A 288,358-nucleotide genomic window follows, 5' to 3' on the forward strand; every position below is an offset into this window, starting at 1 on the left:
TACAGCTGTTACGGCGCCTTCCATGACCACCAGTGGCATACGTGGGCCCCACATAATGCCACCCAAAAACAACATGGAACCTCCACCTTGCTGCACTTGCTGGACGTTGTGTCTACAGCGTTCAGCCTGACCAGGTTGCCTCGAAACACACATTCGACGATTGTCTGGTTGAAGGAATATGTGACACTCATCGGTAAAGAGAACGTGATGCCAAACCTGAGCAATCCATTCGGCATGTTAGGCCCATCTGTACCACGCTGCATGGTATTGTGGTTGCAAGGAGGGACTTTGCCATGGATGTCAGGAGTGAAGTTGCGCATCATGCAGCTTATTGCGCATAGTTTGAGTCATAACACGACATCCTGTGGCCGCACAAAAAGCATTATTCGACATGGTGGCGTTGCTGTCAGGGTTCCTTGACCGTCTAGACATGACTGAACTACAGGCAACACGAGCTGGTGGAATGACTGGAACTGATCGACTGTCGGGCACACTCCGTCATATAGACACTGCTCATGGGTAGATGTTTACGTCTTTGGGCGTGTTTAGTGACGTCTCTGAACAGTCAAAGGGACTGTGTCTGTGATACAATATCCACAGTCAACGTTCTATGTTCAGGAGTTCTGGGAACTGAGGTGATGCAAAACATTTTTTTATGTTTATATATAAACGATTTAGGAGACAATCTGAGCAGCCATCTTCGGTCGTTTGCATATGATGCTGTCATTGATCGACTAATAGTCATCAAAAGATAGACAAATTGCAAAACGATTTAGAAAAGATATCTGAATGGTGCGAAAATTGGCAGTTGACCCTAAATAACGAAAAGTGAGAGGTCATCCACATGAGTGCTAAAAGGAATTCGTTAGATGTCTGTTACACAATAAATGTCAAATCTAAAGGCCGTAAATTCAACTAAATACCTAGGAATTACAGTTACGAACAACTTAAATTGGAAATGTTGCAGGGGAAGGTTAACCAGAAACTGCATCTTATTGGCAGCACACTTACAAAATGTAACAGATCTACTAAGGAGACTGCCCACACTACGCTTGTTCGTCCTCTTTTAGAATATTTCTAGCTCATCTCCACATTCGTTAGTTTTTATAAGAGTAAGGGCGCTTATGACCTCACTGTTGGGCGCCCATCAGATCCAAACACACAGTGCATTCACATCAGAGCTGCTAGCCGTTAACAGGGTCCTCCATTTTGTTTTTCAGGGCTCCGTCCACATTGCTTTAATATGTACTGACTTGGAGTAGTTTGCGGACTGTCACCCTTTTGTCTCTGCTGTACATGACCTCTGTACTTGGCCATGCCTCCTGCTCCGTTGTCTTCCTCTGGGTCCCAGGCCACGTCTGCATCCTAGGGAATGAACTGGTTGACTATTTGCTGGAGAGGCAAATACTTACCAAATCTTCCCTTTCATGATTCCCGCTGCACATATGCGAATAAACATCAAATAGCTCTCTTCCCGGGTGTCAGATCCATTTTGAGATCCATGTATGGATTCAAGGAGAACTTAATGCTGGACGAAAATCATATTTAAGGTATTGAATTAGATTTAAACCAACAAAATTATCAATTTTTGAAGCTACCCCTAATGGAAGTAGATTTCTAACGCCGCACAGTGGGCTAGAATCTTGAAAACGTGGCCAAAAAGGAATAAAAAAGTTTAAAGATGGGGATTTTGGACTATCAGGTTGGCAGCAGCAATGCTGGGACAACTGAATGCCGGCTGTGCGGACGACCAGATGTTCATTTGTTCGGTAATATCTCAGGTCAAATACGGCAGTTCATTGTTAGCGTGCGCACAGCTGGCCAGGCTACAAAAACAGTCGTGTTGTTGAAGGAAGTTATTTATGTTTTGTGCAAGTGAAACCAATACATTCAATATGGAATGTATTCCAGGAGGTATGTACTAGTGAAAAAACACTTATATCGCTATTAAATCATCAATTATGCACGTTTACATTTCAATTAACGTACTACAAGGAAATGAATGACAAAATCGTAAAATGCGCTTAAAAAATAGAGATAAGTTACGAATTCCACGACATTCCGCTTTCTTTTGCGCTGTGTACGCAAGTACATATTATTACCTTTGTAAATTAAGCTTCAAATCCTGCGACTAGTTGCGACTCTGGCTTTGAGCCACGTTTTTAGTGACACTTGCAAAATGTCATTGTTCGGATATCTTCAAAAATGGCAGTAGAATCAATTATGAGTTTTATTTGTACAATTTTAATTACAATCGACACGTACAATCATTGTAAAGAATAAAATAATTAGAAAAATGACGAAAAGTGTAACACAGATTTTTTTAAATTTCAGTTTCATCTGATCCAGCGTATTCCAGAATCGGATTTTCGAGGAAAGATATTTTTCTAATAACAAGAGTATTTGTCAAATGATTTGGAAGGGGTCATAGAACATTTGGAAAGGTCGTTGACAGAAAAAAGTGGACATACAATTAAAATTCCCTATGATATGAGGCCTACCATTTCGATTTTGTTAACAAAGCTAAGAAGCAAGTATAAGGAAGCAACTCGGCGACAAAGATATTTTTTCAAGAAGAACGAAACCTGGTTAAATACAATAGTATATATTCCGATTGATTCGAAACCTGCAAGTATGACTAAATCAACAGGCCGACCTGCCACAAAATTTGAAACTTTATCTGATAGGTCTAAAAGAAGGAGAACTGAGGAGATTCGTACGTATCTGATAGGTCTAAAAGAAGGAGAACTGAGGAGATTCGTACGAAGTTCAGTCCTGTCGAATTATCGTTCGCCGCGCAAATGAGTCTTCGATCTTCGGGGCACCCAGATGCTGCGAAGATTGTGAAAGACGTCACACTCTAAAGTCCATCCAAGGTGAAAAAATACAAGGCAGGCTTGCGATTTTCAACATCATCGCCATCCTCATGTGATGCAAATGAAGGTCTAGCACTCCTTTTCGACTTGAAATTGTCAAAAGAATCTTACCAGCATTTGAGAAATGGGGCTAAAGGAAAAGGCTTAAACACACTATATCCACCGTATTCAGCTGTTTTGGTAGCAAAAAAAGCTTGCTGCCCTCCAGACGTAATCCTCACTTTTACCGAATCAAAAGCTGACGTACGGTTGCAAGCTTTGTTAGACCACACTGTTCAACGTGTTCTACTGCTGAAACAAGACGATATTTTACATATGAGTGATTTGGAAATGTCTAATATGGCCCTTATTTGTAAGTGGGGCTTTGACGGAACCTCCGGGCAAAGCATGTATAAAATGAAGTTTTCAGATTCGAGTATTTAGATGCAACTTTATTTTTCACTTCGCTTGTTCCACTGAAACTTGCAGGTGTAAATGAAGAAACTAAAGAAGAAAAGATCTTATGGATTAATCCGAAGCCATCTTCAGCCCTCTTTTGCAAACCACTGAAGTTAGAATTTACAAAGGAAACGGAGCAACCGTCTTTAAATGAGAAAGCGAAACAGTTATTCATGGGAAAGACATTTCCATTAAATACAATTTAAGCATGACCATGGTAGATGGTAAAGTGTGCAATGCTATCACCAACACGAAATCTGCGCAACGGTGCTATCTCTGCAAGGCTACGTCTGCCCAATTTAGTAACATTGACGATGTTTTGAAAAAACAAGTTACCACCGATTATCTGCAGTACGGATTATCAACTCTTCACGCCTGGATTCGATGTTTTGAATGTTGTATTCATTTGGCATACCAAATGAAAACAAAAAAGTGTCATGCACGTAAAGCAGAAGATAGAGGAAAAAGCAATACTAAAAGCCAACATTCAAAAAGCTTTCAAGGAGCAGCTTGGAATTGTAATTGACATGCCGAAGCAAGGGTTTGGCAGTATGAATGACGGAAACACCGCTCGACGTTTTTTTGAAAACACTCCAACATCAGCGCTGAGAACTGGAGTTTCCGAAGAACTAATCCACCGTTTCCATATAATTTTGCAGACGATTTCGAGCGGACGTCAGATCGACGTTGAAAAGTTTTGAGCATACACCTTAGCAACTGCCAGGCACTACGTGAAAGAATACCCCTGGTACAACATGCCAACAGCAGTCCATAGATCGTTGATTCACGGTCCAGACATTATTTCTTCGGCCATTTTACCCATCGGTCAACTATCGGAGGATGCTCGGGAATCAACCGATAAGTTGATAAAGCAATATCGCCCGAGTTTTTCTCGAAAATTTTCAAGAGTTAAGACTATGGAAGACGTGTTCAGGAGATTGTTGGCAACGACAGACCCCTACGTTTCTTCCTTACGCAAATCTTCGCCGAAGAAACTGAAGAGTTTGTCGCCAGAAGGCGTTGCCCTCTTAGTTCCTGTGGCGGAAGACTATGAAGATTCAGATGCAGATAATGAGGAAACAGTGTTTGAGAATGATAACGATTCAGCTGAAGCAGAAGATGAAAAAGAATAAGAAAATGAAAACTTGTAAATTAAGTTATAAAAAATTTACAAAATAAATAAGTGTAATTAAAATGAAATAATTTTTTGTAATATTTTACACCATCTTGTAACCTGTATTTGGTCTTTCTTCGAGTTTTCCACTTTTTTGGTTTATTTTTTAAGCATTAACTACAATAACCCCTAAATACTGACTTTTATCTGAATAAAAATATATAAATATAGATAAATATAAAGACATAAATTTTGACCGCCATATTGGATCCACCATTTATTAATTTTTTGAACTCTGTCATCAGTAACCTCGATAATTCCCTAAAAATTACTTTTCTACGAAAAAAGTATTAGTGTACATAGAGCCTGCCATCTTGGGTCCGCCATTTTGTTTTTTCACTTTTTGATATCATATTCTTAATCAGAAACTCCGTAAACCCTTACATACAAAGTTTGGTACAAATTGAACAACTACTTATATTCTGACCAGCTTTTTGGGATTCAGACCCACTGTGCGCCGGTGTCAGCAAACATCTGCAGGGGTGCCTAATTACCGTTACACAATTCAACACAGGGGAACCATATTCTTTTCACAACTACTCCCCCTCACATGAGTCCTAAGTGAAGAACAAAACTAAAATTCGTGTCGTTGAGGGCAGAGTGGAAGTTTTTCAGAGAAGTTTGTCTAGTGAAGTAGACTGGTGTTCACACAGCAGACGTTGATGGCCATTAACTTAATGTGTAAAGGTTTTCTTCAAATTTTGTTAAGGAATTTCTTCTAACAATATGCAACTCCGTTAAATAAAAATGGAAAATATGAACCAAGAGCGCGCTGGTGTGCAATGCAATTAGAACTAAGATTTCTTGTCGCCCTTGCATCACAAAGCAGCTGTGGAACAACTGAGGTACAGAGACGCTGATGGGAGCAGGTCTCCCTCGCCACAGTATTGGTCGCAGACCGTGATGACACAAAGTAAACAGCTAAGAACAGTTGTTACTTACGTGAAGTACGGCACTCCTGGAGTCCAAAAATTAAATTTTCTTTTCTCTCATCTTCTATCAGGATTACGTAGCTCGGAGTCATCAAAGTGGAAAGGGATTGCTAAGTGAAGCTAGCGGAACAGTTCTGGCCCACATGCAGAAGTAAATGTGCTGTCACAGGGTTGCCAAATATTTGTAACCATGTTGCAATGTCTTCTTACCTGTGTTAGATGCAGCTACTTAGCGGCGAAATGCTTGTCGCGCTCGTCTTACAAGGTGCCTGAGGGGAGGTGCCAGCATGGTCTGTTTCTTACGCGGCTCCTGATAGTTCCGACATCACCTCTTGGGCTACCTATATTTAAAGCATTCAGTTAGATTTAATCTAGAAGTCCGTATTTAAGCTTTCCGGCGTGTAAGGGTGCTGGTAACGCCAGTGATATAAAATTTCAGCGCAGGGATAGCAGAGCGTGTGATATTAGTTTTCGTTCGTGCAGCTTATGGCATGTGAAATGTTGAGGTATATAATTTTCCATCATGATTACTTTCCCCGAAGCACAAAAGTGTAAGACACTTTCTTTGATATTTTGCTACGAAAACTTATTTCGATGAAATAAAAAGTAATTAAAAAATCAACCTTCCCCTACACGTCTCGAAACACTGAGATGTCGAAGACGTAAATGTGGGCAATGTGCAATTTTGTACCTTGATGTTTTTCCACATTGAGGTCTACACTAACTAGCCTGTTCATTGCTTTCGTAACTGTCCCTTCATGTTTGGCCCCTAAATGATGAAAACTGATGAATGCTTCCTATGTTTCAAGCGACTTCTTACTGTGTTGTCGCTTGGTACTCGTAAAGCAGACGCCTATGCCTGCTCCCCCGAAGTTGCCGGAAGGTTTAAGAGTTGTATTCGTAATAGAATGTTGCAAGTGCAACACACATTTGATTACCCGGAATTCCCATGTTGGTTTACACAGCATCATCTCATTTGAACAGCAGCAGAACAAAATTACTGAACATAATCATCCATTTAGCTGTCTGTATCAGTGGCAGAATAAATTCCTGAGCACTATACTGTGAGACTGATTTATCTGTCGTGACGGTGTTAAATCAACAGGAAATGTTGCAGAGTCTTGCCTGCGTCACCGGCCTCCAGTTGTTTCGTACTGGGCAATTCCTGTTGCCCTGGCAATGAGACCCCATGTAAATACGTGTGTATTCTGCGTGGTGAAACATTCCGTTATTCTAGATTCACAGTTCATGTGCATAGATACCAAAAGGGATCGGAAAGCTCTTGCGAGTGAATGAACAACAATAAAAGTAACAATAACAAACTGTTAATGAATGAAGTTTATTGTATTACAGAAAAAGATTGGCGATTAAAAATAAAAGTATTCTGATCGTTCACATCCTGCATTGACTATTTCCTTAGCATTTTGTTACTGAATTATGTTTTGGCCATTTACAGAGAAAAAAGAAGAAAAATGAAGTGATAGACATCGGTAGTCCAACGAGGTCTGAACCAACTACTACCCTTGTCTTTAGATCATGAGACGACCATTGCCCCATGGTGCCAACGGGACACTACTTCGATTTGCTCTGCTAGATTGGATATCCGGGTCCAGTCACGCATGATTCCAGCTACGAAAACACATACTTCTTGCCACTAGCATCGTCAAGGCTTTGCAATGTCGTCGGCATAGTTTTGGAAACACTGTTGACATGACACTGATTTGCGAGTTTGGGACTGATTGATTCCGCCAAATTTACTTAACATTTTCTTTTCAGCTCCCTAAATATTCCGAATAATTGCCACTGAAGATATCAAATTGTATTAGTAAAGTGAAGTTTTCTATTCCAAAAAGGAGCTTTCAAGCATAAGCTTCCTCTACTACCACGTTTCACGTTGTGAATGACAATGAGAGTGTCTGTGTATAGTTGTAAAGTGCTCAATTCCTTTAATGGTTGCTGCTTTCGAAATTAGTTTAAATTTTGCAGCAAAAGCTGCATCTTATCACTTTCCTTCGCTGCTACTTTGAGCTGCTAATAGTTACAAGTAATTGTCAAGTCTTAATTCTCCGTGTCATATGTCTCCGGTAACCTCGCAGGAGCAGCTAGTCATTTGCTTTGCAAATACCAAATTATAACATCAACAAAACGGTCTCTCCACAGATTCTTAGCAACTCTCAGGGATAAGAATCTTTAATGTATTAATCATCTCGGGATCAAACAAGACGCCAAAAATTATGGAAGCAATGATCAAGCTTGTTAGTTTGCATTACCTATGGTAGAAAAAAAATAGGCTCTGTTCAGTTTTACACTTTCATAAGCTTTTCACCTCCAGATCTATTTTGTTTCTGCATCAGTAGTCATAAATTCAATTTTTTTTTCTTGTGAAGCCATAATTTGATTCATTGGTGCATTGGTCTATTATCCATATCATCTCTACATTTTGTTGGTATTCCTGATTAAAGCTGTGTGTATGGCCAAAAGACCAAATGCAGATAGTCTTTTTGGGTATCTGGGCCGGGACTAATCAGAATGATGTCATCATCAGGAGAAACAAAACTGGCATTCTACAGATTTGAGCGTGGAATGCCTGATTGCTTAATCTGGAAGGTAGGTTACAAATTTTAAAAGGGGAATTAGTGAAATTCGGTGGCGGGAGGAACAGGACTTCCGGTCAGGTGAGTCCAGGGTTATAAATACAAAATCAGATAGCGGTAACGCAGGAGTAGGTTTAATAATAGATAAAAAATAGGAACGTGAATAAGCTACTGTAAACAGCATAGTGAGCGCATTATTGTGGCCAAGAAAGACATGAAGCCCACACCCACCGCAGTAGTACAAGTTCATATGCCAACTAGCTCTGCAGATGAAGAGGAGATTGAAGAAATGTATTGATGCGATAAAAGAAATTATTCACATAGTTAAGGGATCCGAAAATTTAATAGTCATGGGGTACTGTAATTCAATAGTGGGGAAAAGGAAGAGAAAGAAAAGTAATTGGTGAATATGGACTGGGGGAAAGGAATGAAAGAGGTAGCTGCCTGGCAGAATTTTGCACAGAGCATAATTTAATCGTAGCCAACACTTGGTTTAAGAATCATGAGAGAAGGTTGTATATGTGGAAAACATCTGGAGACACCAGAAGGTTTCAAATTGCCTATATAATGGTTACACAGAGATTTAGGAACCAGATTTTAAATTGTAAGACATTCCCAGGGACAGATGTGGACTCTGACCACAATTTATTGGTTATGAACTGCAGATTAAAACTGAAGAAACTACAAAAATGTAGAAATTTAAGACTATGGGACCTGGATAAACTGAAAAAAAAAAACAGATATTGCAGTGTTTCAGGGGGAGCATTAGGGAACGACTGACGATATCAAGGGAAAGGAAAACAGTAGTAGAAGAATGGGTAGCTCTGAGAGATGAAATAGTGAAGGTAGGAGAGAATCGAGTACCGTAGGTAAAAAGACGAGGGCTTGTAGAAATCCTTGGGTAACACAAAAGATATTGAATTTAACCGATGAAAGGAGAAAATATAAAAATGTAATAAATGAAGCAGGCGAAAGGGAATACAAATGTCTAAACAATGAGATAGACAAGGAGTGTAAAATGGCTCAGCAGGAATGGCTAGAGGATAAATGTAAAGATTTAGAAACACATATCGCTGGAGATAAGAGAGATAATTCCTATAGAAAAATTAGAGACCTTTGGAGAAAAGAGAATCATCTGTATAAATATCAAGAGCCCAGATGGAAAACCAGTCCTAAACAAAGGAGGGAAAGAGGAAAGATGGAAGGAGTATATGGAGTGTCTATACAAGAGAGATGCACTTGAGGACATTATTATGGAAATGTAAGAGGATATAGAAGAAGAAAATGGAGATATGATACTGCGTGAACAATTTGACAAAACACTGGAAACCTTAAGTCGAAACAAGGCCCCAGGAGGAGATAACATTCCATTAGAGCTACTGACAGCCTTGGGAGAGCCAGCCATGCAAAACTCTTCCATCTGGTGAGCAAGATGTATGACACAGAGATGTGTCACACACCCTCGTTTACATATCAGGGAAAAAACTGTGAAAAATATATTTGCTAATTATTGTAAATAAATCAATGTATGCAGATCATCCAAAATATTTATTATGCATTGCATTTGTAAATAAAACCATAAAAAATGGTTAAGAAATAAAAAATTATTCTAAAAAAATTTGTATTGCAAAGGAAATTGTAAATAAACCATTAGTTAATTTGTTACAGCACTATTATTGCATAATAATAATAATAATAATAATAATAATAATAATAATAATAATAATAATAATAATAATAATAATGAGGAAGGGGATTTATCGACATAAACAACCTACATTATGGACAGGTGGACAATTTAAGAAAATTCTTTCTCGAACGCGCAGAAACTAGCAAAATACACAAAGCAATCACTCATATAAATACGTCGGCTACACCACTGCAATTTCATAACCACTTCTACAACCCTTTACATCACATAACATCAACAGATACGAAGAAAGTAAATTGGAAAAAGAAAACACTACATGGCAAGCACCCGTATCATCTAACACAGCCACACATCGATCAAGACGCATCCAACACATGGCTAAGAAAAGGCAATATATACAGTGAGACGGAAGGATTCATGATTGCAATACAGGATCAAACAATAAACACCAGATATTACAGCAAGCATATTATTAAAGATCCCAATACCACAACAGATAAATGCAGACTTCGCAAACAACAAATAGAAACAGTAGATCACATCACAAGTGGATGTACAATACTAGCAAATACAGAATACCCCAGAAGACATGACAATGTAGCAAAAATAATACATCAACAGCTTGCCTTACAACATAAACTTATAAAACATGTCCCCACATACAAGTATGCACCACAAAATGTAGTGGAGAACGATGAATACAAATTATACTGGAACAGAACCATTATAACAGATAAAACAACGCCACATAACAAACCTGACATCATACTCACCAATAAAAAGAAGAAATTAACACAACTAATCAAAATATTCATACCCAATACAACAAATATACAGAAGAAAACAGGAGAAAAATTGAAAAATACATCCAACTGGCTGAGGAAGTCAAGGACATGTGGCATCAGGATAAAGTTGACATTATACCAATTATACTATGAACTACAGGAGGCATACCACACAATATCCACCAGTACATCAATGCAATACAGCTACATCCAAACATATATATACACTCCTGGAAATTGAAATAAGAACACCGTGAATTCATTGTCCCAGGAAGGGGAAACTTTATTGATACATTCCTGGGGTCAGATACATCACATGATCACACTGACAGAACCACAGGCACATAGACACAGGCAACAGAGCATGCACAATGCCGGCACTAGTACAGTGTATATCCACCTTTCGCAGCAATGCAGGCCGCTATTCTCCCATGGAGACGATCGTAGAGATGGTGGATGTAGTCCTGTGGAACGGCTTGCCATGCCATTTCCACCTGGCGCCTCAGTTGGACCAGCGTTCGTGCTGGACGTGCAGACCGTGTGAGACGACGCTTCATCCAGTCCCAAACATGCTCAATGGGGGACAGATCCGGAGATCTTGCTGGCCAGGGTAGTTGACTTACACCTTCTAGAGCACGTTGGGTGGCACGGGATACATGCGGACGTGCATTGTCCTGTTGGAACAGCAAGTTCCCTTGCCGGTCTAGGAATGGTAGAACGATGGGTTCGATGACGGTTTGGATGTACCGTGCACTATTCAGTGTCCCCTCGACGATCACCAGTGGTGTACGGCCAGTGTAGGAGATCGCTCCCCACACCATGATGCCGGGTGTTGGCCCTGTGTGCCTTGGTCGTATACAGTCCTGATTGTGGCGCTCACCTGCACGGCGCCAAACACGCATACGACCATCATTGGCACCAAGGCAGAAGCGACTCTCATCGCTGAAGACGACACGTCTCCATTCGTCCCTCCATTCATGCCTGTCGCGACACCAGTGGAGGCGGGCTGCACGATGTTGGGGCGTGAGCGGAAGACAGCCTAACGGTGTGCGGGACCGTAGCCCAGCTTCATGGAGATGGTTACGAATGGTCCTCACCGATACCCCAGGAGCAACAGTGTCCCTAATTTGCTGGGAAGTGGCGGTGCGGTCCCCTACGGCACTGCGTAGGATCCTACGGTCTTGGCGTGCATCCGTGCGTCACTGCGGTCCGGTACCAGGTCGACGGGCATGTGCACCTTCCGCCGACCGCTGGCGACAACATCGATGTACTGTGTAGACCTCACGCCCCACGTGTTGAGCAATTCGGTGGTACGTCCACCAGGCCTCCCGCATGCCTACTATATGCCCTCGCTCAAAGTCTGTCAACTGCACATACGGTTCACGTCCACGCTGTCGCGGCATGCTACCAGTGTTAAAGACTGCGATGGAGCTCCGTATGCCACGGCAAACTGGCTGACACCGACGGCGGCGGTGCACAAATGCTGCGCAGCTAGCGCCATTCGACGGCCAACACCGCGGTTCCTGGTGTGTCCGCTGTGCCGTGCGTGTGATCATTGCTTGTACAGCCCTCTCGCAGTGTCCGGAGCAAGTATGGTGGGTCTGACACACCGGTGTCAATGTGTTCTTTTTTCCATTTCCAGGAGTGTACAACTACAGAAATCTGTAATTATTGATACATGTTCAATTACCCGAAAGTTCCTAAATGCAATGTAACATATACCGTACAGTTAAAAGGAAGTCATGCTTGATCAAGGTCTGCGTCACTTTCCATTTTAGACCATACATAACGTCTGAGAAAAGAAACAATAATAATAATAAATAATAATAATAATAATAATAATAATAGTAATAATAATAGTAATAATAGTAATTATAATAATAGTAATAATAGTAATTATAATAATAGTAATAATAGTAATTATAATAATAGTAATAATAGTAATTATAATAATAGTAATAATAGTAATTATAATAATAGTAATTATAATAATAGTAATTACAATAATAGTAATTATAATAATTGTAATTATAATAATTATAATTCATTCAACACAAACCAGAAGAAATTTTACCAGACAATAGATAACACACACATTAAAATAAACAATCCACCAAACATAACAGACATGGAACACTTCTGGAGCAACATATGGTCAAACCCGGTACAACATAACAGGCATGCACGGTGGATACAAGCAGAAACAGACACATGCGAGATGATACCACAAATGCCTGAAGTGATAATTTTGCAACATGAAGTCACCCAAGCAATTAATTCTACTCACAATTGGAAAGCCCCTGGAAATGATAAAATAGCAAATTTCTGGTTAAAGAAGTTCACCTCAACACATTCACATCTAACTAAATTATTTAACAGTTACATTGCAGACCCATACACATTCCCTGATACACTTACACATGGAATAACATATCTGAAACCTAAAGATCAAGCAGACACAGCGAACCCAGCTAAATATTGCCCCATAACATGCCTACCAACAATATACAAAATATTAACTTCAGTCATTAAACAGAAATTAATGACACATACAACACAGAACAATATTATAAATGAAGAGCAAAAAGGCTGTTTCAAAGGAGCTCAAGGATGTAAAGAGCAACTGATAATAGATGCAGAGGTGACATATCAAGCTAAAACTAAACAAAGGTCGCTACACTACGCATACATTGATTACCAAAAAGCTTTTGATAGTGTACCCCACTCATTGTTACTACAAATATTGGAAATATACAAAGTAGAGCCTAAATTGATACAGTTCCTAAACATAGTAATGAAAAACAGGAAAACCACACTTAATATCCAAACAAATTCAAATAATATCACATCACAGCCAATACAGATTAAGCGTGGAATATACCAAGGAGACTCATTAAGTCCTTCCTGGTTCTGCCTTGCTCTGAACTCACTATCCAACATGCTAAATAATACAGATTACGGATATAATATTACTGGAACATACCCACACAAAATCACACATTTGCTATACATGGATGATCTAAAACTACTGGCAGCAACAAATCAACAACTCAACCAATTACTAAAGATAACAAAAGGATTCAGCAATGATATAAGTATGGATTTTGGAACAGACAAATGTAAGAAAAATAGCATAGTCAAGGGAAAACATACTAAACAAGAAGATTACATATTGGATAACCACAGCGACTGCATAGAAGCGATGGAAAAAATGGATGCCTATAAATATCTAGGATACAGGCTAAAAATAGGAATAGATAATACAAATATCAAAGAAGAACTAAAAGAAAAATATAGACAAAGACTAACAAAAATACTGAAAACAGAATTGACAGCAAGAAACAAGACAAAAGCTATAAATACCTATGCCATACCAATATTGACCTACTCATTTGGAGTAGTGAAATGGAGTAACACAGACCTAGAAGCACTCAATACACGTACACGATCACAATGCCACAAATATAGAATACATCACATACATTCAGCAACAGAAAGATTCACATTAAGCAGAAAGGAAGGAGGAAGGGGATTTATCGACATAAAAAACCTACATTATGGTCAGGTAGACAATTTAAGAAAATTCTTTATAGAACGAGCAGAAACTAGCAAAATACACAATCACTCATATAAATACATCGGCTACACCACTGCAATTTCATAACCACTTCTACAACCCTTTAGATCACATAACATCAACAGACATGAAGAAAGTAAATTGGAAAAAGAAAACACTACATGGCAAGCACCCGTATCATCTAACACAGCCACACATCGATCAGGACGCATCCAACACATGGCTAAGAAAAGGCAATATATACAGTGAGACAGAAGGATTCATGATTGCAATACAGGATCAAACAATAAACACCAGGTATTACAGCAAGCATATTATTAAAGATCCCAATACCACAACGGATAAATGCAGACTTTGTAAACAACAAATAGAAACAGTAGATCACATCACAAGCGGATGTACAACACTAGCAAATACAGAATACCCCAGAAGACATGACAATGTCGCAAAAATAATACATCAACAGCTTGCCTTACAACATAAACTTTTAAAACAACACGTTCCTACATACAAGTATACACCACAAAATGTACTGGAGAATGATGAATACAAATTATACTGGAACAGAACCATTATAACAGATAAAACAACGCCACATAACAAACCTGACATCATACTCACCAATAAAAAGAAGAAATTAACACAACTAATCGAAATATCTATACCCAATACAACAAATATACAAAAGAAAACAGGAGAAAAAATTGAAAAATACATCCAACTGGCTGAGGAAGTCAAAGACATGTGGCATCAGGATAAAGTTGACATCATACCAATTATACTATCATCTACAGGAGTCATACCACACAATATCCACCAGTACATCAATGCTATACAGCTACATCCAAACATATATATACAGTTACAGAAATCCGTAATTATTGATACATGTTCAATTACCCGAAAGTTCCTAAATGCAATATAACACATACCGTACAGTTAAAAGGAAGTGACGCTTGATCAAGGTCCGCGTCACTTTCATTCCGAACCAGACCTAAGGTCTGAGAAAGGAAAGATAATAATAATAATAATAATAATAATAATAATAATAATAATAATAATAATAATAATAATAATAATAGTTGTTGTTGTTGTTGTTGTTGTTGTTGTTGTTACAGTTTTAGTAATAGTAATAATTTGTTTATAGCAAACCTGTGTCTCTGCCTATGGTGCACAGACCTATAATGAAGAGGCCTATGCGACTGAACTAGTGAGAAAGAGAAAGGAAGATGGAGGGGGGGGGGGGGGGTGGGAGGGAGGGGAAGGTCATGGGAATGGATTAGGTTTTCTGCCATTTCAGTGTGCTCCCATTGATTCAGGAGTTTCCTCCAGTTTTGTATCTTGTGACCTGTGTCGAGTTCCATCATGACTTTCAATATAACTAGTCCACTTGCCTAAGTGGGGAGGGGGCGGCGGCGGCGGCGGCGGCGGCGGCGGCGGGTAGTAGAGGATGACCTTGAATATACAACCAGCCCAGTTTTCTAACCTGACACTGGAAGTCCACATTAGTGACATTGACATAAAATCATTTCTCAGCCAGAACTTTCACTAGATAACTACCGCTTATCAGTTACAGCATTGTCTTGTCACCAGATGTGCTGGTTGCCTGTCCCAATAGCCCCTGGGCTTGTTTGAACCCCATATAACTACTTACATAGGAGTTGTGTGCTGGGGAGCCCCGTTTCCAACAGTGTGCTCTGAATGGTGTGCTCTGAAACACTTGCACCTGCACTGGTATTGTACTCTGTCGTCAAGAGTTGACACAGATTTCTGTCTATCTTGCATAATAGAGTGGGCAAACATCCGAACTACATGTTATGTCATGAGGTGCGGTCATCCAACACCTTGCCATCCACTCACGGTTTCGCTGTCCATCAACCAATTTCCATAAATGCTCACAACAGACTGACTCACAGCACAATGACTAGCTAGCCAGCACTGCAGAGATACTCATTCCTAGGCGTCTTCTTATTTGTCAAAGTCACTTGCGTCAGTGTCTTTCCCACCGTGGCTGTATCGTTTCTAGTATGATGATTCATTCGTCTCTACTTCGCTTATATTGTTTTCCTTTCCGTGCTATCGCCAATAGGTGGCATTCATTCTTGGTGTTGGTAGTGGTCATGATGTTTTGTATCAGTGTAACTCAGCATTAAATTTTTTAAGGTCCTCCATCTCCAGCAAGAGCATTGTACGAAGGGAAAAAATCTGCTCAATGTCAACATTGTTAGTATTCACAATAAATCACGTGGTGCTCAGATTGGCAGTTGACATTTATCCCATCACCTTAGTTTTCTTTCAGATGTTTCAAAGCTTTGTTAAATGGCTACAGCCATTACACACTACATGCAGTGCAACATCTCTAAACATAAAAGTTTTTCTCTGTTTGGGCACATTCTTCACTGTCACTTAAAATATCTCACCTGGAGCCACAAATGCGTTGTAGAAATGATAGTGTTACTGCAAATACAAATTCTTTTGATCGGTAAATTTGGTTTGTGTGCCTTTCGCAACTTCATTTCGTCCTTTATGAAATAGTACTGGTAGTGTAAAGTTTGTGGCTACAAAAATAATTTTTTTCGTTTATATGTATATTATTTCCTCTGTAAAGTGCATTTTCTTACTATATTATTACATCCTTAGTGTGCTGATGGCTTTGTCTGAAATACTGCGTAGTGATGGTGGATTCGCTTCAATATAAACATCCTAATATGGTATTGTAATGCAATAGCTTAATTTTAGAAATTATAAATTGAAGCAACGCTACAGTAGCCGTGTGTGGGGCAAGCAGGAAGGCACATAGGCGCTGATAACGTAATTTCACAAGGGATCCTGTTCGTATACAATGATGGGGCTGGGCTTTGAAACGCCAGACTGGCCTGTGCTACATTTCCACACCTTGAGGACACAGATGTTGATCTGCACATACCTGGAAGCAGTGTAACGGCACATGTGTTCTACCAACTGCTATGAATACCCTGTGATTACAGCACATTTATGCAGTGTCTAGCAGTACCCACCAGGTTAGCCGAGAGCGCTAATGCGCTGCTTCCCGGACTCGGGTAGGCACGCCGGCCCCGGATCGAATCCACCCGCCGGATTAACGATGAGGGCCAGTGTGCCGGCCAGTCTGGATGTGGTTTTTAGGCGGTTTCCCACATCCCTTTAGGTGAATACTGGGCTGGTCCACACGTTCCGCCTCAGTTACACGAATCACAGACATTTGAAACACATTCGCACTTTCCCATGATTTACACTGGGCACAGACAGATGGGGTGCTCTGATTCTGTCCCGGGGGGTACGGGTTGGCGGCAGGAAGGGCATCCGGCCACCCCTTCACATTAACATGCCAAATCCGTTTTAACCACGCCAACCCCGCGCCGAATGCGGGACAAAGGCACAAGCGATAGAATGCAGTGTCCAGCAGCACCCTTCATGACGTTGGGTCCACAGTTTCCAGCACGCTGTGCACCAGACAGCAGCCGATGCCAGTCTGGGCAGCCAGCTCCACCAGACCAGTTGACAATTTAAAGTCCAGCACCGCATATTTAGGTGACAATGGAGCCAACCCTCAGCGGCCAAAGCGTCACCGAACTTCTGCCTTGGAGGGCAGTGGTTGGCAGTCAAGGCAGTACTGCCCCCATCCACCCACAGCAGGACGGGCTGCTAGCCTTGTAGCCATGGCCGCCTGAGGGAATTCAGTGGACGCACGCATCTGTGGCACTGTTCACTCGGGGCTACATAGTGCTAACTCAGGCACAGCCTGCTGAGTGAGGTAAACAGTGTCGGCAAAGTAGGACGCGGATGGTAATCGGCCATCACACCGCTGCGGCTTTCCGACATCATCGGCATCGCTCGTCTACCACGCACCTGCCGAGGGCGTATCTAGTAGCGCCACAGCGCTCGGTCTTTGTAATCCAAAACTAATAAAAATGTATGTAGGAGAGGAGTTGCTCTAGCCAACCACAACCAGTACTTCACCTCCACAACCTGCCACTCCACCACCTTCTGCGCCGTAGCGGCCCAATTGACCCCTGGGTCTTCAACTTCGTATCTTGTCCTATAGATACTGAAAAATGTAAAAAATTTCAACTACGGGATTTTGAAGTGAACAATATAAGTGATCAGTTGCAAAAGTGAATCCCTGCTCCAGAAGACACTGGGAATTATAGAACCAAAATTACTTTTACATTTACACAAAACTTTGACGTATTTACCTTAGTCACAACGTTCCAGCACAACACATACGCACCAAGCATCATAATTCACAGATCTTATGTGGTGAAATTATATGCTGACTGAAAATTATTGCGTAAATAATGTGAATAAGTAACCTACTAGTAGGGAACACGGTGTGCAAAATTTGTATGTTATCAGCTAATGAATTATTCATTACTGTGGAAACTAGTTCATAGCGCCTAGGATTTTTAAATCAGTTTCCAAATGGTTCAAATGGCTCTGAGTACTATGGAACTTAACTTCTGAGGTCGTCAGTCTCCTAGAACTTAGAACTACTTAAACCTAACTACCCTAAGGACATCACACGCATCCATGCCCGATGCAGGATTCGAACCTGTGACCGTAGCGGTCGCGCGGTTCCAGACTGTAGCGCCTAGAACTGCTCGGCCATCCCGGCCGAATCAGTTTCCACGCTGTAACAACTGTCTGAAAGCAATGTATCCTCGTCAACAAAAAGTATTCCAGATACACTACCCGTCATTCATGTAAGTCCTGTTGCGAAATTAAAGTGACTATTTTACAGTGAGTAGAAGAATCGTGCTGCAGTTGATTCCACTGCTTGACGACAAATAATGACACTCGTCCCGTGTACAATAAGTATTAGTTCTGCACACAAGTTAGTTCAGCAGAACTCAGGGCTTTTTCCCACCTGTCGTTTCGGACGCACCCTTATCTCCAGTCTGACACACTGAGTCCTCACACATGATAGATCTTTGTTGATGAATTCAACAATCCACGCCCTTAAAACGAGTCTCCAGATTTTAAATTGGGATGTTTGCTTTTGCAAAAACTTGAACATTTCTTTGTCCAAAATAATCTGTCCTTTTATCCTTCTTCCATTAGCGTTATTTAAGCTTTCGAAGTAATAGTTAATTTTGAGTATTAGCTGAATTTCCTTGCCAGTGAACGTAAAGCTCCGGATTTAAAATGTTTCGTGACGTTCTTTTCCACACATTTCGGAAGTTTCAAAATCTGCAGAACATTGTTTCGTATGTGCTGTGTATAATCTGCGATGAACGCGCTGGAGTTTCCGTGTGCATTTGTGGCCGTGCGATTCCTGTTATTATAGTCAACAACATAAATAAGAGCCGAATTGAATTGTACCCATTTCGTTGTTCTAAGATGGCATATTCTACCGCCAAGTTCTATGTAGTATGGTGCCATACGTTGCGTGTGGTTTTGCCTTGCACCCGCCCAACAGTTGGCAAGACGTACGGCTAGAACTTAAGTGCACTGATAACGCCGTTGCGCTCATGCCAGTGATCTCTGGTTCGTGAACAAGCGCGCTGTTTAATCTGCAGACACGTAACAGAAAACTAGAGACAAGAAACTGTCCACAAAGGTAGGTTCACATGTTTGGAGTTTACCATTTACAGAGGTAAATATTTCCATAGCTATACTCTACATCTAAGTTTAGTTCTGGAATTTACGTTACGGTGTGCTTCCGTTGTCGAGTTTTTCCGGGGCCGTCTGAGGCTGCTGTTGTGTGACTGAACAGAACAGGTTGTCCTATCAAATTAGTGTAGAACCTGTGGTAAGGCTTGGCAACATGATATACGCTTTGTAACTGAAATATATTTAACATTTATGCTGTTGTAAGGAATAAGTATCACTCGCTATCGATAATGAGCTCCAGAGGATAGGCTGCCGATATATCAGCAACGTAATTTGCAGCTTGGGCTATTATTTCAAGTTGTGCTTTTCCTTGTGTGAAAGCCGATTATCACTTAATCTTAGACATTTCTAAAGTTAAAAGTACAGCACCGCGAGGGTAAAACGAGGCGCGATAACGCTGTCAGCTTGCCAAATTCTTAACAGTAATTGGCCAAGTCAGTACTGTGATTAGAGATCTTGTTCAAAATACTGCGTACGCAGAAGCTAAAATTTCTAATCATATTTTTTATTGTCAACACGAATTGAATTTTTAAAAACGCTACTCTCCTTACATTACTCCAACGAATATTGTAGCTTCCGTGATGTTAGTAGCACGTAAATTATGGGTATTAATCGTTGATAAAACACATGGCTAAATATTTTAAAAAAGCGTGCTTCAGATATTGGCAGAGGTAGTTGAGGATATGCGTGCCTGATTAAGCAAAGGTCACGGTAAATCTCAATTTACTGTTAACAGCGCTATTTCATTGCTATACTTGGACTTACTATATAAATTGTTCATACTGTTCATACTTTTCATAAATTTTTTAGACACGACTTGAGAGTAGTATAATAAGATTGAATCTGTGTATTACCATTAAAACGTTTCTTTTCAGAGTGTGAAACGGTGCCGTACTTTGGAGACAATCTGCTTTATGAAAAGCGATCACCAAATCTAGACAGATCATAACGAAGAGACAATGGGACATTCCATGGTAAGTGCACAGCAATATCAGTACAATTACTTCGTTGAAGAAGTGTTTCCAGTTAACAAGTCAAGTCTAGTTCATAGTTCCAGTGAATGTTGTTATGTCAAGGAAATTTTCGTGCAAATAACTCGGCTATCAAATGGACCTAAAACTGTCGAAACTATCTTCTATGCAACTTCCTTGGTTCACATGCATTAGCCTACTGGCGCTATTAAAAGATATCGGCATGGAAAAACTTCAACATTTAAGCTTTAAGTTGAGGTTTATCACTGGTGCCATTATTGTAACAATATTAGATGTGGTACAATGTATGCAAGCTTGATACCTTGTCTCACATAGTGAAAGAGTACAATAATAACACAGTAAAATGTAGGCAAGCACCTACTCGCCAAAAGTTTCAGTTAACTTTGCTCTTTATCTCTGCACAGTAACTGCATCTTGAAATAATTGATAATCATATTCATTAACTTACATAAATCAGATGCTGAGAGCACCATGTTGTTTGAAGTACTGTGGTAAATATCTCTCTCTCTCTCTCTCTCTCTCTCTCTCTCTCTCTCTCTCTCTCTCTCTCTCTCTCTCTCACTGTGCTACTTAGTCTTAAACTGGTAGGGAAGGACGTTTGTTAATAAGTTGCTATAATTAACGAAGCACTTCATAGTAAGCCTTTCGGTAAACATTTCATTGTCATTCCACTCTGGTGGTATTGCCAAGTGAAAAGTAATTACCTGGTTCAGCATCTTTTATCATTTCTTGATTGAAACTTAACCATTCACAAAATGTGTCTGCCCCAAGGGTCACATTTCCAAAAACTGCACAACTGTAATATATTGTAACATCAAACAAAGTTTAGACTGTAGGTTAACTATAAATATATTTGAAAGAGCTACTGCGTGGTGTCTGTGGTACCATATTTTCTCAGTGATGATGGAATGGTAGCTCATAAAAAAAAGCTAAGGTAATGTCAGATTGTCAGACACACTATGCGACATCCACACAGAAATGACAACAAATATACTGACAAACTGACAAAAAAGTGGTAAAGTGTCAGCCTACAAATTCAAAGTCACAAGTTTGATCCCAATCAATCCTAGGATTTTTGTCACATACCACTATTGTCACCTGTGGCAATGTTTGCTGATGTGAAAAATGCCAAGTTACACTGTGATTTGGAATCTGCATTAATTTGCAGGTCCCCCCACAACCAGCTGGGAAACTGGAAAGGTCAGACGAAGGCAAAGGCATACCACCTTAAACAGGACTGCGCCTAGTAAAGCACTGTAGTGTTCAAAACAATCTTTGAATTGATGACAGCTTTAATTAAATACATGAACTTCAGTATATGTAGAAATACACATGAATTTTTTCTATGTGAATATGAGATTTAAGTAAAGTTCAATGCCATCTAGTACATTGCACTAAATAGGCCTATACTCTAATAAAATTAGATAGATAGATAGATAGATAGATACAAATATCTGACCCTAACCAACTATCTCCGCACTCTCTGATGCCCACAGCTCGTGGTCTAGTGCCTAGCATTGCTGCCTTTGGATCATGGGGTCCCAGGTTGGATTTCCAGCTGGCTTGGGAATTTTCTCTGCCTGAGGACTGGGTGTTTGTGTTGTCCTCACCATTTCATCATCATCATCATCATAATTCGTAATAGTGGCTGGATTGGACTGTGAAAAATTTAGACTGTGTAAAAAGTGGGACTTTGTATGGGTGCTGATGACTGCACAGTTCAGCACCCCACAAACCAATCATCATCCTAATCATCAGCAGCATCCTCCGATATAATGTGAGGCATCCTGAATGTAATTCTGTAGTATTGATCGTAGAGAAGATGACCTACGCAGGGTGTTCTAGACTTGAAATATTGTTCAATCTTCTGATACAGTTTGTATTAACTGATGAGGTGAATAGAACACATGTTCAGTTGTCTGGGATCTGCCTGAAAATTGGGAAAAGTAGCTCCACTATCACATTCCAAATTGAAACAAGTTAAAAAATAAAATAAAAAAGCTGAAAGGGCTCTCAAAAATGAATATTTTTATATAAAAACTTTATTTTGTACCATTTTAAATGGTATCACTAAAAAACCTCATGGCAATGCATCACACCACTTAACCTGAGTGGCAACTGTTGACACTACATAGTGTAGCTTGAATTTCCTTTCTGCTGATGCCATTACATGTATCTAATAAACAATGTTTTGGCATTGCATGATCAAAGGTTTTGGTGGTGGCCCTCTATTTATTTGTTTAGTAATGGCATACTCTAATGAAAAGGCATTTGACAGGCTATGGTACATTGAGAAAGTGACTAGAATCCTGTACAAGCAGAACAGGTTTATGCAAAAGATACAGACATCAACCCCCACGAGCCACTACATGTTGGATGCATAGATTTGGAGCAGTGTCTGGATGCAACTGACCATGATGATGACAAACAAGTCAGATATGGTAAAAGTGCAGACATTCTTGCTGCAATGCATGTTGACCCACAACTTTATCTGTGAACAATAACTTGGTTTTCTGGGCTGAGAAGTAAAATTACAGAGAATTCTATAGGGTTCTAGTTCATCTCTGTATCACATCTGTGCCTGTCGGGCAGAAAGGGTTAATGACCTTCAAAACCAACTTCTACATAAAATCACATAGTTTATGGCTGTCATACTGTTGACTGATGAAGCCAGTTTCAGAACTAATGCTTCAAATGTTATGTTAGAAATAAACCTCACTGGTTATGTCAATAAGACAACCAGCGTTTTTGGAAGATAATTACTTGGTATGACCTCTTCCCCGATAGTTACTGAACCATAATTTTGTGATGAACAACTTATTGGTAACTGTTACTCTGAATTTCTCTATCATGCACTTAGAGTTGTTAAATGGTACATTAGCGATACTGTTCTTAATGTGGTTGCAGCAAGGTAGGTAACCAGTGCATTTATTCTTGGTGTCCAGGCATACCTCAAATCGATTCTTGTTGCTTGATAGATAGGTAGAGGACCAGTGGTTTGGCCACAATTGTAGCTATTTACCTTCCCTTGACTAATTATTTCTTTCTTTATAGAGCTTCCTTTACAGAAGTTTAACTGAGCGGTTGTTAAAGTCAGTCAGGAAATGACTTCAATAATCCATTCTTACTACCTTCTCAAAAAGTTTTTCAAATGCAAAAAGAGAAATACCCCTTCAAACTGACAATTTAGAAAGATAACTCGAGGAGGTAGGAGAGGAGGGGGTGCTTAAAGTCAATACGAGATTTTTGTACTTCTGATAGTGTTACCACAGAATAATTATTGCTTTCAGTGGCTTAGTAAAATGATTTCTACTGATGGAGTATGCAATACATGTGTAGTAAATTTAATGGACAGTCAGTTTTATCATCATCCCTCTTTTTTGTGTTGCTGCTCGAAAATGTTTTGTGTTTCCATATGAAAAGATTAATAGAATTTAGTAGTCAATGATTTGAATCTAGAATAACTTGTGTTGTAGGTTTGGTCACCTGGGAATTGAAAGCCAGTTTGTGAGGAATTCTATAGCTTTGCTTGTATTGCAGGTATAATTCTTGTTTAGAAGTTTCATTCTGCATTAAAAAAATCTCTCTTCTAGGAACAATAAAATTTGATCATTAGTATTCTCTGCTGTTTCTAGTGTTATTTACCCTGATTCCTTGTAAAGGAGAGCTGGATACATACACTATGTGATCAAAAGTATCCGGATACCCCTTAAAACATAGGTTTTTCATATTAGGTGCATTGTGCTGTCACCTACTGCCAGGTACTCCCAATATCAGCGACCTCAGTAGTCATCAGACATCGTGAGAGAGAAGAATGGGGTGCTCCACATAACTCATTGACTTCGAACGTGGTCGGGTGATAGGGTGCCTCTTGTTATATGTCTGTACGTGAGATTTTCACACTCCTAAACATCCCTAGAACCACAGTTTTCGTTGTGATAGTGAAGTGGAAATGTGAAGGGGCATATACAACACAAAAATGTACAGGGCGACCTCGTCTGTTGACTGACAGAGACCACCAACAGTTGAAGAGGGTTGTAATGCGTAAATTCGCAGACATCTGTCCAGACCATCTCACAGGAATTCTAAACTGCATGAGGATTCACTGCAAGTACTATGATAGTCAGGTGGGAGGTGAGAAAACATGGATTTCATGGTCGAGTGGCTGCTGATAAGCTGCACATCATGCCGATAAATGCTAAACTTCGCTTCACTTGGTGTAAGGAACATAAACATTGAGTGATTGAACAGTGGAAAAATGTTATGAGGAATGACGAATCATGGTACACAATGTGGTAATCCGATGGCAGGGTATGGGTATGGCAAATGCCTGGTGAACGTCATGTGCTAGTGTGTGTAGTGCCAACAGTAAAATTCAGAGGTGGTGGTGTTATGGTGTGGTCGTGGTTTTCACGGAGGGGGGGGCTTGCACGTCTTGTTGTTTCACATGGCACTATCACAGCATAAGCCTACATTGATGTTTCAAGGATCTTCTTGCTTACTAATGTTGAAGAGCAATTGGGGGATGGCAATTCAATCTTTCAACATGATTGAGCACGGATTGGTTACATGACGACAACATCCCTGTAATGGACTGGCCTGCACACAGTCCTGACCTGAATTCTATAGAAAACCTTTGGGATGTTTTGGGACGGTGACTTCGTGCCAGGCCTCGCTGCCTGACATTGATACCTCTCCTCAGTGCAGCACTCTGTGAAGACTGGGCCGCCATTTCCCAAGAAAACTTCCTGCACCTGATTTAAAGTATGCCTGCGTGAGTGGAAGCTATTGCCAGGGCTAAGAGTGGGCCAACACCATAATCAATTCCAGCATGACCAAGGGAGGGTGCCATGAACTTGTAAGTCATTTTCAGCCAGATGTCCAGATACTTTTGATCACATAGTGTAGTTGTGGGAACATTTTTAAACGAGTACTAAATTTCGCATCTACTGTGTGACCTTGAAAATTTACTGTTTTTGTCCAGTAAATTCACTTTGAAAAGTGTCAGCATATGTGATAATTTGTAATTGTACTTTCTATTTCGAAATTCGATTGATGTGTTCTTTTATTATTGCCTTATTGACCATCATGGTCAGACAAACCATTTGTTATGGAAGTCACGTCTATTTCATGTGTAATGGATTTAGAGACAAGTTATCATTCACTGTTGTCTTATATGAGAGTTCGTTCTTTCGTAAAAGTAATATTCACAACAGAAATACGTAACTTTATGTCCTTTATCAGGACAATTGGCGATGAAATCCCGATTGAAGTTACTGCATACAATGACTTCCTGCTTGTTTTCTGCTTCATCTGGCATCTTATATTGAGAGCCTGTAATGCATCATTAATTGAAATGGTCATTTTGGGTCATGGCCAGCTACTTCATCTTACCTTTTGTGTACACAGCCATTCCCCCATTCTCTAAAAGATGCCTGAAGTAATGTGTCACTAACTTCTACCAGCCTTAAATGCACTTACCTCATTTCTGTAACTTCCAAATGATGCTCACTTGTGCATAGTATACCTGTAGAAGTGCCCATTGATTTTTATATTGCTGTAGTGGTATGAGAAGCTGCTCTGTTTCATGTATCAGCCTGCTCAAGTTTCAGTGAAAAAGTAAAAATATATTTTGATTCTCAAACTTCCTCCTACCTAAAGTAAAGTTACTTTTATTTTCCCTCTAACAGGATTGTGACACAGTAGTTTAGTATATCAAAGATATTGCAGTCACCAAGGTTTTTTATTCGTAATTGTCAAGAGAAGTAGAAGTGGTTATTCCTAAATTGGCTCACTGTTTAAGAGCTATTGCTGTGCATTGAGTTGGTAAATTACTTCCAGCATTAATGTGCGGTACACAGACTTCATGTGATTGTTTCAAATTGGGTGTGATGGTGTGGAAATACTCACTGTCTGCACTACAATTCAGAAGTGGAAGAGTGGGCAACAGTTGTGTACATGACTCACAGAATGTGGTCCTCACTCCTACATCAAGCCATTAGTTTTTGACACATGATCAGATTTTGAGAAATGTGTTGTTCTATGTGATAACCTTTTTGGAAGAGACCTCTTATATTCACCATGAAGACACAACAGGTATGTAGAATTGTGTTAAGAAATTTTTTTGAACAGAATAAGAGTTGTAGGAGCACATATTAATCTATACTAATCATGTGATAGTTGAAGTTTTCCTGACTAATAGAATATTCCACCTGTTAGGTGTGTATCTGTGACAGAAAAATTTTGTCACCAAGCAAAGTGGCACAGTGGTTAGCACACTGAACTTGTATTCAGGACGAAAAAGGTTCAAACCTCTGTCCGGCCATCCTAATTTAGGTTTTCTGTGATTGCTCTAAATAGTATAAGGCAAATGCTGAGATCCTTCCTCTGAAGGGCACAGCTGACTTTCTTCCCCATCCTTCCCTAATCCGATGGGACTGATGACCTTGCTGTTTGGTTCCCTCCCCCAAACAAAAAAAAAAAAAAAAAAAAAAAAATCTAGTTAAGATATTTTGGCTGTTAACTATACAGTCATCTTTAACGTGAGTCAGTGTGTGAATTAAAATGGCCAGACACAATGATATGCTGTGGACTAAAATGTGGTTGCATCACAGATAAAACATCAGTACACCACAAGTAACAGATAAAACTTATGCACCTAGGAATAAAATGCAGCAAGAGCTAAGTCAGTAAATCCACAGTGCTTACAGATAGATGGTATTTGAGGAATTCAAGGCAGGAAAGACATAGAAAAATAATTCCTTTGAAAGCACAGACATTACAGTGATTCCCATGAATTGTTCAACTAGAAATCAGTCTTCATAGAACAGATTGTCTGCCAACTGTATTTACAAAACCTCTGTTACCAATGAATCCCATTAATATGAGAGTGTGGTCAGTTTCTCAACTTTCTCATAATACATGCAATGTCAAGTGGAAATAAAATGTTTAGCCACTGTAGATTTGTTGTGCTCATTTTACTCCACAGTATATGATACTGTCAAGTGGTTTTCACTCAGTCACCAACTTGCCTGGTTGGTGGCTGTAGAGTTAATAGTGGAAATATCAGAAGGTGAAACATTACTGTCCTAAATACGTACATGAAAGATGATTAAATATACCAATCTTGACAAATGGTCAAAACATTTGATGTGGAATTGATGTTAATTGGAATTGATGTTAATAAATAAGCAACGTATTTGGATTTTAGTATTCTTTCAAATCTGCATAAAAATATGGTCATCAATCATACTCTTCATGGTGTGGCTGTATTAAAACTGAAAAATAATTCAGAGCACCTTTCTTCTGAACCCATCAAACTCTTGAAAAAAGGTCAGTGCATTGAACCATAAGGCAGAACCTTCAGACTGAACTACTGTAAGGGTTAAAGTACAAATTCATCTACACCTACATACATATGCCATAAGCCACCATATGGTACATGCCATAGGGTACCCTATACCACTGCTAGTCATTTCCTTTCCTGTTTCACTTGCAGATAGTGAGGGGAAAGTAACTGTCTATATGCCTCCATACAAGCACTAATTTCTCTTACCTTCAAGATCTTCATGCAGAATGTATGTTGATGGCAGCAGAATTATTCTGCAGTCAACTTCAAATCTCAGTTCTCTAAATATTCTCAAATATTCCTCAAAAAGAACATTCCTGTCCCACCACAGATTCCCATTTGAGTACCTGAAGCATCTCCATAATACCTGTGAATTGTTGGAACATACCAGCAACAAATCTAGCAGCCCACATCTGAGTTGTTCAGATTTCTTCCTTTAATCTGATCTGGTATGGATCCCAAACACTAGAGCAGTACTAAAGAATAAGTTGCGCTAGCATCCTATATGTGATCTCTTTTACAGGTGAACTACAGTTCCCTAAAATTCTTCCAATGAGTCAGTCAACCATTCACCTTCCCTACAATCCTCACATGCACATTCCATTTTGTTGTATCAAGCTGGACACTACTACTGCTGTATCCAAACATCAAGAGTTTGTTTCCTACTTATCCTCATTAACTTAAATTTTTGTACATTTATAACTAGCTGCATTCATAACACAAAAGCTTGTCTGTCACCTTGTATCCTCCTACAGTCACTCAACTTAAACACCTTTCCGTGCACCACATCATTATCAGCAAGTAACCACATATTGTTGCCCATCCTGTTTACCAGATCATTAATGTTTACAGAAAATAGCAGCAGTACTATCACACTTCCATGGGGCACTCACGATAATACCCGTGCCTCTGATTAACAATTGTCATACGACAGCACAATGGGTTCTGTTTTGTAAGTCTGTCACTTGCATATCTGGGACTCTATTCCATATGTTTGTACCCTCATTAACAATCTACAGTGGGGCACAGTGCCAAATGCTTTTTGGAAATCTAGAAATATGTAATCGGCTTGTTTCCCTTAATCTATAGTTCGCAGCATATCATGTAAGAAAGGGGCAAGCGGAGTTTTGGATGAGTGATAACTTCTAAACTCACACTGACTCATGGCCATGAACTTCTTGGTTTCTAAGAAATTTATTATATTTGACCCGAGAACATGCTAAAATTTCTGCAGCAAACTGATGTTAAGAATAACAGGTTCTAATATTGCAAGTCCATTCTTTTATTATTTTTGTGAAACCAAATTGGAATTCAATCTGGACCTGCCAACTTATTTGTTTTCAACTGTTTCAATTGTTTCTCTACACAAGGATGCTTATTACTTTTCTATATGTACAGGACTGTATGCAATGTTCAAAAAATGGTATGTTTGTACAGTTTGGGGTGGAAACTGTAGACATGCTAAGTGATTTAATTAGATTCAGAATTTTCATGTGTTCTTGGCAAGACCTTTTGGTAAGGTATGACAGTGGTAGTGGTTATGTGCTTCACACAAATATTTTCAGGCACACAAATCTCTGCTAATGTATACCTATTGCCATTTGCACATTTGCTGGTGAACTGAGTGTGCCTTTGCTTCCTCTCCATTTATAAATTTTGTTGTTAAACCAGGGGTCTTTTCCACCATTAATCTGCTTACTAGGCACCTATTTTTCCAGAACACCATTAAGTCTCTTTAAACGTTGCTCATAATTACTCTATGTTCGTCTTACTGGAAGTAAATGTCAGTTCGTTGTCTAACCGAGATGCTAACAACTGCTTATCTGCTCTTTCGGACAGAAACACATTCCTAACCTTCTTGACTGATTTATTAACATCTTTAACCATAGTCACTATGATATCATGACCACTAATGTCTCCATTGATAAGAACCAGCCTGTTTGAAGCTACCAGGTCTAAGATATTTCCATTGCACGTGGGCTACTGGACTAGCAGCTCAAAACATTCGTTGGAAAACATGTTCAAAAGCACTTTGCAAGACTGGTCTGTACTCCCTGCAATGCATCCGTAGACATCCCAGCCTATACTCAGTAGGTTTAAGTTGGCTCCAACCCATATTGCCTGATTTGGATCCTTAAATGCTACCGACAGTAACTTTCTCCAAATGACACTAACACTGAAACAGTGGGATCACGTGGCTGGTAAAAATGTCCAACAATTAACTTGATATCACTTAGATCTAACATACACATCCAAATAACTTCTTTGTCGCACCTAAATTCCATCTAAATAGTGACAGTATTTTTGTCGTTCATGAGGGTGTATCTACCATGTGGGATACAGTAGGTGGTGCTTCAGCAGCAGAGCCTTTGAGTGAAATCAGCAACATCTGAGATGTCCCGCATGACATGAGAGATCTTTCAGCACCACTAAACCTCAAGGCAGCAACCTGAAGGCAGCTAATCGTAACCAAAAGTGCATTAAACAGTTCACAAACTGCAGTCAGCTCCTCCTGTGTGTGCACATAACATGTCCTAGCCACCCCAGCAAGACTAACTGAAGCAGTAAACTATAAAAGCAGACAGAAATCTAGATATGCAACTTACTGGACTCCTGACACATTAGCTCTGTAGATGGCTGTTCAGAAGAAATGAAAACTGTACTATAGACTTCCTGAATTTACACTTCTTTAAAAACTCAAGATGGAACCTTTAAAATATAAAAACATAAATGAAGTTTAGAACAGGTACTACTAGGAAAACAAAGGAAAAGCAAAATGCACAACTTTCACTCTGAAGATGTGTAACAGGTGACAGCAGCGGCCTGACTGAATTCATTACTAAATGACATTGATCAAATCCCAGAAATTGTTAATAATGGGATTGAACCATAATAAAATGAGGCACTTATTAATTTGCCTTTGTGACAAGTTCCTTAATTGAGAATTTTCACAGTGGCAATAGCTTTGACAATGTTCACCGAAGTCAGTTATTTACTGAATACATTTTGCATATTATATCTGTTTCTCACATGTTCCATGATCATTCCTTTTCTTGCAACATCTGAAAGTACAGTCTGATACATGTTCATTTATTCTTTAGAAGTATTTGATTTTTCTATTGTAATCTGGTGTCATGACATATTATAAAGAAGTAAAAAGAGTGCTGGTAAATGTGACATTAGTGCAGTCTTCTCTCTTATAAAGTGCTAAAGGTGACCTCCTCCCTAGATAAGTAGAACCTTGTTCCACACTGTGCCATCTCTAGCTGCCATTTTGAAATTATGAAGTGTTTGGCTCAGCATGCTGAAATGGTTGTTGAGTGACAAAACTTACCAGTTATAGCACCTCCTTTATGTAACTTCTGTTTATTTGCATTAGTGAATTGTTACTTATCCCTCAAAAACTTATCAGAGAACATTCAATTCAGTTAAATCTGTGTTTCTAAAAGAAAGTTGGTGAGACCTTTATAAGTTAGTTGATTTGTTTCATGTTCCATGGATCATTTGTACAATTACTCATAATGATGTGAAATGGGTCATTTTACATTCACATTAAATGTTCATACATAAATATGACTACATGCTGAACATTTAAAATTGTTCCCTCCCCTCCCAGCTGTGTGTTTGCCAGTTGCTGCTGCCATATAGTAGATTTGTCTACCATAGCTAACTGTTCATTTCTTTACTTACTGCATAACAATGAACTTTGTCTACTTTCGACAAATAAAGTGTATGAAAATATTGTTTTTCTGAAGTTTGCTCTACATAAATATGAAACAGGCAAGACAGAAATGTAATATAATAAAATTTAAGCAACTAAAAAAACTGATGGCTTTATTAAAGATGTAAACTAGGTGCAATTTTAACTCCTTTCACATTTCTAATGGTAAACCACACTACTTACATGTGCACAAGAAATAATTGATATTTTCATTTGAAGAATATTTAAACGTAAATGTATGGTTCATAAAACTACATATGGTACTAACATGGTTTGCTCTGTCAGATCTATGCTACTAGTATTAATGAATGACAGACATGCTGCCCCTGCTTTCCCAAATGTTCATAAGCAGAAACAGGAACTAGGTAATGCATTTGCAACTCCTATGTGCATTAACCATGTAACTCACCATAAATACTGATTAGTGATTGAAGACCTCAGCTCTACAGAATGAAGTTGCAGTGATGGTCTTAGTCTTTAATCATCAGATGCATAAAAAGTGCTTAGAGAAACTTTAACACATCTAATTGCTGTCTCCATGCCAGAAGAAGTTGTAGCGGCTTGTAGATGGCAGGTAGAACAGACACTACAGCATGAACTACCAGCATTGGCCCACTAACCATGCCAATAATGAAACGGCTGATGTTTGTCAATAAGATTTGGCCACCATGTTGCACATGCATACGGCACTTTCATCTTACTGTGCCTCATGGCAACAAAGATATTCTGGTGCACTCATAGTTCTACTGCTGGGGTAGAGTGCACTTCAAAGGAAAAGACAGTTGTTTCATGGCATAAGCTCAGTGAAATATGCAAGAACAAAAAATGCAAAATTTCTTGGCCTGGCAGGAGAATAGAAGCATTTTAGGTCAATATGGTTTTAATGTCATTTTTCCACTGATTAGATTTCCAGCTACAAATTTCTTCAGATTTGGAAATACGTAAAAGTTAAGAGACAGCTAAATCTGGAGTGTAGGAGTGATCTTACAGTAATTAGGTCTTAAATGCCCTCACTTTTCCCACTGTAAAAGTGTATGATTGTGCAACTACTTTACACATAAAGAAATACATTTTTTCTCAGTATGGTTTCCATCTTTTATGTTATCATAAAATGGGTTGAGAAACTTCCATAGGGTTTTCCAGTTATCATTACACTCCTTGCAATGGAATTGATAAGAATAATTCAGTTTGCAACAAAGGAAATACTGGACGTAGTATTTCTGGCAGATGGATTTGACTGCCTACTTAGCCTTTCACAGTGACTAGGAGAGGAATATGGGATGGAATGGAATGACTCTGAACGTGGAATTTGTGCCCATGCTTACTACATTTTATGGTATCTTACCAACCTTTCATGTCTCTGTTACCTCCACTTGTTTTGTCATTCTAAATGAATACATTAAGGACTGATTTGTCTGACTATCTTGTTACACTACTTGCCATTACAATTGCTACACCACGAAGATGACGTGCTACAGACGCGAAATTTAACCGACAGGAAGAAGATGCTGAGATATGCAAATGATTAGCTTTTCAGAGCATTCACACAAGGTTGGTGCCGGTGACGACACCTACAATGTGCTGACATGAGGAAAGTAAGGAGGAGAAATGTGTACCATCACGTTTCCGACTTTGATAAAGGTCGGATTGTAGCCTATCACAATTACGGTTCATCATATTGCGACATTGCTGCTCGTGTTGGTCGAGATCCAATGACTGTTAGCAGAATTTGTAATCGATGGGTTGAGGAGGGTAATACGGAACGCTGTGCTGGATCCCAATGGCCTCGTATCACTAGCAGTCGAGATGACAGGCATCTTATCCGCATGGCTGTAATGGATCGTGCAGCCACGTCTCAGTCCCTGAGTCAACAGATGGGACATTTGCAAGACAACCACCATCTGCACGAACAGTTCAATGATGTTTGCAGCAGCATGGACTGTGAACTCGGAGACCATGGCTGTGGTTACCCGTGACGCTGCATCACAGACCGGACCACATGCGATGGTGTATTCAACGACAAACCTGGGTGCACGAATGGCAAAACGTAATTTTTTTTTTTTGGATGAATCCAGGTTCTGTTTACAGCATCATGATGATCGCATCCGTGTTTGGTGACATCGCGGTGAACACATGTTGGAAGTGTGTATTCGTCATCGCAATACTGGCATATCACCCGGCGTGATGGTATGGGGTGCCATTGGTTACGCGCCTGTCACCTCTTGTTTGCATTGATGGCACTTTGAACAGTGGATGTTACATTTCAGATGTGTTATGACCCGTGGCTCTACCCTTCATTCGATCCCTGCGAAACCCTACATTTCAGCGAGATAATGCACGACCGCATGTTGCAGGTCCTGTACGGGCCTTTCTGGATACAGAAAATGTTCGACTGCTGCCCTGGCCAGCACATTCTCCAGATCTCTCACCAATTGAAAATATCTGGTCAATGGTGGCTGAGCAACTGGCTCGTCACAATACGCCAGACACTATTCTTGATGAACTGTGGTATCGTGTTGAAGCTGCAAGGGCAGCTGTACCCGTACATGCCATCAGAGCTCTGTTTGACTCAATGCCCAGGCATATCAAGGCCGTTATTACAGACAGATGTGATTGTTCTGGGTACTGATTTCTCAGGATCTATGCACCCAAATTGCATGAAAATGTAATCACATGTCACTTCTAGTATAATATATTTGTCCAATGAATACCCATTTATCATCTGCATTTCTTCTTGTTGTAGCAATTTTAATGCCCAGTAGTGTACTTTCAGAGAAGTGCTGTTGGCTTTACCCTCAAGATAGAGAATGTGTTGACCTTGTAGTTTGGTCCAGTTGACCTTATCAATTCAGTCAAGTCAAAACAATTTCACAGATAAAGTTGATAAAAGTTGTGTTTTATATGGTACACAATAAAAGAAACAAAATTTTCACAACATTTATTACATGTAAAATTGCCTCCTTTTCCTTGTATTAATACCACCAAGATAAGTACCAGGCAAACATCTCATTAATAAAATTCAAAAGTAGCATGCGTACAATATTTTATTGAGATTGTTTTCATTATAGGCAACTAAATGAGTCACGTAACGTTGGTAAGTGAGCAGCTAGCAGGGATGTAGCAATTTGCATTTTCAATGTCATTAACATTGCGTGAACTTCTATAATAAACACGTCCACTTTCCAAAAAGCTGGGTTAAATAACCTGAAGATGGGTAATTTGCACAGTAAACAGAAGCTAGCTCTGTCTGTCTCTCTGTTGTGTCTCTGCACATCACTGCTAACTGGATCACAGTGTTGCCCATCACTAAATATGTCATTGTAGCATGATACTATCAAAATTATTAGCTTTCACACTAATACTGAAATATTACCCATTAGTATGAAGTAAAAATTCAGCTTCACCGTACAGACAAAAAGCACTCCATAAACTTAATTCCTCTTCCCTGACCTTATTTTATATAAAACTGGCCCATAACTTTTTTACATGTCATTATGAAAGACTTCACTATGTAAGACTTCACTATGTCTAGGACTCACTCCATATTCCCAGTAGATAATGACTGATGTCACCATTTAGACTGAAATAACTCTTGTTAAAGTGCCTTTGTTGTGGTGTACCAACAATGTATTGAAATATTTGTTGCAGAGTACTGTTCATGCGGCTCACCATGATGGCACCAGGGACAATACGCGAAAGTTAAAGGTGCAGTCTGACACTGACCAGATGCCACCGCCACCGCCACCACCACCACCACCACCACCACCACCTCCTCCTCCTCCTCCAACAGAGCAGGGCCAGCATCCATTACCGTCACCATCAGAGCTGGACGCCACACAGCCTGCTCCCACTCAGGCAAGCAGTGTGCCAGGATCTTCAGAGCTGGCTAGCTTACAGCTCAAGGAAGTAAGGCTCACTCACACAAAGTAACCATTGTTTAATTAATATACTGTACAGAATGTGTAACAGTGATCTTGAGCCAGTGTCTTCATTGGGAAAACAATTAATTTTAGCTGCTTAGACCTTCATGGAAATGAGATGGATTCAAATTAGAATTAATAACATGAGGATGACTGTAAGAAGCTCCTTCAGAAAGTTGCTGGGAAAGAATAGCACATTTATGTTTTAGACCACATAAAGCTGTGTGTGTAATCTATTTTGTGGAACTGTTGGTGTCATCCTCACTTGAAATTTGAAACAAAAACAGTAAACTGTGCTGACATGGCTATGCCTTTATCCGTATATATTTTCATTTTGTTTTGAAACAATGATTTATGTGCTGACACATTTATACACAAAAAAGATTTAAATGTCCTTCCCAAATTAATGATTCCAGTAATTTGTAAATATTTCAGCAAAACACTTCTTTGTTGGGTCCCACTTGACAAAAGAAGTGAAGCATTTTCAAAGGTTTTCTGTTTAGATTTCAAGAAATCATTATGAGGATTTTACAACCCATTGTTACTAAATTGCCTGTAGAGGGTGCTTTTTGTGGGTTTGCAAATGCAAGTTCTGGAATGGAAGGTTACTCACAAAGAAACAGTCCTGGGTCTGTTGTAGCACGATCTCCATCATCCTAAGCCTAATGTGGTTACCCAAGGTGAGACACTGAAAGTGCAGAGAAAGCAGAGTTACCTCTTGGAAATGGTAGCTTGTGGCTATTTTTATCACTTTCACTAGAATTAGTACACTACTTAGATTTCTTTAATAAGATATGCCTGAATGTGGCTGTGGATGCCAGGTAAGACAACACAGTTCATGTAACAGCCATGGAGTGCATCCTGTGACAGACCCTTGTGTAATGGTTTACACAGTGGACTGGCCAAGTTGATGCAATGATTAAACTCTCTTTTCTACCACAGAAGTTGTGCAATTATGCACCAAGATTAGAGTATAGGGAGTCTAGATTACTGGGCAAATGAGAAGTATAGACTAGGTACAAGTATTTGTGTTGAATACAGTATTTTTTCTTCGTGGCTGTGTAGTGAGAATAGCCGAGCTATACAATGTTTTATTAGTAGTGCTTGAGGATACTTAACAAGATTAGGCTGAATGCAGTACCCTTTTCCTTCTAACACTATAACCATTGCTTGATACTTCATTGTAGTGTCTTCAGCAATGCTTACAATGTAACAACAGTGACAAAGAAGTCTACAGCCTTTTGAAGATAGTAGTACAGATTATAATGGGTTGAATATAAAGGGTACTGAGTTAATGAGAATAATAAAGCCAGGTAAGGAAGAAAAACAAAGAAAAAAAATTGACTACAGCGAGAACTAGCAGAACAGAGTTTTCTGTATAAGAAAGTTGACTTCACATGAAATACTACTGCATTGTAGTATGATGCATAGTTGCATTTTGTGTATATTGTACAGCAGTTGGAAGTGAAAGATGAAATTTTAAGGGAAAGTCCTTCTTTAACTTGCATATATCAAGAGAATTTAGTACCTCCATTAGCTCAAAAATATCATATTTGTGGTATGGGGTGAAAGAAGTGTAGATATACTAAGAATAATTAATATAAAACAATGAAAATAGTTGAAAAATTTATTAGTCTAGAATGCTCAAATACATAAAGCATTGCTTAACCAAGTTACACACATGGGCAAAATAAAACTAAAAATGTTACAGTCTTAAGTAAAACTACATTGACCAAAGGAAACCAATAACGAATTGTTACTTAATTGTACAGTTCAACTTACAACCATGTACTTTCTTATAAGCATTCAGACTGATTTAAATAATACTGCATTACAACTGAGGCAGCTGCTTTGTGTTGCCCTTCACAGTGCAAGATAAAAAAGGGATAATATGTGTCCCTGTTTAATGGCAGCAGGTGGTGTAATCATTAAAAGCTGGAAACACTGTGCATCTCTACAACAAAGATTTATAAATTTCATTGAAGGGATCTCTGAGGAAATAATCATCCAAGAGTGCAACCTGCCAGCTCTTTGGGAAAGTGACCCTAACCTAGGATCAGTGTATTAATGAAGCATGTTCTGAAGCCACTGAACCAAATTTAATAGTACCTTTATATGCAGACATATGAGGCTTCATATTGTTTCTTGTTGTACTTTCCCAATGGGTGCATTGATTATCAGCTGTTACCCACAAAGGTTTCTCGAGACACTCTGTTCACTGAATCTCAAGAGATATTATCTAACCCTTTGGGTGATTCTGACTGAAAACTGATGACAAATGGTACTCGTGCACTCCTTAAACATGACAGGTGACAAATTGGTGCTAATGTTAGCTTTAGAAAAACTTGTTTTAATGTTATATTCCAAATTCATGTGTGGGATGTCAACTGAAGATTGTCCCCCTGCCCCCCCCCTCACCCCCACCCCACCCCACCCCACCCCCCCCTCCCTCCAGGGGGCTCGCCACTCTTTGGAAGGTTTGTGCTTGGCTGCCATTGGGCCCTAGCCTCTGCAGCATTTTTTTTCCTTTCCATGCTGCATGTCTATCCTGTGCTATTCTTTTTTCCCACCCTTGGGGAACATGTCTGGGATGTTATTGGGAATGTTCTGCATTGTCTGTCATGACTAAGAACAGTATCATCTTTGTTTTTCACTCCCTTTTCCTTTCTTTGTTTTCCTTCTCCTCTTGTTCCTCCACTTCTGCGTTTCAGTTCCTCTTTTTCATTTTCCTCCCTGTGCACTCCTGAAGGTCAGATCACACGTCTGATGCGTAACAGGTTACTGGGTAACGCGTAATTTTCAGCCCTGGGTTGATAGGTAGGGTTCGCACGTACCCCCTGGTACAGGCCAGGCCGAGGAAGGGGTGATTGCCTGAGCTGCAACCTACCAAAATTGCCGCTTGGTCTCTCTATGTCAGGTGTTTGTGAGGTGTGACCTAAGGTGTGAATAATCACCTAAGACAGGTGCGCCCCCTTGTGAAGGGGCCCTCCAGTTGGAAGGCACGCATCATCGGAGATGCTGGCAATCATGGGGGATTTTCTCACAATGAGTCAATCGTCTTCACAATCAACATCTATGAAATGTAAACATAATGAGGCTAATAATTGAAAGACCCTTCCCACTGCACCACAGTTCCTCGTGGTCTCGCGTACTGGAGACTGTCATTCCTTCGCCACGGTAAATCCGTTTAGCATTCAGAAAAGTGTTGATGCAATTGCTGGCCCTGTGAAATCCTGCTCTCATTTAGGGAATGGCACTTTGCTTTTGGAGACTACTTCTGATTCTCAAGCACAACTTCTTGCTGCCTCACTTCTCAATGGCTAGCCTGTTCATGTCAAGGCCCGTAGAACTATGAAGTCTTTCTGTGGTGTAATTTACAGCAGGCTGCTCGACGGTCTAACCAAGGCCAAAATCCAATCTTACCTCTCTGATCAGAGTGTCATTGCTGTCGATCGTATAATGAAAATGGTAGATTTCTCTTTAGCAACTACCCACACTCTTTTTCTCACCTTTGATAGAGTGGTGCTTCCATCCAAGATCAAAGCAGGCTATGCAATTATCACAGTCTGGTCATATGTTTCGAACCCGGTGGGCTGCTACCAGTGTCATCATTTCAACCACACTAGAACATCTTGTTGACACCCAGCCAAATGTGTTACCTGTGGTAGGAATGCACACGAGGAGTGCTTGTGCGCCTCCTTCTCCCCACTGTATCAACTGCAATGGCAGCCATGCCTCTCAGGATTGTCCTATGTATCTTGATGAGCAGGCTGTCCAGGGGATCCAGGTGAAGGAAAAAGTGCCTTACTCAGTCGCTCGCAAGTTACTGGCTAGTTGCAGACCCTGCGTTCTCGCGTCTGGCACCTGTAGTTTTGTTCTCGTTACCCCTTGCTCCATGAAGGACATGGCCACGCAAACATGCAACCTGCAATTCAGCTCTTAGGTTGTGAAATCGCCCAGTGTCAAGGGAGCATCACCATCCCCCCACCCAGCTGTGCAACAAGCTGTCAAACTGTCGCCTTGAGGGCCAAAGCCACCAGCTACACAACTGGTAGGCCAGAAAGAACAGAAGGAATACTGCCTTGAAGAGTTCCTCTTTCCCTCCAGCTAAACACCCGAGTCTTCCGCGAACCAGAAAGGCTTGAAGATGTCCACCAAAGGCAAACAATCTTCTCCTTCACCAACTCGAAGGTCCCCTTCGGCGGTGTCACCCTGTGATACCTTGGCCTGGTTGGCCTCCGTGTCGTCAGTGCGCACCACCAACCGTTTTTCTGTGTTAGACTCCACAGGTGAACTGCACGTTTTTTAACTGTTTATGGTCCTGCTTGGGTGTGCCATCTGAGTTATCGACCATCTTAAAAAATGACGCCCGGGCTGTCGACCATGTTTTACTTTTTATCCGCCAAAGCAATATCGAGAAGGCCATTTAATTTTTAGCTTTGGCCCTCCTTTTCTGTCTGGTGTCTTTTTTTAGCCCTTTTCCACATTTGTGTTTTAGCTGTCTTCTATTATGTCAATTGAGACTGACATACCATCGTTTTTTAACTGCTGTCTTCATGTTCTATAGTTTTGACTTGGGCACATATGGACTCCAGTTGTTTTTTGCGCCCTAAAGCAAAACAAAACCAAACTGAAGATTGTTCAGCCTACTGTTTGATATTCAGTGTCAACAATTCAAGGTAATTAACAGTAGTTTAATACAGCCTTGATTAACTTTTTGAATGGTTCATAATTAGATTAAAAAATAAATTAAATAAACTTAAAACTGCTCAGACAAAATGTGTATCTGATGCTTAGTGCAGTACTATGATGCATCACGGAGCTACTAACTTGTCAGAGACACAATGAAAATGGATCATGAGAATGAACCACAGCATTTAATCATACATGCATCTCTGGAGAAGGAATGGGTAGGATTAGGTTTACAACCCAAAACTACTTTCCTGATGCACTATCCTCTTTCCAGGCACACACTACACATGATGAGACTGTACTGAGCTGGTGTGATGTTTGAGATTTCATTGTGACAAGGTCTGTTACGGACATTGTGTCTCTATTCTCCACAAGCCATCTTATAGACTGTGGTATAGGGTATGTCTAAATCTCTCCTCCCTCCACCCCTTCTATATTCCATTTGCATTTTGTGTGAGAGATATATGATGATGATGCCATTGAACAATTGTGGATTTCTTCACCTATTTCTTTGCAATATAAATCATTTATTTACATTCACGTTCAAATAATAATCACTGCCCCAATTGTCAGTCTTCTACAGGTCTTTCTGCACTTCATGACATTTGTCTGATGTTGCAATTTTATGATACACAGTAGTCCCACAGAGCCTCTAGATAATTCCTACATATTGTGAATGGTAAAAACACTCTTTTGGGAGTATTTTTGAAATTATTTCTATGACTGTCAGTTTAGTTGTTAAGAATTGGTGAAATCACATTTTGTTCACTCACAGTTAATTACCACTGAATATCTTTACAAGAATTTGGAATCAGATGTGACAAAACGGAGCAAGCAGTTTCATAAGATCTGTGTTTGTGGAATCTAGTCTAAAGAACAAAATCTGTTGTAGTGTGTAAACATGAAATGTTCCATAGTTCTAAAACAGATATCAGCAGTATAGGTCTAAAATTCTGTGCACCTGTAAAGAGAAACTGTCTTGAAAATGGAAATGACCTGCTCTTTCTTTCGAATAACATTGTACCTTCATTACTCCAGTAACCATAAGATAATGTACACGTGAAAGGGGAGCAAGTTATTTTACATAATATTCTAAAACATCTCACGGTATCTTTTCTCGTCCAGATGCCTTTGTAGACAGTCCTGCTCACTTATGACATAAATTAAATGTAAACTTCTTGCAACTGGCGACAGTTTTGGAGCATTAGATGTACTGGTGACATATCAGTACTTGGCATGATAAATGGATAACATCTATGTTTGTTTGATCAAACTAGTAAATATCCTTGTTCATTGCAGATGGCCTGGGCTGACAGTTCTTTCTAATCATACACTTTAGGCTTTCACAGCTGGTGTTTACTTCAGTTAAAACTTCTGGGCTGTCAGGCCATAGTTGATATATAAAATTATTTCCTAACATTTCATCTCTGACGGCTTCAAGAACTCGAGAAAACATCGAATTTATAGGAATGCATAGAGGACACTACCATTCATCACATCATGCTGATTGTGAAATTATCTGTGGCTGGTGCAATTATTCTCAATTGAGAGTGTTCTATCATAATTAATCCGTGCAAAGTGGACACCCATATTTTATCTAAGTTAACACCTTTTTCTTTCATGTTGAAATTATGAGGTTTGTAAATCTCTATGGCCTCTCTGTACATGCGTGTATGGATAGATCATACTTCATGGGATTCTGTGAACAGTCTGCCTCAAGAAATCTGTTGTTGAAACTGCTAACCAACTCATGTGTTATTAGGGCTGTTACCTTTTAAATAATCTTCTTGCAACCAAAATTTCACAATAATCTTCACCTATTTACAGATCTTTCACTTTCAACATCTGCTGCTGACACTCACACTCCCACAACTACTCACAACTCGGTAACTAACTCAGTTACACTTTGACGTAACACCATCCCTTATACAAAATCTTCATAATGCATCATATTTTCAGTGTTATTGCAGTTATTATTTTATGTTAATTACAGTGGGAAAAAGATGAATACAAATAATTTGCCATATGACCTGAAGGTCAACAGAAATAAAAAATGTTTCAAATAACAGTTATGTGAACTGCAAAGCTTTTCTACATTTCATTTTGTAAATTGAATCCCTTAAAGGGTTAATATTAAAATGTAAATTGTATTAAAAATAAATTAGTATAATACTAACTCTAATGCCAAATCTGTATCATTCTATACAAAACATTCTTCCAGATTGTATTGAAGTCTAGTGATACGAAAATTGTTTGCACTGTGAACAATTGGTTACATCATTATGTATAACTATATTGAAGTACTTTCAACTGTAGATTAATTACTGATTCTAATGTTGCTATACAATCTTTAGTGTAAATTAAGACATAAACATAAATGTAAACATAAACATCTTCACATAACAAAATTATAGGTTATTATAAGGTTTAGTAATCAGATGTACCCTATACTACAATGGATGATGCTTGGTCTGTTACATTACACATTTTACTGTTGAGAAATTCGTCAGTTTTCTATTTGATGATTACTTCACTCAGTATCTGCCATTTTGGTGTTTGTGCAGTCATTAGAATCATCCATGTTCAAAAATTCCAGTGGACTGAATTCAGTAGTTCAGCCTTCAGTCAGTTATCTTCAGATTAGGTTCCAGTATGATCACTGAGTAAGTGAACAGATAATTTCAACTCACTTTCTGACTTTGTGTAAGGCAAAAATTTCCTGGTTGGCAACATTTTACTTCCATTAAATGCTGCTCGCATTGCTCTCCTCAATCTCATTGTGGCTTCACTTACTTTCTGCCCATCAACTATTCTTTGACTTTGTTTAAATCTGTGGTAAAGCTCTGTATGATTGTGTAACCTCTAACACTATTATTTGAATCACAGTGGATCTTCCCATCCACCACAACCTCACAAGACACACAAGAGTCCAGGCATATTGTACATTGCTTCTGGATTTTATCCATTTGTGCTTCCCAACCTCATCCTTTGAGCTGAATATTTGATGCTGACTACTCAGTTACTCTGTAATTTGTTTCCCATTACTTTTGCCAAGAAAAATGATTTACCTTAACATTTCTCATAACACCTGTAATCATAGAGTTAAGATAGCCTTGTGATTACTGAACCCCTCCTCTTCATTAACTGATTTCAAAAGTTCGGACCGAGAGGGGTAGCGACTCAAATTCGGGAGGTCCATGTTTATTGGAACCTGCATCCAGCCATCCTGATTTAGGTTTTCCGTGATTTCTCTAAATTGTGTCAGTAGATGCCAGAATTGTTCCTTCAGAAGGGCACAGCTGATTTCCTTCTCTGTGCTTTCCTAATCCAAGCTTGTGCTCCATCTTTATTGACCTTGTTGACGGGACATTGTTGGACCTTCTACCTACCTCAAAAGTTAGTCTGTTAGCTATTGGGATGTCTAAGATGTTTCCCTCCCAAGTCAGTTCTCTGTCTGCTTGAAATAAGTCAGATATGACATTCAGAAAAATTTTGCACCCTAGTTTTAATTGCATGACTCTCACATTCTGTAGCTCTCAAATTCTGTAGCTCTCAAATTAACAACTCCCCCTAATGCAGTAGTGTAATCAAGAAACTTGATATAATCATGAAGCGCACTTTGAAACATTCTGTCATGACATATCCTGAAGTAAGTGCTCTATCAAAACATCTGATTACCTCATTTGACCTAAATTTAAGGTTTAGCTTCACTCAAATTATTTCACATTTGGAATATGTAGCAGGCGGGCGGGTGGGTGGGCGGCCTTAATATAACCTAAATACCCCCAAAGAGATTGTCTAACCAGAACATCCAGGAAAGGCAGACAACAATCTTTCACTATTTCCATAGTGAACCAGATGTTCTTTCGAATGGAGTTAAGGTGAAATAAAAACTCCATTCATTTATCTTCTCTATGAGACCACACCATGAAAGCATCATCCATATACCTCCAAAATACGTTGCTTTAAGGGGTGCTGATTCAAGTGACCAATTCATGGTCTTCCATATAAAAAAGAAAAAAAAAATCGGACCAGGGGAGACAGACTAACCATGGTGACACAATCTGCTCAAAATATTCTACATTGAACATATAGTAGGTTGATGAAAAGGCATGCTGAAATAAAGCTGTGATGTTTACTTGAAAATTATCACCAATTCATGCCAAAGAATCTGTGAGAGGAATCTGGTAAACTACATAAACGGTAAATAAAAGGTCAAAACTGCTTAAATGGAGAACACACAATCAGCTGTTAAAATCAGTTATATACATGACATGAGCTTTTACGCGCCAATGGCCCCAGCAAGAAATCAGTATGTTTGGTATTCCTGCATACAATTTAGCCAATGTTGCTCACTGTTGTTCATAAAGGTAGATCATCTTACTGAATGTTGGGAAGGCTGTACGGTCTTGGTGATATGAAACCATGTGTTTTAACATCTTAATGGTCTCTTGAGATAATAAGAAAGAATTTAGGACAGCAGAGGTTTTCTGTGGCACATATGCTGTTGGGCCATAATCAATCTTTCTATAGGTAGAATTACTTAGACCATATGTCTTATCAGCACACAAATTAAGAGGTAACTGTACTGCTGCATTACCTTTGTTGTCAGAATCCTCTGAGATGTCATAGAGCAAAAAATTTTCTCTGGTTAATTCATACATTGACGAGGATATTTCAAAAGTGTGTGGCAAGTTTCCCTTCTTGTTTCTTCTGTAGCATCCAAAGGAAGACACCATACAGCTTCTTCAACTCCACTCACAATACTGATTAAATATGATGCCCTATGTAGATAGAAAATGGAGTTCTTTGTCTAATACTGACAGATGTGAAATGTAAATGTGCAGTTAAAAGTGTGTGTAAGCCACATCAGTGCAGTAACATCCAGAATTCACCAATGAGTTTGAGAAAATATCTCTTTAAACGTACAATAGCAGTATATTCAGTAGGCAAATAGTAAAGAAAAACTCAGGGAAAGTCAGTTACAATAATGATTACATGATCTATTAATACAGACTTGGGGCTGATTTCTGTTGGCAATAATTCATCATCATTTTTAGCGAGCACAGAAACATTATGATAGCTCCTTAATGGAGATTATCCATATACTGTGATTAAGGTATCTACCACAAATGACAATATATTTTGTCCATTGTCCCACATCATCAGAACAGTCCTTGTGGAGTACTAATAGATGAAGGCTTAGTGCCAGTATGATGTAGATCAGTTGGTAAGAAGGCAACCAGCAAAATGGTTAGTCTGGATATGGTTACACTGTTCTGGTCTGTCACAAAGGCTCTTAACATTGTGAATATTGCACATACTGAAATCATGGAAATAATTGTTTTGGTTCATCACATTAGTAAATAGGTATTTATTGTCTGTAGTAGTGGTTGTTAGTTATTACTATTAATATGCTGTCTGACAAGGAATAGGAACTACCCTGAAGGAGAAGAGGAAATGAAATGAAACTTCGCAAGTTGAGAGGGATGATGATTTTTATTACTGTAATTTCAATATTGAGTAGAATTTACAAAGAACTTGACAGTATGAGCCCACCCCTTCTGGTGTGGATGCATGCACTGACTTTGTTGGGAAGCATGTTGTCAAACTGTTGCATCCACTCCTGAGACAAATTCTCCCACAACTGCTGTGGCTGGTCATTGATCTCATGGATACTGGCATTGGGATGGACTTCACATCAGAGCTGGTCCCACAAATATTCAGTCAGGTATAGATCTGGGGATCTTGCTTGCCACAGGAATTCAATTGAATGAGAGGTAACACATGAGGCAGGCAGGATGCCCATGCCCTGAAGTCGTGCACAGTGGCCCTCACACTACGATGTCAGAAGTACCACCACTGTCCCTCTGGGATCTCCCCCCCTCCCCACAGTCAGCACCTACTCACTGACAATCATCTGGGATAGTGCAGAATTGCTGAACACATATGCAATTTACTAGCAGTCCTGGCTTCCTGGTCATGGCACCACTCCAGACACACCTGTTGGTCTTAACAAATGCCTGTGCTTGGGGTGGGAATTCCCTAGGCCAGCTGCTGCTAGTTTCCAAGTAGTGGTGCAAGGTGACACAGAATGTTTCAGGGTGTCCATTACTCCCTCTTGGATGGAAGGTGTAGATGTAAAGGGTTTATGATGATCTTGGCGCACAAAATGGTGATCCTCTCTTATAGTACTCAGACGAGGTCAACTGGAAGTTTGACAGGAAGTGTGCCTGTGCTAACATTTCCATGCCCTCCAACATTGAGCCACTGTCATATCTGAATGCCCCATAAATATTGTTATTGTGCAGTTTACTAGCCAACCAAATGGAGAGCCAGAATTAGACACTTTTCAAACTCCATCAGGAACCAATAATGTGGTCTTGCACGAGTATGCGACATCTGTGTTCTTCTCACTGATCACTCAACATTTTGAACTCTTTCTGCCCCTTATATAACCTGCCAGGCCTGGTAACACTAAACTCAAACAACACTAATGCACACTAGTGGTCATTCTACTTGCTACAGAGAATTAACTGTCATCATTGACATACCTGCTGATAGTGTGCCCATGTACAAAGTTAGACAGACATGTGATGAAGTCTTGTGGGTACTTCACATCTTTTCAGGTAGTGTACAAATAACTTTCCAGATTGGAAAAAAATTTGAATTAAAGAATTTTAGTATTGAGGGGAGAGAGATCATATGCGAGTAGTATCAACTGTTCAAGCAATAATATATATTGTCATAACCAGCGATTATTGTAATAATACACAAATGTGATTAATGTGTGTGAGAGGAGGAGTTGCCATATATGTTAATATCAGTCATAGTGTGAAAAATTTGGAAACTAAAAAATTTTGTGTAGAGCAACACACAGAAGCATGTGCATGCGAGCTTAAATTAAATAAAGGCACTTTTATAATTGTTGCCTTGTATAGGTCCCCACTGGGAAATTTTCAACTATTTTTGAAAAATTTGGATTCTTTGTTATGCTACCTGTCAGACAAAGGAAAGGAAATTATTGTTTGTGGGGATTTCAATGCAGATTTTCTGAAAGAGTCAGATAGAAAGCTTGACCTTGAAGTATTACTTGGTTCTTTTAATTTGACATCAGTTATTGATTTTCCTACTTAGGTGGTACAGGAAAGCAGCACAGTGATAGATAATGTTTTCATAGACCAAGATAAATTTAATCAAAAAAAACTTGTCCTGTTAAGAATGGTTTGTCTTATCTTGATGCACAGTTAAAGTATATGAATAGCTCCGTACAGTAATGCAAAACAGTCCTCCAAAATAGTGTGTTCCATTATTGTTTTAACGAAGATGTACAGAAAACATGATGCTAATTTAAAATGTAACCTATTTCATGATACCTTTGTGAGCATATTTGAAAACTGTTTCCCTTAGAAAACAGTGAAATATAATTGTAAGAAACCATGTAAAAAGCCATGGCTTACTAAGGGGATAAAAATATCTAGTAAACAGAAAAGGGAAATGTATCTTATAGCTAGGAGAAGTAATGATGTCAAAACAGTGAAACATTATAAAAACTACTGCACTGTATTAAGAAAAGTTATTAAAAAGTCCAGAAGTATGTGCATTATATCTGAGATTAGCACATCTGATAATAAAATGAAAACAATTTGGAATATTGTGAAAAGGGAAACAGGGCAACCAAGAGCACAGGGGGATTGTTCTTCTATCAAACGCAATGAAAAGTTTGTTAGCAAGAAGTCAGAAGTAGAAAACATTTTTAATAAACATTTTTTAAGTTTTGCAGAGAAAATAAGTTCCAGCAATTCTTTAGAAAATGCAAGGCAGTATATGGAAGAGGCAGTACCTACACAATTTAATAAAATTGAAATTCAACCCACCTCTCCTACTGAAATTAGGAAAATAATAAATTCCCTCAAAAGTAAAAGCTCACATGGAATTGATGGCATTCCCAACAAATAAGTAGGATTCTCAGCCACATATGTAGTAGCTCACTGAAATGGGCAATTTTTCCAGATAGACTGAAATATGCTATTGTTAAACCATTGCATAAAAAGGGGATATATCTGATGCTAACAACTACTACCCAATATCACTTCTGACAGCTTTATCCAAAATTCTTGATAAAGTAATATATTCAAGAGTAGCATCACATGTTTGTAAAAATGAAGTACTAACAAAATGTCTTTTTTTTTTTTTTTGAGATAGGTATTTTCAAAAGAAGATGCTATATATACTTTCACTGATCAAATATTAAATGCAGTGAATAACTGAACATCACCCATTGGGATATTTTGTGATCTCTCAAAGGCTTCTGATTGTGTGAATCATGAAATTCTTCTAGTTAAGCTTAAGTATTGTGGTATGAGTGGGACAGTGCACAAATGGTTTAATTCATACTTAACTGGAAGAATGCAGAAGGTTGAAATTAACAGTACAGATAGTCTACAAAAACCAGCAGAGTCCTCGAACTGGGGAGGTATCAAGAATGGTGTCCCACAGGGTTCAGCCTTGTGTCCCTTATTGTTCTTAATATATTATTAACGACTTGCATCTCTGTATTTGTGAAGATGCAAAGTTAGTTCTTTTTTCTGATGATACAAGTATAGTAATCACATCCAAGAAGCAAGAATCAGCTGAGGAAATTGCAAATAATGTCTTTCAGAAAACTATTAAGTGGTTCTCTGCAAGTGGGCTCTCACTAAATTTTGAGGAAACACAGTTTATACAATTCTGTACAGTAAATGGCATAACACCATTGATAAATATAGACTATGAATGGAAGTCTGTTGCTAAGGTAGAATACTCAAAATTTCTGGGTGTACACATTGATGAGAAATTGAATTGGAAGAAACACATCGGTGATCTGCTGAAACGATTAGGTTCAGCTACTTATGCTATTAGGGTTATTGCAAATTTTGATGATAAACATATCAGTTAATTAGCCTATTATGCCTGTTTTCATTCACTGCTTTCATATGGCATCATATTTTGGGGCAATTGGTCATTAAGAGAGAAAGTATTCATTGTGCAAAAGCATGTAATCAGAATAATAGCTGGAGCCCACCCAAAATCACCTTGCAGACATTTATTTGAGGAACTCAGGACATTCACAGTACCTTCGCAATACATATATTCACTTATGAAATTTATCATTAATAACCCATCCCAATTCAAAAATAACAGTGAAGTGCGTAGCTAGAAGAAAGGATGATATCCACTATTCTGGATTAAATCTCACTTTGGCACAGAAAGGGGTGAATTATGCTGCCACAAAAATCATTGATCATTTGCCAAATAGTATTAAAAGTCTGACAGGTAGCCAACCAAAATTTAAAAGCAAATTAAAAGAATTTCTGAATGACAACTCCTTCAACTCAATAGATAAATTCTTAGATATGAAGTAGTAACTGAAAAAATTAATTAATTAATTAATTAATTAATTAATTAATTAATTTGTGTAAAGAAAACTTATTTTAAAGTGACATGTTCCACATCATTACCAAATGTCATGTTCATGATCTATGGAACAAGGATTAATGTATGTATGTATGTATGTATGGATGGATGTAGATGCCAGAACAAGATGAAAGCAAGCTCAAGAATTCAGGTGTGACTATGAGCCCTACAAATTGGGAAACTAAAAATTGGGCTGATAGTGTGAAGCATGAAAAGCAGGAAGAAATCCCAAGGATACCTGTGGGTCGTGGCGCATTGAAGAAAGTATTCAGTGTATTAAAAGGAGTAAGAGTTGCAGATCAAACGGAAGAAAGAAAACAACGAGAGAAAAGGGGCAATACAGATATGTTTCCGGTGAGTATTGTCATATTATTAAAAATATGCATAAATTAAAAGCATTTGCTGTAATTTAGTTATAATTGCTGTGGAACATAAATGTCATTGAATAATTACATACTTAAGTGTTTGGAGGTTCTGTATTCAAACAATGTGTGGGGTTAAACTTATGATACTTACCCAGAACTTTTTTGCAAATAATTGTATGAAGTTGCTTTGGTTTAAGTTTGGAATTAACCTATGGTGCACCAGGGGTCTAGATGCTAGTAAAATTATTATTTTAGAATAATATTATATAGGAAAGAACTTCATAATGTTTTGCAAAATTATATTTATTTTTTCACAAAGCTTCCTTTGGTTTGTTAGGCCATCTTCAGGTGACAATTGAATGTCACAACACAGATAAAAATCAGGTGAATGCATGGCTCTGTTATTTCAGACATGCCTGAAATGACACCCTGCAGAATCTGCAGGTGTCATACATATTATTTAAATTTAAGGTAGAAGGATAGGAAAAGGAAGGAACTAATTACATCAGCTGCATTGGGACATCATGCAGAATTAGCAGCAATGAAGTGAAAATCCGTGTCCGACTGGGATTCAAACCCAGCATCTCCTACTTACTAGGCAGTTGTGTTAACCACTCTGCCATCCAGACAAAGTGTTTATCACAACTGCATGGACCATCTTGACATGCCTCCCGGCCAACCCACATTCTCACCTACTGCCACCTACCTGCAGTCCCCTTCTATGTCCTCCATGCGTGCTACTTTCAGATTCCCACTGGAGGTCAAACGTGACTGAGCTTTTGCACTAAAGGTGGTGGAGTCACTGTCCATTGAGAAAATCAAATATATTAATGCATGATATCAGTTCTCTTTGACATGTGTAAGAGAAAATACAAAGCTACGGCAATTAGAACACTCAAATACATTCTGCAATCTTGAAAATCTGGAATTGTACCCATTGTCAACTTACAGTGAAAAAGATGTGATATTCCTGATTATTAATGTATTGCCACTAAAATAATAAGCTATTGGAACTGCAATATTGGCTTCAAAACATTAACTGCAATCTTGTTCTAGTTAATGTACACTGCTCATCCCTTAATTAAATACAATGGCCATGAACTGGCAATAGTCCACTTCAAAACAAATATAAAATATATTAATGTATGTGCCTTTGTTAACAAAATGTTGCCACTATGTTATGAAATTTGAATTCTTTTTGTATAAAACATCATTACTGCTCCAGTAAGTTAGAGTTGTTAATACACTCTGAAGAAAATGATGAAATGCTCATTAACCCAATGATTCTGTCAGTCATTGGGAATGGGCCACTCCAGAGCAATTTTGTAAGCTCTTAGTTTGCATCAGTTACTTGTGAACATTTTCTTACTGTGCCATACCTGACAGACGTGGGTGACACTGTCACCTTTACAGAGAAGTGTATGGCCAAGTAAGGTTGGTGCTAAGTGCAATTTTATGCTGTGCAGCCAGGTGGTGGTCTCTTCTGAAGCTTTCAACAAAGTGGTGTCAGCCACTAACATGCAACAGAAGAAGAAATTGCCATAAATACCACAACACAAAATCTGCCATGTGTACTTTGCAAATAACATGTTAATTAGTAAAATACTTCCATATGAAAGACCTGTCTATCACTGAAGCAAAATTGTTTTTTACAAAGCAGCCCAAACAAACAAACAAACAAGCTGATTTTTCACAGTTTTGACAGAAGATCCTCACTTTACATTTTCATTTACTTACTTTTCGCATCATATCTTTCCCTCAGTTTTTTTCGCAGATTGCTGTAGTCGTACATGAACCACACAGGAAGCAATTGTGCAGTCCTTTCTTCTCAGAACCAAGGTATTTTTAGTTTTTTATTTCACGCTGCCTTGTACACTGAGAGAGCATTGACAATGCATATTCTGAAGAGGTACTGTTCCAAACTTCCTGTAATATTTCTCACCCTTTCCCCAGACCTGTTGCGTATGACTCAAATTGATCTGAAAAGTCAATACCACTTCTACTTAATGTTGTAGTTACAAATGGCAAGTGGCTTTAATTTCTTCATTCTAGTTTTCTTTAATTCAGGTGGTTAACAGAGATCTGCATTGTTTGATATTATTGGTGCATGTTTTGATGAAAGGACTCTCACATTAAAAGTACTTCTCCATAGTATTACCATAACGTCATTTTTTATCTTTTTTTGCTATCAAATTACTATTATCTAATTTCTTTACTGTGACTCTTATGCTTTGTTCACACACTTCTGACAACATGATACTTTTGCTGTTGGTAACTTGTCTAGGTGGTGTCCACGAACAGTGTGGTCCCTCATTTAGAAATCTTTTTGATCATTTTCTGTGTCTCAGCTTTACCATGGTACATTTCACTATTCCACATCTACTCTTTTGCAGAGAGACTGTAACTCCTTTGATGACAATAGTGTCTGATAATGGCCTTGTAAGCCAGAAACTGACCAACTAAATTAAGTTGGTCTGTAGAACATACATAATTGTGTTCTTCACTTTTATCAAAAAACTGAAACTTTTTAGTTCATATTTGTAAGCTTTATTGGGAATGTATTGATTGAGTACCAGTGTACATCTCAAAGAGGCAAGTGTTTAACTGATGATAGTTTTCTCCTTAGTGTGGCTGAGCAATGACACCCATCAAATTGTGGTACTAAGTCATGGTTGCATGATACATTCTGTTACTTACATTTAGTGTCCTAAAGTAAAAAAAGTGTGAGATACATACACATGTTCTCCTTTTAACAGTACCAAAAGATTTCAAACTGAAAATCAAATAGTTCTATTTTATGTTATCTTCATAACATTGTCTAACAGGGGATACTGATGCGAGTGATAAAACTGACTTAGCTGTTAGAGCAAAAATAAAAACTGCAGTGTGATAATATTGCACTACAACAATGTAGACAAAAGTTTTAAGGAAGAACTGTGAGCTATTAGTTAAATATGCTGAGTTGATTAAATTTCTACAGTGTAAATGATAAGTGCACCAAGCCAACAGTGTACTCCTGATAACATATTGTGCAACTATAAACTAAATGGATGGCATTCAAATACTATTAAACAAGGTATCACAGATCATTGTAGCCTGTAGCTTAGGCCACTTATAATTAATAAAATAAATAGCTGTTTCACTAAACATTGAAGACTAATCATCCTATTCTCAACTATCAATGATCACCATTTCAATAAACAGAAAGCCAGATTAGATTTAATAAAGTGGTATAAACAACTCCCTCAGGTTATAGAAGTTAATGAGTCAACAACTACATTCCCACAGGTGCTAATGGAAGTCTCTGATGAAATTCGTCATACATTTTATGAGATACATGTAAAGCAGAAACATTCTACTAAATCTAAAATGCAATTAAATAAGTACCTGACACAATTCAATAATAAAAGGATCTTGTGTTGAGATAGATCACACAGCAGTAAAACTTGCAAGAAAATTTTCATAATAATAAAAAGGCTAAAAAGACAGAAATCAAGGGGAAAAGAATGAAAAGCAAATAATGAATGCAGGTCTTAATGCACCAAGCAGATGTAGACACCCCAGGAGGGCATCAAAATTAAGGTAAGATCTGTCAAAAACAAAGCGTGTGTGAGGACTGTACCATTCCAATTCTTCTGGCCACAATAAACACACATTCAGTCAACCCTTTCTCAGACATCAAATGGCAACTTACAAGAAGTTGAGAGCTCTAGGCAAGAATGCAAATGATAGAATTATCGGGACTAGTGTAGCTTGTAAACAAGTCAGTGAATCTGTACTCAAGCAGAATAACTTGGGAGCTGAAGGTTACAATGGTCTCTTGAAGTTTTTAACAAAACAAAACTTAATGTCATGAATGTAACACTTCAGGAACAAGTAAGATAAAGATGTCTACACAAAATGCTTGAGAAATCTCTAATGAAATCTGTTCACATGAAAGTGCACATATCCCAATAATATTAAAAGAAAATAGTTCATGGTTATACTTCTAGCCACTCTGTCAAAACAATGTGAAGCACTGTAGCAAAAGTTTGAAACTGCTTTGGGAAAAAGGCAGTTGAACAGTATTGAACTTGAGTAAAGCCTTCAATACAGTCTCCCATTCTGTACTAATGAACAACCTGTACTATTAAGGAATAAGAGAGAATACTCTTGGCTTACTACTAGGAAGCAGCTAGTGTGTGAGGAAAACAGGATATGTTTATTTTGCCTTCTTCCATTGTTAATATGAAACAGGTAACAGAGAATAACTCTTTGATGAGCTCAAATTCTGATCTCAAAGGAAAATTACAAATGTACAAGGAAAAACATGTTAAAACTGTTTAGTTTAATGGGCCTGAAAATTCTGTTGGGGCAAAATTTACTAAAATTCATTTGGAGGTGAATAATGATCCAAAAGAGATAAGCAGATACAAAACTACATTACCTAAGAGTTGACAAGACAAGTGTAGAATATGGTGTTCCAGTGGAAACTGTGGTTTGTCTCCCTATTTTTCAAGATAAATAGAACTCTAAAATTTTGGTTGCCTGTGGGTATGGAACTGCAGATGCCAGATTATAGAATTCACAAAGATTTTCCTTACTGCAATTAGAATTCATTTTGAGAGAATTACTAAAAATGTTCAGATTTCATGTTGTTTTTAATTTAAACAAATAGAGTTATAAATGGCAACAAAGAATGCCAAAACTGGTCAGGTATACGAAAAAAGCATTTTAGCAATTTGGCAGCTGAAAATTTATTCAGTGTTCCTGTAAAAGAAAGGTGCTTCTGACTAAAGTGCTCAGCTCTGTTGGAAAGTACAACAACTTAGTTCTTACAGCTCCTGAGGTGTACAGCAGTGACAAAAAGACCATTACAGAGATCTAGATTGTTGAGAATCCTTTATTTTAAAATCATTGAAGTTAAAGATTTTTGAGTGTACGTGCTAATAGGTCTTTAATGCCTGAAATTGAGTAACTGTTGCAATAATATTGATATAATTATATTCTTCACAAAGTACTTTCTCATTTGCTATAGTGAAGTGTCATTTAAACCAAACAGCATAACTTTAAGGCTAGGTTTCTAATGCTGATGGATGATCAGTAATATGTGATAATGTAGGTATTTCAATACGTGGCAGCATCACGTATGACACACTATATCATATCAGGATAACTTCAGCTTGCCACAGTAATAGCTGGATTCAGACTCATATTTTTACTAAGTGGCTTGACAATTTTGTAAGCTTTGTGAAGCCATCTGATGGTGATCTTGTTGTGCTAAAACTTAAGGGGTACTGTGTAACATTTGTGTTATAGACAAAGCAAGGAAAAAACTCTATGTCCTTTGTTCATCTCTGCATTCCCTGCATAAAATGTAGCCTCTACTGTGGAATAACAGGACCATTAAAAATGCATTGTCCTCAAGAAATAAAAGCATCAACCTCATTTTTTACTATGAGGTTATCTGGAGCAGCTTACTTGAAAGCAGTAACAGTGGAAAATGCTATAAACAACCTCCTGAAATTGGAACTCTTCCAATGTAACACACATGTGATTGGAGACAATACCTTTGCAATACATCAGTTTGACATCCAAGATGCAAAAAATGGATTAAATGAGAGTCCAATTGAAATCCAGCCAGCTCCTAAAATCAGCAAGCCACACAAAGAGCCACCAGCTCTAGTAAAATCAATACTTTCTGAATCTGTTAACTTGATTGACAGTAGTTTTATAATGATACAAATGTTCATATAATACATGTGTAATGCCCAGAAACAAAAAGTTTATAGGTGGGTAGCTTGTGAAAAATTCAGAATTGCACACTATTTCTAAATAAGTTCGCATTATTAAAGGAAAGAAACACATAAGCAAATAACATGGAATTGCAAATGTACCATATACATCTAGAAATCCATTACAAAAGTGAAACACTAAAACATAATAAACACACAGTTATATGAAACGTGTAAATTAAAGTGTGGTAATGTGAGAAGAGAGAAATTTTCACATAAGGGGTAACATTAATGAGAAGTCCACCCACCATTGGTGACAATTCTGTGCCTCATCTTGTGAGACATGGAGGCATTCAGCTTCTGGAAATGTTTCACTGTCTGCAAGACACTTCCATGTGTCCAGAATTAGTTCCCATGGTTGGTGATGTGTGCATGGAACCAGTGTCAGCCAGAGTAAATTCATGTGATGTTTAATTTTTGCCCACAAAGTTTTGGTGGGATTCACATTAGGTACTTGAACAGGCCAGTCAATCAGATCAACATTAGCATGTTGCAGAAACCATGGCTCAGTGATTTGACTCATGCGAACCAGTGAGTGGTTCACCTTGAACTGGATGACTACAAGAAGTTTATGTACCAAGCAGTTCACATAACAGAATTCATACAGCAGTTGGAAGCTTCATCTTATGGTGTGCAATGTCTTCAAGCAGTGTCAGCACACTACCAGTGACATGTTAGCTGTGAACTGATGCTAGTGGCTCACGAGTAGCCACAGACAGTTAATAGCCACTGACAAGTTATCAGGCACGAGGCACCCTCAGGTAAAGTTGTTGAAATGTGGCATCCTGGAGTTGACTGAAGTCAGCCAGTAGTAGACCTCCAACTGGAAGGCAGCAGTTCAGCTCCTGGGAGCATCAGGAGTACATGCAGCCCATAAGCCTATGGCTGGTGGAGGCAGTGTCTGTTAGTAGTTATGGCTAGATGACCCTCATCAGTTCAGCAATTGGCATGGAGTAATTCTCAGTATAGACTGAGGTCTAAAACAGATACTGCATGGCCAGAATGGAAGGTATTTATAGCCACTCAACCTGGCCAAGTTGTGCCGAGGCACCATTTTTGATTGGGTGGATCATAGAAGCAGTGCAGTGCAGGAATCATGTAATACAGGTCACCACTGCAGAGGCCTGGGTCTTGTACCATGTTGTGTTGACAATGTTCCAGCCCTGGCAACCGCGACAGGGCTAGACATGTGGTAACAGACATACTTCACTGCCTGGCTATAGACTTCTGTTGTCAGCTCGGCACCTTTCCAGCTTCTGGTAGTGGAATGTGGTGGTAGCCTTCTTGCTCTCCAGGCCACAAGTTACAGATGCTGGTTTGGAAAGATAGTAGTGTAACAACATACTTAAGTATGCTGAGATCATTTGGGATGAATAAGAAAAAGATCATGTACCAACCCTTATAAAACTTGTACCAGGAACAAATGCATATTTGCTGGACTAGAACAACAAAATTACAGAAACAAACAAAAAAAATACTTTCTACTTGTAGGAAAATCTTTTTGTAATTTGTTAATTAATAAAACAAGATAGTTGAAAATAAATAAGTTCAGAAAGGCAACAGAATCCTGACACAAGGAAAAAGCTTTCTATATTTTTGTATTTCTAATAAAATTTCTAATTAAAGTGGTATATTAATCTAATTATAAACAAACAACTTTTGCCCCTGTTATCCTAAGGGTGTTGCTATTGCAGTTATGAACAGTATAAATTTATTTAGCCAATGTGTCACATGTTTTTAATTTAAAAAATGCATGTATGAGTACACAATTATTCAATTAGGTATGGGCCAGTACAACATATATTTAAATGGATATGACAAATTGTATATGTGTAAATGTAGTCACCGCCTTATTTAGGTTGAAAGCTGCCTAGAACTAATAAATAAATATGAATGAATGAAATATGAATCACTTGAACATTAAGAAATCAGCAATTCAGTATAAAAGGAGAAATGCACATGCAATTGACATCCCAACACCAGACTAGCAAAGATCCACAACTACTGTAATGATCTTGACCTAGTGACTTTTTTTTTAACAAATTCCTACAGAGTGCCCGTACAGTATCTGTGCATGAATCCAAAAGTAACTACAAAAATTTATTAAAAGTAAACCACTCCATACAGTGGATGCATTCCAACCCTATATAATAGATCAAATACTTTTAAAACAGTGAGCTGTTTAAAATACTGGTGATATATTGTCCGCACATCATATGTAAGTCAGTGTAATATACGTAAGAAAGCTAGTTACTTAGTATGTACCGTTAGATTATGTAAATTATATGTTTACAGTCTCAACTATTTCATACAAGTACTTACATTAAAGTAATAATTAAAATTAAACTTTGAGAGTGCTGATTGCATGGAAAATATTCAAAGGAGAATAAATTCATCCTATTCTGAAGACATAAAGCATGAATGTAGAACAACATATGGCAAAATTTTGTGTGTGTGTGTGTGTGTGTGTGTGTGTGTGTGTGTGTGTGTGTGTGTGTGTGTGTGTGTGTGTATCATCACAGTATAAAAGCTCATAAATTATTTACATGTCATCTCATATCAGAACGGCCCCATGAGTACTGTTGAACATCAAAAGAATGAACAGTTATCTACACTCAAGAGGTGTGTGTCATTTGGAAACACTTAACATATTGACTATTGTGACTCAGACATTTCATAAAATAATTAACACCTAGTTTTTTTGCCAATAATTTCAGAAATGGGCTGTGAGACCTCATAAGTAAAACTGGAACAATTTTTTCCACAACTGACATAATCTGATTGTGGACACGGACATAAACAATAGATGAAGGGTATTGAAAGTAGAACTGCCTGAGGAAGGGTATAAGACCACGTTTGAATTACTAATAAGAAATCGTGAAGGTTGTGGTCCAGTACGATGATTTTAAATCGGTTTGAAGTTGAGTTGGTTCACTAACTCTATACGTGTAAGAGAAGAATTGCAGAGATATAGAAATATAATTTTGATTAATCTCCCATCTAAATGTTTAATTGGGTATAATCTCCAAATTCATGATTATTAATGACCATAATTGATACACGGCCTTGAGAAATCTGGTTTACCTTGCACTGTGTATGCTCCTTGCCTAATAGAAGTTACTTTGGTAAGGACTGCCCTGTAGCATAATGGAAATAGTGGAGAATGAACCACCACTTAACAGATGCATGACGAACTGACTAGATGTGGCTTTGATTGCAAAGTGTAAGAATCAGTTACATCTAATTCACTGAAATTAAATGGAGTCCACAAGGTTGAAGGCAATCGTGTAATGACGTGAAAACATACTTTTGAAATCAGAAACTGCGATGTATGGAAAAATGTCTCAACCAATGAAATTTTGATATCTGTTTTTCCATCATGGACACGGGACATCAGCTGGTTAAGTAATTGTCAACATCAATGAAATTCACCAATAACCATGTAACTTAAGAGTTATTTTATTTTATTTTGAGGGCTACCATTTTTGGCATTTCTCAATGCCATCTTCAGGCCCAATATGCATCTCTTCAAAATAAATGAAAATGTCATATAGAGCCATAAACCTCTGGATGTTTTGCATTCAATTGGTACATTAATGCTTCATTCAAAGACTTGATAGCAAGTTTTTATCAAGTCTTTGAATGAAGCGTTAATGTAACAATTGAATTCGTGATAGCCAGAGTTTTATGGCTCTATATGACATTTTAGTTTAGTTGGAGAGATGCAAATAGGGCCTGAGGATGGCATAGTGAAATGCTGAAACTGATAGCTTTCAAAATAAAATAAAATAACACCTAAAGTTTCACAGCTGTTGGTGAATTTCATTCACATCAACAGTGAAATTTTGTGTTGGACTTGAATTGATTGCTGGATGTCTTGCTTATCATAAGTGTTATATCCACAGATTAACACCCATGTGTGAACAAAAATTTTTTTATTGGGTGGAGCAAGGCTCCTGCTTAATTTTAGAAAAATATAAACTTTCTTCAAACAAAAAAAAGCTGCTTCTCCTACCAAAATTTTATAACAAGCCAAAGGATATGCCACCTTATTGAATTGAAATATTGGCAACTGAACTGAATTTACATTCCTTCATCGGGTTTCCTCTCGACGCTTTCCAGCGGATGCTGAGGAAGTAGACAGGCGCAGAGTCTGGGGTCGATGGCTTGTGTAGCGAAGATGTGGCACCTGGACATTCCAGCTGCGTCGAAGTATCTTCTGAGCAGCAGTCTGCGGTAGGTCGAAAGACGCCTGTTTCCCTTTCTTCCGGCTATTTAACACGGCGGCTCCAGTCTTCCTCCACTGATTCCGGAGTGATGATTGGCAGCCATTGGCGATCCCTGACTGGTGGATGATGATATCATAGTATGACCATCCACGACAGAAAAAGGCTCGTGTATGTGCTTAGTTCATGGCTGATTGAATGTTTGGTGGGAACGCCTCTGGCGCCGGCTAGTGGTATGCACCAGCACTAAGTTGCAGGCGCCAATTAACTCTGCCATGGTAGCCAACCATTGCATTTGTGTGGCTGTGCACGCCACAGCAATAATTAGTAACCTAAGTCAATTGAGCTGTCAGTAATCCAAGCCATCAGGGTCATTCATGTTTGCCAACCATATTTCCAAACAGTCTGCCAGAAGTGCTCCTGTCTGGGAACAGAGTGAACACGCAGTTCGATTCAATTGACGTATATCAGTATGGCGAGGTAAGCCAGGGGCCTCCTCCAAACCAATGCCCTAGTGGTGCCATCCTCGCATACACCTGCCCATCCCCCTCACACACACCCCTGCCCCCTCCGCCACCCAGAACCACCTCTGGTTGTAGTGTGGAGAAGTAATAAAAATTAAAATTTGAGCCACACCTGGAGCTGTGCTTGGGTAGTAGACACAGAGAACATGAAAATGGTGGAGCCTGTGTTTGTATTAATAACAGTAATACAAATCTTATCAAGCTTATCATACTTGTGTTTGGTTGACATAGTAGAAATTTAGCTTCATAAGAAAATTTCACTGGACCTTTAGTTTCATTAAGGGGTGCTTCATTTTTTCCCAGAAAAAGCCTACCACAGAAACAAAAAGGGATGCTGTTTTGCCATCACGTACCAAGCCATATGGAACACGAACTATTGTATTTCGAAATAAATTAGCAGAGCCACTGACCAGCACACCGACGAAGAGTACAGTAAAGGGAAAGAGCAAGCTGCCACAAGCTAGAAGTTGCAGTGATACTGCTCCACCCTTAGTGTGGCGACTTGACAACAAGGAACCTCCAAAGGGAGTATCTCAAAAGTGTCACACTGAACGTCAGGGTATGCAGTTGGTAAGTAGGATTCTAATGCCGTCTATTTCTTATCTCTGACAGAAAAATTTGAGTATGTAACAGTTACATACATTGTTAGTATTATAACTATGATGAATAATATTTTGTTTCAAAAGTCAGTAATCATATAAATTAAGGTATCCTAGGACATAGAGAATGGTAATATCTGCTGCTTTTTAAAACACTAAAAATATGATGAAACAAAAGGTGCTGGAAATATTTCTGTAAGGTAACTTCACATAATATAGTATTTTGTTACAGTACTAAGGACTTTATTTGTTGTAATGTATTTTAGCATCAAGGTCTTTTTGACATGTGCCAACACAAGGATGAATAAAATATTATCTTAAAAAATGTGTGATTTGCCGATAAGCTGTTTCGTAGCAGCTATTAAGGTTGTCTAATAAGACAATAACAACATTGTTTGCTTTTATTTGTAAATTTTACTACCCTTGAAATTAATGTATTTGTTGCTTTCTTAATGCCCTTATTTCTTGAGCAGAAGATAAATATTTCATTTGTAATGTGAAATTTTCATTTGAAACTAGATTACAAAGTTCTAGGTGAAATGTACTAAAAGACAGATGTAAATTTCGTCTCCTTAAAACTATTTATAAAACTTCCATTTATTCATTTTCTTAATGAGGTTATTATGGATATTTTTCAATAACTGAAACAGGTGGCCTGCATCTGTGGCAAGCAAACGGTATGTGAGAAACCCAGGGAAGGGATTAGTAGAAACTTAGTATTACAGGGGAATTGCGAGAGTTATTGTGGGGGGAGAGGGGGGGACTTTTGCTGGCAGAGCAGTTCCTCCTAAATAGTTCAGAGACTCTGATGCTGTGGGGAGGATCCAAAAGGCATGAGCATTAACACAGCTGTTCAGATCATTGCTGTTGTTGTGGACAGTATGTTCATCAACTGAGTGGCAAATTAACTGTTAGTCATAGATCGGTGGTGGCCTTTCATGCAGTTGAGAAGTTGGTTAGTTGTCACACTCGCATAGAACACTGCATTTACACACATCTTTATTGATGACCCATCGTCTAACAAACTTAATGGACCATTTTTTGTTACATTTCTGTGACAAGTTGTATGAAAACACATACATTTATTGCTATTTCTTAAAATACCCAGTATATGCTTAAGACTTTAACAAAAAGTGTTAGACTGTGAAAGTGAAAGACTCTACCTTCAGATTATTTGATTATAAAAGAAGCAAAAAAAGCTTAGGATAGATTGTGAAAGAGCCCACCACTAGTGCATTCCAGATGAAAGGGCCTCAGTAGTATGTATAGAGGTGCTCGTCTGCAAGGAATGAAGATACCTAATTCTACTGATTGACTGACTATAGAAACGCACCTTTTAATTAAGGTGGAGTTGCAACATCAACACTGCCTTCTTTCCTAATTTCTGGTATTTTCTATTTAACTGAAGTCTTTATATTGTTCTATGTTTCCTGTTAGTGTATTTAATTTCTATTTGTATTTAGTTGTTTTAAGTGCCTATGGTAAGTATAGTCTGGCACAGATGTGACTTGTGCATCTGTGACCTAGTTGACACAAATTTTAGATTTAATGATGCTACTTTTACACTACAGCCATCACAGATTTAAAATACCTATGTAGAGCACAGCATGTTATCATTATAGCTAGTTGTAGTCTACAGATGTTACTTCTTGGTGTCCTCTGTTTATACAGTTTTCACAATGTTCTATGTCTGATACTTTTCACAGGTCAGGTTCATGTTTGAGTGTCAGTGTTGTTTGTCTCTGCTGTCCAGTTTCTGTTAATTCATTGTGTAGTGTGCATGATGTAGCATCAGAAACTTTGTTCAGGTCATGCCATTTGTCTGGGTCTCTTATGAATCCAGGAATGTCATCATGCATGAAATTTCTTTGTGGAGTCCATATGTATAGTTTACAGTGTCGAAGTGTATGCTCAAGGGTGCCCAGTTCCCCATGAGAAAACTGTGTTCTCAGGCCAAAGTGCACATGATGAAAGTGTATTGGGTAGAGTCTGCTCAGTATATGATGGCTAGTGCTCAGTGATGACTTTTTGTCAGAAGTGCCAGATTGGTTCATTTGTGTTTTGGGAAAGAGAAGCCATCATTGTTTGCCCACTTTCAGCAAGTTGGCGATATGCTGCACTGACAAAACAGAGGTGCAGGCCCTATAATATCTATCAAATGATTTTACAGAGAGTATTTGGTAAAAAAAAAATCTTTTTGCAGTACTTACAGCTTTAGATGTTGGCTTCATGATGAAATGCCCATCTTTCATCAATGATCATAGCTATTGTGATATTTGCATTTAAAACATTGTGTGAAATTCTAAAAGTTTCAAGGGAAAATTGGCATTGTCATATTTTTGTGTCTGGTGTACATTAAATTGTATGTTGCTGTGTAAGAAATTTAACTAAATTGAATTTTTCTTTAGATTTTGGTGGAAGTTTCTCACTAATCCTAAGAACATTTATTTTGTGAAGCACACTTAATTTTGACTGTGTGCATGAGTGATAAAGCCAGAATGAAATATCCATAACTCATTATTTCTCCCAAACAGAGAAATATCTAAAAGAAATTCTGAAAAATGATAGCACACAAGGAGCAGATTATTTTGCAGTATGATTAATACATGAAATGTAATTATGTACCATATTTTTCATCTAACTACAATGAAACAATGTAATTATTTAGAGGGATTGATACCTTTTAAAATGAGAAGTGCTGAGAATTTTGGTACAACATAAGTGGACACAGTACATGTTTGGGGGTAACATCCTCAGTACAAAAACAAAGATGACCCAAACCCACAAATTTAACCTTGGAGTGACCCCTTTGTGATTCTCTTGATCATCTGCCATTAAACCATTAAACTACTATTTTTAAGGTAGCCTACTACTGTACACTTGTATTATTTGCTGTAAAATATTTTTGGCTCATTTACTACTTCATTTTGGCAACTTATTCTAAATGATTTTATTGTAGTGTAATGTTCATTTTTGACAGAAACTGGTTCTTATTTGGAATATTTTGTCCGTGCGGATTTTCATTTTTGAGAAAGACACTTCGATTTGTTGTTACATATTTCTCGATAAACATTATGCTTTTAAAGATGTAAATATATGGAAGAAAAATCCCCATGTTTTTAAATAGTGGTCTGCAGGGTCTGTTCTTTTTTTATTCCAACCATTATTCTCAGTAACCTTTCTTGCAGCCGGAAGAGTTTCAGGCAGGTTGGTGAGTTACCCCAGGAAGTGATACCATGCTTCAGAATAGTGTGTACATCAGCACAACGAACTGTTATTAGACAGTCTTTATGACAACAGGTTCCAAACACTATCATTAAATAGCACATGGTATTAAGTCTCTTAAATATGCTATCTCATCTAAGGTTGTCTTGGAACCAGATCCTCAAAAACTTTGTATTTGCTATGCTTGCAATATTTGTCTTTGATATCTGCATTTTGTGTCCTCTTCACTGTTCCTTTTGCTATTTTGAAAATTTAACACTGCTCCTTTGCTTTTATTTATTAGTAGTTTGTTTTTGCTGAACCAGTTCACAACACTAAGGTTACAGATGGTGGCTTATTTCTTACTTGCTGTTGGACTGTCTCCCTCATGGCTTTAATTTTGTTCCTGGCCATTATTATGTGGTGATCATTTGCCACTTTTTAGCTGCTTCTATGACATTGTGAAGCATCATCTTATAATGCTTGGAATACGCCAAAAATTCATCATTAACATCTTGTGTTTGTGAAATTTCATAAAGTCTGCTCTTTTCAGCACAAGAATTTATTGCCTGTTGTCAGCCAAGAAACATTTCTTTTACTAGCTTTGAAAGAAATAGTGAAATAATGTGAGAATATTTCCATAAACGCCGGCCATGGTGGCCAAGCAGTTCTAGGCACTTCAGTCCGGAACCGCGCGACTCCTACGGTCGCAGGTTCGAATCCTGCCTCTGGCATGGATGTGTGTGATGTCCTTAGGTTCGTTAGGTTTAAGTAGTTCTAATTTCTAGGGGACTGATGACCTCAGATGTTAAGTCCCAAAGTGCTCAGAGCCATTTCCATGAACATGAACATGTCAAAATTTTTATATGTGCCCTCATAGCTCTGTTAGCTCCTCTGGTACTACTGTTTGCAAATGATATGTTATGGACATATCTAATGGATTGTGGATCCAGTCATAGTGAGACAAAGGTTCTGGAGATTTACCCTGAAATTGTTGATTAAGTTTTTTCAGGTGTACTGAGCCAATTCTACTAATTTTACGTAAGTCTATCTCATTTTCCTTCATGAAATCATTGAAATGTGAAAACATCTTGCAATTACTCATCTGTGTTTTGGTTTTCCAAAGTCCAACTTTCTGTTAAACAAAGGCCCTTTACCACTTGGAATGGTCTGGGCAAATTTTACTCCCTCAAAGTTATTTTGTTATCATCTAAAAGCTTCCTGACTGATGTCAACCCAAACCAACGTGGTGTTCTGCTTTAATCCATTGTGCAAAAACAAGGCACATTTAATGCCTGTGTACTATCCCAAAAATAATAAAATTGCTTTTTTGTTTTCCAGATAGCAAATTCTACATTGGCCGGAACTTTGTCACTGTGATGCAAAGTTCCTCCCTAAAAATATTATGATCCAGTAATTTGAGTTTACAGCAAATTTACATTTTCCTTTCTACAGTGACATTCTCCTTCCCTTAAGCTTTCATATACTTAATTAATAATTCCAAATGCTCTTTCTAGTTGCTCCTAGTAACTAATATATTATTAACATAAATGGTTAATTTTGTGAATAACTTTTTCTGCAGAACGAAATCCAGTGCCTGTACAATGTCAGGAATGGAAACAGTAAATGGCACAAAACATCTACTCCCATATAAGAAGGCAGTGTATTCTCTAGAATTTTGCTCAAGAATAATTTAATGCTGTATCTCACCTACATTTTTTGGGTGATAAGTCTCCATTCCCAAAAACTCGTCTTAATAGCTAGAGTCAAGAACTAATGATCACTTCCCCCCCCCCCCCCCCCCCCCAGCCTCCTTTTTTTGCCACAACAATGAGAGGGCAATTGTATTCACTAAAATTCCTCTGTTATGCCACAACTTTCCATTTCTTGTCATTCCTTTCCTGCAGCCTCTTTCCTTAAAATAGTACACCATATGGCCCAATAAAAATGATTTTGTTGTTTGACTTTAATTTACTCTTACTTTCTTATATTTCCATGTTTTTGTTGAAAATGTTGTACTCTGACAACATTCTGTCAATTTTTCTTTCTGTTCAGTATTTAGCTTTATCGTTGCTCCTAATATTGCTTCTGCCATACTGTAATATTGTTCATCAACCAGCCCTTTTAAGTATAGTAAACTTTACCCTCAAAATATCCCTTCTCATTTACATAAGTTACCTCATGATATGGTTATTACTGCTAACACTATTCTTCATGACTAATTTTTTTATCTGAAAAAGTTTTACTTTTAGTCTTAGTAAATACCAATCAAATTCCTCTCTTGCCTTAACAATATGGTATTATAAGACTTGCTTGGACAAATGCTGTGTCACTAACTTTAAATGTCGGTAACATTCTTGTTCACAGTTTTACTAAGTCTCCCTGTAGCTCCTGCTATTGTAATTCCTACGATAGGTACATCATTGACTTCTTAGTTATGTTTAATCGTATCTATTAATTTTTTGGAAGTCACACAAACAGGTCTGCCAGTATATCCCAAATAGTTATTTTCCCAGTTACCTGTTTGAATTTAACTATAAACAATGCCCATGTATCTAACATTCATTTTATTGCCCTCCTCTCAAAATAATTCAATTCCAATTTCACTGTAATCCATGTTTTCTGTGCCATCAGTGCCTTCAACTGTTGGAAATACACCTATAGTCACACCAGACTCACTTTCTGAGCAATAGTTCGTTTTGACAGGATAATAATCAATTTCAGATATCCCATTACCTGATTAATTTTTCATTTCTTCTTGCTGATCTAGATGCATTTTCTCACAAACATCTTCTAAATGTTTTATGCTGCTCTTCTGTTCTCTCTCATCCCCATTATTGGTTACTGAGTTCCTAATGTTGACTAACAAAATCTGATTCTCATGCCCCTCCCTATCATCCTGACTTTTCCAACTTTTTTCAACATTGCCATTTAAATCACAATTTTCCTCAGATTCTTCAACTTCAACATAAATCATCCCATCAGTATCATCATCATAATAATATCCATCATCCATCCAATTATAACTGAGTAATAAAACTTCTTTTACCTGCAACTACATGGTTATCAGGTCCACCAATGCCAATATCAGGATTCACAAGATTCCTTTATTTTTTGTGCTCTTGTTTATTAATTTATGCTATCCTTGTCAGAATTACTAACACTTTTTCACTTTTAAAATTTCATTTCCTGACTGACTACAGAAATTTGTGATCACATCTGCATGCATCTGCACCACTTTGTTAAAAGTGCCATTAGTTTTTCTATCAGCACATACATAAGTGTTGATTTCCACTGCAGTTCCCTGTCAAAATACAGTTTAGTTACCATGTATGCTCCCCTGTTATTTTGCCTGTTGGATTCAGAATTTCTCCTCTTGTGAAACCATTTCCATAATTGCTAGCCTGATTTTGGTTTATATTTCTTGTGCCAAACTGACAGGCTCCCAGTGTGATGACTCTGTTTACCAGAAAATTTCTCCCATTACGTGGTATTCTATTATTTTGTGGCCTATTGTCTCCTTCCCATGACTCAGCTCTATTTTCATATTCACTTGTCCTATTTCTAGTTCTCTAATTCCATTGAAAATCATGTCTGTTTCCAATTTATGATATTCATTCTTGTAATTCCCTCCATTCCTTCTGCCATGATTCCTCCATCTGTAATTTTGGTTGCAACCTCCCCCCCTCCCCCCCCCCCCCCCCACCTTTCCATGCTTATAATTAACAAACCCACCCTGATTAAAATTTTCATATTTGCTATAGCTCTGTCTAACTTGTCAACATACTTTAGAAATTGCTCAACAGTCATCAGGTCAATAAAACAAGCCCCACAGTACTTGCCCTTGTAATCTTCTTTTAAGAGAATCAGTCTAATTGTAGGTTGTTCTCATTCTGACCAAAATTGACCAAAATTTACATTGCAAACATTTTTCAAATTCACTATGACATATCTGATGTGGTTTGCCCACACGACGTAGACACTGTCAGGTGGTATGTTGCAGTGCGAAACAAAGGATGGGGCGTTCGTGTCTCTAGAACCTGAAATGTCTTCAAAACCTGTGAATGGGGATGATGATGACATGCCTGAGGAACCCGTGAATTGCGGTGGTGACCTGTTGGATGGAGAAAACCCAACTCTAGGTTGAATGGACTTGTTAGCTGGTTTGTCAAAAGAACATGGGCTCGGGCAGTCCGACTGGGATGGCAGAGGGGTGTCGGAGTCTACGAAGGCAGGCTTGAGCCTCTGTAGAGAAATGGTTTGCAGGTGATGTTTTATCATAATGTCGAACATCATCTTGCCCCTCTAGAGTACTTCTAAGGGGCCGAGGTAAAGGGGTTGTAAGGGTTGTCTGATGTGGTCGTGCCTGAGCATGACGTGTGAACAAGTGCTGAGTGCAGTCATAATATAAGTTTCAGGTGGGGAATGGCTGACAGGTGGCTGTAGCCAGGTGTTTCTGGAGCAGGAGCGCATACAGCTGATCTGCAATGTATAGGCAAGAACCGATAGACTCGAAAGAGTGCGGCAGTAGATGTATCTGTAGATCGGTAGGTAACTTGGCAGACCATACTGCCCACAGGGTGACATCTGGCATCATGTGTTCAATCACTAGTAACTTGAGACGACGCCAAAGTTGTGACAGAGTGCGGTCCCCCAGGCTCCCCGTACAGAATCTTGATTATCAGTTCCTGTGGCGAGCAGACATGTCAGTCCAATATCGTTTTCTTGGCGAACTCGTACTTTGGTAGCGGTGGAGGCAAAAGTAGGAGATCACAAATTAAATCTGAGTGGTCGTGAACGTGTGTGACCAAATGTAGGAACTTGGAGTTGTCATCAGTCACTTGATGCAGCTCGACGAGGTGATCCACCAGTGCGAACCATGAAACTGGATTGTCCTCGTATAAAGGAGGTCGCTTGGGTAGGCGGCCTGGAGGTGGAGAAGAAGGTGGCTTCAGCATGTCGTGGAAGGCCTGTGGTCCTGCTGCACAAGAGTTCGTGCTGGGATACGACATCACCGGAAAAGAAATGTTACTAGCACACACATTCAAAACAATGGCTGGTTGTAATGTCTCTGAAGATGTCCAAAAATAGGATGCGGCAGGCATGGTCGGTACTGTGGAAACAAATGGGTGGGTGACACGTAATGAGGGCCCGTAAACTGGACTGGAAATTGCAGGAATAGCACTGACATTGTCTAACTCAGAAATGATGTGGAAGGCCGGTGCGGCAGATGCAGACGGTACTGAGGAAGGAGCGAGCAGTTGTATGGTCAGAATCGACGCCCCCCTGTGGGTGAGAGTGGGGGGTGAGGGGGGGAGGAAGGGGGGGGGGGTTTGTGTGAGTGGCCTGGAGCTTAAAGTGGCAACAACGAGAGCTTTCCGTGCAAACTGGCCATGCCCCCTTTGTGGTAGGATCATAAAACACTGGTGAAACCTGTTGGCAGTCGCACTACCGTAGTACAACATTGCTGGGTGAAGAGGCTATGTTGAGTGCACTCATACCCACGTGGTTGCGAAACTGGGCCGCTGATCCGGTGGTTTGTTCTGGTGAACTGGATGCATAAAAATGTCTGTTAATGATTTGCAACTGTTAGTCATAGATCGGTGGTGGCCTTTCATGCAGTTAAGAATGTTTCCTGATCTGCCACATTACAGTAGTTGCATGTATGTCTGGTCTTTGTCTGAATAATTATAGCAGTATGTTTTTCCAGCAGAAGAGGTTCTTCTGCATCAATTTGTGGGTGTTCTACTGTATCTGATGATGTACATGTAACAACCTCTCAAACTTCCCATAGGCTGCAGGCAACATTCACAAAGTGTATCTCATAAAGTCTCCAACTATGAGACTTACCATTGGCCAACAATATGGGCCAGTACTAGAGTGCAAGTCAAGGAACGATCTTGAGAATAGGCGAGTTCTAACATGATAGGAAGAAAAATTTAAAATTCCATGTTGCTAAGAAATTATTCTTGAACTCCTTCATATGGTGGTGTGTCTGCACAACCTGTATCCCTACCTCAGGAGTGGTGGCTCATAATATTTATAAAAGAACACCATACACTCCTTCAGAAAGATGGGGTACACTAATAGGGGACTTTCAAGCTAGGAAGGTGTTACAGATCATGAAAAGCTCTGCCCTAAAGGGGTCTGATTTCATTATCAGTCAATATATCAGTTCTACTCACAGTCATGGCAGAACACACATATAAAAGAAAGTTATTATTATGCAATCTTTCGAAACCTGTGGTGCATGCAGGCAGAATGGTTGAAGGGGGAGGAAGAGGGGTGAAGGAAAAGTGACTGGAGAAGTCTACGAAAAGGGGTAGATTTCAGTAAAGTCACCCAGAACTGCAGGTCACGGGAGACTTACTGGACGGGATGAGAAGAAACAACTGATTGTTAGGGCCTACATTGGGCAGTATTTGAAAACCTGAGAGCTTTAAAAGTGAAAGGCAGGGAAATATGCAAAAAAAAAACCACCCTAGACTTAGAACTACTTTAACCTAACTAATCTAAGGACATCACACACATCCATGCCCGAGGCAGGATTCAAACCTGCGACCGTAGCAGCAGCCCAGTTCCAGACTGAAGAACCTAAAATCACTCGGCCACAGCGGCTGGCTAATATGCAGGATAGAGGTCATTGCTTAAACATTGTGCACAAGTTAATAACAGTGAAAAGCTAAGTGTATTGTATGTAACAGAGGTTGGAGGGGAGGGTGGGGGGGGGGGGCTAGTGAAAAATAGATGGTTAAGACAATGAAAGATGTAGAAGATTAAAACGGAGTGAAAAAAAGAGTGTTTGCTGTGAAGAAATGCTGAGATGGGAGAAATTAACGTAAATTGAGGCCAGGTGAGTGGCGAGAGCCAAGGACATGTTGTAGTGTTTTGAGAAACTGGTGCCTGGGGGAAGAAACCAGATGGTGTGCATGGTGAAACAGGCACCAAGATCATAATTCTCATATTGTAGAGCATACTTTACAACAGGACATTGCGTGTAGCCAGTATACAGCCTGTGCCTATGCCCATTAATCCTAATTGATAATTTGATGGTATTCATGCCAATGTAAATGGCCAAACAGTGTTTACATAATACCTGGTATATGATGTGTCATTTCACAGGTGGCTCTCCCTTTGATAGTGTATGTATTGCGAGTTGCAGGGCTGGCATAAGTGGCAGTAGGAGGACGCATAGAGCAAGTTTTGTAGCGGGGACAGTCACAGGGGTAGGAGCTATAGGGTAGGGAAATGGGTGCAGGAGGCACGGGGTCTGACAAGAATATTGCCAAGATTATGAGGAACTATTGCTTGACAAAACAAATGGACCAACCGTTTACGTGGTAACTGGAAAGTCTTGTTTTATCTGATTGCAGAATCAGTGCAAATAAAATGAAACAGCATAGACAGATAAAATGCATATGATATTATGTACTGAATTAGGCTTGACCACTTCATTAGAAATAATACACAAGTGAAAATCAGTGGATGAAAAGAGTATTGTAAATTCTTAGCTGTTTGTATTGATAAGAATCTGTATTGTAGTCACCTGTTTCAGAACTAATTAAATGCCCTAGCTATTGCACTGCAGATAATAAAAAGGTTTTGGAGATAAAAATGTCAAAGTTGACTTACTTTTCAAATTTTCCTTCACTGTCTTCTGGAATTGCAGTCTGAGGAAATTTGTCATTGTGGGAAAAGTGTTTGTTATAGAAGCAAGTAATGTGTATGATGTGTTGTGTCTACTCTAGAACCTATTGTAGACAGCTCTTTAAATAGTTGTGCAGACATACGTCTCACAGTACATTTACTATGTTACAAAGTTTGTTGTCATATATTGGTTACAGTTCAAAAGCAACACCATAGCAAAATGCAATAATTGGGTTCTTGATCTGCTTCTTTAAACATTTCATTACTTGTCTTACTTCCTATCAAAATTCATTACAATACATAATAAATTTATTAAAAGACTGTTACAGAGATAATTTTTAAAAAGCTGTATTTGGCTCCTACCAAGATAAAGGCAGGCTATGAAGTCATCTCTGTGTGCCCATATGTTCCCAATCCCTTGCGGTGCTATAAAGGCCACCAGTTCAATGATACTAGCACATCATGTAAAAACGCAGCCAAATATGTCACTTGTAGCAGGGATGCACACGAAGGCGCCTGTCCATCTCCTTCCCCCTGCTGCGTTATTGTCATGGAGACCATGCTGCTTCTTATCATTCTTGCCCTGTCTATCAAGACGAGCAGGCTGTTTAGGAGATAAGGGTGAAAGAAAAGGTGACTTTTCCTGTTGCCCGGAAACTGTTGGCAAGCCATAAACTGACTGTCCCTTCATCTGGAAGCTACAGCACCGTGTTAGCATCCCCCTGCCCCATGAAAAACGTGGCTACACAAACTTGTGACTTACAGTTCAGTTCAATGGTGGCAAAGCTGACACTCCGTCTCCCACTTCCCGGGCTGTAGATTCTGCTACCCGTTCTTTGCCCTCACCGGTGAAGATGGTTGCAATGCAGCCAGTGAACTGTCAATTAAAAAGAAATATTCCCAGAAGATTTCTTGCGTACCTCGAGTTCGCAGCCGTCTGGCTCTTCTGCCAATCGGCAAAAGCCAAAACAATCTTCCAAAGGCAAACAGTCTTCCCCCTCTCTGACTCATCAACCCTCATCGACCCTCTTCAACTCGTCAGTCCTTTTCAACTGACCGACACTGGGGAAGCTCCATTAATCCCGCTGAGATGATGGACGAAGATCCTCCACCTGTGGATTCCAGTGGCCATCCTCCCTCGATGGCTCGCCCTAAGCAGCCGTCGAGGTGAGTGTTTCTTCTTCATTCTCCAGTGTTCCTAAATTTTATTGCCTTTTTACAATGGAATATCCATGGCCTTTGGTCTAATAGGGCAGACTTCCAGCAGCTCCTGCATTCGCAATGACCACTTGTAGTCTGTGTCCAAGAAACCAAGCTATGTCCTCAAGGCCATTTTGCTCTTTCCCATTTTACTTCACTACGGATGCACCTTCCCCTTATGAAGGGGATTCCTGCTCATGGTGGGGTCATTCTGCTTCTACGAGATGATGTTTGTCATTGTCCTATCGCCTTGCACACCCACCTGCAAGCAGTTGCTGCCTGTTTTTTCTTCCCGAATTTACCTTTTCCCTCTGCACCATTTATATCCATTCATCATCTGCTGTCACTAGGGCAGACCTGATACAGCTTGTTGCCCAGCTTCTCCCACCCTTTCTCCTCCTCGGTGACACCAATGCCCATCATCCTCTTTGGGGCTTGCCAGTCACCCGCCCGAGAGGTTCTCTTTTGGCGGATCTTCTTAATCATCTTAATCTCGTGTGCCTTATCACTGGCAAAGCCACATTTCTCTCTTATTCCACTCACACTTATTCCCACTTAGACCTCTCGATCTGCTCTGCCCAGCTTGCTCAACATCTCTAGTGGTGTGCTCTTACTGATATTTACTCGAGTGACCACCTCCCTTATGTGACTCGCCTGTACAATCATACCCCGCCACAGTGGCCCGCTCATTGGAAATTCTCTCTTGCTGACTGGAGGCTATATTCCTCCTTGACAGTGTTTGACAAACGGCTGTTTCCCAGCTGTGATGATCAGGTCGAGCACCTCGTGGATGTTATTGTCTCAGCTGCCGAATCCTCTATCCCTCGTACTACTACTTCTCCCCATCTGGTACCTGTCCCTTGGTGGACTGTGGAGTGCAGCAATGTGATCCATGCCCAACAACGTGCGCTTCGTGTCTTTCACTATCATCCTATGTTAACGAACTACATCTGCCACAAGCAACTATGTGCGCAATGCCGTTGCACTATTAAAGAAAACAAGAAAGCATGCTGGGTTTCCTTCACCAGCTCATTCAACAGATTTACTCCGTCCTCTCTCATTTGTGGTGGCCTGTGCCAGCTTTCTGGGACTACTGCCCACTCCCCATTTTCTGGTCTGACTGTGGTGGGAAATGTCATAGTCGACCCAGTCGATGTTTCCCACGCTTTGGGTTGGTACTTTGCAGAGGTTTCAAGCTCCACCCACTACCATCCTGCCTTCCTTCCACTGAAACAGGCAGAGGAGGCTCGTGCAATCTCTTTTCTCTCTTTGAATCGAGAATGCTACAATACTCTTTTTACTATGAGGGAGCTTGAGCATGCTCTCTCCTCATCCAGGTCTTCTGCTCCTGGATCTGATACAATCCACGTCCTCATGTTGCAGAATCTTCCTCCTGTCTGAAAACTTTCTCCTCGATGCTTACAACCCTATTTGGCCTGACGGTTTATTTCCCATGCTTTGGCATGAAGCTGCTATCGTTCCGCTACCTAAGAATAGTAAAGATAAATCTCTTCCTTCCAGCTATTATCCAATTTCCATTACCAGCATTGTTTGTAAGGTGATGGAATGGATGATCAATGGTCGATTAGTGTGGGTGCTCAGGTCACACCATCTTCTCACTAATGTGCAGTGTGGGTTCCGAAAGTGCCGCTCCGCAGTTGATCACCTCATCACCCCGTTGATGTTCATCATGAATAATTTTCTGCAGAAGTGACAAACAGTGGCAGTTTTCTTTAATTTGGAGAAAGCCTATTATAGCTGTTGGCGGACAGGTATTCCACATACTATGCACACATGGGGCCTCCGCGGTCGTCTTCCCACTTTTATCCAGGAATTTTTAACGGACAGAGTTTTATGGGTACTTGTGGGTTCCTCCTTACCCCACACCTTTTCACAGGAGAACGGGGTGCCTCAGGACTCCATACTGAGTGTCGTCCTCTTCGCCATAGCTATCAACCCCATTATGGACTGCCTTCCACCTGGCATTTCTGGCTCTCATTTTGTTGACGGCTTTGCTCTTTATTGCAGCTCCCAGCAGACGTGTCTCCTGCAACGCTGTCTTCAGCATTGTGTGGAGTGTCTCTATTCATGGAGTGTCACAAATGGTTTCCACTTTTCTGCTACCAAATCCATTTGCGTCAACTTCTGGCAGTACAAGGTGTTTCTTCCACTGTCCTTGCGACTGGACCAAATTGCTCTCCCATTCATGGATGCAACAAAGCTCTTAGGGCTTACATTTTATAGGAAACTTGGTTGGTCTCCCCACGTGTCCTACCTGGCTGCACACGGCACCTGTTCCCTCAATGTCCTTCATGTATTGAGTGGTATCTCTTGATGGGCTTACCGGACTGTCCTCTGCCTCTATCGATCTCCTGTCCGCTCAAAGTTGGATTATGGATGCATTGTTTACCCCTCTTCACGGCCTTCTATCTTATGCTGTGTAAATAGAATACAGCATTTGGGGATCCATCTCGACACTGGTGCCTTCCGTACTAGCCCTGTTGAGTCTCTGTGCAGAAGCTGGTGAACTGCCACTGTCATACCAGCGTGACATCCTACTCAGTAGGTATGCGTGTCGGCATTCTTCCATGCCAGGCCACCCAACCTTTGACCCTTTCTTTGATGATATTCTTGCCTGCCAGTACAAGATGGATGTTTCTTCTCTGCAGCCTCCCAGCGTCCACTTTCGTCACCTGCTTCAGCAGCTGCAGTTCACACTTCCTGCCGCTTTCTGAATGGGGGAGAGCCCTTCACCACCTTGGCTTCAGACACAGATTTGTGTTCGTTTTGACCTCAGCTCATTCCCGAAGGATTTGACTCCCGAGCTGACCTATCGCTGCAAATTTCTCGAACTTCGCTCACAACTTGCCGATAGCATATTTTTGTACACTGATGGTTCTAAGTCCGCCCACGGCGTTGGCTGTGCTTTTGTCATTGGGGCTGATAAGTTTCAATACCAGCTTCTCGACAAGTGCACAATTTTTACAGCAGAGCTCTTTGCCCTGTCTCAGGCTGTTTGTCCGTAGGCACCAGCTCACACGCTGTGTAATCTGCTCTGACTCCCTCAGTGCCCTTCAGATTCTAAATGATCCTGATCCAGTCCACCCCATCGTTCGGTGGATCCAGGACTGCCTCCATTTGTTCCCAGATGGGGGAGCCCAAGTGATGTTCATGTGGGTTCCTGGCCATGTTGGTTTGCCTGGGAATGATGCTGCTGATGCTGCAGCCAAGGCCGCCATCCATCTTGGCCAGCCCACCTCTTACTCTGTTCCCTCACAAGATGTTTGTACTTTTCTCTGTCAGCGTATCACGCCACTTTGGCATGACCATTGGTGCTCCCTTCATGGGAACCTCTCCCAACAGCCTGGTTGACTTCCTCCCGGACGTCTCACCGTGAGGAAGTAATGTTGGCTCAGTTGCAAATAGGGCACTGCAGCTTTAGTGACCGCCACTTGCTGAGTGGCGACCCTGCACCCAGCTGTCCTCTCTGTAGCCAGCCGTTAACGGTCAGACATTTCCTGATCCCCTGCCCCTATTTTAACCACTTATGTCTCAGGGTCGAGCTGCCGCCCTCTTTGCCGGACATTTTAGCAGACGACGTGCGAGCTGTGGTGCGCGTTTTAAGTTTTTAAAAAAGCAGTAATATGTGAAGAGAGATTTGATTTCTACCTGGTGACTCTGGTTTCTTGTCAACATCTTTAAGATACTCTTCCATAAGGTCTTGATGTTTTAGATTTGTTCTTTCTTCCTTTTTGTATTGGACCTGGCAACGGTTCTTTTCCCCTCGCGGTCTCAGCATTCTCCAGTTCTTTACTGGGTGCTTATGTCCTTAGATGTTTTGCACCCTAAAACCCTACACAAACAAAAGTCACAAGTCTGAAAATTAAAACATATATGTATATTTTATCATTATCATGAGATAAACACACATAACCTCACGATAAGTGTATCAAGCACACCAAGCTTTCATATGGAATGCAGCGCATATCTTACTATGTTCCAAATCTAATTTTAAACACTCTGTACTCTTTGATGCACTACTAACTTGCTGACGTAACATTGATCCATTGGCCTGGTAACCCATTCTGTCACTCGAGGGCATGAATGTGTTGTGACTTGGCAAGACAGCCAAGCCACTAGGAGGTCAAGCCGAAAGGCATGCGTTTAAGCTCATGCAGGCTGGCGTGAGGTCTGGAACAGTTAAAAGATTTGAGTCTAGCAAATAAAGTACATAGCTGTTGGAATACTTAACTTTAAACCATAATTGGTGAACATTGCTCTGACGGTACATGCATCACAAGATAAATAGCAAATGATAATTGCGCCTTGCTAGGTCGTAGCAAATGACGTAGCTGAAGGCTATGCTAACTATCGTCTTGGCAAATGAGAGTGTAATTTGTCAGTGAACCATCGCTAGCAAAGTCGGCTGTACAACTGGGCGAGTGCTAGGAAGTCTCTCTAGACCTGCCGTGTGGCGGCGCTCAGTCTGCAATCACTGGCAGTGGCGACACGCGGGTCCGACGTATACTACCGGACCGCGGCCGATTTAAAGGCTACCAACTAGCAAGTGTGGTGTCTGGCGGTGAAACCACAGAATTTAGTATAGAAAAACAAGAAACAAAACAGGACCTACATAATGTACAATAACAGGTGATAGTTTGTGCCACTGTCAGGTTTTAATTAAACTAGTCTCTAGTTGAAGTATAAACACCGGTATACATTGTTTATAGCTTTAAAATTGCATAGCAAAGCATAATTGATAAGGTATGATAAAAAAGAAATGAAGTTTCATCTCAATACAGCATTATAACAACCAAAATATTGTTGTACACACATTACAAAATGTTCGTCCCATGCTTTCCAATAAAATGTCGTTTGTTACAGTCTTTCACACAGACAATTACAAAAACAAATTAAAATCATATTTACTAAATGTGATAGCTATGTATCACACCAAAACACTATATATCACAGAGCATAAATGGCTGGATGTGCTGTGTATTTGAAAGGGGTGGAAGGGTGAGGGAGGTGGTGGGGGGAGGGGGGGGAGGGTAGGGGAGAACTGAGGAAGAATGTAAGGGAAAGGGGTGGTGAGTGATCTACACTTATTGGTATTGTATGGTAAGGGATGAGGGGGAGGGGTTCTTGGTTGTAAGAAAAACATGAGGGGGGGGGGGGCAGCAGAAGAGTTACAGAATCTGTGTTTTTTATATTAATATATATATCCATTGAAAATTAATATTAAGAAACTGAAAAATATTGTGTGTTATATATAGCCACCAATGCATGAGAAGGCAGTAACAGTGGACAACAAAAACAAAATCATCAGTTACAGCAAAACAAACTACATTCTAGATACTACATTCCAGCAATCTTAAGTAATAAGAACAACCTATGATAATAGGTACAGAGTGTGTACAAGTTATTAACTAACATAACAGATACATATAAAAGAAATTTAACACATTGCTATTTATATGTAGTAGTCAGTCACAGCATCTGACACGGTAGGCTATATAATCTGCAAGATCCTTTATTGTCTGTAACGGGATAAACACCACAAAAAAAGCAGAAGTATTGAAAGCAGTGCAAAGTCCACGCTGTTATACAATTGCCATATACATTTAGTATCTAACTGTGCCACAGTGATACAAAAACAGCCTCATCATAAATATACAAGATAAGCAACCTAAATATATTTTTTACATGAGCCCAATAACAAGGTGCACATGTACTGACCTAAACTATACAATGTTAAGGGTATACAAAGTGGTAAACTAACCACTGTTTAATTCAGACTATTTACCTTGTTTAATGTAGCCAAAATGAAGGACATTTCATTAACTATTTCCTAAGTTATAGCAAATTAGTGGTTAGTACATATTGTTATATAACTTTGTCAAAAAACGTAAAAAAATTCTTATATTTGATATCAAACTGTTCGTTCAAAAATTTTATCAGGCTCATTTATTTGTGGAAACTGTATATGTTAACATTCTCTAGTAAATCCAGTCTTCTTCCCCCCATATGCAATAAACCTATATTTTGCCTGATTCACCCACCATGTTCTTAGTAATTTTTATATGCAACCCAAAGGCAGTGTTCTTTTTCCCTTACATATTCTCTCCAAATCTAGTTTTAATCACACTACCCATCTGCCCTGTATGCACTGAATTGCACTATGAACATTCTAATGTATATACTCCTGACCTATCATACTTGTCTCCATTACTACTAATATTGTGTCTTAAGTTATGTTTTAATAAATTTTCTTCTTGAAAGCTGTTTTGATATTATGCCTTCTGAACTGCCTATCAGTTTTCTCCAAAACGTTGCCTCCATAAGTCATTGAAACATAAGAACTTCTTTCTGTATTATTCTGTTTATTTCCCTCTTTTTACTTTCAATTAAACCTTTATTTTTATTATATATTTTGTCTACAAAATCTCTTTAATTTCCATTGTCACTGACAATCTGTTCAAAATTTGTAATTCTTTTTTAATCTCTACTTTTGGAAGTGGTGTTCTTAATATCCTGTAAGTCATAGAATTAAAAAAAGCTTCTTTTGTAATTTTCAGGAAGGTAGGATGTTCCGTTTATAATCGCACCACTGTTTGTTGGTTTCCTGTAGATGCTCTATGAATGGGAATCACCTACTTGCTTAATAGTTAGATCAAGAAATTTCAGAGAATTGTCTTTTTCTAACTTTAAACTGCATATTTTTTGGTGCTTTTTATTAGTACTATCTTTAACACTTACCATGTCTTGCTCTGTACCATTTATCATAATTATAAGATCATCTACATATCTTTTTTAGTATACTAGTTTCTGTGCTTATTTTTTTTATGTTGCTCAAAGAAGGCATTACAAAAATATTGCAAGTGGTCCAGCTAAATAGTTACCCATTGCTAACCCTTCTTTTTGATGATAAATTTTATTGATAAATTGAAAATAATTGTACTGTAATGACATTTGTAGAAATTAAATTAATTCAGTAATCTCCACAAGTGCTGCTTTCTTATACTTAACCAGATTTTCCTTAATACTTTCAGCTGTCTCTGCAATTGCAATTTTAGTATATAAAGTGGTAATATCCAGATACGCAAGTCAAAGATTCTCAGCAGTCATCTCATTTTGGGTAAATAGCCTGAATTAAACAGTGGTTAGTTTACCACTATGTATATCTTGAAGATTATATAGTTGTAGGTCAGTATATGTGCACCTTCTTAATGGGCTAATACAAAAAAAAATTTAGGTTGTTTACCTTGTACATATAGGATAATGTTCATTTAGTGTCACTATGGCACTATTAGATACTAAATGTACTTTGCAGTTGGGTAATAGCATGGACTTAGAGTTGATTGATTTGATTGATTGATTTTAACAGGGAAGCTAAAACAGCTTAGGTCTGACCCACCACTACGGTTTATTGTGTGGTATCACTTCCTGTATATCTAGTAAAGCTAACCAGTGCCATTAAATAGTGCAAGGAGTCCCTTTACCAGTTTTTTGTTAGACACAATTTCTTCAGGTCTAGTTGTCTACTCTCCAATGCCATGCATTTGCAGATTACGTGTGATGCAGTTTCTTCACCCTCATCACAGATCCTACATTTAGGGTCCTCTTCCGTTATACCCGTTGTGTGTAGGTGTTTTTGAAATTCCCATGGCCGGTCATCAGTCCAGTCATGAGTTTGATCTCATTCCGGCTCAATCTGAGGATTACAGAGCTTCTTTTAAAACATGGCTTGGGCATCATTACCTTACCATGTTTTTGTTTATGGACCTTGGTCCAATATCCTACGTGCTGTTTCCTAAGCCAGTTCCGTAGTTCTAATTTGATCATAGCCTTTGTGATTGTCAGGACAGGTTCTGGTCCAATAAACAGACTTGTTGCCCCCATCCTAGCTAATCTATTGGCTTGTTCATTGCCACAGATCCCTGAGTGGCCAGGGACCGACACTAGATTTACCCTACTGCTTCCCCCAGCTCCACCAGAGCCCTGTGGCAATCTGCAACAGTCTTAGATCTTGTTGCAGGAGCTGCAATGATTTCAGGGCTGCCTGGCTGTCTGAATAAATGTAGATGCTATGGTCATTGTAGCACCTATGCATATTCTCCTCCACACGTGCCCTGATTGCAGTAATTTCTGCTAGGAATACAGAGGCCAATTTCCCCAGAGAGATGATGCTCTCCGGTCTTGGCTGAACCCTGTACACCCCTGCCCCAATGCCTTGGTCTGTTTACAACCCATTGAAGAACCGAACGACGTCCCCCATACGGTGTCGAGCTGTTTTTTCCTACTGCTCCCCACTTCCAATTATAGTGTTGTAAGGCTTGTCGAAGCAGTTGGGAGTTATTATATAGTCAGCAGGCATTTCCCCAGCCATTCCTATATTTACCTCACTCACTATGTTAGCGTGTGATTCTGGATATCCAAATGAGACCAGTTTTTGCCAGTTTTAAGTCTGTGTGCCCCAGCTGCTGCCTCCATCTTGACCCAAAGGTGGAGGGATATCCAGCATGGCTTCCATTCCAGCAGTTGGTATGCTGCTAATTCCGCCTGTTATGGCTAAGCAGGCCAGTCTCTGCACCTTAGCAAGCTCCTTAGCAGCAACCCGCTGTTCTACCTTCTTCCACCACACTACGACCCAGGTCTAACCACTGTGGTGTATATCCAGTGCATAGCCCTGGGGCTTAGGCCACAGTTTTTGCCACAAGCCCTCCTAGTACTCACTAGAGTACTTTTTGCCTTGGAGCACATGCTCTTAATGTGAGGGGTCCAAGTTAGCTTCTCATTCAAAGGTTACCCCTAGATATTTAACTATCAACCTCACAGGTAGAGTTTCATCGAAGAGCTTTAGATTCCAACTTGGGTGTTGAATATGTCTCTTCGTAAATGGCACCACACCAGTCTTCTTAGGATTAACTCTCAGATCCTGTTTAATGCACCATTTTTGCAAAATGTCCAATCCTCCTTGTGCCATATTCCTGATTGTGTCATTGAATTTGGGAAGTATTAATATGACAAGGTCATCTGTGTATCCTTGGCAGAAGCATTATCTAAAATTTAGTTCCTCAATCAGTTGGTTCAGCACTAGAGTCCACAATAGAGGAGATAAAACTCCTCCTTGTGGGCAGCCTGTAGTGGTCTTAATTACCGGCTTTTCATTCATCATGGTAGCCTCTACCTTCCTTCCACTAAGTATGGCCCTGGTCCACCTACATATAGTGGTCCCCAGGCAATGCACCTCTGCTACCCTTACCATGGAATCAAAGGTCATGTTACTGAAGGCCCCCCTTGATATGCTGGAAGATGCAGAGGGCTATTTCTTGGAAGTTAAGTGCTTTTTCCACCTTCCCAACGAGTTGGTGGAGAGCTGTCTCACATGATTTACCTGGTTGGTATGCATGTTGGTTCAGGTGTAGAGGGACCCCACTTAGCCTCATCTCCTCAAAATAAACATTAAACAGTTTTTCCAGTGTTTTGAGAATGGAGGAGGACAGACTGATTGGTCTCATATCCTTAGCCTTGGTATGATCAGTTCTCCCTGGCTTTGGAATGAAGACAACCTACACTGCCCTCCAAGCACTGGGAATGATTCCTACTGCTAGGCTAACCCTGAATAGCCTGCTTAGGGCTCTTATGAGCTTTCCTCCTGCCTGTTGCAGGAGAGCTGGAAAAATTCCATCTGGGCCAGGTGACTTGAACGGTTGGAATGTTCTCACCGCCAACTGGATTTTGTTGAAGTTCACACACTCCTTGGCCGATTCCCAGTCCTCTCTTCGAGTAACTGAGAACCGTTATCCCTCTGGGGTCACATACTGGTCTGTGTTGTCCGGCAGAGTATATTGAGGAAAGTGAGTTTTGAGGAGCAATTCCAGCATCTCGTGTGCTTTCTTTGTATATTCACCATCCTCCTTCCTCAACGTACCTCCTGGATTGGTTGGTACTCCAGTGAGAATCTTGTGAAGTCTAGCTTGTGCGGCCATGCCCTCCACTTCCTCACAGAATGCCTTTCAGGATGCCTCCTTTGCTTGTCTGATTGCAAGGTTGTAATTGACAAGGGCCTCACGATACTTATGTCTCGCAATATTAAACAGTCTCCGTACCTGTTTTCTTTGCATTTCCAGTTTATTATTCCACCAAGGAACACTTCTATTTGTACACTTCCTGGTGATTGTGCAGCTGTCCTGATATGAGGTCACTGTGGCAGAGGTGACAGCCTCTGCTACTTCCTCAAATTGTACTGGATTCCTTATTGAGGTTTTAATTTCTGATAAGCCTAAATCAAGGTCCCTCCTATATGTCTCCCAGTCTGTTTTCCTTGGATTCATACAGGTCATCGTCTGTCTGATTCCCATTTCAATCTTTAATTTGATGTACATGTGGTCCAATGAGGATGGCTCCAATACCACATGCCATTGAATCTTCATGGCAGATTAAAACTGTGTACCAGACCGAGACTCCAACTTGGGACCTTTGCCTTTCAGGGGCAAGTGCTTTACCAACTGAGTTACCCAAGCACAGTTCACACCCCCTCCTCACAGCTTCACTTCTGCCAGTACCTCGTCTCCTACCTTCTAAACTTTACAGAAGCTCTTTACTTGATCTGTTCTGATGGGGAGACTAGCATAAGGTTGTATACTTCAGCTGAAGGCAACAGGTATGCCAAGTTCAAAATATTGTTTAGTACAATCATAAATGACTGCAAAATAGTTTTTAATATTTAATTGAGGTGATTGATCAGTATTGTTGCTGGTGACCCACCTTAACTTCCTATTGTTAGTTTCTGTTAATTTGCTCAACTTTAATGGAGCAGCAAAAGCAGACGGCAACAAGTTATGCGCATGAATCAGTGTGAATGACTAAGTTACTGTGAGAATGACATACAGCAAAGTTTTTGTGAAGCTAAAATAAGTGAGGTGTTTTGACTACATTAAAATAACCATGTAAGAGTAGAGTATTTACTCTGTTGAAGGTAATGTTGGTATTACATGTTAATGACTTATAAAGTGCTTTGTGTACATGTTAACGATTTGTGATTTGTCTGAACTTAACACCTTTTTCCCTCAGTGTAGGTCCAGATCCTCGAACATGTTTGCAATCAGTGGACAAAATCATGGAGTGTTACATTTAATAAATCAGAGTTTTGTAATATTAATGACTGCAAAACAATAAACACAATTTAATTTTTTTTAAATAATTTTTTCTGCACTTTTGCTAAAATTTTGTGGGTACAATTTTCATTTCTTGTAGTTAGCACTATTTAATGGTAAAATGTGTGTGACTGAAAAAGGTACTCTTCCATTTCAGCATGTTTTCAGCATGACAGTGTTATTGGATATGACAGCCATTCTCTTGTGAAGTATTCAGGTTTAAGCTGAAATCACGAAACAAATAGGTCACAAGTTGATAAAATTACTTCATTGAAAATACATGCAGTAAAATACAAAGTAGAATGTTCAGAATGTTTGTAAGTGCATTTTTAAGGTTCTGACGTAATTAATAAAAAAAATGTTACAGGAAAGAGAAACTGACAAAAGTCAAATTTCGTTGGAAGAGAAACAGTTTCAGAGTGATTTCGAACTTGCCCGCCAGTTATCCCTTAAAGACATGTATCCATCTGGAAGTAAAGAACGTATCAGTCACTCTTCGGTGAGTTAGTAACATGTTCATTAGAAGGAAAAAGACTTTTTCTATCTCCTGTAATATAAATGTTAGTGATGTTTCATACTGAAATAGTTAAATGCTTTGGAACAAGACTGTCCTGATTGACTACTAATTCCATAATCCTTTCATGCAGTCTGGAAATATTGAACCACATTCGTATTTTTGGTGTGGCTATTCAATATTTCTAAGCATATGTTATCAACAAAATTAAGTTAACAACAATGTTAATGTGTTTATTACATAATCTGTTTGTTCAAGCAACTGTGATTTATGCAAAAGAAATGTGGAATTAAAATTACATGTGTTCCAAAGTTACACCATTGGATATTATTTGAATAGCTACAACATTAAGTGCACTACTAAACAAGATGATGTATCTTGTAACTCTTGCCTTGTTCCCCAATGAATTTGATAGTAAGAATAATGCCACAATTAGTGATACCAACATCAATTACCATTAATAGTTGTTGTTGTTGTTGTGGTCTTCAGTCCTGAGACTGGTTTGATGCAGCTCTCCATGCTACTCTATCCTGTGCAAGCTTTTTCATCTCCCAGTACCTACTGCAACCTACATCCTTCTGAATCTGCTTAGTGTATTCATCTCTTGGTCTCCCTCTACGATTTTTACCCTCCACGCTGCCCTCCAATACTAAATTGGAGATCCCTTGATGCCTCAGAACATGTCCTATCAACCGATCCCTTCTTCTGGTCAAGTTGTGCCACAAACTTCTCTTCTCCCCAATCCTATTCAATACTTCCTCATTAGTTATGTGATCTACCCATCTAATCTTCAGCATTCTTCTGTAGCACCACATTTCGAAAGCTTCTATTCTCTTCTTGTCCAAACTATTTATCGTCCATGTTTCACTTCCATACATGGCTACACTCCATACGAATACTTTCAGAAATGACTTCCTGACACTTAAATCTATACTGGATGTTAACAAATTTCTCTTCTTCAGAAACGCTTTCCTTGCCATTGCCAGCCTACATTTTATATCCTCTCTACTTCGACCATCATCAGTTATTTTGCTCCCCAAATAGCAAAACTCCTTTACTACTTTAAGTGCCTCATTTCTTAATCTAATTCCCTCAGCATCACCCGACTTAATTAGACTACATTCCATTATCCTTGTTTTGTTTTTGTTGATGTTCATCTTATATCCTCCTTTCAAGACACTGTCCATTCCATTCAACTGCTCTTCCAAGTCCTTTGCTGTCTCTGACAGAATTACAATGTCATCGGCGAACCTCAAAGTTTTTATTTCTTCTCCATGAATTTTAATACCTACTCCGAATTTTTCTTTTGTTTCCTTTACTGCTTGCTCAATATACAGATTGAACAACATCGGGGAGAGGCTACAACCCTGTCTTACTCCCTTCCCAACCACTGCTTCCCTTTCATGTCCCTCGACTCTTATAACTGCCATCTGGTTTCTGTACAAATTGTAAATAGCCTTTCGCTCCCTGTATTTTACCCCTGCCACCTTTAGAATTTGAAAGAGAGTATTCCAGTCAACATTGTCAAAAGCTTTCTCTAAGTCTACAAATGCTAGAAACGTAGGTTTGCCTTTCCTTAATCTTTCTTCTAAGATAAGTCGTAAGGTCAGTATTGCCTCACATGTTCCAGTGTTTCTACGGAATCCAAACTGATCTTCCCCGAGGTTGGCTTCTACTAGTTTTTCCATTCGTCTGTAAAGAATTCGTGTTAGTATTTTGCAGCTGTGACTTATTAAGCTGATAGTTCGGTAATTTTCACATCTGTCAACACCTGCTTTCTTTGGGATTGGAATTATTATATTCTTCTTGAAGTCTGAGGGTATTTCGCCTGTTTCATACATCTTGCTCACCAGATGGTAGAGTTTTGTCAGGACTGGCTCTCCCACGGCCGTCAGTAGTTCCAATGGAATATTGTCTACTCCGGGGGCCTTGTTTCGACTCAGGTCTTTCAGTGCTCTGTCAAACTCTTCACGCAGTATCATATCTCCCATTTCATCTTCATCTACATCCTCTTCCATTTCCATAATATTGTCCTCAAGTACATCGCCCTTGTATAGACCCTCTATATACTCCTTCCACCTTTCTGCTTTCCCTTCTTTGCTTAGAACTGGGTTTCCATCTGAGCTCTTGATATTCATACAAGTCGTTCTCTTATCTCCAAAGGTCTCTTTAATTTTCCTGTAAGCGGTATCTATCTTACCCCTAGTGAGATAGGCCTCTACATCCTTACATTTGTCCTCTAGCCATCCCTGCTTAGCCATTTTGCACTTCCTGTCGATCTCATTTTTGAGACGTTTGTATTCCTTTTTGCCTGTTTCACTTACTGCATTTTTATATTTTCTCCTTTCATCAATTAAATTCAATATTTCTTCTGTTACCCAAGGAGTTCTACTAGCCCTCGTCTTTTTACCTACTTGATCCTCTGCTGCCTTCACTACTTCATCCCTCAAAGCTACCCATTCTTCTTCTACTGTATTTATTTCCCCCATTCCTGTCAATTGCTCCCTTATGCTCTCCCTGAATCTCTGTACAACCTCTGGTTCTTTTAGTTTATCCAGGTCCCATTTCCTTAAATTCCCACCTTTTTGCAGTTTCTTCAGTTTTAATCTACAGGTCATAACCAATAGATTGTGGTCAGAGTCCACATCTGCCCCTGGAAATGTCTTACAATTTAAAACCTGGTTCCTAAATCTCTGTCTTACCATTATATAATCTATCTGATACCTTTTAGTATCTCCAGGGTTCTTCCATGTATACAACCTTCTTTCATGATTCTTAAACCAAGTGTTAGTTATGATTATGTTGTGCTCTGTGCAAAATTCGATCAGGCGGCTTCCTCTTTCATTTCTGTCCCCCAATCCATATTCACCTACTATGTTTCCTTCTCTCCCTTTTCCTACACTCGAATTCCAGTCACCCATGACTATTAAATTTTCGTCTCCCTTCACAATCTGAATAATTTCTTTTATTTCATCATACATTTCTTCAATTTCTTCGTCATCTGCAGAGCTAGTTGGCATATAAACTAGTACTACTGTAGTAGGCGTGGGCTTCGTATCTATCTTGGCCACAATAATGCGTTCACTATGCTGTTTGTAGTAGCTTACCCGCATTCCTATTTTCCTATTCATTATTAAACCTACTCCTGCATTACCCCTGTTTGATTTTGTGTTTATAACCCTGTAGTCACCTGACCAGAAGTCTTGTTCCTCCTGCCACCGAACTTCACTAATTCCCACTATATCTAACTTCAACCTATCCATTTCCCTTTTTAAATTTTCTATCCCACCTGCCCGATTAAGGGATCTGACATTCCACGCTCCGATCCGTAGAACGCCAGTTTTCTTTCTCCTGATAACGACATCCTCTTGAGTAGTCCCCGCCCGGAGATCCGAATGGGGGACTATTTTACCTCCGGAATATTTTACCCAAGAGGACGCCATCATCATGTAATCATACCGTAAAGCTGCATGCCCTCGGGAAAAATTACGGCTGTAGTTTCCCCTTGCTTTCAGCCGTTCGCAGTACCAGCACAGCAAGGCCGTTTTGGTTATTGTTATAAGGCCAGATCAGTCAATCATCCAGACTGTTGCCCTTGCAACTACTGAAAAGGCTGCTGCCCCTCTTCAGGAACCACACGTTTGTCTGGCCTCTCAACAGATACCCCTCCGTTGTGGTTGCACCTACGGTACGGCTATCTGTATCACTGAGGCACGCAAGCCTCCCCACCAACGGCAAGGTCCATGGTTCATGGGGGGTTCCATTAATAGTAGCTGTATTATATGTAGATATAAGTGGAGGATGGAATAATGTTCAAATAAAATTGACAACCTACACTACAAATTAAATGTAAAGTGGTTTTAGTTGACACTTGCAAATCAATGCTTAGGAGCACAATGCCCATCAGTAAATGGTTGTGTATATGAATGACACCACAGATCAGAAAAGACCTTAGTTTACTTTCCTCTGATTTCTAAATTTTGTATTAGAATACGAGCCGCATTCCTTCTCATTTTGCCCTAATAAAAAAATAAAAAAGCAGCAAGCATAATTTCCATTTTGTGCAAATATGACTACTACTGATCTGGAGACAAGAGATAGGGTTTGAAAGGGTACATGTAGATATTTGCTCAAAAATGGTTAGATGACTCTGAATGTTCGCAGTAAAGTAATGAAAACTATTGCTTGACAAAACAAACAGACCAACCATTTACGTGGTAACTGGAAAGTCTTATTTTATCTGATTGCAGAAACAATGCAAATAAAATGAAACAACATAGACAGATAAAATGCACATGATATTATGTACTGAACGAGGCTTGACCACTTCATTAGAAATAATACACAAGTGAAAATCAGTGGATGAAAAGAGTATTGTAAATTCTTAGCTGTTTGTATTGATAAGAATCTGAATTGTAGTCACCTGTTTCAGAACTAATTAAATACCCTAGCTATTGCACCGCAGATAATAAAAAGGTTTTGGAGATAAAAATGTCAAAAAGTTGACTTACTTTTCAAATTTTCCTTCACTGTCTTCTGGAATTGCAGTCTGAGGAAATTTGTCATTGTGGGAAAAGTGTTTGTTATACAAGCAAGTAATGTGTATGATGTGTTGTTTCTACTCTAGAACCTGTTGTAGACAGCTCTTTAAATAGTTGTGCAGACATACGTCTCACAGTACATTTACTATGTTACAAAGTTTGTTGTCATATATTGGTTACAGTTCAAAAGCAACACCGTAGCAAAATGCAATAATTGGGATCTTGATCTGCTTCTTTAAACATTTCATTACTTGTCTTACTTCCTATCAAATGCATTACAATACATAATAAATTTATTAAAAGACTGTTACAGATATAATTTTTAAAAAGCTGTATTTGGCTCAATGTCTTCTTGTACAATGAGCCACAGCTTAAAATAAGTGGACAGTTCATGTTTTATGAGAAGAACTTATTGAACATAAACACTGGGGTATTAAATTGAACATCCAAATAAACATACACAAAAGTAGTCATATTAATGCTGTATGTAAAAAAAGTCAGCAATAGGCTGTTCTTCTTAGCCAACTGTCCAAAATAGTGCTCACCCAAACGCTTAAAACTGTGTGTTACGGGACACACTATCCCCATCTTAGCTACTGTATAGAAATATGGGGTTGTGCTGCAGACATTCACCTTAACAGAGTACTATTGCTACAAAAAAGAGGGTTAAGGATTGTACATGGACTAGGCTATAAAGATGCTTGCCGTGATGTTTTTAGACAACACAAGTACTTCACCATATACTCTTTGTATCTTTATAAATTAATTACTTTTTTCTCTCACAGAAAAGTGAAGTAACTAAATGTAGTGATACACATGACCACAACACCAGGTCCAAAGACAATTATTATCGACAAAGAACAAGATTAAAGATGACGGACCAGAGCCCAAATACTAATGGACTGATATGGTATAATAAACTGCCAGAGTCCATGAAAAGCAATAATAAAAAGAGATTCAAATTAAAACTGCAAGAATACTTCATTGAAAAATCTCTCAACTCACTCATCGAATTTTAAATGGTTAAGTTTAAGAGCTGTTAAATAATGTACAAAAAATAATTTCTTGTATTAATATGTGTGAGACGGAATGTATTTTGACAAGCATCAATTTACTGATTACCTGTGAGGCTAAGGTCTATATGAATTTTATGTTCGTAACTGTGCCTGTGCCTGTGCCTGTGCCTGTGCAAAAGCCATCGTATTAATGACTCCATGCAAAAAAATCTAAACAAACTAAATAAATAAATAAATATAAATAAATTTTCTGTTTAAAAAATTAGGCCTGACAATTCATGTTAATAAACATTCAAAAGCAATAAATTACTCATTGTTTTAAGTGCAGGTAGCATTTCTATATAGTTAATATCTATTGCCATACTGTTCAGGTCTGTTACATAATTTTGTCCATTTCTGATTAATTAATTGATGTTATAGCCATGGAAATAGAGTGGAATTTTTTTACCACACCTTCCTAATAATGGTTTTGGGAGTAAAATAAGAAAATATTCCTGCAAAATGTAACCTGCATTACCTTCTAAAGGTCATACAAGTATTCCACATACTTTTCTTTTTCTTAGAAATTTCGCAGATGGGTCTCCATATTTTACAGAAACAATCTTCCCATAAAATGCGTTTTTTTTCCCCCCTCCTATCAAAAGACATTGTCCGGAATGTAGGGCTTCCTGTAAGTGCATGCAAACATCAAATGAAATAGGATCTACTTTATTTTCTACTGCTTGGCTTTGAAACAGGAAATCATTCAAACTAGTGTCACTTTCACTATCACCATGCAAATAAATTGAACTGGAATCGCTATTTGAAGTAGTCATCTAAAATTTTCTTCTTAAGTTTTCCTTCCTTCAGGTGTTACTTTGTCCAATATTGATTTTAAACTGTTAAAGTACATAGCAACATTGTCCCTGTTAAAACTTGCTCATTCAAGCAAATGAGCTATAGTGACAGCTCATAGTGTTATTGCCAGCTTTCGACTGTAGAGCACTAATGACTGCGGCTGAGAACAGTAACTGTCTAAAGAGCTATGACAACACTCATGTGTTGCCATAGTGATGTTTACAAATCATATTCTGCTATTAAGGTAAGCATGTGAAGCTGCCATGTCCAGCCCACAGCAACTGCCAAGGAAGACCTTAGACGAGTCAGGCTTTTGTAAGTTTAGTGATTTGTGGCATTTCATGGAGTCTATTTACCATTGTTTACCAACTTCTCCATGTTTTCCATCCCCCCCCCCCCCCCCCATTCCGCCACCCTCTCCTGCCACATGGTGGAGGGATGCTTTTATTCTGCAGTGTACTACACACATCAAAAAATATTTTGCATCACCCTGGTTCCTAGAACTCCTGCAGATAGATGTTGAATGTGTGTATTGTATCACATACACAGTCCCTTTCTTTGACTGTTCAGAGATGTCATTAAACCTGCCCAAAGATGTAAACAACCATGCATGAGCATCGCCTATTAGATGGAGGGGGTTTGACAGCCGATCATTTCCAGATTTTCAGTCATTCCACCAGGAAGGAGGTATATGGCTCATATTATCTGTAGGTCAACCACGCCTAGACGGTCAATACTGTGGTTAGATTGTGTCCACATTGTTACTTTCTGCCAGGAAGGGTTCTCAACAAGGGAACTGTCTCTGCATCTCTGAGTGAACCAAAGTGATGTCTGGACATGGAGTAGATAGAGAGGCAGGAACTGTCAATGACATGACTCACTGAGGTTGCCCAGGGGCTACTACTGCAGTGGATATTGACAGCAACACCACCATGTTGAATAATGCTTTTTGTGCAGCCACAGGATACCATGTTGTGACTCAAACTGTGTGCAATAGGCCACACAATGCACAACTTCACTCCCAATGTCAATGGCAAGGTCCAGCTTTGTGACCCACACCATCATGCAGCGCAGTAAAGATAGGTTCAACAATATGCCGAATGGACTGCTCAGGATTGGCATCACGTGCTCTTCACCGATAAGTGTCACATATGTCTTCAACTGAACAATTGTCAGAGACATGTTTGGAGGCAACCCGGTCAGGCTGAACGCTTTAGACACACTGTCCAGCGATTGCAGCAAGGTGGAGGTTCCCTGGTTCGGGGTGGCATTACGTGGGGCTGACATACGGTGCTGGTGGTCGTGGAAGGTGCCATAATGGCTGTATGATACGTGAATGCCATCCTCGGACCAATAGTGCAACCATATCGGCAGCCTATTGCCGAGGCATTCATCTTAATTGATAACAATTTGCGCTCCCATTGTGCACATCTTCTGAATGACTTCCTTCAGGATTACGACGTCGCTCGACCAGAGTGGCCAGCATGTTCTCCAGACATGAGCCCTATCGAACATGCCTGGGATAGATGGAAAAGGTCTGTTTATGGACAACGTGACCCACCAACCACTCTGAGGTATCTTCGCTGAACGCCAAACTGCTATTTATGCGTGGAATGTTGATCTCTATTCCAATTTTCTGTACAGGTTGTGGAACTCTCGAAGCTAAGATGATGCGAAACTTTTTGTGATGTGTGTGTGTAATGAAATTCCAATTTCCTTAACTTGATATGAGACAGTGTATAGTGTATTTTAGAGGCAGTTATGAGGTGATCAACCAACTCATTTTCTTCCTCAGTACTAAATATCCGTTTGACTGCACAGTTTTATTAAGAATTATATTTAGAATTTCTGAAATATCTCTATAGAGAACATTTCTAAAAATTAAAATCTTTCGCTGTTTTCTCATAGATAGTCCAGCCTCAACAACAGCTTCAGCTTCTGTCAGAGTTTCCTAAGAATTTGGTCTTGTTTTACCCCCCTTGCTTGTTCGAATCTCCCAAAATTAACACTGCAGTTATTGTAACAAGCTTTACGTACCTAATAATGAATTTTACCTTGGGCCATGATTATGGTATAATACCTCCAACTGCCTCAAGTACAATTTTCCTCCTACTTTATAAAAGGTTCATGTAACCTGAAATAATAAAATAGCAGAAAATTCACAGTATGGTTGATAAATGTCTATCACGATTATTTACCATTTAAGTTCAATTTTATTTGTACATATTTAGATGGAGTAGCATTGTATCCAGAACAAAACACTTACTTTTAGGTGACAAAAACAATAATATGTGTAGGAAATTGAAACAATTTCTCCTTGCTCGTCTGTACCAACAGCTGGTCTTCCTGAGCCTTGGTCTGCCCCTAAAATTTTTACCTCCCCGCACTTCCTTTCATTACCAAATTGAGAATTCCTTGAGGCCTCAATATGTGTACTGTCAAACAGTCCCTTCTTTTAGCCAAATTGTGCCATAAATTTTTTGTCAATTCAGTTCAGTACCTCCTCACTCATTAGTTACTTATCTACTTTCCAAAATTGTTCTACAGCACTACATTTCAAAAGCTTATATTTTTTACTGTTTATCTTACATGTTCCGCTACTATACAAGGCTACTGCAAGACAAATACCTTCAGAAAAGTCTTCCAAAAACTGAACTTAGAAATTAACAAATTCCTCTTTTTTCATAAATACTTTCTTGATATTGCCGCACTGCATTTTATATGCTGGCTAAATAGCAAAACCCTTCTACTTTCCTTCATTTCCAAATACAATTCGATCAGTATCACCTTATTTGACTACATTCCATTACATTTGTTCTACTTTCATTGATATTCATCCTACTATCTCTTTTTCAAGACACTACCCATTCTGCTCAACTGCTCGTACAACATCTCTTAAAGACTAAAGTCATTAGCAAGCTGCAAAGTTTTTGTTTTCTCTCTCAGAACTTCAGTTACTTTTCCAAATTCTTCATTGGCTTCCTTTACTGCTTGGACACTGCAGAGATTAAATAACATCAAGGACAAACTACAACCCTGTTTCACTCCCTTTTCATCCACTGCTTCCCTTTCATGTTCTTCCACTCGTAACTGCAGCCTAGTGTCAGTGAAAGCTATATATAACGTTTTGATCCTGTATTTTGTCCTTGTTGGCTACAGAGTTTTAATGAGTGTATCTTAATCAACATTGTCAAAATTTTTCTACAAGTCTGCAAATGATATGAATGTAGGTTTGTCTTTCTTCTACCTATCTACTATGATAAGTTATAGGGTCAGTATTACATTGTGTGTTTCTACATCTCTCCAGAACCCAAAGTGATCTCCCCGAGGTTAGCTTCTACAACTTTTTCCATTCTTCTGTAATTAATTCACATCACTATATTGCAATGAGGACTTATTAAACTGATGGTTTGATAGTATCCACACCTTCCAGCACCTGCCTTCTTTGGAACTGGACTTCGCATTCTTCTTGAAGTCTGAGGGTATCTCCCCTGCTCCATACGTCTTGCACATCATGTGGAATAGTTTTTTCATGGCTACCTCACCAAATTTGGGGGAAATTTAATCTATTCTAGGGTCTCTGTCACATTACTCTCTCGCTATCACATCTGTCATCACAGCTTCACCTGCTTGCTCTTATCTTCCCCCTAATTCATTCCTCAATATAGACATTTATAATACTGGCTTCTACTTTGTTTCCCTTATATGGACCCTCTAAATATGCCTTCCACATTTCCGCCTTCCATTCTTTAATTATTATTGACTTGCCATCTAAGCTCTTGGTAGTCATACAGATGTTTCTCTTTCTTCTAAAGGATTCTTCAAGTTTCCTATAGGACATCTTTCTCATTGTTGTGCATATTTCTACAGCTTTGAATTTCTGCTCTAGCCATTCCAGCTTTCCCATTTTTCACTTAATCTCTCATTTTTATATGTTTATATTCCCTTTTGCTTGTTTCGTTTACTGCATTTTTATATTTATGCTTTCATCATTTACATATGTTACCTTGTTTTGTTGCTGGGTCTTGTCTGTTTTGGTTATTTGGTCATCTGCAGCCTTCATTATTTCATCTGTTAAAGCTATCCATTCATCTTCTATTGTATTCCTTTCCCACATTTGTCAATCTTTGCCTAATGCTCCATCTGTAACTAAGCAACCACTGATTCTTTCAGTTTATCCACATCTCATGTCCTTATTTTACTGCCTTTCTGGAGTTTAATAGTTTAGATCTGCAGTTCATAGCCAATAAATTATGGTCAGAGTTAACATCTACCCCATGATAATGTTACACAGTTTAAAATCTGATTTTGAAATCTAAAATACATAATAAAGCAGTCTGAAACATAACACATTAAACCATTTTATGAAAAATCACACCAATGTATGAAAATGCACATTAATTTGAGATTGGGAAGCACACTAGCATAAAGAAATAAAATATTGTTTCTCATCAGAGAAGTACAGAAATGCACAGATGCAGTCTAATTTCTGTTTAGGCATGGTATTGAACTAACACACAAGTCTAATACTTTTTTTTTTATTTCAGAACAACACATGGCTAATATAGCTACCAGACATACATCCCAAAAACCATGAATTCATATAAATACTACCCCTCTTTAAAGTTGAGGAAAACAAAAACTTATTTAAATACATGAACTTGAAAATTTCAAGACCCGGATGTCAACTACTGACATTTTTATGTGATTAATAAGCAAAATTGTTTGGATACTTTCTGACCTTGGTGGCCACCTAAATTGTGGTGTAAAGTATGTGTTTCATACTTCTAGGGGCCACCCTAGCTTATGAGCATGGCAGTTCCTGCAGCATTTATTTTGATGCATTGCTGCATTGGCGCTATTCAGATCAATTTTGGTGTTATGCACTGTGGTTTAAAAAGAAATTGTTAGAACAATTTCTGCTTACACTGTACAACTTTAACATTTTGACAGTGTATGCATTGGTCACAGCTACAGAATTGTGCAATGATTTGATACCTTCCATGGTTATTGACTGCTTACATAGTTGTCACTTTCTTGACAATGATTATTGCTCCTTGTTCATACGTAAACAAATATAATGGACATTATCTACAGTAATGGAAAGCTTAACCTGTAGGACACAATCTGACTAATTACAGAAGCTTGCACTCAGTATCTCAGAATGTTGATGAATTTTCTTAAATATTACTCCATATAATCATCAAAATGAACATTAAGAAAACTCCCAGGGGGGCACTGCCTTATTGGAAGCACCTTCAGTGTTACGCGAGATGGTTTGCGTGCCTCAGTGATGCTGAGAGCGATGCCGGTGATAGCATAGCTACTGTCAGGGCTACACAATATGGACAGGCCTCAATGGAGGTGCCTGACAGAGAATTCACTACAGCTAAGTGAAGGGAGGGGTGTACTTCTCCACAGGGAGCTCTGCCAGCCATGGTGGGACACAGGCAAAACAAACCGCAATTTCCTGAGCTGCAGACTGAGCAGCGCAAGCAGACCTCTTCTGCCATAAACTCAGGGCATACTTCAAGGACCATCATTCAGCATAGCAACCTAATGTTGTGCATTTCAGAGAATGGGGGCCTTGGCGTGACCACCTTCACTGTGAGGAAAGAACAAACCTGTATAAGAAAACCCTTAACCACATGCTGATGAGGTGAATGCCTATTGAGGTAAAACAGTCTCTAGTGGGCAACTTCAGGGGTGTCTGCTGCTGCCCACTTGTGTAAGGCATACTCAGACATGCAACCTCCCAGGGGGCTCACCAATCTTTGGCAGGTTCATGCTTGTCCACCATGGGGCCCCAGCCTTTGCACCATCTTTTTCCTTTCATGCTACATGTCTGTCCTTTTGCTATTCACCTTCATCTTCTTAATAGACCACTGTTTATGGATGTGGTGGGGGGCGGGGGGGGGGGGGGGGGTTGTTGGAAAATAGAATGTCTCTCCAGCTACAACTGCTACTGTCCTCAGTAAATGCTAGCTGGTAGAGTCAATAATCTACATAAATTCTCCCTTGTATTTGGACACATGCTTTCAAGCCTGGCCTAAAGTCAGAGTTAAACTGCATACACTGGGCAAGGAATTTTAGTAGTGCATTTCCCATGCACTGCACTCAAACAGATATTACTAATATGCCTTTGGCACTTCTTTGTCCTGAGCAAGTGGCACATGCCAATAGGCATTTCATTCTTACCATTGTATCCAGTCACATAGTGTGACTAGGAAGGACATACAGTGTCTTAGCCTCTGACACTGACAGACACCCTTCCTCTACAATAATAATGGCAATGGCAAACACATATAGATTTCTGATAAGACAAGGCTCATTATGAAACAGCTGAACTCTAAACTAACTTGTGAAGGTCCTAATGACCTTGAGTCATGTGATGGTTCCATTGCACAGTTTACACCTGTTTGCTACTTTATTTTATTGTTTCATTTTAACATAACTCCTAATAAGAAGCCTTCAGTGCATGACATGAAGTGGCATTAAAAAAATGTGGGCAAGGCAGTGCTTTAGAGGACTTTGGTTATTTGTGACCACCTGAGTCGTGCACATATGATTTTTCAGCGACAGGTGACTAGCTTTAAGGCGACAGCTGAGTAAAGTAGCTACTGCAACACAAACACATGTTGAGTATTTCCACTGTTTAGTGGAAAACAGTTACTGAAACTGGCACTAAACTGGAGTATTTATTGATAAATATTTAAGTCGAGTCTGTGATGATAAATTACAGATCTCAAGTAAAATATTTTGTTATTAACTACGCAAATGTGGTAGAGCATGCTTACAAATGCCCTGCACTCAATTATATGCCACCAATCTAGCACTGCCTGAATATTTTCGATGGAAGCTCATTGTCACTATATCTAATGAAAGTGTTCAAATTCAAATCCCAAATATTCAGTGATATCTTTACCATTAATAGTATCTGGCATGTATGATTTGCAATGTTTAATCCCTCTTTCAATGGTCCAGCAGAATACCACCTCCTGACAGGCAGCAACACACAGATCTTCAGAGGCAATATAGGAACTAGTGGGCTGAGGTATGAGGACTGCCGTCTTAGCAGCAGCATCAGCAGCCTTGTTTCCTGGCAGACCAACATGACCAGGAACCCACAAACATCACACTGGCTCCACCAAGAGTGAGCAAGTGACAGTTTTCCTGGACCTGGTGGTCTAAGGGATGGGCAGTGTACAGCACACATACACTTTGAAGGGCATTGAGTGAGTCTTAGCAGATGACACAACTGAAAATCCTGTGCGCCAGATGTGCTCTGTGGCCTGATACAAGGTGAAGAGCTCATCTGGGGAACATGCATGCCTTGGGGAACATGGGTGAGGTGTTATTGGGAATGTTCTGCATTGTCTGTCGCTGACTGAAGAACAGTATCACCTTTATCTTTTGTTCCCTTTTTCTTTCTTTGTTTCCCTTCTCCTCTAGTTCCTCCACTTCAGTGTTTGACGTTCCTATTTTTCATCTTCCTCCCTGTGTTCTCTTGAAGGTCAGCCCATGCATCTGACATGTAACAGGTGACTGGGTAACGCATAATTCCCAGCCCCCGGTTGACAGGTAGTTTTCACATACCCCCTGGTACAGGCCGGGCCCAGGGAAGGGTGATTTCCTGAGCTGTAGGGAGCTGTAGGTGTTACCTGATGTGTAAACAATCACCTAAGGCAGGTGCACCTCCCCCCCCCCCCCCCCTTGTGAAGGGGGCCACCAGTTGCAAGGAGCACACCATCAGAGACGCTGGCAATCACAGGGGATTTTCTCGTGATGAGCCAATCATCTTCCCAATCAATGTCTATGAAACATAAATGTAATGACGCTAATGATTCAGAGATCCTTGCCACTGCACCATGGTTCCTCATGGTCTCTCTCACTGAAGATGGTCAGTCCTTCACTACAGTAAATATGTTCATTATTCAGAAAGGTGTTGATGCAATTGCCGGCCCTGTGAAATCGTGCACTCATTTATGGAATGGCACTTTGCTGTAAGAGACTAATTATGATTCTCAAGAAAAACAAATGCTTGCTGCCTTGCTTCTCCACAGCTACAGTGTTTGTATCCAGGCCCATAAAACTCTGAATTTTTGCTGTGGTGTATTTACACTAGGCTGCTCGACGGTCTGAGGCCAAAATCCAATCTTACCTCTCTGATCAGAGTGTCCTTGCCATCCATCGTATAATGAAAAAGGTAGATTCCTCCTTAGTGCCCACTCGCACTCTTTTTCTCACCTTTGATGAAGTGGTGCTTCCGTCAAAGATCAAAGCAGGCTATGAAATTATCACAGTCTGACCATACACTACAAACCCAATGTGCTGCTACCAGTGTCATCATTTCAACCGCACTAGAATGTCTTGTCGACACCCAATGAAATGTGTAACCTGTGGTAGGAATGCGCACGAGGGCGATTGTCCACTACTCTTCCATGCTGTATCAACTGCAAAGGCAGGCATGCTGTCTCCTCTCGGGATTGTCCCATTTATCTTGATCAGTGGGCTGTCAAAGAGATCTGGGTAAAGGAAAAAGTGCCTTACCTAGTTGCTCGCAAGTTATTGCTAGTTACCATCCCTGCATTCTCCCGCCTGACACCTATAGTTCTGTTCTTGTTACCCCTCGCCCCATGAAGGACATGGCAACACAGACATGTGACCTCAAATTCAGCTCTGAGGTTGTAAAATTGTGCAGGGTCAATGTAGCATCACCATCCCCCCATCCAGCTGTGCAACAAGCCATCAAACTCTCGCCTCAAGGGGTGAAGCCACCAGCTACACAACTGGTAGGCCAGAAAGAACAGGAGTAGTACTCCCATGAAGACTTCCTCTGTCCCTCCACCAAACAACACCCAGGTGTTCCTCTGACCGGAAAAGCTCGAAGTAGTCCATCAAAGGCAAATGGTCTTATCCTTTGTCAACTTGAAGATCATCCTCTTTCACAGTGTTGCCATGTGATACCTTAGCCTGGCTGGCCTCTGTGTCGCTGGTGCACACCACCAACTGTTTTTCAGCGTTAGACTCCACAGACCAACAGCACATGCAAGACGATGCTTCTGTGGATCCCATGGAGTAGGGTTCTCCTGCTTCTGTGCCAGCGAATCTTCACAGTCTGTCACTTAGCAGCCACCAAGGTGACACCCCTATGTCTCTTCCTCATCATGACTCTCCTCCAATGGAACTTTCGTGGCCTTCAGTCCAACAAAGAGGATTTACGGCTGCTTTTAGCATCGCAGCGTCCCGTTGTACTCTACCTTCAGAAAACGAAATTGCATCCTCATGACCACTTTGAGCTTTCACATTGCTTTATGGTTTGGTCTGACCCCCTCCCTCAGGTCAGCATTCAATCTCGTGGGGGCGTCATGCTGCTCATATGGGATGACGTTCATAGTCAACTCATCTCCCTGACTACCCACCTTCAAGCTGTTGCTGTTTGTCTTTTCCTTCCCCACCTGACATTTTCCCTCTGTACCATTTACGTCCCTCCATCATTCGACGTCACCAGGGCAGACTTCCTTCAGCTTATTGGGCAGCCATCTTCCCCATATTTGCTACATGGTGGCTTTAATGCACATTGTCCCCTTTGGGCTTCTCCCAGGACCTGTCAGAGAGGGGCCCTCTTGTCTGATCTTAACCAGCTGCCTCAACACAGGAGCACCCACTTTCCTTTCTGACTCCTCACACACCTATTCCCATTTGGGCCTATCCTTGTGCACTGCCCAGTGCCCATCGCCTTGAGTGGTCTGTTCTTTCAGACACCTACTGGAGTGACCATTTCCCACGTGCTATCCATTTTCTGACTCCTACCCCACCTGCGTGATCACCTATTGGCAGCATACTAAGGCTGACTGGCAGCTTTAATCCTCCCTGGCGACCTTCAAAGAACAAGATTTACCCAGTTGTGATTACCAGGTGGAATATCTCACAAACGTTACCCTTACTGCTGCAGAATGTTCCATTCCTCACAATTCCTCTTTACCATGTCATGTCCCAGTCACTTGGTGGACTGAGGCATGCCGCGATGAAATTCGCACATGGAGACGTGCTCTCCACATTTGTCATTATAAATGAATCAGTGCACCATGTAATTGCATTCTTCGGGATAGCAAATGAGCTAGCTAGACTTCATTCACTAGCTCTTTTAACAGTTCCACCACTTCCCCCGTCATGTGGGCCAACCTCTGACAGCTCTCTGGGGATCAAGATCCATTCCCCAATTTCCACCCTGACAGTAGCAAATGATGTCATCTATCTCCCAACACCATGGGCCGCCATTTTGTGGACCTTTCAAGCTCTTCCCACAATCACCCTGCCTTCCTCCATCAGAAACAAGCAGAGAGGGCTCAGGTGATACCCTTTTCTTCTCTGAATTGTGAGTGCTACAGTGCCATCTTTACTATGAAGGAGCTAATGATGCTCTCAGTTTATCCCGATCCTCCACTCCAGGGCCAGATGCCGCCAAAATTCAGATGTTGCAGCACATTTCTCTTGTGGGCAAGCACTTTCTGCTTAACACATCACGTGGGCAGTGGGGACATTTCCTGGATGTTGGCGTGAAGCAACCATAATACCCATATCTAAGACCTGCAAGGACCAAAACCTCCCTTCTAGCTACCACCCCATCTCTCTCACCAGCTGTGTTTGCTAGATAATGGAACGTATAATTCATGCCCGGATGGTATGGTGGCAAAAGTTCCGTAATTTACTGATGAATGCACAATGTGGATTTTGGGCTTGGCATTCTGCAGTTGAACATCTTATTACTTTGTCCAGCCGTGTCATAAATGGTTTTCTGTGGAAATCCCAGACTGTGGCCATGTTCGTTTTTAGATTTGGAGAAGGCCTACAACACTGCTGGAGAACTGGTATCTTCCATACTTTTCACACATGGGGCATCCATGGCCGCCAGCCCTGTTTCCTTCAGGAATTTTTAAAAGACCGAGCTTTCAAGGTGTGTGTGGGTTCTGCTTTGTCGGACACCTTTACCCTCTTTGTTGGACTGAAGGCCACGAAAGTTCCATTGGAGGAGAGTCATGATGAGGAAGAGACATAGGGGTGTCACCTTGGTGGCTGCTAAGTGACAGACTGTGAAGATTCGCTGGCACAGAAGCAGGAGAACCCTACTCCATGGGATCCACAGAAGCATCGTCTTGCATGTGCTGTTGGTCTGTGGAGTCTAACGCTGAAAAACAGTTGGTGGTGTGCACCAGCGACACAGAGGCCAGCCAGGCTAAGGTATCACATGGCAACACTGTGAAAGAGGATGATCTTGACTATGGATGCTTTGTTTATGTGTGTCCACATCCATCCATCTTATGCTGTCTCAACACTGTTCACCATTGTGTCATCTGTTTGGCCACTGGCACCTTTTACACAAGCCTGGTTGAGAGTTTGTATGCTGAAGCTGCTGAACTACCACTGTCCTACTGCCATGACTTTCTCCTCAGCAGGTTTGCATACTGTTTGTCTGTCATGCGTGGCCACCCATCTTTAGCAGCACCACCGTTTAAGATAGGAAAGTTAGATTCAGTGCAATATTTCTGAGCACACAAGTTACAGCCAGGCACGGGCCTGTTGACAGTTACGCTTACTAGCGGTTTCGAAGTAGAATGGAAGCCACAAGGCTGTAGAACTGCTGAAAAGAGTAAATGCAGCGGTTTGCCTTGTTCAAGTTATAGGCAAAAGTGGCCCACTGGTGCAACCCAGGTGTTCAGAGTACTTGACTTAGAGCAGCACGTTAGCAAAACGGAGGCGCACAGCCGTGTATAAATAGGTGCCAGCTCACTAACAAGGCACTCAAGTGTGACAGCTCTCCTGAAAGGCGGGGCATGTCAACCACCGGATACACCTAGCAACAGATGGGGCGCCAGCATTCCAGTCCATGGCAGGCCACCGGTTCGACCCTCTGAGGCCATCGCAGGGTCCACAGCCAGGCAGTGGCGGTCCACGCCACGGCTCCCTACTGTGTGCAGTCTTGTTGGCTCCCAACACACAACTGGGGCATCCCAAGGCGAGGGCCACAGATTTGGATGTCGGATTGCAGGTGCTTGTTGTCGCAGTGATCTTAGCCACACTGGTGTTGAAGCATGCAGCGGGCTGCCCTGCGAATGGTGATGAGGCAGCAGGGGCGCGTTGCATGGGTCACTGAGGCAGCCATTCCATGCCAAGCAGTTTCACAGGCAATGAAGTGGTGTCCTCAGCATTGCAGGACCTGGTGACACCAACCGAGAGGAACGGGGCACTGTAGCTGGAAACAATAAAGCACTTGGGAAACTTGGACGAGTTTTAATATGGCACACCCTGATAGTTTCCATCCTCATCCAACATTACCTCTACATATTCTAGACCTCATTCTTCGATGATTCCTTTGATCATCAGTATGGGCCACATCCTTGTTCTGTTACCTCCTGGAGTCCAATGTAAGCACTTGCTATGGCAGCTTAACTTCGCACAACCTGCAATTTTCCTGATGGGTGTGAAACCTTCATCACCTTGGCTTCATGAAGTAGTCCATGTTAACCTTGGCCTTCATTCGCTTTTTAAGGACGCTACTCCAGCCTCACTCTATTGCCTTCAGTTTCATGACCTTTGCACGCAACTTTCTGATAGTTTTTTGTCTACACTGATGGCTCTTACTGACTGTGGGGTTGGGTGTGCCTTCGTCATTGGCATCTGTGTCTTTAGATATTGGCTTCTGGCACACTGCTCTGTATTTACAGCTGAGCTCTTCACCTTGTATCAGGCCACAGAGTACAACTGGCGCACAGGATTTCCAATTGTGTCATCTGCTAAGACTCACTCAATGCCCTTCAAAGTGTATGTGTGCTGTACACCGCCCATCCCTTAGTCCACCAGGTCCAGGAAAACTGCCACTTGCTCACTCTTGGTGGAAGCCAGTGTGATGTTTGTGGATTCTTGGTCATGTTGGTCTGCCAGGAAACAAGGCTGCTGATGCTGCTGCTAAGACAGCAGTCCTCATACCTCAGCCCACTAGTTCCTATATTGCCTCTGAAGATCTGTGTGTTGCTGCCTGTCAGGAGGTGGTATTCTGCTGGACCATTGAAAGAGGGATTAAACATTGCAAATCATACATGCCAGATACTATTAATGGTAAAGATATCACTGAATATTTGGGATTTGAATTTGAACACTTTCATTAGATATAGTGACAATGAGCTTCCATCGAAAATATTCAGGCAGTGCTAGATTGGTGGCATATAATTGAGTGCAGGGCATTTGTAAGCATGCTCTACCACATTTGCGTAGTTAATAACAAAATATTTTACTTGAGATCTGTATTTTATCATCACAGACTCGACTTAAATATTTATCAATAAATACTCCAGTTTAGTGCCAGTTTCAGTAACTGTTTTCCACTAAACAGTGGAAATACTCAACATGTGTTTGTGTTGCAGTAGCTACTTTACTCAGCTGTCGCCTTAAAGCTAGTCACCTGTCGCTGAAAAATCATATGTGCACGACTCAGGTGGTCACAAATAACCAAAGTCCTCTAAAGCACTGCCTTGCCCACATTTTTTTAATGCCACTTCATGTCATGCACTGAAGGCTTCTTATTAGGAGTTATGTTAAAATGAAACAATAAAATAAAGTAGCAAACAGGTGTAAACTGTGCAATGGAACCATCACATGACTCAAGGTCATTAGGACCTTCACAAGTTAGTTTAGAGTTCAGCTGTTTCATAATGAGCCTTGTCTTATCAGAAATCTATATGTGTTTGCCATTGCCATTATTATTGTAGAGGAAGGGTGTCTGTCAGTGTCAGAGGCTAAGACACTGTATGCCCTTCCTAGTCACACTATGTGACTGGATACAATGATAAGAATGAAATGCCTATTGGCATGTGCCACTTGCTCAGGACAAAGAAGTGCCAAAGGCATATTAGTAATATCTGTTTGAGTGCAGTGCATGGGAAATGCACTACTAAAATTCCTTGCCCAGTGTATGCAGTTTAACTCTGACTTTAGGCCAGGCTTGAAAGCATGTGTCCAAATACAAGGGAGAATTTATGTAGATTATTGACTCTACCAGCTAGCATTTACTGAGGACAGTAGCAGTTGTAGCGGGAGAGACATTCTATTTTCCAACAACCCCCCCCCCCCCCCCCCCACCGCCACCACCACATCCATAAACAGTGGTCTAATAAGAAGATACAAGCAGCAATATTACATTTTGGTTTCACATGTGTGTCAGAGTCAACTGAGTATAGCAGTGAGAGGCTTCAGTGGGACTGGAATGCTTCACAGGACATACGGTCAGTTGATGATGCCAAGTATATTGAGATTGCGAGTAAAGTCATGATGCCAACACTGAAAAAACAATATTCTGCAACAGTAATGTTTCAGCACAACCAGCCTTCAGTGCACACACCATGAGTGGAATGAAGAAAATAGTGAAATTGTTATTAATTGACATTCCCTTGAACCTGACCTCACTCATCAAAAATGAATGTACAGAGAACGAACAGATAGTGCAAGATAACTAATCAGACCTCATACTAAGAATTGGAGATAATCTTTAGATCATTGTCCAAGCCATCTGTCAGGAGATGTGAAAATTAAAATTTATTTTGCCCATCTCATCAACTTCTTTCCTCAGAATGCAGATTTTTTAAAAAGAGGTATAACAAGGTATAACTGCTGGAGTCATATATAGTTAAGTGTTCTCACATCCATTAACAGTACTGTACATACAGTAATGTCATCGCCTTTAGCATAATGTGGCAGAGAGCTCAAGTTTCAGCACTTGCCAATTTTTTTGCTGTCTGCTGCTCAAAAATTACTAACACTGTATGAGTCATCTGTGAATGTTTTGTGTTTCAAGCTATATGATTTACACATAATCTGTTAACCATAAATAATGTTTCTCAGAAATTATTCCCCCATTGGTGCTTCTTTCCAAGATTAGACGTAACTACTTACATTGATCAGCCAGAACATTATAACCACCACATGCATGGTGCATGTAATACCAGTGAACTTCCTGTCCATGTGTAGAATGAGGAAGGCACACGGTCTATCTTAATTTGATAGAGGGCAGATTTTTATGGCCCGGAGGCTTGGCGCGAGCATTTCAGAAACTGTACAACTAGTTGGGTGTTTGAGGAGTGCTGTGGTGAGTGCCTTCAACATGTGGTGAAATCATGTCTAGATGATGTGGGGTTGGGCAGCCACCCCTCGTTATATGTGTTGGATGTTGTAGGTTCTACAGGATGATAAAACAGGACAGGTGGCGAACTGCGGTAGAACTAATATCAGACTTTCATGCGGTGCAGAGTAAAAGTGTGTGTGAACACACAGTGCACCAAATGCTCCTAACAATGGGTCTCTGCAGCCAACAACCCATCCATGTGCCAATGTTAACACCACGACATCAGCAATTACAACTGTAATGGACATGTGACCTCGGCACTGGACTTGGCACAGTGGCAGTTTGTTGCATGGTCTGATGAATCCCAAAACCTTGTTCTTGATGCCAATGGGAGGTCATGAATCTGTCATCTTCCAGGGGCACAGCTGCTTGACACCTGTACTGGAGACTGGAAACAAGCTGGTGGCAGACTCATTATGCTCTGGGGAACATTCACATGGGCATCCACGGGTCCAGTGGAGCTCGCACAAGGCACCATCATGGCCAAGGAGTGTCGTACACTGGTTGCAGACCAGTGTTTCCCAGTGGCAGTGGCATTTTTCAACAAGATAATGCACAATGTCACAAGGCCAGGAGTGCGATGGAGTCGTTTGAGGAACACAGTGGTGCATTCCAATTGATGTGCTGGTCCACCAACTCACCAGATCTGAACCCAATCAAAAACATCTGGGATAAGATTGAACATGGCATCGGAGCTCATTGCCCCCCTCCCCATAATTTACAGGAATTTGTGACTTGTGCTTGCAGATGTGGTGCCAGCTCCCGCTAGCAACCAACCAAGGCCACACTCCTTCCATGCCTTGACACATCACCACTGTTAGCTGTGCCAAAGGTGGACTTTACCAGGTATTAAGTAGATGGCCATAATGTTCTGGCTGATCAGTGTACAGCAACTGTTGAAAAGACTGATACTTCCTATTGACTTGCATAAAATGTTAATATACACTAAGGTGACAAAAGTCGTGGGATACCTCCTAATATTGTGTCAGACCTCATTTCTCTCGGCATAGTGTAGCAACTCAATATGGCATGCACTTAAGTTGTTGGAAGTCCCCTGCAGAAATATTGAGCGATACTGCTTTTGTAGCCATCCATAATTGTGAAAGTGTTGCCGGTGCAGGATTTTGTGCTTGAACTGTCTTCTAGATTATCCCATAAATGTTTGATGGAATTCATGTTGGGCAATCTGGTTGCCAAACAATTAACTTTGTCTTCAATGTTCTTCAAATCAATCGTGAACACATGTGGCTCTGTGACATGACATCATTATTTGGGAACATTAAGTCCAGGAATGGCTGCAAATGGTCTCGAAGTAACTGAACATAATCATTTACAGTCAATGATCGGTTCAGTGGGACCATGACCAGTCCAGTCCATTCCATTCTTCATAAATACAGCCCACACCATTGAGCCACGACCAACTTGCACTGTCTTGTTGACAAGTTTGGATCTGTGTCACACCTACCATCAGCTCTTACCAACTGAAATCAGGAGACTCACTTAATGAGGCCATGGTTTTCCAGTTGTCAAAGGTCCTATCGATATGGTCATGAACCCAGGAGAGGTGCTGCAGGTGATGTCATGCTGTTAGCAAAGCGTCAGTCATGTGCCACCATAGCTCATTAACACAAAGTTTCACTGCATCGTTCTAACGGACACATTCATTGTATGTCCCACGTTGATTTCTGTGGCTTTCTCATACAGTGCTGCTTGTCTGTAAGCACTGATCATCCTATGCAAATACCACTGCACCATCATTAGGTGAAGGCCATTGGGCACTGTGTTTTTTCTGCAGTGAGAGGAAATGACTGAAATTTAATACTCGGCACACTCTTGCCACTGTGGATCTTGGAGTATTGAAGTCCCTAACGATTTCTGAAATTGAATGTCCCATGCGTCTAGCTCCAACTACCATTCCGCATTCACAGTCTGTCAATTCCTGTTGTGTGGCCATAATCACGTCTGAAACTTTTTGACGTGAATCACCTAAGTACAGATGATAGCTCTGCCAATGCACTGGCCTTTTATACCTTGTGTATGCAATACTACCTTTACCTGTATATGTGTATGTTGCTATCCCATGACTTTGGTTACATCAGTATATAACACAGTAAGATGTACAATGGACTAGTGATCAAACACTGTAGAATGCAAATAATCTTGTTAACATTATTCCTCAGTGTGAAGACTAGTATAACTGTTTACATCTTTTCCTTGAATAACTATACTAGGCCTTGTGTAAAAAATGTTTCTACTAGAACATTATGACAAACATAATGAAATCCTTTGAGTGAATAGCAGATAAAAATTGGCACTATCATTTGAAACTTTTCTGTTCTTAATGAAATATAAAGTAGCTGTCTCAGCCAATTGCAGAATGGCTATTCTGCCGTGTATAATATTTTTTGTGCACATGGGTGATATCTGTAGCAAACATTATAGACCAAAATTTAACAATGTGATATAACAAGAGATACAGACATTCATTGATACCTATAGGTAGTCTTTTACATAAAGTAATCTAACGAGGATATATTTCAATATTTGCCAGCTGGCTTGAACTGATCATGTGTACCAATTGTGAGCACCACAACTTGTGTTTTATTGAGAATATTATGACAGCACACAAGCATATTTCCTATGAAAATAAGGACGTGAGAGATTTTATTTTCCCGTTACTTTCTCATGTCATTTGTTTGGTGTACTGTTTCCATCCCTTCTTTGCAACTTCCCCAATTTTTGTAACATGATCTTAAATGTTGGTATTAAAATCATCTGTTAAATATGAAGTATCTTCTTGTTCCCATTCTTGTTAGTAGAAACAATGTTAGCTAAGTTAGTGGGTAATACACTGGACTCAGTCAGTGGTGGAGTCCATACCACCAGCCAGCCAAATTAAAGTTTTGTGTAAGTTCCTTAAATTACATTGGAAAGTGCTGTGGGAATTCACTTAGGTTCATAAAAAAATATACCCTCTGCCATTATTTGTAGCCCAAAGTAGTGTGCCTCTAAAATGTCTCTCTCATTGATAATACCTTAACTGTAAACACCCTTACTACTTAAGTTGTTTAGTCATCTAATTGCCACTGTTGACACCATGCTGTGTTTATTTTCATTTATTGTTTGAACTTTCAATCTCAAGTAATATATGCAGACTACTCTACTACTAAGGTTTTCAACTTTCTTCTACATTATACATTTATACTCCACAAGCCACCCAACGGTGTGTGGCGAAAGGCACTTTACGTGCCACTGTCATTACCTCCCTTTCCTGTTCCAGTCGCGTATGGTTTGTGGGAAGAACGACTGCCGGAAAGCCTCCGTGTTCGCTCCAATCTCTCTAATGTTACATTCATGATCTCCTCAGGAGGTATAAGTAGGGGGAAAGCAATACCTCATCCAGAAACGCACCCTCCCGAAACCTGGACAGAAAGGTACCGTGATGCAGAGCGCCTCTCTTACAGTGTCTGCCACTTGAGTTTGCTAAACACCTCCGTAACTCTATCACACTTACCAAATAACCCTGTGATGAAATGCGCTGCTCTTCTTTGGATCTTTTCTATCTCCTCTGTCAACCCGACCTGGTACGGATCCCACACTGATGAGCAATACTCAAGTATAAATCGAATGAGTGTTTTGTACCCCACCTCCTTTGTTGATGGACTACAGTTTCTGAGGACTCTCCCAGTGAACCTCAACCTGGCACCCACTTTACTAACAATTAATTTTATACGATCATCCCACTTCAAATCGTTCCATACACATACTCCCAGATATTTTACAGAAGTAACTGCTACCAGTGTTTGTTCTGCTATCATATAATCATACAATAAAGGATCCTTCTTTCTATGTATTCGCAATACATCATATTTGTCTATGTTAAGGGTCAGTTGCCACTCCCTGCACCAAGTGCCTATCCGCTGCAGATCTTCCTGCATTTTGCTGCAATTTTCTAATGCTGCAACTTCTCTGTATACTACAGCATCATCCGCGAAAAGCCGTCTGTAGACGTCTCTGCATTGAGAACAACATGCTGTGTTCTGTTTGCTAAAACTCTTCAATCCAGTCACACAGCTGGTCTGATATTCCGTAGGCTCTTACTTTATCAGCCGGCAGTGCGGAACTGTATCGAATGGCTTCCGGAAGCCAAGGAAAATGGCATCTACCTGGGAGCCTGTATCTAATATTTTCTGGGTCTCATGAACAAATAAAACGAGTTGGGTCTCACACGATCGCTGGTTCCGGAATCCATGTTGATTCCTACAGAGTAGATTCTGGGTTTCCAGAAATGACATGATACACGAGCAAAAAAATCTTCTAAAATTCTACAACAGATGATGCCAGAGATACAGGCCTATAGTTTAGCGCATCTGCTCGATGACCCTTCTTGAAAACCAGAACTACCTGTGCTCTTTTCCAATCATTTGGAACCTTCCGTTCCTCTAGAGACTTATGGTACACGTCTGTTAGAAAGGGGGGCAAGTTCTTTCGTGTACTCTGTGTAGAATCGAATTGGTATCCTGTCAGGTCAAGTGGACTTTCCTCTGTTGAGTGATTTCAGTTGTTTTTCTATTCCTCGGACAGTTATTTTGATGTCAGCCATTTTTTCTTTTGTGTGAGGATTTAGAGAAGGAACTGCGGTGCGGTCTTCCTCTGTGAAACAGCTTTGGAAAAAGGTGTTTAGTATTTCAACTTCACATGTTTCATCCTCTATTTCAATGCCATTATCATCCCAGAGTGTCTGGATATGCTGTTTTGATGCACTTACTGCTTTAATGTAAGACCTGAACTTCCTAGGATTTTCTGTCAAGTCGGTACATAGAATTTTACTTTCGAATTCCCTGAACACTTCACGCATAGCCCTCCTTACACTAACTTTGACATCGTTTAGCTTCTGTTTGTCTGAGAGGTTTTGGCTGCATTTAAATTTGCAGTGAAGCTCTCTTTGCTTTCGCAGTAGTTTCCTAACTTTATTGTTGACCCACCGTGGATTTTTTGCAGTACCATCCATAATATGAAAGTCTTCTTGATCACTGCTCTTTCTGGCTAATTCATGAACGACCTTTGTTTCTGTGATTAGAAACAACCTGAGGTTTTATTGATGACTTCAGACTAGTGAGATAAATAAAATATTAACAGTACTTGCACTGTTCATACAGCAGCATACAGCATTTTTCACACAGCAGCATACAGCTCTTGATATCACAGAAAAATTCTTTCAAGTGATTGAAGAAACAGACATAGAATATAAATTAAACTTTAAACATTAAAGGCATTACTGATCATGATCCATAGTAAAAAATTTTCTCCGCATTTAAGTTATAAAAAAACCATCAACTGTAACTTTCTTGGTAAACTAAAATCTGGTGCAAGGCCTTCCCCTACCCCTGCCAGAAATTCCTAGTGGTTAATTGAGCAAATATTACAGATCACACACTCATAATGGCTAAACTTCGTTATACTTCATGGTAACAAGGCACCGCAATACCTTGCTGACACATCTTTTCTAGTTTTAATGTTTCTGAAATTTGGAGATGTTGAACTTCTCTTGTTTTTTGTATGCTGTCAGCAAGTTGAGGGATTTTAGACATAAATGTGTAATCACAGTGATATTATGCAGACTTTGGCGTGATGATATTACACAGAAACAAGTAAAGTTTAGCTTCAAGTAAATACAGTTTGTGGAAAATCTGAATTTTGTATTTGTGATTGATTACTTCTACTCCATTAATGAGTTCTATTTAGAATCAGCTGATACATGTGTTAGTAATAAGGACATTTTGTGTCGCCTAATGTTCATCATCATTGTCATCCATATCTTAAAATACAGCATCAATATAACCCCTTTTGCTGCTGCTGCTGCTGCTGCTGCTGCTGCTGTTGTCTTTGGTCTTTAGATTAGTTTGATGCAGATCTCCATGACATTATAATGTATGCCTTTTTATATCTACATACCTGCTGCAATCTAAAAAAGTCATTTTAGAAATGATGCCTCACAATATGCCAGTGTTATGTAAGAAAATTTATTCTCTGTTGGTAAAAGCTCTTGTCCTGTGCTTGTAACCATGTTTTCACAGCATGAATTCTATCAATTTCAAAGACTCTGACACTGAGAGAATCCTTAAGTAGCCCAAACCATTGGCAATCTGAGGGCACCAGGTCTGGCTATATGGTGGTGGAGGCAGATGTCCAACTAAATTTGGGCTTGTGTTCCCAGCTTTTGAGACTTGCACTTGGGCATCCATTGTCATATTGGAGCATTTTTTAAATTTTTTTTATTTTTTATTTTATTTTTTTTTTTTTCAGATTCTTGTCAGACTGATCACATTGGCAACAATTCTTCAGTTTGTTTAGAATTTTCACATGTGTCTCTGAATTAATGTTTGTTACTTTCGGCAACAAGTTCACTATTGCAAAAGATTGTCATTGTGACATTTCCAGCAAGGAATTGAATTGAATTTCATTTGATCCTGTAAGATTACATTGTGTACAGTAAATGTACATGTAATATAGGACATGTCAAAGTATTAACATTCATTATCACTTATTTTTCTTCACCTTTAGCTTACATTTTTACATCATTGATAATGAATAACAATATATACAAATTTAATGGCATAAGTATTCTGCAACACTGTAAAACTCTTTTTAATGAGATAGTCTTTAAGTTTCTATGGAAAGTCATTGTGAAGTACACTATCTTGCAGGTTTTTAGGCAGACTTCTTAGTAGTCTGATACCAGAGTACTGGGGGTCCCCTTTCTAGCATTGCCAGTCAGTGGCGTATGCTCCATACTTCATTCTTCCTTCTTGTATTGTGGGTGTGTACACTAGCATTTGTAATCCAGTCCTCACTACCTTTTGTGATGTACATTATTGTTTTGTATATATACAACGATGAAAAAGTTAAGATACCTAAATTCTTGAAACAGTTTCTGCACGTTTCAGAGGTCTTTCTTTTTAAAATGGTCCTAATTGCTTTTTTTTTGTAATTTGAGCACTAGTTTAGTCTCTTGTTTGTTTGAGTTTCCCCCCACAGTCACTCCATACTGTAAGCTGCCTTCACTTCTCTTTTTGTGATCATGGGTAGCATCATTCCAGTGGCATCATTTTTGTTTCCAGCTCAAACTGATCCACATAGTTATTGTCATCTGTAATGATCCAGACAGAAAGCACCTCTGTTGACTTCAAACTGCTCCAACATTTCAGGTGAAATGACTTTTCTTTCAATCTTCTGGTTTATTGTGAGCATTTGTGGAACATACCTTGAACACAAATTTGAATATCCAAGAATCTTAACCCTTTTGCTGCTGTAGACATGTTTGCACAACCCACTACACTGTTCTTGAGGAGCCGTTGACGTGTATATGCTTGCTGCTTAGGTTTTATTACAGTGTTATGGATGTCTGTCTGCGTCCTGAGTTGCTGACCTTGCACTGCTGCAGATGGCTTACTTCCATATCGTGGTGAATAAACAATTTCAGAGTATCTATAATACAATATATGTGCTCAGTATGTGCTAACATTTACAAAGGATTTACGTTTTCATATCTTGAATCGTTTGAGATATTATGTTTGTTATGGCCACATGGTTTATGTTACTGTTTGGCAGGTATAAAACCCAATAACTTCACAATGAAATGGGATATTAGTCTGTTGCCATTTTTAAATAAAATTTTGATATCTTATCTACATGTCATTTACTGCACTTTGTAAGCTAAAACTACCAACACAAAGTTTATGCAATGTGTTTTTATCTTTGCAAACCCTAAAATTTCTTGCCATGTTTTATTTAATTTGATGCAGCAAAGTACAAATGATGGATAATGAAAATAAATTCAGTTCTTTATTGAATGACTAATTATATGACTGTAAGATGGGCAAAAATAAACTCTCTCTCTCTCTTTCTCTCTCTCTCTCTCTCTCTCTCTCTCTCTCTCTCTCTCTCTCTCTCTCTCTCTCTCTCTCTCTCTCTCTCTCTCAAGCACTTCCTGAACTTCCTTTCTGTTGCTAGCTATTCTTCATTGCTGTAGTGATCTGTGATAAACTGCTACTAGAAGAACAGCGAGTTCTTTTGCATAATCTTAAAGATTTCTCATCTGGTCCTGATGCCTTGCCAGTGCAAAGCAATTGTAGTTGTTTTTTGTTAGGTGATCAGTTATCTCAATATCTCCAATTTCAAAGATTGTATGGTGACTGAAATAAAGGACTGTGTTATGATCTTCTGTGGTGAAACTATTTCAGAACACTGAATTCAATATTTCAGCATTTTCACTGTTAATTTACATTTTAGTGCAGTTATGGTCACTGAATAATGAAACAGATGATTTTGAACTGCTTGCTGATTTTAAATAAAAGCAAAACCTCTTATGGTATTTATTCAGATCTGTTGACAAAATTTTACTTCAAAGATATTGAATACTTCCATAATTGCTCTTAGTCTTGTTTTCACTTCATTCAGCTTTTATTAGTTATCTATGATTTGACTTTTGTTGAAACTGTGATGAAGCTCTTTCTGTTTATGTGGAAAATTTCTAACATTGCAATTAAGCAAGTGTGTTTCCCACCCCTTAAGACCTTACTTGGAACATGTTTGACATAGGTATATTGTACCAAGCTTCTGAATTTTTCCATTTGTGCTCCACATCCACCTATTCTACTCAACTCTTGGAGACACAACCAGTTGAACTTCGGAGACCTCTGCATCTTCAACAGAATACCGTATTTACTCGAATTTAAGCCGCACTCGAATCTAAGCCACACCTGAAAAATGAGACTCGAAATCGAAGAAAAAAAAATTTCCCGAATCTAAGCCGCACCTGACATCTGAGACTCGAAATTCAAGGGGAGACAAAAATTTTAGGCCGCACTTCCAAATCGAAACAAACTTGGTCCATTGTAATATGAGACACAATTTAGGTTGAATGAATGATGATGCAGCTGTAGTAGTTTGGTTCGAGTCGTAAGCTTAGCAGTTAAGCTTTACCAGGTAGCCGTTGTTATGCGTCAGGCGCTCCGTCCGTATTTATACGGGTACCCTTCCTTTTTCACGTGCTTCGTCTGGTTTGAATTGATTGCTTATTTTTCTTTGATCTGACAAGTGCAGTTCTCTTTGTTATAGGTGTTTCCGTCACTCAAAGCTGAAAATGCATTACTGTACTGTGTCATGCATTGTTTGTCGCATTCCGAATATGAGGGTTTACGGCCTGTCGCCGCTCGCGGCATGGCTTGCTTTTGTGCACGCTACCGCCGCTTACAATTAAAAAGAGGAATCGTCTCATTAGCGAAACAATGGCATGAGACTGCTATTCGTTGCTGCTTTCTTTGATATTGATCAACAAGAATCAAATAATAGACTGCGTATGATAGATGATGTTCTGAACTAAAATTTAGCGAAAATTTTTTCCGTTTGAAAATCTTTGCAGATGCCTCTTTAGTACATTACATTGTGCACAGAAATTAGAGTCATCTTAGATTTAAAAATCTAGTCAATTGCCGTGCTTCATTTTTGACTGTATCACTATTAGGCATAAGAATAATACGAATATAAACATGACATGGTATGTATATTCTTCCGCGTCTGCTGTTGTCTCACTCTAGTTTCGTAGTTTATTAGGCGGACAGGATTTAAATGATATAGCAGCAAACACGAAAGAATACATGGCAAAATGTTTATATTCGTATTATTCTTATGGTGAAGAGAATACTGCATGTGATTCACAATTCATAAAAGTTCCTATTAGCAACCATTTCTTCTCACAGTTAGGAAAAAATTCAGAAAGCAGAGTTGTCCATATTGACAAATATCCCAAACAGTCTTGCCAGTCGGATTTTCGTACTACATTGAAATGCTGCTACGTTCGAAGAGGAACAATACGGAATTTGTATTTACTTCGTTGGATAATGTATGAAAATGCAGTAGTCGAAACTCGGGGCAGAGAAAAAAAAGCTCGTCTTCCACCTGTTTTTTATTTATTTACTGATGCAGAAGTTTTGGTGCCAGTATTTGTCTTTGTGCCTGCGAAGCATGCCTCATGCCTGCGTAGCGCTACATATATTTGACAACAGAAGTTAGTTGTGGCGGCACCTACCAACATTTTTCAGAACTTCCGCTTACTTTGCACTCGATTCTAAGCCGCAGGCTGTTTTTTGGACTACAAAAACCGGAAAAAAAGTGCGGCTGAGATTCGAGTAAATACGGTAGCAGTGTCATTGATAAATCATAGTTTTTATTTGTTGTCCCTGAAATGTAATTCCGTATTCAAATTTACCCTTGGGTTTCCTTACTGCTTGTGTTTCATAGATTTCTGACAATGGCTGCCTTCAGTAGGAATATCATTTTGTATTGTTGTTCATTCCATTTTTCATTATACGTACAGACCAGAATGCCACATCATAGATGATAATCCTGGACTACATAGTACTGGCACGGGATACTCTAGTGGAGGACTACTCTGTCACAGCGTTCGCTGTGAAGTAAGGCTCACCATTCCAGAAACTTTGTCCCATAACATGTCATATACAATCCAATGATAGGGACATAGGTGACTCATGAGATTAAAGCTACTTCCTAATTGTAAGTATACATAATAATTATTAGGTATTACTGGCCAAAACTATATCGGATCATTCTTTGCAAACTTTTATACATAAATACGTTACATTGAGTGATTAATTGAATAAAAAGTTGTTTTGAAAATTTCAGTTTATTAGAACAAAAACTACAGACCGTCCCATTTTTGGGACATTGGCCAAATGCACTATCCAAATTCACAATCTTATTCTCCATGCATAATATTGTAAGAAACAACACAAACAATAAATAAAGAATGTTTTAATATTATTGAATGTCTATTCAGTATGAAATGAAGCAAAACACTTGTCGTGTACACCAACATTGCACCTATCACAATTTTTTTTTTCCTCCTCTAGCAGTAAGCACCTCTCTTCTGTGTTTTACTTGGCACAATGAAATGATTTCCTGGATCTAGTCGTACATCTGTGCTCACCCGTCCTTCCATCAATTTGCTTTCTTGTGGTCCTCTGCATTTTGGTACTGATCCTGTTTTCTTTGATTGGTAAAACATCACTATTCTCCATTGGACATCCAAAACTGAGAGCTTCTCATTAGAGTTACCAATTTGGTATGTACGCCATGTGTTTACTACACAGATATCTATCACAAGTGTGAATAATGGCCACCACCATTTCTTTGACCTTATCCTCGTCCTATAAAGTGATATCTGCTTGTCCAGTAGATCTATGCCACCCATATGGGCATTGTATTCTTCAATGAGATGTGGCATTGTAACAGATATTTCCTTTTTCTTTACCCGTGAGTATCTTTTAGTAGAACTCAGAGGAGTAATTGTACCGTAATTTGTCACTACACATACTGGTTTGTTGTCATTCCATTTCACAACCAGAACTTCATTCTCTTTGTCAAATATGTAGTCATAGAATTATCGTTCCTTTTCTTTTGCCATTGTTTTTGAGTCAATCAAAGGACATGCATTAGTTCGGATCTCTCTAATGGCCATGAGATGAGGCTGATTTTATTGACAAACATTTCTATATTTTCTAGTGTAAAATTTCTGATTTTCTTATTTGTGTGCTTTGGGCTGTCACAGGGTAATGGCACTAATAGAACACTTTGGTCTGAGATCCCTAAGCTTACCATACATTTTTCTGTTACTCTGTAGCTTAAGGTATTAGCAATGTTACCTATGCAGGATGCCGACGAAGCAGTTACCCTTGTCATCTCTACAAAATTTAGACTAAAACCATGTGTGGACATCAGCTCCTTCATGATAAAGGCGAATTTGTTGTTTTTTTTCTCACATCTATATTAAAATCAGCACAAAAAACAATTTTTTTTACATAACTTTTCAGCTTTGAGTTGGTAGGGTAAATTTTCAAGTTTGACCAGAAAACTGCATGAGATTGAGTAACCAGGAGTACGATATATGCTGAATATCAGCATGCTATAGTCCTTAAGTTCTATGCAGCAACTCTCAAATGTGCGTTCTTCATTTAAATTATTGAAATTTTGCTTATTTTGTTATTTTACTGGTGAATGAACCAGAATACATGAACCACCATACCCCTTGTTTCTACAGAAGCTAGCTGCTACTTCATAATCTGTAAGTTTGTTCAATAAATTTATATTTTCATGTCTAAGGCAATGTTCATTTAAGCAAATAACCTCTACAGACCATTGTTATGAAAGAAAATGTAGGATGTTTTTCATGAATTTCTAGGTGAAATAGTTCCAGCAGCAGTTTGTGGACATTTTGTTGCATATAGTTATCAGAGTACAAAGTATAAACTCCACAAGTCCATATTCAACTGTCTGTGTGGACTATTAACACAATCTCAATGCCACTGAAAAAATGTTTTCTTCCCCAGGAGGCTGTTGACAAACCAAAAAGAGACTTAGGTGCGTCAGAAGATGCGCAGTTCTTAAGGGACTTGGAAGAAGCATGTGAGCGTTCATTTTTAGACAATTGCTCACCGGGTTCCTTGGAACTGGACAGGGACCCTGAGGTAAGGAAATTATTTGAATAACTGATTTATGAAACACTGGTATGTGTATGTCCAGTATGCTACAATATTTTCATAACAAAGCTGACTTCATGAGAGAGGATAATACAGCAAAAAATAAATCTTCAGCCGCTGGAGAAATATTTTTGTTCACAATTCTGTTATTTTATTTATTTATTTAGTCATCCGTCAGACATACCAAAAATATTAAACATTTTTAATTTCTATGTATACTTCATGTTCAGTTATTGCATATACTGAGAAATTGTTATGAGAACAATTACAAATACCAACACAAATGGTAACAGTACCTGATGATGACGATGCTGATAAAAGTTTAGCACTCTTGAAGTAGTATTTAGAGTTCTCAGAAACTGTGGGGAATTGAGAGAAAAGGTCACTCAAATAACAGTGACAGCAGCTATAGATCGTATCTTCAATATGGAACTCTGCGTAGAAAGAGGAGCAAGTAGTAGTGGGGGAAGGGACAGATTGACAGGAGTGAACTGCAAACAAGTACATGGAAGATTTATCTTTTCTGATAGGTGGACAACTAGCTGGCTTTTGAAATCTAAAAGGAATTTAATTTCTCTGATATTTTGAGGATAAATGTTGAGTCAGGTTCCTGACACAGAAAATGATTCTGAGAAGATTGTTGTGCTACTTAGTGGTATAGAGAGAGTTTTACTACATTAAGAAATCATACTTCTACTGTAATGTTCAGATACTTCTGTTAGAGTTAAAGATAAATAAAACGGAGTGCAGTGATTGAGAAGACAATATATCAAACACAAAGGATGATAGTATTTCTGCTTGTCATCATGTAGCTGTGATAATTATTTGTAGGCAGAAGTGGTTTGTTTAAAATGAGCATCATCACAGATGTATTGTGCAGAAGTATTTATTGACAGTTCCAGCTAGTGCGAACTCTCATATGAAAGACTTTGGAAAATAGGATCATCATAATCAAGTATTAGGAGTGTTAATGATTCAAAGAGTTTCTTTTTATGCCCAAGAGGAAATACTTCTGTATATTTCTGTAGAGAATGAAGTGATGGAGTAAAATCTGCTGTTGTATGTTCAGTCCAGTTTAAATGATGGTCCAGAATTAACCCAGTGCTCTTGACAAATGAAGGAAAAGTTATTTTGGTGCCATTAAGGATGGAAGAGATTCCCTGAAATAAGGAGGGGGGGGGGGGTTAATTAAGTCTCACGTGTAAGACACCCTGCCTTTTACAAGAGGAACCTGCCATAGTTGATGTAGTTGAAATTTGCAGGGTGATAGAAGGTTAAAAATAAAGGAAAACTTATTTTGGCTCAGGCACCAACACACAGTAGCTTGTGACAACTACACATAGTTGGCTGAGGTGTAAGGTACGAGTGGAATCAGTGCTCAGCACTTAAAGAAAAACTTTGACTTTTAAGTTTAACAAGTAGACAGTGTCTAAAGCTTTGCTGAGGTTCAAAAAGCGCATAATTAACCTCTAGCTTGTTTGTTTGTCAGCCAGTTTTATAAGAGCAGTCATTATTGTACTTAGATTTTTGTGGAAAGTTGACTGATGTTCATCTAAAAGTGTATGTTGCAGAATAAACTACTGTGTGAAATGCTTGCTACACACTGCAACAAGATTTCCCACCATACACTGGTAGCATAATGTTGTTCATAATATGAGGGTAAGTCAATTATTATCTGCAATTTAGTTATATTTTTGTTTATTTTGGCAGTACTGTCGTTTTACATTGATGACAATTGCTTTGTTTATTTGTTGTTATATCTTTGCAATTTTCAAGCTGCTAGGTTAATTTCGTTATCACCGCCGTGCTGTTAATCATGGCTGCTCCACTGCCTGTTTGCACCAAAGAAGAGCAGTGTTCAGTGATCCATTTTTTGTGGTCAGACAGCGTATCAGAGGCTGAAATTCATCGAAGACTTTTGGTACAGTACAGGAACAGTGTTTTGCCACAACAGAGTGTCTACGAATGGATCAAAAAATTCTGAAATGGTTGCGCAAGTGTTACACACTATGAAGGTGCCAGACGACCGTTTACTGCCACAAATGAAGAAGCCATCGAGCGTTCACCTGAAATGATTCTCTTAGACAGACTATTAACTATTGACCAAGTCGCACATCGTCTGCAAATTAGTCACAGTTCTGCCTACGATATGATCCGCAACAGACTTGGTTTCATAAAGTTTCTGCAAGATGGGTCCCAAAACAACTCACACAGTTGCATAAACAAACATGCTTGGAGATCTGCAAAAAACATTTGGATCATTGTGGTAATGTAGGGGACAACTTCTAAGACAGGATTATTACTTGTGATGAAAGATGGATCCATCATTACGAGCCGGAGAGTAAATGGCAGAGTATAGAATGGAAATATCGAAATTTTCTGTCCAAGAAAAAGTTAGACCCAACCATCCCGCAGGAAAACTGATGCTTATAGTTTTTTGGGACACACAACATCCAGCACTGGAACATTATGGGGAAAGGGGCACAACAATATACAGTGTACATTATAGTGAGATGCTTACTGCCAGGCTAAAGCCTGCAATTTGGAGCAAATGCTGAGGATTTCTGTCAAAAGGTGTTGTGTTGTTGCACGACAATGCCTGTTGACATACTGCTGCCCACACTGCTAAAATGCTCCAGAAACTCAAATTTGAAGTACTGGATCATCCTCCATATAGTCCTGATCTTGCCCCCTTCTGACTATCACTTGTTTGGGCCACTCAAACAGGCATTAAGGAGCTGTGTATTTGCCTCAGACAAAGCAACGAAAGAAGTGGTGCATTCCTGGCTCGCAGCTCAACCAAGAAACTTCTTTTACGAGAGCATCAGGCAGCTTGTAGAACAGTGGGCCAAATGCATTGAAATGCAAGGAGACTGTCGAAAAATGATGTTCTTGTAAGTTTCCTATTTGATTACAATAAAATTTTATAACTACTTTGTGGATGATAATTGACTTACACTCATACATAAAGACATAGGGACAGCACCGCTACACACCGTTGGGTGGCTTGCGGAGTATAAATGTAGATGTAGATGTAGTAGAAGAGATGATGTGAGGTAGGTTTCCAGTTAGTAGCTAGAGTTGGCAGACTCCAATAACAGTGTTGTCAATGTGCATGCTTTTCTCCACAATGTCTGTACAGACGCTCTTCCTCTAGATGTTTGCTAATGATGCAAATGACTAATTCCCCTAAGAATGTTGGCCAAGAATTATAAAAGAGCACTTCAGTACTTACTGTGGAGACATGGCAAAGTAAATGCTGTTCAGACAGATAAACTGTTATATTTGCAAGCAACAAATTCATGCTCTGAATGTCTGATACTAAGCTATTTACTACACAAAAATACACATTATAAGCTGGGGGTACTATGGAGTCATTACAGTTGATCATTTTCCTTGGTAAGTGATAGTTTTTTTAATATTTTGCATTTGACCACTTCTTCCACATAGAAGTGACCACTGGGGGAAGGCTATTTCAGATCCACTATAGTGTGTTTGTTCATATATTCAGGCTTCATCTTAAAGTGTACTGCAGAAATTTTCTCAATTCCCTTCTTCTTTGCCTTTGTCCTGCATATGTGCAGTGTCACCATGGTTACCATCGATTTGGTATGGTTAATTACAGGGGTGGCTCGGTAGTGTTCCTGTTGCCACCCTGTTAGCCACCCCCCTCCCCCTCCCCTGCTCCTGGGAGGTGATATGTGTACCCCAAGTATCTGCTTGCAGAGTCATCCATGTGAAAGAGTGCAAACGTTTCCTAGAAGTCTGCAAATCTTGTGACTGAGATTCTAAAAGTGATTTTTCTCTAGTTGGTGTGATCTGTTATGGCAGTTGTCATAAGAGATTTTCAGATCTTCCTGCTAAATCAATGCAAAGGCAGTCAATATAGCCATGTAGTTGAAGCTGTGGAAGCTATTGTTAAATAAAAATGTTAAATTGGAATTTTCTAATCATTAATTTGCTACACACTCTAATGCTGCATGTTAAGTTATCCAGTCTTAAAGGTTGTCATTGGTGTTTTGCCACATCATTCATGAGCTGCTGTCATAGACTATAATAAAGTATCACCCAAATAAAAGCAGGTATTATATTCCAGACAGCCATGTATTATCTGGCAAATACTAGCATCTCAATACTTTATAGTGAGCACTGAATATTCATACTGCAATGCAGTACTCTATTATGCCAGACTGCATTCATAAAGCCTAGCAGTGTTCAGCTATGTAGTCGTGTACGTTCAGTTCTTACGAGAAAGTGAAATTTGTATATTTATTCACCTCAATGACTAAATAAGAGTGGATAGATCTAAGTTAGATGCATTAAAAATATGTTAAGTTGTATTGCAGGAAGAACATGAATTATGATCTTAGAACAGGATTATCAATATAAAATCAAATAGGGGTAATACATTACTAGATCTAATTGGTTTAGTGTGTACACCCACTTAGGGTGTATGGTACTGAAGTTCAGAAACAGTATCGGTTTATTTGCTAATGGGGATTACATGGTGAGGGTTTCCAGAGGGACGAGAGGAGATAACTTCAGTAGCCACAGACCCACTTGCCAAGGTAAAGAAACTAAGCCATTTAGCATCTGCTCTACATGGTGGCTTGGAACAGAAGAGTGTGGCGTTTTTCAGCCATGGCACTGAAAGCCCTCAGTCTCAAGTCATTGATCCTGGGGCATGATTTGATTGGCAGGACAGCTTTGCTGCTAATGATTTGACCTATTCCAATGTGAAGTGAGAGATCTTTGTCGTATCAGTGGCAAGGTGAAGGACAAAAAGGCAGCCTTCCTGTAAAATTTAAATAATAAAAATTACTCACATTTGGGGACTGGGGACACCTTGCATATTTAGTCCCCTCTACCTGAAAGAATTCTGGGCTATCGTGCCAGTTTACGCAATGGTTGGGGGCAATCTTTCAGCTTCAGAGGTTCACACTGGAAGTCCTGCAGACGTCAAACAGCAACAGCAACTGGTGCTGCACAACCACTAGCTGCACGAGTGCCTCACCCCCTGACTGAGGCACCACTGGTGCCATGGGTCATGAGTATAAAGTGACCACCAAACAGCAGTTGTGCTGGTTTTTATGATGGTAGAAGAGTTCTTGCTGAGTTCTGTAGCTCCAATCTGGTATCAACATAGTGTAGCCGCAGCTTGCTTTATGAAAGACTTCAATTTGGAATTCATCAAATAGTCAGTGTGTTGAAGTAAAGTATAATATAATTTATCAGAGCTTGTGTTCCCTCATTCCTTTTTTCTGCCTCAGGACCCGTGTGTGGTCTTGAAGGACAAGAGTACTTTTGGTAACGGTAGCACCTGGTCATTTTAAATCCACCACAGGTGAATTTGACAATCTCAATTGGGCCTTAAATCTAAAGGTAACAATATTTTAATTTTATGTAACAAGTTGGTATTTTAATTTTATGTAACAAGTTGGTATTTTAATTTTATGTAACAAGTTGGTATTTTAATTTTATGTAACAACTTGGTATTTTAATTTTATGTAACTAGTTGGTATTTTAATTTTATGTAACTAGTTGGTATTTTAATTTTATGTAACTAGTTGGTATTTTAATTTTATGTAACTAGTTGGTATTTTAATTTCATGTAACAATTCAAATCTTAGAATATGAGCATAATTGTAAAATCACCGTACTGTGACTGCAGTAGACCACACAGAACTGATGCTCGCAGCCTTACAAGGGTAGATGAATCTCATTTTACTGACAGTTTTAAGGTGTACAAACAACTGAAAAACTCACTGATAAAGGATCAGGACATTAAGTAAAAGTAATCAATACAGTGGAAAGTCCAGGTTGAAATGTCAGCAACTATGAAAAGCATAGATGGCTAATCATTGTCAAGATGATATACAGAGTTGCAGACAGTCTTGATGAAGAGACTGTTGCACACTGAGCTTTTATCTAAAGTATACTTCAGAAAAGAGGGGAAAACACATTCAATCAAGCAGGGACTAGCTGCCAGGTGCAGTGTCGGAATACTATGGGGGTGGGGGGAGATGGAGAGGAGCAGAGAGGGGAAAAAGAGTGGTTGGTCTGTAGGCAGTGTGTGATGCACAGTTAGGGTGAGGGGACATGAATTGGGAAGTTGTGATGACAAAGGGGGTGGAAACTGTTGGGTGGAGGGTGTGGGCCATTAGCTTATCATAGGTTGAGGCTGAAATAATTTCAGGAGCAGAGAATTTGATGTAAGGATAACTCCCATCTGCACACTTTAGAAAGCTGTTGGTGGAGGGAAAGATCCAGGTGGCCCAGGCTGTAAAATAGCCATTGAAATGTAGCATTATGTTCAGCTGCACGTTGTGCCACACAGTGGCCCACTTTGCTCTTGGCCACAGTGTGGCAGTGGCTATTTGTCCAGGTAGACAGCTAGTTGGTGGTACTACCAATAGAAAAAGCTGTGAAATGATCATAGCAGAGCTGGTATATGACAAGGCAGCTATCACTTGTGCCCAGCGTCTGATGGGGTAGGATAAATGTGTTTCAGGACTGGAATAGGAAGTTTGGGTGGGTGAATTGGGCAGGTCTTGCACCTGGTTCTTCCATAGGGATAGGATACCTGTGGCAAGGGGCTGGGATTGTGTTATAGGTATGGACTAGGATGTTGTGGAGGTTGGGTGGTCCACAACTCTCCTCCTCATTATGATCTTACGTAAAATGTCCCACTTTTCATGGCATGAAGATAGATAATCAAATCTCTGATGAAGGACATGGGTCAGTTCCAGTCCAGGGTAGTATTAGGTAATGAAGAGAGCATTCCTTTGTAACTGATTCATTGGGAGTGGTGGGAAGATTGGGGGTGTTTGGTAGATGGCACATGACTTTGTTTGCAGAATAAGTCTAGGGGATAGTTTCTCTCTGTGAAGATCTTGGTGAGACCTTCAGCATACTGGGCAAGGGAGTTTTTGTCTCTGCAGATAGGCTCTCTCTGGGTGACCAGACTGTAAGGGAGGGGTTCTTTGGTGTGGAACGGGGTTGTACTGTTGGTGGTTCAAGAACAATCTACAAAGAAATGTCCCCTTTGTCACTCAGCACCATCTCTGACTGTAACAACTGAATGGCATCCTCCATCAGGGCTTTATCATCAGGCACTGAAATGAGGGACATCCTACCCAAGATCCTTCCCAAGCCTCCTAAAGAGGTGCCGTGTCACCCACCCAACTTCAACAACATCCTGATCCATCCCTATGCCACTCTATCCCAGGCCCTTGCCAGAGAGAGCATATCCCTGTGGAAGACCCAATCCAATCACCAGCACTTCCTATTCCAGTACTGTCACAGGCTCATCCTACTCCATCAGAGGCTGAGATGCATGTGAAAGTAGCCATGTACCAACTCTGCTGCAATCATGGCACAGTTTTTTATATTAGTGTGACTACCAACCACCTGTCCACCAGGATGAATGGCCACTGCCAAACAATGGCAAAAAGCAAAGTGGACCACCCTGTGACAAAACATGCAGCTGAACGTAACATGCTTGGTTTCGATGGCTGCTTCACAACCCAGGCCATCTGGATTCTCTCCTCCACCATCGGTTTTTCTAAGTTGTGCATATGGGAGTTATCCTCACAACACATCCTCTGCTCCCAAAATTATCCCGGCTTCACCCTACAATAACCTACTGGCTGCACACCATCCACCCAACAGTTTCTGCAATCTCTATCCTATCACCTCCTTCCGTTTCATGTCCCCTCATCATATTTGATATTTGTGCACCACCCACCGGCAACAAACCCACCAGTCTTTTCCCCTCTGTTCCTTTCCTTTCCTGCTTTCATTCCTCTCACCCCTCAGCCTCACAACACTGTGCCTGGCAGCCTTGTCCTGCCACCTTCTAGTCCCAGCATGCTCTTCCAGATAACTCTCTTCTATGCCCTGACCAGTACCCCGCCACCCCTCCTCCATACCTGCTCCACTCCAGATTGCTGGCAATTGGTGACTGTGTGGGTGCCTGTGTGGGTGTATTATTATTATTATTATTATTATTATTATTATTATTATTATTTCTGAAGAAGACTTTACAGGTCGGTTTTTAAGAGTAGTAGAGGAAGTGAATGATTGACTTCTATCATTATTAGAGGAGGGGGGGGGGGCGGCAATGGACCCAGTGCAATTTTTAATAGACTGGGAGCCATATGATGTTGGAATTAGGTTCAACTAACAGAATTGGGAAATAATTGCAAAACATTATGCTTCTCATTGCATTAATGCATCTTACAAACAAATAATAAATAATTGACAGTGAACACCTGAAGGGTGATTTCCTTGATCAAAATTGATCTATTACAAAAGACAGTTAATCAGATTCATATAAAGTGAATAGAGAGGCTGTAAAACTAACTCACTACAAACATCAAATGAAAACCTGAAAACAGTAATAAGACTATTGTTTGAAAAACACAGAAAAGTAAACAGTTCTTAGCACAAATACAAAGTAATAGTCTTAATTAAAGAAGACAATCCTAGCTGAGGTGACAAAATTAAAATTAATTGTAGTAGAAAAATACAGTAAGTTGTCATCAACTTTGCACTTCACCTTTGTACAGTCCACTGGAACTTATCCAAGGCATGTCATCATCTGGATTGGCTTTTTGCGTTCTGGTACATAACTTGCATGTTAAACAGCAGTATCAGAATAGCAAAGAGGGTGGAAGTGCTGCAGGAGCAGTTATGTTATGTAAAATATGTATGGCACCTCTGTCTAGGGATTTGTTACTGCTCCTGTGCCATCAACTAAACTAAGGACTTGAGCAATTCAGTGTTGTTAGTATGTGAAAGACAGGATATGTACTGAGTGAGAATGTAAATTCCAGAATGAATAAGAGGAATGGTGAAATAGTGGCATTCAAAGTTTTTCAATTATGGATATTACAATGGGATGCTTAGAACAGAAGTTCAATATTGTGCAGAGTTAATCGGTATGTGTGCAGAGTGAAATTCTGATTAGAACACGATAGTGAAACCAGAATGTCCTTTAGGATGGGGTGTTATTAACAGAACCTTATGCTGTGAAGTAAAGATTGACTGCCCCCTGACTGAATGTTCTCAATATCTTCCAAGAATAAATGCAGTCTACAACAGACACTGAATTGACCTCATGTACAATTATAGATGCCGAATTGTGCTGCCAGTGCCTATTGGGAGCCTGTTAGTCTCATGGAACTGCATTAGAACATAGAGTGGCACAGAGCAGAGAAAATGCATCAGCTGTGTGGTTGGCTTGGTTTGATGAAGGCCATTTGTCCGCAACAGACATGATATTGTTCATAGCAAGCAGCCCAGTTAAGGAGGTGGTCTGTCCAGGCACTGGTAATATCAAACTGACATCCTTAAAAATCTAGAAGGCACACAGGCAACTTTATAACAATGACACATATGAAACACTTACGCAAAATATTCCAGGTAATCTGGGGTCTGATGGGGTAAAAACACACAACAGAATCATAAATATGGCTAAATGACACAGAAAATACCATCTTCTGCCTTAGCCGTATGATAAGATTTGTTCTCAAACCATTGATAGTACATTTTTCAGAGGGGTGGAACATAAATTACAGCATCAGCACATTTACTGTGTAACAGTTTCAGTGTGCATTTGATTTTTATGTTGAATGGTTCTTTCTAAGTTATGCTGGATCCCCCACACAAGATGGTATTTCACTACCCATATACTTGGATAAGTGATAAACACAAACTAAAGTATTCCAGTTTGAGAACTGTAATTTGTCATTGACAGGTGGCACAAAATGTAGTGTCTGGAATGGTACAGCTGAGGGACATGTAAGTTTCTTAGCAGTTCCCAGTTTCATGTAATATCCTATTTGGTGTAGCAGCATCCTAGCATTCTTTTGACTATGGAACTGTTTCCTCCATGGTATGACTGCATTGTTCTGCTGACTGCTCTTCCAAATAACCATTAATCTTTTATCAGCAGCAACTTCATGATCTCAAAAGGGGAATGTATTTTATTATTGTAAATAACCTCGAACGGTCTCAACCATGTCATTTTGTGTACTCTGGCATTGTAAGATGAAATTTTAAATGCAGTAGAAGATCCTACCCTGGTCATGTAATTAGACAACATTTCACATGTTCAATGCTGCCATTACTCTTAGGGTGAGGTAGTTCTAGATTTCAGATAGTTGACACACGTGTTGTATAAAATTGGACATAGTTTGCTCCTTGGTTTGTTATAGTTGCATCCCTCACTCTATTTGTGAGTGGAACAGGAGGGGAAAGTAATGTATTCAAGAGTAGCCTCCCATATTCGTAAAAATAAAGTACTAACAAAATGTCAGTTTGGTTTTCAGAAAGGCTTTTCATCAGAAAATGCTATATATGCTTTCACTGATCAAATATTAAATGCTCTGAATAACCGGACATCACCCATTGGTATTTTTTGTGATCTCTCAAAGGCCTTTGATTGTGTAAATCATGGAATTCTTTTAAATAAGCTAAATCATTATGGTTTGAGTGGGGCAGTGCACAAATGGTTTAATTCATACTTAACTGGAAGAATGCAGAAAGTTGAAATAAGTGGTTCATGTAATGTTAAAACAACAGCTGATTAATGACATACCATTCCACATTGATGAAGATACAAAGTTAGTTCTTTTTGCTGATGATACAAGTATAGTAATAACATCCAAAAACCCAGAACTAAGTGATGTAATTGTAAATGATGTTTTTCACAAAATTATTAAGTGGTTCTCAGCAAACGGACTCTCTTTAAATTTTGATAAAACACAGTATGTACAGTTCCGTACAGTAAATGGCACAACTCCAGTAATAAATATAGACTTTGAACAGAAGTCTGTAGCTAAGGTAGAATTTTCAAAATTTTTAGGTGTGTCCATTGATGAGAGGTTAAACTGGAAGCAACACATTGATGGTCTGCTGAAATGTCTGAGTTCAGCTACGTATGCTATTAGGGTTATTGCAAATTTTGGTGATAAGAATCTCAGTAAATTAGCTTACTATGCCTACTTTCATTCACTGCTTTTGTATGGCATCATATTCTGGGGTAATTCATCGTTGAGTAGAAAAGTATTCATTGCTCAAAAACGTGTAATCAGAATAATTGCTGGAGCCCACCCACGGTCATCCTGCAGACATCTATTTAAGGATCTAGGGATCCTCACAGTATATATATTCACTTATGAAATTTGTTGTTTATAATCCAACCCAGTTCAAAAGTAATAGCAGTGTGCATAGCTATAACACCAGGAGAAAGGATGATCTTCACTATGCACGGTTAAATCTGACTTTGGCACAGAAAGGGGTAAATTATGCTGCCACAAAAGTCTTTGGTCACCTACCAAACAGCATCAAAAGCCTGACAGATAGCCAACTAACATTTAAAAATAAATTAAAAGAATTTCTAGATGACAACTCCTTCTACTCACTGGCTGAATTTTTAGATATAAATTAAGGAAAAAAAACAAAAATGTAAACATTAGTGTCATGCAATAATTTGTGTAATGTAATATCTTGTACAGACATCTTTTGTTAACTAGACACGCTCCACATCATTATGAAGTGTCGTATTCATGATCTATGGAACAAGTATTAATCTAATCTAATCTACAAGTAACAGTACAGGGTACCCTCCACCATGCACTTTATGGTGGCTTGTGAGTATCTATGTAGATGTAGATAATTTTTAAAGTGGAATTTTACATACCTATTCAGTAGATCAGTCCCAGATTAGTCAATTAATCATTTTATTGATACTTATTGAGAAGAGACAGTAAAACATGAAGTATAACCAGTACTTCAGCAAAAATAGCACTGCCCTGCCCTGTGCTGACTGCTACTGCCAAGCATGCAGCACTACTGAGTTGCTATTAGATTGCTGTTCAGTCTTCCTGTTTTACTGTCCCTGTTAATACGTACAAGGTCTGTCTAAAAAGTATCTGACCTTTGATTTTTCCAGTGCAGAATAGTGACAATAGCATGGCACCACTGTACACAGTAAAGGAAGAGACCTTCATGTGCGTGCGTGAATTTTGTCGCTGCCTTCCAGCATGTCAGTTGCTGCCTGTTGGTCACTGAGTTAGGTGCTACACAAGGTGTTCGTCGGATTACCGATTCTCTCAAGATGACTGAACATGTTGAGCAAAGATACTGCATCAAATTTTGTGAAAAGCTTGATGATTCTCAAAGCAAAACAATTTGTAAGATTCGGCAGGTGTTTGGAGAAGATGCGAATGGTTCAACTGATTCAGAAATGGATCCACATCAGTGGAGAGTGATAGCATTCCAGCAGGCCCCAAACTGCTTGGTGTGCAGCTGTTGTTGAGAGGATGTAAAATTTGGCAATGGCAGATCATCATTTAACCATGTGGGAGATTGCCCAAGAGTTTGGAGTGAGCAAAGATTCTGCACATGCAATTTTGTGTGATGATTTGAACATGCACCGAGTGGCTGCGAAATTCTTGCCCAAGTTGTTGTCACCGGAACAAAAAGACCTCCATTTTGACATTGCACAGGACCTTCTGGACACCACCAACACTGATTCTGGGTTTCTGAACACCATGATAACTGGAGACAAGTCATGGGTGTACGGGTATGACCCAGAAACAAAAAAACAGTCATCACAATGCATCCCAAGTCTCCAAGGCCGAAGAAAGTGCAGCAGGTGCGAATCAAAATCAAGATGATGCTGGCTGTCTTTGATGTCCATGGAATGGTGCATCACGAATACACACTAGAAGAACAAACAGTGACAAAGAAGTACTATCAAGATGTCCTCCAGCAACTCCGTGATGCAGTTCAGCGCCAAAGACCAGACATGTGGATGGCGAAAAACTGTCAACTGCATCACGACAATGCCCCCGCACATTCATCCACTTGATCCAAAATTTCTTGGCCAAACATGGAATTACAGCTGTTTGCCAACCTCACTACTCTCCAGACATGGCTCCTTGGAACTTCTGGTTGTTTCCAAAATTGGTGATGCCACTGAAAGGATCACGTTTTGAGAGTAGAGAAGCGATAACGTGCAACATGACGACAGAGCTGAACACCATTCCAAAAGACGACTTCCAGAGGTGTTTCTGGCAGTTGAAGGATCGGTGGGCCAAATGTGTGTAAGCACAAGGGACCTACTTTGAAGGGGATTAGGGTCCCAACCCCATCAGGTATTCGAAATATTTTTCCTGGCCAAAGGTCAGATATCAGGCCTCGTATCAACAGAATGAATGTTGCACACAACTGGTTTGGGAGCACTCAACTGAACTGGCATGTAAAATCCTGATTTAAAAAAATTGTTTGTAATGGGAAACAGACACTTTCTGTTGTTGGGCATCACATGAGACATTATGAGCAGTAATTGTTTGGGCTGACTCCAGCTATACTATCCAAACACCAAATTACAAATATCTGCTGAAACACTAGAGAAAATGCAACTGACGACTCTTAGAAGATGCACCCAGTGTGTAGTGGTTGATTATATAGTGAGATTTTTAAACCAGATTTTAACTTGTGAGGCAATTCTGTGGCAGGATGTAGAATCCTCCATAATTGCTTATGAACTTCAGATTAAAACTAAAGAAAAGTATGAAATTAAGGCGAAGGGGCATGGATAAATTGAAGGAATCATAGGCTGTTGAGAGATTCAGAGGAAGCATCAGCTAATGTTGCACTGACACTGGGTGGAAAGAATAAAATAGAAGGCAAGAGGGTGGCTTTGATACAGGGAAGGCAGCAGATGATCATTTGGGTATGACAAGGTCTAGTAGAAATTCCTGGATAACATAGGAGATACTGAATGTGATAAAAAGAAGAAAATGTAAAAATCCAACAAATTAAGTGCACAAAGGGAAATACAGGTGTCTAAGTAATTAGACTGACAGAAAGTGAGAGAAGGTTAAGCAGGTATGGCTCGTGGAAAACACAAGACTGTAGAAGCATGCATGACTTGGGGGAAACTGCTTATTAGAAAAATAGAGAGATCTTTGGGAAAAGAGAAGCAGCTATATAAATATAAAGTACTCAAATGGAAAACCAGTACTAAGCAAAGATGAGAAAGCTAAAAGGTGGAAAGAGTATATTAATGGACTATGCAATGGAAATGAACTTGAAGGCAATATTATAGAAAGTGAATAAGACATTGATGCAGATGAGATGGGCCTTTAAGTGATCTGTCAAATTATTCTTCCAGTATCTTATCTCCCAAGTCAAAACAGTGCTGGAATAGATGACACCCCTCTGAATTATTGAGATTCTCAGTGTCAACCATGGCAAAACTATTGCACTTGATAATGGGTGTTAATATTATCCAACTATAAGTTTATTTTTTAAATCATCGTAGCAAAATACTGACTTCAATTATTTACAGAAGAGTGGTTGAGGTGAACACTGAGAAAGTTCATTTTGGGTTCTGGAGAAATAGAAGAACATGTGATACTGGCTTTAAAGGCTTGACTGGTAGGTAGGTTGAAGAAAAGTAAACTTATGTTTATAGAATTGTAGAGTTAGAGAAATCTCTTAACAGTGTTGACAAATACACTCTTTGAAATTCTGAAGATAGTGGGGGTAAAATACAGGGAACAAAAAATTCTCTGAAACTTGCATCAAAAACAGACTGCAGTAATGAAATGAAAAACATAGAAGGGATGCAGTAGTTAAAAAGAAACTTACTTGTAGCCTAAGCCCAATGTTGTTGAATTTGGACATTGAAATAGCAGTAAATGAAGGAGAAATTTGCAAAGGAAATTATAGTTCAGTGAGAGGAAATAAAAACTTAGGGATTTATCAAAAACATTGTAATTCAAGCAGAAAGTTTAATGTAATTGATAAAGTCTTGATATAGGTCATAAGTTTAATATGAAAAAATAAAACGAGGGTAATGAATGTAGTCAAATTAAATCATATGATGCTGAGGGAATTAGATTAGGAAATGCCATTCAAAGTAGTACATGCATTTTGCTATTTGGGCAACAAAGTAACTAGCAATAGCCAAAGTAGATAAGGTATAAAATTCATTCTGGGAATAGCAAGGAAGGCATTTCTGAACAGAATAAATTTATGAGAAAATGTAAATTTCATTGTTACAAAACGTTTTATGGAGGTTTTTATCCGGCATGTAACTTTGTACAGAAGTGAATCGTGGATGATGAACTGCCCAGATAAGAATAGAATAGAGTAGAATAGAACAGAAGCTTTAGAAATGTGTTGTTACAGAAGAATGCTGAAGATTAAATGGGTGGATTGGATGACTAATGAGATGGTTCTGGATCAAGCTGTGAGAAAATAAATTTATGGCACAACTTATTTAAAAAAGGGGTGGATCATAGCACACATGCTGATACAGCAAGAAATCTTCAACCTTGTAAAAGCAGGGAAGATCTGGTGGAGACCAAGGCTTGAATGCAGTAAGCAGTTTTGAGCGATTGTAGGTTGCAGTAGATGGACACAGACAGTGCTTATAGAGGATACATTAGCAAGAGGAGCTGCATTGAACCCATCTTTGGACTGAAAACCACAATAAATTTCCATTTGTTGAGCGAGAATGTATTTCTGGTTCTGTGGGAAGGGTAGTTGCTGTTGTCCAGCTTGGTCTGATTACTTGACGTTCCAAAGTACAACAAATGGAAATTTTAAAGTGTCATGAAGATAGTTACTATATTTAATTGAAAATTTTTATCTAGATTTTGCCCTCGAGAAGTTAGGGTCTGGCTTATATCAGCTACCTTGTCTTTTTACAAACAATTGCTGTACAAAAATTAAGCATATTTGTAACTATATAACTAGCATATGTAGCTGAAGAGGGCATCAAGTCATTTTATTATGCAACAATGCAAACTTCTACCGGTGTTTTATTGCTGTTAACATCAAGTAGGTCTACCAATATTGTTTCATGAGCTTACAATTCAGTTTCAGCTGGATACTGGTAAGAAAGCTTGATTTATGCCCATATGAATGACAATTTAGAGTGAAAATCATCATCAAGCTAAGGAATATGGCATAGTTATGATGCAAGCTTCAAACTTAGTTTTGCCTTATACCAAAATCACCACCAGTCAAGGGCCTGGAAGAAAGTATGGACTAGGCAGATGTATTGTGTGCTGTTGGGTTGCTTCAGAAGAGTGATGTAAGAAGGCTGTTTCAATGAGAGAATCATTCAGGGGACCAAAATGTGGCAAGTACTTGGAACTTGAAGCTAAGGTTATTTCCTATACAAAAGATAATTGGAAAGGTGGGATACTGGTCTAATGAGAAATTATCCAACTAAAGGCTTTGGAACTCGTGAAAGTATTAAACATGCTGCAACAAAAATTTTGTGCACGTACTGGTTGGTGTCGTTGGTTTATGCTGATAAATGACGGTGCTCTCTGCTGAAGCACTACAGTAAAACAGAGAAGTTGGTCAACTTCCAGCATTAAGTTATCCAGTTGCAAAGATGTCACTCATAATCTTTCCATCAGATTGGCAATGCTGACAAAATGTCAGTATCTTTTGGGCTGCTGGGCAATAATGCAGTAGACAAGAAAGGGACAAAAAGTATCTCATTAAGAGGAACTGAGAATGGAAAAAATATAGAACTGTGATGTTAGCTGTTACAGCCTATTGGGAAAGTTGGCCCCTTTATGTCTTTCATCAGAAAGAAACCATGCTAAAAGAAAACTTTCCTATGGGTTTAGTGATTAGCTGCCAAGAAAAGGGCTGGATGACAATGCAGCTGATGGTTAACTGGTGTCTACTGTTTGGAATCGCAGATGTGGGCTTGCTAAGAGAGCCATGCTAGTTTTGGATGCTTTTAAAATGTATCTAACTGAAGTAAAAGATGAACTTGCTGCACAAATGACAGATCTTGTAGTAATATCCGGAGGAATGACTCCAAAACTACAGGTACTAGATGTGGCCATAAACAGACCATTAAAGTACAACTGCTGAAAAAGTATTCAGAGTTGCCAAGGACTACAGATTGGATTACTAATGTGTGTTTCTACTTCAATGGAACAACTCAGCTGTGGTTTGAAAACAACAAAGGAAACTTCAGTAACTGGGACAAATTCCAGGTTGAACTGAAGAAAAAATTTGACAATGGCAAAGTCCATTTAGTGCAAGAACAATATATGAACATGGCCCAGTGTCATGGGGAAATGACAATTCGTACAGAAAGTTCTGGCACTGTGCCACATTATTAATCCAAATATGTCAGAAGACAGCAGAATCTCACTCTCTATGAAATGGGTCACAGAAGACATATACCAAACACTTATGGTAAAATATGTCACAAAAACCAAGGAATTCACAAAGTGGTGCCAATGCATTGAAAAAATGCAGCATAAAAGTTGGATGAAAGAAGTATGACCAGCTGTCTAATGTAGTCCCTATTGCAGTTGTGGAAGACCACAGTGATGTAATCTCTCTCATACAACAAGCAGGAGGAGAAAGAGAACAGTTAATGACAGCCAGAAATGTTGGACTCAGTAAGGAGCAGACAGCAGCCATGGATGTAAACCTCATATGTTGGAGAATAATACAGATGGTTGAAAAAAAGATGTATTAATCTTAAGCACCAGTCTCCACCACCAGTCAAATGCACCATGAAGAATTGACCTGGTCGGCTCGGACTGAAATAGCATCTGTCAAATGGTAGGTGCTGATAGCCTCGTCTTTGAGCATTCATAATGCACAAATACTTCATCAAATTATAAGCCAGAATCTGAACAACTCCTCCACAAAGTATAATGAACCTTGGAACAACTCAAGTTTAGAGGATGACAGATAACATAACGGTGTGTTTTCAGTATAGGCTCCCTGGACTCATTGTACATTAGTGCAGAGAGAAGAAAAAAAAGAGAAAAAAAATAGAGAGAAGCTATGGCAATTACTATGCTGCAAGATATTAACCATTGTAACAGTTCTATACACACTAGTTGTAATATACCTCTCAAATGCAGCTCTGATAGTTAGGCATTGTATTGAAATGAGATGCTTTAAATGGCAATTCACTTACTAACAGTGTGAGGTTGCAAAAGGCCAATGATGTTTATGGCATTCAGTGCCCCACATATTGTCTACAATGCAACCACAATATTGGCTGCTAATGGCAATGGCAGATGAGACTGAAAGCATCCAATGGTGAGTGCAGCAGGAGGCTATGGAGTGTAGTTGGACTTCTCATTTGATGAGTAACTCAAAACAGTGCTTCAGTGCTAGTGGTGATGGCTACAAAGCAGAGCAATGGTGATGATAAACAAAGCAAACATCGCACTACATCTACAACAATATTTGCCAAAGTTTACAGTTCATCAGAAAGGAACCCAAGGAATTTTGCACCATGAAAAAGAAGTGGCAGATGAAATGTTAGTTTTTCTGTAAGATGAGTCGGTGGGATGTGTGATGTAATATACCCTAGACTGTGTGGACAGTGTATGTGAGGAGTGCAGTGACAATGATACATGCTTAACAAATGAAAGCGATACTGAAGTAGGTGTCGAGCCATGTAGTTCATCATCCTTGCCAGACAGGGAGCCACAAATCCTGCCTCCAGTGAAACATAGTAAAGGACAATCATTGTTCAAGGAGTGGGTAATAAACATAATTGCATACATAGACCAACTGCAGCATAGTAAAAATAATAATTATGAACAGATGTCGAATAAGTCCACAAAAATAGGACTGTGTGGTGCATAAGAAGAACTACAGATTTTCAGTGTAGGACTAGGGGGGTGCTTATTACGACAGCTCGTGTTTGTGCATCTCAAGGATGCTTGATAGAATCTACAGGGTGTGCACGATAGTGAATACAATGCTATGCACATCAGACTGCATGCAACATGGATTACAGTGATTTCAAGGGAAGCAGTGGGTGGTTGCATAATTTCAAACAAAGCATTAACTTGATGATGCACAGCCAGCTGTGTTTACTGCATCTACAAATTTTTGGACAGATTCCAAACTTATCCCAGTGTTCAGCAAATAATTTGTTTTCTGCTCCAATCAGTCAGGATTTGAAGAGCCTATACATATGAAAGGAACCCTGGAAATTAGAGGTACCAAGAGAGTTGAATCAAGATCAACTGACTTAACACATTTGTACACAATTATGCTGACAGTTAATCTGAATGGTGAATTGGCTGGAAATTTACTTATTGTGCTGTGAGAAGTTGGAGATGCTCTGTCCCCTATGATTCTTTATCATGTGTGTGACCTTGCAAGGGCAGTAGGGAATATTTTTCACAGCAAGCAAGAGTGGGAAAATAGGCATAAGAGAACTAAAACTATGGTACGAGCACTGCTTTTGGTCAATAGCTGGTCAAAATGACTAACATTTGCTTGATTGTGGTCTGTGTACAAAAATCATACTCCTTTAGAGCAAACTACACCGCTGCCCACTGGACAAATTCAGCCTCTGGATTTTTGTTTTTTTCTATGCCCATAAAACATATTATTGCACTACCTGCAGGTGTGCCTTAGAAGATAGCCAATTTCATGATAAGCTCTGTGGCAGACTGTTTAACATTTCATTGCATACCATCAAAGCCGATCAGCTCTCATCACACTGTTACACCAATATGATTATATGTACATTCCTTAAGAGTGGATGCCAGGCTGAATGTCCTGCGCAGTTTGTAACCCCTATGGAGTTTGCCTTTGATCTTGACTTCGGTGTGAACCTCTGTGATCACTGTGGCATGCCATTTTTCATTCACTGTTCATGTTTCAAGTTAATGGTTTGTTTTGAACATGTCTTGAATGTCGATGATACCTATTTCATGAAGTATAATACATACATCCCATAGGTTGATCTGTGCACCTTTCAGACGTTTATTTTGTCGCCCTTGTGATGAACAGGGCAAGTCATTAACAGCTAATATTTTTCCTGTCATAGTTGTTACCACAACACTTTCAAATAAGCCTTACTAAAGACTGAACTTGTAAACTCACACTCAGGGGTTCCTTGTAAGATATAAAATTTTTGCTTAACCCATTGTCTTTATGTTGGCTATGTTGTCTTCTGTAAGGTGTGATAATGTACCCAGGCTGGACTAGTATATAGAAAATCAACTGATGAAAGGAATGTGAATATCTGGTAAATCTCAAGTTACAAAATGAAGTAAAATATCTGACATTTTAAATGATCGTGTTCTGGAACTCTTCACACAGCATAACATGACAACTTGAAATAAACTCATGTTCAGAAAAAATGGAACACTGTGAACAACTAGAGATAGGATGTTCATATTCACAGGACATGTACCTTAGTATGTTCTGCAGAAATGATTAGCATTTGTAACCTCAGTTCAGCATGTTTCCTGTTGTCTAGTAGACACATGGTCTGCCATGTGCCATGCATAAGGTGCGAATGGTGTCCTGTGGTATAGCCATCTGTGCCGCATTTGTCTGCCTCCAAATGTCACCTGTGGTTGTTGACGTTGGGTCACAGCACTGCATCCATCATTCACCATAACCTACACATTTTTGATTGGCAACAAGTCTGGTGATCTGGTGGGCCAGGGCAAAAGGCTGACACCCTGTGACACCAGAAAGGCATGTGTTCACACCGCAGCTAGTGGTCACACATTCTCTTGCAGAAAAATGGCGTTTGTGGCGGTGTGCAGAAAGAATATGGCTATGGGTTGCAGGATGTCGTTCTTGTAGGTCAGACTGGTCAGTGTCCTGGACACGCACCAACTGTGATTTTTGGTTGTCCCCAACAGCAACCCATTCCATAAGGCCTTGAGTTGGCACTCTGTCTTGTGTGAATTCAGTCAGTGTGATGCCACTTCACCTGTCTCTGGTGAATCAAAATGCCGTCATAATTTTCAAACCAACCATACATGGACTCATCCAAAAACTCTGTATGATGTCATTTGTCTCTCCAGTGATATTGTTGAATACACCGTTGCCATCTAACGCATTCCTGAACATTCATTAACTGTAGATGGAGAAGTGGACGATGCACATTTAATCCATGCTGCAATAAACAGCATTGGACTGTCACCCTCTGGTAGTGTATGATGTTCCAATGTTCCACTGTGAAGCCAGAGCCAAGGAGGATGCACATATTTCCTGCAGTACCATTCAGATGGTATGTTGATCTCCTCAGGTCGTGGTCTGGGTGGTGTGACCTGACTCATCTCGTCGTGTTCCATAGCCGTCCATGAACCATTCCACATATACCCATTGCACTGCTGACACACTACATCCCACAAGAGTAGCCATTTCCTGGATGGACGCATCACATTCTCTCATGTCAATAGTGTGCCCCCTTTCAAACTCACTGATTTGATGGTACGGTTAATGCATACATCTGTGAGCCATCATGCACATTTGCTCAGGTTACAGTGATCCATTACCTTCAATTTATAGCAAAATGCAGAACGTATTAATTCACAGGCCCTATGAATATGAACATTCTATCCGTAGTTGCTCAAAGTGCTATGTTTTTCTTTTTTTTCTTTTTTTTTCTGAACATGAGTGTAATTTGAGCAAGATGTCTGCTTTCTGCAACATAACAAAATGACTTCACTACCATTCACCACATCTTCCTCATCTCTATGCAATGAAGTAGTACAAAAGTACAATACAAATCAAAAAGTTACCTTCCATGTATCTCTAGACCACAATTTACAATCTCTTCAACTTTACCTGTAATTCCTCTATGTCCATCTTACTGGAAGTGAGTGATGGCAGCTCACTGACTAAGTGAGATGTTAACAATTACTTACCTGCTATTTCTAGTAGAAATAGTCTCCTAGTTTGTCAGAAACTGTTTTAATTTCAAGAATACTGATATTAATAAATTTTGCTCAGAGCAGCTCTTGAAAGCTTGTGCAACAGTAGTAGTGTACTGGAATAAGTCATTTATAATGGTAAGTGTATACAGAGCACCTTCAGGAAACTTTAACCTCTTAATTAAAAAAATCTGGAAACTCTGTTGTCCCATGTCACAGTTTAAAAAAAAAAAAGGGAGGGGGGGTAATAGTAGTTGCTGGTGATTTTAATGTGGATTTATTGAAAAGCTCTGCCAGTGAACAATTATTGAAATTGGTAACACTGTCATTCAATTTAATTCCTACTGTGAACTTTGCAACTAGGGTATGCAATTGTTCTAAGACTGCTATTGATAACATGTTCGAAAATCTAGAAAGTCGTATCGCAAAACTAATAGTAAATGGGCTACCTCATCATGACATGCAGCATCTTATGTCAAATGTTGAAACTTGTCAGGATATAAAATCTATTAAATCTGAGTACAGCATGGTAATAAATCAGTCAAAAATTGAGAATTTTAGCAGATTGCTCAAAGACATGAACTGGTTAGATGTTTGTATTTTCCATTTGAATCAGCAGTACTACAAAGCATTAATTAATGAAGTTACTTCCTCATTTGAAAATTGTTTTCCCCTAAAGGTAACTTCTTGGTCCTCACATGTATCTTACCGGGCCGCCCGTTGCACCCAGTCTCTCAATGTCCTGCATTCCGTCAGCAGTACTTCCTGGGGACTGGATTAGACCACCTCCCTCCATTTGTACCAATCCCTTGTCCATTCGAAGCTAGACTATGGGTGTTTCATTTCTGCATCTGAACATATGTACATCTTACGCCGTCTAAATACAATCCGTCATCATGAAATCCATTTGACCACTGGCACCCTTTACAGCAGCCCGGTTGAGAGTCTCCATGCAGAAGCTGCCAAACTACTGCTGTTATACTAATGTGATGTTCTCCTCAGTGGATACGCATGCCGTTTGCTTGCCATGCCTGGCCACCCGTCCTGTGCCACCTTCTTCAAGGACTCCTTTGATCACCAGTATAGGGTGCATCCCTCTTCTCTGCTAAGTCCTGGAGAGCACTTTTGCCTATTGCTCTGGCAGCTTAACTTCACACCACCTGCCCCCTTTCCCAATCGGTGAGAACCCTTCACCGCCTTGACTTCGTGTAACAGCCCATGTTCACCTTGGACTCTATTCACTTCCTAAGGAAACTACTTCAGATTTAATCTCTCGCACAAAACTTTGTGTACACTGTTGGCCCTCATACTGACAGTGGTGTCAGGTGTGCTTTCATCATTGCCACAGACTATTTTTGGTATCGGCTTCTGGGACACTGCTCAATATTTACAGCAGAGCTCTTTGCCCTGTACGTAACCACACAGTACATACAGTGACACAGGCTTTTCAATTGTGCCATCTACTCTGATTATCTCAGTGCCCTTCTGAGCCTTTGTGTGCAGTACATAGTCAATCCCTTAGTGCAACCAGTTCAAGAAGGCCTCCACTTGCTCACTCTTTAGGGAGCCACCATGATATTTATGTTGGTCCCTGGTCACATTGCTCTGCCGGGGAAACAAGGCTGTTGACGCTGCTGCTAAGGCTGCAATCCTCCTACCTTGGCCTGTTAGTTCTTCAATTTCTTCAGATGATCTCTGTGTTGCCATCTGTCAATAAGTAGTGTCACTTTGGCATCACCACTGGTCCTCGCTTCATGGGAACAAGCTCCGGGGAATTAAACCTCTCTCAGCACCTGGGCCTACCTCCTCTTGAGCCTCTCGACACAAGGAGATAATTTTAGCTATGTTGCGTATTGGGCTCTATCATTTTAGACATTGTCATTTGTTGAGTGGTATTCCCCAACACTTTGTACTCATAGTCATCAATCTTTGATGGTTCACCATTTACTGACCAATTGCTTTTCTTTTAACCACTTATGTTCTAATGCATCTTTGCCATCCGAGTTATTGGCCATTCTAGCGAACAATACACAGGCTGTTGACTGAATTTTACTTTTTATCTGTCTTAGAAATATGGCGAAGGACATTTAATCTTTAGTTCAAGACTTCTGTTGTCTCTACGGCTTTTTTTGCGGATCTTTCACCTAGGGGAAGTCACTTTTGTTTGCGCTCTTTCCTTCCATCATTTGGGCTTAATGTATCATCACTTTAACTCCTTTTTTTGTGTTAGAACACTAACAGTTTGACATGGGTGCACATGACCCTAAAGGTAACTCTGATCAAGCAAAAGTCAAAAAACAAATTGTGGATTACCCTAGGATTAAAGGTATCCTGTGGGACAAAAAGGAAGCTGTATCTACTATCTAGGAACAGCACTGTTGTTATCATTGTAATGCATTCCAAAGAATACTAGAAAATATATAAGCAGGAAACCCAGAAATCTAAGCAGCTTTATTATGAGAAAATCATAATTATCGGGCAACAAAATAAAAACGATATGGGATATAGTGAAGACAGACAGATAGTGCCAGAAAGGAAGAGGTACAGATAGCTCTAAAACTCACATTGGTAACAAGTGCATGTAGTATTGCAAACGTATTAAAAGAAGTACTAACAGCTTGGGATTATCATATTCAGTAAACACTGCAATGGAATATCTGAGACCAGGCTCTACAAATAAGTTATGTTAACTAGAAATGACACTAATGTCTCCCAAAGAAGTAGCATCCATTATAAAATCGTTAACATCAAAGTATTCTAGTGGTTATGATAACACACCAGTGAAGTTAATCAAAGGGTGCTCATACAAGTTGATTTCTATCGTAAGATATTTGTATAATCAGTCTATTATCAGAAGAACATTTCCAGAGTGACTAAAATAGGCTGAAGATAAGCCTCTTAACAAGAAGTGGATAAAGAGATACCATCGAACTATCTACCAATTTCACTTTCAAAAATATTTGAAAAGGTTGTGTTCAAGCGCCTCCTTAAGCATCTGAGTATATTGTCCATGTCACAGTTGGTTCCTTACAGGTTGTGATGTAGAGAAGGCTAATTACACATACAATGTGTGTGTCCTTAACTCATTAGATAGCATATTAGAGGCTATTGACATTTACTGTGACCTGTCAAAAGCCTTTCACTGTGTGAATCACAGCATTCTCTTAAGTGAATTAGAATATTATGGTGTCACCAGCATTGCTGTGAAATGGTTTGAGACTTAACTAACAGGAAACAAAGGCTGTCATTGGGAAATACCTGTGGAGTAAGTGGTCAGTCTTCATTTGATTGATAATTACATGTGGTGTTCCTCAAGTTTCCATCTTGGGTCTGTTGATTTTCCTTGTGTACGTTAATGACCACTTGTCTGTTACATTGCCAAATGCTAAGTTTGTTTTGTTTTTCAGGTGATGCAAACATTTCAGTAAGTATCAAGTCAAGTGCAGATTTAGAAATGACTGCTAATCAAATTTTCACTGACATTAATAAATGGTATAAAGCAAATTCCCTGTCATTAAACTTTGAAAAGATACACTATACACAGTTCAGAACATGTAAGAGATTTCCTTCCAGCATGTGTATAAAATAGGGAAACATGCAGATAGAAGAGGTTGAATGTGTTAAATTTCTGTGATTACAACTGTATAATGAATTCAGTTGGGAAGGGGATAATGCAGGATTGCTAAAGTGCCTAAATAAGTCTGCATTAGCAGTGTGAACCATGTAAGATGTAAAAGACAAAATATAAAAAAAAAAAACTTGTATACTTCGCTTACTTCATTCTATTACATCATATAGGATCATATTTTGGGATACCTCATCAATTTGAGATGGTTTTTAGAGTGCAGAAGTGCATACGAAGTCATTTGGGATGTAAATACAAGAAACCTGCTCAAGGAACTGGGTATTCTAACCAGAGCTTCTCAGTATATTTATTCCTTAATGAAATTTGTTGCAAACATATCTATTTCCAACCAGTAGCTCAATACTAGGAATAACAATAATCTATGTAAAGACCTAAAATCATTTGATTTGGTCCAAAAAGGGGTCCCATATTCAGGAACAAACATTTTTCATAAATTGCCAGCAACCATTAAAAATTTGATTTCAGATAAAGCACAGTTTAAACAGAGTTTGAAAGACCTGTTAATAGGCAACTCTTTCTACTCCACAGATGAATATCTCAATGGGGACTGTTAGACCAATTTAAGTAAAAAAATCTGTTGGATTTCAGTTTTGACAGCATGTGGTTACAGCAGTCAAGATTAGGCACTTAGTGTGTGATAAATTATATAAAAGTGCATAACTTGGTTTCATTCTGACTGTGTGTTAATTCTGTAAACATTAGCAGTTCCAGTTTACTGAAATGTATTTACATATTTTGACACTCTCCTGACATATGTTGAGGGAAATTAGTATTATATTCAAATGTTCGGTGCTTTATTATGTTATTCTTCCTGACATGTTCCACACCCAACAGAATCATATCATTTTTGGATCTATGGAACAAAAACTGAAGCTAATCTAATCTATGTCATCCTGTAGGGAAAACCAGTGATCAACTATTAGACCCATGTGAACCAGTGAGTAGTCCTGCTGTAACTGGATCACTTCATAGGGAATGTGCACTGAAACCATCAAGATGGATGAGTGCCAGGTCACTACCTCTCTGTCCTCTTAATGTTCAGTCATCCTGGCAGTAAATGACTGTTTGTCATATAATCATCTGTGGCACAGTGCGTTGTTATGTTTGGCATACCTCAGCTACATTTGTGTTACACTGCAACACATCAATAAATGTTAGTGTATTTAAAAGGTTATTGAGGTAATTCAAACCATAATTACTTCCATAGCAATCCAGATCATCACACTGCCATGTGACTGTCACATAACAGTACCACTCTGTTGTTAACTGTGTATTCAAAGTAGAAACATCTTGGCACTTCACGTAGGTTTAAAAGTGAGTGTTACACTGTATGTATAAAACAATCTATGGTAATTATATACAATCACAGGAAATGAGAGAGGTCACAAACAAAATTATTAAAATAAGTAGCAAAACAAAGACACTGCTAAATGTATGTGCATGTATTGCTGTCACCATTGGCAATGTGTGTTGGGTTCCTACTGGTGAAAGCTGTACACAACCAGAGATTTCCGAAATTATCAAGACATGCAAACAGTTTTGTCTTGTTGACTGTACATATGTAGCAAAATGTAATACAGTTGAATTTACAGAATTTCATGTGGAAACTTCAACATTGCTCCAAAGACACGGAAAATATTTGAGCATGAAATAATTAATTTTAGATGACTTATTTTTTGTATGAACTTTTCTTTTGTAAATGAAAAGATCAACTCCTGCTGGTATCGTAGGATTCACAATGTGTCTTGGGCCTGACTACATGACAGTCAGTTGCAGATGACCTGTGGGATGAAGCCATTGGCTGTAGCCTAGATGAGACTGCTCCCTGACAACATGTCCAACTGTTAGTCCACGCAGGGCTTTCCTTTTCTATTATGTTGAATGTGTAATGTCACCGACTGAAAAAGATTGTTCTGTAAGGAGAAAGTGATTGTGCTTTCTCCTCACATAGGTCTGTACCAATGCAGTAGACATTATGTGAGCCACTAGAAGAAATGCCAGTGATGAAAGCACATGCCACAATAATAATTGGAGTATCTTGTACCAATTCTGCCTGCAGCAGTGAAATTCCTCCAAATTGGATACAGTGTCTTCAAGGAGGCTCCCAAAATCAGCATACAAATGGGAAGTGATGGATGATAGTCTGAATTATCTACCTCCCATGCTATGCTGTCACGAAAGCTTAGAGGACTACCTTAGGTCTGGAAATTGCAAGGTTCCTGTTAAGACATAATTTTAAAACATGGAGCACGCCATGTGATTATCTCTGATCATGGAAAAATTTCCATTTAAACATGTATAAGAGGTAATTTCACATTTCAGCTTCACCTACAGCATGAAAACTGTCTACAACCCATAGATGAATAGTATCACATAATGATCCAATAAGACATTGGCAGATACACTCTTGGTGTACGTTTGTTGAACAGAGAGATTGGAATATAATACTGCCTGTCATGACATTTACAGACAACACAGCGCAGCAAGACACTGCAGGCTTCATACTGGTCTCTCTGCTTCATGGTCAAAAGACGGTAAAGACTATGGACACACTTTTCCCATTTCATCCAGATGTTACTCAGCATAATATTTGAAACACCTCATCGCTAGGACTGAAGAAGCAAGACAGATGAATTGCATATGAGCTTTGCACAACCAAGAGGAGGACACAAAAAGCATTGACCAGTGAGATGCAGCCTAGGAGATTTGGTATGGATTTTTATGCCTGTGCAGAGTCGGACTATCATAAAAGTTTTTAAAAGGCACTTTGGGCCATATTGTATCCTTCTTTGCTTGTCAAAAATCATGTATGAAACTGGGGATTAAGCATAGACATATGTCTTCTGTATGAAGTCCTAATACAGCCTGAGAGCAAATGAATGACGGGGACTTCCTATTTAAGGAAACTGAAGGCCCACTCGTTCATCACAAAGCTTGGCCATGTGTAACAGTGGTTAGTATCGCTGGGTGGGGTGCTGTGCTTTGCCAGTTCACCAGCAACTATTTGGTGTTCATATTTATTATTTCTAGAACGCTCTTGAGATTTTATGTTTTTGTGATGTGCGTAATATTTGCATATTCTGGAATGTTTCAGGTCTGTGTAAACAGTAGCCCTCACTGTCCTGGAGGTAGTTCTGTTCTATCTGTATATTCGTGTCTGTGATAAACAGGCTTTCAGTGCTAAGTTTTGTACTTCGCTGAAGACCTTGCTTTCAGATTTGATTAGATAGTGGTTACAACATGACTGTATATGGTAATAGATCCCAAAACCACTTAATTGAATTATCAGCATGATGATAATGCTGCCATGTGAGGGCAAACTACACTGCAATAAAGCCTTGTCACAACTTCTGCAAGGAAGAGAGGATGAGTTGAGTGGCAGGTGTGGTACTTCGAAAGAGAAGTTGGGAAGGACCTGTTACCAGCTAATTAGTTAGTTTTTCTCAGAGTACTTGGATTGGGTGTTAATTATTCAGTCAGATTGTTAGAACTTGCATTCATGTACTTTGAAGATAGTGGTAATGCTGGCATGCACAGTGGTTGCAAAATACTAAATGGAAGGCTGTGTAATGTCTAGCACAATCATACCCTTAAAAGATTGTAGACAATGAGAACACCAGAAGTTAAGATTGTGTGCCTTGAAATAGCTTGCTTTAAATAATTAAATGAGCTATGGGATTGTACAAACAATAATATGTCATTAAGATTTTGTGTAAGTAATACCAAAGGTTTTCAAAATGACCATGGAAAATAGTGACACATGTCCAGGTGGGTACCCGACGAACAAACAGATCACTTTGAGGAAGGACTTCTTTATTGGTGCCTCTTGCATCATACCTCAGTCTCATTGGTCTTCTCTGACTGGCACACTCTATAATGGTCTACTCTACAAACATAAAACATCACAGTGGTGATAACAAGAATTAGTATTTTTGTGACATATTATGCACAACTTATTTTCTTCCACAACTTATTTTCTTCCACAACTTATTTTCTTCCACAACTTATTTTCTTCCACAACTTATTTTCTTCCACAACTTATTTTCTTCCACAACTTATTTTCTTCCACAACTTATTTTCTTCCACAACTTATTTTCTTCCACAACTTATTTTCTTCCACAACTTATTTTCTTCCACAACTTATTTTCTTCCACAACTTATTTTCTTCCACAACTTATTTTCTTCCACAACTTATTTTCTTCCACAACTTATTTTCTTCCACAACTTATTTTCTTCCACAACTTATTTTCTTCCACAACTTATTTTCTTCCACAACTTATTTTCTTCCACAACTTATTTTCTTCCACAACTTATTTTCTTCCACAACTTATTTTCTTCCACAACTTATTTTCTTCCACAACTTACTTTCTTCCACAATGAAAGTTCATTCATTATCTTCTGCCTAGGGATTCTGTAGGAACTGCAGATCTGACCAATGACCGTACTGTAGTGGTAAGTAGTGTCACAAAGTACATGGCGTTTGAGTTAGGAACACTCCTTTCAGTGTCTTGTCATATGCGGGATATACACTAGAAATAGTAACAGAATGGTATCCATAAAAAAGTGAATAGTAGAAACTATGAAATAGTCCCAAACACAACTCTGAAACTGCCTGCAGATTTCTTTAAAGCAAACAATAAAATTGCAGTGCTAGAGTGCAGCAGCAGCAGCAGCAGCAGCAGCAGCAATGGAAACATTAGATGTAAAAATTTACTTATGTATCATCATAACCTCCTAAAATTACAGATGTGATTGTTAATGGCATGATTACTTGTTTAAAAAAAGTATAATTTGGTTGATTAATGTTACTTTATGTCTGTTTCATCTTGTATACTATATTATGTTACTAGGTCCCAACCTCTACATCCAGAATTGATAGTGATGGCGGTCATCATTCAGCTCAGAGCAACAAACATCGTAGTACGTTGCCTCAACCTGGCCCATCAACATCTAAGATAGTGAGTATTAAGTGACAAATTGGAGAAAAATTTAAGGTACACAGTATTAATAATAGATGATCAGTACATGCATCAAGCTTACTTTTATCAAGTTGTCTTAGCAGTCTCAAAAGCATAATGGAAACTTGCAGTCTTGTTATGTCAGGTGTCGGTCATTGACTCTTGTCCCATTGCACCTCATTGCATACTTGCTGCCACCAAGGTTTCTAAGAGACTGACAAGTTTACCGTGGAGTCACGGCCAACTCCAATTTATAATCATCTGATACTGATAAAATTGTATGTTCTGTTGCTCCTTCCATTAATACTAGTAATTGAAAGTAAAACACCCTATATCACTGGTTGGTATATAACAACCTATTATGTTGTTCATTGTGCAGTAAACTTCAAATGCAAGAAAATGAAGATCTAGGGTAAAGTAAATGTTCACATTTGGAATTGCTCTACTGGCATTAAATAAATTTTAGGTATAAGTAAAACCTTTATGCAAATAGGAAAAGGATAGATTGCTACCCACTATAAAGGTGGCTCACTGGATTACAGACGGGTGCAACAAAAAGACTGTTACCCATTATAGCTTTTTGCCAAAACCTTCTTCAGCAAATAAAGTACACACACATCCACACAAGCAGGCACACCTCATACAGGTGATTGGGAGCATTCAATTCTTTCTCTTCTGCCCTGTGTTGTTTCATCACCTTCTAAATCACATTGCAGTCAGAGCTGCTGGTGGTGCGATCATGTGTATTAAGTGTGCTTCCTTCTGTGAAGAAAGCTTTGGCCAACAGCTGTAATGTGTAATATCCTTTTGTTATGCCTGTCTGCAACTCAGTGGTTCATCTTTATGGTGAGTAGCACTATATCATTTCCCAATATCATTGGTATTCCAACCTGGAGTTTCCTTAATGGAAATATTGTAGTAATAGTATAATTTCAGCAGTAGTATATGCTGACCGTGTGTTCAGTAATTCTTGGATTACTTGATGTGAGTGAGAGAGCAGTTCTTTTTTAAGAGTGGAATATTTCACAGTAGAAGCGATGATGGTGCATGGTGCATGGTGCATGGTGGATGGTGCATGGTGATGGTGATGATGACTACATCTTATGGCATGGCTGTGTGTCTGGTTAGTACAAATGGCCTATGCTGCATGACACAATTCTAGCATGCTAATCATACCACTAGTGAGATGGCCACGTTTCATTGCCTGTAGTGGAGTACCAAAATTTTACAGAAAAAGTTCCTTGCCAAGTGGTCTCATGTCAGAAAAGAATCTCTTAAAGATTTCACTGAAATTTTGTGTGAATATTTGCACATGTTCTCAGTGACCATGGGACAAGTTTTACTTTCACCAATATAATACTTATAGAGATACAATTATTTGCTTGACGCCATAGTGCAGCTTTCAACAGTGCCTCCTCAACAACTTTCAGGCATATCAGCTCGTGCAGTATTTTCTTGAAAGAAATAAAACTAGTCTACCTTGTGCAACGTTTTGTGCTCTCTTAAGCAAAATAATAATAAACACTTTTACTTAAGAATTCTCATATGTATAATTTGAGGCAGTCATCCAAAATATATAGTTGAAACAAATTATGAAGTTCAGCTTTTTTTATGTCTGGAAGTAATTCCAGGAGAAACCTGAGATTTTGCACATGCTTACAGTATAAGGACTCAGGATAGAAAATTCCGTTTTCCAACAGCTCTTCAATAGCTCACAAGCTGCCAGTGAAGTTGGTGATTTTTGTGAAAAAGCCTCAAATGGGTATTTTTAGCCCACTTCTTCATGAGTTTTCTATAAACTCTTTTACACCATATTCATTAGAGATATGATGCTCTAAACCATTAAAAAAACTAGATTAAGTTTTGCAATGCAAGCGTGTAAGGCTAAAAAAAAATGACAGTGTGGAGGTGCATTTTGAATGCACACACATTCTACTGGTAGTCAAATCTGATTTCTTTCCTTGTGTGTGCTGGTTTTCTCACTTTAAAAGAAACCAGCAATGGTTATGCCATCATGGACCACAGCAACATATTTATTCCGTTCTTGATCAGTAAAATAACATTCCACATAACCACAAACTACGTGTACACAGAATATGCTATATATTAAACCAGAATTAAACTATCACACCAGTAGCACTGCACAGTGATATACTCAAGATTCTTTACAACACTAATCCTGTCCAAAAAGTCTTGAACTTCATCCAAATTTACACATTGTGAACAAGCTGTAAAACTTAAAAGCAGCTTATATATTGGCTGTTGCAACTTACACAACTATTTTACTACCATGATCTTCAGTGCCTTTGTAATGAGAACTCAAATTCAGACACTGACAACCGTTTGATTCCATAACTATTCTGGCAGAAAAAGAAGGTGAAATATGCCGTGATGAGTCGTGACAACGCCACTTTTTCCCAAGCATATATTCTTTTTGGCTCATTTGCTTCAAATTATCCATATGGATTTTGCTCATGAAGTATTTTTCTTTTTTTCTTTAGAGAGAGCAACAATTGATAGCAAACTTAAAGGTTTTTGTAAAAATACCTAAAATGTTTTAAAGGATAGATTACTCTTCTCTCTTTCAAGGAAGTATTGCTAGAGATACAATGTGTTTCTGAAAACTCGAATGCACTTGTTGAAAGCTGCACTGTGGGTTCAAATGAGTGGCTTTCTCTCTGCAAGTATTAAATTGATGATCATGAAAGTATTAAATTGATGATCATGAAAGTATTAAATTGATGATCATGAAAGTATTAAATTGATGATCATGAAACTTTCCACTAATGTTTACCAGGAACATGTACAAATTTTCACACACAATTTTATCAAAATCCATTATGGTCATGTGGGAACCTCAAGACCACTTGGCATGGAATGAGCCTGTAGGCATTTGGGAGTGATGCGCTGATCCAGATGGAAGGCACACACAGCTTGAACACCCAGTTTACACAACACTGTGCTACTAATTAACAAGAGAAAGTGCCAAAACAGAATACAAAGACCTTAAAATGACAAAATATATCCCCCTGTAACAGTCAGTTGTTGCTTGTGCTTTTCTGGACAATCTTCAGGTCACTGCAGTCCTTCGGTGTACAGCACAGTTCTGGTATATTTTGCAGGTAAATGTTGAGTGGTTTCTGATAAAATTTTCTGAAATTGAATACATTGTCAGACTTGACAATAAATTTTGAAGATGAAACTTTTACTGAACTCAGTATATTTCAACACTGTCCTATCTATATATCTATGTACATACTCTGCAAGTGACTGTGCAGTGTGTAACAGAGGGTACCATGTACCACCACTAGTCATTTACCTTCCCGTTTAACTCTCAGATATAGAGTGAGGGCAAAAAAACAGCTAATTATGTCTCTGTATGGTCTCTAATTTCTTATATCTTTATGGTCCTTAAACAAAATGTATGTTGGCAATTATGTCTCTGTACAGTCTCTGATTTCTCATAGCTTCATGGTCCTTACATGAAATGTATGTTGGCAGCAGTGGGATTTTTCTGCAATCAGCTTCAAATGCCGGTTCTCTAAATTTTTTTAATAGTGTTCCTCAAAAAGAATGTCACTTTCCCTCCAGGAATTCCCATTTGAGTCCCTGAAACATCTCTGTAACACTTGGATTGTTTGAGCCTACCAGTAACAAAGTTCACAGCCTGCTTCAGTACTGCTTCTATGTCTTCCTTTAATCCGATCCCAAACACTCAAGTAGAACTCAAGAACAGGTCACATTAGTGCCCTATATACAGTCTCCTTTACAGAGTAACCACACTTTTCTAAAATTCTCCCAATAAACCTGTCGGTCATTTGCCAGCCCTACAACAATCCACACATTCTCATTCCATTTCGTATTGCTTTGCAACATTACAACCAGATATTGAAACGATGTGGCTGTATCAAGCAGAATACAAATAATGCTGTATATGAACATAATGAGTTTGTTTTTCCTACTCACCTGTATTAACTTACATTTTTCAACAATTACATCTAGCTGCTGTTCATCACAGTAACCATAAATTTTGTCCATCATCTTGTATCACCCTACAGTCATTCATCTTTGACACGTTCCCATACACGACAGTATCATCAACAAACAACTGCAGATTGCTGCCCACCCTGTCTGCCAGATCATTTATGTGTGCATAAAATAATAGCAGTGCTGTTGCACTTCACTGAGTCACACATACCAATACCTTCGACTCTGGTGAACACTAGTTGTCCAGGACAACGTACTGGGTTCAATTACTTACGAAGCCTTAGAGCCACTCACATATCTGGGAACCTTTACCATATGTTTGTACCTTTGTCAAGTCTGCAATGAGGTACCATGTCAAATATTTCTCCAAAGTTGAGATATATGGAATCTGCTCATTGCCCTTTATCCATAGTTAACTGTATACCATGTGAGAAAAGTCAAGCTGAGATTCATACGAGTGATTCTTTCTAAAAATGCACTGATTTGTGGTCATCAGCTTCTCAGTCTCCAGGAAATTTTTATATTCACAATTAGAATATGTTAAAGAATTCTGCAGCAAATTGATATTAAAGATATTAGTCTGTAATTATCTGGGTCAGTTCTTTTACCCTTCACATATACGGATATCACTTGCACTTTTTACAGTCTCTTGGGACTGCTTCCTGGGTGAGAGATTAATGATAAATGCAAGCTGGGTAAGGGGTTTAGGTAAGGGGTTGGGGTTGGGTTGTTTGTGGGAAGAGGCCAAACTGCGAGGTCATCGGTCTCGTCGGATCAGGGAAGGATGGGGAAGGAAGTCGGCCGTGCCCTTTCAGAGGAACCATCCCAGCATTTGCCTGGAGCGATTTAGGGAAATCACAGAAAACCTAAATCAGGATGGCCAGATGTGGGATTGAACCGTTGTCCTCCTGAATGTGAGTCCACTGCGCCACCTCACTCGGTGCTAGGTAAGGGGCCAATGCCTTAGAGCACTCTTTGTAAAACTAAATTGGGATTCCCTCTCTGCCTGGTGACTTTTGTTTGTAACTCTTTCAGTTGTATGTCTAAACCAAGGACTATTATTGCTGTGTTGTCCGTATGGAACTTGATGCAATGGTCAAACAACAGTATGTTTGTATGATTCTCCTGTGTGAAAGATTTAAAACTTCAGCTTTTGTTTTACTATCTTTGACTAATGCACCAGACTGGTCAGTGACTGGATGGAAGCCTTAGACCCACTTAGCAATTTTATCTAGGACCAGAATTTTCTTGAGTTCTTGGTTAGATCGTTCGCTAAGGTATGGTGACAGTAGTTCTACGCTTCATGCGTAGATCTGCTCACAGGTGCATGAATCTCTCTCAACCTTTGACTGTTGTCATTTGTGCTTTCTCTTTTGAACCAAGTGTGCAACATCCCTTCCTTCCTCACCATTTTCCAAATTTTGTTGTTAAACCATGGTGGGTCTTTTCCATCCTTAATCCTAGGCACATACTTGGCTAGAGCGCAATTTACAATCTGCTTAAACTGCCCACAATTCCTCTACATCCATCTTACTTGAACTAAATGATGTCAGTTCATCTTCAAAGTGAGACACCAACTACTGCTGTTTCTAACAAAAACTCTCTCCTAGCCTTCTTGACTGATTTATTAACTTTCATAAAGATAGTTGTTATGATTAAATCATGATCTCTAATTGCTGTATCTATACTGATGCTATTGAAAAGGTCCAGCCTGTTTGTAGCTACAAGACCTGAGATATTTCCATTGCATTTGGGCTGCTGAACTAGCTGCTCAGGAGATGTTATTGGAAAAAATGTTCAGAAGTACTTCACAAGACTATCAGTATGCACCGTCTGCAATGAATGCATAGACATCAGAGTCAAGGCTTATTAGGTTAAAGTCACCTCTAACTAGTACTGCATGAGCTGGGTATTTACATGCTACTGACTATTGACTTTTTTGAATGACCCTAAGACTGTCACAGCCATATTGGGTGGCCAGTACAAACATGCGACAGTTAACTTGGTTTCACCTAGACCTGTTACATGTGATGAGGTAACTTCCTGTCACACTCAATTTCAACCTCAGTAGAGACAATATTTTTATCAAATGCAATGAGAACTCGCCCTCCTATGCCCTCTAATCTGCCTTTCCGATATACATTCCATGACTTGCTGAATGTCTCAGAGCTTTGCACTTCAGGCTTTAGCCATCTCTCAGTTCTAAGAATAATTTGAGCATGAGATCTTTTCTGGATGCAGTAAATTTGGAAACTTACAGTTCACTAATAAAATTTTGACAACCAGTGTCTTTACTTTAAACACAATCTGGTGTCCCTATCTGTGTTGTTGGAATGTCAGTCATGAACTTAGGTACATGAGATGTGCTATGAGTAGATTATACATATATAATTTGTTGCATAGATACATAGTGAAGAGATCAAAGATGTAGAACAGGGCATAAAACCAGAATACATAATACAATTTTTTGAAAAAAGGTGTACGCTAATGTTCCTTCTACAGATCCTAAGTAAAATGGTGCTCATGGATTTGGAATATTTCAACATTTTTATTCAACAGATAACAACAATCTTGTTATACTTACATGGTTGTGGTATCTGTTCTTTCAGACATGTCCAAAAGAACAGACTCCAGTGATGACCTGCAGCCATCTAGAATGAAATTAAAATTATATGTTAATACCTTCGGCTGCTGACAGGCATTGATATATATCAATGGGGACAGGTGAGAATGTGTGCCCCGACTTGGACTCGAACCTGGGATCTCCTGCTTACATGGCAGATGCTCTATCCATCTGACCCAAGACTAACAGGGTGGCCACCGGTGCCTTTATCTTGGCCTTCGAGGGTGCTGTATTGCCTGAGAAGGTCAAGGTAATGGTTTACCGTTGTGACGTCAAGCCATACGTCCCTCCCACGATGTGGTGCTTCCGGTGCTGGAAGTTTTGGCATATGTCCTCCCGTTGCCAATCCAACGCCACATGTCGAGATTGCGGACGCCCGTCTCATCCTGATTCTCCATGTGTGTCAACTGTGGGAAGCACCACTCTCCATGCTCACCGGATTGCCCCGTTCTTCATAAGGAGCGGAAAATAATGGAATTTAAGACCCTGGACTGGCTTACTTATCGAGAGGCAAAACTGAAATTTGAAAGGTTGTATCCTGTTTCCCTTCGAACATCTTATGCTGCAGCTACGTTATCGTCGCCCTCGTGAGCGGCAGTTGTCACCTCATCTGTGCCACCTTCAGTGAGCCCTCGGGGCCATGCATCTCTGTCTGCCCCCCTAGTGTCTGGGGGCAAGCCTTCCTCTGTTGCCCCCTTAGCAGTTGGGGGCAAACCCTCTTCTGTCGCTCCCCCCACGCTTACTTCGGGAGTACATCTGCTCAAAAACTGGGGGGCTCGATCCCTCCCCCTCCTTCTCCACCGGCGTTGCCTCTGCTGGTTCCTCTCTCGCGGAAGGGGTCCCTCGGGGCTCTCCCTTCCTCCCTTTCTTCTCCTATCCAGCCGGATGTCAGCCAGTGGCTGAAGGTTCCGCCACCTGCTGGTCATAGGGCTTCTGCGTCGTAGTCAGCCTCCGACGCTCCTTCAGAGAAGCTCTCCCAGCTCTCTAACCCTAAGGACAGACACGAGAAGAAGGAACGGAACCTGTCCAAGAATAAGGACGTTCCGGCAGTTTCAGTACCGCCTGGCTCTGGGGATGAGGTGGAGATCCTCGCCTCTGCCACAGATCTCGCCCTCACAGAACCCTCGGAGCCCTTTCCTATGGACACAGCTGACTCTGCCCCAGTGGCGGCAGTTGACTCTGAGGTGCCGTCTGCCTCTTAGTCGCCTTCACGCCCTCCCAGTCCCTTACTGCTTCCATTCTCCAGTGGAATTGCGGCGGTTATTTCCGCCACCTGCCAGAGCTCCGGATGCTTCTGAGTGTTTCCCCTGTTCTCTGCATTGCTCTTCAGGAAACTTGGTTTCCAGCAATGTGGACCCCTGCCCTTCGTGGTTATCGGGGATACTATAAGAACCGCGCTGCCTGCCAACGAGCGTCAGGTGGAGTTTGCCTCTTTGTTCACCACTCTGTCTGTAGCTTGCCAGTACCCCTTCTGATGCCTGTAGGGGCAGTCGCTGTCAGGGTTGAGCTCTCACCGGCTATTACTGTTTGTTCTGTTTACATTCCTCCGGATGGGGAGCTCCCCCGACATGTCTTAGCTGCGCTGCTGGCTCAACTCCTGCCACCATTGCTGCTTCTGGGCGATTTCAATGCCCACAACCCTCTATGGGGTGGGACTGTCTCTGATGACCGCGGTCGTGCCGTGGAGCATGTGTTGGCTCAACTCGACCTTAGCCTCTTGAACACCAGTGCTCCCATGCATTTCAGTGTGGCCCATGGCTCGTTCTCGGCCATCGATCTCTCCCCGACCATGGGGTCATTGGTGTCTCCTTCTTTGTATGCCGACGACTTCTGCATCTCATTTAGCTCAACGACTATGGAAGTCGCCGAACGCAGGCTGCAAGTAGCCATTCGCAAGGCAGCATCATGGGCTCTGACTCATGGTTTTCACTTCTCTGCAGCCAAGACTCGAGTTATGCACTTCTGCAGGCGTTGGATGATCCACCCTCATCCTGAACTTTACCTCGACGGCCACCTCCTTGAAGTGGTGGACACTAGCCACTTCTTAGGACTCGTCTTTGATGCCCGGCTCACATGGGTTCCTCATATTACTCAGCCGAAGCAAAAGTGCTGGCGGCACCTCAACGCCCTCCGCTGCCTGAGCCACACATCTTGGGGTGCAGATCGCTGCACGCTGTTGCGATTGTACAGAGCCCTTGTGCAGTCCAGGCTTGATTATGGGAGCCTGGCCTATGGGTCTGCATCACCCTCAGTGTTGACGTTGTTGGACCCCATACACCATTGTGGGGTTCGGCTTGCAACTGGCGCTTTCCGTACGAGCCCCATGGATAGTCTACTGGTGGAGGCCGGGATTCCCCCACTGCTCGCCGACTATGCTGTCCACGTGCATTGCTCGCCGGGCCATCCCAATCATTGCCTGCTTTTCCCTGCCATGGTCCTCCATCTGCCCGAACGGCGACCTCGGTATGGGCTTTCCATAGCTGTCCGCGTCCAGTCCCCGCTGTCGGAACTGGGGTCATTCCCTCTTCTGCCTCCCTTCCGGTTCCGTGCACCTACACTTCCCTGGTGTTTGCCCCGTCCGTCCGTCCGTCTGGACTTGGCACAGGGACCCAAGGACTCGGTTCCACCTGTGGCCCTCTGTCACTGTTTTCTTGCGCTCCTCGCCTCATTTTCGGGCTGTGAGACTGTCTACACTGATGGTTCCCTGGTTGCTGGTCACACTGCCTGCGCTTTTGCTCACGTTGCCCATGTTGAACAGCGCTCCTTGCCGGCTGGCTGCAGTATTTTTACTGCAGAGCTGGTGGCCATATTGTGCGCTCTTGAGCATCTGCATTCCTGCTCAGGTACGTCCATCGTCATCTGCAGTGACTCCCTGAGCAGCCTCCAGGCCATCGACCGCTGCTATACCTCTTCTCCTCTGGTATCCTCTATTCAGGAGTCTGTTTCCACCATTACCCGCTCTGGTTGTTCGGTGGTCTTTGTTTGGACGCCAGGTCACGTTGGCATCCTGGGGAACGAACGTGTCGACAGGCTGGCCAAAGGGGCGATTGGTGCCCCAGCTATGGAGATCGTGATAAGCAGTTGGTGTTGCACCGTAAGGTGCTTGGGATGCGGACTGATGAGTGGCGTGGCCTGACTTCCCCAAATAAACTGCGGGCTGTTAAGGAGACGACCGATGTGTGGCGGTCCTCCCTGCGGGCTTCTCGCAGGGACTCTGTCGTCCTGTGTCGGCTCCGAATCGGCCATACCTACCTGACGCACGGCCATCTTTTGCGTCAGGAGGATCCCCCCCTGTGTCGGTGTGGGTCCCGGCTGACAGTCACCCACATTTTGTTGGAGTGTCCCCCACTGCGCACCCTCCGGCAGTCTTTTAATCTCCCGGGCACTTTGCCTTTGGTTTTATGCGACGATGCCTCCATGTCCTTTTTATGGTTCCATTTAAGGAGGTCCTGCACCTTTCCCTTTCTGTGTCTCTTGTCCTCGAGTCTCTCATATTTGGTTGCAGATTTTAGTGTGTAGTCGGATGGTTGACTCCCTTTTTTTTTTTGTTCTCGTGGTCAGTCAACCAGTCTCTGGCCATCTTCTTTTCTTCTGTTTCTTTCTGTCTGGTGTTCGTCTGTACTCTTCTTGTCTGTAGTGTTTGTTGCCGCATTTGTGTTCTTTCGGTGCCTGGGGGGGGGGGGGGGGGGGGGAGAGTCTCCTTCCCCTTGGGGTTTTATCTGCTCTGCAAATTTACGTCTCGCCTGTTTTTGGAATGGGGGACTGATGACCTTAGCTGTTTAGTCCCCCTTAAGCATCCCAACAACCACCACCACCGTAGTGTCCCTACCCAACACACTCATTAGTCATGCAGACATTCTTACCAAGTCCCATAAGAGTTCAGGTAATATATGTGCATCTGCACAGGAGGAGGAGGTCGTGGCCAGTATTGCCAGAACTATATACTTTTATGGATATGGTGTCTGTTCTTTCAGATATGTCCGAAAGAATAGACACCATATCCAAATAAGTATATAGTTCTGGCAACACCGGCCATGACCTTCTTCTTCTGTGCAGATGCACACACATTACTGTAACTACTATGGGACTTGGTAAGAATGTCTTCCACAAGTAATGAGTGTGTTGGGTAGGGACACTACGAAAGTAGTGTGTGGACATATAAGGTGACACTGTGGGTCTCACGGGACACGTGCGTGATATAGTTTCTGCAATTGCACTATCCTCTGTGCCCTCAGTGGCTCACATGGATAGAGCATCTGCCATGTAAGCAGAAGATCCCGAGTTCGAGTTCTGGGGGGGGGGGGGGGGGGTGAATTCTCAGTCCAGTCCCTCCCTTAGTTTGCTGTAACATTGTCGAAAGAGGTGTGGTCACTGTAAAAGACAGTTTTGAGCATTGTGCCTGGGGACAAGGCATTTCTTCATCTGGTGATCCCAAAAGATTTGATGGCACATGTACATTCATGGAGTATACAAGGCTCTTGCTGCAGGAAGAACATTGCAAAAACATTTTCAGATCTAGTTCTGCTGAATGATTGAGGTCAATCACCACTAAGGAATCAATATAATCAAGCTGCAGTCACTAGTGTATATAATAAATTGCCTTTGATAAGATAGTCCAACTTATAGAAATATCAGGGTACTTACAGGATCACCCACCCCAATTTCAAATCCTGCTGAATTTTGTTTTATTTTGTGTTGTCTGTGGTGAGTATTATGTGAGGAAATTTCATTCATTCCGTGTGCATGAAAAAGTTATGTTTTAAGCCTTTCTTTACAGATTATAGTTATTGTAATGCTGTATTATAATAATGAATTTCATATTATTTTCATCTAACAAAATACATGCATTTGAAGTGGTAAACTAGAAACATAAAACATGAACATAAAATTTAAAATAACATTTTAAAACAGAAAAAAATTAAAATAAATAATTAGAATAACAATGAATGCTTAAATAGTATAATTAGTATGCTGGAAATACTCGGACAGTACACCTGTATAGGCCTACAGCTTATTTTCCAAAATTGGTATTTCAGAAACCAGTTTTATTACACTAGGATGTATGTGGCATGTGAAACCTCTTTAATCTGTTATGAAAATGTTTTAATTTTTCAAAATTAATGATGGTGAGGTATTTTGCAAAACGTCAGATTATTACGAAAGTTGTTTACACAATTTTCAAGAATTTTGCTTACATTTCAATTTTTTTACAAAAACACATTTTTTATATATCATTGTTTTGAAAATATTTCCTCTTAACCTAATATGCCAAATTAACTTTTGGGTGTTTTTTTACCCTTAAAAGTGAAATTGGGGAAAAACAAAAAAATGTGTACTGCATTATTTAGACCCCTTTACGTACCTATCAGGGTTCATAAAGATCGTTTTGTTAAACCAGGGAATGTTCCCTTGTTAGTCATTCAGTTGTTGTTGCCTCTATCAATGAATATATTGCCAATTCAGCTCATGCAAGTACTTGCTACTTTAGTGGGAAAGTTAATCACTGAAATTAGGTTAAGCATTCTCACCAGCTACTAATGATCCCCCCTATTGTCAGCCTTTGTCAAAAAATTGATAATGAAATCATCCATTATAATGAAATCTTTGGTTCTGGAATACAGGTTGTTTGGCTATTATAGGTACAAAAAAAGGGTGGGTAGAGGACAATGAAACTAGGAAATAATCCTAATAAACAGAGGTCCAGAAACCAATTGTTCCCCTGATAAGCCATATGCGCAGGTGTAGCCACGCCAGTGTTAAATCACTGTTAATGTATATGTCTACATTTATACTGCAGATTTACTGCTGGAATGTTACTGGTAGTTAGTAGAATACATTACTTTCATTGGTGTGAAGGGAAGAATACCTCGAAGCAACCAGTCACAGCTGAAGTTTCGGGCTATGCCAGTAACGTGTGAGCAGCTAGGCTGCAGTGTAAGTATGACCTTATGTTCCAGGTATCAGTTTGCACAGTGAACAATACACACATTGTGCATGTGTCGCAGTAGAAGCTGTTCCTGCAGTTCTTCAGGCACAACTTGCATAAACTTTGCTATAGTAGACTATACCTCTTCTGGGGCTGAAACCAACTTGTTCATTCTAAAGGAGGTTGTAGTTATTTAAGTAACTGATTAGACTATTTTTCATTATTGTTTCTACTATTTTAGAAATGAGACAATATTGAAATTGGTCTCTAGTCTTTTGAATTTTCCTCCAACATTTTGAGCATAGGTAATATTTCAGCTTCCTTAGGCATTTGGGGAAGTAGCCGGAATAGCATGATTAGATAATTATGTTAGCAACTCTTTTATGGTATTTATGAGTTCTTTAAAGACATAAGCTGGGATTTCATCTAGACCTGGCAGTTCCTTTTTTTTAATTGGTGCTCTGCATGCCACTTCTTACTCAGCTGTTGGCAGGAGCACAATTAAGTTTGCTTGCTGGTTCTTGTGAATCCAGTTGTTTTCTCCCTAAGATTTGTCATCTCCCAGTTGATAGTGTTCCGAGGTGCTTTGTTTTAGTTTTCTGCCTTCAGTAATATTTTGTTGTTTGTCAGCTTCTTTGCAGCTAGCAGTACCTTTCTGTACATTTTTCTGTATTTTTCACAAAACTGCAAAAAAGTTGGATCATTTTTTTCCCTTGATTGATGCCAGTTACCTAATAGCTCAAGGAGATTTTTGATACCTTGTCATCCTTAATTTCTTTTTGAAGTTCCAGGGTATACAGTTTTTTTATAATCTTCAAATTGTAATTAAAATAGTGCCATGAATTTATTAGAAATTTTATTTGCATGTTTCCCTCCATACACTCCCTCTCACTTTTTATGTTGTAACTAGGCTGCAGATTTATAGAGATTTGATTTTGAGAAGACCCTTTACAATCATTAAATTTCACTGGCTTTTTAATGTAAATATTTGTTTGTAATGAATGACAGAGATAATGTTAGATTTGAACAACTTTATTGCTTTTGTTCTATTAATATCTGTTACTGTATGGTCCATTATTGAAGAAGATTGTTTATTTAGTTTGGCCAGGCAGTTTACAAGTGGAGGTATGCCCAAACTGCACAGTATATACAGGAAGGTATCACAGACATTATTTGACTTCATTGTATTGATATTAAGTCACAACAGATATTTCTTTTTGTTTCTGGGCTAGATACTGTGCCTAGTCTCTGAGTTTTGAGAAAGCTGTGTATCACCCCATTAGCAGATCAGTACATACAAAATACCATTAATTTTTCTGTCATATTATGTTCTGTTACCTCTACAGTTGATCGTTCAAAATTTTCAACTTCACTTGATACAATGAGGTCATTTCTACCTTTAAATGGAATTCTGTCTCGACTTTGATGTTCCAACCTCCACCTTTTGTGCATGTTTTACTGCAGGAACAGGCCTGCTCCTGTGAGGTTAGAGCTGTATGTCCAGTTTCACTTTGTTTGCACTGGTGTTCAGTAATACATAACATTAAACTGTCCAATGTTTGCAATTCTACTTTCAGTTGCAGAACTTAATTTTTTAGTGATTTAATATTTTTGTGAAAGACTGTTAAACATATGGCTCCACTTATTGTGGTGGTCATCTCTTCTTCATGCCAAAGATTAAAGAGTCATTCAGATGAGGTGGAGGCACATTTTTTTGCCTGTCTGTTACACTAACATTTCAGATACTGTGATTTCAGTTTCGCCTGATGTTACTACCATTTCTTCTTTTGTTGGTGTAGCTCCTGTGTCTTTCTCTGTTGGTGTTGGTGTTGGTGTTAGTGTGTGTGTGCTGTTACAGTTTCGTCTACCTTTGTAGTCATTACTTCAGAGTTACGCACTGCTGCAGCAGCTGCTTTCTTTCGTAGTTGTTACTTCATATTCTAGTGCTGCTGCAGCTTCTTGATAAGTTCGTAGTCAATGGTTTTCCAAAACTATGTTGGCCTTACTTGTGCATAATGCTGTGGAAGTCTCCTTTCTTGTTGGAAGTGCAGTTGTCATAGCTATTATTTCTATAATAAACTCTATTCAGACACACTTTAAACCTCTATCTGAGTAGTGATTTGTCCCTTCTATGCAAATTTGTGCTATATGTGGCTAAGTGGTTTCTGTCTGGATCATCAGTGGAGTGGACTGATAGATTTTCTGTAGATTCTGTTGGCTTTTGGAATTCCTTTGTTCACACAAGGTGATTCATTAAGGTCGTGCTTGTGTGGTATGACTGTAATTATTGCTTTTTCATCGCCTGCTGTACACAGTCTCTCTCGTCAGATACTAGCTGCTGTTTTAAGTTAGTTTCTATACATGTAGTTCATGTCACCTAGTATCACAATATATATATATATATATATATATATATATATATATATATGATTTAAAATACTCTCTCTCTCTCTCTCTCTCTCTCTCTCTCTCTCTCTCTCTCTCTCTAAGATTTAAAGTAGTGCACATGTATTTGTGCTGCTGTATGCCGAGGACATACAGATTTATATTGAATACTTACTTCTGTTAAGGAATAATGTTTGTGCAATACATTGAATTTTCTTTCAGGATGAGAGAAATAGAGAGAGGTTAACCTTGACAGAAGAGGAACAGTTCCTTAGAGACATGGAATTGGCCCGTCGGTTATCCCTCCAGGAAAACTGGCGACGTGTTGCGGGTGATGGAGATTCATCTGTAAGTGAATATAACCATGCAATATATGTACATTCTCCACAAGCCTGATACTTTACTAAAACATATGTTGGGGGCGGGCTGGGGGTGGGGGTGGAGGGACAGTAAGATCATGGTGCAGTCATCTCCAAATTCCAGCCCTCTAAATTATAGTGTTTCTCCAAAAGTGTGTTATCTTCCCTCTGCAGTCAGGCATTAGATATTACACACTTATGCCAGCAGATATCCAATCCTCAAAACTCTTCTTTAACTTGATGATAGCTTGTAGCTCTCTCTGTGATGGGTTTTTAATCTTTTCTAAGCTCTAAAATGATAACTGTATGATTTATTTTTGGGAACAGGAGAAAGTTGCATGGACCATGTCTGGCATCATTACAGTATAGTTTTTGACCAACAATTCATGACCAAGCATAGTGTGAGCAGGTGTGTGACATTTTGAAAAATCCAGGTCTATTTTGCCACAAATATATCTATCTATCTTTTTAATATGTAAATAGTAAGTCTTACTAATTCTCAACCCTTATGGCAAGAACTAATGTGACATTATATATTTAAAATCAAAGAACGCAAGGAGCATAACTCCCCTTCACATATGATCACACTTTTCAAAGCTCCCCTGCCCCTCCCCCCTCTGGTGATTCAAAATTTTACCGCGTGGATGATTAATCTGTTTTTGTTTTTATCCCCCCTTCATCACCTCTTTTTCATCACCTGTTAAATCACATTTCATTTGTCCTGAATTGTTGTTGATTTCATTTAATGATGTCAAAGCAATTTGCATTCACTGCTTTTTTTGTTCAAAATCCCAAAATTCTGGAATAAATTTTGCTCTCACACATTTAATACCAAAAAGTGTGAAAGATCATGGCAAGCACAAATTGGTATGCCAATACCACCAGTGACATCTATGACTGTGATTCAGCTGTTTTTCATCATTATTACTTTCATTTTTCCACGATTTCATTGGTTGATAATGTTTTATGGCATCAAAGACACTAACAATCTTAATCATCAACACAGTTGTCTTCAAAATGATCATAACACTCGGACATTCTTGTCTTATTCATGGGAGACTATTTATTTATTTATTTATTTATTCGTTCATCTGGGAATTACATTAAAAGATACAAAATTTCTCAACATAATACAGTGTAAAATATAGCTCAAAATATTCATACATAGATACATACAGAATATATAAGTATACTTTTATGAGGATAGGACAGGTGATCTCCTGTGGGCTCGATGAAGGGACAATCCTGGTATTTGCCTGAAATAATTTCAGAAAACCATGGAAAACCTAAATCAAAATGGCCGGACAAAGTGTGTCCTTTCAAATATGAGGTCAGTGTCTTAACAGCTGCACAGCTTCATGTCCTCCTTCCTTAGTCCATTTAAAAAACTGAGTCTGCCCCCCCCCCCCCCTCCCCTTTGCCCCTATGATTTAGATGCTGAGTCTGTGAGAATAACAAGACATTACTATCATGCACTATAGATCTTGGCATATCATTTTCATGTGAAAACATTAGGTGTGATCATGTATTGAAGAAACATTCTGTACTCCTGTAAGTAATCTTTAACTGTGTAGTATGTTTTACTTAAGATGAATGTTTTAGCTACCTTTTTTAACAAATGTGTTTCAGTCATCTTTTCCATCTCCTTGAGCAATTTATTATACAACTTTATTCCCTGATAGAAAATGCTATTTTTCAGTTGTTTTATTTTTCCTTCATAGATGTGACTCCAAACTGGTTCTTGTTTCATTGTCATGTATACTAGAAGCATTAGTGAAATACTTACTATTTTTCCTGATATGCGCAATTGATTGGTAGATGCACTCACTTTGTGCAGTAAGGATACCCATTTTTAAACAGTTTTTTCAATGAACTCTACTACTATTTTTAATCATTCATTTATGGTTATTTTCTGCAGTTTAAAAATTTTATCCCTGTTCTGTACATTTGATATACAGAAATGAATCCCGCAGCTATTAATTGAGCACACATTGGAATAATATGTCACAAGAAGACACTGGTTGTTACAAACTGATGATAGACATTCTGTTTGGTACATTTTTGCGAATTCATTTCATGTCGCTTGGCAATTAATATTCATCCCTAAAACATTGTGTTTGTTTCAGACTGTATAGATTTATTACCTATGTTTGATGTGACAGAATTGGATTCGCTCTTCATGCTGAAGTGCATACTGTTTTTATTTATGATCAGTGATGATTTAATACGTACTGCCCAATTGTAAACACCCTTTATTTGCTTCCTCTAATAGGAGTCCTGGTGTTTCCTCAGTGACTATGGTGTTGCTGTCATCAGCAGAGAAGACTTTTTCCTCCATATCTTACATTGTCTGGAAAGTCACTGATATAAATGATGTACTAAGAGGAATGGTCAATATTCAGGAATACAACAGTAATGGTCTTCAGAAGCAAAAATGTCAGGTAAACATGAACTCTAAAATGTATACCTTAATAGCTATGAGCACTTCTTCAGTAGAAAAATGTTTTTTCACAATAGTGAAGATGGAAAAAGTGTTCATAGCTCCTAAGGTATGCGTTTTACAGCCAATGTTTACTAGACATTTTTACTTAAAATGATCATTCCTGTCATATCCCTGAATATTGACCCTTCCTCGAGGGACATCCCTTATATTAAGAACAGAACTGGACCCAATACACTGCCCTAAGGAATAACTGCATTAATGTAATTCTTGCTGTTTTTTACTTTTTGTACTAACAATTTATCGTCAGCATGTGTGTGAACTCTCCCTACTTTCTGCACCCAAATTTTCAGGTAAAACTGTAACCACTTATTTGCTATTTCTCTTACATCTACTGCTTCTAGCTTGTTAAGTAATATCCTATGGTCAACACTCTCAAAAGCCTTGGAAAAGTCGAAAAGTATACCTGTATTGTAATCATCGTTGTGAAGATATTTGAATACCACTTTGGAAACAAAACTATGCTTTATTAAAAATGATGTCTTTAGTCATATAATTCATTACATTGGCCTTCATAAGTGATTTGAACTACTTGCTACAGTACCTTTCTTTAGTAAGGGCACGACTTGTGTGTGCTTTAAGTACTCTGGAAAAATATCTCGGTTGAAGGACTCATTTATTACTTTGTTAATTAGGCTTTCATTCTGCATATGCACACCTTTGGAACAGAGACTGGAACCTTATCTCTGCCTGTTGACCTTTTTTCTACATTGGCTTTGTGACTTAAAGTGCTGTTCTGGGGAAACTTCATTGTGCTTGCTGCGTAAGCCATTGTGGGTGCTACATGTATTTTAGGAAAATTTTATTGCAGCTTCTATGCACTACCAGAGGAACAGTAATTTACAAAATTTGCCAATACCTAATGAGTTTTTATTATTTTAACCCCATCTTTGAAGTGTAAGTTGTTACACTTGTCTGAATTCTCACATTTCCAGTTGCAGGATTTATGAAACCCAATACTACTTGGCTTTCATTTTCTGCATTATATACTGTTTGGTCATTGATTGATTTTTTTTTTCACTTAGCAATATCCTCCTGTATATGTTTTATGTCTATGATAGTAATCTGGGAACCATGGTTTGTTGTAGTGTTACAGTAAAATATTGAGAAATTTAAGTGTATTGGAGGACTTTCTTATACCCACAATTATCCAACTCCTTAGCTGCTGCTGTTGAAATACCTACTTTTTGGAAATGTCTCCTCAAAAATCAGTTTAAGTGATCTGCAGAATTTAGAGAATTTGGCCTCTACTTTGTTTCCTGTATAAACTTCTTCCCAAGTTTTATTTGCCGATGGCCTAGAAAAATTGTGTATTTTACGTACTGATCAGATCCATAGTTGAGTGAGTTCTATCAACCTTGTCTTCACCTTTATTATCTGATGGTAATGATTAGAAAGACAAAGATCTCTTACAAATACTTCACTATTTCCCAGCCAGTATCTAGAAGTACACGGTCTAAGACTGACACTGAACTTTTTTATACCCTAGTAAGTGTTTACCATTTGTGGCATAGCAGAAGTGCTCAAAATACTTAGGAAGATTCTGCTAATTTAACCCTTAACTTCTGTGTTAGCTCTCATGTCTCAACATACTATTACATTAGTAAAAAAATGTGATTCCAGTCATCTGTATTAATTTATTATGCAATCAGTTTGTCATTAACAGACCATCTTCAGGTGTCTACATACAATGAAAAATCATAAGATGATACAATAAGTCATTACAAAAAAATAATGCATATAGCACTCACCATTCATAATGTATTGAGAACTTAAAATGTGAAATCAAAGTCGGACAACTCGTAATCCCTATCAGCCATCGTGGCATAAGACAATCTCTCCAGTTGACAATAATATAGTGTCCATTATTCTGTGGCAAAAACATTTTATAGTAATCATGTAACATTTGATTCTCACAAGGGAAACTCCCCATTGCACCCCTCTTAGATTTAGTGGTAAGATGGCCCTGTGGATAGCCCATCAAACACTGAATACAGATCAAGCGTGAAAACGGCGGTCTACTGAACTGTAAAAAAGAAGAAGAATTGAACCAGTGAATGGCCCAAGCTCAAGATCTGCAACATCTGGTGAATATGTATAGCCACCGTGCCATTGTTCCATAGCCATGGTTTTGGACTGCAAAGGAGGAGATCTGTGTTCAAATTATCTCATGCCCCCACCCACTTCCCCACCCCCCTACCCCACAAAATTATGAACTGTCCATCCGGTCATTGACAAGTCTGTTCTTCGCTGTATTCAAATTTGTGTCTGTGTCATGGTGTAACATCCGTTTGCAACAGTAAGGTGTAAGGAAGGGACTTCCAGATGTATGTACCTCCTATTTGTTACACACAAGTACCACATTATGAGTCTTGCATTCCAATTTGGAAGTTTTGAATCTTAAATTCCTTTGTTGTAACATAGTTCACACCCATTTATTTGTTTTCTTTTCTGTGAGAGGTCCATGCTGCATCTCGCCTGCTGTCACTATTCATCACAATTACTTGCGACGGTAATATATTCTTGTCACATGACTCGTAGTCTATAACTAATGTATAGTATGGCAATTGCCAAGATTATGGGAGGAGAACACACACATCAGTGACTGGATGGAAAATACATGAATTTGTGAAATAAAAGGGGATACAAGGAGATTTGAACACAAATCTTCCACACCATGGGCCAACGCAGTGAAATCACAACTGCAACACTGCAGCTATAGAATTTCACTTCATGTTGCAGATCTTGAGCTTGGACCATTCACTGTTTTGATTTTGCTTCTTTTTTCACCATTCAGTCCACCTTCTTCCTGTTTTTATGTTTGATCAGTTTTCAGTTTTTGATGGGCTATCTATTGGGCCATTTTACCATTAAATCGGAGGGGAATTGGGGGGGGGGGGGGGGGGGCTGCAAAGAGTTGTTTTCCTTCTTGTTTTCCTTTTCTGTAACAAATGTCAACTGTTAGTCTGTTATGAAGAGAGTATAATGCATAACCAAAGAGTGGTCTGTAATTTTAAATCACAGATACTACTCAACGTGGGGTATGTTAATATCATTGAATCAGTAACAAAGTAAAGAGGAGAATGAAGACAGAAAATACCTTACGTATGACCTATTGTTATAGTAAATTATAAAGTGGTAGTATAGTAAATTACAAAATGTTGAAGTAGAATGAACATCACCATCTTGACAACCAATAACCTTAAGTAAACAACTTACAAAGCATCATATTATCAGTCTTACTTCATCTATATAAAATACAGTCAGTAGTAGCTTAATAGTGATCTATGTAGCCTAAAACTGAGTTAAACATCTGAGGAGAATGACATTTGAATAGCCATGTACTGAAAGTGAACCTAGCATATGAATGTACAGATCTTGTAAAATCAATGTGTATTCAGTCTATTAATATAAAAATAGCACTACTGCAAATTTTGAGCAGCCCTCAGATTGTTGGCAGCTGATGCTGTCATTTGCTGCCCAGTAAAGTCATAAGCAGATAAAAACAATTTAGAAAAGATATTTATATGATTCAAGAAGTGGCTGTTAACTCTGTATAAGGAAAGGTGTGAGGTCATCCAAATAGTACTGAACAGAGTTGTTAAATTTTGGCTACATAATAAATCACACAAATCTAAATGCTGTGAATTGAACTAGATAATTAGGGATTGCAGTTATGGACAACTTGAACTAAAACAGTAACATAGATAATTTTGCATGGAAAGTGAACCAAAGGTGGTGTTTTATTGCCAGAACACTTAGAAGATGCAACAGCTCTACTAAAAAGACTGCCTATGTTAGGCTTGCCTATCCATCCTCTTCTTGCGTATGGCTGCACCGTGTGGGATCCACTTCAGATAGGACTGATGCAAGTCAGTGAAAAAGTACAGAGGAAGACAGCTCATTTTGTATTATTGGGAAATAGGGGAGTGTGTGTCATGGATATGATAGGTGAATTTGGGTGACAACCATTCAAATTAAGGTGTTTCTTGTTGCAGCTAGATCTTTTCATGAAATTTCAATCACCAACTTTCTCCTCCAAATATGAAAAAAAATTTTTTTGATGCCAGCCTACATAGGAGGAAATGATCACTGTAATAAGTATGAAACTATAGCTTACATAGAAAATTTAAGTATTCATTTTTCCTGCATGATGTTAAGAGTGTCAAACGGTACAGAAATAGTCTGAAGATGGTTAGATGAAACCTCTGCCAGACACTAAGTGTAGACTATGTAGATATACAGGCTGTTACAAAAAGGTACGGCCAAACTTTCAGGAAACATTCCTCACACACAAATAAAGAAAAGATGTTATGCGGACATGTGTCCGGAAACGCTTAATTTCCATGTTAGAGCTCATTTTAGTTTTGTCAGTATGTACTGTACTTCCTCAATTCACCGCTAGTTGGCCCAATTGAAGGAAGGTAATGTTGACTTCGGTGTTTGTGTTGACATGCGACTCATTGCTCTACAGTACTAGCATCAAGCACATCAGTATGTAGCATCAACAGGTTAGTGTTCATTATGAACGTGGTTTTGCAGTCCGTGCAATGTTTACAAATGCGGAGTTGGCAGATGCCCATTTGATGTATGGATTAGTATGGGGCAATAGCCGTGGTGCGGTATGTTTGTATCGAGACAGATTTCCAGAACAAAGGTGTCCCGACAGGAAGACGTTCGAAGCAATTGATCGGTGTCTTAGGGAGCACAGAACAATACAGGCTATGAGTCAGGACTGAAGAAGATCTAGAACGACGAGGACACCTGCAATGGACAAGGCAATTCTTCGTGCAGTTGACGATAACCTTAATGTCAGCATCAGAGAAGTTGCTGCTGTACAAGGTAACGTTGACCACGTCACTACGGGAGAACCAGTTGGTTCCATACCATGTACAGCGTGTGCAGGCACTATCAGCAGCTGATTGGCCTCCAATGGTACACTTCTGCGAATGGTTCATCCAACAATGTGTCAATCCTCATTTCAGTGCAAATGTTCTCTTTACGGATGAGGCTTCATTCTAACATGATCAAATTGTAAATTTTCATGATCAACATGTGTGGGCTGACGAGAATCTGCACGCAATTGTGCAATCACGTCATCAACACAGATTTTCTGTGAACGTTCAGGCAGGCATTGTTGGTGATGCCTTGATTGGGCCCCATGTTCTTCCACCTACGCTCAATGGAGCACGTTATCATGATTTCATATGGGATACTCTACCTGTGCTGCTAGAACATGTGCCTTTACAAGTACGACACAACATGTGGTTCATGCACGATGGAGCTCCTGCACATTTCAGTCGAAGTGTTCATACGCTTCTCAACAACAGATTCAGTGACTGATGGATTGGTAAAGGTGGACCAATTCCATGGCCTCCACGCTCTCCTGACCTCAACCCTCTTGACTTTCATTTATGGGGGCATTTGAAAGCTCTTGTCTACGCAACCCCGGTACCAAATGTAGAGACTCTTCGTGCTCGTATTGTGGACGGCTGTGATACAATACGCCATTCTCCAGGGCTGCATCAGGGATTCCATGTGATGGAGGGTGGATGCAATTATCCTCACTAACGGAGGACATTTTGAACATTTCCTGTAACAAAGTGTTTGAAGTCATGCTGGTACGTTCTGTTGCTGTGTGTTTCCATTCCATGATTAATGTGATTTGAAGAGAAGTAATAAAATGAGCTCTAACATGGAAAGTAAGCATTTGCAGACACATGTCCACATAACATATTTTCTTTTTCTGTGTGAGAGGAATGTTTCCTGAAAGTTTGGCCGTACCTTTTTGTTACACCCTGTATAACAATGAGTGGTAGCTACTTCTGCATCACTCAGCATTGCTAATACAGGCATAACTGAAATGGTTTGAGATGCGAAAACAAAGTGAAAAAGTATCGTAGGGTTTTCATTAAAATACCATCACTATAGATGATACATTAAATGCCTAATTCGTGCTTAGTGTAAAAAAAATATTGTGTGGTATCTGTTGGATGAAGTATATGTGGATTTGTAGTGCAAACAGTTATCAGGGTAAAAAAAAAAATTAAAAAAAAAATAAAAAAAAATAAAAAAACAGAACGTAAGGTTACATTCCTTACTGTCTCATCATCTATGTTATGATACCAACTTAAAACAAAATGTTTGTGAGCAGAGGCCTCTAATGTTTTAAGAATATCACATTCGTGAAATCTTCTCGGGTGATCAGCCGAGTAAAGGCGTCGTCTTCTCACAACGTTTCGAAGGGTTTCGTACCCATCATCTTCAAGCGAAGTGTCGAGATGCTGTGTTGCGCGGTCCTATAAAGGCTCCTGGACGAGTGACTGATTCCGGGCGCCGACCAATCAGGTACCTGCGGAAACGGCCGCCGCGCCAGTGGTGGAGGGTTCACGGCGCGGACCGGGCGTCGAGTCCCTGCCGGTTCCTAATACGTCTGTGGCCGCTACCGTCTTCGTGCCGGAGCGTTCTCTTCTAATTTTAGTTATTGCGGGATTCCAAGCTGTACTAAGTTGGAAACCAGTGTCTCGATTGATCAGGTTGCTGTTCAACCGAATTTCTACAGCCTCTTTGAAAACTGAATCCCAAAATCCTTTAGCGTCACACAGCTTCTTCGTACCCTCAAAGAGGAAGGTGTGTCCTTCGTTAAGGCTATGTTCCGCTACCGCCGATTTTTCTGTCTGACCAAGGCGTACATTTCTAATGTGTTCCGAGCGCCTCTGCGTGATGCAGCGCTGCGTTTGTCCGATGTATTTCGTACCACATTCACATTCAATACTGTATACGCCCAGAGTCTGCAGTCCTAGGTGGTCTTTGACTGAGCCAAGTATGTCCTTAATTTTACTTGGGGCATGAAAAATTGTCTTGATGTTGTGTTTCTCCAGAATGCGGGCAATCTTGGCTGTTGGCGGTCCCGCGTATGGTAGAAATGCCAGGCATCTGGTCTCATCTTCTTCTTCTGGTGTGTCTACCTTCCTGCTCTTGTGTAGGGCGCGCGAGATTTGCGTCTCATTATAACCGTTGCTGCGGAAGGTCTTCCTTAGGTGTTGTAACTCTGCAGGTAGGCTGTCATCATCACAGATAGACTTGGCCCTGTGCACAAGTGTGTTAAGCACTGAGTTGCGTTGTGCTGGGTGGTGGCAACTCTGTGCATGAAGGTATAAATCCGTATGTGTCTTCTTCCTATACACAGCGTGACCCAAGGTGCCATCAGGGTGCCTCTTGATTAGAATGTCAAGGAAGGGCAAGCTTCCGTTTTCTTCCACCTCCATGGTGAATTGTATGTTGCTGTGTATGCTGTTGAGATGTCGCAGGAAGTCTTGCAGGTTCTCTCTGCCATGTGGCCACACGACAAAAGTGTCATCCACATATCTGTAGAAGGCTTTAGGTTTCAATGGGGCGGTGTCCAGGGCTATGTCTTCAAAGTGCTCCATGTAAAGATTAGCGATGCCTGGAGCTAAGGGGGACCCCATGGCTACACCATCCACTTGTTCATAAAATTTGCCTCCACACTTGAAGTAGGTGTTTGTTAACACACGCCGGAACAGCTTTATTGTGTCCTCACTAAAGCGTGTTTCGAGCAGCGCTAGGGAGTCTTCCAGCGGTACTCGTGTGAAGAGTGAGGTGACGTCAAAGCTGACAAGAAGATCTTCTTTATCCAGGCGAAAGCCTTGTAGTACCTTCACAAACTCCGCCGAGTTCTTGACATGGTGCTCACAGTGACCCACGATCGGTTTGAGCAGTTGTGCTAGGTACTTGGCTAAACCATATGTCGGTGAGTTGATGGTGCTCAATATGGGTCGCAATGGAACTCCGTCTTTGTGGGTCTTAGGGAGCCCATATAGCCGTGGTGGTGCTGGTGCTCTGGGGTACAGCTTCCTGATGACGTCCTTTTCCAGTCCAGATTCATTGAGCAAGGTGATGGTCTTGCGAGTCACGGAAGCTGTCGTGTCCTTGCCCAGTTGCTTGTAGGCAGTATCTTGTAGCAGTGAGTTTATCTTCTGCCAATAATCTTCTTTCCTCAGTATCACCGTGGCATTGCCTTTGTCAGCAGCTAGAACGACAGTGTCCTCATCCTCACGTAGGGCCTTAAGAGCCTTCCATTCAGCAGACATTATGTTGTTCTTGGGCATTTTTGGCTTCTCCAGGACCCTGCACGTCTCTCCCCTAACTTCCTCAGCTGCCTCCGTAGGGAGGCCGCGCACGGCTTGCTCGATGCTGCTGATAATGTCTCGCTTAGGTAGTGTCCTGGGTACTGGAGCAAAATTAAGTCCTCTCGACAGCACTGATATTGTGGTCTCATCCAGTCCTTTGCCTGCCAGATTGATGACAGTCTTGGCATTGGTTGTGTGGTCGGCATGTTGCCGGGCTCCAGACAGTCTGGTGAGCTTGCCACATTGTTTTTCCGTGGCTTTTCTCTTGTGGATCTCACTGCTTGCATATGTGTTTCCGTCGATCCACTCCCATGTGTGTGGTGGGAGATAGGATGCCAATCGAAGGTGTTGAGTAAGCCAACTTGCGACACCCTGTGAGGACGACAAGATCCAGACGCATACTACAACGAGCCGGTGCGGCCCTGGTGCGCGAACACATACGGGTCACCAGGCAGGAGTTAGATAAGAATGCAAGGATGCTGCTTACTCAACACCTTCGATTGGCATCCTATCTCCCACCACACACATGGGAGTGGATCGACGGAAACACATATGCAAGCAGTGAGATCCACAAGAGAAAAGCCACGGAAAAACAATGTGGCAAGTTCACCAGACTGTCTGGAGCCCGGCAACATGCCGACCACACAACCAATGCCAAGACTGTCATCAATCTGGCAGTCAAAGAACTGGACGAGACCACAATATCAGTGCTGTCGAGAGGACTTAATTTTGCTCCAGTACCCAGGACACTACCTAAGCGAGACATTATCAGCAGCATTGAGCAAGCCGTGCGCGGCCTCCCTACGGAGGCAGCTGAGGAAGTTAGGAGAGAGACGTGCAGGGTCCTGGAGAAGCCAAAAATGCCCAAGAACAACATAATGTCTGCTGAATGGAAGGCTCTTAAGGCCCTACGTGAGGATGAGGACACTGTCGTTCTAGCTGCTGACAAAGGCAATGCCACGGTGATACTGAGGAAAGAAGATTATTGGCAGAAGATAAACTCACTGCTACAAGATACTGCCTACAAGCAACTGGGCAAGGACACGACAGCTTCCGTGACTCGCAAGACCATCGCCTTGCTCAATGAATCTGGACTGGAAAAGGACATCATCAGGAAGCTGTACCCCAGAGCACCAGCACCACCACGGCTATATGGGCTCCCTAAGATCCACAAAGACGGAGTTCCATTGCGACCCATATTGAGCACCATCAACTCACCGACATATGGTTTAGCCAAGTACCTAGCACAACTGCTCAAACCGATCGTGGGTCACTGTGAGCACCATGTCAAGAACTCGGCGGAGTTTGTGAAGGTACTACAAGGCTTTTGCCTGGATAAAGAAGATCTTCTTGTCAGCTTTGACGTCACCTCACTCTTCACACGAGTACCGCTGGAAGACTCCCTAGCGCTGCTCGAAACACGCTTTAGTGAGGACACAAGAAAGCTGTTCCAGTATGTGTTAACAAACACCTACTTCAAGTGTGGAGGCAAATTTTATGAACAAGTGGATGGTGTAGCCATGGGGTCCCCCTTAGCTCCAGGCATCGCTAATCTTTACATGGAGCACTTTGAAGACATAGCCCTGGACACCGCCCCATTGAAACCTAAAGCCTTCTACAGATATGTGGATGACACTTTTGTCGTGTGGCCACATGGCAGAGAGAACCTGCAAGACTTCCTGCGACATCTCAACAGCATACACAGCAACATACAATTCACCATGGAGGTGGAAGAAAATGGAAGCTTGCCCTTCCTTGACATTCTAATCAAGAGGCACCCTGATGGCACCTTGGGTCACGCTGTGTATAGGAAGAAGACACATACGGATTTATACCTTCATGCACAGAGTTGCCACCACCCAGCACAACGCAACTCAGTGCTTAACACACTTGTGCACAGGGCCAAGTCTATCTGTGATGATGACAGCCTACCTGCAGAGTTAAAACACCTAAGGAAGACCTTCCGCAGCAATGGTTATAATGAGACGCAAATCTCGCGTGCCCTACACGAGAGCAGGAAGGTAGACACACCAGAAGAAGAAGATGAGACCAGATGCCTGGCATTTCTACCATATGCGGGACCGCCAACAGCCAAGATTGCCCGCATTCTGGAGAAACACAACATCAAGACAATTTTTCATGCCCAAGTAAAATTAAGGACATACTTGGCTCAGTCAAAGACCACCTAGGACTGCAGACTCTGGGCGTATACAGTATTGAATGTGAATGTGGTACGAAATACATCGGACAAACGCAGCGCTGCATCACGCAGAGGCGCTCGGAACACATTAGAAATGTACGCCTTGGTCAGACAGAAAAATCGGCGGTAGCGGAACATAGCCTTAACGAAGGACACACCTTCCTCTTTGAGGGTACGAAGAAGCTGTGTGACGCTAAAGGATTTTGGGATTCAGTTTTCAAAGAGGCTGTAGAAATTCGGTTGAACAGCAAACTGATCAATCGAGACACTGGTTTCCAACTTAGTACAGCTTGGAATCCCGCAATAACTAAAAGTAGAAGAGAACGCTCCGGCACGAAGACGGTAGCGGCCACAGATGTATTAGGAACCGGCAGGGACTCGACGCCCGGTCCGCGCCGCGAACCCTCCACCACTGGCGCGGCGGCCGTTTCCGCAGTTAACTGATTGGTCGGCGCCCGGAATCAGTCACTGGTCCAGGAGCCTTTATAGGACCGCGCAACACAGCATCTCGACACTTCGCTTGAAGATGATGGGTACGAAACCCTTCGAAACGTTGCGAGAAGACGACGCCTTTACTCGGCTGATCACCCGAGAAGATTTCACGAATGGAATACGCCGAGAAAGTCTCAAATCACATTTAAGAATATCACATTTCAAACTGAGATATGAGTATCAATAAGAAGGACACAAAGAATGATTGTGCATAAATATATACGTGCTTAATAAAGTGCATCTCAATACTTAATTCAGATAACATACAATTAAGAATCTCACAAGTGTGAAATTGAATAACCCTTTACTGGAAGTGACAGAACATCTAATTATGAATGTTAACAATACATCTATAAGTTGGAAATTTAGTACCATGTAATATGAGTGTATGGTGACAATACACATATGCAACAAAAGTAATTGAGTAGCGATATGCACATATACAGATGTCAGTAGTATCAATAGAAGGGCAGTGGATTGGTGGAGCTGTAATTCGTACTCAGATGATTCATGTGCAAACGTTCCTGACAGGATTATGGCCACACAATGGGAATTAAGACTTTGAACACAAGAGTGGTAGTTTGAGTTAGATGCATGTTATGTACAGTTTCAGAAATAATTATGGAATTCAGTATTCTCCAATTTGCAGTGTCAAGAGTGTGCTGAGAATACCAAATTTCAGGCATTACCTCTCACCACAATCAAAGCAGTGACCAACGGATATCACTTAGTGACATAGAGCAATGGCCATTGGATAGAGCTGTCAGTGCGAAGAGACAAGCAACACTGTGAGAGAGACTGCAGAACTTAATGTGGAACATAGAACAAACTTGTCCATTAGGACAGTGCAGTGAAATTTGAAATTTGGTGTTAATGGCCTATGGCAGCAGATGACCTATGCAAGTGTCTTCACTAACAGCATGTCAGCATGTGTAGTGCCTCTCCTGGGCTCATGACCATATCGACTGGACCCTAGACAACTGGGAAATGAGGGCCTGGTCAGATGAGTCCAGATTTCAGTTGATATGAGCTGATGGTAGGGTTAGTGTGGCACAGAGCCCATGAAGCCATGGATCCAAGTTGTCAACAAGGCACTGTGCATGTTGGTGGTGGCTCCATAATTATGTGGGCTTTGTTTACATAGAATGGACTGGATCCTCTGGTCCAACTGAACCAACCATTAACTGAAAATGATTGTTTGGGTGCTTGGAGATCATTTGCAGCCATTTTCATAAACAATGTTGTCTTGTCACTGGGCCACAGTTGTTTGCAATTGATTTGAAAAACATGGAAGACAGTTCAGGTGAATGATTTGGCCACCCAGATGTCCTGACATGAATCCCACTGAATATTTAAGACACATAATTGAGAGGTCAGTTAATGCACAACATCCTGCACCAGCAACACTTTCACAGTTGTGGGCAGGTAGAGATGCAGCATGGCTCAATATTTCTGCAGGGGAGTTCTAACAATCTGCTGAGTCCATTCAAGGTCGAGTTGCTGCACTATGCCAGCCGACAGAAGGTCCAACATTATATTATGAGGTATCCAATGGCTTTTAGCATCTCAGTGTATATCATATGGCCCACTCGTATGGGTATATTCTCCTCATATCATAACATTATTTCTGAGAACTGTTAAAGCCTGATCAACAATTTCCAGAACAGATTCACTGCTATATCTGCCTGGCAAAAACCCATACTCATTGTTTCAAAGGAGATCATGCTTTTCAAAATAACAGCTCAATTGAATATTGACTCGGAGTTGTTTATCACCCTTTTTGAATACAGGGATAACTTTTGAGATTTTGAATGAATCCAGAAAAACTCCATACTGTAAACATTCATTAAAAATAAAACTTGGTGGCTTACTTATGAGTGAACTATTAGTTCAACAACATGCTTAAACATCCGATAGCAGTCCATACTTTCAGAATTAGATAATTTGGAAACAGTTTTACAAACATTATCAGGTGTGATTTTATCCCAATGAACTAAGGCCCTTCAGACAGCTGGGAACCAAGCTGGTTCCTTACAGATGTGTCAGTGCCCTTGTCAGAGTTCTCTGATTGAAGTGACAAAGTAGCCATTCAATTCTCCTGGACCAACCAGATTTTGACATACATGGCTGGAAGAATTATTTTGTCTGATAATTTCCCATGCTGCCTTACACTTACTTGGAACACCTTCTATGTATCTTTTGCTGCTGTTTGGCTTGTATAAGCTTAGCTTTGTAATACTTTTTACTTCTATTGTAAGCATTGTAATCCAGAGCCCTCTGTTCAGCCCATTGATTATCCTAACTTTTATGTATTTGATTCAGTATGAGCATGTTTTCTCTAATTTCTCTCTGTTCTTTTTTGTACCAGTTAATTTTTATATCTTTGCATTTACTTGAGGAGCTAATTTTTGGTATTGGGGATGGGAAAACCACAAGAATTTAGATTTTTTTTAAAATCTTCAGAATCGTTGTCAACTCAAGTTTTTCCTGTTTGACAATCATACACTGAGTCAGTTCACATTCTTTAACTTGTCAATAAGTAACATAATGTGCCACTCTCTGTGACCTCTTATCCTTGCCGCACTAATTTCATTTTAATAAAGTGGTTGCTTATGATTAAGTGTTAAAAACATTAGAAGATGCTCTGCAAATACTCCACTGGCTAGGCAAGCCACATGTGATAGTGTAAGTTAACAACAATATTGCCTAGACATGCATCATTATGAGTAGGACACATGATCATGCAGTGTAAGTTTAAAGATCTTTAAAAAAAAACCAACAACACATTTTTTAATGGTAAAATAATCTACACTAATAGGTGTACAATTAAGTGCAGTAACTTTTTGGTAAATTACTGCTATTATTTTCTGTGATATTTTGGTTTCAAACTCTTTTTACAAGCAAACTTTTCAATATATTATCAACCACAAAACTGTGTATAATATCTCGATTAAAATTTTGTTCCACTTAAATATTGCTTCCAAGTAAAAGAATAGGTGTGCCAAATTTCATTGCAATCCTTCCAATAGTTTCTGATATGTGTGTTCCTGAAAGCAGTAAACCTTAAGTTGCAGAAAAATCATTTTAAAGTTTGGATGAAGAAAAAAATCCTATCATACCTTAGCTACAACTGCCCATATCCATATTCCATTTCTTCCTCATCATCCTCTACTGCTCTTTTAGTTTCTCTGCTCCTTTGCCTAACAATTTTTTGTATGTTCTGGACTGAAGTCTCTGCCTTCGCGATTCTTTGCTTATCGTTGATCTGCAGTATCTGCTCAGTGAAGACTCCAGATGTGAAGTCCAACTTACTGAGGATGTGAAGTCTTGCCACATTCCCATCGTTAAACATTGCTGCAGCTTCCAAAGCAGAAATCTTCACCACCAAATTGGAAACAAACACAGTCTTTGGACATCTTTTCCAAATAAGAGCATTGAAACTTTCATTTGGGTTCTGTGTTTTCCCATGCAGACATTTTTCTAGCGGTTCTGGTGAAGCCAGTGCTCTAAAAGTTGGTTTAATGGCCATTGAAACCTCATAAGGAAAGTTATTTGTATTGGTATAAGCTTCCCCACTTTCCTTATTTTTCAAAAATTTGCACCATTCATTAGAACAGAGGCCATGTTGAATTATAGTGTCTGTCAACAAGTAATGAAACCAAATGGCCCATACTTCTTTCCTCATACTGTCCAAGCTTGTGAGGTTACTTCTAATTGCAGCACCATAACAGAATTGTAGGCTGTCAATTCTCTTCTTTGTTAGTCTGTTTTTACCTCCCAGTGGCTTCCCATCCTCTAGTAGCTTGCCTTTGTTTGCAACAAGTCTTCGGAGTTGTCCACCCATCCTCTTCTGAATATGGCCTAAGCACTCCAGTTTCTCAGTAGTGCAATCTTTTCCATAGGGCCGACTTTAAACTACGTTCTTGAAAGCACTAGAGTCTCCATCTCCTAAATACTGTACATATCTTGCTCCATACTTTTGCAAAGATCTATGGAAAATGAATTTCATAGCTGCAGCTTCCATCCCACCACTGGAGCCTGCATAATTTCTGCTACAAACAGCTTTATGGGCTTCTTGCCATTCTGTTTCTTTACGTGCATCAATATATTTCTTGTGCAAGGAACATGCAGAGCAATATTTAGACATCACCTCTAAGTCTAATACTTTTCCAGTGTCGACACTAATGATTGTTGAAACTCCATGCAGTGAAGTATGCCCCCTCTTCATCCAGGAACTGTCACAGGAAACTGCTATATCGTTGCTATTAGTTGCTTCACAATTTTCGTGAATTGCCCCCAGGACTACAATTTTCGTGCTCTCTTCACTTACTTCTGCAACTGCATTGAGGAGAGCAGTATTCATTGCAGAAAATTTTACGGGAGGACCAGGCATTTTCATAATAGCACATAAAAGGTTTCCACCAGCTCTTCCAATCCCTATACATATTAGTCCATAAGCAAATCTCATATTGGTTTCATAGATTTTATTATTGGCCTTTGATGTCTTGAATGGTCTGTCAGCATCACAGTTTTGACACAAAATGTGCAATGTGCAAACCAAACCTTCTCTCTTTCCATCACCAACCAAATCCACATTTCCTCCACAAACAGAGCACTTGCAGGCTTTTCTAAGTGCTTCTGCCATCATTTCCAGATCCACGATTGTGAAACCTGTATTTCTGTCATGATTTGTTTCTTCTGACACAATCCCTGTCCCAAGTTTTATTTTAGATGCTCTTGGAGACAAGCTAATGTTTTAATCTGCAGGCCCGACCCTAACCTCAATGTCAGTTTCTCGCTTTATATTGGAAATATGGGACTTACTATATTTTTTAAATACTTTACCAGGCCTAAGCATGGTAAAAAGTGATCAACAAATTAAACCTTGCACAATGAATGGCACAATAAATCAAGTGTCACTCGAATTCCACTGAACAGCACAAAATTTGTTTACAACACTCCACATCCTTCTATATTTTCTAGGTTCACAGGCCAAATTCTGCAATAAAATTTTTCCTCCATTTGGTACATTGAAAAGTGGGCTTGGCACATTACACTGCTTAGGGTTTTATTTTTTTTTATGCCATTTGTAGTTCAAATTTCAAGGAAAAATTTTGGGATAAAAATCTCAATTATATTTACTATCAAATAAGCAAATAAAAATAATTTGTAAATTTTTCATTATTTCTGCCACTACAGATACCTGCAGTGTTTTGAATCACATTTTCCATATCATTTTTGCCAACAAGAGATGATAATACCTGGGGAGAATTTAAAATAGTTGGTAAATGAATAGTGTTGACAATCATGTTACATTGGTTATTTTTCCACCATGAAATACATTCCTGTTTCATCTTATTTGCACAGTATTCGATCTTACCATGCAGTTCGACACTTCAGTTTTTGCACAGTCCATATTAGAAAGTATTTGAAAAAGATTGTCACCCACAAAATTTTTGTATACTACAGTCTTCAGTGGTTTTTCCTTTGTCTGCTGTTTAGCATGAAACTTTCATTCACTTTCCCCGAGTTGTTTGAACTACCTTGTGGATGACTTGCAGAGTTTTGCCTCGATAGCAGATCACTTTTAAAACTGGAAGCATATTCCCTCAACTTCAGTGCTAATTGGGTTAAATCACCTGTTGTTGTGCATCACTCAAACAGTGCTACATCCCAAATGAATGAGAGCGCTTATTTCTGACAAAAGACAAAGTGAAACTGTCTTAAGATTCTGTTGAATTACTGCAACCACAACAGTAGTATTGGGTAGGATGAGTGCCCTAGCTGCAAGAATTTTTGGTGGTGTCAGAGGGGTACAATCAAGGTATTACTTAAAACTGGCAGAAGAATGAAATAACAATTGTAATGAGAGAACCCAATAGCAGTCGGACTGGTCTGTCTTAAGACACCAATAACCTATGATATACTGTTAATGTAAGAAATTACTTACATCATTTTTTAAGTTATTAAAATTAAAAATCAGGTATGATGCAATGCCTAATGAAGAGTATAAAACAGGGACTGCCAAGAATTCCGCAGGCATGCAGTTCTCTAACTTGTGTGGTCTGTTAACTGGCTGCACACTTCCCCACTATCGCACTACACTGTCTTATTTGTTAGGGGAGGAAGCAGGAAACACACCACGTTTAGATGGCAGTGCAGATGCGCATGGAACACTAAGTCTTGAATGTTTCTTGGTTGCGTATTTCATAACACGATCACCAACAAACTAATTTTCAATGTTATTTAATTATTTTTGGCATACTGAAATTGTAGGTTTTTGTCACTTAGGTTTAGGTTGCCTTGTAATTGTGACTCAGTTTCATAATTTAAAAAGCCTGTAACACACACATCTATCAAAACACTGTATCATGTTTGCGAAAAACATTCTACAGCTTTATCATGAAAGAATTTGTCTTTTAAATGGGAATTGCATTACAGATCGAACAATTCCATCAGCACATGTGCAGGGGTGCTTTCAACTGAAGCAGCAAACTATATACAGGGTGAGGCAGCTAAGTTATAACACCCCTTGTATCTCCCCAACTGTAATAGATACAAAGATGTCGTTTGGACAGTGAATTGCAGGGACAGGGGCTACTTGAATACATCACATTTCATGTTTGTGCTGTTTTTTATTAGAGAGATATGAGACCATCTTCAGTTTTTTAAGTGGAACCCTATGTTAAATTTTAGCATAACATGATGGGCTTAAACAGACGTTTCAAATATGTGTATATCATAATATTTAGGCAAATAGTTTTTGAGACACAGGTATGTTCTTGTATTGTGTTTGTCCTTCGATGCGGTGTTGTCCAATGCGACCTTTCCTGTTGACCACTGAGGAACTTAACAGGGAAGGCATTGTTTTTCTGCTTCTCGATGATGCCACAGGTGGCGCACGAGGTAGCTGGAGAGAAGCATATAAATGTGTTGCTGGAGTAATTAGACATTGCATTTCCATCACAGTTTCTTGGAGCAGACATGTACACCAATGAACAAAAGTTAGATATGCCATCAAATGGGGTGATTTTGGACGGTTTTGTTGTTATTTTGATTGTAACTTTCGTATATATTCTTAGATTAATTCTTTTGTATATATTCTTAGATTAAATTTATTGTTATGGAAGTGGTAGGGTATATGTGTAACGATTAAAATATCCCAGAACCAGAAAGTGTATGTGTAGGTATATTTATCTGAGGCAGTTAAATAAAGTGTCCGAAGTCACCCCATGGATTGGGGTGATTTTGGACACATGTGCATTTTAAATCTCTGTCTGAAGTTACGGTATATAGAGGGCAAATTCGGACAGTTACTGCCCTTTTTATAAATTCTACATGCTTTTTATTTGATTTTGGTGACATTTTATACATTTTGAGGCAGCCCTTTGTTACAAATAAGTGATATGGAATGAGATAATGAATTTTATATGTTACAGATAAGTTTTTATTTTGCAAGAATTTAAATAAAAAGTCTCTTTGTTCACTTCTGTATGAGCTTGTTTAATATTTTTGCTTAAGCGAATGGAAAGATCTTCTGACTGTTGTTTGAGGAATAAATGCACCCATTCTTCTCTTGGAAAATTATTATGAAATTTATTCTCTTTTCGGCCGGATTTATCAAGGTAGCCTTTAACTAAATATCTAATATCCAATTTAGTGAAGGGTAATCCCCAATGTGCAGCTCACAAGGTTCCTTGCTTCAACATTTCTTCTTCTTCTTTATTTAGCACTGGCTGTGCTCCAATTTTTTTCGAATGTGCTTCCTGCACTTTATTTTGTAGGGTTGATTTAGGTATACCATACTAATCAAATGCTTTTCTGTACAATAATTAACGACTTTGAATATCATGAACAGCTTTATCTAAAAGTTCTGGGTCATAATTACACCGTACTGTAGCACCTCTCCTGCTCTTATACGCTCTTGGCATTGTTCAAAATCGCCCCACACAGTACACAGTTTTACAAAAAGTGTCATTATTTTATAACCTTGCATGAGAAACTCGACAAACTTGCACAGAAATGGTCTCAATGCTGTTAGCTACTGAGTGTGTCGACAATTACGCTTACAATAACTTCCTGCTCGGTGCAACAATAGAACGTTTCCACTTTACAATAATGCATGAATTTTTAACAGTGAGACTGTTCGTCAGTTATTCACCTAGGGAAACAATCGACGCAAAATAAAAGTTGTGGAAAACGATAAATGCAATCTTGTGCTTAAAATAACTACTGCACAGATGTTAAAATAAGTAACTCTTTGTTTCTGTGCAGTAGCAAAGAGCAAATCAGCCATACTGTCCAAATTCGCCCTGGTGTCCGAAATCGCCCTGTTTGATGGTGCTTCTAGTGCATGGTGAAAACAGAAGAAATGATGTTAGAGCAATAAAGCGATATGGAGAGCTGTATCCTGATCATGAGCATCCTACGCGCCAGCTTCTTGCACATATTTGCAAGAAACTACTTGAATCAGGATCATGGAATGCCATACAGAGGACAAGGCAGAAAACTGCAACTGGCGAGGTACATGAAGAGGGCATTCTAGTGTTGGCGCATAACGACCCTACTGTTTTATTGCAATGTATCGCTTTGGAATGTCATAAAAGTCAGAGAAGTGTTCTATGCATATTGCACCAGCATAGATTTCACCCATTTAACCTCTCATTACATCAAGCACACTCTGGTGTGGATTTCAAACGATGCCAGGAATTTTGCCGGTTTGCTCTGCAGCACTTTCATGATGATCCAACGTTTCTTCAATGGGTGATTTTTACTAATGAAGTGACTCTGACCAACCACGGTAATGTGAATTTACATAATATGCATTACTGTTCAATAGAGAACCCTCATTGGCTTCAACAGATACAGCTTCAGCAACTGTGGAGTGTTAACATGTGGTGCGGCATCATCGGAAATGTCATTGTGGGGCCGTATGTCATTCTGGGTATACTAACTGGCAATAACTATGCACAGTTCCTGTGAAACATTCTGCCCATTTTGCTACATGTCACTGCATGTGGTTCCAACATGATGGCTGTCCTGCTCACTCTCCCCATGTGGCTACAGAGCTGTTAAATGAAAAGTTCCCAGATTGTTGGATAGGATGATGTGCTGAAGTGAAGTGGCCGGCCCGGTCTCCTGATTTAACCCCTCTTGATTTTTTTTCTGTGGGGAGCAATCAAACATAAAGTGTATGCTCAAATACCAAATACTCCAGACGATATGAAGCAACGTATCATCGAACTGTGTGCTGGTACCTCACGTTACACCCCCACAAATCATTCAAACGGCAACTACAAATGTGCATTGCAGCAGAGGGGAAGCATTTTGAGCACATGCTTCAGTAAAGTTTTGTATCATGTACAGTATGTATTTTGCATCTTTGTATGTATTTGCTTTGTATTGTGATCAATAGTAAATATTTTCAAATAAAAAACAAATATGTATGAAGTAATTGTGACCAATAAGGGCCTCCTCATTTACATTTGTATTTCTGTTACTTAAAATGTATTAACATCTTGTAGTATTTTAATACTGTATGTCGTCTGCTATTTTGGTATCACAGTTGTCAAATAACTGAATAATATTTGCGTGACATCATCAGTTAATTTTTGTGCAAAATATTGCATTATGTATTATTGTTGTCGGGTAAATGGGCATGTTTGTGTAAGAATGGACAGGGAGGAGGGGGTAAGTAGCAGAAAGGAGAGAAATAAAAAAGAAATTAAAAGACTGGGTGTGGTGGTGAAAAGACAGCTGTGTAGTGAGGCCAGGAGCGTTACAGCAACGTAGGATGTATTGCAGCGAAAGTTCCCACCTGCGCAATTCAGAAAAGCTGGTGTTGGTGTGAAGGATCCAAATGGCACAGGCTGTGAAGCAGTCATTGAGATGAGGGATATCATGTTTGTCAGTGTGTTCAGCAAGAGGGTGGTCCACTTGTTTTTTGGCCACAATTTATCTGTGGCCATTCATGCATACAGACAGCTTGTTGGTTGTCATGCTTACATAGAATGCAGCACAGTGGTTGCATCTTAGCTTGTAAATCACATGACTGGTTTCACAGGTAGCCCTGCCTTTGATGGGATAGGTGATGTTAGTGACTGCACTGGAGTAGGTGGTGGTAGGAGGATGTATGGGACAGGTCTTGCATCTAGATCTATTACAGGAGTATGAGCCATGAGGTAAGGGATTGGGATCTGGGTTTGTGTAAGGATTTTTTTAAGCACATATACAGGTTCAGGCAGCTAAGTCGTAACACTCAACCATCCTTATTTCTCTTTATTTCTCTCCTTTCCACTACTTACCCCTCCCCCTCTCCCCTCCCCCATCCCCCCTCTCCCCTCTCCCCTCACCCATCCCCCTCTCCCCTCCCCCATCCCCCCTCTCCCCTCCCCCATCCCCCCTCTCCCCTCCCCCCTCTCCCCTCCCCCATCCCCCCTCTCCACTCCCCCATCCCCCCTCTCCCCTCTGCCATACCCCCTCTCCCGTACCCCCCTCTCCCGTACCCCCCTCTCCCGTACCCCCCCTCTCCCGTACCCCCCCTCTCCCGTACCCCCCCTCTCCCGTACCCCCCCTCTCCCGTACCCCCCCTCTCCCGTACCCCCCCTCTCCCGTACCCCCCCTCTCCCGTACCCCCCCTCTCCCGTACCCCCCCTCTCCCGTACCCCCCCTCTCCCGTACCCCCCCTCTCCCGTACCCCCCCTCTCCCGTACCCCCCCTCTCCCGTACCCCCCCTCTCCCGTACCCCCCCTCTCCCGTACCCCCCCTCTCCCGTACCCCCCCTCTCCCGTACCCCCCCTCTCCCGTACCCCCCCTCTCCCGTACCCCCCCTCTCCCGTACCCCCCCTCTCCCGTACCCCCCCTCTCCCGTACCCCCCCTCTCCCGTACCCCCCCTCTCCCGTACCCCCCCTCTCCCGTACCCCCCCTCTCCCGTACCCCCCCTCTCCCGTACCCCCCCTCTCCCGTACCCCCCTCTCCCGTACCCCCCCTCTCCCGTACCCCCCCCTCTCCCGTACCCCCCCCCTCTCCCGTACCCCCCCCCTCTCCCGTACCCCCCCCTCTCCCGTACCCCCCCCCCCTCTCCCGTACCCCCCCCCTCTCCCGTACACCCCCCCCCCTCTCCCGTACCCCCCTCCCCCTCTCCCGTACCCCCCTCCCCCTCTCCCGTACCCCCCTCCCCCTCTCCCGTACGCCCCTCCCCCTCTCCCGTACGCCCCCCCCCCTCTCCCGTACGCCCCCCCCCTCTCCCGTACGCCCCCCCTCTCCCGTACGCCCCCCCTCTCCCGTACCCCCCCTCCTCTCCCGTACCCCCCCCCCCTCTCCCGTACCCCCCCCTCTCCCGTACCCCCCCCTCTCCCGTACCCCCCCTCCTCTCCCGTACCCCCCCCCCTCTCCCGTACACCCCTCTCCCGTACCCCCCTCTCCCGTACCCCCCCTCTCCCGTACCCCCCCTCTCCCGTACCCCCCCCCCCTCTCCCGTACCCCCCCCCCCCTCTCCCGTACCCCCCCCCCCTCTCTCCCGTACCCCCCCCCCTCTCTCCCGTACCCCCCCCCCCCCTCTCCCGTACCCCCCCCCCCCCCTCTCCCGTACCCCCCCCCCCCCTCTCCCGTACCCCCCCTCCTCTCCCGTACCCCCCCCCCCCTCTCCCGTACCGCCCCCCCCTCTCCCGTAACCCCCCCTCTCCCGTAACCCCCCCTCTCCCGTAACCCCCCCTCTCCCGTAACCCCCCCCTCTCCCGTACACCCCCCCCTCTCCCGTACCCCCCTCCCCCTCTCCCGTACACCCCTCCCCCTCTCCCGTACGCCCCTCCCCCTCTCCCGTACGCCCCCCCCCCCTCTCCCGTACGCCCCCCCCCCTCTCCCGTACACGCCCCCCCTCTCCCGTACGCCCCCCCTCTCCCGTACGCCCCCCCTCCCGTACCCCCCCCTCTCCAGTACGCCCCCCCCCTCTCCCGTACGCCCCCCCTCTCCCGTACGCCCCCCCTCCCGTACCCCCCCCCTCCCGTACCCCCCCCCCCCCCTCTCCCGTACCCCCCCCCCCGTCCCGTACCCCCCCCCATCTCCCGTACCCCCCCATCTCCCGTACCCCCCCCCATCTCCCGCCCCCTCCCCCATCTCCCGCCCCCTCCCCCATCTCCCGCCCCCTCACCCATCTCCCGCCCCCTCACCCCATTTCCATTTGTATGAAAAAACTAATAATTATATCTATATACCGTATCTCGTTCATTATTATGACAGAATTCCCTCTATCTGCTTTTAGTAATAGGGTTTCATAATTTTTAAGCTTCATATTAATACCTTTCAAGCACTTTGTCATCATTATAACTGATATTTTTCTCCATGAACTTTAGGAGAATGGTGTAAGTCATTACTTACTTCAATAGTATATCATTAGTTTTTGGTGTCATAAGGCATACGAGCCAGCCTTTATGAATGTAAACTCACCTTACGGTTTGCATCTTAAGCTACAGCCAGATATGAATTAACGATCTGTTTATACACCTCAAATATTGTGAATTTTTTTGTGAGTTGGGGTTTATTTGTCTCGTAACGTACATAATCTAAATCATTCGATTCACATACTGGAGACACATCAAATTGTGGCTAAACTTCACCATAAACAAAAAACAGCTGATGTTAACAAGCATAATAATAATAATAATAATAATAATAATAATAATAATAATAATAATAATACTGGAACTGGAACAAAATAATGTGCAATCAGAAGAAGAAGAAAATACAGTAATGGACTCAAACATCCCAGAGCAAACAAACAAACACCAACACGCATCAATTAAACAATCAGAGGAAAACGAAATCTTAAGACAGCCACCAGAACAAGCACAAATAGAACACGAAGAGACACACGTGTTAGATATAGAAGAGAAATTTCAGCTGACATATATAGAATACAAAGACACAAATACAGACATCAGACCATTCTTGCATAGACCGCCAAATAACCCACAAGTCGAAACAACAATAAAAACTATCAACACAATCATACACAACAAAATAAATGAAAATACAACTATGGAAGAGTTACAACTACTGGTTTATATAGGAGCACTCACTACACTAAATATACACACTAGGCAGAGATCAGAACAAACCAATACACAGAAGAAACCCACAAAACCAGCATGGCAACACAGGCTACAGATCAGAATAGAAAAACTGAGAAAAGGCATCGGACAGCTAACACAATTTATAAGAAATGAAATATCAGACAAAAAACGAAAAAGCTTAGGTAAAATCTCACAACAAGAAGCAATAGAGCAATTAGATGAAAAGAAGCAGAAATTACAAGCATTGGCCAAACGACTTAGAAGATACAAAAAAAGTGAAAATAGAAGGAAACAAAACCAAACATTCAACACAAACCAAAAGAGATTTTACCAAACAATAGATAACACACACATTAAAACAGACAATCCACCAAACATAACAGACATGGAACACTTCTGGAGCAACATATGGTCAAACCCGGTACAACATAACAGGCATGCACGGTGGATACAAGCAGAAACAGACACATACAAGATGATACCACAAATGCCTGAAGTGATAATTTTGCAACATGAAGTCACCCGAGCAATTAATTCTACTCACAGTTGGAAATCCCCTGGAAATGATAAAATAGCAAATTACTGGCTAAAGAAGTTCACCTCAACACATTCACATCTAACTAAATTATTTAACAGTTACATTGCAGACCCATACACATTCCCTGATACACTTGCACATGGAATAACCTATCTGAAAACTAAAGATCAAGCAGACACAGCAAACCCAGCTAAATATCGCCCCATAACATGCCTACCAACAATCTACAAAATATTAACTTCAGTCATTAAACAGAAATTAATGACACATACAACACAGAACAAAATTATAAATGAAGAACAAAAAGGCTGCTGCAAAGGAGCACGAGGATGTAAAGAGCAACTGATAATAGATACAGAGGTGACATATCAAGCTAAAACTAAACAAAGGTCACTACACTACGCATACATTGTTTACCAAAAAGCCTTTGATAGTGTACCCCACTCATGGTTACTACAGATATTGGAAATATACAAAGTAGATCCTAAATTGATACAGTTCCTAAACATAGTAATGAAAAACTGGAAAACCACACTTAATATTCAAACAAATTCAGATAATATCACATCACAGCCAATACAGATTAAGCGTGGAATATACCAAGGAGACTCATTAAGTCCTTTCTGGTTCTTGTCTTGCTCTGAACCCACTATCCAACATGCTAAATAATACAAATTATGGATACAATATTACTGGAACATACCCACACAAAATCACACATTTGCTATACATGGATGATCTAAAACTACTGGAAGCAACAAATCAACAACTCAACCAATTACTAAAGATAACAGAAGTATTCAGCAATGATGTAAATATGGCTTTTGGAACAGACAAATGTAAGAAAAATTGCATAGTCAAGGGAAAACACACTAAACAAGATGATTACATATTGAATAACCACAGTGACTCCATAGAAGCAATGGAAAAAACAGATGCCTATAAATATCTAGGATACAGACAAAAAATAGGAATAGATAATACAAATATTAAAGAAGAACTAAAAGAAAAATATAGACAAAGGCTAACAAAAATACTGAAAACAGAATTGACAGCAAGAAACAAGACAAAAGTTATAAATACTTATGCTATACCAATATTGACCTACTCATTTGGAGTAGTGAAATGGAGTAACACAGACCTAGAAGCACTCAATACACTTACACCATCACAATGCCACAAATATAGAATACATCACATACATTCAGCAACTGAAAGATTCACATTAAGCAGAAAGGAAGGAGGAAGGGGATTTATCGACATAAAAAACCTACATTATGGACAGGTAGACAATTTAAGAAAATTCTTTATAGAACGAGCAGAAACTAGCAAAATACACAATCACTCATATAAATACATCGGCTACACCACTGCAATTTCATAACCACCTTTACAACCCTTTAGATCATGTAACATCAGCAGATACGAAGAAAGTAAATTGGAAAAAGAAAACACTACATGGCAAGCACCCGTATCATCTAACACAGCCACACATCGATCAAGACGCATCCAACACATGGCTAAGAAAAGGCAATATATACAGTGAGATGGAAGGATTCATTATTGCAATACAGGATCAAACAATAAACACCAGATATTACAGCAAGCATATTATTAAAGATCCCAATACCACAACAGATAAATGCAGACTTTGCAAACAACAAATAGAAACAGTAGATCACATAACAAGCGGATGTACAATACTAGCAAATACAGAATACCCCAGAAGACATGACAATGTAGCAAAAATAATACATCAACAACTTGCCATACAACATGAACTAATAAAACAACATGTTCCCACATACAAGTATGCACCACAAAATGTACTGGAGAATGATGAATACAAATTATACTGGAACAGAACCATTATAACAGATAAAACAACACCACATAACAAACCTGACATCATACTCACCAATAAAAAGAAGAAATTAACACAACTAATCGAAATATCCATACCCAATACAACAAATATACAAAAGAAAACAGGAGAAAAAATTGAAAAATACATCCAACTGGCTGAGGAAGTCAAGGACATGTGGCATCAGGATAAAGTTGACATTATACCAATTATACTATCAACTACAGGAGTCATACCACACAATATCCACCAGTACATCAATACAATACAGCTACATCCAAACTTATATATACAATTACAGAAATCGGTAATTATAGATACATGTTCAATTACCCGAAAGTTCCTAAATGCAATATAACACATACCGTACAGTTAAAAGGAAATGATGCTTGATCGAGGTCCGCGTCACTTTCCATTTTTAACCAGACTTAACGTCTGAGAAAGTAAAGAAATAATAATAACAATAATAATACAAATTTTGTTATATATACATACAATAAAATGTAACTCAGTTACACTTTGCTCAAATTATCATTTCATCATCTATGAATTCTTCTATTGAATAGTGTCATTTCTCCTACAGAATCTGCTGTAGCCTCATTTTTAAAATTCTGGCTTCATATTAAACATGTTTTTGCTGATTAACTTGTTATATATTGTCATCCCCATATACTGTGAAGTCCATACATGTAATGTCAACTGTTATCTCAATAGTATAAAATTATTTTTATTTCTTGTGTTATATTTACGGAAAAATGATTCTCCTCAAACAGTTTTTGTCTGGTGTGTAGGAAGATTATAATTTCATAAAAGTATATGGAGGGAACAGTTAGGATTTGCAGTTTTGAAATAAAGATCCTGTTTACTGTGCAGTACACATGTATAAGACAATTTGCAGTTTCAGCTTTCGAGATACACTGCTTGAACTTCCACAGAAAATTATCCCATATCTAATGACAGATTCAAACTAACTAAGATAAGCAATTTTTTGTGCACTCAAGTCAGTGGAATTTCTTAGTTTGATGGCAAGTCAGTGTGTGTATTCCAGCTCAAGTTGCCGTCCACATTTAGCCCCAGGAATTTGATCAGGTCAACTTCATTCATAGGTTGATTGTTATGTTGTACTTAAAGTTCCACACATTGTGAATGTTTGGTTTTGCAATGTACCATATGGATTTTTGCAATGTACCATATGGATTTTTGCAATGTTCAGTTTCAACCCATTTTTCTGAGGTATCCTGTTTGCTTATAATGGAGCTTGGAATTTTTTCTGAACCGTCATCTTCAATTAAAACAGAAGTATCATCTGCAAACAGAACTGCTAGGGAATTTATGTTTATGGGTAAGTAATTTACGTAGAATAGGAACAGGACTGGCCCCAAAATGGAGCATTGACACACACCATGTGATACTGTACTCCATTTAGAATAATAATTCACTGCATCTGAGGTGATAGTGACCCTTTGTTTTCTGTTGTGTAAGTGTGATGTTAGCCAATTTAGAGCATTGTCCTTAATCCTGTATTTGTCTAATTTGTAGATAAGCAAATCATGATTTATGGAGTAAAATGCTTTTGCGATATTACGGAAGATGCCTGCAACTTTACTCCTCTCATCCAATGATTCACCTATATTTTCAATAAAGTTATTCACTGCCTCCAGAGTGTTTTTTCCTGTTTGAAATCCAAATTGGTTACTTACAATAATGTCTTTCTTTTTCAATAAAGTTTTGGATCTGATTTGCAGCTACTTTCTCTAATACTTTTGACAGGAATGGAAGAATAGAAACAGGCCAATAGTTTCCCATGTCTTCCCTTGACCCTTTCTTGAACAGAGGTCTGACTTCAGCATACTTCAAAACATTGGGAAAGCATCCCTGTTCGAAAGACTGGTTGAATATTTTAATTAGGGGAGGTGCTATTATGCCACACACTGTTTTGATCACTTTATTGGGTATTCCACCCAGCAGAGTTTTTATTTTTTATTGATAGTATAACATTGTCCACATTCTTTATTGTGACTTTCTAAAAATCTGTAAGATACTCAGCTTCTTAGTGGATCACAAAGGGATTTACTTTACTCTGACACTCTGCTACATCAACATCTGACTTTGCCACATGGATGAAGAATTCATTTAAACACACAGATATTTGAGCTGGGTATAGAATAAAGCTGTCATTTACTTTAATTCTAGATATTTCATTATTACTAACTCAAGAAAGCTACTTAAAAATTGTTAAAGTTACTATTACTTGAAATAGAGCCATTGTAAGGCCATTCAACCTCTCTTGACTTATTTCTAAATGTAATTGTGTAATGTGATAAAATAATACTATGAATTTTGTGTAATGTGATGACACATACAAATTCTTTGCAGCTAAGGCACTCACGCTATCCTGCACAGCTGTTGTGGTTGTAGTAATGTAACAATCTTACTAGAGTTTTTCACTTAGTGTTTTCTCAGAAATAAACTATTTTGTTAAATTGTGTCTTAGCAATGTTTGAATGAAGTATGACAGTGGGATGTTTAACCCAATAAGCATTGAAGCTGGGAGTATGCTTCCTTTTTGTTATAGTGTAATGTATTCATAAAATGCTTGATAGTGCTAGATTATCCTGTGATCAAAATGAATGAATAGTGCTACTGCAAATGCTTACATTATGTAGTCTCAATACTTAATTCAGTGTTGTCATTCAACATTAAAGTAGAATGTGTAGTGTGGTTATTGATGCTACAGGATATACACGCATGTTGGTGAGTGTGATACTCAAACCCCCTACATGACATTTTTACCATATGTTCTAAATGCATTGAATATTCTCATCATATACCCACATTGCACAGTATTAAAGTACTAAATTATAAAATAACAGATCTAGTGTTAATGTTCATAATCAGATGTTGCTGTCACTACAAATACAGAATTACTCAATTATATACTTCTCACATTGTTAGTTGTATGTTACTAAAAGTATTTACTGAGATGCAATTCATTAAGCATGTGCATATTTATGCACCATCATTCTTTGCATCCATTTTATTGATACTTGCCTCATATCTCAGTTTGAACTGTGATATTCTTAAAATATTATAGGCCTCTGCTTACTTTTCATTATAAGTTGTTGGTATCATAGTGTAGATTAATCAGACAGTAAGGAATGTAATCTTACTTTCTTTTGGTTTTTATCCTACTACCTGTTTGGATTATGAATCTGCACATGCCCCACCCCACTAGTACCACAAAATATTCTTTTTGGCTGAGGCACTTACTAGATATTAAATATGGTGGTGGTGGTGGTGGTGGTGGTGGTGGTGGTGGTGGTGGTGGTGGTGGTGGTGGTGGGGGGGGGGGGGGTGGGTGGTAATTTAATGACAATTTTACTCTAATTTCTCTATTTTTTGTCAATTCTCAAACTCTTTGAATCATGCATGTATTAACAATTTTTTGATGATGTATAAAAATTGTTAGTACTGTCCAATAAGCAATAAGCCTTGAAGATGAGTAAATATGCTTTTCATTGCTCAGTGGTATATAGTATTAAAAAGATGATTATTGGGTGGGCTTGTTTAGTGATAAATATTGAATGTACACTGCTGCGGCATATATTTAGTATAGGTGACTGTGATACTGAAACTTTTTTTTATGAAGTGCTGTCACCACAGACTCAAAATTCATAGTATTATTTTATGTAATAATAAACTGAATACTATTGGTGTTGCAAATTGTGTACATTCATATGTCATTCATTTCTGATACATGGCTATTCAAATTCCATTCTCGTATGTTGAACTTGCAGTTCAGGTTGGTTACAAGCTGGACAAACCTTTAAGCAACTAGAAGTAGCATCAACCTCCTTCAATGAAATTAGTAGAATTACAAACATTTTAGAAAACTAAAACTCGTGTACTGTTGATGGAAACTGAAACAGAATTCAGAAAAGTTGTTCTAAGTAATGTCGTTACTGCTGTATGTAAGGCAACACTGGCACACAGAATTTTTCCAGACAGGTTAATTCATGCAACTGTTAGACTTATTTATAAGAAAGGTAACAAGACAGACTTGAACAGTAGTCATCAAGTTTCCTTACTGACATCTTTCTGCTATAATATTTTAAAAAAAAGCAGTGTACTTGAGTAGTCTCAGATTTACATACAAACAGTTTACTTGGCATATCACAGTTCACATTCCATAAAGGTTTCCTGGTGAAGAATGCTAGCTATACATTCACTCATCAAATAGTACAAGCTTTCAGTAATAAAGATCACCAGTTAATATTTTTTTGAGCAATCTGAGGCATTTGATTGTGTAGATAAAGTTACTCCCACAGAAAAACTTGTTCTGTGGTGTTGATGGTGGTACCCACAGTTATTTTGAATCGTACTTAACAGATTGCAAAGTACTGTACTGAATAATTCAATATTGGAAGGGTAGAAAATTTTAGTGGCTGCAAGGAAATGACAGAGTCCCACATGATTAAATTTGGGGTCTACCACTCTTCCTTACATATGTGAAAGACCTTCCACTTAAGTCAGCAAGGAGAATTTATATTGTTTGTAAACAATTCTAGTGTTATAATTGTTATAACTTCAAGTTGAACAAATATATTTCAAGAACGACGCAATACATGAAGTCACAGATCAAGTAAACAGAGTAAGACGTGTGTACACTTTAACTGTCAAATGATAACAGAGTCCAAGTCTAGCGGCCGCTGGCTGGCTGGCCACTTAGGTGGCGCTGCTGTTGCATGGCTGGCAGACAGCGCCTCATGTAGACAACGTGCGTAACTGCATGGCGGCACTTTGAAAGATTGGCGAGTCACAACAATAATAAATGCCACTGGAGAGCAAGTAAAAGAAGAGATTGTAAAAGATTCTTTCCAAAGAATTATCAAGTGTTTGTCAGAAAATGAACTGCCTCTAAATTTTGAAAAACATACTATATTCAGCTGTATACGACAAATACTCATACCAGTAGCCACGTGAAGTAGCCACATGGTTTTAGATGACATGTCACAGATTGTGCGGCCTCTCCCACTGGAGGTTCGAGACCTCCCTCGGGCATGGGTCTGTATGTTGTTCTTTGCATAAGTTAGTTTAAGTAGTGTTTAAGTCTAGGGACCGATGACCCCAGCAGTTTGGTCCCGTACGAATTCACACACATCTGATCATCATACCAGCAACTGTTGTAGCACATGAGCAGGAGCCAGTAAATAGAGCAGAATGCTCCATATTTTTGGTTCTACACATTGATGAAAACTTCTATTGGAAAGAGCATATTACAGAGCTTCACAGACAATTAAGTTCTGCTAGTTTTGTTCTTTGTACAGTTGCTAATCTTGGAAACAAAAGAATTAACTTCCTGGCATATTTTGCATATTTCCACCCAGTAATTACATGGGGAATAATTTTTTGTATTAACTTATCATTTGGAATGAAAATACTGATTGCACAGAAATGAGATGTAAAAATAGTGTGTAGTGTTTACACAGTCATCTTGTCAACACCTCATCAAGAAGTAATGTATTTTAACTGAACCTTCACAATACATATATTTGAAAAGAACAGAGACATGCATACCTACAACACTAGACGTGAAAAATGACCTTTATTACCCACTATCAAAACTCTGTCTCTCAGGGAGGGGTTACAATATGTGGCAAGAAAAATTTTTCATCATTTGCTCAATACCATAAAATGTCAACCAAGTAGCAAAGGAAATTTTACAACTAATTTAAAATCATTGCTCCTGGACAACTCCTATTCATTTGATGAATTTCTGTTTAAAGTGTAGTCACAAGAGTGGGATTAAACAAATGTGTTCATTAATCTTAACACTTATCATGTAGACATATCCTGTAAACTGACACATTACACATCACACTGATCAAACTGTCATTCAGATGATCTGTCAGACATTTACTAACTGACAAAAATATGGAAACACCAAACTATTGCACAAAACAGTGCCATTACTAATGTAGTGTAGGAAACTTGCTGGCATTAAAAACAGCTTCCAGTCATCTCATAATGGGTAAATGCAAGTGCTGTGTGTACCATTCTTCTTGCAAAATACAGGCAAGTCAACATAATAATGGTGGTGGGTGGTGGAGGATGATAATCATGAACCCATATCTCCAAAATAGACCTCCATGATATTGAGATCTGGTGACTGTTATGGTCAGAGGAGAACTGACAATTTATCTTTGTGCTCAGAAAACCAGTCATAGATTATGTAAGCTGTGTGAACAGGGGCAACTTGAAACAGTGCATCAACATTTAGGAACAAACCTTGTATAAGGAGTGTTCAAATGAAAGGGTGCAAAATGTTGGAACAACCAAACAAGTATGCTGTTTTGGGATAATTTAGTGAGACATCTAGAGATGCAAATGTAGCATGCATCATCAAAATTCAAAGCTGTGCTCTCAGGAGGCAAGGTGATGCTTACAACCTATATGTCAGAAATCCAGTACTTACTGAATTCTTGGAGCATGGAAAAACATTAACAGTGATGTGTAATGTCACAAACTCATAAGTATAAACAAGTCCTGTGTGTCTATGTATCTCAGAAGTCACACAAAGTGTAATGGCCAGGTTAAAGTGGGAGCAGATTGAGCATGACCATACAGGCCTGTCACAGCAATGTATTTGGTCCACTAAAAAAATCTCAAAGGGAAGTGCTTAAACCCAGACGACAAACTGTAGGATATAGTGGGGGACTAACTTCTGTCACAGCCACAGGAGTTCTGGAAACAGAGAATCCTTCAGCCCATGAAACAGTTGGATAGTGTCCTCAGGCCTCTGATGATTACTTTTGAATAAAGGCTTCACTTACACCTACAGTGTTGTTTCATACCTGTTCTTTTGAACACCCATCAGCCACAACTGAAAATTGTATAATGGGAGTAGAATTCGTTGCAAATAGGTAAATGATATAGGGAGTAAGTTACTGTGAACAGTTCAGTGATAGGGCTGTTAACATGAGAACAGGCAGCAAGCAAACACCAACAAAAATAGTTCGGCTATATATGCCAACAACTCAATCAAAAGATGAAGAGAGAAACTATATGAGAATATTAAAAGATTAATTCAGTACATAAAGGGAGATGAAAATCTAATAGTAATGGGGGCTTTGAATGCAGTAGTAGGGCAAGGAATAGAAGAAAGGGTTATGGGGTAGTAGGAATGAGAGAGAGGAGAAAGACTACTTGAGTTCTGCAATAAATTTCGGCTAGTAATAGTGAATACTCAGTTCAAGAATCACAAGATGAGGAGGTATATTAGGAAAAGGCTGGGAGGTAAAGGAAGACTTCAGTTATTTTGCAACATGGTCAGACAGAGATTCTGAAATCAGATATTGAATTGTAAGGGGTATCCAGGGGCAGATACCAAGTCAGATCACAATTTGGTAATGGCAAAGAGTAGACTGAAGTGTGAGACCAATCGAGCAGAATCGATGCACAAAGAACTGAGATACAGAATTCTTAAGGAATGAAGAGAGACAATTAAAGTTCTCTGAGGCTGTAGATAATGCAATAAGGAATAGCTCAGTAGGCAGTACAGCTGAAGAGGAATGGACATCTCTAAAAAAGGCAGTCATAGAAGTTGAAGAGAAAAACATAGGTGCAAGGAAGATAATTGCAAAGAAACCATGGGTAACAGGAGAAATACTTCAGTTTATTGACGAAAGAAGGAAATACAAAAATATTCAAGAAAATTCAGGAATACAGAAATAAGTCACTTGTGAATGAAATAAGTAGCAAGTGCAGGGAAACAAAGGTGAAATCACTACATGGAAAAAAGTGAAGAAATCGAAAAAGAAATGATTGTCAAAAGCACTGACTCACACATAGAAAATTCAAAACAACCATCAGCGAAATTAAAAGCAAGGACTGTGACACTAGGAGTGCAGTGGGAATTCCACTGTTAAATTCAGATGAGAGAGAGCAGATAGGTGGAAAGAGTACAATGAAGGCCTCTGTAAGGGTTGTTTTGACTTGTCTGATGACATGACAGAAGAAGAAACAGGAGTCAGTAGGGAAGAGATCAGGTATTCAGTATTAGAACCAGAATTTAGAAGAGCTTTGGAAAACTTAAAATCAAATAAGGCAGAAGGTATAGATAACATTCCACTGAAATTTCTAAAATCATTGGGGGAAGTGGTAACAAAACCATTACTCATATTGGTGTAAAAGGAAAAAAAAGATTCCACACAATTTGCAGATTGTATGAGCTAACAAGTGCAAGAATTTTTGCACAATCAGCGTAACAGCTTGTGTATTAAAGTTTCTGGCAAGAATAATATAGAGAAGAATGGAAAAGAAAATTGAGGATATGTTAGGTGGTGATCAGTTTGGATTTAGGAAAGGTAAATGCACTAGATTATGGTTGATAATGGAAGCAAGCTTGGAGAAAAATCGATACACGTTATAGGATTTGTTGACTGGGAAAAATCATTGGACAACATAAAATGATGTGAGATATTTGAAATTGTGAAAGGAAAACGCAGGTATGCTATAGGAAAAGGCAGGTAATATACAATATATACAAGAACCAAGAGGGAACAATTACAGTGGAAGATCACAAATGAAGTGCATAGATCAAAAAGGATGTAAGACAGGGATGTGGTCCTTAGTTCCCGCTGTTCAATTTATGTGTTGAGGAAGCAATGATGGAAATTGAAAGAAAGGTTCAAGAGTGGCATTAAAATTAAAGGTGAAAGTATATCAATGTTACGATTCGCTGATGACATTGCTATCCCCAGTGAAAGTGAGCAAGAGTTACAGGTTCTGTTGAATTGAATGACCAGTCTAATGAGTACAGAATATGGACTGAGAGTAAATCAAAGAATGACGAAAGTAATGAGAAGTAGCAAAAATGAGAACAGCAGGACACTAAACATAGAGATTCATGGTCATTACGTAGGTGAAGTTAAAGAATTGTGCTACCTAGACAGCAAAATAATCCTTGATGGATGGAGCAAGGAGGACATAAAAAGCAGACTAGCACTGACAAACAGGGCTTTCCTGGCCAAGAGAAGTCTACTCATATCAAACATAGGTCTTAATTTAAGTAAGAAATTTCTGATAACGTATGTTTGGAGTGCAGCATTGTGTGGCAGTGACATGGACTGTGGGAAAACTGGAACAGAAGAGAATAGAAGCATTTGAAATGTGGTGCTGAAGCAGAATAGTGAAATTTAGGTGGAGACTGATAGATAAGGAATGAGGAGATCCTCTGGAGAATCTGCGAGGATAGGAATAAAAGGAACATACTGACAAAAAGAAGGGATAGGATGATTGGACATCTGTTACGACATCAGAGACTAACTTACATGGTAGTAGAGGGAGCCTTAGAGGGTAAAAGCTGTAGAGGAAGACAGGAGTTCGGATACACCCAGCAAATAATTGAGGATTTAGGCTGCAAGCACTGCTCAGAGATGAAAAGGTTGGCACAGGAGTGGAATTTCTGACGAGACTCATCAAACTGAAGACTTGAAGGAAAAAAGAGCTTTGCCACCAAATTATTTGGCATTATATAGTTCCTGATTTATACTTAACTGGAGAGTTAACTTGTGCCATGGTGGTTGATAGTAATTGAGTTGTCCCATATCTTATTACAGGGTGGCAATTCTACTGGTAAACATGGAATTCTCAGGGAATTAAATTTTACCTGGAAAAATCGGAAGAAATCTTGGGGAATTTCAGGAATTTAATAAAATCTCACAGAATTCTGCACTTTTAACCTAGCATTGAAAATGAATTTCATTGAGTTTTATAAGTCATATAGTTACACACTTCCAAATATTAAGTACATCAAAATTTGTGAATATTATCCCATATAAATCACTGAAGTCTAGAAACTATGGTTAAACTACTGCTTATGGCCAGATCATTAGCTTCTTGACACCATCTTCCTCTTGACACCTGTAATTCTCAGGGAATTTTTTTTCAGCATTTGATTTAGCCACCAAAGTTCCCAATACGTTCAGTACTGTATTCAAGATTGTTATGTGTAACTACTCAGTGGCCCCAATTTTGGTTTCTTGTTGTATGTAAACAATTCAAGGAGGTCGGTTCATGACTGAAACTGGCCGTGTGATAAATTAATACATCTGTGTGAAACCATGAGTTTTCAACCATTTTTTTAAGTTGTAAATACCACCACCTCAAAATAAATTTTATTACGTTATTTTTGGTGGCTGAGGGTCTTCCCATTCACCTAGATTACAACTAGGCAACAGCAGGGGCATACAAGTTAAAAAAAAAAAATGATATCCAGAATCCCGCACCAATATAATTAATATGGTAAATAAAGGAATGGGTCTCCATCCCAACAGTGGGTGTGCTGCTAATTCCACCTATTATCGCTAGGAAGGCCAATCTTTGTACTTTCCTAAGCTCCTCAGTAGCCGTCTTCTGTTCTACTTTATTTCTTCATATTTTTAGTCCCATAATATATTGTAGGCCTTATGACACAACAATATATCCAGTAAATGCTCCTGAGGCCTACACCTCAGTTTTTACTGCAGGCATGTCTAATGCATATGAATACTTTCTGCCTTGGAACATATTATATTCTTTGTGAGAGGTCAATGTTTATTGCACATCCAGGATTACCCATAGATACTTTGCTACCCCTATTGGTAGAACTTTGCTGAAGAGCTTGAGAGTCCAGTATGTGTCCTGGATATTCTTCCTTATGAATGGGACTTAAACAGTTTCCATGGGACTGACCTTAAGATCCTGTTTCCTGCACCAGTTTTACACAGTGTTCACAGTGCATTGTGCCATTGTTCTAACAGCTTGCAAATTTATGAAGTATTATTATGACTAAATCAGATGTATCCTCTTGGTGATAGTAACCTTTAGCATTTAACTCTGATTCCACAGTAGTGGGGACAAAACCCCTCCTTGTGGACGCTCTTTGGTGATGTTCATAATCATTTTCTCATCCATCATGGTAGCTTCTACCTTTCATTGACTCAGCATGTTCTTAATGCCATGCTCTTCTGTAGCTCCAATTGTGAATTTAAAGGTCATCTTTGCCAAAAGCTCCTTCACCATGCAGGAAGATGCCAAGTAATTCCCTGAAAGTGTAGATGCTCTTCCACCTTCCCAAAAAGTTTGTGCTGTTTCACACAATTTGCCTGATTGAGATGCATTTTTGTCTTCCTGTAGAGGAAAATGGGTTAACCTCCTGTTCCTAACATGCGCACTAATCAGTATTTCTAATGCCATTACAAGAAAGGAGAACAGGCTGACTTGTCTCATGTCCTTTTTTTGATATGATCACCTCTCCCTGGTTTCAAAGTGAAAATACCCTTTGGTGTCCTCCAAACATTAGGAATGACTTGTGCTGCAAGACTAAATCTAGAAGTTGAATTAATGCTTCTGTTGCTTGTTGCAATAGAGCTGGAAAGATTCCATGTAGGCTTGGTGACTTGAACTGCTGAAGTGTTCCTACTGTTCACTGCATTTTCTTGAAGTTTGCACATTCTCTGGCAGATTCCTGGTTCTCCTATGGTTACTGGTAAGCCAGTAGCTCACAGGGAATCTGAATCTTGATGTGTTAGCTGCAAGAGAGGACTGAGGGAAGCGAGGCTTGAGGAGCACATCCAGTGTCTCATGTGCTGTCGTTGTATACCAATCATCCTCCTTCATTAGTGTTACTCCTGGATTTGTTCATATTCTTGTGAGAATTTTGTGAAGTTTGTCCATGACATCTGTAACTTCCACATCCTCACAGATACCTTCCAGGACGATAGTTTTGCTTGCATAATAGCAAGGTAATATTAAACAAGGGCCTCCTTATATTTTGCCCATAGTCCTTCAATTCTTGATGAATTTTATAGTCTTCCTGCCTGCCTGCTTTGCAGTTCCATATTATTGTTCCACCCAGGCACATTCCTACTTGTACACTCCTTGATGATTGGACAGTTTTCAAAGTATGGAGTCATACTTCCAAACGTCATTTCATCTGCCATTTCCTCAAGATCTACTGAGTCTTTTAACACTTTAACTTCTTAAGAGTGTGTTCAGGCCTTTCCTATATTCATCCCAATCTGTTTTCCTAGGATTCCTGTACGCCAGGAGTGGCCCAGAATTTGGTTCATGAGCCCTGTCCTGGCACGAGTGCCATAGCACTCAGCCTGCCTGCATAGTCCTCCCACTTCCATGGGCATTGACCAATGTACTATGCGGTATTATATAAAGTCTCGATTTTCTTCATTCAGTTTCATTGAAAACTGTTGCAACTAACAGTGGAATAACGTGAGTCACTTCAGAAATTTTACTATTTGTACCACTAATTTCTTCAGGCACTCCATGCCTTCAAATGTAGCACAAAGTGCTTCTTGATGTACAGGACAGCTTTATAATAGCAGGAAATCTTGCCACTTCTAAAACAAAACAGTGAAAACAAAAAAAAAGTGAAAAAACGAAACAGACGAAGAGTGCAAAGCTCATTTAAGTTCCCAACAAATGATAATGAGCATAATGAGAAGCAGAGAAACTGATGAATATAAAAATACCGTGGGAGTAGTATTCATCACTACTACTAGGGGTGTGGGTAAAAGGTGTGACACAAAAATGCTCAAAAATGACCTGTTGGTATTTTTTACTTGGAAGACTTTTAAAACTATGAAATGCAATTTGTCTTACTTTTGCTGTTTATTGTGTCCACCAGGTTGTGAGAAACAGCATTGCAATGAGCCAGTAATTTTATCAACGTGTTTCATGAGCAACACAACTTAATACCACAGATAAATTTAGTATCTTCTCTAGTGTCATCAAGTGTAAAACAGCAGAGAATCAGAGATATACTCTATGTGATCAAAAGTATCCGGACACCTGACTGAAAAAGACTTAAAATTCCATCACGCCCTCCATCGGTAATACTGGAATTCCATGTGGTGTTGGCCCACCCTTAGCCTTTACGACAGCTTCCACTCTTTGAGGCATACATTCAAACAGGTGCTGAAAGATTTCTTGGGGAATGGCAAGCCCATTCTTCATGGAGTGCTGCACTTATGAGAGGTATCAATGTCGGTCTATGAGGCCTGGCACGAAGTCGGCATTCCGTAACATCCCAAAGGTGTTCTATAAGATTCAGGTCAGGACTCTGTGCAGGCCAGTCCATTACAGGGATGTTATTGTCTGTAACCACTCCACCACAGGCCATGCCTTATGAACAGGTAGAAAGATGCAATTGCCATTCGTGAATTGCTCTTCAACAGTGGGAAGCAAGAAGGTGCTTAAAATATCAATGTAGTTCTGTGCTGTGGTAGTTCCACACAAAACTAGGAGTGCAACACCCCTCCATGAAAAACATGACCACACCATAACACAACCACCTCCGAATTTTACTGTTGGCACTACACACGCTGGCAGATGACGTTCACTGGGCATTCGCCATACCCACACCCTGCCGTCAGATCGCCACATTGTGTACCATGATTCATCACTCAACACATTTTTTCCACTGTTCAGTCGTCCAATGTTTACTCTCCTTACACCAAGTGAGGTGTCGTTTGCCTTTACCAGTGCAATGTGTGGCTTATAAGCTGCTGCTCGACCATGAAATCAGTTTTCTTACCTCTGGCCTAACTGTCATAGTACTACAGTGGATCCTGATGCAGTTTGAAATTCCTGTGTGATGGTTTGCATAGAAGTCTGCCTATTACACATTACAACCCTCTTGAACTGTTGGCGGTCTCTATCAGTCAACAGACGCGGTTGGCCTGTACACTTTTGTGCTGTACGTGTCCCTTCACGCTTCCACTTCAGTATCACAGCAGAAACCGTGCACCTAGGGATGTTTAGGAATGTGGAAATCTTACGTACTGACGTATGACACAAGTGAAATCCAATCACCTGACCACATTCGAAGTCCTTGAGTTCCCCTGAGCACCCCATTCTGCTCTCTCACGATGTCTAATGACTACTGCGATCACTGTTACGGAGTACCTGGCAGTAGGTGGCAGCACAATGCACCTAATATGAAAAATGTGTGTTTTTGGGGGTGTCTGGCTACTTTTGATCATATGTGCGACAAGTCATATGTTAAAAATAACCTCGTAAGTTGCAGGATCAATGTCAACCAAACTTGGTGTAGATATATCTTATTATTTGGAAAGAAAACCTATGAGGGTAAAAACCACTAACCTCCCATTGGGATAGTGGTGGAGGGTGAGAATGGGGGAGGGAGGGGGAGGGGGAGATGGACTAATAGATTGGAATAAATAAATATCGGGTTAACACCATGTTTCTCAGCTAGTTCTTAATAAATATAACATCACTGTTGTACTGCTGACTTCAGGTGTTCAAAATCTTGCATATTGAGGTTTCCATCCTCTGGAGGTGGTCAAAAGGGATGAACAGAAAATAGTTTTGTGCAGTGGAAGTAAAACATAAGTCATGCTTAGTGAAAAATCTGTTCATGTAAAACATGCATATTGATTGTAGTTATTTTTTCCCCCCGTCTTTTCCAGGATGAAGATTAGCTGCATAAATTTCCTCCAAGCTGCACCAGAACTTTGAGACTGGAGGTTCACCAAGAGTTTCAAACTGTTTAAAGTAATTTTTCACTGTTTTAGCTGTAATTAATGTTTTCAGTATTTTTTAAGTTCTGATTTTATAGGTACTTACAAATTTTGTAAACTTACAAATTCATTCGAAAGATGACCTATTAGAGGGTAAAATTGTAACATTATATAAGTGAAGAACAAAAACTGGGATCATATACATGAGTAGGTAAGTGTCATGATGTTAGTATTTTCAGCACATGCAGGGAAAAGAAAACAGGAATGACGACTTCTCAACAAGCCTCAGTGTTGTGTGTCTTTGTTCTCAATGAATGAAACGTACAAATTAATGTATGTTAAGATTTTAAATTTGATGTACGCAGCTTTCTTGAATAAATATCTTAGCCATATGTTTTTGTAGACTTGTTATTACTTATCTCACCCTCAGATTACAGCATTTCAGATACAGCACATCTAAATATTAAATTCCTTGTATTTTTTGTCATTTTAGGCATGGATTACTTTTAAGATTTAATAAAAAAAAATTGAACAAAAAAATCCATTCTTAGGCTGAGTGGATGAGTGCCGGAGTATGGATCCAAAAGAATGGGTGTTTGATTTTCAGCCAGTCCTAGCATTTTTCCACTTTAGTAAATATTATGTGAATGCACTTTTATTAATTGGTTACAAGGTTCATGAAGTGGTGTTTTCTTTTTAATAATTGTACATTGCTTCATAGGAGTAGATATTTAAGTTTATATTCATCTTTTACCATTGCCTATCATGATAATCATCAGCTATATATTAATCTTGATAAGTTTCACACAACAGATCAATAAACTCCCACAAAAATGACAATAATACTTCATCTACACACAATTACTGTTGCACAGAAATGACTGTATTTACATAAGTCTATAAAATTTCAACACACACAGCTGGCTGGTGTGGCCGTGTGGTTCTAGGCACTTCAGTTTGGAACCCCGTGACCGCTACGGTCGCAGGTTCGAATCCTGCCTCGGGCATGGATGTGTGTGATGTCCTTAGGTTAGTTAGGTTTAAGTAGTTCTAAGTTCTATGGGACTGATGACCACAGATGTTAAGTCCCATAGTGCTCAGAGCCATTTGAACCATTTTTTTCAACACACACAGCATACGCTGATACACAGTTTTGTATGGCTGAATGTTAAACACATACTGCTGCATCAACATTACCCAATTATTGGTCAGCACAAGCTTACATGAAAAGCTGGTGACTGACACACATGATGTGATGACTACACTACAGACTGACTGACACTTTATGCACAATTCCTATTTTAAGGAGCATGTAGAACAGTTACCACAAAATGTTAAAATATGATGTTATTCGATTTTAGATAATAACGTAAAAACAATGTAAGTACAGAATACAGATACTCATTAGGCAAAGACACTTTTGGTTGACAATTGGTTAAATATCCTCAAAAGGGTGTAACCGATGGATTCTGTCTTACATTGTGCAGGTATTGACATGCACTGAAATTTACAAAAGTCCACTTAGTATTTTCTGGAAACTTGCATTTTTTAATTCTAATATTTCATAGAGTAAAAAGTTCTTCTAGGTAAATTATACATCTTTGGAAACAGAAATTAGGGCTACAAGACTGTGTTCGTGGATTTCTGAAAGGATGAGATTTTATGGCTTCAAAATTCTTTAATACTTATGACTAAAAACATTCTGATTAAGGCTAACTCTTGAAATAAACAATTTCCAGAGGAGACAAGATGACAGTTAGGAAGACCAATGTGAAAGCTTCATAGTAAGGTATGAAAACCATGAAACAGAGATTTATTAGTGGGTTGAATTTTCACAGTGCATGTGGTTTACCCAAACTGGAAACACTTTTTTAAAAAAGTTTATATTCACACTATTGTGAGAGCAGACTGTGAACTACACTCTCCAGTCACATTGATGTGGCCACCTCTCAAAAGCCTGAATAATCAGTTTTTGCACTGTGGACTACTACAGGACGTGCAGAAAGAGTGTCAGTGAGGTTCTGCAAGGTACTGACATGGATGGGGAGCTGTGCCGACTTCAGTGCTGTGACCAGCTGCACTAGGTTTCTCAGTTGAGGATCCATGGCACGAACAGCTCAATCAAGATGGTCCCACAGATTCTCAATTGGGTTTAAATCATGGAGTCTGGTAGCCGGAAGAGTATGGTAGACTCCACTGGCGCTCTTTGAACAATGCACATACACTGCGAGCTGTGACATACTGCATAGTACTTCTGGTAGATGTCATCATGCTGAGGAAATGTAAAGTGTATGTAGTCGTAGATATGGTCCCCAAGCATAGATGCACACCTTTTATGCCATCCTGAATGATGAGATAATCCAGAGACTGACACAAAAACATTTCTCAGACTTTAACACTCCATCTTCTGGCCATGACATGACCCTTTCCTTTGAGACATTTCATGCTGTACACCCGCAAAAACTATCTGTCCAATGGAGCATAAAACTGGGAAAGGCCTCATGTCATCACTTGGTGAACATCCAGTTGTGGTATTAGTGTGAAAAGTCCAGCCTTTGTTACCAATAAACACCAGTCAGCATGGATGTATCAACCAGGTGCCTGCTGCAGAGGCCCATATGCAGCAATGTTCAGTGATCGGTCATTAAAAAGACATTTTTGGTAGTCCCTTCGTTCACCAGGGCGGTCAGGTGCTCAGCAGTTGCATGTCCGTTCGCCTGTAAATATCTCCAAGTTGTCACTCAACCCTGTCATCTGCAGCCCATGTTGCACCACAGCTGCACCTGTTTTTGGTACTACTGTTTTGCCATGCACAGTATATTTTCACCACCGCAGCACACAAACAGTTCACAAACTTTGTCATTTCAGAAATGGTTCCAACCTTGGCCCAAAAGTTAATGTTCATGTCCTTTTCGGTGTCACATAAATGGCTCCATTTCCACATTACAATGATTACTTCACTGTTTTCTGCATCCCCCCCCCCCCCCACCTCACCATGACACACATTTATATACCGTCCACTGCTGGTGGTGCCACCTGCCGTCTTAGAATAGCCAGTTGGATAATTCACTGTAAAATGGTAATCATAATAACATGTATTACAATCAGAGCACAGGGCATTGCAGAACATGCTCAAAGTTGCTAAAACCTACTGGAATTCTGAAAGAGAAACCAAATAAAAATCATACATATGGGAATGCAGGCTTTCTTGGTGAGTTTCAATGATGAAGTCTTCTCAGGTTATCAGGCTGAATTAAGGCATCATTCTATGGCAATGTTTTGACAAGTTTCCTACTCATCATCTTCAGGCAAAGTGTCAGGTTCAAGTCCAGTTTTTATCTCTTATAGATGCGGGAATGCAGGCTCCTCTGCCTTGCTGCAACGGCTGGGCCTATCTTGCACCTCCGGAACCGTGGTGGTGGTGGTGGTGGTGGTGGTGGTGGTGGTGGTGGTGGTGAGAGGACTCCCGGCATCTCGTTGTGGTGCCTTTCCATTCCATCCACTGCCTTTGCATCAGAGTGCTCTTGGTGTATTCTTGGTAGTGCAACGTTCCACGCAGAACAGAGTTGGAAACCACTATCCTGTTTTACGAGATCATCATGGACATGTATCTCCATTTCCTCTGTGATTGTAGTCCCAGAACTGGTTTGTCCTGCACAACACTCAGTGTGTTGAAAATAAAACATATGACCTTGAGGCTGTGCTTTGCTGCTGCAGATTTGTCTGTTTGGCTGAGGTGTATGCTTCTCCCATGTTCTGAATAGGACTGCAAAATGCACTATTGCCTGTGGCCGATGTATTGCTTGCCACATTGACAACTGATGCTGTAGTCTTCAGGTGACCATAGTTCTAGTTCTTTCATTGAGCCAAGCTTACTTCTGATTTTAGCCGATGAGCTGAAAATGGTCTTAATTTTTTTTTTTTGTTCTGCAATATCCTGCCAATCTTTGCCATGAGCATTCCAGCATGTGGAATGAATGCCAGATGCTTTTTCTTCTTTTGGGACATCCTGTTCCTTCTCTATGCCCAGCCGGAGTGCATCTCTTACATGTCTCGGGATAACTTCTTGTGAAAGGTTTCCCTCAGATACTCCCTCAGTGGGTAGACTCTCCTTGTTGCATATGTCTTGTGATCCATGCACCAGGGTGGTGAGCACAGATTTGCATTGTGCTGGATGGTGGTAGTTAGTGACATGTAGGCATATAGACAGAATGTCCCTGCCCTTATGAGGATATCGAGGAAAGGCAGGAACCTGTTTTCTTCTACCTCTGTGGTGAACTTAATATTGTTATATATGCTGGTAAGGTGGTCAACATATTCCTGCATATTTTCTTCACCATGTGGCCATACCATGAGCGTGACATGAACTTATTGGTAGAATATCTTTGATTTCAGTCACACAGCTTTGACAGCAGTTTCCTTGAAGTGTTCCATATGTAGGTTTGGAACACCTGGCATAAGGGGGAATCCCATAACGACTCCATCTAACTACTGATAGAACTTTCCACCACATGGGGAGCAGGTGGCAGTGAGCACGTGGCAGTACAGTAAAAAAATGTCTTCTTCAAAGTACCTCCTTATTTGCCAAGATGACCTCTAGTGGTAACTGCATGGAGAGAGATGTGACTTCGAAACTGACTAGGTGATCACACTTGTCCACATGTATCCTCTGAAGCACCTTCACAAACTCGGTTGAGTTTTTGAAATGATGTGTGCAGTGATCCATGAGAGGCTTTAGAACTGTGTCAAGTGTCTAACTATTCCATATCTCATGATTTTATTGTGTCCACTATTGGACATAGTGTAACACACATCTTGTGTACCTTTGGGAGGTCATATAACAATAGTGGTATCGGTGCTCTTGGGTATGGCTTTCTGACCATATCCTTCACCATTTCTGACAATTTGACTCATAAACAACTCAGGAATAGACAAGGATATATTCAGAAGCTGAACCCCAGAGCACCAATACCACTACATCTACATCTACATCGAGACTCTACAAGCCACTGTAAGGTTCATGGTGGAGGGTACCCTGCACCACTACTAGTTATTTCCTTTCCTGTTCCACTCACAAATAGTGACGGAAAAAAGATTGCCTATATGCCTCCATATGAGCTCCGATTTCTTATATCTTTTCTTCATGATCCTTACATGCAATATATGTTTGTGGAAGTTGAATCATTTGGCAGTTAGCTTCAAATGCCATTTCTCTAAATGTTGTCAATAATGTTCCTCAAAAAAAGAACTGCCTTCTCTTCTTTGATTCCCATTTTAATTTACAAAGCCTCTCCATAACACTACCATGCTGTTTGAACCTACCATTAACAAATCTAACAGCCCACCCCTGAATTGCTTCCATGTCTTCCTTTAATCCAAATACTCAACCAGTACAGTACTCAAGATTAGGTTGCACTAGTGTCCTATATGTGGTCTACTTTTCAGATGAACCACACTTTCCTAAAATTCTCCAAATAAACTGAAGTCAACCATTCGGCTTCCCCACCACAGTCATCAAATGCTCATTCCATTTCATATCACGTTGCAACATTACATCCAGATATTTATAGGACATGACTGTGTCAAGCCACACACTGCTAATTCTGTATCCAAACATACCTACTAGAAATTTTGTTTAATCATCTCCTATATTCCTGCAGTCACTCAACTTCGACACCTTACCATACACCCCAGCATCTTGAGCAAACAACCGCACATTGCTGCCCACTCTGTCTGCCAAATCATTTATGTATATTGAGCAAAACATTGGTTCTATCACACTTCCCTTGGGCCCTCCTGACAATACTATTGTCTCTGATGAACACTTGCAGTTGAGGACAACAAACTGGGTGCTATTACTAAAGAAGTCTTTGAGCCACTTGCATGTATGTAGAATTATTCCATATGCTCATATCCTTAACAGCCTGCAATGGGGCACTGTGTCAAATGCTTTTTGGAAATCTAGAAATGTGGAATCTGTCTGTTGCTCTTCATCCATTGTTCACAGTATATTATGTGAGGAAAGGACAAGCTGAGTTTTGCATGAGTGATGCTTCCTAAAACCATGCTAATTCATTGACATCAGCTTTTCAGGATCTAGGAAATTTACTATGTTCGAACTCTGAATATGTTCAAAAACTCTGCAGCAAACTGATATCAAGGATATTAACCTGTAATTTTGTGGGTCTGTTCTTTCACCCTTCATATATAGAGGAATCACCTGTGCTTTCTTTCAGTCTCTAGGGACTGCTTGTTGGGTGAGAGATTAAAGATAAATGCAAGCTAGGTAAGGGCCAATGCCATAAAGTACTCTTTGCAAAACCAAATTGCGATTCCATTTGGACCTGGTGACTTTTGTTTTCAACTCTTTCAGTTGTATCGCTAAACCAAGGACAATTATTACTATGTCGTCTGTATGGAGCTTGGTGCAATGGTCAAATAACAGTATGTTTGTAAAATTATCCCATGTGAATGATTTCTTCAACACAAGATTTAGAACTTCAGCTTTTGTTTTGGTGTCTTTGACTGCCACCAGAGTGGTCAGTGACTGTATGGAAGTCTTGACCCACTTAGCAATTTTACATAGGACCAGAATTTTCTTGGGTTCTCTGCAAGATCTTATGCTACGGTATGGTGGTGGTAATTGTTGTATGCTTCATGCAAAGATCTTTTCAAAGATGCATGAATCTGTACTAACCTTTGCTTGATCTCATTTATGCAACCTCTTTTGAACCAAGAGTGCAACAAATTCTGCTTCCTCGGCATTTTCTGAAGTTTGTTATTAAACCATGGTGGGTCTTTTCCATCCTTTATCCATTTACTAGGGACCTATTTCACCAGACGGTGGTTTAAAATCTGCTTGAACTTTGCCCATAATTTCTAATAAGTCCATCTTACTGGAACTAGGTGATGTCAATTCACTCTCTAAGTGAATGCTTACCACTGCTTATCTGCTGTATCTAGCAGAAACACTCTCTGAACCTTCTCAACTGATTAATTAACTTTCATAACCATTGTTGCTACAATGAAATGACCACTCGTCCCTTTTTCTGTACTGATATTGTCAATAAGTCTGACCCTATTTGTAGCCAAAAGACCAAAGCTATTTCCATTGCGTGTGGGCTGCTGAGCTAGCTACTCAAGACAGTTTTCAGAAAATGTGTTCAAAAGAATTTTGCGTGACTGTCTGTCTGTACCCTCCACAATGAATCCATAGAAATCCCAGTTTATAATCAGTAGGTTAAAGTTAACTCCAAGTAGTACTGTGTGGTCTCAGTAATTATGCTCTACTGACTGTCTGCTTTCTCTGAATGACACTATAACTGTCACAGTGGAATTTGGTGGCTGATAAAAACACCCAACTATTAACTTGGGTTCATCTACACCTGTTATACACTGAACCACCAAAGAAATTGGTATACACGTACGTATGCAGATGCAGAGATATGTAAATAGACAGAATACGGCACTGTGGTCGGCAATGTCTATATACAACAACGAGTGTCTGTCACAGTTGTTAGATCATTTACTGCTTCTACAATGGCAGGTTATGAAGATTTAAGTGAGTTTGAATGTGGTGTTAGAATCGGCACACAAGTGCTGGGACACAGCATCTCCGAGGTAGCAATGAAGTGGGGATTTTCCCGTACAACCATTTCATGTGTCAGCGTGTGAACCATTCAGTGAAACATCATTGATATGGGTTTTCAGAGCCAAAGGCCCACTTGTGTACCCTTGATGACTGCAAGACACAAAGCTTTACACCTCACCTTGGCCCATGAACACCAACATTGGACTGTTGATGGCTGGAAACATGTTGCCTGGTTGGACAAGTCTCATTTCAAATTGTATCGAGCAGATGGACATGGATGTGGACGTGTACAGGTATGGAGACAACCTCATGAATCCATGGACCCTGCAGCCGGCCGTGGTGGCCAAGCGGTTAAAGGCGCTACAGTCTGGAACCGCGCGGCCGCTATGGTCGCAGGTTCGAATCCTGCCTCGGGCATGGATGTATGTGATGTCCTTAGGTTAGTTAGGTTTAAGTAGTTCTAAGTTCTAGGGGACTGATGGCCTTAGAAGTTAAGTCCCATAGTGCTCAGAGCCATGGACCCTGCATGTCAGCAGGGGACTGTTCAAGCTGGTGGAGGCTCTGTAATGGTGTTGGGCATGTGCAGCTGGAGTGATATGGGACCCCTGATATGTCTAGACATGACTCTGACAGGTGACATGTAAGTAAGCATCCGGTCTGATCACCTGCATCCGTTCATGTCTATTGTGCATTCTGATGGACTTGCGCAATTCCAGCAGGGCAATACACCCCACACTTCCAGAATTGCTACAGAGTGGCTCCAGCAACACTCTTCCGAGTTCAAACACTTCCGCTGGCCACCAACCTTCCCAGACATAAACATTATTGAGCACATCTGGGATGCTTTGCAATGTGCTATCCAGAAGAGATCACCATCCTCTCATACACTTCTGGATTTATGGACTACCTTGCAGGATTCATAGTGTCAGTTCCCTTTAGCACTACTTCAGACATTAGTAGAGTCCATGCTACGTTGTGTTGCGGAACTTCCGCATGCTTGCAGGGGCCCTACATGATATTAGGCAGGTGTACCAGTTTCTTTGGCTTTTCAGTGTACATGACCAGATAACTTCACTGTCACAATCAGTTTAGACCTCAATAGAGACAACATTTTTGTCAACTGCAATGAACACTCCCCCTCCTATGGCCTCTAATCTATCTTTCTGATATATATTCCAAGACTTTCTAAATATCTCAGATTTTCCAATTCGGGTTTCAACCAGCTATCAGTTCCAAGAATGTTTTGAGCATGAGAACTTTCCTGGAGAGCAGTAAATTAGGGAAATTTGTTATGAATACCTCAACAATTTACTGATAAAATTTTGACTGTCTGTGTCTTTACTCTGAATGTGATCCAGCTTCCCTTGCTGCATATCAACTGGCAAGTGTTCATCCGAGTACCTCAAACTACTACCTAACCTAAAAAGCCCTCATGTGCCCTCCACATGTACTCTGCTACCTGAGCAGCTGTTTCCTTTGTGTAGTGCACCCCTGACCTGTCAAGGTGGTCCTACAAATCCCTAACAGGTGACACAAGTCTAGAAAACTGCAGTTAAGACTGTCATAGTCAACAAATCCTCTGGTTGAGACCCTCCACTTTCATCCAAACCTAAGGACCCCGATAAACTCTGTGAACAATGCTGCAAATTGCGAGCTCTGCTTGCACCCCATGTGCAAGGCCAGCAGTCTCCACCATATCCGCCAGCCACCAGTATGGCCTTAGTGCTCCATTGACAGATGTCATTAGTGCTGGTGTGAGCTACAAGCTACAGATGATTGCATCCTGCACACTCGATAGCTGCAGGCAAGGCCATCTCCACATCTTGGATGAGTCCCCCCCCCCCCCAAAAAAAAAAAAATACTGAGTGCACATTGGCTTTCTTTCCAGCCCTGACACTATCTGTGGGAGGGGCTCCATAACATGCCAATTGTTGGAGCTCCAGGTAACTTGTTACCCCCCCTCCCTTCGTGTGCCTGCTCAGACTGTGCTGAAGGAGTAGCCACTAGTCCACTCACATGGTGAATGGGTGATGCCAGATGGCCATTAATTATTCACACTGGCCCTCCACCTCGAGCCATGAAAACGCGTTACACCTGCCACTCACTATGTTGTGAAGCTGATCCAATACATCAAGTACACTAGGAAGTGCCTTTGCAGCAGAGCCCATGGGCAAAACAAGGGACACCTGAGGTGTCACACATGACATGCCACATTCTCCGCCACTGCTACAACCTGAGGCAGCAGCGTGAAGGTGACTGACCATAGCTATAAGCACATTCAGCTGTTCATGAACTGTAGCCAGCTCCTCCTCCATCCACACACAGCATGCACACATTCTAACCATCCTAGCAAGACTAACTGAGGAAGTAAATTATAAAAACAGATGGAATTCTAGTTTTGCAGCTTGCTACCCTCCTGATGGGTTACCAATGGATGCTGATGCATTAATGAGCTATGTAGCTGGCTTTTAAGTGAGCAACTACTGCGCCACAGACTGAATGAATTTGCCCTTACAAAAACACAAGATTGAACCTCTTAATCTGAAAAACACACATGAATGTACCCAGAGGAAAACACAGGAAATGATGAACACTTAACTTGCCACTCTGTAGACACATATCAGCTGAGAGCTGTGGCTATGTCGGCTCTCAAAGATACACAAGAAGGTAGTTACACTGTATCTAATGGTAGACATGATAAATTCACAAATATGTAGAATAGCTAAACAACTGGTACAGTTACTACAGCCTCTAGTGGATCACTGCACACACCATGTCAAAAACTCAGCTGAGTTTATGAAGGTGCTTCAGGGAATACAGCTGGACAAGGATGATCTCCTAGTCAGCTTCAACATCACATCTCTCTCCACACAGTTAACACTAGAGGACTCTTTGACTTTACAGGGGGCAACTTTTTCACCATGCACTCTCTACCACCCACTTCTAATGTGGTGGAAAGTTCTACTAGCAGTCAGACAAAGTCGGGATGGAATCTCTCATGGCACCAGTCATCTCAGATCTGAATATGGAACACATGGAGGAAATAGCTCTTAAAACAACATGTATGAAACCAAAGGGATTCTACTGATAGATGGATGACACATTTGTGGTGTGGCCACATGGTGAAGAAAACCGGCAAGAATTTCTTGACCGCCTTAACAGCATACAAAGCTTACCATGGAGGTAGAGGAAAATGGATGCCTGTATGTCCTTGATATCCTGATAAGGAAGAAAACTGATAGCACACTGGAACATTCTGTCTACAGATCTGTGCTCACCACCTTGGTTCAAAGAGCACAGGACGTAAGTGACAAGGAGTGTTTACCCATTGAGTCACAGCGTCTGAGAGAAACCTTGCATGAGAAAGGCTACTCAGAGACACACACAAAGAGGTGTTCTCCAGCCAAACAAGGAGAAGAAAGATGATGATCCAGAAAAAGACAAAGCATCTTGCACTCATCCCATATGCTGGGCTGCCCATGGAAAAGATTTGCAAAGATATTGCAGAACAAAAATGTTAAAACCATTTTCCGCTCATCAGCTAAAACCAAAAATGTGTTTAGATCAATGAAAGACAAACTAGAACTGCTGACATCTGGAGTCTACAGCATCAGCTGTGAATGCAGTAAGCAGTATAATGGCCACACACAATGGTGTATTACACAGTTCAGCTCAGAACATGTGAGAAGTGCCCACTGAGGCCAAACAGACGAATTTTGAGGCCAAACAGACGAATTTTGCAGCGGCAAAGCACAGCCTCAACAGAGGTCATATGTTTCATTTTGAGTAGACAGAGGTACTGGCCAGACAAACAGGTTCTGGGACTGGATCATGAAAGAGGCAGTGGAGATACATGTTTAACTTCCTGGCAGATTAAAACTGTGTGCCCGACCGAGACTCGAACTCGGGACCTTTGCCTTTCGCGAGCAAGTGCTTTCGCCCGTGAACGTCAAAGCTCCTGGGTTCGAGTCTCGGTCGGGCACACACTTTTAATCTGCCAGGAAGTTTCATATCAGCGCACAGTCTGTTGCATAGTGAAAATCTCATTCAGGAGATACATGTTCATGATGATTTTGTGAACCGGGATAGCAGTTTCCAACTCAGCTCTGCATGGGATGTAGCACTAGTGAGAATACAGAAAAAGCACTCTGATGTGAAGGCAGCAAAGATGGTGAAGGGAACAGACGGGAAGCAAGAGAATGTGACGGCGGGACCTTCCAACATGCTGGGAGTTGCCCCGATGCTGCCGCCACCACACCACCACCACCACCACCACCACTACTGCAAGTGACACCCCTTCTGGAGTGGAGGTACATGGTCAGTCCAGTCATTGCAGGTGAGTCAGAGGAACGTACAGTCCGGTGTCTGCAAAGATACAAACTGGACATGAACCCAACATTTCGCCTGAAGATGACACATAGGAAACTTCTGGAAATGTTGTGAAGAATAGTGCCTTCTTTTGGCTGATAACATGAGAAGACTTCATCAACAATTATACACCTTAAATGATTGCAAATTATACAGTGAAAGGTAGAGTCAGTGTCATCCAGCAATGGAAACATCTTTCATCCTAAGTTCATCCTTTACATTGTTTTTTCCTCAACATTTAGCTTTTCACTGACAATTGTCAGCATGAAAATCTCATTGATGGACAGAAGCTAAAACTTGAAAGGATGTGAAGATCAAAGCAAGCCAATAATTTTTAAAAAATGGAAATAATTATAACATTCTTTGCCTCTGTTGTTAATTTCTCTCAGATTTACATTCATTTTTGTGTTCACTCAGATTAATCACACACAGACAAGGTTTCAAGTTAAACAACCAACCGGAATCATTCGCACAAAAATGTTACAAATCAGTTAAGCACAACAATAATCTGATAAAGTATTCACAGCAGTATGATTATTGTTGTATATGTTGTTTGAGACTTTCCAATAGACTAGATATAGAAATGGTTCTTGGGCAAGGTGTCAAATGTCAGTGTAAAGTTTTGACACTTATTGCACACAACAGACTTGTTGAACAGTTTTATAAAAAAAAAACTGGCATAAATTTTGTGTGGTTACATTAGAATAAGAACAATAATAGACATTATGGTGTTTTTCAAAAACAATGGTTGTACATTATATGTTACATGGCAGGATTTGTTCTTGCAGAAATAGAGAAAACTGTCAGGTATAACACATCAGGCAGTGTGGTAGTCTTTGAAACAAGGGTTATTTTTTCCTAAGTAGAGGGGTACATGGCACATGCAGCACATCCGTTTGGTTCGTATCTGCTATCCGTTGGTGCTGAATGGTGAACATCTTTGTCATGCAGTTCTTTGTGCTTGGTGCACTGAATTTTCTCATAGTTTTAGGTGCACAGGTTTCTTTGCTTATCTGCACTGGACTGCTCAGGTGCCTGTGTTTCTTCCTTGAAGCAACCTTTGCACCATTCACAAGACTTCTAGTCACCTTCTCTGAAAGTTCATCATCATTGTTTCAAGATTCAGTTCCTTTTGAATAACAGAGGCATTCACAATACTTGCATCAATAAATTACCAGAAGATAAGAGGCCACCATTTCAGACTCTTTCCGTCAGTTTCATACGTCTATTTCCTTTGATTAAATTTATCGATATAGTTCATATTTCCACTGTAATCAACCACCAGTAGAGGACAAGACAGTTTTATCAAAGTTCCATTCTGTTCATTATTCAGTACTTCTGTTGTGGCTCTTGGATCATGAAAGTTTGACGACAAATGCGCATCTCTTTTTGTCCTTGTTTTACAGTACACAACCCAGTATCACTTGAAGACAGATTGTATTCACCACATTTCAGTTCTGTCTTGTTTCAGCTTGGGCAGATTCTTTTTTTGTAATACTGACAGTAATAAATGCATTTATTTGTTTCCTTTTCAGATCATATAGCAGTTGTATACTGGTGAAATAATTGTCAAGGAAACTCTATAATTTTTTCATTCAAGACCTGTCAGCAGCTCTTTTTCCACCCTCTCTCAAAGACATCTTTCCATTATGTTACCTATTTTGGCAGTATAAATGTGAAATTTTAGAGCATAACCAGACTTGTCTGCTAACATCCACACTTTATAACCCTTTTTATTTGGTTACTGGGGACAGTACTGTTTCAACAGTGACCTACCTTTGAATTTGATCACCAATTCATCTACAACAACATCACTTGGATGATGGGCACTTCTGAATTTTTCACCCACCATAGACAAAAATAGCCATAACTTGTACAGATTATCATTCTCTCCTCAGCCTGTGTTGGCATGCAGCTGTTGTCATTTAGATGCTAATGAGAGAAAAGCCAGCCAAAACAATTAAGTTGTCATTGAGCTAATGTAGCTCTCATGATGATCAGCTGCTGAAGTCCAGTAATCCCTGTGAGTTGTGTGTGGTTTTATGCCCATGAGAATGTTCATGCCGAGAAATGTTTCCATCTCCCCACAGGTTGTGAGTTTGCAAAGTTTCTCATTTTTCAGGTGTACCTATTCAGTATACAGATTAGTTTGCATAACAGTCCACTGAATTATATAATCATACATCAACAATCTGAACAAATTACTGGGACTGGGATCCTGAAAGGGTCTCACAGGTGCAGCAGGACCAGTTACTGAGGAAAATATGCAGAAGTTATTGGGACCTTTCTGTTTTCCCCCCACTGGGGTGTCTGTTTACGTGATTTCACATTTGGGGGAGTTTAATTTTTGTCACCTGCATTATATGCTGGTACTTGTTCTGGATTAGCAGTTCAAGTAGCTGCAGGTCCACCAGAACAATAAGATGAGATGTTCTTTGATTGATTATGTATTTTCTCTGATGAATCATCTTTGTCTAAAAAGCATTTCAGAAATAACCATTCCTAAATTGGGTGTACAGTAATACAGGTTGTCATCACTATAATCTGCAACTTTATTCGACGAATTTAACCAGAAGGTATTTCAGCATGAGTATTGCCATTGTTTGATCATCTTTCATTACTTCCCTACAGCGATTCATTATAAACCAAAATGGAAGATAACATCTCAAATTTCATATATGAAGTTCATTTACCCTCTTATGCAATTTTACTGCACAAACTATGCACGAAATGTGTGACACTATTCAATCTTCCACACAGTGTCTAAGGTAGTAGAGGAATGTTGATACATGGTGGTATGAATTATGAAATCTGAGTTATTCATGAAATAGTCATCTTCTCTAGCATGTGTGTAAGAAATGTTATTTTATAGTGATTCTGAATGTATATACACTATGTGATCAAAAGTATCTGGACACCCCCAGAAACATATGTTTTTCATATTATGTGCATTGTGTTGCCACCTACTGTCAGGTACTCCATATCAGCAACCTCAGAAGTCATTAGACATCATTAGAGAGCAGAATGGGGCACTCCGCAGAACTCACGGACTTCAAATGTGGTCAGATGATTGGGTGTCACTTGTGTCATACATCTGTACACGAGATTTACACACTCTTAAACATCCCTACATCCACTGTTTCCGATGTGACAGTGAAGTGGAAATGTGAAGGGACACATACAGCACAAAATATTACAGGCCAACCTTGTCTGTTGACTGACAGAGACTGCCGACAGTTGAAGAGGGTCATAATATGTCATAGGCAGACATCTATCCAGACCATCACACAGGAATTTCAAACTGCATTAGGATCCACTGCAAGTACTGTGGCAGGTAGGTGGGAGGTGAAAAAACTTGGATTTCATGGTTGAGCAGCTGCTCATAAGCCACACATCACACTGGTAAATGCCAAATGACACCTCGCTTGGTGTAAGGAGCTTAACCATCGGATGATTGAACAGTGGAAAAACGTTGTGTGGAGTGACGACTCATGGTACGCAATGTGGCAGTGCGATGGCACGGTGTAGGTATGGCGGATGCCCGGTGAGTGTCATCTGCCAGCGTGCATTGTGCGAACAGTAAAATTTGGAGGCGGTGATGTTATGGTGTGGTCATGTTTTTCATGGGGGGGGTGTTGCACCCCTCATTGTTTTGCATGACACTATCACAGCACAGGCCTACATTGATGTTTTAAGCACCTCCTTGCTTCCCACTGTTGAAGAGCAATTCGGGGATGATGATTGCATCTTCAAACACGATCCAGCACCTGTTCATAATGCACAGCCTATGGCAGAGTGATTACTCGACAATAACATCCACGTAATGGACTGGCCTGCACAGAGTCCTGACCTGAATCCTATAGAACACCTTTGGGATGTTTTGGAATGCCGATTTAGTGCCAGGCCTCACCAACCTACATCAATACCTCTCCTCAGTGCAGCACTCCCTCGAGAATGGGCTGCCATTCCCTAAGAAATCTTGCAGCACCTGATTGAACCTATGACTGCAAGAGTGGAAGCTGCCATAAAGGCTAAGGGTAGGCCAACACCACATTGAATTCCAGCATTACTGATGGAGGGCACTACAAACTTGTAAGTCATTTTCAGCCAGGTGTCCGGATAGTTTCGATCACATAGTGTAGGTCATTATCTTACCTGTAATAAAGAGCTGAATTAATGACCTATCACAGATGGACACAATTACACATTTAATTACTTCATAATTGTGAATAAGAAGTACCATGAACTGTAGAATGGAATGGTAACAATGAAAATCTGTGCCTTACTGGGACTCGAACCAGGATTTCCTGCTTATTGCAAGCAGTCACCTTACCATTTGGCTATCCACACATGACTAACAGACAGACCCAAACTTCCATATGTCATCAACCATGCGTCTATGAGCTGTACTCATACATACATTTTGTACATTACCATACACGTCAGATGTTATACTTGAAAGTTACTTGCATGGTATCAGCAGATAAATAAGATATTGCAGTGCCTGTGTTATTCTGATTATGGTGCAAAGATTGTTTGGAGATGCAAGCATAATTACACATTTGGTCACAGTGAGCAGAGACCAGCAACACTGTGTACACCATGTGAATTGAGTCACCACAGATGGACTATATGGATCAGTGCTACATCTGACCCCTCTCGATCACAGTGGGAACTATTACATAACATACGGTTAGTGGTCCAGCAAACATACCTTCTTGCTGGATGAGTCAGGGCTTTACAATTAAGTGGTACTTTTTTGTACCACTGTGCATCTAAGCAAGGAGGAATGGTGGTACACACATTGTACTATGTACCCCGAAAGAGCTATGGTACACTGTGAACAAAGGTGCTACCCTTGTTTCTATGCACCAACAAGTCCAAGAATGGTAGTTCACTGTTTTTCTCTATCTCCATCATGTTCAAATTTATCAAAGAGGATTTATAAGTTGCAGCAATACATGCAGGTAATGTAGTGCCATGGTGTCAGGTTACAAAGGTGTCATCCACATATCTCCAAAAGCATGTAGGTTGGCTGAAGTGCTCACTCCTCAAACTCTTCCATAGAAAGATTAGTCCATTCAAAGTGTTGGATAATAAATAGGCTGAGGTGAGCACATACTTAAATAAATAAACAAGTTCCTCTTCCAGCTTCTTGCCATTGAGCATTGAGTGAATCATAAGACCTCATAAAAACTAATGAAAATATCTTATGGTGCAAGTCACAAGTTGTTGAGCTGATGAAAACTGTCTTGTGAGTTGTGAGTTTAGTGTTCAGATTTTCCTACCAAAGGGTACAGTTGCACTGCCAGATGTTTTGCCAAATTGTATATAGGTGCCCCAGTATTATTAACAATTGACCAAACTGGTATGCTATCCTTAAAAATTTTAGACAATCTGTATAGCTTGGGAGGAATAGGTGCCTGCATACCAAGTCTCTTGGCCACATCATCAGGGATTGTCCTGTTCTTGAGTATCTCTAAAGTTTTTCGTTAGATTTTGGCAACAGGGTCCTTGTCTAGAATGTGGTATGTAGAGCTTTCCAACAGCTGGATCATCATGCTTAAATACATTGGTTTGCAGAGGATGACCATTCTGTTGATTTTATCCACTGGCAAGACAATGATATTGGGATCCTCATGTAGAGATAAAAGTGCTGACCTCTCTGCAGCCAAGAACAGTATCTCAGCTGGATTGTTGTCATGGCAACATTTGAATGATTTGTAACAATTGGTGCTATAATCCAATAAGCCTTGAAATTGAGTAAATATGCTTCTTGTCGTTCAGTGGTGAACTGTATTCAAAATGAATACAAAACTGATCTTACAAGGTTTGTACATTCATATGTTGGTTTCACTTTTAATTCATAGCTATTTGAATTTCATTCTCCTCAGATGTTGAACTTTTAATTTAGGCTACATATATCACTGAGCTCAGACTGATTGTATTTTATATAGAGGAATTAAGAATGCCAACATAATGCTTTGTACGCTGTTACTTCACACATTCTGGATGCATCCCAGATCTACTCGTGTTTTGCATGCCATCCATTTTGAAGTGCTCTTGATATCAGGCATTTCTTCTACATGCAGTCTGTTCATGCCATCTGCTGTTATATATTTTAAATACTTCTTCTATTTATGTGTTCACACCAATAGACAATGTATCAAACTTGATTACTTTCATATACTTTTTGCTAATTTACCATTCTGATTGAATTTTGATATTTCAAATTGTTATTTCATCTAGATGTTCATCCTGCTTTTAGAGATAGCCCCATTGAGAAAATGGAAGTAAATGAATGAGTCTGAAATACTTCTGAAGGTCTTTGATGTTGATAATTCAGATGTTCCTAGTGAGAGAAATGATCCAGATTTGTATGAATTAATAATTTTATGGTTCTCAGTAAAATTCCACTGACAGTGATATCATTAGACCTGTAAAAAATGTAAGACAGCAGTGTTTTCAAGTAATTCCCACCATAACATTGATTCTGTTGTTGTGTATGATATAATACACTTTCAATACTAGGGTGCCACCTAAAATGTGCCAATGTCATCAATTGGTACTCTTGATGGTGTATTCATTCTACTTTGACATTTTATGGTATACAGCATTGGAATCAACTACCATAGATATTATGCAAAATATTTTATATCTTTAATTTTTCCACTTCTCTCTATTTTTTTATTTAATCAATGATATTGATGTACCATAGGTATAGTAGTAGCAGTGATTTAAAATTATAAGAGCACTCTTTGATTCCATGTTGTATCTCTTTCTAACAGTCTAACGTCTTTGACAATGTATTCAGTACGGAGTATCAGATGTTAAATCAGTACTGTAAAGTGCTGCACCACAGAATTACTAGACATTATATCTCTTGATTTATAGTTAACTGGAGATGTTGGCTTGTGCCATGATGGTTGAGAGTGGTTTGAATTGTCTCACTTCTGTTAATGAGTTCACAATGTAACCTCTCAATAGTTTTAAATGTTGAGTGCTTGTAATGACTCATTGTACCTTAATTTGTTTTTTCATTAATGCAAACACCTGAAGATTCTCTATTAACGACTGGAACTGATCGTGTAATAAATTAATATAGCTGTGTGCAGCAATGATTTTTCAAGCATTTTTACAAGCTGTAAATCTTTGCAGCCCCAAAACGATTTGTATTATGTTACTTTTGGAGGCTGGGACACTTTCCATAACTTTGATTAAACTGTTTAAAAAAGTTTGCATATCACCATAAGGTGAATAGTATACACACAGGATGATAAATTTCTTATGGATGTCTAGCTCTGTTAGCTCAATAGCTGCCAATTTAAAATGTTGTTCTACACCAACTGTGATCATTTCATCCATAGCTTTAATGTGTGTACCACATCTGATGTAAAACGTGTCCACTACCATTCAAAGTAGTTCTGCAGTAGCAACTTGCACATGCATATGAAAGTAGCACTATATACTGCATTTCATTGTCCTTACACTAGTGCTCATTTAATGCATACTACTATGCTGTTTGAAGGCTGCAATTCAGCTTCAAGCTGGTATTATTTATTTTTAACAGACTGCACATTTTGGGGAAGAATAATCGTTTCAAAACAAATTCCTATGATGTTCATGCAGTTCATTGTGATTACATCGTCTTTCATTTACATGTTGAAAAAATCTCTAAATTGGATGAGATACTTTTAAAGGAAGGGAGCCTGTTGTCATGGTTCATTCTGAAAAATGTCTAGTCGTACTACCCACGACAACAGATATTTGACCATGTGTGATGCCACATTCACCTGCTATAGTCTCTCTAATTAACTCCACTAACCTCCCTTTCCCAGTCCTGTTGGAGTGCAAAACATGTATAATGTAGCTCCATCTCCTGATAGTCCCCAAAGGTACCAGCAGTATGTGCACCAAGTCAGCCGTCATCAGTGGCATCTCTGACTCTGCGATCACTTGCCATACAGCACTGCCAAGATGAGGCCAGTCATGTTATAATGCAGGTTGATAACCGTTATGTTCTGAGGAGCCAGATATTATGGGTGGAAGGTAACTGAAGGGAACTGTAGGAATCTGGACAAGTAAGCAAAACAGCTGAACAACTACCAGGGGAGCCAAACACAGAAAAAAATTCTGCTGCAGATGATAATAGAAATATAGATGCAGTCAGGAAAAGAAAAGCAGTACTTCCCGCACGCCTGAATGATTTGTTATTGACAAGGTAAAGGTAAGTGGTCAATTAAATATGCCAAAGTCTAACAATATGCCAAAGCCTAACATATCCTTTAATTTCATGCTGATTCATCAAAATGTCCAATCATTGCTAAACAAATTAAGTGAAGTTGAAATTTTATCTACTGATGAGCTAAAAAACACTTCTGTAATGTGTATAACTGAACACTGGCTGCCTAAAGATGCAATGTCAGTCACAAAACTTACAGACTTCAATCTTTCATCATCATTCTGTAGAATTACATCCAGTCATGGAGGGTCATGTATATTTGTTAAAAGTGGCATTGATTATTGTAACATAAAACCCATTGAACTGTTAGCTGAAGAGAAGGTTTTTGAAGTATCTGCAGCTGAACTCTCTGCATTAAAATTAATAATTAGCTGTGTATATAGGAGCCCTGATGGGAAGTTAAATGGTTTCTGTCATCAACTACAAGCAGCTTTAAATACTATAAAAAACTTCAACAAAACAGTGATCATATGTGGAGATTTTAATAGTGATTTTCAAGAAATCTCAAAATACCAGCAAAGCTTGATGACCCTACTGGAAACATATAACATAAAAGCCACCATAGATCCTCCTACAAGAGTTACACCAACAACTAGCTCAACAATTGATCAGATATTAATAAACACAAATGTAAATCACAATTTCTGTGCCGGAAACCTTAATACTGGCTTCAGTGACCACTATGCAAAGTTTCTTGCTTTGCACACCCCAAGTGAAACAACTGAGAAAGAGGAACTTGTAAAAGAAGCAAGAAAATTCACTAACAAATAAATAAACTTTTTTATACAGAAACTAAGTGAAGAAACCCGGTATGAAGTGTATACTTGTGAAAACACTAACAAAAAGTTTGAAAAATTCATGGAAATCTTCATGTCATACTTTGAAGCTGCATTTCCATTAAAAAAAATCAAAAATGTCAACCTAATTACAAAAAGAACAAATGGATTACAACAGGTATTGGAATCTCTTGTGCAAAGAAAAGAAGATTACAGAATATAGCAAAGACACAGAACATGCCTCATGAATTTCATTCGTACCTGAAGAATTACAAGAGGATCCTCAAAAATGTTGTAAGGAAAGCTAATCAATGGCAAATGACAAATACATTGAAAATTCAAAAAACAAATCTAAAGCTATATGGGAAGCTATAAAAAATCAAACAACAAGTGAAACTAAACAATATAAATATATGAACTTATGTTATGAAGGACAAATGATTTCATTTTCATCATTTTCATTTTCATTTTATTATCTTCCTGTAAATCATTTACATGATGTAGGAATTGTCACAACAAAGTTATACTAGTACAAGTCCTACAGACACAATAATGGAATATCACTTTCAAGGCATTTTTTAAAAGTACAAATTTAGACATATAAATTAAAATTTTTGGCAATAAATTTACACACAATCAAAGTACTCACCTATGTCATAGAAAGTTTTGCTTAAAAGGTAATTTTTAAGCTCAGTCTTAAATTTTATTTCATCTATTATTTCCTTCATGCACACTGGCAGAGCATTGTATAGTTTTATTCCAAAATAACTTACATGCTTTTGGGTTTGTGTTGTCCTTACCCTTTCTACATACAAATTCTTACGAGTTCTAGTATTATAATTATGGCAGTCCTCATTTGTACATAGATTTTTCATATGTGCTCTTGTACACAGAATGCTTTTAAAAATATACAGTGATGGTATTGTGAGTATTTGCAGGTCTTTGAAAAGGAGCCTACAATGAGTTCTTGGAGAGCTATGTGTTATGATTCATATAGCTCTTTTCTGAAATTTGAAGATATCTGTTAAGCTTGATTTAGTTTTACCCCAGAACACTATGCCGTAACACACGATGGACTGAAAGTAAGCAAAATACACTAGTCTAGTACAGTCTGTGCTGCATACTCTAGATAATATCCACAATGCAAAACATGCCGAATTGAGCCTGTGGGATAAGTACTTGAGATGGTCTTTCCAGCTTAAGTTTTGATCAATGTGCATGCCCAAAAACTTTGTGGATTGTACACTCTCTATCTTCTTATCCATTAGTTTTAACTGGAGGTCCATATCCTAAGTTGCTTTGCCATACTCTATATAATTTGTTTTACTTAGATTAATTGTTAACTCATTAGCATTAAACCAAGGTTGAATATATTTCAGGACCAAATCAGTTGTGGTGGTTAATGATTTTTTATCATCACTTATAATTATGCTAGTGTCATCTGTGAACAACGTTATTTTAGTAGAAATATTAGGATTTTTTAAGTCATTTATATAAAGCAAGAATAATAAGAGACACCTATTTTCAATTTCTTTGCATCTCAGACCCACTTGATTTTCTGACTTTCATGTTCTGCGATGATTTCTACCACCTGAGTTCTATCTTGAAGGTAAGATTCAAACCACTGCTTCACAACTCCCCTTACACCTATTGCCTCCATCTTGTTTAACAGAATTTTGTGTTTTACTGTATCAAAAGCTTTAGATAAATCTAAGTTAATTCCCACTTTACATTTTTTAGTGTCCAGACTCCTGACAATCCTTTGGTATAGGTATGAATAGCTGATTCTGTGCTGTGGCCCGAGCGAAAGCCATGTTGATTGCAGTTTAGAAGTTTGTGAGCATCTAAGTAATTTATGAGTCTGGTTTTCATTAATTTCTCTAGAATTTTTGAAAATGATTGGAGAAGGGATATTGGTCTATAATTTTCTACCTTGTATGGATCTCCTTTTTGAAACAGAGGTATAACCTTAGAGATTTTCAACCTCTCAGGAAACACACCTTCGCTGAAAGACAAATTGGCAATATGTACCAGGGGCTTTATAATTTGTTGTGCAACTTTTTTTATTATTGACACAGGCACTTCATCCACACCTGCGGCCATTTTTGATTTTAGACTCTTTATCACCTTTTATATTTCATTATCATTTGTGGGAGTTAACAGCATACTACTGTCTACTTTTGGGGCTGTTAATTTCTCATGTTTAGTAAAGTTTTTACTTAATGACACTGGTACACTTAAAAAGTAATTATTAATGTAATTTGCCAGAGTTTCATCTTTTAATTCAATATTTTCACTATTTTGAGTACTATTTCCTGATCCTTGAGGCCCTTACCTGTTTCCCTTTTCACAATTTCCCAAATAGTTTTTGATTTATTGCCTGATTTTCTTATTAATTTATCATTACTTAGTAATTTTGCTTTTGTAATTACTTTTCTGTATATTTTTTTGTAATTTGGGGTCAGTCCAACTTTTCAGTCTATAGTTAAGCATTTCCATGGTGCTGGAGGAATTTCTAATACCTGTTGTGATCCAGAAGTTAGCATGTGTATGCCCATATGTGTTTGTTTTGACAAGTTTCTTAGGAAAACACATTTCAAAATTCAACATAAACAGGGAAGAAAAAACATTATATGCAGTGTCTGTGCTAGTTTGTAACAGTACTTCTGCCCATGATTGGTTAGTCAGTGTATTTATGAAGTGACTGCAACTATTTGTGGAGAAGGTCCTTTTGTACATTTGGTATGAACTATTTTTGGTCACAGGGGCTATGGTAAATTTAAGGATGAGTGCATTGTGATCAGATATTCCTAGGTCAACATTTATTACATCTATATCTATGGCATCTATATTTGTGAAGATATTATCTATGAGACTTTTTGAAGAGTTTGTTATTCTTGTAGGGTTAGTTATATGTGGATACAAATTGAAGCTCTGTAAAACATTCAGGAACTGATCTTTGGATGCACCTTTAGTCAATAAGTTGACATTAAAATCTCCACTTATAATTATTTTTGATTTTTTATGATGTAATATTTTGAGCAATGCCTCTAACTTATTTCTAAAAATTTCAGGATCATCACATGGTGATCTGTACACTGACATTATTATTAATTTCCTGGTTTGCATATTCAACTGTATTGCTGCAGCCTCAAAACGTTTTTTTTCACTCAAGGATTCAGTTACAGTCATATTTTTAACCTTTACTCCAGGTTTTACATAAATGCAAACACCACCATGTCTTGTTTCCTTCCTTCAATAATGACTTACTAATTTGTATGGGGAAATGCAAATATTTTCTAGTTCATAACTCATGCACCAATGTTCTTGAATGCAAATGCAATCTATACTAGCTTCACCGGCTGCAATCTCAAGTTCTAATATTTTATTTTTAATGCATTGTATGTTAAGGCGCATTATTTTGAAATTATTGAAATTAGATTGAGAGGAGTTTGTACTTATGTTTCCCAATGTTACTGGCTGTTCCTTGCTGAGGCTGGGTACCTAAAATCCTTAAGAATTACACGTTTTCTGCTCCTTGTATTTCTTACCCCTGGACGTGCCACCATACTCGTTGTATCTGAAGTTGTAGCTGCTGTTTCAGTGGATGCTAGAGGTGTTTCTGAAGCTGATGATTCAGTGGATGTTGGAGATGCTGCCAGTTTTGATGCTGAGTCCGTTTTTGTAACTGATGTTCCAATTGATACTGGAACTTTTGCTGAAGCTGTATTTTCGTTTGAATCTTGAACTACAGTTGGCACTGACGTTATTGTGGACGTTGAAGCTGCGTATGAAGCTGATAAATGATGCTTCGATGGTGTTGATTTTTCTTCTGTTGATGATATCTGAGTGGCATTTTGTACCATTGGTCTTGCCTCTGTTCTTCTGATTGATGGACTAGTCACAGATTCTGGACTTGATTTTGAACCTGCTGGGGAAGGTGGTACATCTGCTGCTGATGATAATGGTTCAGCTGTTTTTGATGATTTCGACACTACTGACAATTTGGCTGATGTGGCTGCTGTACTGGACGACACTTCGGATTTTTTTACTTCTTCTAACGTCAAAGAATCTTCTGTTGCTACCAATGATTGTGGGACATCAGCTCTTCCTATTTCCACTGATGTTGATACTTTAACAAGGCCGTTTTCAGACAGTGTAATAGTGTTTCGTTCTACTTAAGAGTCTTTAATAGCATTCGACATTTCAGCACTCATGGCTTCTTTCCCTTTCATGTTTCTGTGAAGTCCATGCTCTGTAAAATCCTCTCTGCAATCACTATTTATCCAAACATATGTAGCATTAAGATAACCTCGACATATCTTAGCGAAATTCTATTGGCGGTAATAATCTCAGTATTCACGCAAGAGTTTTCCATGAGATCATACCTATGAGGGATACTGACAACAAAAAATTTTACTTCAGGCATTTTACAAATTACTTGCTTTAAAACTGTTGCAGCACGTCTAATTTCATTGTGGTATACAATATTGGCGCCTCCAATTATCACACATGTGCTGCCATTCATCATAGATTGATTACAGCTATTAAAAACTTCACATAGTAGCGCTCCTGGTTTGATTACGCCAATTACCTTGAATCCTGTTTTCTTAGAACTCATAAGGCTACACCTCTTCCATGGCTGTCTGCTAGAATAAGGATTTCATGTATATTTTCCAACGTGTGTTTTTTGTTTTGTTTACAAATTGTAGGCCGATTTGTTTTGCTTTGTGAGCGCAATATAGCGTTGATCACTGAACTGTCCGTGTGGATGATGGTACAATTTGATAGTTCTTTCTCCTCTGCGCTATTTTCACGCACACAAAACCTATTACTTAGTTTTAAAGTAAGTTCCGCTGTTTTGGTATTTGGTCGCGTGCTGCTTATTTGACTGGTATTTGAGAACTCTTGTAGGCTAGATTTTGAGGAATTTCTCACACTTATTACCAAGTTTTCAAGCGTTTTTGCGTATTTTACAATATAATCGAGTTGTTTCCTAAGTTCGTTCTCTACATTCACTTGCAAACCTGCCCTGTGCATTTCACTGGCATTGCCCCGCCCGTTGCATTCCATACCGCAGTCGCTCTGATTTCTATCTCAGCTATTGAAAATGGGAGGTACACTTATGATTGAACGCGCAAATTCTTAATCCATTTAACACAATTTTATGGCATATGGTACACTTCACTGACGAAATACGATCACAAATTACCGAGCGATTTGAAACTACGTGTATACTCGCCGCCATCTTAAAGATTTTGCAAACATAAGTGAACAGTTGGTGAGTGGACTGGAAGAACACAACAAAATATCACCTCCATCATCCAATAGTGTGAGAAATGTGTCAACATCATTGTTCCCATCACCTGCAAACACTGAAGAAATTTTATCAGTTATAAAAACCTTGAAACCAGGGTAGTCATGTGAAATTGATGGAATACCAGATGCAATTATTAAAAAATACTGTCTTGCCTTAGCTGAACCCTTGACACACATGTGCAACAGCTCACTGGCCTCAGGAACCATCCCTTCATGCTTAAAAACAGCAAAACTGAAACCACTGTTCAAAAAAGGAAATCCAGAATGTGTTTCAAATTATAGACCAATAGCCCTACTGCCTGTATTTTCAAAAATTTTAGAAAACTTTTTTTTATACGAGATTGTCTGATTTCCTAAATAAAAATAAAATTCTCTCTCCCTCACAGCATGGCTTCAGGAAAGGCTATTCAACTGAAAGTGCAATATTGGAATTTCCTAATGAAATCTATACTGAACTGGATGCAAGTGAGTTTGTGACAGAGGTATGTCTTGATTAATCTAAAGCTTTTGACGTCATTGACCATAATGTCCTGCTGCAGAAGCTTGACCAATTAGGAATTAGAGGTATTAGTGGCTCAGGACATACCTACGTGGTCGCAAACAGGTGGTTGAAGTGCAATATACTGACCATAACAAAATCAGCTACTACTATTCAGGATATGAAAATGTGAAATATGGTGTCGCTCAAGGACCAGTATTAGGACCAATTCTGTTTCTCCTCTATGTTAATGATCTTATGTACAACAAGTAGTACCAAACTACCCTCCAATTTGCAGATGATACAAGCTTCCTTATTAGTGGTAAAACAGAAGAAAACCTAAAAGAATCCGCTATCCAAACAATGAACAGTGTACAGCAATGGTTCAGCTATAACAAGCTAATTATAAACAAAGAAAAGACAGTAGCACTGAACTCCTGCAACGTAAAAGGAAGACACCACCCAAACATACAAATAGAACTTAGGGCCAGAGTTCTTGAAAGTGTTGACAGCACAAAATTTCGGGGACTCTGGCTCCAGAACAACACAAAATGCGAGGTACACATTGAATATTTGCAAAGAAAACTAAGCAAAACCTGTTGCATGATACGGATCTTAAAAAATTGTTGCAGCAAAGCCAGCCTGTTAAATGTATACTACTCCTATATGCATTCTGTAATTAAATATGGCATAATCTTCTGGGGCAATGCAACAACAAATATTAAACTTTTCAGGATGCAAAAGAGAAAATTAAGAATTATTGAAGTGTTAACAATACGAAATCATGCAGACCCATATTCAAAAAACTGCCAGTTCTTCCTCTTCCTTGCATTTTTATCTATGGAACATAAGTTTTCATCAAACAATATATTGATAGACACCCAGATATCTTATTAAAAAATGAAGATATACATGCACACAATACAAGGCAAAAATCTGACCTTCATATGAAACAGGTGAGAATATCATTGTGCCAAAAAGGCACACTACATACTGGGATAAAGATTTACAATAATCTACCTAACCATATTAAATCAGCAGGTAAACTCTTTAGTTTTAAGGCTGAAGTAAAGGCATATTTAATTGATCATTGCTTTTACAGTCCGACAGAGTACATAAAAGCCAAACAACAAAAATAAAGATGCATTATGAGTATTCTACTTTTTTATGTTGCCTGTAATGTTTGTTGTATGTATGAGTCTTTGCTAAATTACTTCAATATCTAGCCCTTAGGTTTGCAATACAAACTGTATTTCATCTTGTAAATACCTAACCATGTCCAATATCCTTGTATATATTCTATACATGTAGGATTTGAAGGACTAAATAAATAAAAAAATGAAAGATTAGTTGACACAAGTGCACTTAAAAATAAGCAGATTCTACTCAACTTGTGTGTGAAGAAATGTTGCACTGCTGACAACTTGAAGTGGACATAAAAGTAGAGGCCTGACATGGGTGTGTGTCTAATTACACTGTATGTTTGCCAGCAGAGCTAACTATCAACATCTTGGTGTAACATTTGGCACCAACTAACAACACAGAAGTAATATTGGCTAGAAGGCTGGGGCCCAGGTACCTGCCACTTCCTACACCATCCTGGTGGTTCTATTTGGTTGGCAGCCTGAAGGTTTTTCACTGGTGGAATTACTAAGTGTCGCTTGTGACATGCATAGGAATCTTCAGTGTACCTGCTCTGGCAGTATCAATATTTTGGAATGGTGGTTTATTCATCTCATGACGTGAATTTGCAATCCATATACAGCAATGGCAGAGTTAATATTTTAAGTTTTCTAAATAGTGGATGACATGGTTCATTATGATTTGCAATGCACCATATTTTAAATGATTTTTTTCTGTATTTTTAGTATCTGCACTATGTTTTTGGAGTTACCCTAAAAACAATACCATAACTAATAATGAATTCAAAGTAGCTTGTATATGTTACTTTTCCAGTGTCAATGTCAATTGCAGTCGATAATATTTGCACTGGAAATGCAAAGCTGCTCAGTTTGCTTGCTAGGTAGTCAATATGTGGTTGCCAGCTCAAATTTTTATCTATATTTAAACATAAGAACTTGACTGAGTCAACTTCTTCTATATCTTAGTCGTCATGAACAATCTTAATCTGCTCACATTTTAACTGGTTTTGAATTGCATCATGTCAGTCTTAGATATATTTAGACCCAACACCTTTAGCTGAAATCAAGTTCTAAGGTACTGAGGATATTGATTCCAGACACATTACAGGCAACATACAAAGTAGAATATTCATAATGCATCTTTATTTTTGTTGTTTGGCTTTTATGTACTCTGTCGGACTGTAAAAGCAAGTTTGGGAATTTGTTCTGAATCGTGATTTTCAACTAAGACAGAAGTACCATCTGCAAACAGACCTGATGGGAAGCTGATATTTTATGGGAAGTCATTAACACACAAGAGAAATAGGACTGGGCCTAATATGAAGCCTTGTGGAACACACTGAGCTAATTTTTTTTCTTTCCAGTCAGAAATATAATATGCGCCATTTAAAGAGATGCTAACTCTTTGCTTTCTATTTGATAAGTAGGATTTAAGCCATTGTAGGGTACTGGCGGTAATGCCATGCTTTTCAAGTTTATAAAAAAGCAATGCACAGTTTACAAAATCAAACACCTTTGTGAGGTCGCAGAAAACTCCTGCCACCTTATTTCTCCTGTCTAATGATATACTTATTTTCTCACTGTAACTGTTCACTGCATCTATGGTGTTTTTCCCCTCATGAAAACCAAATTGATTGTTTAGCTTAATAGAATATTTTCGGGTGAAGTATTGGATTTGGGCGAAAGCAAGCTCTTCAAATATTTTAGATATGACTGGAGAATTGAGATAGGACAATAGTTTCCTATGATCTCTCTTGATCCCTTCTTAAAGAGTGGTTTGACTTCAATGTATTTCAGTACCTTTGGAAAACAGCCCATTTCATAATATTGATTTATTATATGATCTAGCGGGTTTGCAATTTTATTTTGTACCACTTTAATAACTTTGGTAGGAATTCTGTGCCAACCTGCAGATTTTTTGTTTTTAATGTTAGGATTGCATTTCCTACATCCTCCAGGGATACTTTTAAAAATTTTGTAAAATTTTCAGAGTTTTCATTTAGGCCAAAGGGATTTACTTTTTTGTGATAACGTGTTATATCTGCATCAGACTTTGCTACATTTATAAATAATTCATTAATGTACTTGAGTTGAACTTACAATAGAATTTCCTTCAATGAAAACTTTTGAAATTTCTTGATTACAGGCTCTAACACCTAATCCAGATTTAATGACTGACCACACAGCCTTTGTCTTATTTTTATGGTTTAAAATTTTCCAATTGTTTTGCTGCCTTGTTAACTCTTTTAAATATGGTTTTATGAAGTCTAAGATACACAATAAAATCCACAGCTTCACTATATTTTAATTCTCTATGCAATTGTCTTTTCCTTACACTGTAAATATTTATGCCCTGGCTAATCCACTTTAATTTATTTGTAATTTTATTGCTGTAGAGCCTAGGTGGAAATGTTTCATTAAAAATGTGGTGTCACCGCCAGACACCACACTTGCTAGGTGGTAGCTTAAATCGGCCGCGGTCCATTTAGTACATGTCAGACCCGCGTGTCGCCACTGTGTGATTGCAGGCCTAGCGCCACCACAAGGCAGGTCTCGAGATACGATATAGCACTCGCCCCAGTTGTACGGACGACATTGCTAGCGACAATACGGACGAAGCCTTCCTCTCATTTGCCGAGAGACAGTTAGAATAGCCTTCTGCTAAGTCCATGGCTACGACCTAGCAAGGCGCCAATTGTAACAGTGCATGTATCTTACGAGTCTCATTTGTATAGTCAAGAGAGATGTATCACAAGGAGTGATTAAAAGTTAAGTATATTCGAAAGCTACGTATTTTCTTTATAGCAGTCATAACGTATCCTGTTCCAGACTTGACGCCAGTCGGCGTGTGTGTACGCGTGCCTTTCTTTCGGCTCCCTTCTCAATGTGGCGTAACTGGCTTGTTACGCCACAACAAAAAACACCAAGAAAACTAGTAATTTTTTAAAGTTTTCATCACTTGAGTTACAACGATAAAAAGTTCATTTTTTCTCTTTTAGCTTATTACTAAATATTAGCAAATTTTCTTTGCTTAAGTTCATTTTCATAATGATTCTTTATACCTGAAATGTTCCTGTCTGTCTGCGGCAGCACAATGAACAATGCACAGTGATCTGAAATACACAGATCTAGACAAAATTTATACATATCTTCATATACAAAGAAACAAATAATTAGAACATTATCAATACATGCTGCTGATTGGCCACTGTCTCCGGTAGATTCAAAGAAATTCAATTTGAAACCATACCGGTATTTCTTTACAAGTCAGTGAATTTTGAAGCGTAGCTACTCTCACATGTGATATCAATATTAAAATCAGCAGCTATTATAGTTTTTTTTTCTTTTTTCCCCTACAAAGGTCTTCTAGCATAATTTGAGGCTTAGATAAGAACAGTTCTGTTGTTTACCTCCCTGGGATTATGTATATTGAGATCATTATAACATTTGCTCTTGAGTCCACTATTTTTATGCAACAACTCTAGTAGAGTACACATTCTTCATTTAAATAATTAAAACAATTTCTGGTCTCATAATTTATATCACTATGTAGAAGTAGGCTATATGGGAGCCTCCAAGTAACTTGTTTCTTCTGCTAAAGCTACTTGCTAACCTGAAGTTCCCCATTTTGTTTAAAATTTTACTTGTGTTCTCAGTAAACCAGAGTTCATTTAACACTTACCATGCTAAGCACTTAACTGCATGCCACTCCCTGTGTGCTGGATGATTTTTTCTATTTTCAACAGACTTTAAATAGCTGTAAAGGACGTTTAGTTAGAGATATGTAAAAACTACAGGTATGGTTTAAAACTTTAAGGTTTCAACTTTACATGGGTTAACAGTCATGTGTATGGGGCATATACTGTTTCCAAGAAATGATGCGGATTTCTCCTCGATTTTGCGAAAATAAATTTTTGTCAAAAATTTATTTTTATTACTTTATTCAATTTAAAGAAGAAATAAATTTTGGAAAGTGATCATTTTACACTGAAAAGACATTTGTTATACCACTTGCAAATAAAGCATAGCTACATACACATGCACTATTTTGCATAGTGAACAACAGGGTGATAAAGCTTGAAGCACGGGGTGACACACAAACCTACATTACACTCACTGCACTCATAAAAAGTATCTTTCCTCCCAGCTTTCCCAGTAATGTTCTTTTGTTTTCCACTACACACTACACAACGTATTTGTGCTTTCTTCTTCCCTTCTGCCATTTCCTCACGGTTCGGAAAATGTTTCTGCGAGAATCGAGCAATCGTTGCAGATCCATGAGAATCCTCAATTCTCTCTCCTCTCTGTAACACTAACGCAGTGCAGACCTCCTGTATAAACTTAGGAGTGCTCAGTTTCTTCTCATTGATGCAATTGACCAAAATACAACCATTGGAAACTGCCATAATTATACAATGGAAGGCAAGCTTTCTCCACCACTTCACTGTTTTGTGATCAAGTGCTCCATATGATAGACGCTGATCAAAAAGGTCTACACCAGCTTTATGTTTGTTGTAATCCAGCACTGCCACTGGTTTCAACTTCTCATTGCCTTCTCTTGTAGCAACAGGCAACATTGAGGATGTGTGCCTGGTACTTATCATCCACACATCCCTCTTGTCTTTCCATCGCAATGCTAGCACATCGTTCTTGCGGCGAAATATTTGTCCACCCTTTTTGAGTTTACCCTCTTTGAGAGCCTTGGGCAATCTTTTTCTGTTTGGCATTACAGTCCCTACAAGACCAGTGTTGGCTCTAGCCAGTTCTTCGGCTAGCTGAACACTGGTGTAAAATCTGTCACCATATACAGTGTGGCTCTTACCTTGCAGTGAGCCGAGCAATCGCTTTACCACTGCAGAAGCACTGTTGTCCAGTTTATCGTCCCTTCCGTGGTAAACTTCAAAGTTGTATATGTACCCAGTTTTGGATTCTGCAACAATGTATAGCTTAATGCCATATTTGTTTGGCTTATTAGCCATATAAACTTTGAAACCTACACGCTCTCTGAAAGGACACATACCTTCATGAATGGTTAGCGCTTCACCTGGCTGATAACTATCTTTGAAATTCCTTACCAAATCATCCAGAAGAGGCCTGACTTTATGAAGGGCATCCAAGTCTACTTCACCTTTCTTTTTTTGCTTTGAATTGTCATTTATGTGGAACATAGACAAAATATTCAGAAATCTGTCCCTTGGCATAACATTGGGGCAAAAATTGCAGCTAACCACTGGATCACTACACCAGTGACTGGCCATACTTGGCCTCTCAATGATTGACTTGTGGAGAATAATAGCCAGAAACGTCTTTATTTCAGCAATTGTTAGCGTCCTCCACTGCTTGAATGTAGAATTGTGCCCTAATTTGTTTTATGCTCTCAGTGTGGCCAGCTTCTGCCTAGCATATAGGTTTGTTTGTTCCCTCATAATTGAAATAACCCTGTCATTTATAAAATGAGGAAAAAATGTAAATATTCACTAGACTGACTGAGTCCTACATTATTTAGCACACCATGAGACCCTGTAAATAAGAAAATGTTTGGTGTTTGATCCACTATAGTCCAGTCATCCTGTGAAATGTCACTCAATCTTGGCCTCTTTCGATGATGAGTGGGGGGCAACACAGGCTGTGGCTCACCTTCATCCGACGACAAATCTGTGTCTGAAATAATACAGAACGTAACAGAACAAATCGCAACATGAACTGTCTGTGTTCTGCATCGATTTAGCAAGATGTTAGACTTACCTGGACTATCGTTATTTTCCGGCATTTCGTAATCACTGTCACTATCGAAATTCGAAAAATCATCATCAGTAGCTTCAGCAAGTACTTCTTCAATCATTTTTCGAAGTTTTGCATCCTCAACACTCGCCATTGTGAGTAAGAAGAAGATAAACAAGCAAAAACCAAAATATTAGCGCCAAAATCAACGGTAAACAAACGACAGGACACCACAAAACACGTAACATACGCGTGAAAAACACACGTGAAATCGTTCGGAAATATATACGGATATATCGCATTACCTCACTAGGTGCTGCGATCTAGCGCAAATATGATGAACTACAAGCATTACAGGACCTACATGTTGTAACGGGAACGCTAACAATGCGTTTGAAACACTAAAACAATGTGGAATGCGGCGGGACGTAATATTACGGCGGCCGCATTTTCTTCGTTTCCGCTCGCGACGTAATATTACGGCAGCCGCACGGTAAGTGTTAAACAAATAATTCTAGTATTTGCACATTCTGAAAAAATGATTACGAATTCGTCTATTTTAGAGCTTTTATTGTTTGAAGCACTAGTGTTTAAACCATTTGTATTTCCGTGCATGACATATTTAATTTGACTATTACTTATATGCTTTATCACATTTCTTGCCAGATAATGGTTTGGTTTTGTCTTTCTTAATCCTACACAAGTATTTCCACCCCATCACTTCTTATCAGTTTCCTTTATTTTTTATGATCTGACAAGTACTTGTGAACATCTTACTGAATATTTTAGAGCCAAACCTATTCAGATGTTGACCATCTTTGGTACGACACTTTGCACTTCGAAATTTATTGGGATCAAAGAAAACGACTTCTAGTTTATTGCACTATTCTTTAATATTTCCGTTAATTCTCTGCACTCATCGATCTCCTGTACATAATGCCACTGATTATTATTCTGCAATTCGTGTAGAGGTCTGAATAAGGTTTTTTGTGTGGTTCAATATTTTTTTTTCACTGATATTTCGAAGGGGAATTTGTGCCCACATGGATAAAAACATCTTTTGGGTTTCTTTTACTCTTGTCTGCTGCGTTCTCTTGAGTTTAACACGTTGTTTAGACGTTTCGGCAATTGATGCCTTTTATTGTAGTCAGTTGATGTTGGATCAAAAAATAAATAAATAAATGATACGTACTGATTTTTGGTCGACCGTCGATTTCGGAGTTTGGAACGACTATGTTTTTCAAAAATGAGTCATCTATAATAAAGAATTCACTTTCGTCTTCTGCAACGCTTCTTTTTGTCTTTTTTGTACGTCACGCAGGTCCACTTATATTTATTTAGTTCTTCCGTATCTTCAGTTTCTTTTTCTTTCGTAAGGGCGGCCGAATGTTTTCTTGGTTTTCAGTTGTTTCAGTTCCCCATATTTGCCGATGTGGGTCCATCTGATAGTGGAGTTTTTTCACATACACAATGATTTTCACGTTCCAATTCAATATTTTCCTGTTTTACCAGCGTCACTTCTGCTTTCAGAGCGTCAATGTCACTTTGAAGAACACGAATAATTTTGTCTTTGGAACTTGATGCGGATGTTAACCGCGCATTTTCGTCACTTATACAGTAGAGGCATGTCCACTGAATATCGTCATTTATAAATTTCAACACACGTTTACACACTTCTTGTGTAACCAAAAGTTGCATTTAATGTACCGAATTCCTTTGACTACACGTTTTTTACACTTTCTGCACAAAGAACCATTTAATTTCAACTGATTAAGGAGCATCCCATCACCACACAATCCTACGATACTACAGACTGTCCCATAAGAACATCTCAGCCATGCTCACATTGGCACTGCCAGATAGAGAATGTACCTTAGTAAGTTACTACGGTACCTATTTATAGTACACCCTGACCATATCCAAGCTGTTCCCCACACCATCCACTATCTCTAATCATCTTTGGTGAAATCCTTACACAAAGGCCATAAACCATCAATCACCAGAAAAATTTTCCTAAAGCACTGCACTTTCTCCTTTCTGTTAGAAAAACTTTCAAAATATATGATTCATTTTTATACAAAATAAATAATTGCCACCACTAAGAACATACAAAAACTTCTTGACAGCTGTCAACAGACGAGGTATCCAATATGGTTAACACTGTAAAGGTACTTTTCAGACATATTTACTGATACAACGAAGAAATCGTGTAAATCAGACTACTACAAGATGCAAAATTAAAAAATTCGCAATGCCTTTTGAGCACACCTTAATATCGATTTCCATACGTCATACCGGTAGCAAACTTTCAGAGAACAAAGAAACTAAGCATTGAAAATGAGTCTGCAGATAGAACTGGGGCAAACCACAGAAAGTTGAACATGGTGAGACCAACAGGAAAGACCCTAAAGAAAGACTTTATGCTAAAGCAATATGTGGTTTATTGATGTGAACAAATAACAATTATTATTATTTTCATTATAACTAAATATTCTATGTTGTGATAATTAAGCATTTTGTTAATATTATATTAAAATATTTCTTGTAATTTAGTATATATTGTTATAACAACTGTACACATCCATGACACATCAAAGGCTGGTGCAACAGCAAGTTATAAACAGTGAATTACTATCCTTCTTAAATTAGCTCTTTACCATAATCGAACAGAACAGATGAGTGCACAGATAAATTCTATATTGCTTAGGATTACCCATGCACCCTTAGAATTAGGTGTTCCTAAACTAACAAAACTTGTGGAAAAGTTTAGAGTGTTCAGCAAATATGTGGATCAGTTTGAATAATTTTGGCAACACATGGAGTGATTTAAGTTTTAACTATACAGTAATATATTCCATTAAATATGAATCATTACAAGTTTAAGAAACTCCCCCCAGGGGCCTCACAGTTCTTTTGTAAATTCAAGCGTGGCACACACAGGGCACCCAGCTATTGCAGCCCATTCTTTCTTCCTAGGCTGCATTTTCTTCACCACACCGCTCCCTCCCCATCCTCAATCCTTTCCCATTGCCCCCTCCTTCCCCTCTCTTGGTGTTGTAACTTACATCGACCTAGCTATCTAGCTGGTTCCCTGTTGCGATTTTGTTCTTCTTGCCTGTCCTTTCACCCTTTTTGGCATTTTGCCCCCCCCCCCCACCTCCCTCCCCCCATCCTCCCCCCACCTCCAGAGTTTGACCTCCGCTTCTAAATTTTCTGTCTTTCATGTGAGCCATTTGGGGAAGAACTCCCCGCTAGTGTCTACAGCATGGATTCCTCTCCCCCCTTTCTTTCCCCTCTTCCTTCGGCACTGTAACCCCCCTTCTCCCTACTACATCACAAGCACGTGTAGCCATTCCGTGTGGTGGGGCTGTAATGCACCCATCTGACTGAGCCCCCCAACAACACAGGGGTCTCAGTACTGATACCTGAGCTGCTACCTCCCACTGTATGCCATGGAGGGGGTGCTTGTAATCCTGGAGCATCGGACATCCCAGCAATGTCTGCCCTGTCAGATGGCCCTTGCTGTTGGTGGGTGGTGCCCATGGGGAGAGCCCCTGATGGAGTGGGTGGTATCAGGGTGGATGCTTGGCACATTAAGCACATCAAGCTGAAACCATCTGACTGTTCTCGAATGGCCATCTCTTCAAATTGTAAAGGATTATTGTATGCTACTTCGTATGACCCTGCAGCCTTCCCTTCCCTTTCTACACCCTGGGAGGAGGGCCATACTCGCCATGTTGCAGTGAAACACTTTCCTGCTACCTGGTCTGTTTCAGGATGGATAGGAACATATTTACAGCCGCAAAGATGTTGTTTTTGTTGAGAATATTGAGGACAGGTTTGGTGAGCTGGAGTCTCTCAGTAAGGTGTGAATGGGCTCCCTGTTGATCAAAGCTTCTTCTGCTGCCTAATTTGCAGCCCTTCATAATTTTGATTGTCTTGGCAACATCCCAGTATCTGTAACCCCTCACTAGTCTCTGAATATGGTCCATGGAGTGATTTTTCATAGGGACCTCATCCTGAAAACTGATGAGGAACTCCAGGCTAATCTGGAGCAACGCAGCATTTGTTTTGTTTGATGTGTGCAGAGGGGTCCTGAAGACAACTGCACCAATATCGGCGCCTTTTTCTGTCTTTTGAGGGAGATTCCATCCCAGAGAAGGTCAAGATTATGTGCTACCGATGTGATGTGAAACCTTATGTCCCGCCACCCATGAGATGCTTTTGGTGCTTGCGTTTTGGGCATATGCCTTCCCACTGTATGGTGGACCCTCTGTGTGGTGGTTGTGGACACCCACTCCATGAGGGAAGCCCCTGTGCTTCGCCACCTGTGTGTGTCAGTTGTTATGACCACCTCTCTCCATGCTCATCAGATTGCCCAGCTTGCAAGAGAGCAAAGAATATCCAAGAGTACAATTCCCTGGATCACATATCTCGTGTTGAGGCTCGCCAAAAATATGACCGACTCACCCAGTGTCACTTTCTTCTAATTTTGCCCCTGTTAAAATCTTCCTCCCCCTCCTACCTCTTCCTTACCAGTCCCATCCCCCTCTCCCCTCACCCTCCCCCTCCCCCACCCATGCAGTTCCCACACCCTCCCATCTGGGTGCCACCTCACTTCCCTGGCTGAAGAAGTCTCCCTTTCTTCAGCATCCACCAGTGATGTGGATCCATCCCAGGACCCCCTCCCCCTCTCCCCCTCCTGCATCTCTCATGCCAGAAGCCTACTAACACAACTCGGCCACAAGCCTCACTGTCTATGCGCCCCAAGGTCATCAGCTCTCTTTCGGTTCCGGATCTTGCAGAAGTCTGCTCTCCCTCTGTGTCCTGCCCTCCTCAGCCTCAGAAAGAGAAGAAGAAGAAACGTAAGTCCCAGGACAAACCCCTCCCCCCCCCCCTGGTGCCCTGGTAGTGCCCTCTCTCCCATCGCAACCTGAGTCTGACGTCTTATATATGGATGTCACTCCATCCTCTTTGGAGATGACCACTAACTAGGTGACATGACCTCCCCTCAGCTTCTTTGCCTAACCTGGACTCTCGCCACACGCTAATCCAGTGTAACTGCAATGGATATTATCGTCACCTACTGGAAATACAACACCTTGTTTCCTCTTATTCAGCGTTCTGTCCTGCCCTGCAAGAAATACACCTCCATGATGGCCACTCTCCAACATTTCGTGGTTATTGGGCATTCTGTCGGAACTTTGCTGGCCCCAAGATAGCATCTGGAGGGGTTAGCACTTTGGTTCACACTGATGTAATTAGTGACTGAGTCCCCCTTCATACCAACTTGGAAGCAATAGTGGGTTGAGTCCAAATGACACCAGAAATCGCCGTTTGCAGTGTCTAGCTCCCTCCAGGTAGGCCACTTCCTTATGTTGAACTGTCTATCTTAACACAACTCCTGCACCTGTGTCTCCTCCTTGGGAACTTCAATGCACATTACCACCTGTAGGGAAATGCCACTTTGACAGGTAGGGTCTTCTAATTGACCAATTTATTATAGACTTTGATTTTTGTCTCCTCAATGACAGTTCCTCTACCCACTTCAGTGCTGCTCGTGGCACCTTTAGTGCTATTGAGCTCACGATCTCCTTCCATGCTCTTATGGCTTCCCTACATTGGTCACCCCATGATGATCTTTGTGACAGTGACCACTTTCTGGTGATTCTATTGTTCCCCTGACACTACCAGGTAAACAGGCCCCCATGTTAGGCATTCACACAGAGCCAACTGGCCTTTATATATGTCTGCTGTGCACTTCAATACATCTCTTTTGGATTGCATTGATGCAGTTGTGCAAGGCGTCTCTGCCACCATTCTTCATGCTGCTAGCACTGCTATCCCCCTATTCACAGGTCCACCTCGTCATTGACTGGGACTGTGGTGGGCCAATGCTGTAGCAGTTGCTATCCAGGACCACCAACAGGTGCTGCAGCAATTTAGACACCCTTCACAGACCAATCTTAGTGCTTTTAACCATCTCTGTGCTAAGGCTCACTTCTTATGAAGCAGAGTAAAAAGGACTGCTGGGAGTGCTATGTTTGCTCCCAATGGACATATGCCTGTTCATCCCAGGTTTGGTCCAAGCCCTGTAGTCTTCTGGGCTGCCAGCAACAATCCACTGTCCAGGGTCTTATCCTCTAGGGTGCTCTGTGTACTGAACCATCAGTCCTTGCAGAACACCTTGCAACACACTTTGTGACAGTTTCAGTGTCCTATTCCTATACGACTATTTTTCTTCAGCAGAAATTATGAGTTGAACAAACTCTTCAGTGTTTAAACCCCAACCATGCTGAATCCTATAATGAACTCTTCACTAGAAGGGAGTTCTTGCAGGCTCTTACCTCTTCACATGACATCCACAAACAGATAATCCAACACTTGAACGTTTTTCAGAGGCAACATCTACTCAGGGTCTTCAACTGCATTTAGCTATGACTGCCTTCCCTTTGCAATGGTGAGACAGCATAATTATCCCCCTCCTTAAGCCCCGGAAGAACTCAACGTCTCTAGACAGTTACTGCCTGATTAGCCTGGCCAACATGCCTGCTCGAGAGGATGGTTAGCTTCTGGTTATGTTGGGTACTGGAATCTAGGGTCCTGTCATCCCTGTATCAGTGTGGCTTCTGGGACAGACAATTCACAACTGACCATTTACTGAGACTGGAAACAGTAATCCAACAGGCTTTTACTAACCACAGACACTTCATCCTGATCTTCTTTGACCTACATAAGGCATGTGACATAGCTCAGCTCCATCACATTTTAGTTACCCTCCATGACTGGGGCTTTTGTGGCCCCCTTCCAATTTTTATCCATGAGTTTTTATACCACGGGCTCTTCCGAATTCAAGTTGGCACTTCACTCAGCACCCCTCAGATCCAGGAGAACAGTATCCCACAGCGTTCTGTACTAAGTGTCACACTCTTCCTTGTCACCATCAATGGGCTTTTAACCTCTGTTGGGCCTCTGCTTACCCCAGTGTTGTATGTCAATGATTTTTGCATCTGGTGAAGCTTCCACTCGGTAGCATGTGCTGAATGGTAGCTCTAAGGCTTGATCTGACGGGACTCTGTGAGGTCCCTCTCCCATGGCTTCCAATTTTCTTCGTCCTAAATGTGGGCTATGCATTTTTGCCACCAACCCACAATACACCCCAATCCAGAACTTTAGTTAGGTGACCAGCACCTGAATGTTATAGTGCAGTCCCATTTCCTGAGCCTTATTTCTGATAAAAAGCTGACGTAACTGCCTCATATTCACCACCTGAAGACAATGTGCATGTGGAAGTTCAATGCGCTCTGCCTCCTGGTCCACACATCTTGGGTTGCAGACTGTGCTACTCTTCTCCATTTTTACCATGCTCTGGTTTTGTTCAGACTAGATTATGATAGTCAGGTTTATGGCTCAGTGGCTCCTTCCTCTCTGAAGATGCTTGACCCTGTTCATCAGTGTGGGGTGTGTCTGGCTATTAGTCCTGTCGACAGTCTCCTCACAGAAGCGGGGATTCCCCATCTACAAATAAGATGGAGCCAACTGCTGGTTACTTATACAATCACCATTTGCCCTATTCCCTGACCATCCCATGTACCCTGCCCTCTTTGCAAATGAGGCATGTCTTCCCACTGATACCCTCCTCTGGGTGGGATTACCAGATGGAATGCATCTCACTTCCCTTCATCAGGATCTTCATCTTAACTCACTCAAATGTGTCCCATGTATTTCCTCCCCCCCCCCCCTCCCCAATTGGATGGCATAGATTAGGACCAAACTATTCCAGGGTCCTAATCTTTCAGCATCTTGTACGTTACATCCTCACAGAGTTCCAGGGTGCTACCATCTTCTACACTGGTGGTTCTAAAACTGTAGACAAGGTGGGATACGTTTTAACATTGCCTACTGGCTTGAAACACCATTGACTGCCAGTATCATGTAGTGTGTTCACAGCAGAGCTGCTGGCAATTAACAGGGACCTTAACCTTGTTACTCAGACCTCCCTCCACAATGTTTTAATATGTACCGACTCAATGAGCAGCCTGCAGGCTATAGACTGATGCTATTCTCATTACCGTTTGGTCTCTGCTATCCATGACCTTCTCTCTGTCCTTGGCTGTGCTGCCTGCTCAGTTGTCTTTCTCTGGGTCCCAAGTCATGTGGGCATCCCAGGGAATGAACTGGCTGACCATTTGGCTAGAGAGGTAGATACTTGCCCCCATTTCTTGCTTGATTCCAGGTGCAGATATGCGGATTCACATCAAATCTCTCTTCGCCCAAAAGTGGAATGTGCCACCATCACAAACTTGCGTGAAACATATATTACAATTACAATACAGACTGTTCTAACAGTATATCTTTCACTAAAGTTACCAATGCTGTTGCAGTCAGGCTGTCAATACAAGTAAAACAAGACTAATAGTTAGATTCTAAATTAGGCCATATGCATTGATTGTTATTAATGTTAGTTATAACTGTGCCAATTTACTGCATGAAATAGATATATGTAAATCATTGATAAGTATGTACACCATGAGTAAAAAATATTTCAAGACTAGATTAATACAAAATAGATACAAGGTGAGGTGGTGGTTTTTAAAACTTCAGGTGTTCTACATAGTTTCCTTCCACTTCAATATAATGCACAGCATCTTCTTACAGCCATGTGAAACTGTGTAAAAGTCATCCCTTTTGGATGATGATCACCTTGCACATCATAATGGCTTGAATGTTGGTTGTGGCATCAGTGTCGAACCTGCATGTGAACTTCTGTACTTCGTTGTTTTGTGGTAGGTTCATATTAATAACGCCAAGTCTTGTCACCTGCGATGAATTTTTTTCCAGAAAGGAATTTCAGCATTTTGTTTCTGTTCTGGAGTTAAGGTGAGTGGGACAAATTTTGCACATACTTTTTTCATAAAAACATTTTGGAGAATGTCTTGAACACCCTATTTACAGATGTAAATTTGGCACAACATTGACACACCACAGCCTCATATCCACTACTTAACACTTCCTGCTCACAACTGACTCGTTGAATGCACAGCTGTTGTTAGTTCAAGCTGCCTTTTTAGTTCCAATGCTCTTGCTGCTTTTATGCCAGGAATAAAATTGGCTTCATAACTTTTTGGATGGACAATGTATAGTGTCTTGCTAATAGAAAATTGCCTCCTCTTTCTGTACAGATTGATTATATCTCTCACAGCTCTCTCTAGGTTTATATATTGATGACTGAGAAGGGTAAATGTATCAATTGGAGGTATGGGATCATTGTCCAGAAACTACAGTGTCAAAAGTCATAAGTGAAAATCATTCTGATACTTTTGACAGTGGAGTAAATGTATTGGTACTGTTGTTGCTATGATTAACAGGTAGGTAATTATCAGAGGTGGTAGATGGATTGAAATGAGGAAAAAATGTCTGGTAAATGTGGGTTCTAAGATACATACCTTAAGAGCTATGAGTACTTGTCCATCCTTGCTTCTGTGAGACATTTCTCTTCTACTGAACAAGTGCCAATATCTTGTAAGGTATGCATTTTGAGCCCATATTAAATGGACTTTTTTCCTTGTTTTTGTCCACATTGCTACTTCAAAATATGGAAAGGAATGAGCTTGCAGTAGAAGAAACATGTTTCACAGAATTGAAAATGAGCAAGTTCACATACCTCTGAAAGTATGCATTTTAGAGCCCATGTCCTCATGTTTCTATCTTCTGCTTACAAGCCGTTGACTGCAAATGTATGCTGTTGCAACTGCATCATTTCTACAATGTCATTTTGTCCAAGTAACATCATGAAGAAATGTCTACTACCGAAAAGACATCTGTCACTGACAGGGCTTATGTAGCAACAGTGCACTTGGTTTACACAGTTGTTGCCTACACAACTCCCTCTTTTTCAACAGTGGAGCCCTTGCTACTACTTTGTTATGACTCTGTAGGACCCAAAGGTCAGAGAGTGGGAGGGGAAACAAATATGCTTTTTGACTGAAGGCTTACAATCTTAGCCAACTGAGGACTTGAGCAAGACTGAGCTAGGGTACTTTAAAGTATTGAACAGAATAACAAGTGCAAGGGAAACAGATCCTATAAACATCAAAATATGTCATCTGACTTTAATTCCCTATCAGAAAATGTCTTAAATGAAAGCTCTGTGTCTTCTTTTGAAAAATATGCAAATAGTTTTGGTGTCAAATATAGCAGAACTATTGATACAGCATAGACAGTTATAGTAGTAGCTGATTTTAAGTGCTAGGTGAAAGAGCAGACCATGAGCATATTATCTTACCCTCCCACACATCAGCATTAAAGTTCTCATTCTTTGCACAAATTTTTGAAAATTACAAGAGGAGTAAGATTACAAAATAAATTATTTTTACTTATCTTGATTATCTCATTTTTGTTGTTGAAGGCTCAAAGTCTTGTATAGAAATACATTCTTGCAGGTAAAAATTTCAATTTCTTAGGTTTGTGACGACAAAATAGGTGTTGAAGAGTTGCCTGTTGCTATGTGTATCCTTTTTATCTTATCTCATTCTTCTAAATCACACTGACTTTACAATTTCCACGTTCAGAAAATCAATAATTACATTGTTGTTGACAAAATTAGCGAAATACGTGCATTTCCATCAGAGGCGTACCCACCACTTCCTACATTCCACCATACTCACAATATTCCAAAGACTTTACAAAGCAAAAGAGTTTGCAAAACAAAAGATGACTCATCACTAAAATATATCATTATTTCATAAATTAATCCAGAAATGAATTCAATAATTAGTGTTACATTGTGCAATTAATAATATGAATTTTAAGTATGCCACAAATTTTGTAATTCCAAATATTTTTAAAAGAAAAGTAGTTTTAACTGTTAGTACATATTGATTGTGACACATTAATTTCTTTTTTATACATTTTAACCTGAAATATAATACATTGTATACAAAATCATATGAATTCTTTTCATGAAACAGCTGAGATAATTTTAACCTGTGCAAGATTTGGGATCATACATGGTATCGGTTGTTTCTGTACAAAAAAAAAAGGGTAATGTTAGAGGAGGCTGATCATTACAATATCCCCTTCACAAAATTTGGAAACAGAGTGTTTACAATGTTTCATGACAGACTATAAGGTTTGCCAAACGGTGTACAAAACGATGCCCAGGATAGCAGATGGATGTATAGAAGTATGTGATACATAACATATTGTAGAGAACATACGAAAAATATCTACTATAAAAATCATTATCTATATGTATATCAGGATATGACATTCAGATTTTCAGATCTGTGGAACATACTGTCACAAGACGAATAACACAAGGTCAAAACTACAACATTACACCGCTAAACTATAGAACTAAATACAGATACATTGTAAATTACTAGAAATTATAAATTTTAAGTTAAGAAATATACACTCAAACCTTCAAAATCTTCAAAAGAGAAGAGGAAACATTTCAGAGCCTAAGTGTACAATGAGTGAGCTGACTCGAAAAACTCACAACAATGAGTACAGGCCAGAAGAATGCACTCGATCATGAGTAGGAATCAATTAGCCATATAAACCATAGTATTTATGGATAAGTTGGCTCATGAAAGAACAAAATAATGGAAAAATATTAGGGTGTAAGTTTACGATGGGGGGACTGACCCATGAATAAAGTTCATAATCATATCAATGAGTTCAATTATATGCAAAGAGTAACTGTGGGAAGCATCTAGCTTCAATCAGTGGTTGTACACTCTCCTTGAGTACACAGTCACCCAGTCGCAATGACCAGGGATACCTAAAACAAAGCTAAGCATGAGTCTTTCGAGTCAGACACAATATTGCAATATTAAGGATAAATTCAGGTAAACATAGTCATAAATAGCTTTGGATTATAACACAATCCAGTAGCTTGAGAATCAAAGTCAGAGCCTGAAAGCAAACATGTATATATCTTGTTATATTGTCCGTACCAGTAAATGTCTCCCACACTATCCTAAGTACACAAAGACCTAGAAGGTTCATTTACAATTGATAAAAAAATACATACTGATTTAAAGTTACATAATGATTGAAAAGTCAATCCCCCAATTAAAAAAACCATGCATTTTTTAGTAGTCTTGACTAACAATTCACAGATATCAGACACAACACACATTCCAGTCGACAGATGCTTGAGTACGTTGTCCAGCACCCACGATCTCTTGCAAGATGACTGCTCCAGCAGGGTACTGCCATACAGCAGTACAGGGAGTAGATCTGCCCACATCTTTCACCTTCCTCCTTAGAGTTATCATCACATGCACCAGTGGATAGATAACTTCCTGTCTAGCATTTACATGAAATCCTGAAACATTGTTTTGTGTACTAAATATGCTTTTCAATACCTTCTTCACATAACACAAGATTTTTCTCCTTAGTAATTTTCAGAACTTAATTATATAGGGTTTACGTCAGTCAAGATTAAAAGGTGTTCACATTAAGAACATTAATGCAATAAAAAAAATGGAATGATAACATAAGGCACACAGATATGCTCAGATACTATTTTTAATTTTCACAGTACAGATTATGATTACTGTCCCATTTCAAAATTGCAAATGAGCTTCTCGTTTGGATTCATGGCATATATGTATTAAAGTCTAAAGAACAAATCTATTATAGAACACAACTATATAGTGTATCATGGGTATTACTCAATCAATAGATAAGACAGCACTTCAAAAATCACATCAACTCACATACTAAGTTCCAGAAAACAAAACACAGTTATGTAGTCTTATGCATCTACATATAGATTTAAACTCAGTCAATGGATAAGATAAAACTCCAGAAACTACAAAATCTCACATACTACATTCATGGCAAACAAAACACAATTATAAGGTCTTAAAAATCTACAGACGTAGTGGATATATTCTTCTAGACTAGTTATCATTATGCATCCATGTTCTTATATCTTGTCCTTTATACTAAATGTTAACAGTACTTGGCATCTTACATACCTGCTTTGCTTACCAGTAACTCCTCTTATCTTTACATGTGGAATGGACATTTCCACAGAATTCTTATTACATTGGATTTTTTCTGTGAATTGTTCAGATATACCACAAATCAAGGTACCTGTATCATTCAAACAGTTCCCTTCCCACTGATCAATCTTAATCTTAATTTAAGGACATCCAAAATCTGAATTATCATCTCTGCTATTAGACACTTCATGTAAAAGATCACTTTCAATTTCATCAAATGCTGCATCTACACTGTTTTTGTAAAGTTTCAGCAACTTCACCGGTATCACAGCATTACTTTGGTTAGGTACACATGTTGTCAGCTAAAGATTGAACACACTGGAATAGTTCCATGGCACAATTAACATCACTTATTACAGAAGGAACGCAAAATACATTACTGTCAAAATTACACTTCCTACTTAGATCTTGTTTCACTTCACTCCACCAATTTGGATACACATTTTGACTAACCATAGCTAACTTATTCCAGAATGCAAATTTATCTGTGTTATCATCAATATAGTCCCAAACAAACTTTTAAAAGAAGTTCAGCTTTATTCTCTAAGCTTACAGATAACACACCTTTACTGTTTGGATCATTACTCTGCATGCCATTAATGAAAAAATGCTTTGACTGGACTGGTATTCCATGACTCTTACTTATATCATCACAAACATCACTTACCTTACCTGTATTCACAAATAACTCTGAAACTTCATTATTCCTAAACTACACCAAAACCTGATATTAACCCTTTGTAAACCTTTACTTTTGTTGAATATGTTCGGGGAAACGATGCTGAGAGACTGAATCTTAAGGACTGTTTCAGTTTTGTCTCTCTTTTTGTATCTATGTCAGTTAAATTTTGTAAAATTACCTTTGTCAAATAAGTAATTTCAGTTTGTGTTAACAAACATAATGTGTGTTGTAAATTAGATTTTATTACTTCCAAGATTTTTAATTTGTTATTAAAAGAAATTGAATGGGCCACATTGGGAACACAGCATACTCAGTATGCCCAAAACTAATATATTTTCTAATACTTGTTATTATGGCTTGCCTAATAATTTTACTTGCTCCATATCATAACATTATGTATTGAGTTTTATGTAGGCCTACTTTAGATCGTAACCAACCATCACAATTTACTCCCACTCACAAAATATTAAAGAATCAAGAATCAAGAATTTTATTCAACATAGATCATTTTACAATGATATTGGCTTTGTCATACAGAATGTACTAGTACATACAGAATAATAAAATAAACAAGTGTCAGTACATTATAGAATACATTTCAAGCATGGCAGTGTACCAAATTACACCAGGATAGCTTCTAAAAGTTAATGCAGTCAGCTATACTATAATCTAATATAATATACTATTGTATTGTTTATTGTATACACTATGTAATTACACATGATTAACCACAGCACGCAATAATATGTTTAACTACAGAGAACTTTTAAATACTAATATCCTCCTCAGGCATCTCAAAGAATTCTTTAATGTCATAGAATGGATGATCTGACAGCCAGCTGCACCACTTAATTTTTTTAAGAAATTATATCCATAGACTGAACATGAATTGGCAGTTTATTGAACATTTTGAGTGGGTTAACTTTGTGGGAATTGCCTGTTCTTGCTAATCTGTTGCGTGGTACATCTAAATTACCCTTAGCCCTGGTGTTGTATTCATGTATTTCCCCTCTGGAAATAAATTCTGAAATATTATTTTTAATATAGAGTACAGACACATAGATGTATAAATTTATAATTGTGAGTATTCTGAGTCTGGAAAAAAAGAGGACGACAATGCTCCCTATGACCTCTTTTACATGTTATGCGTAATTTTTTTTGTAATTTCAAGATGTTCTTGATGTGAGGGGAGTGCCCCAATATAATCAGATCATATGAAACATGTCACTAGAATAGCCCAAAGTACATCACCCTATGGTACTCCACTGGACTCGCATTCGGGAGGACGACAGTTCAATCCCGCGTCCGGCCATCCTGATTTAGGTTTTCCGTGATTTCCCTAAATCGCTCCAGGCAAATGCCGGGATGGTTCCTTTCAAAGGGCATGGCCAACTTCCTTCCCCGTCCTTCCCTAATTCAATGAGACCGATGACCTCGCTGTCTGGTCTCCTTCCCCATAACAACCAACCCTAAGGTACTCTAAGCTCACTACCTCCCTTAGTTTCAGGATAAGGTATGCCACCTGAGATATTTTTTCACATACACGGTTGACATGTTCCTCCCAATAGAGTTTAGAGTCAATGTGAATACCTAAGAGTTTTACCAACTTATTGCCTACTTCATTTGAAGTGCCCATTAAAAGGTGTTGGATTTTATTGGTATTGCACAGGAGGTTATTGGCTGCAAACCAGTCCAGGGCCTTATCAAGTGTTTCTTTTGTTAGTTTATTCACATCTGAAATCTTCCGATGTGGTAAGTAGTGTTGTATTGTCAGCATAACACACGACAGGATTTGTTATGTTTTTAGGTAAATCATGAATACCTACAATGAAGAAGAAGGGTTCCAAGGATAGACCCTTGTGGTACACCTGTGCTGATTTCCATTACGCAAAAATTTACATTTCTGACTGAAACAAATTGTTTTCAGTTACTTAAATAAGAATTTATCACCGCTAAAGTGCCCTCTCTCAACCCATAAAACTCTTGTTTCCCCAGAAGTATGTCAACAGGAATGCAATCGAAAGCTTTGCTTAGGTCATATAATACGTGATACCATGTTATTGTTTTCAAAAGCTGTTAAGGCTTGGTCAATGATTTCCAAGATGGCCCCTGTTGTGTTTTTCCCTTTGCGAAAACCAAACTGATTACTACATAGGATACTGTATTTTTCAAAGAAGCTGCTTATTTGTGTGTGTATCAGTGCCTCACATATCTCTGAGAATATTGGAAGAATGGAGACTGATCTGTAGCTGTGGGTAAGATGTTTGTCCCCATTTTTAAAAACAGGGACAACTTTTGATACCTTAAGAGCATCTGGAAAAACTCCAAATTCTACACATTAATTAAAAATAAAAGCCAATGATTTGGCAGCTGAGTGTATTGTCTTTTTAATTATGTTATTTGATAACCAATAACAGTCCATACTTTTAGAATCTGAAAATTTGGATACAGCTCTTATAATATCAGTAGGTGTGACAGCCCTCCATTGAAATACCAGGTTAACAGGCAGTGGTGTTCTAAGAGGGTCCATTGCAGATGAATTTGTTGCTTTAATACTGTTACTTATTTCTTTAACTGAGTTTAAAAAGTATTGATTTAATTCGTCAGGTTCAAGCACAGCTGTTTCTGTACATTTTGGTGTATTGTCTTGTTTTATTGTTTGCCATGCTGCCTTGCATTTATTGTGAGCCCTTTCTATATAGTTTTCCACTTATTGCTTTTTTGCCAGAAGAAGTTTAGCTTTGTGGTATTTTTTGCATTTCAGATATGACCTATGAATGTTCACGCTCTGTTCTGCTCCTTGCTTATGCATCTGATACAGCATATGCATATTTCCTCTAATTTCTGCTAGCTCTTCTGTAAACCAGTTCAGACTTTTCTTTTTCATTTCACTTGGATATCTAATTTTTTTTACTGTTGAACAAGAATACCATAAATCTGTGTACTTTTTAAAGAAGTTATCTAAGGTAATTTAAACTTCTCTTTTTCCAGACTGACAATTATATATAAAGTCCCTATCTGCACTTCCTAATCTATCAACAAACATACTTATGTATTCTTCCTTTTGTCCTCATACCATTACTACTTTAGGTTCCTCTGTTTTAACTGGCTGCCTCTTACAGAGCCTCATGATCTGTAAGTCCATTTCCTGCAAGTCTGACTGTAAAATCTTCCCTATGGAAATTCGCAACAATATTGTCTATGCAGGCATTCTTACATGTAGCATGGTTATTTGTACAATAGAGGTCTAATGATCTTAGCATATTCAAAAATGTCCTAGCAACTGGCCTCTGTGTGTTTACTATTTCTATATTGAAATCACCACATAAAGCAATTCTTGTTTTACTCTTCAATATCTTTTTAATTATTAATTCACATTTTTCAATACAAACTTCCATCACCATCTGGTGACCTATATAGACTAACTACCACTATATTTTCATTCGTTTATTTTACACAACTAAACTCCCCATCTAGTTTTGAGGAATACATAGATACATCAATTCTGGAAAACTTTATTTGTTCTTTGACAAAAATTCCAGGACCACCATTCCTTCTCTCTTTTCTACATATCACGTCTCCCATAACATACCCTTGGGGAACAAACATATTTACTTGTTCTTGGGTTAACCAGTGCTCAGGTACACATATAACCTCTACATGCTCAGTGTTACATAAATGTTCTAACTCTAAAGTCTTATTTCTAATACTACATATGTTAACTTGTAGAAAAGTAAGTAGTTTGTATTTCTCTGAGAGCAATTTGACTCTATACTTGAAAAAGCAACTGTCCTTAGGCAGTGCCATTACCATATGACATAATCTTGTGTGTAATCCCAGTTGTTGGGAGTCTTTGAACACACCCATCAAGATTTAAATTCTCATTTTCTTATGTCTGCTGCCAGGTTTGACAATATCTCTGCTGCTTTCCAGGATTCCAACCTGTATCAATCCTCCATTTTGTCTGGCCAAGAATTTTCCATATAATTCTTCATTTTTTTCTTCAGTATGTTTTCCAGGTGATCTTTCTTGTTCACAATTCAAATTTTGCTAGCGTATGGTGGTTCAGAATTTATCACCATGTTCGAGTATGTATGTAATTTGTATGTGTGGATATGCACTTTTGGCATTCTCCTGCATGCTCTCTAGAGTTTTTCTTATCTAACTTCAGTGCTTCCTTTTCTAGTCTCATTTTTTCTGTGACCTCACTGACATACTTGTACTGTATGCCTCTCATGTTCAATTTTTTAATGGTAAATTTAGTATAGACCAGATAAGTTTTAGTGAGGGATTTGAGGGTCAGCTTTTTTATCACATTCTTTGCGGACTTATATCTTATTGCTGAGATTTCACTGTCCACTGATTTTGTCTGCAAGAGCTAATCAAGAGATATGAATATTATCTTTGTTGTCCACAGCTAGTGGTCTTGCGGTAGCTTTCTCGCTTCCCGTGCATGGGGTCCTGGCTTCGATTCTCGCCGGGGTCAGCGATTTTCACTGCCTTGAGATGACTGGGTGTTGTGCGTCTTTGATCATCATTTCATCCTCATTCACTTGTAAATCGCCGTTGTGCCATTAAAGAACTTGTGGAGCGGCAGCCGAACCGCCCCACAAGGGGTCTCCCAGCCACCAATGTCATACGATCATTATTATTATTATCTTTGTTCATCCAAGCACAGTAGGTTTTATGATATTTTGATTATTTCAATTCTTTTTCCTATTTATTAAGGATGTTATGGTGACAGTCCATCTCCTTGGTGAACACCTCTTAGAACTTCAAAGTATTCTGATATTTCCCATGTAAATTTTACTTTGGATTGGCAGATCTGCCATGGGTGCATGATCACCTTGGAATGGCTCTGCCCTACAATCTTAGTGACAGTTGTATTAACTGATGCTTATAACTTTTGACTTGGTCTTTTCCAGAGCAGGGTTCCTTCCCAAATTGATGCATTTCTCCATCAACCTTGAAAATTTGTAACATCATGAGATAATCACCCTGTATTATACCTTCTGAATGTGCATTGAAATACTATAACATTTTTACCTTGGCATGCTGTTGGGTATCAATATGATACTTATTGCTACTTGATTACAAATAAATTAATTATGTAACTACAATATTTTGCACATTTTGCAAGTCTGGCATATTGTATTATGGTCAATTGGTAGTATTTACCACAACTATCCAATGATTCCTTCATTGTTAAAATTTGGTATTTACATTTTGTGTTATTAATTTAGAAGTGCTGTTGCACTTATCTCTGTATACGACTGACTATTTTCCTGTGTTACAAATATGGTTTGGATTGCTGTTATTCTGAATGTTTATAACATTCATTTACCATTTTTGGTCAATATTCTCACAAAATATGTTATTTTGTGTAATTAAAGCTTAAAAAGCCATTAAATTTCAAGATTTGTCATGTAATTGAGAACACTCTGTCACTGACTGGTGACATCACAGGCTAGGAACAATAGGGTGCTATAGGCCCTAGATGTGTTGTAAGTGTGCTAGTGAAAGTTACTAGTGTTTTTCTGTACTTGTTCTGTAAAAAGTTTAGTTATTTAGTGATGAGAAAAAATATTTACATCTCTTATGTAACAATGGAAAGCAATTTTGTGAAGGCTGATAGTAGAAATCTTTCAAAAGTTGATACATTTATGGTCTCTTCATTCTTCGAAAACAATCCAGATTTTTATGTTCTGGAAATAACAAACACAAAAGTTACATTTCCAGGTCACTGGGGTGCAAATACTATTACACGGCAATAAGTCTCATCTTAAAACTGACGGAACTTGGAACTGGGTTATTTGCTCAGAACATTCTGAAAACTTTATCCAGGGTAACTTGTGAAAGCCTACACAGTAAAGCATAGTGGAGACCTTTTCATTAAAAAGATAATTCTGCTTCCTGTGGTTGTTGGCAGAAAACTATTGTTTTCCAGGTACCTCTTTTCTCAATTTACAAATTTTCAGACAGCATAATAGCATTCATGGGGAACTGCAGAGCATCATTGTGTTTGCCTTCAACAGCTTTAAACTTTGAAGTTATTTTGTTCCTCCAGGGTGTTAATTTAAACCACCAGAAAATGATGTCTTTGAAGCAGAACCTCAAAATATCTGTTGTTCTACTGCATACTTAGCTGCTGCTGAAACACTATGGTTTAAAAGTGCTTCAGCAGGATTGACTTTCACTTTTATCCCAATCCTCTGGTCTTATTACATTTGCTCATAAGTTCTAAGCAATGTCAAAATCATACCACGTTACAATAGACTCCGTGGAGACAGTTGAAAGTGCCACAGTATTGTCTTCAGTGACTTGTTTTGGAAGAATAATGTGGTTAGAAATTGTTAAATGGTTTAACAGATTCTTCAGAATAAGAGCTAAATCAGGCATGAAATGCAGTTTCTTAACACCATCCTTGTGATTCACCTCAAATTGATCAAGTGTAAAATGAAGCATATAAATGAAAATAAATATTAAAATTTAATATGATATAGAATGTAAATCTCTTATATAATTGCATTATGATTAAAGTAAAATTGAGAAAAATATAGCAGAGAGAGAGAGAGAGAGAGAGAGAGAGAGAGAGAGAGAGATAAGGATCCATCTTGTAAACATCACACTGGAAGTCCAGCATACTCCAGAGAGAGATAGAGCTGAGGATCCATCTTGTAAACATCACACTGGAAGTCCAGCACACTCCAGAGAGAGATAGAGTTGAGGATCCATCTTGTAAACATCACACTGGAAGTCCAGCACACTACCTGTTACACTAAAAGCGAATTGTTCATTTGGAGTGTCTACTTACATCAAAATGATTCTTACAGAAATAAGCACGTTGTCCATTTGGAGCTCTGTTAGTGAGTTGTGACCACACTTTATGCATCTTCTCATTCTTTGGAACACTCCAAAACAATTTTTTCCAGAGTTTTTATAGGTGCATTTGTACAGTGTGGTACTACACACTATTTGCAACCCACTTTCTGACATGTAATTTCATCAGCAATATATCATTGTGAATGAGCTCTGTGCCACAAAGAACAGCATGCTAGCAAGTGACGTCAGAGGCATCACATGACTCAAATGGAGCATTTTAGTGGCGTTTCAAGTAATCTGAATTTCATTTCAATCCTTTTTTTAAGTACTGAAATTCATGAGGGAAAAGAAGAATGTTCTGAGCTAAAATAATTAACATTTAAAACAATGTCCAGGAAACAGATAAACTATTGTCAGGCTGAGAAACCATTATCATTAGTAATTCTGTTTCTGCATTCCCTATAACCTGGTACACTTGGATATAATATAGCAACCTAAGTTAACAATATCCCTCTGCATTATTATTTGTCTTATACTGCCATACTGCTCATGTTAAGGACAGTGGCCAGTATCCAGCAATGACTACTAGTGACTGTAAGGTTTAATGGTAGTCACTCCTGTTGTGTTGCTGGGGATCTATTTTAGGTTGATGAGGCAGCTTGCTGGCCAAGTGTAACCTGCATGAACCCTTCAGCTTGGTAATATTCAGATATTGGCAAGTACACACACAAAGAAAAGTTTTGCATCACCCCAATTCCGAGAACTCCTGAAGATAGACGTTGACTGTGGATATTGTATCACAGACGGAGTCCCTTTGACTGTTCAGAGGTGTCACTAAACCTGCCCAAAGATGTAAATAACCATGCATGATTAGTGCCTACTAGATGAAGGGGGTCCAACAGCCGACCAGTTCCAGTCATTCCACCAGGAAGGAGGTACACGGCTCGTGTTGTCTGTAGTTCAACCATGCCTAGACGGCCAATACCGTGGTTTGACCATGTCCACATTGTTACTTTGTACCAGGAAAGGCTCTCAAGAAGGGAAGTGTCCAGGCATGGACATGGAGGAGATACAGAGAAACAGGAACTGTTGATGACATGCGTTGCTCAGGCCACCCAAGTGCTTCTACTGCAGTGGATGACCACTACCTACAGATTATGGCTCAGAGGAACCCTGACAGCAACCCCACCATGTTGGATAATGCATTTTGTGCAGCCACAGGACGTTGTGTTATGACTCAAACTGTGCACAATAGGTTGCATGATGCGCAACTTCACTCCCGACGTCCATGGCAAGGTCTATCTTTTCAACCATGACACCATTCAGTGTGGTACAGATGGGTCCAACAACAAGCTGAATGGACCACTCAGTATTGGCATCATGTTCTCTTAACTGCTGAGTGTCATATATGCCTCCAACCATACAGTCGTCGTAGATGTGTTTGAAGACAACCCGGTCAGACTGAATGCCTTAGACACACCGTCCAGTGAGTGAAGCAAGGTAGGGGTTCCCTGCCATTTTGGGGTGGCGTTATGAGGGGGCGAAATACACTGCTGGTGGTCATGGAAGGCACCGTAATGGTTGCACAATACATGAATGCCATCCTCCGACCGATAGTGCAACCATATTGGCAGCATATTGGTGAGGCATTCGTTTTCATAGATGACAATTCATGCCCCTATCATGCACATCTTGTGAATGATTTCCTTCAGGATAATGACATCGCTTGACTAGAGTGGCCAGCATGTTCTCCAGACATGAACCCTATCAAACATGCCTGGGATGGATTGAAAAGGGCTGTTTATGAACCGGCCAAACTGCGATTGAGGAATTGGACAATCAGGATCAACAGTACCTTGATGAACTTGTGGATAGTATGCCATGATGAATACAGGCATGCATCAATGCAAGAGGATGTGCTACTTGGTATTAGGAGTACTGGTGTGTACAGTGATCTGGACCACCACCTCTGAAGGTCTCGCTGTATGGTAGTACAACATGCAATGTATGGTTTTCATGAGCAATAAAAAGGGCAGAAATGATGTTTATGTTGATCTCTACTCCAATTTTCTGTACAGGTTCCGGAACTCTCGGAAGCGAGGTGATGCAAAACTTCTTTTGATGTGTGTACTTGACTGAGCCACAGATGGGGCAGATCACACCTGTAATCAGTCTAATTCAACTGTCCTGGATGGAACATGTCCGTCCCGTTACAAACTTGACCAAGGTGCACTCAAACAACCCCTATGAGTATAAGGACTGCTACACCAGGTTAGATTTCACCCAGCCACAGGTGAATATTGCTAGTGCTCCACACTGCTGAAACAGAATGAGAGCTCTCAGTGTCTTTATTTCGATCAAGAGAATGGTTGCCTCCTTGCAAAAGAGATACTAGCCATGGAACATAGTGTCAGATGCTCACAGCAACACCCCTCTATCAAGAACAGTGATGCATTTTGTACAATATTGCAGGTGCAATTTGCCCAGGTCCTTGGCTTAGCAGAGTACTTGCCATGCATGTCTGAAGGAGCATTGGATCATTCTCCTTAGCAACACAAGCAATGCAATATCAGTTTCATCATTTTTATCTGCTGATATCAGGCAGAAACATTCAATTAAAATGTCCTCCCCTGTATAGGAGTACAGGTTGCGATGCAAGAATAACGACATACAGAAGTTTGGATCCGACCATGGATAGCCAAAGTGGTTGAGGAGACCATGTATATAAATTGAGATACCCAGATTTGAGTCCCAATTTACAATTATCATTGTCGTTATTCCCTTCTACAGCTGATGTTTGTTTGTATTCACAACAGTGACTAGATTTCACATATTTTGTGGGAGGAGGACAACCATGCCCATGACCCTAGCTATTGCTAGGGGCATCTTATTGTTACCTCTGAAAGATGGTGACCCAGAATGGAGACATCTGGAGAGCTGCATGGAGGAGCTCTAGGGACTTCCTGAAGCTTCATAGATGATCCTCACAGACCTCATCTGTTGACCTATCAGTCTTATGCTAGTTTTTAACAAAATGCTTGAAACCATTCTTACTCAAGGAATCCATCAGCATCTTACAACCCACTGACTCATCCCCAACACCCAGCATCCCTTTTGTCTCAATTACTCCACCAATGACAAACTTCTTTACTTTATCCACCTTACCTACCATCAGCTAAATAAATGAAAATTTGCCATAAACATCTCCCTTGGTATCCAAAAAGCCTTTGACTGGGCATGGCATTATGTACTGCTCTTCAAGCTACAAACCTATGTGCTTCAAGTTGACCATGTGTGAGGGAGAAGGTGTGGTTGACTGTAATATATGCAGGATGGCTATGCTACAGCATCTTTCCTTCACCACTGTCTTGCATATGTCACTGTCAACCACACCTTCTCTTGCATATTTTGCCTCACTGCATATTTGCATCAAGGTTCTGTCTTGCCCCCTCCTCTGCATCCTCGACACTGCAGACATTTCCAAACCATCACCACTCCACCTACCACCTTGTGCAACATTCTAACAACACTGCCTACCTAGCTATTCACTGCACCCATGGCTCCCTCAGGTGCCAATTGAATCTACTGGTCGAGTGATATAATACATAGAAACTTCAAATTAAATCTGCAGAAAAGCCATGCTATCATCTTTCATCACACCCACCACTTGACATTTTCATCTTCCACATTTCCATCACTCCATCTTCAACCAACCAATCAGTCTGACTACCACAGTAAATTATTTAGAACTATCGCTCAACAGAAAACTGACATTGAATACACATTTCCCAATTTTTCAACACAAAGCCTGAAACCAACGAAACTACTGACAGATGGCATCTAGGATCAACATCCTACTGTCATTATCCCGTCCTATCAATCCTTCATGTGCACCATTCTGTCTTATGCTAGTGTAGCCTGGATCTCCACAGCCCCTAAATTCTAAAAGTCCTTTGAAATTCCGGACAGACGTGCACTCTGTCTTACCTTTGCATCCACCAGCCCTTCCAAATTCACATCCTATACAAATTCATTAACTTCCTACATCTTCTTCTCTTCTTAGAGCACCTTTTGATCCAATACATTAACCACAAAACCCTGTCCTAGCACCCAATATCACACCCAGCAATCTTCAGTCTAGGTATCATCCTCATCCACCGGACTTTCAACCAACTCCTGCTCCTCAATTATGAGGTCCATCTCAAGATATACCACTGTTTCCAATCTTAGTCATAACAATTCACTTCATACCATCCTTCCATTTTCTCCCCTTCCTCCACCTCACTGACTTTTAGAGACTAACTGCACTTCTATGGGGCCCCAAAGTTATACACATCATTCCACCCCTATTATGGTCATTTCATTGTCACGAATGAGCATTACTATTACTCCATAATGTTATCAACATAGTCATCAGTTATTTTATTTTAATTGTAAAAAATCCTCTAAAAAGTTTTAAAATCATAGATGTGTTTTAAAAAACACCAGAAACATCTGTTTTGATGTATTTTAAACACCTTATATACATGTGTACACTTTGACTGAAGAGCAGTTTTATCCGCTGACAGCCTGTCCCTTTGTGGGGAACTGAAATAATAACAATAAAGAAACAAAAGCTCTCTAGGGACCAGCTCCTATCTGAAACAATCACTCCTGTTCTGTTCCTGTGAAAATAATGGGAGAGATTCACAGAACCACTATTTCATCTAGCAGCAATTAACCACCACAAGATAAGATATTTCTTGTGCCTTACATCATTCGGAGAGAGTCCTCCTTGCTGGTAAATATGACAGCATCATCAGTCGCCCCTGTCTGTTGCTGAGCATCTGAAGGAGTACAGGTGAGACAGATATATGTCCCAAGGAACTGAAATACTATTGTGAAAGTTAGTATGAGATTAGGGCTGACTCTTGAACAAAGAGCCCATTGTTCTCTTCATGTAATCAAACCATGTAATTTATGGCCCTAATGTAAAGAAACTGCTCAATTGTGCTCTTAGTTCTGTTTACACAAATGTTATTTAATCGCCAAAAGGCTTTCAGCCTAATCTCCATAACTGTTATCTTAATTACTGTGGTTTATGACCCAAAATGGCCACCACCGTCCAAAGTTATGTTTATGCTAGTCTGATCTTAATTACCATTATTTCTGATCCTAAATGGCTATCTCGCCTTTCTCATTTGTGTAGGACACTCCTATTGGTGCCCCCACCACCACTCTTTGGGATACAAAGCATCATGAGGTGGAGTTAGCGTTCACCCTCCGTGTGTTGGTCAATCAAAACCATGAAGCATCAGCATCAAATTCATGTAATATTTATTTTTTTAGGACATTTTTAAAGGACATCCTTTTTGCCATTGACTGCTGAAATTCTTTATTTCACAATTGAAATTTCAGCCTGAAGGCCATTATCAAGCGGTATTTCAAAAGTTTTTGCATCAACATGTGTTAAACTTTACAATCCTCCAATATGTTTACATTTCACAATTGGAAATGAGCCTTTTCACTGTAAAAATACAGTGGCATTGAATGAGTGTGAAGCTCCATGCCCTGTTAAATAATGTAAATTATTTGAACTATTTCTAATATTAATATCATTAACAGTAATTGCAGTAAACTGATGTTGTTATGCACTGTTTACATGTGAACTGAGGTAGGTTTTTTACCAACTGACAAATGTTTAACATGTGCCACCACACTCGAACAAAAAAGATTAACAATTAACACTTTGCAGCAAAATATGCTCATGCTAGTTCATCATTATCACTGTTTTAGAAAACATTGGCTACTCTGACACTGTAAAATTATAGTAAATAATGGCTGGAACATTCCTACATTGGGATAGGAGATCTATGCACTTAATTATAAACAGACATCTTTCATGATCCGCATCAGCATTGCTCCTGGCCAGGGTGGGGGCAGTCCCTCTCTCTCCTCCATCCATACTATTACTTCCATAGTGAAAGTCTCAATCAGCTGGCCCAGGAGGTGTGATAATGCGCCACACTTTATTACCAACTTCATCTTCCCCCTCCCAATTACCATCTGCTGGAGCTGTAATGACCATACATTTTTATGTGAAAGAAGAAAAGAATAACATGTATAAACCAATTATCTTATTTGTTCCCTTTACAGCCTTCACAGCACACGTTAATAAGAGGTGGTCCATCTTGCTGATGTTCTCCATCTGACTGAAAATGTTTATCACGATAGTCATATTTGGAAATAAACAGATCACTTTGAAACACTGGTGGTATCTTGTCAAATCTGTGAATAATGTTCCATAAATCAGGCATCAGTTGTTTATGAAACAGATAACTGTATTGTACATATTGTATGTTAACCGGGGGCCTAGAAATGATGGAGAGGCTACGTACCCACCACAGCAGCAGTTGTCCACAATCCAACAATGACTACCGCAGTCCACTTCACCCCTCCGCTGCCCCACACTGAACCACTCTTTCTGGGTTATTGTGCAGTTCGGCCCCCATTGTCAGACACTGACAGTGTAACATAACATACGCAACATACAGAAAAATCAGTGATATCTCACCACCTGAAAAAGTAAAGCCTAACAATCTCATTATATTTGAACATCTTTCAAACAGACAATATAAATTTAAAATGTGTTTATTGGGCATGTATAGGAACTGGCGTGAAATTCAATGAATTTATAATTGTATGTGGGGATTGCTGGAATCACACACAGTACAGGTTCCTGGTCATTGATAGAAGAAGAAAATTGAATGATGGGTGATATAGATAAAATTTCTGAAGTTTCTGTTTGAAAGATAGTATACAGACTCTGCCAGAAAAATGCATACACTCTTTGTCAGGCTCTATCGAGATATCGCTATTATCATTAAAATTGAGTTATGAGTGTGTTGTAGTATGGTCTTTGACTCAAAAGATGTTAGTACTTTCATCTCAGTATTGAGAACACAAGATGGCTGAAGCACGCTTGACATTCGAGCAACAAAAATGTGTTGTGAAGTGGTTTTTCAAGTTTGATAATCCCATTGAAGTGCAACATCAGTGGAAGCAGGAGTTTGAAACAGAACTGCCAACCTGCTTAACAATTAAATGTATCATTGACAAGTTTGAATTGCATGGAATGATTTGTGATATTCACAAAGGAATATCAGGAGGACAGCATACAGCTACAAGTCCTGCTTCATTGGCTCTCATATTGGAAATGTTTGTTAATTCTCCACAGAAGTCTGCTATGCAATGTGCACAGGAAGTGGGGGGATAGCAGTACAAGTGTATGAAGAATTCTGAAAGCTGCAAAGTGGAAAGTTTACATTCCATGATTACTGCACAGAATTAATGATGATGATCCTGATTGCCGAATGCAATTTCGCGAATTATATCAGTAAATGGTACCTTATGATGAACAATTTGTGATGAAGTTAGTGTGGAGTGATGAGACACAATTTAAACTTAATGGAACCGTGAATCAGCATAACTGTGTACTGGGCACCAGAAAATCTGCATCTTTATGTGGATAAAGCAGTCAATCTACCAGGGGTTCATGTGTGGTGTGGACTATTATCTAGGGGCTTAGTAGGACCCTTTATCGTTGATGCTACTGTCACCAGAGAAGTATACCTGGAAATGTTTCACACATCAATTTTGCCAAGTATATGTGTGCTTTATGGAGCTGATGAAGAGGTCTTCTACCAACAGGATGCGGCGCCACCACACTACCACCTAGCCGTACGAGCTATCCTGGTTGACAATTTTCCGGGGCATTGGATTGGACGAAGATGGCCCATTGAGTTCCCTCCATGGTCAACAGATCTAACACCTATAGACTTTTACTTGTGGGGAACTGTGAAAGATAATGTCTATCAACATAAGCCGTGCATGCTGGAGGAACTTCGCCAGGAGATTACACTGACATGTGCAGCAATCTCCACTGTAACATTGACTGACGTAGTTGCAGTGACCGCTCATCATTCTGTTATGTGTATAGCTGCCAATGGTGAACATTTTGAATATTTAAAGTAACCATGTGCTAAACTGAAGGTTGTACAACATGTGTGATCAATTATTAAATGTAAAATATACACGTAAGTAATACTTTTCGTTCCTTAAAGTGTGTATACATTTTTTTTTGTGGGCTCTCTATGTAACTGTGTCAGTATATTGCATACTACAGCTAAGTTTGCACACATCATGCACTCATTCAGAGGGGGCAATGCATAGGCCAAACATCCATTTATACATTGATAATAGAAAATTGAAGCAAAAAATGAAAGTCTTAAAAGCAGTACTATTGAAATGTCAAATATGAAGAAAATTCCTAAATGTCATACTGTGGAAACACAATCTTCGGGAGAGGACATCAAATGGGAAAAAAATATTAGAAGATATTTAAAGAAAGCCTCCTGTAAATGTTAAATAAAGAAATGCACAGGAAGAAAGCACTAGAACCATTCAGAGGTTAATCGATATAGTAAACGCAAAGGTTGAGGAGAGTGAACAAGTTTGATGTATTAAAAGAAAGCCCAATTCATTAGTAGCTAGAGTACATAATTTGTGTACTACATTGAAGTCATTTTAGTACACAACAGCTTGATGATAAAATACACAGTTGTCAAGGTGCACCCACCTGGATAATCATGTATGTCAACATGACTGCTTCTGGGTCAGGGAAGTATGCTGGCCCTGGATTGAATTCACCCAGTGGATTAATGGTGAGGAGTCAGTGTACCATTTGTTTTACTGGCACTCCAAATCATGTGATTCAGTTGCTTCTCAGTTTAGAGAAAACTAAAGTCTCGTTTCAAATAGGTACCCCGCTCATACAATTATAGTTGGTTGTGACTTCAATCTACCAGCATTATGTTGGTAAACAACATCCAAATCATACTGAAAGCTTTCTAAAAAAATTATTAACAATTAGTTCAGGAGCTCTCTCGAATCATGAATGACTGTGAAAACATACTTGACCTCTTAGGGACAAATAATCTGGAACAAATAGGGAGCATCATGGTGGATACATTGAAAGGTTGAAGATGATAATATTCAAATCCATCAAAAATAAATGAAAATATATCTATTTAGAAAAGCAGATAAAAATTCACTTTACACTTTCCTAAGAGACAGTCTCCATTCCTTATAATCTGATACACAAGTACAGACCACATGTGGTTAAAAAAAAAAAAAAAAAAAAATTGACAGCAGTCGGCAGATATGTACAAAATAAATTAATAGTAGATGGTCCTGAAGCTACAAGAAAAGTATGACAAATTTGAAAGAATGCAAAATCTCCAGGATTTGTGATCTTTCACTGAAGCTTGAAATTTATTGCAGATTCCAATGCAAGATGCTTTTAATAGTTTCCACAGTGAAACTCTGTCTCGAAATTTGGCAGAAAATCCAAAGAGATTCTGGTTGTATGTAAAGTACACCAGTGGCAAGGCACAGTCAGTACCTCCACTGTGCAATAACAATGATGTTGTTACTTATGACAGTGCCACAAAAGCAGAATTACTGAACACAGTTTTCTGAAATCCCTTCACCATAGAAGATGAAGTAAATATCCCAGAATTCAAATTAAGAACAACTGCCAACATGAGTAACTTAGAAGTAGATGTCCTTGGTGTAGCAAAGCAGCTTGAATGACTTAATAAATGCAAGGCCTCTAGACCATATTGTATACAAGTTAGGTGCCTTTCAAAGTATACTGATACAACAATAGCTCAGTACTCATAGGTGTCACCACCACTAAATTATTGAGGGGGGAGGGGGCAATTCAGTAGATAGGGTACAGAGCATAAGGGATCTGAATGGGAGATTCCCTTGAAAAAAATTCAAAAATTAGGACCTAAAACAATTTTTTGGGCATTCTGGGTGCCTCAGACCATATATTTCAATGGCACTTAAAACTGCTAAAGCATGACAAAATAAACCTGGATTAAAAAAAGTTACATAATATAAACATTTAAATTTATTGACCGTGTGTGTATAACTATTATGTATTGTATGCTAAACAACTGTTGAAAACATTTTGGATTGATTAGTTTTTTAAACTAAATTCCACTTGATTTATACTGTCAACAAATAGCCTATTACATACATAATTTTCTTTATTTTATTTTTCAGATATTAAAAACACGTTTAAAAACACCAACAGGAAACTATGAAAATTAGGAATAAATATGTAAACAGTGAAAAATTTGCAAACAATACTTCAATATGGTGTCAAGAGCATAAGGTAAAAAAATCTTACAAGGTTCATCCTATAGTGATCCTGTTGTCAAAATTGGCAATAAATAATCTAGCAACATTTCTTAAAGTATTTTTCATTTAAAAGTCATGGAGTTGAGCCTCTGCTGTGTCACTGTTGAACACAGATATTTCTTCAGTCATCATAGAACAGTAAAACTGCATTCTGCTTCACAGCTTGAAGCTGAACGCATAAGAATGAGTCTTACCAATGCTTCAACATTTGCAAATAATTCTCAAACTTCTATTTTCATAGAAATAAAAACACCCTTAGTGCCTTTCAGGTATTTTATGTTGTTTCATAGAGGAAAGAGTTCAAGTTCCGTTTTCAAAGACTGAACATCAGTTGCCATATGTTGAGCTACCACATCAGGTCTTTTTTCCTCCAACAACACTTTTCCAAGAAAACTTGTTTCTTCTTGCCAGGTTGGTCAAGTATTAAATATCTAAGCTCTTGGGCAGCCACATCTGAGATTTCAAAATTTTTCTGCCTGTAAAGTTCTTCAAGCAGTACAAATTCTTGTAGATCAGTACCCTCAGACAACCACGTAGGAACTCTCTCTCTTTTTTTTTTTTTTTTTTTTTCAAATGATGAATTAATTCCTGAGGCTTTTTCTCCTTGGCAATTCTAAAAACACTAAGTCGGCCAATGGCTCATTTGCATCCCTTTTCTGTTAATTCACCCAGTGTCTTGAGAATGGAAGTATGTATATTTTTTTAATTTCATTGATTTGTGACTGCTGGTATAGCCATTTAGTAGGACATAAAGACTTGATCTTGGCAACATTACTGCAGGTCCTTCAGCTGTGTAGTCAGTCTTCTGTAATACCCACTGTCCATTGAACCCCCTCATGGTGATGCCCATATCCACACTTAGAAATCAGAAACAACTGCTCACTTTATGAAAGATCCATACCTAAAGACAAGAAAGTTGCACAGATTACACCAATCTCAAGAAAGGAAATAGGATTAATCTGCTGAATTACAGACACAGATCACTAACATTGATTTGCATTAGGATTTTGGAATATTACTGTGTTTGAACATTACAAATTACCTCAAAGAAAGTGATTTATTGGTAAATTGCCAACACAGATCAGAAAATATTGTTCTTGTGAAAAGCAACTAGTTATTTATTCACATGAAGCAACACACTATTTCTCCAAGCAACTTCTAATCAAATTGCGTGCCTATGGAGTTATCTCAGGTACATGACTGGATTCATTATTTCCTGTAAGAAAGATCGCAGTTCATAGTAATTTACAGAAAGTTATTGAGTGAAACAGAAGTGACATCTGCCAGTCCCAAAGGAAGTAATATACACCATCTGCTGCCCCTGATCGGCATCAATGATTTAGGAGATATCTGAGCAGTCCTCTTTGAGAGTCTGCAGATGATGCTGCTATTTACCATCTTATAAATGGAAACCAATTGGAAAATAATTTAGACAAGATATCTGTATGGTACTAAAGGTTGCAGTTGACTCTAAATAATGAAAAGTGTGAAATCATCCATGTGAGTACTAAAAGGAATTCGCTAAATTTCAGTTACATTATAAATCACACAAATCTAAGGGCTGTGAATTTAACTACAGTAATTACTTGGAGATTACAATCACAAATAACTTAAACAGGAACAGTCACATACCATAGATAGGTTTGGGGGGAAAGGGAACTGAAGACTGTGATTTGTTGGCAGAACACTTAAAAAATGCAACAAGTCTACTAAAGAGACAGCGTACACTACACTTATCCCTCCTCTTCTGAAGTACTGCTGCATGGCGTGGTATCTGCATCAGATAGCATGGATGGAGGACATTGAAAAAGTACAAAGATAGGTTGCTTGTTTTGTATCATTATAAAGTAGGGAAGCAAGTTCCATGGATCTGATACGTTAATTGTGGTGGCAATCATAAAACAAAGACTTTTTTGCTGTGGCAAGATCTTCTCCTGATATTTCAATCACCAGATTTCACCTCCAATTGTGAAAATATTTTGTTGGCACCTGCATAGTGAGACATGATCATTGTAATAAAATAAGAAAAATCAGAGATCACTCAGAAAGATTTAAGTGTCTGTTTTTCCTGCACGCTGTTTGAGAAAGGAGTGGTAGAGAAATAGCTTGAAGGTGGCTTGATGAAACTTCTGCCAGGCACTTGATTGCAGAGTATTCATATGGATGTATATGTAGGTTTTAGACTGTTTCCCACATTCCATTACACAAATATTGGACTGGTTCCCAAAAGAATTTACTCCATACACATACAGGCTGGGTACAGTGCTTCTTTCCTGGTGGGTGAATGGGATGTTAACGACCTTAGCTGTTTGGTCTTGTTAAAAACATTTACTCAGAATCAGCATTGGGACATGGAGGGGTATTCATTATATGTTACATGTTTATTTATCATCTGTTCAGCATTTTTATCATGCAACTGGCTTCATCAAAATAAATTTTATGGAAATTACAAATGCTACAATTAGGATAGTTTGAGCAAGACCATTCTCTCTCGGGAACATTTAAGCCAGTAACTGAAAGCCTTAAACAGCTCTCACACATGATGTACAGAGGATGAGGAGGATGGGGATGATGAGGATGAGGAGGATAGGGATGAGGAGGATGGGGAAGAGGGGACGGGGAGATGGGGACAGGGGGAGATGGGGACGGGGCGAGACGGGGATGGGGGGAAGGGATGGGGGCGACAGGGATGGGGGGGGAGACGGGTGGCTGGGGGGATGGGGGGGACTGGGGGATAGGAGGACGGGGAGGTGGGGGGGGTGAGTGGGAGGGATGGTATACTAGACTATACTATACTGATTACATTATCCATACAGTGATAACAAAATAGATTTAACATATGGAGTCAGTGAGGATCAACCACATATGTAAGGAAATCATCCTGTATGTTTAACCAGGCATACAATACAGGTTGGGGATGAGTAATTTGGAAAAAATGCATGGTTTAGCAGCTCTAATATTCTCAAAAACTTTGGATCCTGACAAGTAATTGCCAAAATAGGTACAATCATATGCTGAAATATTACGTATCACTAATGCACATTGGCAAAACAACATACCATGTGGAGAAATAAAATGCCCAAATATTAGGAAATACAAGAATATTGCTAAACCTGTGTTAGCTGCCACACACAGCACAGCTGAAGGTACTGACATTCAGAATAAAATAATGAACAAGTGACCTCTGGTGTGTGTCTCTACAGGGTGAAAAGTATTAAAACCGGCAAACTCTGGGAGGTTGTAGGGGACACCAAAACAAATATTTTCCCCTAATGTCATTTTTCCTATGAGGAATATTTAAACTGGTAGAGGAAGATTTCTCTGGCGGCATATTAATTAAACCAACAAACACTTTTCCATTTTTTTATGACCAGGAGACAACACATTAACACAACCCGATTTCAATTACAGTAGATTTTCAAAAATGCCTCCATTGACACGTAAACAAATGTTACACCGTCGGCTCATGTTCTGTCTGACACTGGCAAAAACCCCAGGAGTATCCTGAATTGTTCCTGTTGCTGCTACTATCCGGGCAACTAGATCCTCTTCTAATGCAACAGGAGTTGTGTAAACAAGGTTGTGCATCTCTCCCCTGTAAAAAAGTCCAGAGGGGACATATCTGGGGATTGATCATGTCATGGTACAGGACCACCTCTGCCAATCCACATTTCTGGGAACCGTTGGTCCAGGAATTGACGCACACAACGACTGAAATGTGCTGGTGCCCCGTCATGTTAGAACCACTTGCGTTGTCTTGTAGGGAGCGAGACGTCTTCCAGCAATTCTGTCGATGCTCTGGTGAGAAAATTGTAGTAGTGCCCGCCATTTAATGGCCTAGGTAGCAGATATGGCCCAGTTAAACAGTCCCCAACAACACCATCCCACACATTAATGAAGAACTGCACTTGATGAGCGCTAGTAACTGTGGTATGGCCAGCCGAAGTGGCCAAGCAGTTCTAGGCACTACAGTCTGGAACCGCGAGACCACTACGCTCGCAGGTTTGAATCCTGCTTTGGGCATGGATGTGTGTGATTTCCTTAGGTTAGTTAGGTTTAAGTAATTCTAAGTTCTAGGGGACTGATGACCTCAGAAGTTAAGTCCCATAGTGCTCAGAGCCATTTGAACCATTTGAACTGTGGCATGTGGATTATCCTCACTCCAAACATGTGAATTGTGCATGTTGAAAACTCCATCACGCCCAAATGTTGCTTCATCGGTAAACAACACAGAGGATGGAAATGTAGGATTCATTTCACACTGTTCCAGGTACCACTGCAAAAACTGTGCTCTGGCTGGATAATTGACTGGTTCCAGGTTATGGAAACGCTGTAAGTGACATGGACACAACAATTGCTCTCAAAGGACTGTTCTTACATTCGTCTGATTCGTCCCCATGTTATGTGCAATAGCACGAGAGTTGATTGAAGGATCCCGCTCCATGTGCTGCAAGACAGCTTCCTCAAATTGCAGCGTTCTTAGCGTGTGACAGTGTGCCTGTCTAGGTAATCTGCTAAATTACCTGGTCTCATGCAGACGTTGGTACACAGCAGCAAAGGTCGTATGATGCGGGATACGGCAATTGGGATATTGTTGTTGATACACCCGCTGTGCAGCTCGTCCGTTGTGGTGTGCTACATAGTATGCACCAACCATATCAGTGTACTCACTCCACGTGTATCGCTCCATTAGTAAACAGAGACAATGCACTACTACACTGGTGGACAGCAGTTGCCTACAACTGGAGAGAGTAATACGGCCTCTAACAACTGAAGAGCGTAATACGGGCTCCACCGGTTTAAATAATCCTCATAGGAAAAAATGACATTGGGGGAAAATATTTGTTTTGATGTCCCCTACAACCTCCCAGAGTTTGTCAGTTTAAACACTTTTCACCCTGTATACAAAATGAGTCATTAACTATTGCAACCAGAATAACTCCGAAAGTGTGATAGGAGCTGAATAGTTTGTGGGACAAATGTTGCATGGCAAAACAGCAGCCATAATATGACATTGCTTTTTTGTTGCTTGGTGGTGTCGCGTCAGAGATATAAAAGTCAACTTCGTTTTTTTAAATGGGGTGCTATAGTTTGGTACTTATTTTCTGACAGCGGGTATTGAGACACATCCAATGATGTGTAACAATAAGGCTTTTGGAGGTCAAAAAGGTGACATGAATCTCCGTTTACGGAAGGTGTTTGAAGTGATGACCATTGGTATCAACGCAGTGCTGCAATCTTCTTATCATGGATTGAGTGGTATTCCTTATCACTTCGGCACTTATCAAAGCACATGCCCTGACAATTCTCTCTTGTATATCGAGCAGATAGTAAATATTAGCTGAATACAGCATATCCATCTAACATGCCATTGACATATAAACTCCATTCAACATTTTCTCAATACAACATTAATAGGAATGGTAAGACTAGTATCGTCAAATCAAATGAATGTGAATGCTGTATTCCTTTAAAGAACAAGTTGATATGCTTCTCATTTACAGAGAATGCCAACGAAATTCAGTGAGAGCTAGAGACTTATATGCTGAAAGATATCATCAACATATTCACCCAACATGTGGTACATTTAAATATTTGTATGATTAATTTAGAACAAATGGGTTTTTAACACATCGGAAACATATTCAGCAGAGGAAAGTTACTAACAAGGAAACAGAAATTGGTACTCTTGCCACTGTGGTTTGAGATCCTTGTGTTAGTTCATGTCAAATCGCAATGAATCTGTCATGAGCTAGGGTAGTGTTGTTCATGTTCTGCATCACCTTAAATCCACCAAAAATTAACTGGTACAGATTGTGTGTGTTATATTGAATTCTACTGATGGGCTCAACTTCAGATTCAGAGGGATGACACATTTATTGATTTGATTTTGTTTACTGACAAGGCTACATTCACAAACCATGGAAATGTTAATTTGCATAACATGCATTATTGAGCAACTGAAAACCCATGTCGACTGTGGCTAGCTGCATACCAAAAACTGTGGTTGGTGAATGTATGGTGTGGGATTCTGGAGGACAGAATTATAGTCCCCTATTTCACTGAAGGAAATCTTAATGGTAGGAAGTACACCACATTCCTGGAAGAAACATCAGGGCTGTTATTGGAAGAAATACCTTTAGAAATAAGGAGCAGAATGTGGTATCAACATGATCAGCATCCAGTACATTTTTTTGCTGATGACTATGACTGAGTTGCAGAGACAATTTACAGATCATTGGATTGGATGCGGAGGAGATATGTGATGGCCAGCTCATTCGCCAGACTATACGCCTCTGGATTTTTTCTTGTGGGGATTTGTAAAAGACATTGTTTATAAAGGATTTCCAACTACACCTGAAGATATGCGAGAGAGAATTGTCAGAGCATGTGCTTCGATAAGTGCCAAAGTGACAAGGAATAACGTTCAATCCATGATAAGAAGATTGCAGCACTGCATTGATACCAATGGTCATCACTTCAAACACCTTCTGTAAATGGATGTTAATGCTACCTTTTCTACCTTTGTTGACCTTCTAAGACCTTACTGTTACACATCATTGGATTCATCTCGATAGCCGCTATCAGAAAATAAGTACCAAACTATAGCATCCCATTTAATAAAAAAAAAAGTTGACCTTCATATCTCTGACGCAACCCCACCTAGCAACAAAAATCCAGCATCATATTATGAACCCTGTTGTCCCATGAAACTTTTGTCCCACAAACTTTCCAGCTCCTATCATACTTTTGGAGTTACTCTTAGTGGCAATAGTTAGTGATGCACCCTGTATATTATGATGACCCAATGGAAGAATACAACAGCAGCAACTGCTCATGCCACCACTCACCACAGGACATAATGCTCATGTGAATGAAATCGTATTAATTGTTTCAGAGCTTTGAGAAAAATGCATTATTGAATAATGATGGAGACAGTGTTCTGAGAACTCCACAAACCAGTGTGCAAAATATTCCTGTGTAGACATGTTATTGTACAGGGTTTGGATGATTTAGGACAGATGGGTCTCATACATATGAGGTAATAATCACTACTGAATAAAAGTTACAAATATATTTTAGCAGTTATAGATATATATTCTTAAGTTGCCTGAGCCCTATCTGTGATCGTGCAAGGTGGCACAGTGGTTAGCACACTGGACTCACATTTGGGAGGATGACAGTTTAAACCTGCATCCGGCCATCCCGATTTAGATTTTCCATGATTTCCCTAAATCACTTCAGGCAAATACTGTGATGGTTCCTTTGACAGGTCATGGCTGATTTCCTTCCCCATCCTTTCCTAATCCAATCACACTGATGACCTCACTGTTTGGTCTCCTCCCTCAAACCCACCAACCTACTTGTGAAAGCAAAAATGGGAATGGAAGTTGCATTGGCTATTTAAATAGTTGCTGCAGACACAGACATTATCCAGATAACCTTCAAACTGACCATGGAGGTTAATTTTACAATAGGTATTTCAAAACAGTAATGGATTGTTATGGTATACACTACTCGACATTCTCCCACATGAAAGCGAGTATGTGGAGCATTTCAACAGAACAATAAAAAAATTGTATGTGGATGCATTTTAATCTTCAAGGATCATATTAATGACTAGATAGTCTCTCATAAATAATTGGGCATCATACAACAAAATGAAACTGATAGATGTCCATTATAATGAGCTTCTGAATACAGTATACATTTTTATGAAAATGTATCCATGCAAGCAGCAATTTAATCTAGGTGATTTGGTACATATTTCAAATTACAAGGCTTCATTTTTAAAATCTTACCTACTGACCAGAGATATTTACATTTCCCAAAGTCAGTGAACAAACCCAAGAAGTTCCATTTAAAATGACAGTGAAGGTAAAGAAACTTGTGGAAGTTTTTCTGCAGAAGAATTACACAGAAGTTCTAAACCTGATGTGTTTCTCATTGAGTGTGTCATAAGATGTCAAGGGAACAAGACTTTAATCAATTGGCTTGGCTTGCTGTCATCCCATAACAGTTGTGTGATACTTAAGATGTAGTATATACAGGTTGATTCAAAAGTAACTGTACACACTTCATGGGTGTAATGTACACATCAAAATAAGAATAAAAAGTGAAATAGTTTTGTTTGAAATTGCTTTATTTCAGAGTTATGAAGTAAATGAGGGGTCACAATTGCAACACAAACAAAACGAAATTAACTCTTCTCAGAATGAAATTAGATGAAGGGACCCAAAATTCTACACAATTATGCTGTTACCCCAGAACATGTTCAAAACAATTTGTAGGCAAAGATAGTGATGTGCTTGACAGCTTACAGCTCTTGGAATGTCCATTCATCTCATTCTGCACAGGTTCACAGCCATTTACAATTCACTGCTGTAGTTGTGCTACATTCCCAATTGCAACACAATACACGAACTCCTTGAGATGGCCCTTAAAAGGGTTAAGATTTGGAAATCTGGTGGGCCAAGCAACCGGCCCTGCATGACCTATCCATCTACTGGAATAAGCAGCATTGAGATACTCTCATGTCTTGTGACTGAAATGTGCATGGGAACCATCGTGCACAAACCATAAATTGGTTCGTGTAGCAAGTGGGACATCATGAAGCAGACTATCCAGTTTGTGTTGCAGAAACAGTCTATACACTCCATCAGTCAGATGCTGTAGAATAACACGCAGTCTGAGTAACTGCATGAAACCCACATGGGTAGACAGTATGCAGTGATTGAACAGCGGATCAGCAGCAGAGCACGTGAGTAACCATTGACAGAAATTCTAATGTTTAGGATAGTCTACAGGTATCAGCTCCTGAACCATCTGCAGCCAAAATGGGTGGAGTTGCTGTCTCCAAAGCAGGCACCATTCAGTTGATTGAGGAAACCATATTTATACGGCAGGTACTTATGGTCAGATCTTCACCTATCGTTTCCAGGATGTTCTCAACACCCACTCCTTCCAGTTGAGGCTGACCTAACAGTGGTGCATCAAAAATGCAATATTGACTTAAATGCCTGTCCACAGCTGTGAAAGTCTGATGGTTTGGAACTCTTCTATTTGAAAACATTTCAATATACTGTCATCTTGCTGTGCATGCATTGCCTTCGACTGCACTGTAAAGGAGATGCATATCCACGTATTCACCACTTGACTACTGTACTGTGCACAATGATTGCAGTCTATGAACTATTAACAGCATGAATGTATGAAGTACGTCTGTGCTGCTACACTACAGCAGCACCATAGAGTACAATGAACCTCACAAAGTCAGGCAACCAAAGGCATTTCTTGCCAGAATGAAATGAGTAGTGTCGAGGGGTGTACAAAGCAACATCAGTCAATATGCAACTGAACACGACACACCAAAGCCTGTACTGGCCCACGATGTAATGCCTACTACAACTGATGTTATGCATCATAACTTGCAAATAAGGTGGTTTCAGACAAAACTTTATCTAACATTTTACTCTTACTTTGATTCATACATTACTCACATGAAGTATGTACAGTTACTTTTGAATCACCTTGTATAATAAGGCAGGCAAACTCTCCAAGTGTGCAGTAACATAACGTTTCTGAAAGGTCATGCAGTATTCTCAACAAATTACCAGTTGAATGACATGCCACTGGATATAACTATTTTTGATCTGGTACAAAGATGCAAAAGCAGCAAGGACCTGGTGATAAGGGGATTAATTTCTTGGATGAGGCCTGCAGGGAACATGCTTTAGCATACATTGCAAATAAAAGATTGGCAGAGCATCATGCTGCAGCTTGCATTTTAACTGACAAAAGCCAAATAAATACATGGAAAAGGGGCAGCTGCATAGGGCATCATATCAAGGAATTTGAAGTTGACAAGGCAATGTACACCAAATTTAAACTGGGTGCCATGATAAATTACCAATTTATGAGTGCCTCTCTTTGCTCACTAAAGAAGCTAAAGAGACCTGTAGGATGTTTATAAAATTGCATCCAATCATTTTCGTCCACAGCTAGAAGTGTCCAAAAATGGAAAAGAGTAAGAAGATGCTGACTTAAAGGTCTAGGATTCTACTGACGCCTAAAACATCAATTGGAATTAGCCCATTGCTAATTGCAGCACTGGCCAGATTATCAGCTATTGGCTCTTTAGCTGGAGGGGTGACAGCCATAGCTCAGACACTGAAGAATGCACAAAGTGCACAGGGGCAACTACAGGAGATGAAAAGACATAATAGGATGATGGAGTTATCCACTATCAGAGATGGAATTTATTTTAAACAACACAGAAAATGGCTTGGGCTATTCATAAAAAAAGTCTCATATGTGTACTATTAAATAGACCACTTATAAATACAGATCTGCTTAAATTCATCAAAAGATTCCATAAGCCAAGATTTCATGGAATTGACATACAGGTCATGATAGACTCATTAATTGTATTGATGTGTAAAACACTTCTCATTTTTCCTTTGTTTCAGTTGCATGTTTTTAATTAGTGACAAGTTCTGATATCTCTGGATCTTCTTCAGATCTAAAATGAGGTAAAACTAAACATGTACCATCTAATATTTTACAACAAGTAGAAAATAATTGTACAAAAATGTAGAATTTATCAGAGTAGTTGTACCAGCAATCTGTTTTGTCTGTCAGAACTTCATATCAGAGTACTGTGTTTTGCTGCTGTAGTCAGTGTTTTAAATGGATATCTGCTGGGGGCAGATGAGAGGGTTGAGGGGAACAGGGAATGAGAAGCAAAGGGGAAGAATGGAATGAGAGTGATTGAGAGAGGGGAAAGGAAGCATGGAGGGAGAGTGGTAAGGGTGTGATGAGTTTAACAAGAGAGGGTCATATGCTAAAATTATAAAAAGCATATTATATAAAAATTCTTGTTAAAATATTAATAGTGTACAACACTGGGTGTGTAAACTGCAAATGGCACAAGACAGTGAAATTATCTCTATTTCTCCACTGTTCTCTACTGTTCCACTCTCAAACAACGCATGGGAAAAACAAACTCTTAAATCTTTCTGCGTGAGCTCTGATTTCTCTTATTATGGTGATCATTTCTCCCTATGTAGGTGGGCACCAACAAAATATTTTCACACTCTGAGGAGACAGCTGGTGATTGAAATTTCATGAAAAGATCCTGCCTCAATGAAAAACACCTTTGTTTTAATGACTGCCACCCCAATTTGCATGTCATATCCATGGTGCTCTCTCCCCTAATTTGCGATAGTACAGAACAAGCTACCCTTCTTTGAACTTTGTTGGTGTCCTTCATTGATCCTATTTTATGTGGATCCAAGACCATACAGCAGTACTCCAGAAGAGGAGGTACATGTGTAGTGTAGGCAGCTCTGGTTTGCTTTACCCACAACATTATCTACGTAATTGTTCCAATTTATATTATTTGCAATTGTAAACTCTAAGTACTTATTTGAATTTACAGCCTTTAGATTTGTGTGATTTACTGCATGACCAAAATTTAGCAGAGTCCTTTTGGTACTCATGTATATGATTTCACACTTTTTATTATTTAGAGTTAGTTACCACTTTCACACCATACAGATATCTTGTCTAAACCTTTTTGCAATTTTAAAAGTGGAAATTAAATAACTAAAACTCATTTACTGTCTTAAAATGTTCAAAGTGTGAAACACTCAATGTATAAAAGGATCTTGCTCTGAAAGTGTAAAAAGTATTGTGTAAAAATTTAAAAGTGTATAAAAATGGATGTATAAATAATAAAAGACACCACTCTAGTAAAATTATATAAATGGAATTATGTAGAGTACCTGAATTAAGTGTAATTAAATATTAAAGATTTTAAAACATTGAAAGTATAAAACCATGAAAAGTAAAAAAAATAAATTATAGAAGAGAAACTATGTGCAGCGACTGAAGTTACAGGGAAGAGGTTTCGACAGTAATGCTTCTTTCTTGCAGCATTGTACAGCATACAGTTTTTGGTATGTATGGAAGCCAGTCTGCTGCTTCGATCATGTGTGAGCTGATGAGCCATCATTGTCTCTTCTTGGTGAGTGGGGCTCGACTGAGCACAGCTTTGCCAGTGCCATTTAGCAGTGAATGACCAAACTCGAAACATTTAGGGTTTGTCTGAAAAGGCATCTGAATTGAAAGCACACAATTAATTTCATGACATCTGAGGAATTATTAATATCTTATTAGAATGGAAATGTCATGAGAAGTTTCATTTATGGAAACATATGTAGGTGATGCAGTCACTAAATTCTCAACCCTCTCTTTGACTACATGTGGAGTAGGTAAAGAAGTCTGATTACATTGCTTTTTTTGGTTGTTGTACAAATACTAGATTTGTTGTATAATGCTGCATTAGGAAATAAGTACCACAAGTTCTCCTCCCCCCCTTTCTTTAATTTGTAACTGTAATGATTCAGAAATGAATTAATTGAAGGATATTTACTTTTGGTATTACTGAAAATCAGTGAGTGAATGAAACTTTTGCTATATTGTTGAACTATCTAATCTGTTTGTCAAGTTAGAATTATGTCTAATAAGGTGGAAAGTATTAAAATATTTTTTCAATAAGTAGAAACAATTGGTTTTGATAACTATTAATTACAATCTCTATTTCAAAAATGATTGCAGTAGAACTCCAATTATCTGAGCTCCATATCTCGATCACTTTCAGGAAAATTAAATTTGTACTGTACGACTAAAATTGTTGGTTTTGTTCAATAGGTATTACAGTATATGACATTCTACACATTTTGTTATCATTCTAAAATGAATCCACAGTGAATGTTCTAAAAGACAGAATCTTCCAGTGAACAATGAACACACTATGCACGCAATACACCAATCACCATGTTGTGGTGCCCATCATTCAGTGTGGCCCATATCAGTCTGTGTTGTGACATTAACATAGGCCTACACACTGACTTGTTGCTGTACATTCCATCTCCTGTATCCTTTGTTTTGTTTTGTGTGTGTGTGTGTGTGTGTGTGTGTGTGTGTGTGTGTGTGAATGTGTGTGTGTGTGTGTGTGTGTGTGTGTGTGTGTGTGTGTGTGTCTTTTACTGTAATTTATTGTGTGGCATATGTCTTCTAAAAGGAAATGCATTGTCTAATTGCTGGCAGACAAAATAAAAGTCCTTAGGCAATTATGCAAAGGTGTGAGTGGTAGGCAGGTAGCAGAGATATTTAGTTTGGGAAGATCAAGAATTTCAGGCATAAAAAAGTTCTCAATTTTAAACTTTGTGTCTGTCTTTGAGAATAAAGCTGGGCGTTCATTGAGAAAAGCAATGAAAGCAGTGGACACAATGGGCTGAAGTGACCAGATTCAAGTGGTTTTTGCAGCTGTAAGCATTGGGAAACTCTGTCTCAGGGCTGATCGTTTGCGAAAAAGTAAAACTTTTAGCCAAGAAACTCAACAGAAACGTATGTCTTCATTTAAGACAAACAGTGGCTGCCTACCAAATTTCAAGGCAAGGCACAATATTCATGAGTTGGATTTAAGTGAACTATCGGCAGACCTGAAAGCAGCAGGAAATTTTATTGAAAAATTCTAAATTGAAGCAGACTCTTATGACCCTGAATTTCTGTACAATGCAAATGAGACTGGCCTTATTTGGAAGGCTCTGCCTGAAACAACTTCATCTGCAAAATAGGAAACTAATACTTCTCGTTATAAGGGTAGTAAAGACTGTGTTACCCTGCTGAACTGTGCTAACTCTACAGGAAACCATAAAATACCCCTTCTGTTGACAGGAAAATTGAAAAATCCCTGGATTTAAAAAATGTTAAAAACTTCCCACCATTTACAAGAATTAGCCAAAGGCCTGGATGACTGCTATTTTGTTTTTTGAGTGATATGATTCAATTTTCATATATGGAGCAAAAAACAAAAGCCAAAAGGCAATAGTGAAAGAAGTCAATGTTACTTCTGGACAGTGCACCTACCTACCTCAGAGAAAGCATTCTTAGTACAGAAGATGGACTGTTCAGAACACTCTTTCTGCCACAAACTGTAATGATTTTGCTGCAGCCAATGGACAGATCAGTTACTGTAACTATGAGGTGAAATTACAGAAGACAGTTGTTGAGGAAGTTTTTGATAGCAGATGGAAATGGAAAAGGTATTATTGCTCATCATCAAAAACTGAATTTAAAGGACTACTCTTACATGGTAGCAGAAGCATGGAATTTGGTGAAGATAACCACATTAAAAAGAGCTGTACTGTGCTGTATTCGTATTTAGCTCATAATAAACATTTTACAGATAATCTGATCATATTGTGCAGGAGAGACATCAATTTTTGACTTAAGATATATATAGCCACATAATTTGTTAACACTAATTTTACCCATGCAGGTTTATGTTGAACACATTATTAAACTGTTTTTCTCATATTGTACAGTACTTAGCATCCAAATTTTCAGACATTATTTTATACATACAATATTATACACAACACTATGATATTAAATACTCACACTGTTCAAATTATCATCTCACCATTCATAAATTCCTCATTCGAATAGCAGCAGTTTTCAGTCAAGAAATCATATAGTTTTCACTTCATTGAACCTGTCTCCATGCTCAGTATATCTGTACCCTTGAGTTTATTTTAGACTTTCATTCCCATGTGCTTGGGTGTCTGTTGGTGGAGTTTTAGGTGATATATTGGAAACATGAAATTTTCTTCATGTTTAGTGTAGTATGCATGTTTGAAATGGTTTTCTTCAATTACTTCAGGATTGGTGTGTACAAAGATGATAATCTCAAATATGTACAATGCAGGGGTAGGGGTAGGTAATATTTTTAGGTAATTGAAGAGTGGGTGACAGGATGTTCTTGGAGAGGCAGCACATAGTTTTCTAACAAATCTTTTCTGAAGTAGTAGGATTCTTGACAAACATCAATGTTTCCAAACACAAGATGTTTGTAACACAAAGTTTGTCTAAAAATATTGATGGTTTTCTCTAATTCATTTGGACCATTAGTCCCAGACATGCTTGAGACAAGCCATGTCAGGCAAATGTGCTGGCCATGGAAGCAGTGATATTTATTTATTTTATTGCTTCCTTTAGACCTACTCTCTCTGTTTATGTAATAGATCATGCTGACAACATTTTGTAAAGCTGTTACATGTTTTGATTGATTACAAAGTTGTGTCTCAGCACAATAACAATAATAATGATTGTATTCAAAGGTGTTACTTCCTCAGCAATTGTAGTATATATTTCAGAATAAAGTTCTTTGTCAGACATTTTTGTTTTGCTTTACAGATTAATCTGTCACGTTCAGAAACACTATAGCATTGGTTTAGCAAATGTCAGTATGTTCTTCACAGAAGCATAATGTCATGACATCTACAAAAATGCTCTTATCATGTATAATATTTATAAATAGAGATTGATAGACTGATAATAATTTACAGTACACATACATGTGATTAAATGTGATTTAAAATTATCAGCCTTTCAACCTGTGTTTAGAATTATTACATACAATATGTGCATTTTTGGAGATGTCATGGCATTATGCTTCTGTGAGGAAGATATTAATATCTGCCAAACCAATATTAAGCTTCCGAAGATGACAGGTTAATCAGTTGAAATTGGTAAAGTGAAATAAAAATAACTGTGCAACTTATGACTTATTCTGAAATAATAATAATAATAATAGTAATAATTACAATAGTATTACCCGTGGAGGCCCAGGAAATGAATAGGCCTCCGGTATGTTCTGCCAGTCATAAAAGGTGACGAAAAGAACAAACCACTAATAGGGCTAACCCCCCTTTTAGTGTGATTAGTTGGTTCAGGACAGAACTAATGAAGCCTCGGACAAGCGCTGTCATGGTCAGGGACGACGCTTGAACCCTA

At 39.5% G+C, this 288,358-nt stretch overlaps 1 protein-coding gene across 1 annotated transcript; it reads left to right on the forward strand.

Annotated features, from left to right (window-relative positions):
- The first annotated feature begins 26,731 nt into the window (after window positions 1–26,731).
- On the forward strand, window positions 26,732–208,378 carry LOC126471035 (putative uncharacterized protein DDB_G0290521). The gene is made up of 9 exons (XM_050099101.1): window positions 26,732–26,746; window positions 35,368–35,625; window positions 49,902–50,141; window positions 60,980–61,246; window positions 84,853–84,984; window positions 118,976–119,113; window positions 149,338–149,445; window positions 164,589–164,714; window positions 208,030–208,378. The coding sequence occupies exons 1-9, from the start codon at window positions 26,732–26,734 to the stop codon at window positions 208,039–208,041; spliced, it is 1,296 nt and encodes a 431-aa protein (XP_049955058.1). The 3' UTR covers window positions 208,042–208,378.
- The last annotated feature ends 79,980 nt before the right edge of the window (window positions 208,379–288,358 follow it).

The sequence above is a fragment of the Schistocerca serialis genome, chromosome 3 (assembly GCF_023864345.2).
Source record: "Schistocerca serialis cubense isolate TAMUIC-IGC-003099 chromosome 3, iqSchSeri2.2, whole genome shotgun sequence".
NCBI lineage: Eukaryota > Metazoa > Arthropoda > Insecta > Orthoptera > Acrididae > Schistocerca > Schistocerca serialis.

Excerpts from the sequence above, each read along its gene's own strand:
- LOC126471035 (XM_050099101.1), top strand. Across the intron at positions 84,985-118,975 it reads AACGTATCAGTCACTCTTCG|GAGGCTGTTGACAAACCAAA; the intron begins GTGAGTTAGTAA and ends TTTCTTCCCCAG. Across the intron at positions 119,114-149,337 it reads AACTGGACAGGGACCCTGAG|GTCCCAACCTCTACATCCAG; the intron begins GTAAGGAAATTA and ends TTATGTTACTAG.